Source organism: Peromyscus californicus, unplaced genomic scaffold, assembly GCF_007827085.1.
Source record: "Peromyscus californicus insignis strain IS unplaced genomic scaffold, ASM782708v3 Scaffold_10__1_contigs__length_136768540, whole genome shotgun sequence".
Taxonomy (NCBI): domain Eukaryota; kingdom Metazoa; phylum Chordata; class Mammalia; order Rodentia; family Cricetidae; genus Peromyscus; species Peromyscus californicus.
This window is the reverse complement of record NW_026294391.1, coordinates 17,485,094-17,753,679: the sequence shown is the minus strand read 5'-3', so window position 1 is coordinate 17,753,679 and position 268,586 is coordinate 17,485,094. Positions and strand designations below refer to the sequence as shown.

The 268,586-nt window shown below is 40.6% G+C and overlaps 2 protein-coding genes and 2 non-coding genes across 18 annotated transcripts; 3 read left to right on the top strand and 1 right to left on the bottom strand.

The window, feature by feature from the left end:
• Positions 1-26,960: 26,960 nt before the first annotated feature.
• LOC128114512 (RING finger protein 11-like) lies at positions 26,961-27,674 on the top strand. The gene has a single exon (XM_052744575.1). The coding sequence runs from the start codon at positions 26,988-26,990 to the stop codon at positions 27,453-27,455; it is 468 nt and encodes a 155-aa protein (XP_052600535.1). The 5' UTR covers positions 26,961-26,987; the 3' UTR covers positions 27,456-27,674.
• A 4,528-nt stretch (positions 27,675-32,202) lies between these two features.
• LOC128118299 (U1 spliceosomal RNA) lies at positions 32,203-32,366 on the top strand. The gene has a single exon (XR_008221141.1). It is a non-coding gene; the product is annotated as a U1 spliceosomal RNA (small nuclear RNA).
• Positions 32,367-75,090: 42,724 nt separating this feature from the next.
• On the bottom strand, positions 75,091-231,327 carry Huwe1 (HECT, UBA and WWE domain containing E3 ubiquitin protein ligase 1). Of its 15 annotated transcripts, XM_052759423.1 has the most exons (85): positions 228,584-228,826; positions 225,297-225,440; positions 209,772-209,863; positions 188,121-188,189; positions 182,380-182,478; positions 181,416-181,622; positions 178,661-178,813; positions 171,104-171,166; positions 168,666-168,743; positions 167,879-167,926; positions 167,734-167,802; positions 167,023-167,122; positions 165,307-165,407; positions 164,868-165,018; positions 164,625-164,752; positions 163,227-163,367; positions 162,914-163,019; positions 161,113-161,316; positions 160,531-160,632; positions 160,066-160,146; positions 153,239-153,345; positions 152,795-152,972; positions 151,813-151,904; positions 151,001-151,212; positions 145,499-145,556; positions 144,599-144,775; positions 141,685-141,930; positions 140,205-140,338; positions 139,703-139,797; positions 136,749-136,937; positions 133,597-133,813; positions 133,126-133,248; positions 131,263-131,500; positions 130,644-130,874; positions 128,194-128,316; positions 127,747-127,842; positions 126,926-127,195; positions 125,413-125,565; positions 123,727-123,854; positions 123,462-123,543; positions 122,273-122,449; positions 121,601-121,760; positions 120,445-120,803; positions 118,359-118,554; positions 117,348-117,515; positions 115,406-115,551; positions 114,855-114,921; positions 113,321-113,538; positions 110,506-110,717; positions 109,916-110,098; positions 107,298-107,470; positions 106,808-106,956; positions 106,013-106,088; positions 105,065-105,163; positions 104,345-104,478; positions 103,985-104,153; positions 102,445-102,673; positions 101,606-101,784; positions 101,245-101,334; positions 100,935-101,089; positions 99,220-99,265; positions 97,085-97,372; positions 95,387-95,642; positions 95,069-95,199; positions 94,088-94,302; positions 93,722-94,010; positions 93,463-93,565; positions 92,142-92,688; positions 90,893-91,496; positions 89,730-89,848; positions 89,478-89,634; positions 88,330-88,462; positions 87,875-88,077; positions 87,135-87,262; positions 85,771-85,867; positions 83,013-83,171; positions 82,265-82,510; positions 81,784-81,901; positions 81,216-81,356; positions 80,293-80,580; positions 80,076-80,181; positions 78,429-78,546; positions 77,948-78,129; positions 77,332-77,522; positions 75,091-75,686 (listed from the first exon to the last, which is right to left on the bottom strand). In XM_052759423.1, exons 4-85 carry the CDS (start codon positions 188,163-188,165, stop codon positions 75,584-75,586), a joined length of 13,332 nt encoding a protein of 4,443 aa, XP_052615383.1. In that variant the 5' UTR covers positions 188,166-188,189; positions 209,772-209,863; positions 225,297-225,440; positions 228,584-228,826; the 3' UTR covers positions 75,091-75,583. The 15 variants fall into 15 exon arrangements, with proteins under 15 accessions (XP_052615383.1, XP_052615126.1, XP_052615201.1 ...); XM_052759166.1 differs by lacking the exons at positions 209,772-209,863; positions 228,584-228,826 and adding an exon at positions 231,220-231,327; XM_052759241.1 differs by lacking the exons at positions 209,772-209,863; positions 228,584-228,826 and adding an exon at positions 230,916-231,157.
• Positions 195,939-196,064, top strand: LOC128118256 (U6atac minor spliceosomal RNA). The gene has a single exon (XR_008221082.1). It is a non-coding gene; the product is annotated as a U6atac minor spliceosomal RNA (small nuclear RNA).
• Positions 231,328-268,586: the final 37,259 nt, after the last annotated feature.

The following is a 268,586-nucleotide window of genomic DNA, read 5'->3' as shown; positions in this document are numbered from 1 at the left end:
CTGTAGTTCAGGCAACTCACTACATAGACCAGGCTGCCCTAAAATTTCCAGGAATCTTCCTCTATCCTCCTATTTGAGACTGCTGAGTACTAGGATTATAAGTATGAGCCACCATACCCGGCTTTAAAAGTGAATTAATTAGTTATTAATTAATCTGTACATGTATGTCTGATTGTTTGCATGAGTTTACATGCACCATATTCATGTGGGAGCCCTCAGAGGCCAGAAGAAAGAATCTGATCCCTTGGAACTGGAGGCACAGATAGTTGTGAGCCACCGTGTAAGTGCTAGGATCCCAACCTGGATACTCTGTAAGAGCAGTAAGTACGCCTACCCTGAACCATCTCTCCAGCACTCACCTCTTCACACACACACACTCGAATATTATTATGGTCCAGCCTAGTAATCTTCTTCCCAGGGGCCCAGAAGAGAAGCTACAATGGCGCAAATTATTTTCAGGAAAAGAATCTAAGTACACCGAGCTCATTCGTCTATCTACTTTATTCCTCTGGGATAAAATCCTATCTACACAGCTTCAGTTCTGTTCTCGTGCCTAGCTCCTTTCTTGCCTGATTTTTCTCTACTTTTATCTGCTGTCCCTTCTATGTTCTATCTTAATTCTCTCATCTTAGTTCTGCCCCATCTTGGTCTTTCTCATCTCGTTCTTCCCCATCTGGCTCTTCCTCATCTTCCATCTCATTCTTCTAGTTCTCCATCTAGTTCTCCAGTCAAAAATTCTAAGTCTCTGAGGTTTACAGTTATATACCCATGCAATAGCAGTGCTCTAGCTAAAGCAAGGTCACCAGGCTTGAATTCTTACAGAGTCATAAAGGCAGACAAGCGTTTTCCTCAGGCAGTGACCGTCAGGCTTTCTTTTACAACCCAAAAGGGGAGTGGTAAAGGAGGAGGTCAACTAAGAGCTAAATCAGTTAATATATCAGAAAAAGGGAATTTATGTGCTCAAACTACATTCCTGGAAGTGGTTAGGTAAATGTTAGGAGTCTATAATGTTAGTATAAATACCACTAAGACTGTATAAGAAAGGAGGGTCTGAGCTAATATACCTTAATTCAAGAGATCATTTGGCCTTGGATGCTTGGTAGGTATTTCAGATAAAATATACTGTTAGGAGTTCTTGAAAGTATAAATAGCATACAAGGAAATAATTGCAGGAATCAGCTAATATATATACAAAAGCTAAAATATCACCAAAACTTCTTAAGCCATGGCTTGACCTTTGGGAAAGTCCTTGACATTTCCAAGTAGTAGCTTTTGTGATAGTAGCTGAATTCCATTACATTTTCCTGCGGCTCGCAGCAACACTCTCTCTCTCTTTTTAAATTCAAGACTGTGTGGCCTAAGTTAGTCCCAAAATCACTATGTAGCTGAGGATGACATTAAACTCCTGACCTCCTACCTCTACCTCCCAAGTAGTGGGATTACAGATGGGCACCACCACATCCTGAGAGAAAGCATATTCTATATGATCTAACTCTTTATACTGCATATATTCTATAGTACATAGCTTCTAAGAAAGGCCTAGGACATAGTAGTTAAACATTAAACATTTTTTAAAAGCTGAGTGGTGGTGGCAGACACCTTTGATCCCAGTACCCAGGAGGCAGAGGCAGGTGGATCTCTGTGAGTATGAGGCCAGCCTGGTCTACAAAATGAGTTCCAGGACAGCCAAAGCTACACAGAGAAACCCTGTCTTGAAAAAAAAAACAAAAAAACCCACAAAACTTAAAACCCTTTAAAAGGAAAAGTTTGAAATGGCACACTGTATGAAAGAAGAAATAATCTGATAATGCTTGGTCACGTTTTTGTCACCTAATAAGTTTGAGCTCCAAAATTTTGAAACCAACTTATGTTCAGAACTTTGGGCATTGCAAAACTGTTCCCAAAGGATTGTGGTGAGTTTTACTCCGATCCACCTGGGTCTTATTTGTATACTTCATCTCCTTCTGGAAGGTAAACCTCAGGGTCTCCTGCTCATTTACCTATTAACAAGCCAATGCCAAGAATGTAGCCTGCCATGTGTGAAGCCAATGGGAGAGTTGCTAAAACACAAATGGATTAATTTTGTCAACCCTAACTAATAAATAAATAAATGAACATGGGAGGTTTATTGCCTAATAATGAAAACCACAGAAGATTTTTGTTGGAATATTCCATAACCATAAACAAAAAGTACTTATAGCTAGAAGCAATGCTACACAACTGTAATCCCAGCTACTCAGGAATCTAAGGGAGGAAGATCAGGAGTTAAAAGCCATCCTTGGCTATATGATGGGCTTAAAGCCAGCCTGAGTACATGAGCCCTGTCTAAAATAAAAAAACAAAAACAAAAAAAATGTGTAAGGAAAAAAAAGACTTAAAGGAGCTGTTGGCCTGTAGCAAGAGTTATGTAGAGTTTATTACTGTTATTCTTCAGAGCAGTGTTTTGTAGTCCTTTATATGCTGTGAACACCTCTGGAAGCCTTTCGAAATCTAGAGAATCCCTTCCCAGAAAAATGTATGCATTCTATAAGACAAATAGGATTATGAAAGAAACCTATCCTGAAATACAATTACCAAAATAACAGAAATCCCACATCTGCAAAGTAGAAGTGTATGTGCTTCTTTATTAGTACATGAAATAAAAATGTATGTGCCTGATCTTGACTGATCATGGAAGCTGAGCAGGGTCAGGCCTGGATGGAAGAAGACATATGCAGTACCATATTGTGCTCCAAAAATTTGGTTTCTGAGATGGGGAGATAGCCCAGTAGGTTAGAGTGTTTGCTATGTGTGTTGGTTTCAGGGAATGGCACTATTAGAAGGTGTGGCCTTGTTGGAGTGGGTGTGGCTTTGTTGGAGGAAGTGTGTCGCTAGGGGTGGGCTTTGGGGTCTCAGATGCTCAAGACAAGCCCAGTGTCATTCTCTTTGCCTACCAATCTAGATGTAGAACTCTTAGCTCCTTCTCCAGCACTATGTCTGCCTGCGTGCCACCATGATAATGGACTAGACCACTAAACTGAAAACCACCTCTAATTAAATGTTTTCCTTTATAAGAGTTGCCATGGAGGGGCATTGGAGAGATGGCTCAGCAGTTAAGAGCTCTGACTGCTCTTCCAGAGGATATGGGTTCAATTCCCAGCACCCACATGGCAGCTAACTACTGTCTATAACTCCCAAGATCTGACACCCTCATTATAGATATACATGCAGGCAAAAGCACAAATGCAAATAAAAGAAAAATAAATTTTTTTTAAAAAAAGAGTTGCCATGGTCGTAGTGTCTCCTCACAGTAACAGAAAACCTAACTAAGACACTATGCAAACATTAGAACCTGAGTTTGGATACCTAGCACTCACGTAAAAAATCAGGTACAGCCACATGTGCAAGCTCTGGATTCAGTGAGAGACCTTTCCTCAAAGGAGTAAAGTGGAGAATGATAGAGGAGGACACTTGACATCCTCCTCTGGTCTCTACATGGGTATACACACACACACACACACACACACACACACACACACACACACACACACACGTATACATCATACACATAGGCATACCTCACACACAACTTTTAAAATCTGATTTCTTTCCTTCCTTCCTTCCTTCCTTCCTTCCTTCCTTCCTTTCCTTCCTTCCTTCCTTCCTTCCTTCCTTCCTTTCTTTCTTTCTTTCTTTCTTTCTTTCTTTCTTTCTTCCTTCCTTCCTTCTTGTCTTTCTATATGCAGCCCTGGAACTCACCATGTAGACCAGGCTAGCTCCAAACTCACAGAAACCCACCTGTCTCTGCCTCCAGAATGTTGAGATTAAAGGTGTGAGCCACTATATCTGGCTAAAATCTGATTTCTATTGGTGAGAAAGCCACAAGAACTAATTCTACTGTAGTTTGTTATTCACACATTATCTAGAAGGATGTGGTCCATGTCTATTAGTGAAAGTGAAAATAAATAGGAAGGTTTTTTTCCCCAAACAAGTTCACAGGCTCCTTGAATTTTTTCTACTGACTCCAATGGACTGGTGCTTAAGCACTATGTTTAGAGCAAATGGAAACCATCAAGTCAATGCTGCTTCTCAGTATTTCCAGAGTTGTCTCAAGGCACACCATCCATTCCTTGGGGATTAGAGAAGAGAGATCCTGTTTGAGGATGCTCTCTCTCCCCATTGGATTTGTGTCCCAGACCCTTCCACTTTCTTAAAGATTTGTACCATTAAGCATTCTCCCTTTTTATTGTATGCATTTCTGTCTCATGATCATTAGAAAATATGGACTAAAAAGGCCAAAGGTTACATAGCAAGAACAGTAGAACCTAAAAAAAAAAATGCAACATTATGTCACAATCCTCAGTGTGTATTCGCCTACCAGGGGATAGAGGGAAAAGTGATAGTCCTCATCACCACAAGGTAACCTATTTAGCCCTTGTGAGAGTGCCTGCAGCTACCTCTGCAAAACCAGAGCTGCACTGGCTTTCTCTGCTGCTGAGGGGACACTGGCAAAGAGAAAGGATCCCCACGTGGTGAATGCAGAGAGCATCCAAATGTGGCCTGTAATTTCCAAATGAGATGAGCCTCGGTTGGAGTGAAGGGTTTGAACTCAGCAGGAGTGAGGAGCGCTGAGAGAATGTGTGCTCAGGATGCATGCTAGCAGCATGTTTGTCGTTGAATAAATTGGGAGTGATGGTTGAATGAGCCTGTGTGATGCTTTCCCAGGGTCACAGTGACTTGACTGTTGCCCAAATCAATAGCTCCTTTCCTTTTCCTTTTGATGCTGGGAGTGGAACCCAGGGCCTTGTACATGCTGAGCACCAGTTCTATCTGGGAGCTACATCCTACACACTGAAGGTCATTTGCCAGCCTTTATGTAATCAGAGCTTTCTTACTGCATTTGACATGGTTGATTGCTCTCTCCTCCTAGAAAATCCCATCTGTTTTCTGTGATGCTTCCCCCTCTTGCCTCTTTAGAATTCTCTCACTTCCTTCTTAGGTCCCCTCCCTAGATTCTTTTTCTTCTTCCCTCTTTTTAAGGATCTCATCCACCTTTTGCTTTTAAATACTTCCCCAGTACTCTACCTTCAGCCTACTGACTCCACTAAACTTCAGAATCATAGTCAGCTTTTTACTGCTCCTACATACCAAATTACTCCATCGCTTTGTCCTAAAGTAAGCTGAGTCATTGCTCCCTAAACCTTCTTTATCTCAGTTGGTAGCAATACCATCTTCCCAGGCAATCAAATCAGTCCTAGGATTCAGGCATGCTTTATTGTTGTGGAAATTACTTTAACTATGTAAGAATGTGTTACATTTGTTTATGCTATGGAACAGTACTTTAACTGTGTAAAGATGTGTTACATTTGGTTATGTTGCATTTGTTTAACTATGTAAGGATGCGTGTTTAATTATGTAAAGATGTGTTGCATCTTTTTCACCTTGCCTGCCTAAGGCACCTGATTGGTCTAATAAAAAGCTGAATGGCCAATAGCTAGGCAGGGAGGGGATAGGCTGGGCTGCCTGGCAGAGAGAATAGATAGGAGAGAAGAACGAGGGAAAAAGAACAAAGACAATGAGGAGGAAAGAAAGGGACATGCCCAGGGCCAGAAGCCAGCTACTGCCAGACAGACAGACACTGGAGGAAGCAGGAAAGTAAGCCAACAGAACAGTAAAAAGCCCCGAGGCAAAAGGTAGATAAAGAGAAACAGGTTAATTTAAGTTAAAGAAGAAAAGCTAGCCAGAAATGAGCCTAAGCTAGCCCAAGCATTCATTACTAATAAGTCTCTTGTGTCATGATTTGGGAGCTGGTTGGTGGCCTAAAAGAATAAGTCTGGCTGGGCAGTGGTGGCGCACACCTTTAATCCCAGCACTTGGGAGGCAGAGGCAGGCGGATCTCTGTGAGTTCAAGGCCAGCCTGATCTACAGAGTGAGGCCCAGGATAGGCTCCAAAGCTACACCGAGAAACCCTGTCTCGAAAACAAACAAACAAAAACGAAAGAATAAGCCTGCTACACTTTACTTGATTCAATCAATTGCCAAGTCCCATTGATATAACTCCTAAGCATATCTTTGGTTTTTTGTTTTGTTTTGATGGTGCTGGGATTAAGCCCAGGCCTCTTGCATGCTAGGCAAGTGTTCTGCCGCTGTGATACTTCCCAATCCCTAAATGCATCTTGGATTTGGCACTTCCTTTCTCCTGCTCTCCTATAACCATCATCCAAAAGCTCTTGCCCATCCTATTTCAACTGGTCAGACTCCATCCACTGTTGTCCCTCTTAAAAATATGCTTCAGGAAGCAAGCCAACAAAAGCTTGTTCCTAAAATCCAATTTTTTTCTTTCTTTCTTTCTTTCTTTCTTTCTTTCTTTCTTTCTTTCTTTCTTTCTTTCTTTCTTTTTGAGCTTGTGCTTGCTAGGCAAGCACTCTACCACTGAGCTAAATCCCCAACCCCCTAAAATCTAATTTTGAAATACCTTTGCTTTAGTACCTTTGGTGATCCTCCCTTGTTTTCTTTTGGAGAGAGGTTCTCACCATGTATTCCTGGCTGACCTGGAGTCTCCCCCTCACTTTTAAGGTTCTCCAGCGTCTGATGGATGTGGACTGTCTAACTTCAGCCAGTATGACACTATATTTTTTGGTAATAATGTATAACCTTATAAGTTCCTACAGTAGTGTGACTGTTACAGAAGGAGATCACCAAACTGCACTTGGAAAGATGGAGAATTCAGCTTTATTATTGCTCAATAGCACTTGAGCTAATGCTTGAAATAATAGGACCCCAATCCTTTGTCTCATTCAGTTCTTTTGTTATTGGTTTGGTTTGGTTTGGTTTTTCAAGACAGAGTTTCTCTGTGTAACAGACCTGGCTGTCGGGAAACTTGCTTTGTAGCCCAGGCTGGCCTTGAACTCACAGAGATCCGCCTGCCTCTGCCTCCCGAGTGCTGGGATTAAAGGCATGCGCCACCACTGCCTAGCCTCATACAGTTTTTATTAGCAATACAGCATCACTTTTTGCCATTTTTTCTAATTAGTGGACTTTAAATTTTAGTCTGTGTGGTTACAGATCTCTAGCAGAAATTTTATTTTTCCCAATTTTAATTTTTTTTCAAATTAAGCTTTATTTTTATTTTATATGTACAGTGTTCTGCCTGCATGTATGCCTGTACACCACATGTATGCGGTGCCCACAAAGGCCAGAAGAGGATGCTGGATCCCCTAGGACTGGAGTTACAAATGGTTGTGAGCCACCATGTGGGTGCTAGGAATCAAACCTGGGTCTTCTGGGAGAGCCACGAGTGCTCTTTATCATTGTGTGTCTGTCCAGCCCCTTTATTTGATTTTTAAAAACAAGCAAGTATGTTTACAGAAGCAGAAACAGAAAAGTCAAGGCAGTTATTTGGGTACCGTCTACTTCTCTATTTCTCAAGGCAACTTGAATATGGTTCTTGGCATAAAGAGCAAGTACAATTCCAAGAGACAATGTAATGTTTTTTGTTTGTTTGTTTGTTTGTTTGTTTTGAGACAGGGTTTCTCTGTGTAACAGTCCTAGCTGTCCTGGAACTCGCTCTGTAGACCAGGCTGACCTTGAACTCACAGAGGTCCTCCTGCCTTTGCCTGCCAAGTGCTGGGATTAAAGGCATGCTCCACCACCAGCCAGCTGAGACAATGTAATATATTTTATCCTCAGTCAAGGCTGCAGTCCTGCTTAACTCTTTCCTACCATTTAGCTTTCCTTTACCTTTTTCATTCTACGATAAAACTTAACCCACTTTTCCTTCTGTAGCATTACCAGAGAAACATATGGTGCAAATCTGTGTGTGCCTCGTATTTTTTTATTGTCAAATCGAACAGTTCTACCCCACAAATGACTCCCAGGATAGTGAGATACTCCTCAGGCACCTACAGCTCCATATGCCTGCCACTGAGCCAGCACCCACCCTCCTGAAAGACTGGAGATCTAGTTTGACCTCTATCCATATTAAGCAGTAATACAAGGCTCAGTGCATAAGGGAATGGCATTGTTTGCTTAGTGAATAGATGCATATGAATGATACTGCAATAAGCCTGCATCCTCTGGTGGACTCAGGAAATGTCCCAATCAGTATACAGTATAAATCCCACCTACAATCCACCCTGCCTTCACGACCGTGGAAGAATCCTTTCATGCTTTCCATCCCCATCCAGGCAGGCAGTCTGGAAAGCTGGCAATCATCCGCACGCTTGGTGAAGCTGTTACAGGACCAGCTGGGCTTTCTTTTCTTGTATTTGACTCTCTCTTTTGGTTTCTTAGAGCAACAAGGAGTGGGAGGGTGACAACCATATCCCGGACATAAGGAGGCGAGGAAAACAGCAAGGGAGAGAGAGAGTGGGGAAGAAGAAAAAGAGCTATGAAGAGCCCAGAGAAAAGCAGGGGGGACAGGTAGGAATAAAGTCAAGAAAGGAGAAACCAGCTGGCACCAGTATAAGGAGTGACAGATGCCTCAACCAGGAGGCGGAAGCTAGTGGGGGGAGGCTATGGCACTCAGTACAAAGCTGTTCTTCCCCAATTCCTCCCCAGCCCTCCTGCTAACAGAGGTGAGGCAAAGTGGGATACTCCACCTGCTTGTGGTCAGAGGCAGGTGCTGGGGCCCCAGGTCTCCAGCTCTGGGGAGGTAGATTCTCACACAGCCCCAGGAGCCCCAAGTAGGGAGGCTAAGGTGTAGTAGCTTCCACTTGGTTCCAGCCCAGGGTAGAATTAGGAAAGACTCAAACAGAATAAAAGACAGTGGGGGAAGATGAGTCTGCCTGGAAGGGGTCGCACCTGCTTCGGAAAACCCCTGTTCTTGTGGTTGGGACAACACTCAGAAGTGGGGATCCTGCAAGTGGGGGTGCAAAGCTTCAAAGGCACCCTTTATCTCTGTACTGTATCTTTATTTTTTATCATGTGTGTACATGATGGGGGCACGCCTACTGCCCCCCACACGTAAAGTTTAGAGGACACTTTTTGGAGCGCTGGTCCTCGCTTCACTTTGGGGCCCTGGGAACTGAAATCAAGGTCCCAGGCTTGTGTGGTCAGTGCCTCTACACACTGAGCCATCTCACCTGCTCCTCAGCCTTTCTCTTTAGTTAGCCCAGAGCTGGAATGTATTACCAGGTAAGGTGTGGCAGTCTCAAGGATGAGAGTGGGAAGTGGGCAAACAGACCATTGCAGAGGAAGACACATTCTCAAGGGGTGGGAGGGGACAACGTCCAGGGCTACCATGGTACTGACTTACATTTTTAGGCAGGCTTTATATTGTTTCCAAAGTCTTTAGAACAGACAGCTTTCCTGAGGAGTGTTTTCCTGTCCAAGTGATTGACAGGCCCCTTTGGGTTAATTTAGGGAGGGAACAATGGTATCCCTCTGGCTTTTTTTCCACTAGGAAGCCACAGCTAAATACTGATTTTATGACTTTCTAGACAGTTTAGAATGCCATGTCACCACACAGTGTGAAATATGACTCAGATCCTATTCTCTTTAAAAATTACATTTATTTATTTATGTGTGCACGCCATGCACATGTACATGAGGGTAGCCATGCATATGGAAGGCAGACAACAACTTTAAGGAGTTGGTGTCTCCTTTTTCCATGTGGATTCCTAGAGTTAAACTACGGTCATCAGCCTTGGTCAGCAAGTGGAAAGTGCTGAGACATTTCACCTGCCCCTCAGATCCCATCATTAAAAAAAGAGATAGATAGATAGATAGATAGATAGATAGATAGATAGATAGATAGATAGGTTTTTGGGGGACAGGTTTTCTCTGTGCAACCACCCTAGCTGTCCTGGAACTCCCTTTGTAGACCATCAGGCTGGCCTTGAACTCACAGAGATCCACCTGCTTCTGCCTCCCAAGTGCTGGGATTAAAGGAGTGAGCCAACACACCCAGCAAAATTTATCGTTAGTTTTTAACTCTCTCTCTCTCTCTCTCTCTCTCTCTCTCTCTCTCTCTCTCTCTCTCTCTCTCTCTCTCTCTCTCTCTCTCTCTGTGCATGTGTGTGTTTGTAAATGCTGGTGCCTACAGAAGCCAGAGATGTCAGATTCCCCTGAAGCTGGATTACTGGGAGTAGAGAGCCAACTGATATGGGTGCTGGGAACTGAACTCATATCCTCTGCAAGAGCAGCACTCTTTAAGTGCTGAGCCGTCTCTGCAGCCCCTAGAATCCTGTTCTTTTCCTTTTTTTTTTTTTTTTTTTTTGAGACAGGGTTTCTCTGTGTAGTTCTGGCTGTCCTGGAACTCCTTTGTAGACTAGGCTAGCCTTGAACTCACAGAGATCTGCCTGCTTCTGCTTCCCAAGTGTTGGGATTAAAGGTGTGTGCCTCCACTACCCGAATCCTATTCTTTTGACCAGTAATCAGTCTTGCACTTTCGGTTCCTGTTTTTTTTTTTTTAATTTTATAATTTAATTTAATTTTACATATCAGTCACAGATTCCCTTGTTCTCCCCTCTCCCGCCCCCCCAGTTCCTGGTTTTACAAGATGCTGATGATGAGAGAAAGGTCGATCCTAGATGACCTTCAGGCTTGTTAATATGTGACTGCAATCCCACTTTAAGAACTAAGGCCCTAAAATAATTTAGGAGATGGGCATCTAGTTGATCTGGCCACTTATGGCTGGAATGAGTCCTAGAAGGCTTTAGTGGTTCTCAATCTGTGGGTCATGACCCCTTTGGGGGTCGAATGACCCTTTCACAGGGGTCACCTAAGGCCATGAGAAAACACAGATATTTACATTATGATTCTTAACAGTAGCAAAATTACAGTTATGAAGTAGCAACAAAAGTAATTTTATGGTTGGGGTCACCACAACCTGAGGAACTGTATTAAAGGGTCACAGCATCAGGAAGGTTGAGAACCACTGGCTTAGTCTCTACTCTTGCTGACTTTCAGGCGGGCAGATGATCAAGGGGGACCAAATAGATGGAGTTAGACAGCTGCAGGGTGAAGTGACAGTGGAAAGCACAATGTCATAACATAGGTAAATTAGAATGGTGATCTAGAGGCCTTTTAAAGGCAGGCACTTACTTAGTCCTTGTTGCTGGCCTGGAACTCACTGTGTAGACCAGGCTAGTCTCACACACAGAGTTCTGCCTGCCTCTGCCTCCCAAGTGCAGGGATTAAAGGTGAGCTTCACCAAGCCCAGCCTGAACTCTAAGGAAATAGGGACAGCAAGATACTTATTGCCAAGTCTGACAACCTGAGTTTGATCCCTGGGACCTACATGGTGGAAGGAGAGAGCCAATTCTCACCCATTGTCCTCTGATCGCCACAAGCATACTGTCGTATGTGTGTACCCACCCACATGCCCATGCACATAAAATAAACAAATACAATAGAAAGAAAACTCAGAAACAAAAGGCTGCATACACTAAAAAGCAGGCTTTTTAGTGAGGGAGGAGCAGACAGAACACTTTTACTTATCTGCTTGTTTAAACTGGTATCTAAGGTCCCCTGTGTGGCGACTTTCCCAAAGGTTTGTATAAGGTGTTTCTTCAGAAGACCCCCCTTTCCGAGGAGATGAACACAGCTAGAAATTTGGGGGGGGGGGCTTTGATAACATGATAAAGATAAAACAGATCCAATCTCAGCCAGGTGGAGACACACAAAGATGTTACTGGAATCTTTATTTGGTCTCTCCTTGGTTCCCTGGTCCATGTGAGTTCCATAAGGAAAAAAAAAATTCTATGAGGCACACAGAATGTAGTGTAGAAGTGGGATTTATTATGAGGTAAATCGAGGCACTCTCAAAGACGAGAGTGAGGCAATGACTAAAGAGACCATTGCAGAGGGAGACCTCTCCAAGGCTGAGAATGGACAATAGACCAATGTTCCAACCTACGCGAAAATTTTTAAGACTTTGTTAATGTGTATGTGTCTACAGGAATGTATGCCATGTGTATGAGAATGCTTGGGGTAGTCAGAAGATGGAATCAGATCCCCTGAATCTGGAGTTACAGGGAGCTGGGAGCTGCCCAATGTGGATGCTGGAAACCAAGTGTCCTCTGGAAGAGCAGCAAGCACTCTTAGCTGCTGACAACCCCACAACCTACATTTCTGTAGAGGCTTTAGACTATTCCAAAGGCAATTTCTGTAGTAAGTCTTGGTTGTTCATCCAGTAAAGGGATAGCTTGTGGGATCTACGTCGGTTTAGTATCTCCCAGCCTCAATTTGCTTCACTACGAAATGTCCCTATCTGAGCAGATCATGTCTGCAAGGTACTTGGGCCATAAACAGTGGCCTGTCAGTAGTGGGAACTGAAGTTCCTAAAGAAAAAGGATGATGGGCAGGGTGGGTGGGGGGAAAACCCGTATCTGTGTTAAAAAATTCCACAAGGCCAAAAGACTCAACTTTGTGATTATGGGGAGTTAAAATGTTTCAGAACAGAGCCAAATTATCTTGAGCTACTCATAGTCCCTTAGAAAGTTCCTTGGTCTGCCGTAACATTCTTGTGACTATAAAAACCTTATAACATATTCTTAGCAGACCTAGTCAGAAGCAAGCGAGACTTCACACTCAGGCAGCCTGGCCCCAGAGCCTGCACTTTCCTGAGTATAAGTGGTCGCCATAACCTAACGAAGGAGCTGGTGGCTCTCCCCAGTTACCAGAGAGTTGGAAAACTGTTCCACTCTCCCCTGGAACCTAATTGATCTTGGAGGGCCAGAGGGAAAACATTGTCTCATTTTAGTCCCTCTGAGCACATCAGTCAATGTACACCTAGAAAATCAGTTAATTACACCCTGTGGTAGCCCACAGAGGCTATCAAATGAGCCTTTACAGAGAATCTGAGCTTGCTTTACCCAGCAGGGCTGCATAATGAGATGATTTTGCCACGGATGTGTTTACCAGGTGTTTGGAAGGGTCTACACTTGGCTGTACAGTGTGCTTTGATCTTGCAAGGCGGGGGTCTTTTGCCTTTCCCCTTGACATATTATAAAAAGCCCTTTTGAATAAAGCTCTGGGCAGCTGGGTATTGACCCAGGGTCCTCCCAAAGCTATCTTATGTCTCTGTCTTTCTTATCGTCTCCTTTCTATCTGATATTTCCTCATTCCTCTCTCTTCCACCCAAGAACCCTTCGAAAGGCAGGAGCAGGTCGGAGCTGGACTCCCACAGACTCCCACATCACCTATCTGGTGCTTTTTTGTTTTGTTTTGTTTTCGAGATAGGGTTTCTCTGTGAAACAGTCCTGGCTGTGCTGGAACTCACTCTGTAGACCAGGCTGGCCTTGAACTCACAGGGATCCTCCTGCCTCTGCCTCCTGAATGCTAAGATTAAAGGTGTGCACCACCACTGCCTGGCCATATCTGGTACTTTTTTTTTTTTTTTTTTTTTTTTTTTTTTTTTTTGGTTTTTCGAGACAGGGTTTCTCTGTGTAGCTTTGCGCCTTTCCTGGAACTCACTTGGTAGTCCAGGCTGGCCTCGAACTCACAGAGATCCGCCTGGCTCTGCCTCCCGAGTGCTGGGATTAAAGGCGTGCGCCACCACCGCCCGGCCATATCTGGTACTTTTAACTACTGTGTAGTAGTAGAGTTGGGGCAAAACCCAAACACTTTTTAAAAATTACTTATTTATGCTTATTTTACATGTATGCGTGTTTTGTCTGCATGTATGTGTGTGCACCATGTTCGTTCCTGGTGCCTGTGGAGGCCAGAAGAGTACATTGAATCCCCGGGAACTGGAGTTACAGACAGTTGTGAGCTGCCATATGGGTGCTAGGAATCAAACCTGGGTCCTCTGGAAGAGCAGCAGTGCCCTTAACTGCCAAGCCATCTCTTCACCACCCCCACCCCCAACACTTTTAAATAAACTGATTAGAGATGCATTTAAGAAGAAGTTTGACATCAATTTATTTAACTTTGACTTTAGAAATTTCAGTACCATATACATACAGCCTCATCTTTTATATACCTTTATGTGACTTGCTCAGACCTTTGTAGCTTGCTTTTCAATCTTCTTTCATTTTGGAAGAACATCCAGCCATCTTAGTCTTTTATCAACAATTAAGCCCAGCTGTGATGACCTATAAGCGGACACAGCTGGTCTTAGGAAGATGGTGATTGTTTGACTTAGAGGATAGTATATGTAACATCATTTTAATAAAAGAAAGCTGAGTCCAAGCTACATCTAGGAAAAGGTAATAAATTAATATTACCTGTCTACATACTGCTAAACTATGGGGCTTTGTAAATTTCCAAGTAAATCTTACAGAAAACACAAGAAATTAAAAAAAAATCTTTTTGTGCTTTGTGCAGTCTGGAGAATGATCCACCATAGCTATTGTCAGAACACAGTCCAAGAATGGAGTGGTGTGAGGGGATTTCTGAGTGCTTGTGAGAAAACTCCATGCAAACAAGAGTCTTGTGGCCTCAGTTTCTTCAAAAACAGGGAATTATTCTTGGAATGTGCTTTTGTGCCCCTCCCAGGTATAGCAGATAGGATGAGTTCTCATCAGATTATTCATTATAACTGGCTATTATTTGTTTATATGCCTCTATGGAAAAACATGGTTTTGCCATGTGCAACTTGTCTACCACGTGTGGCTTGTCCTTGTGATTGGACACTTTACTCATGTGATTCTTAACCCTCAGAGTATAAATTGTCTGATGCTCTGAATAAAATTGGCTATTACATGAGACTTTAGTCCACCTCAGTTTTAGGCTCCACTCTCCCAGGTTCTCACTGCCAACTAAAGCAGTAAACTGCTCTGCTTTTGGTTTTGAATGAATGCTGGTAATATATAGAGAGAAGCAACAATACACAGTAAAACATCATCAACCTGATATTTACAACATCCAACACAACTCACTATTGTGTATAGTGAATGCAAAAATGTCCACAAAATGCTTCCAGGAGGGCTGGAGAAATGGCTCTGCAGATAAGTGTGTATTGCTCTTACAGAGGACCAAGGATCAGTTTCCAAGACCCACATCGTGCGCGCACGAGCACCTATTAGTCTGTATGTGTACCACATGTGTATATTGCCTACAGAGGCTAGAAAATGGCACCAGATCCTCTGGAACTAGAGTTTCACAGTTGTGAACCACCCAATGTGGGTACTGGAAACTGAACCAGGTCCTCTTCAGGAGCCACAAATGCTCTTAACCACTGAGCCATCTCTCCAGACCATATTTATGTTTTTAATAAATAAATTTTTAATTTTTAAGATTATATAAGTACATAATTCCCCCTTCCCTTTCTTCCCTCCAACCCTTCAGAACATGCACCTCCTCGCTCTCTCAAATCATAGCCTCTTTTTCTTTCACTGTTGTTACATATACGCAAATACATAAATACAACCTGTTTGGTCTGTGTGATGGTTCCTGCATGTATATGATCATAGAGCTGACCACTTGCTATTGCATATTCCTACTGGGGGGCTTGTCGCCAGGGAAGACCATTTCTTCCACTTTTGTCATTTATCAGATACCCGTAGTTCTTGGCCTAGGGTTGAGGCCCCACAAACTTTCCCCATTCCATGTCAGCTTGCCTATTTGTGTCACTGTTGTCCAGGTCATGCTTAGCTGCCATATTGATGAGACTTCATGGGTCTAGCCTCTTAGATAAAACACAACCTCACAGCAAACTTCCCGTTTCTCTGGCTCCTCCAGTCTTTCTGCCCCCTCTTCCACCATGATCTCTGAGCCTTAGGTACAGGAAGGAGTTGTGTTATAGACACACATGTCAGTTGGGACTAGGAAGCACACAATATTTTGTTTTCTGCATTTTGATCAGTTGTGGTTTTCTACAATGGTCTCCATCTGTTGCAAAGAGAAGTTTCTTTGATGAGGGGTGAGAACTGCACTTATCTGTAGGTATGAGGATAAATATTTAGAATGTAGTTGGGGATTATACCGGTTTAATAAAATTGTAGTTATTGTTACACCTCCCACATATATGATTTTACTAGCCCCGGGTAGCTGGCTAGGATTCCAGTACCCTTTTGTTGAGTGGGCCTTAGGTCCAATTAGTGAGCTGTTGGCTACTGCCAAGGTGTGTGAGCCACTATTGTATCCCTAAGGTTATCATGCCATGCTATAGTAATAGCCTACAATGTTTTGGGAGTCTCTTGGACAATACTGACCAACAACTTGAAAGAGGACTTCTCATGACTGGTGTTGGGATTTTTGTTGATAGTCTATGACTCTTATTTTTTTTTTCTTTGTCGGAGCTGAGGACCAAACCCAGGGCCTTGCACTTGCTAGGCAAGCACTCTACCACTGAATTAAATCCCCAACCCCGTCTATGACTCTTGAAGGGAGCATTGTCAGCCCAGATGGGAAAATGTAATTTATTTTATTTAAACTATGTAAGTATATGTATATGCAGAATTATATGTATCATATGTAATTATAGGTAGATAGATAATAATATGATGCCTTACAACTTTTCAAACATCCTTGTTATTTTACTTTGCTTCCTTCTTCTAATTTATCTTCCTCTCCTCTCCCTAATTAAAGCAGCCCCCCCCCCCCCCCCCCCCCCCCCCCCCCGCTGTTATCCTCCCTTTCTATTGTACCCTTTTACTTTCCTGGTTTCTGCTGTGTACTCACATTGAAGACTTGGAGCTGGTAGCCTCAGATGAAAGAGAACATGTGACATTAGTCTTTCTGGGTCTGGGTTGCCTCACTCAATATGATCTTTTCTAGTTCCACCCACTTACTTGCAAAATTCATGATTTCATTTTCTTTACAGCTGAATAGTATTCCATAATGTATAAGCACCACATTTTCATTATCCGTTCATCTACTGAAGGACAGTTAGGTTGTTTCCATTTCCTGGATACTGTGAACAATGAACAATGGACAAGCTTGAGCAAGTATCTGTGGAGTAGGATGTCGAGTCCTTTGGACATATGTCAAGGAGTAGTACAGCTGGATCATATGGTAGATCTATTTCTAGTTTTTTGAGGATTCTCCACACTGATTTCCACAGTGGCTGCACCAGTTTTTAATCCCACCAACAGTGAATGAAAGTTCCCTTTTCCCTACATTCTCTTCAGCATTTTGTTCTGACTGGGTTAAGAAGAAAGTTGTTTTGATTTGCATTTCCCTAATCTTTCTGAGACATTTCTCAGGCATTTTCATTTCATCTTTTGAGAATTCTCTGTTCAGATCCCAAGCCCCCTTTTTTTTTTTTTTTTTTTTTTTTTGGTTTTTAGAGACAGGGTTTCTGTAGCTGTCCTGGAACTCACTCTGTAGACCAGGCTGGCCTCGAACTCACAGAGATCTGCCTGCCGAGTGCTGGGATTAAAGGCGTGTGCCATAACTGCCCGGCCCAAGCCCATTTTTTAAATAAGTGATTTGGTTTTTTGTTTTGTGTTGTTTTTTTTTTTCATATAATATATTCTGATCAAGGTTTCCCCTCCCTCATCTCCTCCCAGATCCTCCCTGCCTCCCCATGCATCCAACTCCATGACTTCTTTTCACTCTTTTTAGAAAATGTCTTAGAGTTTCTATTGCTGCAACAAAACACCATGACCAAAAAGCAAATTGGGGAGGAAAGGGTTTATTCTGCTTACACTTCCACATCACTGTTCATCACTGAAAGAAGTTAGGACAGGAACTCAAACAGGGCAGGAACCTGGAGCCAGGAGCTGATACAGAGGCCATAGAGGGGTGCTGCTTACTGGCTTGCTTCCCCTGAATTGCTCAGCCTGCTTTCTTATAGAACCCAGGACTACCAACCCAGGAATGGTACCAACCACAATGGGCCAGGCCCTCCCCAGTCACTGATTAAGAAAACGCTTTACAAGCCCGGCAGTGGTGGCGCACGCCTTTAATCCCAGCACTCGGGAGGCAGAATCAGGCAGATCTCTGTGAGTTCGAGGCCAGCCTGGTCTACAGAGTGAGATCCAGGACAGACACCAAGACCACACAGAGAAACCCTGTTTCAAAAAAACAAAACAAAAAAATGCCTTACAGCCAAATCTTATGGAGGCATTTTCTCAATTATGGTTCCCTCCTTTCAGATAACTCTAGCTTGTATTGAGTTGACATTAAACTAGTCAGCACAGAAAACAGAAAAAAAGCTACAAAAAGCATAAGAAACACATATACATGCAGAGATACACACAAAGAAAACTAATCTTTTTTAAATAAAGCTTTAAAAATATATTTGCTCCGCTTGCTTTCCTACCCCTCCATAGTTACTCTCATCCTGAGTGTGGAGTTTATTATCCCTGTAGATGTTTTGTCCTTTCACTTTACATGAATATATCCAGAAATGTTTTTCTAGTAGCCTTTAGTCACAATACAGTTTCATTTGCCTGGATCGAAACTTTAGACGTGTGTTAACTCTCTGTGGCACTTTCTGTGGGTGGCTTTTGATCCCTCAACATAGTGTATGTTGGTACTCGGGGCCGTAGGTGTATCTCTTACATCTGCATGTTGTTCTTCAGCAGCCAAGGGATTTCAGAGTCCCTTATTACCTGTGAGCACAAGTGTTATGACTGGATTGAAAAAGAAACCAAGAACCTGAGAGAGTATGACTTGCCCCGTGCTCACAAGACGACAGAGCCCAGGGCTTGCTGACTCTCTACATCAGCAGACAACAGAGGTGAGCGACCAGAAGGAAGCAAGTGAGGAGAGGAAGGGAGCTTGGAGGTGAGGGTGGACAAAGGAGGCAGGAGGAAGCAGTCAGAGCCCACGGGGAGTGCTTTCAATCTATCAGTGATTCTCATTCTCAACGCTGGCCCTCATTGGGATCACCTGGGGAGTGTCAAGCCTACTGATGCCTGGCACCCAACCCAGAGATTCTAATATGACTGCTCTGTATGGAGCCCTGAGTAAGAGGCTGCTTAAAAGCTCTCCAACCGAGATGAATGCATAGTCAGAGTTGCAACCATTGACTGAGCAGAGCCATTTGTTAGGTAGTGAATTAGCTGAGGGGGCAGTACTTAAAGGCTGGCTTGTTAACATTAATAAGATCTTAATCCTTCATGACTGCCTTGATAATGTGATATAAATAAGGTATTGAGATCTTAGGCCTACAGTCTATTGATAGAAATGAGCTGAGATGAAGGTGATAATCCGCTTTCCTTCGAGCTGTTCACACCAGTCTTAGACGATAGCGTTTAGTTGTTGTACCCACGCAAGACACAGGGAAGAATGCCACTTAATGAAGGTCACATGAAGAGCCCTTTATTTCCCAGAGGTGGAAAGCAGGTTCACACCCGAAAAGACTATTGACCCCGAGTGAGGCAGGGTAGGATTTATAAACTGAAAACCTCAATTACAGCATGCCAAAGGCAGGCTACCATGGAGGGTGGAGGGGTGGGGAAGTGTTTTCAAAAGTCTTACTTCAGTTGATTCAAACAATTTGTTTTATATTGTAGAATAATGGACCTGTAGAACAATGCTGCAGAATGAGAATATTTTGCTTCGCAGGATGTGGTTAGCTGGCGGGCTGCGGGGCGGGGGATGGGAGGATGGGTTTGAGGGGCCACTGGGTGAGTTAGGACAAAATGGAGTTACTTTAGGTAGTTCACAGGTATCAGAGCTTTAGAGGAGAAAGCAACAATTTTTCATGCTGAATGCCCATCAACCCCACAGAGTAACAAAATTCAGCAAACATTCTACGTACTTCCTTTATGAAGGGTCTATGCTGCTGGGAAGGAGGACAGATGAAGAATATTATCATCCTTGTCTGGAAGAAGCCCATACAAATGGACAATTCAGACAAATATACAGGCAATTAACACAGTGACCTACGTGCGGCCCCACGTGGTTGCCTGGGACTGCCTGGGAAAGGCTTGATTCGGTGGACAAAGAATGGGGAAGTGAGAGCTCCGCTCGCTCACACATAGACTTCTCAACTGCCGCAAGGCGAGAGGTTACAAACACAGGAATGATGAAGGCGGGCGCTAGAGCGGGGGGAATATGCATGACTTCTCAACGCAGCACTACCTGTCAGTCCTTTTTTGCTCTGGTGCGTCTCCTGGTTGCTGTGGGTAGGCGTCATTAGCCTTGGAAGGGGAGGAGGAAGATGAAGTTAAGTCTAGGGCTAGCGGACCCTATATTATAATTCTGGGCAAATTATTTCTTACGTGGTTGGCCTGTGTATATACAGACCTGAATGGAATCCCATGCAAAGGCTAAGGCAAGAAAGGAAGCAAATGGAATAACAAAGGCAGAGATGCCAAGCCGTCTCCTTAGTCATCTGCAGGACCAAGTGAAGAGGAAATGTTTTCAGGCAAAGTGTCTTTCAATCCAGAAAAGTAACCTAGACAACTGTTTATCCTCAGAACTCACGTGTCAGATGTTACCTATCCATGACAAGCCAGTGGGAGACTAGGCTAGCTGTGAGATCTTCCAAGGGTGTGTGTGTGTGTGTGTGTGTGTGTGTGTGTGTGTGTGTGTGTGTGTCTTTGCACATTGCATGTTAGAGGTCAGATCAACAATGTGTGTGTTCTTCAATCACTCCCCATCTTGTTTTTTGAATTTATATTATTATTAGTGTTTATGTACTTATTTTGTATGTGAATGTGTATTGTGTGGGCATGCGCTGGGGCTAGCAGCAACTTTTAGGAGTCAGTTCTCGATTTCCTCTTCCTACCATGTGTTTCCAGAATCAAACTCGGGTTTTTAGGTTTGGCTGCAAGTGCCTTTACCATGGGAGCCACCTCATCAGCCCTTCCGTCTTATTTCTTTGAAACAAAGCCCCTTATTGAACCTGGAGTTTGCTAGCGTGCCTGATCAGAAAGCCCCAGGGAGCCTCCTGTCTCTACTTCCTCACTGCTGGGATTACAGATGGGTAAGCACCACTGTGCCTGACATTTTATGTGGTGCCGAAGATTGAACTTGTGTCCTCGTGCTCTCATGGTAAGCACTGTATCAGCTAATCCGTCTCCCATGCCCTCAACTTAATTTTTTTTTCGAGACAGGGTTTCTCTGTGTAGCTTTGGTGGCTGTCCTGGAACTCACTCTGTAGACCAGGCTGGTCTCGAACTCACAGAGATCTGCCTGCCTCTGCCTCCCGAGTGCTGGGATTAAAGGCATGTGCCACCACCGCCTGGCCAAATGAATGTTTTTATTTGTGTGTTTGAGACAAGATCTCACTTATGTAGCCCTGGCTGACCTACACTCACTATGTAGACCAGGTTGGCCTTGAACTCAGAGAGATCAGCCTGCTTCTACCTCCTGAATTCAGGGATTAAAGATGTGAACAACTTCATCAGTGGTCATCAGTCTTCCTAATGCTGCGACCCTTTAATACAGTTCTTCATGTTGTGGTGACCCCCAACCATAAAATTATTTTGTTGCTACTTCCTAACTGTAATTTTGCCACTGTTGTGATTCACAATGTAAATATCTGGTATACAGGATATCTGATATGCGACCTCTGTGAAAGGGTTGTTTGACCATCAAAGAGGTTGCAACCCACAGGTTGAGAACCACTGGATTAAAGGCAATGTGGTGATTTGAATGAGAATGTCCCTCATAGGTTCTGATGTTTGGAAACCTGATCCTCAGTAGGTAGCATTGTTTCAGTAGATTTAGGAGGTGTGTCTTTGTTGGAGAAGGTATGACACCAGGGGTAGACTTTGAGGCTTCAAAGCCAAGTGCCATTTCAAGTTCCCTTTCTCTGCTTCCTACTTGTGATTCAAGATGTGAGCACTCAGTATCCTGCTCCAGGCTGCTGCTGGCTGCCATGCTCCCCACCATGACAGACTCTTATCCCTTTTGAAGGATAAGCCCAAATAACTCCTGCCTTCTATAAGTTGCCTTGGTTATGGTGTTTTATCACAGCAATAGAAAAATCACACAAAATGATAGGCAGTCTCTATTCAAAGCATTGTTCTTGAAGGATTTATAAGAGTATGGGTCTTCTTCAACCACCCTCATTAGTTTATTAGTATATCTAACCAGGACTTCTTTTTTTAAGGACTTATTTATTTTATGTGCATTGGTGTTTTGCCTGCATGTATGTCTGTATGAGGGTGTTGGGTCCCCTGGAACTGTAGTTACAGACAGTTGTGAGCTGCCATGTGGGTGCTGGGAATTGAACCCGGGTCCTCTGGAAGAGTAGCCCGTGCTCTTAACCGTTAAGCCATCTCTCAAGTCCTAACCAGAACTTCTTTATGCACCTACAAAGAAGTATGACTAAATAATCCCCGTTTCTTTGACAAAAGTTATCATGTTCTTTTTTTCTCTCACGAGTTTGAGAAGTACCATGGTTTGGCTTATATTTAGAATTATTCTTCTCAGCCCTGTACTGAGAATTGGCAGCGAGGGAGGAAAGAGCACAGCCTCATTGGTATCTAGTGTAACAATCCAGAGAAGAGGTTCTTGTTGGAACAGTGAAGGTGGTGAGAAGTTCTCGGTTTCTGGAGCTATGTTAAAGCCATCTTATACAGATCAGATGAAATATTGACCTTCATTGCAAAGCACCATAGATCCAAAGATCTGACTTAGTGGTCTGTTAGAAAAACACAATTCAGCGAGACAGTGGTGGTGCATGTCATTAATACCAGCACTCAGGGGGCAGAGGCAGGTGGATCTCTGTGAGTTCAAGGCCAGCCTAGTCTACAGAGTGAGTTCCAGGACAGCCAGGGATACACAGAGAAATCCTGTCTTGAAAGCCCAAAAGGGAAAAAAGAAAAACACAATTCTTAGTCCTCTTCCTTCATAGGAGTACTTAATTGGGCACCATTTTCCTTTGAATCCATTGTTTCTTCCTGTAAAGTAATGGTAACTCTTCTAAGAATAAAATAGTTCAATTTTTTTGGAAAAGTTCATGTATGCATACAATGCATTTTGATCATATTCACCCCCACTTCTCCCCTTAACTCCTCCTACTTCTATCCCCTACTTCCCATCCTGTCCCAACTTCATCTCTTCCCTTTAAAAAATAACTCACCGAGTCTAATTTGTGCTGCTCATATACTCCCGTGCGCGCGCGCGCGTGTGTGTGTGTGTGTGTGTGTGTGTGTGTGTGCAACCCACTGGAGTGCTTGACTTACCATGGGCCACACCTTTAAAGAAAACTAACTCTTCCTTTCCTAGAAGGCACCAACTGTAAATCGCCCCTCAGTTAGGGATGGGGCCTCATGAGCTCCTCCCCCTACTTGTGAGAATGTTGAGTGATATGGTCATGTATGGGTCTTATGCAGGCAGGCACAGCTGCGGTCAGTTCCTGAGTGCAGTGGTCCCGGCGTGTCCAGAAGACCCTGCCTCACCTCCGTCCTCCCTGACCTCTGACTCTTGCCATCTTCCTGCCCCCTCTTCTGTGATACTCTCTGAACCTTGGAGGGAAGTGGAGTGATGTCCAATTTGTGGCTGAGAACTACACAGACTCTTAGGCTTTGCACTCTGACCAGTTGTGAATTTCTGTGTTAGCTGCCTACACTGCACGTGCACACACACACACACACACACACACACACACACACACACACACCCAAAAAAAAAAAAATCTCTGACACAATCTGACTAATCTGTGAATAAAGAGGTATGAATTTAGAGGGCAGTTTGATGCTATGTCCATTTTAGCAAAACAACAGTAGTAGGTTCATCCCTTGGGACTAGGACCTCCCCAATAATGGGTTTGGGGCCAGATTTCCAGTACCAGGCATGTATTTCCTTCTGTGGAGTGGGCCTTAAATCCAATCAGAAAGTTGCTAGCTACCCTCACAACCTTTGTGCCACCGCTGTACTCATGGGCACACCTTGACATACTGGTCATTATTGTTGTCCACAGAGTTCACAGCTGGATATGACTGTTGATGACCCCCCTCAGCCCCCAGCAGCCTACATAACACCTTTCAGTGCTATGAAAGCTAGCCATTAAGTTGGTAACATCTTAGTCAGTACCAATTTGATTTCTTCACATTCTGTGTCCAAAGTCTATATTAGCAATAGAGTTTACCATCAAGTTCTGGTAAGCAACTGTGCTGTTAGTTTTTTGTCAACTTGACACAAACTATATCCACCTGGGAAGAAGAGACTCAATCAGATAGGCCTGTTGGCAAGTCTGTGAGGGCATTTTCTTGATTAATGACTTATCTGGGAAGGCCCAGTCTACTGTGGGCACTGCCAACCCTGGGCACCTGGATTGTATAAAATAAACAAGCTGAGTGATCCATAAAGAGCAAGTACATGGGCTCCACAGGTACTCCAAATTAATCTCACAAGTGCAAAATTCAGTGTGATATTTTGTATTTGTGGGTCAAAATGTGATATTCGTCTTTCTGAGTCTGAGTTACCTCACTCAGTATAACATTCTCCAGGTCCATCTATTTATCTGCAAATCCATAATTTAGTTTTTCTTTATAGCTGAACAAAATTCCATGTTGTATAGGCACCTCATTTTCCTTATCCATTCATCAGGTGGTGGACATGTAGGCTGTTTCCATGTCCTAGCTATTGTGATTAGAGCAGCAATGAACAGGGATGCGCATGTGTTTCTGTAGTAGGAAATAGAATCCTTTGGGTATATGCCCAGGAGTGCTTTAGCTGGGTCATATGGCAGATCTATTTCTAGGTTTTTTAGGATTCTCCACACTGATGTCCATAGTGGCTGTATCCGTTTGCACTCCCACCAACAGTGTATAAGGATTCCATTACCCACACTCTCATGAGCATCTGTTGTCTTTTACTAATTTTTTCCATTTTGACTGGAGTAATATGAAATCTCAAAGTAGTTTTAATTTGCATTTCTCTGATAGCTAAGGACCAAAAAGTTAGCATTGTTTTTTACTGTTCTGTGCTGTGGAATATTAGATGAAGAGGTGTTAATTTGTTTATGCTGTGGAATATTTGTTTAATGATGCAAAGATGTACTGCATTATTTTATGTTGCATTTGTTTAACTCTGTGAAGCTGTGTTACTTTGCCTGTCTAAAACACCTGATCGGTCTAATAAAGAGCTGAACGGCCAATAGCAAGGCAGGAGAAAGGATAGGCAGGGCTGGCAGGCAGAGAGAATAAATAGGAGGAGAAATCTGGGAAGAGAAGATCGAGCAGCAAAAGGAGAAGGAGAGGAGGACTCCAGGGGCCAGCCACCCAGCTACACAGCCACTGAGTAAGAAGTAAAGAAAGGTATACAGAATAGAGAAAGATAAAAGCCCAGAGGCAAAAGGTAAATGGGATAATTTAAGTTAGAAAAGCTGGCTAGAAACAAACCAAGCTAAGTCCGGATATTCAGAAGTAAGAAAAAGACTCTATTTATTTGGGAGCTGGGTGGTGGACCCCCAAAGAGCAAAGTGCAAAGAGTAAGAAAAAAAAATCAACAGTTCTGTACCTTTTATGAACAATGCATCCCAGAAATCTTTACAAACCAGTTTATAGGAACTTTTTCTTTCCTTCCGTACTTTCTGGGGCTGGGAATTAAACCCAGGGCAATCTGCATAATAGGTAAATGCTCCAGCAGTTATGGAGATGTGCTGTGGGATTATGCTTTTGTAACTGGTTTAATAAAATGCTGATTGGCCAGTAGCCAGGCAGGAAGTATAGGTGGGATAAGCAGACAAGGAGAATTCTGGGAATAGGACGGTTGAGTCAGGACACACCAGCCTGCCGTCCACGGAGCAGCATGTAATGGCACATAGGTAAAGCCACGGAAAATGTGGCAACATATAGGTTAACAAAAATGGGCAGAGTTTAAATGTAAGAGCTAGTCAGTGGTAGGCCTGAGCGAGTGGCTGAGGAGTTTTAATTAATATAAGCTTCTGAGTGATTATTTTATAAGTGGCTGCAGGTTTCACGGGGCTGGGCAGGACCGGACAAAACTTCAGCTACAGGGATGCACACCCAGGGTCTCTTAATTTTGTCTTTTCTTTTATGTGTGTGGGTGTTTTGCCTGCATATGTGTCTGGGCACTACATTCATGTTTGATTCCTGAGGAGGCCAGAAGAAAGCATCCGATCCCCCAGAACTGGAGTTATAGATGGTTGTGAGACAACTTGTGGATGCTAGGAACTAAACCCAGGTCCTGTGCAAGAGCAGCAAGTGCACTTAACTGCTGAGCCGTTTCTCTGGCCCTTCTTTTTTTCAGCTCTTTAGTATTCCTTTATGTGCATGTACACTATTTTTTTCATTTTTGCTTATTTATTTTTCTATTATCAGCTTGATAGAATATAAATTCTTATCCTAATAGTGAAATGTTTCATTGAGGCTTGCCCAGTAATTGAGTAAAATCAAAACTTATTATAAGACACAGTCATCCTAGGGTCCCCCCCTGCTATACAGCCTCCCTGGTTCTGTGAGTTGTAGTCTGATTGTTCTTTGCTTTATATCTAGAATCCACTTATGAGTTTGTCTTTCTGAGTCTGGGTTACCTCACTCAGGATGATATTTTCTAGTTCATCCATTTGCCTGTAAATTTCATGCTGTCATTGTTTTTCTCTGCTGATTAGTACTCCATTGTATATATGTACCACATTTTCTTAATCCATTCTTCAGTTGACAGGCATCTAGATTGTTTCCAGGTTCTGGCTATTACCAATAGTGCTGCTATGAACATAGTTGAGCAAGTATCTTTGTGGTATGATTGAACATTCCTTGGGTATATGCCCAAGAGTAGTATGGCTAGATCTTGAAGTAGATTGATTCCCAATTTCTGAGAAACCACCATACTGACTTCCAAAGTGGTTGTGCATGTACACTAATTTTTTAATGTTGAGTTATTTCCAACTTCTGGTTATCAAGATGAATAACTTTGCATATGTAACATTTTGCACATTCCCAGGAGTATAATTACTAATTAGTTACTAATTTGTGTCATAAATAGAAGGGACTTGGGGAAGAGAAAGAGATAGCAGGGCAAGAGGGGTAGAAGGAAGACAAATATGAGCAAAACATGATACATTCACGTGTGCAAATGTCACTGTGAAAAGAATTTATTTTTACAATTAATTTATTAATTATAACAAAATTACTATCTTTAAAAATCTGTTTCAGGGATGCGGGCATATAAACATCACCTGGCTGACAGGGTGAACAGTCTCTGAGGACGCTGTGCAAGATCTCACGCACACACCCCAGCCCCGGAAGATGGGGAACTGCCTCAAATCCCTGACCTTGGATGACATCTCCCTGCTTCACGAGTCTCAGTCCGACCTGGCTAGCTTTGGCGAGAGGACGGAGCCAGATCAGGACCCGCCAGCGCCGCCATATCAGGAACAAGTTCCCGTTCCGGTCTATCATCCAACACCTAGCCAGACTCGGCTAGCAACTCAGCTGACTGAAGAGGAACAAATTAGAATAGCTCAAAGAATAGGCCTTATACAGCATCTGCCTAAAGGAGTTTATGACCCTGGAAGAGATGGATCAGAAAAAGAGATCCGGGAGTGTGTGATCTGTATGATGGACTTTGTTTATGGGGACCCAATTCTATTTCTGCCGTGCATGCACATCTATCACCTGAACTGTATAAATGACTGGTTGATGAGATCCTTCATGTGCCCCTCCTGCATGGAGCCGGTTGATGCAGCTCTGCTCTCATCCTATGAGACTAATTGAGCCAGGGTCTCTCATCGGTGGTCAAGTGAACCATCATTTTTGGTGGTTTTGATCTTTTGTCACTGAGCCCAAAGAGACAGGGATTAGGAATTAAGATCATGCACAAAAGTTTCCTAAAAATTCCTGAATGGCTGCAGATATTGAGGAAAGTATGTGATATTTTAGAACTTACAGGGGAAAGTAGGATGGATGGTATTTTTATGTAAAGCCTTGACCCAGTGTTTAAAATATAATTGTTATTAGAAAAAAATCTGTTTCAGTATCCAAGTGTGGGTACCACTCTTGGGAGGCTTAGACAAGAAGATCACAAGTTCGAGGTTAGCCTTAGCTACACAGACAGACTCTGTCTCAAAGCAAATGGACAAAAAATGTAAAGACTACATTGGAAGCCGGGTATAGTGACACACACTTATAATCCCAGAACTCAGGAAGCTGCTGAATCAGGACTATTGAAAATTCCAGAACAGCCATGGCTACATAGCAAGTTAAAGTTCAACCTGATGGGCTGTCAGACAGACTTACCCCCAAAACTGGGAAGAGATCAAATGTGGGTGTAGTTCAGTAGCAGATCACATGCGTAGCTTTCTCAAGGCCCTGAGGTCCATCTATAGCACCAAAGGAAAAAATTTAAATGTGAGTAAGACAAGCAGAGATAAAGGAAAAAGAAGGTCCAGGTAAAAGCGAGCATGAACAGAGCCCAGCTACCTCCAAAAGCTAGCTTCCATGCTTTTGAGATCTTCATAAAATAGAAGAGTGAGTATAAAAATATATCATGAGCGATGATCCCTTCCCTTCCTTCCTTTCTTTCTTTTGTTTGTTTGTTGTTGGTTTGTTTGGTTTTTTTGTTTGTTTTTTGTTTTGAGACAGGGTTTTTCTATGTAGCTTTGGAGCCCGTCCTGGAACTCACTCTGTAGACCAGGCTGGCCTCGAACTCACAGAGATCCACCTGGGTCTGCCTTCTGAGTGCTGGGATTAAAGGAGTGTGCCACCACCACCCGACAAGAAAAATAATTTAATATAAAATATAAAAGAATAGTGATCAAATCCCATAAATGGTATCAGAAGCAAAAAGATAAGACATAGTCATACCCTTGTGTTAGAAATGGTTCTGGACTGTAGAAATACAGTCCAAAGTATTTCAGCAAAGCAAAAAGTTTTATTTCTGCATATCTGTAAATAGCCATGTCAAATCAAGCAAGATAGCACACCAGTGGAGGTCTCACTGGGTTTTTATTCCTAACATAAAGGAGTCCTGTGCTTCACTCTGAATGGTCAGAGCTTGGCTTCACATTCTTAGGAGGTTGACTAACTCACAATTGCACAGCTGAGAGGCAAAAACAGCTTTATGATGGCAGGCTGAAACTTTGAACACGAACTTTTACCTTAGAAAAATGATGGCTGGAGGAGGGATTTTTGCCGGATGGAGTCTTTACAAATTTCTTTACAGGTGGAACTTTCTCATTGAACTTTTGGCAGCAAAGACAGTACACATTTCCCACATTACAGGTAAAAAAAGGCTATCTACAAAACAAATGAAAACTAGCCAGAGGGTGGTGGCACATCCCTTTAATCCCAGCTCTCAGGAGGCAGACACAGGCCAATCTCTGAGTTTGAGGCCACCCTGCTCTACAGAGTGAGTTTCAGGACAGCCAGGGCTGTTACACAAAGAAACTGTCTCAAAAAACAAAGGAAGCAAGAAAGGAAGCAAGAAAGGAAGCAAGAAAGGAAGCAAGAAAGGAAGCAAGAAAGGAAGCAAGAAAGGAAGCAAGAAAGGAAGCAAGAAAGGAAGCAAGAAAGGAAGCAAGAAAGGAAGCAAGAAAGGAAGCAAGAAAGGAAGCAAGAAAGGAAGCAAGACTCATAGTATTTCTAACTGAGCTCAGAGAGATTAGAAATGCTACCAGATGGGAGAGGACAATGTAAATCAGAATGAGAAATATTCAGAAACTATGTAGTCCACCTCATGAACACACTAAACACCAAACAAAAAGCCACTTAAAAATGCAGACTTAACTACAAGGAAAGTAAGAACCAGTAAACACAACAGATGAGTGGCTTGGAGAAACAGATGAAAAGGAGGACAGTTGTGAAGATCAGGAAGACATGAAAAAACGTCTGGTTTCCACGTGGAGGACACGTAAGGAACTAAAGAATAACTTTCATCTTTACCACAAGAAAAAACACTGAACAAACAAATTTATGAATGAACTTGTAGAGGAGCTCCAAAACAGCTTGACCACACAGCTGCCATGACAGGTTTAGAGGCCCAGACACAGCTTCTGTGACAGGCTTATTGGCAGGCAACACCCAGACCAGGAAAAGCCATAAGCTGACCCCACCCAGGGAGGGCCTACATCTAAGGGAAAGTACCTGACATCCCAAACATTCCAACCAGTAGACGAGATGTCCCTGACTAGCACACACCTATTTTTGTTTTACAGATACCCCTAGACAAATGTCAGCCAATCAGGGAAATCCCCTCACCCCAACCTCTGCTATGATAAAAACCCCACCCTGCCTGGGCTCTGGGCTCTCTGCTCTCACCACTGCATTGGACAGACAGACCAAGCTTGGAGCTCGAAGATAATAAAGGCTCTTTGCTTTTACATATGGGGTTCGGTCTCCATGGTGGTCTTTTGGGGGTCCCTGGATCTGGGCATAGCAAACTCATCTGAGAACAAACATCACAGGACAGATCAGATTCCTGAAACTTGGAGAGACTATGGGGACACACAGGACCAGAACATTTGCTTAAATGAGGCTAAACACACAAGAATTTTTGATGAGTTTTTGGAGGCTGAGTACAGGCCAGGGAAGAAGTGGAGGGCTTGCAGAGGTGGATGTTAAGGGGAGTGTATGAGTTACTTTTCTGTTGTGATAGAATACTTTGATCAAGGGCCTAGAAATTAAAAGCACATGCAGAGGACTTGAGTTTAGTTCCCAGTGCCCACATTTAGTGGCTCACACTATAACTCCAGTTCCAGGGGATCTGATTGTTAGGATCCTGCCCTCACTCTTCCGGGTCTGGCATCTTACGTCATCAGTGGGCACGGGTGACTGCGTACCTGCTGAGGGGTCATGCAATCCCCGCCTTAAAAAGCTGGACCCAGGGCTGGAGAGATGGCTCAGAGGTTAAGAGCACTGACTGCTCTTACAGAGGTCCTGAGTTCAAGTCCCAGCAACCACATGGTGGCTCGCAACCATCTGCTGGACCCAGACCCCCACACTCTTTCTGTGTTTCCTTTCTGCGCGCTCGCTCGCTCTCTCCCCACCATCTTCCTTTCTCTCCAGGCCTGGCTTCTTTCTAATAAAGCTGTTTCTAACTCTGGTAGTCGTGGCTGTGGCCTGTGACTTTTCCACCGGTAACCAGCGCCGTTTTACTATCACTGATGCCCTCTTCTGACCTCTGTAGGCATGAAACACATATGTCATGTATATACATACACGCAGACAAAACACTCATACACATAAATTAATATAAAAAATGCAAAACACCATGGCCAAGGCAACTTATAGAAGGAAGAATTTAATTGGGTTTATGGTTCCAGAGAGATAAGAATCTATCATGGTAGGGGGGCATAGCAGCAAGTGATAAGAACAGGAAGCTAAGGGCTTAAATCTCAACTGCAAGAATGAAGCAAAGAGAACTGGAGAGCTTGAGGCTTTTCACTGGCAAAGTCGGCCTCTGGTGGTGATCTTCCCCCAACAAGGCCTCACCTCCTAAACTTCTCCAAACAGAGTCATCAGCTGGGAACCAAGTGCTCAAATATTTGAACACATGGGGAACATTCTCATTCCAACCACTCCAGGAACTTCCTCGGCTTTGCAGGATTATAGTCCAAGAATACCACTAGGCATGCACAAGGCTTGGGAAAGTCTGGAGAAAGCCTGCTTCCTGGCTGGAGGGGAAAAACAGGAACCATGATGTCACAGAAAGCACCTGTCACTCTTGGAGAACTGAAGGCTGAATTTGAAGGGGAAAATGTAAGACCTTTGGTCTCTTCTTTTTTTGTTTTTTTTGTTTTTGTTTTTGTTTTTTGAGACGGGGTTTCTCAGTGTAGTTTTGGTGCCTGTCCTGGAACTCACTCTGTAGACCAGGCTGGCCTTGAACTCACAGAGATCCACCTGGCTCTGCCTCCCGAGTGCTGGGATTAAAGGCAGTATTTCCACCCGGCACCGGAAATACTGTTTCTGATATCAGCAAAGGAAGCAGTAGCAGCAGCAACAGGGTAAATCAATTTGGTAGCAAGAGGAAAGGCCAAGTAAGAAAAAGGCAAATAACCTTCCTTCTTGTCATGCTCCCTTTAAAAAAAATCTGAACTGATACCAGAAGTTGCCACCCACATTTAGAGTGAGTCTTCCCACATCAATTATGACCATTCCCCAATTGAACCCCCCAATCAGGTGATTCTAATTTGTGACAAGTTGACATTAAGACCAACCATCACAGCGTCAGATACCATGAAGCTGGGGTCACAGGCAATTGTAAGCTGCCTGATTCAGGTGCTGGGAACTGAACACAGAGCCCATGGTTCTCAACCTGTGGGCTGCGACCCCTTTGGGATCAAATGACTTTTTCACAGGGGTCACCTAAGACCATAAAAAACACAGGTGTTTACATTATGATTCATAACAGTAGCAAAATTACAGTTATGAAGTAGCAACAAAAATAAATTTATGGTTGGGGTCACCACAACATGAACTGTATTAAAGGGTCGCAGCATTACAAAGATTAAGAACCACTGCTCTAATACTTACCTGGCACGGGAGATACCATGATCACGAAGGTGGTTTTCCCAGGGCGAGGCTTATCCATTGCACTCCGGATGTGCTGACCCCTGCGATTTCCCCAAATGCGGGAAACTCGACTGCATAATTTGTGGTAGTGGGGGACTGCGTTCGCACTCTCCCCTATTACAAAAAAAAAAAAAAAAAAAAGAACCACTGCTCTAGATGAACAGAAAGTACTTTGAACTGCTGAGCTATCTCTTCAGCCCCTCACCCCCCAAATTAATTAATTAATTAAACTCCACCCTTATGAAGCCCTGTATAAGCCCTGTGCCTGTTCAGTTTGCTGCTGCTCAGTCTCTTTGCAGGACTAGATGTATAAGTTGTTTTGGGAGTCCTTATTCCAAGTTGTGAAATCTCGAAGGCAAACAAGAGAGCATTTCATAATATAGTGACTGGCTCACTCCATTTTCTATTACTGGGACAAGCTATCAGGGACTGGGTAATTTACAAAGAATAGCTTATTTGGCTCATGATTTTAGAAGGTAGGAAGTCCAAGAGCATGAGACCACAATCTGTTTAATGTCTTCTTTTTGTTGTTGTTGTTGTTTGTTTTTCGAGACACGGTTTCTCAGTTTAGCCTGGCTATCCTGGAACTCACTTTATAGACCAGGCTGGCCTCAAACTCACAGAGATCCTCGTGCCTCTGCCCCCCAAGTGCTGGGAATAAAGGTGTGAGCTACCACTGCCTGGCCATTTAATATCTTTTGAAGGCCTTCCTGCTGCTGTATCATGACATGGCAAGACAGAACAAATAGGCTAGCTTGAGTCTCTCTTCCTCCTCATAAAGCCACTAAAGCTCTCCTGGGGGCTCACTGTCATGACTTCATCCAATCAGAATTACCTCCTAAAGGCTTGACCTCAAAATGCATGAACATATGAATCAGGGATTAAGTCTCCCACCATGATCTTTTGGGGGACACATTCATACCATAGCAGAGATATTAGATGTTTGTAGTTTCTGTGCACAAGGGTACAATGACTCTGAGCTGTTTTAGGTCGTTTGTAGAGGTGACTGTATCTTTAATCTGTTTGAGAGTCTCTATGCCGTGGTATGTGGTGTAGGGAAAAGGGGCCAGTGAAAGAAATCCACTCTGGCCCTGAAACCAGAGCCAGTGAAAGAAACCCTCCCTGGCCCTGGAACCAGACCCAAATCTGCCCCTGGCCAACTGAGCACGAAACCAGCCAATCCCTGAGCACAAAAATCTAGCCAATCTGAGCTTGTCCCAGATCAAGGGGATTGAAATCCAACCAATTCCCACTCTGAAAATCTCCCCGGAAAAACTCCACCCTTAAGAAGCCCTGTATGCCGGGTGGTGGTGGCGCACGCCTTTAATCCCAGCACTCCGGAGGCAGAGGCAGGCGGATCTCTGTGAGTTCGAGGCCAGCCTGGGCTACCAAGTGAGTTCCAGGAAAGGCGCAAAGCTACACAGAGAAACCCTGTCTCGAAAAACCAAAAAAAAAAAAAAAAAAGAAGCCCTGTGCCTGATCAGTTTGCTGCTGCCTTTTTCTACCCTGGCAGAGGCAACCACTCTCCTGGATTCCTCCCTCCCAATAAATCTCTTGAATGATCTCGCTGGAGCAGAGATGGAGCCTGGTCAGGGCGAACCGAGCAGAGCCGAACGAGGCTGTAACAATTTTCGCTGGGGGAACCTTCCCCTAGAGGAGCACAGTTGTTACACTCGTGGGGGACCTGAGCAGAAATGTAACAGTAACAACTTCGCTGGGGAAACCCTCCCCTACTGGGGCAGAGTTGTTAAATTGGGGAAACTTTTCCCTGGAGCAGGGCTGTAAACTGCTGCGCTTACAATGACTTTGTGGTATTCCTTGGCTCCTGACTGCCGGGCTCCCTTTCCACTGGAGCTGTAATGCTTACATGTGGTATCTGAGTTACTTGGGTCTTTTTTCCATAGAGTGCCATACCTAGCATTAAAATCATTTTTAACCTCAAAACTTTATTGGTTTGAGAGGTTGGTACGCCGAAACCCTGTGGTTCAGTATCTGAGGATACAGTGATTATATTTATTGGGCTGGGTGTGGTGGTGCATCGTTTTAATCCCAGCACTTGGAGGTAGCAGGAGGTGGATCTCTATATTGAAGCCAATCTCTGGTCTATATAGTGAGTTCCAGCCCAACCAGGGCTACATAGTGAGACTCGATCTCCAAAAAAATGTTTGCTTATTTATTTATTGTGTGTAGGGGCTGGAGACATGACTCAGCAGTTAAGAGGGCACATTATTCTTCTAGAGGACCTGAGTTTGATTACTAGTGTCCACATTGGGTTGCTCACAATCATCTGTAACTCCAGCTCCAGGAGATCCATTGCGCTCTTCTGGTCTCTGCAGACACTGGACTTACACCCACACAGACATAAATATACACATAATTTTAAAAATATTTATTGTATTTGTATGTGCCACAGTGTGTATGTGTAGGTCAGAAAACTAGCAAGAATTGGTCCTCTTTCCGCTCTGTAGATTAGGCTTGATGCAAATACCTTTAGAGTCTGACACATCTGCCGGGCAGTGGTGGCACACGCCTTTAATCCCAGCACTTGGGAGGCAGAGGCAGGCGGATCTCTGTGAGTTCAAGGCCAGCCTGGGCTACAGAGTGAGTTCCAGGAAAGGTGCAAAGCTACACAGAGAAACCCTGTCTCGAAAAACAAAAAACAACAACAACAAAAAAGAGAGACTGACACATCTCAGTGACTTTCTCCTAGCCTTGTGCAGCCCATGTCCTGTGGCTATGTTGTTTTGAACATTTTTTTGAGACCAGGGTCTTGATCATTAGTCCTGGTTGGCCTGAAACTTGCCATATTCCTTCCCCAGTGTCCTGAGTGTTGGGGTTACAAGTGTGCACTCCCACACCTGGCCAGTCTCTGCACTTTTAGAGGATCTGTGTCTAATAGCATTCAATAAAGAGATAGGAATACCGAAGAAAACACAAACAGAAATAAAACTTGCCACAAAAAAATAATTCAGTGAGTCTAACAAAACGGTCAGTGGAAAGTCACACCAATAAAAAGGACCAAGTAGAAAGTAGACTATCAAGGCCTCAAGATAAAGTAGAGGAATGGGCCGGGCGGTGGTGGCGCATGCCTTTAATCCCAGCACTCGGGAGGCAGAGGCAGGCAGATCTTTGTGAGTTCGAGGCCAGCCTGGTCTACAGAGCGAGATCCAGGAAAGGCGCAAAGCTATACAGAGAAACCCTGTCTCGAAAAAAAAAACAACAACAACAAAACAAAAGTAGAGGAATGGGGTCACTCAGTCAAAGAAAGTAGTTAAAAAGATGATTTTGTAAAGGTTGGCTTTTTATGTGTCTCTCTCGGAGTCTTTGTGGGTGAATGCCATGTGTGTACAGGTGCCGGTGAAAGCCAGAGGAGGACATCAGATTTCTTGGAGCTGGAGTCAGAGGTGGCTGTGAGCCACCTGATGTAGGTGTTGGGAACTGAGCGTGGATCTTCTGAAAGATCAGTACGTGCTCTTAAGCACTGAACTCTCTCTCCAGCCCCACCCCCACCCCAATAATAAAAACTTAAAAACCAGTGAACAGAGCATGCAGGCTCTTTAGAGCACTATGAAAAGACAAAGCCTATGAAACAAGGGCCTCAGAAAAGGAAATGAAATCCAGATCAAAGGCACAGGAAATAGTTTCAATAAAATAAGAGAAGAAAATTTTATTTTATTCTATGCATATGAATGTTTTGCCTACATGTATGTATGTGCACCATGTGTGTTTCTGGTATCTAAAGATGTCAGAAGAGGGAGCTGGATCTCCTGGAATTGGAGTTACAAATGGTTGTGAGCCACCATGTGGGTCCCAGGAATCAAACACAGTCCTTTGTAAGAGCAGGCCAGTGCTCTTAAATGAGAGGCATCTCTCCAGCCACCTTAAAAAACATGGAGTCCAGTTTGTTTGGCTGACTACAGACCATGGAAACTGCCCTAGAATGTGTTTGATATACCCAGTGTCACTCCATTGAAGAAAATGGATTTTTCCCTCTCCTAGCAGGTTATCAATTGTGAATAGTTCCTTGGCTAGGAGTGAGACAGCCAAACTTGGTAATGTGTAAGAGTACCCTGATGGTACTTGAAGGCATGAAGGGGTCATGGAGAGCAGCTGGGGAGTGGTACTGTGTGGCAGGGCTGGAGTTCCTGAAGAGAAACCAGGAGAGAGACCATTGATGAAGGTGCAGCCTTAGTTGTAGTAGAAGTCCCAGGATTGAAGAGGTCATGAAAAGAAGCTGAGGCTGGCACCATGTATCAGGGTCAGAGTCCCTTAAGAGAGCCCAGGAAAGGCTATTGGTAAAAGCGCAGCCCAGTTGCAGCTGGAGACCCCAGCATTTTTGAGATGCCAGTACCATGGGACCACTGCCAAGGACAGCGGCAGCCCTAGAGTGGAGCTGGCCTGGACCTAGAAGACAAGCTGTGTGTGTGGCAGAGGACAGAGACAGAGAAGTGACCCAAGAACTTTGGGGGAATCCAGAAGATCATGAGTGAATCCCAGACATTGGACACTGAGTTATTTATACTATTGAACTTTGGTTTTGCTTTGATTTAATTGTAACTGTGTCCTGGTTCTTCCCTCTTGAAATAAAGATTTAACTTACTTCTGACTTGACAGGAGCCCACAGTTGAGAGACTTATAGCTTTTAAAGAGACTTTGCAATTTTAGGGAGACTTTGGATATTTTAAAGAGACTGAACTTTTAGCTAAGTGATGGTGGCACACACCTTTAATGCCAGCACTGGAAAGGCAGAGACAGCTCTGTGAGTTTGAGGCTAGCCTGGTCTACATATCAAGTTCCAGGACACCGAGGCTACACAGAGAAACCCTGTCTTGAACCCCACTCCCTAAAAAAAAGAGACTGAACTTTCAAGGTGTTTGAAGTTTTAAAGACTAGGAATTTTAAAGTTTGGAATATGTTTTATATTGTGGTATTGAGGAAATGAAAGGTTGTAGTTTAATAGTGATGTGTTTGTGTGTCAAATTGATAGAGGGTCAACTGTATTGTCTGGTTTATATCATCTTGATACAGGCTTGAGTCATTTTGGAAGAGGGAACTTCAATTGAGAAAACGCCCCCACCAGATTGGCCTTTTCTTTTTCTTTTTTTTTTTTTTTTTTTTCTTTTTTTTTTTTTTTTGGTTTTTCGAGACAGGGTTTCTCTGTGTAGCTTTGCGCCTTTTCCTGGAACTCACTTGGTAGCCCAGGCTGGCCTCGAACTCACAGAGATCCGCCTGGCTCTGCCTCCCGAGTGCTGGGATTAAAGGCGTGCACCACCACCGCCCGGCTAGATTGGCCTTTTCTTAATTAGTGACTGATATAGGAAGGTCCATATCATTGTGGTGGTGCCATCCCTGGGCTGCTGGTCCTGGGTTCTATGAGAAAGCAGGTTGAACAAGCCACAGGAAGCAAGCCAGTAAGCAAAACTCCTCCACATCCTCTGCATCAGCTCCTGTCTCCAGGTTCTTGCCCTGTCTTAATTCCTGTCCTGATGTTCCTCAGTAATAGACTGTGATATGAAAGTGTAAGCCAAATAAACCTTTTCCTACCCAAGTTGCTTTCGTTCATGGTGTTTATTACAGCACTGGAAACCTTGGACACTACCTAAACTCAGTGGGTATTCTAAGCTTTTTGTTTGTTTGTTTGGGGGGGTTGTTTTGTTTTGTTTTTCAAGACAGGGTTTCTTTGTATAGCTTTGGAGCCTGTCCTGGAACCTACTCTGTAGACCAAGCTGGCCTTGAACTCGCAGAGATCCGCCTGCCTCAGCCTCCCGAATGCTGAGATTAAAGGTGTGAGCCACCGCCCAGGTTCAGTGGGTATTCTAAATGAAACACACATATTAAAGCATAAAAGCTAACATCCACATATAAGAGAAAACATGATATTTGTCCTTTCGAGTCTGGGTAATCTCACACGGGATGATTGTTTCTAGCTCCATCCGTTTATCTGAGAATTTAATAATTTCATTTTTGTTAACAGCTGAATAATACCACATGTTGTAAATATACTACATTTTCAGTATCTATTCTTCAGTTAATAAACATCTAGACTATGTCCAGTTTCTAGCTATAGTGAACATAGATGAGCAAGTATATCTGTACCAAGATGTTGATTCTTTTGGTGTCCTTTGCAACACAGAAGCTTTTCAGCTTCAGGATGTCCTATTTATTAATTGTTGATCTTAATACCTATGCTATCGGTGTTATGTTCAGAGAGTCCTTTCCTGAGCCACTTTCTCTTCTACCAGGGTCAGTGTATCCAGTCTTATGCTTAGATCCTTGATCCATTTGGAGTTGAGTTTGGTACTGAGTGATAGATATTGATCTGTTTTCATTATTCTACATGCAGTTATCCAGTTTCACTGGATAGTTTTTTTTTTTTTTGAAGATGCTGTTTATTTTTTGGTTTATCAAAGATCGGGTATCTGCCTTGCTCACCCCTGATAAAGCAGGGAGGAGGGGCTTGGTCCTACCTCAACTGAATGCACCAGGCTTAGCTGTCCTCCCCTGGGAGAACTTACCCTGTTGGAGGAGGGAAGGAGGGACCGGGTCGGGGAAGGGGGGGGCGGAGAATGGGGAGGAGAGATGAGGGGGGTGGTCTGTGGTTGGTATGTAAAATGAATTTTAAAAATTTTAAGAAAAGATCAAGTGTCTTTAGGTGTATGAACTTATGTCTGGGCCTTCAGTTCTATTCTACTGATTAATATGTCTGTTTTTATGCCAGTACCTTGAACAGCTTATTTTCCAGTGGAGTCTTTAAAAGCCGGAAAGTTTCAGACTGGTGTTCCACAAGTCTGAAAGACCACAGATGCCAACTATGGTGGTTTGAATGAGAATGGTCTTATAGGCTCATATATTCAATACTTGGTTCCTAGCTGGTGGAAATGTTTGGGAGGGATTGGGAGATGTGGTCTTGTTAGAGGGAGTGTGTCACTGGGGGCAAGCTTTGCAGTTTCAAAAGATTCCTTCCATTCTCAGTATCCTCTTTGGTCGGCAAGTGGAAAGTGCCAAGGCATTTCACCTCCCCCCTCAGATCCTATCAACCATTAACTACATATAAAGCCTTGGAGAAGAAGTAGGATGCCATCTCCTTCCATGACAGGGTGTTGATAGGCCCAATCTTATGCAGATCTTGTACAGATATCCACAACTGCTGTGGGTTCAAAAGCCATATCATGCCTGGAAATCAGCAATCCACACTTCTTTCCCTGTTTCTCCAACTCTCACATTTTTTGGTCTGTCTTAGTTAGCATTTCTATTGCTGTGATAGAATACCATAACCAAAAGCAACATAGGAAGAAAAGGGTTTGTTCCAGCCTATGCTTCCATATTAGAGTCCATCCCTGAGGGAAGTCAGGACAGGAGCTCACACAGGGCAGGAACCTGGAGGCAGGAGCTGATGCAGAGGCCATGGAGGGGTGCTGCTTACTGGCTTGCTGCCCATGACTTGCTCAGCTTGCTTTATTATAGAACCCAGGACCACCAGTTCAGGGGTGGCATCACCTACAATGGCCGAGGCCCTTCCATATCAATTACTAAAATTAAGAAAATGCAGCCAGGCAGTGGTGGCACGTGCCTTTAATCCCAGCGTTCAGAAGGCAGAGGCTGGCATATCTCTGTGAGTTCAAGGACAGCCTGGTCTACAGAATTCCAGGATCTCACTCTGACACTCCCAAGACTGCCAATAAAGTTTGCTTTGAATCAGAGGGCTGAGTTAGCTACTAACTGACCAAAACTAGCCATAGAGGTTTTGGAGGACTGAGGACATATAGAGAGACACAAGAAGTAGTATGGTAGGGCTTAGAAAGATTCTCAGCCCTTTTGGATTGAGGAAGGAGAGAGAGAGAGGAGGTAACTAGTTGCTTTTCTGGTGGTTCTCTGATCATTCAGGTTATCCTGATATCTGACTCCCAACTTTTTATTGATAAAGAATAATTAAATAAATGCTTCTCTACAGGCTTGCCTACAGGCCAATGTTTTAGAGGCATTTTCTCAATTGAGAGCCCCCTTTCCCAAATGGCTCTAGTTTATGTCAATTTGACATACTATTAGCCAGAACACTGTTCCTTCTTCAATGTTCCCTGAGCCTTAGAGAGAATGATATCCCATTTATAGCTGGGTATCCAACAGCCATTTATTCTCTGTACTTTTACTAGGTAGGAGTCTGCGCAATCACTACTGACCACTACCAAAAGAAACTTCTCTGATAAAGCTGACAGCGTCACTACTATAGGCATAAGCATAGTTATTTAGAAGGTGATTGCTAGGGACATCATGTCCATTTAGCAAAGTAACAGCAGTAGCTTCCCCACCAGGGCCTATGACCTCCCCCCCCAACCCCGCCCCGGCCATGGGCTTTTGACTGGGTTTACAGTATTAGACATCAATTCTTTCCTGTGGAGCCGACGGCAACCCAGTGAGAAAGCTTGCCGCCCACCTGCCACTATGGCGCCGATGGCCTCATCTCGCCTGGTTGGTTAGTGTTGTTGAGAATTCTCACTCAGCAGTCTGCATAACGTCTGGCACGGAGGGTTAGCCCGCAGGGAAGACACTGCCAGGCATGTCATGTGACTACGCACGTGTTGTCTCCAGCAACAGGATCTTACTGTCTACTTCTGGTGGGCAACCAACAACAATGGCAATTACTTACGTTATCTGGGGGGTCTCAGAAGCCTCCATAACAACTCATAAGAAGTAGCCCACCTTTGGCACTGGGGTTTTTGTTAAATAACCTATAGTTTTGGGGAGTAGCTTTATTCACCCATACAGGGTATGGGAATTCTGCTTGAACTCTCTTTAAAAAACTTTTATTTCTTAGGGCTGGAGAAATGGCTCAGTGGTTAAGAGTACTGGCTGCTCTTCCAGAGGACCTGGGTTCAATTCCCAGCACCCACATGGCAGCTCACAACTGTCTATAACTCCAGTTCCAGAGGATCCCACACCCTCACACAGACAAGACATCAATGCACATAAAATAAATAAATCATTTAAAAATTTATTTCTTAATTAGCTTATCCAGTATGAGATTTCCTTATGTCTGTCTCATATAGCATTAGCTTCGGTTACCCTTCCCCATCTCTCTACCCACTCCCCCTTGCTGGAACCCTCCCACTTCCAGTTATCCTCCTTTCCATTTTCATATGGCAAGTGTTCCACTGCTCCTGCTTAAAGAACATTTTTCTCCCCTCATGGGCTCCTTTACAGTTTTCTGAGCTCTATACACACCCACTCCTACATAAACGCACATATAAAAGCCAGAAGCTAGGATCTACAGATAAGAGAGAACATGTGCTGTTTGTCTTTCTGAGACTGAATTACCTCACTTAATATAATCTTTCCCATCTGTTTTCCTCCAAATTTCATTTTTCTTTGTAGCTCAATAAAATTCGGTTATAGGCTGGGGATGTGGCTCAGCTGATAAAAGTTCTTGCCTATCATGCATGAAGTTCTGGGTTTGTGCCCCACCACATAAAACCAGGGGTGATGACACCATGAAACCCCAGAACTTGAGAGAGAGAGGCAGATGGATCAGAAGTTCATGTTTATCCTTACCTACATATTGACATAGTGAGTTTCAGCTCAACCTGGGCTACAAGAGACCCTTCCTCAAAAAAGTCCATTGTGTATATGTACTGTTCCATTTTCTTGCTAGTACAAATAGGGCAGTGGTAAACATGGGTGTGCAAGTATTTCTGTAGAATATAAAGTCCTTTGGGTACATGCCCAGAAGTGGTATATCTGGGTCATATAGAATTTCTATATGACCGGTTTGCCAGTCAACAGTGTATTTGTGGGTTCTTCTATCCCTACATATTCACTTGCATTTGTTTTCTTTTTTTTTACATTAATTGTATTGATTTATTACATTCATGATATTATGTCCTGATACTACTGTCCATTTGTGGGGCTTTTCCATCACACAAAACAGAAACTCTGTACTTAGGAAATTATTGCTCTATATCCCTTTCTTCTCTATCTTGAGATATCATCTAATCTTTCTGTCTCTATGAATTTGTATATTCTGTATATTTCATGTAATACAATTCTATAATATTTGTCTTTTTTAATGTAAAAACATTTTATGTACAACTGCAGGAGAAATAATACACAGATAGCTTGAACATAAAAACAGGTTATAATTCAAAAGTCCAGGGTTATTTGAAACTGGAAAATATTTTCTCTGTAGAAAATAGTAAAAATGATAATATTTCCCAATAAGCCCTTTTAAGCCAAATAATAGCTGAATTATATGTATAAATATTGATTAGATTCTGGGATACAGAAGAAACCTACCTTCATCTGTTCAGAGAGCTATGTTTTACTTAAGCTGTGTAAGTAAGATTCCTATTCATCTTCCCCTTCACTGTTTGATTTACGGTAGACATTTTTCTATAGGCTAAACCATAATCTAAAAAGATTTTAGCCTCCCCTCCTGAAAGTACAACCAGCATATTCTTTCATCAGCTTGATACAGTACAAATTCTTATCCTAATAGTGAAATGTTTCACTAAAGCTTGCCCAGTGATTGGGCAAAACCAAAACTGATTATAAGCCACAGTCATCCTAGGGTCCTCCCTGCTAGGTAGCCTCCCTGGGTCTGTGGGTTGCAGTCTGATTGTCCTTTGCTTTATATCTAGAATCCACTTATGAGTGGGTACATACCATGTTTGTCTTTCTGAGTCTGGGTTACCTCACTCAGGATGATATTTTCTAGTTCCATCCGTTTGCCTGCAAATTTCATGCTGTCATTGTTTTTCTCTGCTGAGTAGTACTCCATTGTGTGTATGTACCACATTTTCTTAATCCATTCTTCAGTTGATGGGCATCTAGGTTGTTTCTGTTCTGGCTATTACAAATAATGCTGCTATGAACATAGTTGAGCATGTGTCCTTGTGGTATGATTGAGCATTCCTTGGGTATGACTGGGTCTTGAGATAGATCGATTCCCAATTTTCTGAGAAACCACCATACTCATTTTCACAGTGGCTGTACAAGTTTGCATTCCCACCAACAGTGGAGGAGTGTTCCCTTTGCTCTGCATCCTCTCCAACATTGACTGTCATTAGTGTTTTTGATCATAGCCATTCTGACAGGTGTAAGGTGGTATCTCAAAGTCATTTTGATTTGCATTTCTCTGATGACTAAGGATGTTGAGCAATTCCTTAAATGTCTTTCAGCCATTTGAGATTCTTCTGTTGAGAATTCTCTGTTTAGCTCTATAGCCCATTTTTTAATTGGATTGTTCAGTATTTTGATGTCTAGTTTCTTGAGTTCTTTATATACTTTGGAGATCAGCCCTCTGTCAGATGTGGGGTTGGTGAAGATCTTTTCCCATTCTGTAGGCTGTCTTTTTGTCTTATTGACTATGTCTTTTGCCCTACAAAAGCTTTTCAGTTTCAAGAAGTTCCATTTATTAATTGTTGCTCTCAGTGTCTGTGCTACTGGTGTTATATTTAGGAAGTGGCATTTGTTTTCTTGATGATAGCCATTCTGATGGGGGTGAGACAGAATCTCAAAGTAGTTCTAATTTGCATTTTCCTGATGGCTAAGGATACTGAGCACTCCAAAAACTATTGGTCTTCTGTGTTTCTTCTGAGAACTCTCTGTTCAGTTTTTGTTTAGATTTTTGGTGAAGAGGTCAGGTGTGGTTGCACACACTCTGTAATTCTAGCACTTGGGAGGTGGAGACAGGAGGATCAGGAGTTCAAGGTCAGCCTCAGCTACATAGAAAGTTTGAGGCCAACCTGATCTACATGAAATCCCCTCTCAAAAGTACAACAGTAAACAAATGTCTTTCATCTATTGTTTTTCTGTTGTCAGCATTTTATGTAGAGATCATTAAAGTCCTAAAACATCTTCAAAAATAGTTGTAGCCACTACACTGGAAGCTTCCTCACTGCCAGGTAGCTTTCATTGTGCCATAAGGTGCTATGCAGGTTGCTGGGGAGACAAGGTGTCAATGGTCTTGCCCAGCTATGAGCCATACATACCAATGTCAACCTGCCAGGCAAGATGCTCCGACATGTACAAGAGTGCTGCTGCTGCTGCTGCTGCTGCTATGAATTGGATTGGAAACCCTATGAATTGGATTGGAAACCCTATGAATTGGATTGGAAACCCTATGAATTGGATTGGAAACCCTATGAATTGGATTGGAAACCCGATCCATAGGCAGAAATCCATGCCTGGCTCAATGGTTAAGAGTGTGTATGTACTACTCGCCAGGTGTTGGTGGCCCATGTCTTTAATCCCAGCATGGGTGAGGCAGAGGCAGGCGGATCTCTGTGAGTTCAAGGCCAGTCTGGTCTACAGAATGAGCTCCAGGACAGCCAGGGCTACATAGAGAAACCCTGTCTTGAAAAAGTAAAAAATAAAATAAAATTAAAAAGAGTGTGTACTACTCTTATAGAGAACTTAAGTTCCCAGCACTCATGTTAGGCTGCTCACAGCTATGTGTAACTTTAGCTCCAGGATGATCCCATGTCTCTGGACTCCAAGAGCACCTGAACTCATGTGCACATACCCATGCACAAACACACAGACACACAGGTAGGTCGCGCGCGCGCGCACACAAACACACACACACACACACACACACACACACACACACACACACACACACACACACACAGGTGGAGGGGAGAGAGAGGGAGGGAGTGAAAGAGACATCCATGGATGCACACACATACATAATTAAAAATAAAACAAATCTTAAAAAAATAGGGAAGAGAGATCAGGCCATAAGAGGGAACTTAAAACTATTGTTTAGCTAAATTGACATAGTATCAATCTCCCTTCTAAATCTTTATGTTTCTACCCATAGACAAATGTTACTCTCAGCTTTCATCACAGAAGCCTTTCCCCAGTGAATGGTGGTGAATGAAAAGATGTGTGGCTACATAACGTACTGAGAGTAAGTGATAGTTGAATGCTCAGCCCTAATCAAAACATTTACACCATCCCCTCTAAAACTAATGGAACATTGCGGAAGAGGAGGCAGAAAGAATATAAGAACCAGAAGATATGGAGAAGCGATACAAAACCGCATCTTCTGGGCAAGACACAGCTATTGCAATCACAGTCTCAGAGCAGTTGCAGATGACTGCAGGCATGGCTGGAGGAGAGGCTCAGGGGAACCTTCCCTCCCATTGCCGATCTGTTTGCTGATAGATTTAAGGAGAGGGGTAGTCAGTACATTCAGTTGTGTACCCGTTGGTGACCACATCAGGCTCCAATAGATAATTTCAATCCAATGGCCACACAGACGGCCTTGGTTAAACTAAAGGAGTCATTAAACAAAACCCAAAGTCATGAATCTGGAAAAGGGACTGGTAGAGGTGGAGAGGGGAATAATAGGAATGGGAGGGAGATAAGAGAGGACTGAGAGAGCATCATCAGAATGCATCATATATACATACAAAAGTATCAAAAGCTAAATGAGCAGAGGAAACCAGTCAATTCTAATATAAATTGCAGGGCATAAATGACTAATTCCACGTGTCAGCTTGCCTGAGTCATAAAGTGCTTCCTATTCCTGCTACCTGGAGGTCTTTCTTCTAGAGGAATGAATTCTAGAGAGAGAACAGCAGTTCCATTGCCCTAATAATGAAGAATGGAACCCAGCTACTTTGGGTTCCTTGTACCTGAGTCAATAGGCAAAGACTGGGTGTGGCCTAGAATGGTTGGTCCTGACCACTAAAGGGAGGTAAGGAATCATATTCTTCAACACAGGGGGTCCCCTAGACTCTAAGGCTTAGAGCATTTCTAAGTGTTTTCACAACTTGTGACTAAGATCAATGGAAAACCACGAGAGCTTAATCCAGACAGGACTACCAATGGCCCACGTGCTTAAGAAAAGAAGGCTTGAATTGTTCTAGGTAAAGAACTGAGAGCAGTTGAAAGAATGAATAGAAGAAAGAAGGTAATTATGAATACTACATTGTAGTTGGTTGTTTTTTACTCTTTGGAGGCCCACCACCCAGCTCCCAAATAAATATACTGAAACTTGTTTTTACTTATAAATGCCCAGCCTTAGCTTGACTTGTTTCTAGTCAGCTTTTCTAACTATCCTGTTTCTCTTTAACTACATTTTGCCTCTGGGATTTTTAACCTTTTTTTTATTCTATAGATCTTTCTTTCCTTCTTACTGTGTGGCTGACTGTGTGGCTGTGTGGCTGTGTGGCTATGTGGCTATGTGGCTATGTGGCTGGCCCCTGGCATCTTCTCTCCTTCTTATTTTCTAGCTCCTCTCTCTCTCTCTCTTCCTTAGATTTCTCCTATTTGTTCTCTCTACCCACCAGTCCCACCTATCTCTCTCTCTTGCCTACCTATTGGCCCTTCAACTCTTTATTAGACCAATCAGGTGTTTTAGACAGGCAAAGTAACATAGCTTCACAGAGTTAAACAAATGCAATGTAAAAGCATACAACACATCTTTGCATCATTAAACAAATATTCCACAGCATAAACAAATGTAACACATCTCAAACTAATATTCTACAATACTGCATATAACCAGGAGTTTAGTTACAGAAACAAGGCTTTAAATCATATTTCCTCCTTATTGTGATAAGAGTATATCTATGAATCAGGTATCTTTGTTTTCGTTCCTCTCATTCCTTATCATTGCCATTGGCTGTATTCATTTTGTATCAGTATTTGTTATAGGATATTAAGAGACCAGGGACTGAACAATGGCTCAGTGGTTAAGAGAACTGGCTGCTCTTCCGGGGGATCCAGGATCAATTCCCAGTACTCACATGGCAGCTCACCACTGTCTGTCACTCCAGTTCCACAGGATCTGACCCCCTCCTCTGACCTCATCAGGCTCATGGTGCACAGACATGTATGCAAAACATTCATGCACATAAAATGTAATAAAACTATTTTTTGTTAAAAAGAAGGGGAAACATTTGAGAACTTTTCATTTTCTTCTAGGGAGAGGGCAAGCATTTATAATAGAATAGTTATAATGTGATAAAACACTGACCAAAAGCAGCTTGGGGAGGAAAAGGAAGCCAGGGCAAGAGTTCAGGCAGGAACCTGGAGGAAAGAATTGAAGCAGAGGCCATGGAAGAGCCCTGCTTACTGGCTTGCTCCTTTGCTCACAGCTACCTTTCTTATATAGCCCAGGTCTATCTGTATAGGGATGGCACTGCCCACAGTGACCTAGGGCCTCCTACATCAATTAACAATCAAGAGAATACCCACAGACATGCCCACAGGCCAATTTGATAGAGGTTCCCTTTGCCCAGGCATGTCAAGTTGATAACCAATATTAGCCATCACAGGTGGTTGTCCTTGTCTTTTTTTTTCTCTCTTTATTTTGGAGGGTGGGAGTTATGGCCTTATTATGTAGCACAGGCTGATCTCAAACTATCCATCCTTCTTTGGTCTCCCAAGTGCTAGTATTACAGGTGTGTGCGACCACCCCCAATTCTTTATTCTATAATATGTTTGTTGATTATTTGGGAGTGTCACATCATGAACCCCAAGCACATTCGCTTCCCGGTCCTCCCAGGTCTGCCCTCCCTTTGAAACATCCCCCCCACCCCGCCAGAAAAAAAGAAGAAAGGAAAAAAAGTCCAATTTATGTTGGCCATATACTCACTGGAGCATGGTCAAACTCTCAGTGGCCAGTCCTTCAAGAAAACCACCTGAACTGCCACCAGAAACCACCAACTGTGGAGAGCTACACTTCAGCATCCTTATCACAATTTTTAAGAGTTCTCTTGATGGCTTTATGTCTAGGCTACTACTTTTTCAGGGTGTGGGATGGAGCCACACCCAATTCTTATTATCTTCATTTGAAGATTACATATGGTTTAAGGTGATATGTATGGGTATCAAGTTGCTAATGGACAGACATGTGATGGTGAGTTTTGTGTATTAACTTGATTGGGCCATAAGATGTCCAAATATTTGGTCAAACATTGTTTTTAGCATTATAGTGATAGAGTGTTGGGATGAGACTAACAGTTAAATCAGTAGTCTAAGTGAAGCAGATTGCTATCCCTAATAGGTGGGTCTCATTTGATCAGCGGTTGAAGTCCCTACTAGAAGAAAAAGACTGACTCTTCCAAGCCCAGAATACTTATATGACTGCTCTTGAATTGGAATATTGATTTTTTTTTCCCTTGCCTTTGGACTCACAATGAAACGTTAGCTCTTCCTAGAACTGGAGCCTATCATTCTGTGTCTGAGACTGACATCAGTGATTCTCTTGGGTCCCAGGCCATCAAACTTAAGTTTCCAGCTTGCTGACTCAATCTGTAGATCTTGGAGCTTTCCTCTCATTAATTATGGTAGACAATTCCTTATACTCTTTCTCCCGTTCTCTCTCTCCTCTGTGTATGTGTCTCAAATTTGTGATGTTTATGATGGTCTAATTTATTATTTTTCCACTTTACTGTGGTGTGAAAGTAATATGCACTCATTAGAATTTTTGACTTTGAATTTTTAATTTTGGCCTTTTTCTGCATTAGCAATATGCAGTATGATCTTTCTCATGCTAGGTATTATCAGTGAGCTAGCTGTAGCTCCCAGTCAGCCATGTGATTATGAGAGGAAATAGCTAATGTTCTAAGCACACTGTAATACTAAGCTGTGACATTTATTAAGTGAGGTACATTAAATGCCTCTTGACCTATGATATTTTCAACTGATTATGGGTTTTACTAGGATGTAATCTCATTGTAAGTTAAGAGGCATCTGTCTGTATTTACATGCCTATTTCCTCTGTCTGGAGAACTATCATTAATAAAAAAAAAAGTGAGCTGAGCTAGGAGGAGTGGAGGTGTAACCTTCAATGAATAAAATTGAGGGGCTGACCATAGTGTTAACCACAAGGCCTACAATATAACAGTGGCAGTTGGTGGCAGATGCAGAGTAATACAATATCAGTAGAGAGGCCAGACGATTAGAAAGTGGATTTTGAGTCCATAATCAGTGAAATCATCAAACATCCTGGACAATGGGATTGGAGAGATGGCCCCTAGGTAAAGTGCCTGCTGCAGAAGCATAAGGCCTGGGTTTGGATCCCTAGCATTCATATAAAAACTGAGCAAGGCCTCCATGAGCCCAGTGCTGGGGGTTGAGAGATATGGATAGGAGGATCTGTAGGGTTGATTGGGCAGTCAGCCTAGTCAATCAGTGAGTTCCCAGTGAGTTCCAGTTCCAGTGAGAGATCTTATCTCAACAACTAAGATGGAGCCGGGCAGCGGTGGCTCGTGCCTTCCCAGCACTCGGGAGGCAGAGGCAGGAGGATCTCTGTGAGCTCAAGGCCATCCTGCCTGATCTACACAGAGAGTTCCAGGACAGCCAGGGCTACACAGAGAAACACTGTCTGTGGGGATGGGATGCGGAGCAATGAAGGAAAACACTTGATATCAATCCTTGTTTTTTTCCACGTGTGCATATATGCACATGCATCACACACATGTGTACATATCCACAAAAACATATACACACATGAGCATGTGCACAAAAAAATAATAAAAGCGTGGACACGCGAGGTATAATACAGTGTGGCGGTGACTCGAGAATAAAGTCCTCAAAAACTGAAGGAGAGTGAGGAAGAGCCTGGAGTGGGGAGTAACAAAGAGTGAGAGCTCTGGGATTTCCCTAGGACAGAGGGAGCATGGTCTTGGGGGGGCGGGGGGGGGGGGGGGAGGTGTCATTCATGAAGTGCCAGAAGGACTTACGTCTTTAGAATCACTGGTGGGACAGAAAAATGGTCATAGTTTGAGGGAGCTACAGTATTGTCAAAAAAAAAAAAAAAAAAAGAGCCACCCATGTTCCCACTGGAACAGAAAAGTAAACCCCTACCTTCAGAGAAGTGAATGCCGTATTTCAGAAGCCAAGATCTCAGAATGCAGATCAGAAGAGGACATTTTGTTTCTACACATGATGAAGTAACAAAGACAAGATTATTCTCTTGCCTTAACCAAATAAAAAACTAGGTAATATCTGTGAAACAAGTTTCCAGATGTGAGACCACAGGAAGTGTGCGATCATGCTCCCTGAGAGAAAGAAAAAAAAAAAAAAACAAAAAACAACTAATCATGATGGTCTGGAGAGTTCCCAAACATGCTGCAGGGAGGGTGTGATGATTAATCCTGGCTGTCAACCTCACTGCAGTGAGAGGCACCTTGAAAATTGGTAAAGTATCCTTCTGGGTGTCTCCTGAATAATTGGCATGTGGGTCAGTGAAATGCAGCTAGGAAGACCTGCCCTGAATGTGGGTGGTACCATCCAAACCAAAGTGGAAAGGAGGTAGGCATAGTGGCATAGCCCTATAATCCTAGCACTCGGAAGGTGGAAGCAGGAGGATTGCTTTAAGTTTGAGGTCAGCTGGTCTATATAGCGAGACCTGAGGTCAGCTGGTCTATATAAGTGAGACCCTGTCTCATAGCTGACAGATTCTTGCAGGGGGTTGCCATTGTTATGTACCCACTGGTGATCCTACCAGACTCCAATGGATATAGTTCCACACTCATGGTCCCACAGATGGCCCTGGTTATACTAAACGGGTCACAATTGTTTTTAAAGAGAGAAATGAATGTAGGAAAGGGAATTGCACTGGGGAGGAGGGTTGACAAGATAGGAGGCAGATGAGAGAGTGGAGGGTGAGAATAATCAGAATGCATTGCATACATTTCAGATACTGTCAAAGAACAAACATAATTAATTAAAAAGCTTTTTGAAAAAGTGCAAGGGGAAGCATGCACATGCATGCCCTTGACCTTGCTTGAGTGAGAGCATTTTATTGTTGCTGCCACCACCTCCCGTAGATATCAAGCTCGGATGGCTCAGCCTTGAAATGAAGACTTAGCAGCAGCAAACCCTCCAGGGGGCTTGCAAGCCCTCAGCTTTGAGACTCAAGCTGCATCACTGGTCCCACTTGTTGTAAGGCTTCCAGTTTCCTGGACTGAGAAGCTACTGAGTTTTTTCCACTCTGAGATCGACAGTATGGGACTATCCATTAGATCATGCCAGCCAATTTAATAAATTCCATTTTAGGATTATATAGATAATAGATAATACTTTCTCTCTCTCTCTCTCTCTCTCTCTCTCTCTCTCTCTCTCTCTCTCTCTCTCTCTCTCTCTCTCCTAGTTCTGTTCCTTAGGAGATTTCTAACTAATACTCAAAAGGAGTTGGTGGTCCCTCTGAGTTTAGAAGACACAGTTTCGGGCCGGGCAGTGGTGGCGCACGCCTTTAATCCCAGCACTCGGGAGGCAGAGCCAGGCGGATCTCTGTGAGTTCGAGGCCAGCCTGGGCTACCAAGTGAGTTCCAGAGAGGCGCAAAGCTACACAGAGAAACCCTGTCTCGAAAAATAAAAAAAAAAAAAAAAAAAAAAAAAAAAAAGACGACACAGTTTCGGACTTGAAGATAATGGCGGGTAGGACTCACATGGCTGTGCAGAGTAACACTGAGGCAACTCTTGAACAGACCAAGAAAGCCCCGGAGACCCCCAGTGGGTGGCTTTCAAGTCTCCAGGTGAATTTTGATGAGCACTCACATGTGAGGAAAGGTCACAAGGTCTAGGGGTTAAGATCAAGAAGAATAATCTTCATCGGCCTGAATGAAAACAAGCTCCCAACGTATGGATCAGTGTCCCAGAAAAAAAAAAAAAAGCAAATTTTTAAATATGAAAAATTCAGCACCAAAAAGGTAAATTTCGTGTCTGACATGCAATAAAAGTTATAGGCATGTGGCTAGGGATGAGGCTTAGCAGCGGAGGATACGCCTAGCATGTTCAAGAGCCTACATTCAGGCTGGTGAGGTGGCTCAGCAGGTAAGGTCCCTGGTCCCAAGCCTGTTGACTTGAGTTTGAGCTCTGGGACATACACGGTGGGAAGAGAGAACTGACTCTTGCATGCATACTCACACAGGTAAATAACTATTTGTAATAAAAAATTTAAAAAGACCATAGGTTCAGTTTCCAGCACAACAAATAATGGTAATTATTATTAATAATAAAAGAGAAGCTATAATGCAAAGGAAAATTGTCAGGCATGCAAAGAAGCAGAAAAATATAAGCGCCAATAGGGGAAAACCCAGACAACTGACCCAGATGACGGACTAGGACGGAAAAGGACATTACACTGTTATTGATATACGTCATAGCCGGGAGTGGTGCCCACCTTTCATCCCAGCACTCATGAGACAGAGACGGGCGGAGCTCTGAGTTCAAGGCCAGCCTGGGTTACACACTGAATTCCAGGCCAGCATGGCTACATAGTGAGATTCTGTCTTAAAATATACGCCGTATATTTAAGAAAGCACCAAAAAGTACAAACGCAGTTGAAATAACAACACTCGAGGGAAACTCTTTCACACAGGCCTTTGCCACCCTCTACTCATGGCTGAGACTCAGTCTTTTTTGGGAACAACATGGCTAGGGTTCATCAAATGGTGGAAATCTACTTTTTGGAACTTGCCAGAAAGCTACTCTCTAGGATGTTAAAGAAAGCAATTCATGGAAGGTTCATTAATTGTTTTATTACTCTAATGAATTACCTGAGGCAGGCTAATGTTATATTTAAAAAGAAACGTAGGGGCTGGAGAGAGGGCTCAGCAGTCCTGAATGCCTTCTGCTCATGCAGAGGGCCTAGGTTCTGTTTCCAGCAACCACACCAGGCAGCTCAGAAGTGCTTGTGACTCCAGGTCCAGAGGAACTGACACCTTCTTCTGGCTCCAAAGGCACCTGCACACATGTGGTGCACATACATACAGGCAAGGGCACACACACACACACACACACACACACACACACACACACACACACACAGAATAAATAAACCTTTCCTAAAGGCTTATCTCACTCACATTTTTGAAGGTAGAAGTCTGACCAGCATAGGACAGACTCTGGTGAGGACTCCCCTTTAACTGTGTCACCTCAAGTGATTCCGTGGCAGGAGAATATGCCGTAGCAGGAAGAAGGAGAGCAGGGGTCCCCAAACCCTTCCAATGATATCCCATCAATCAACCTTAGGATTTCCTACAACTCCACCTCTTGTTTGTTCTGTTTTGTTTTTGAGACAGGTTCTCACAATGTAGTTCTAGTAGGCCTGGAACTCATTATGTAGACCAGGATGGCCTTGAATTCATAAAGTCCTGGAGGCCTTTGCCTCCAAAGTGCTGGGATAAAAAGGCCCACATCTTTTTTTTTTTCTTCTTCTGTGTATGGGTGTTTTGCCTGCATGTATGTCTGTGCACCATGTGCGTGTCTGGTGCCCACAGAGGCCAGAAAAGGGGGGTTGGATCTCTTGGGACTGGAATTACAGACAATTGTAAGCTCCCGTGTGCGTGTTGAGAACTGAACCAGGGTCCTCTGGAAGAACAGCCAGTGTGCTTAACCACAGGATCTTACTAAGTAACTTGGGCTTCTGAATGCTGAGATAATAGGCATATTCCACTCTATCCAGTGGCCCCCTGTGGAATACCTCACCACCTCACAATACTGCCACCATCCTGGGTGGGGACCAAGCCCCCAGCACATCTTTGGAGGACATTCCAACCGTAGCAGAAGGAGTCTAACTGGAGGCTTTCTGGCTCAACACTGCTGTGCCAGGGAAAGTTGCTGGCAACTGGTGCTGCTAGCCATACAGTGCAAGAGCTGGGAAATGGAGAAGCTTTGCATGCTTTCGGGGCCAGAGGCAAGTTGCAGCTGGCTACTAGGTGCTGCTGGTAACTGCATCAGAAAGGGGTGCACAGGGATCCTGGGACCCTAGTCACTTTCTTTTTCTTCCCTGTCTTCCTCATCTTTGCTTTTTCTCCTTCTTTCTAGTGCTGGGGTCAGAACCATGGCATTCATTGCACATGCTTAAGTGGGTGCTCTAGCCCTGAGATAACATCTCCAGCTCTTTTATAAAAATTATTTTTAGATTTGTTGATTTATTTTATGTGTATGAATGTTTTATCTGCATGTAGGTACGTGCACCAGGTGCCTGCCTGGTGCTTATGGAGTTCGGAAGCGTGTTGGATCCCCTAGAACTGGGGTTATTGCATGGTTATCAGACACCACGTTGGTTCTTGGAATAGAACTCAGGTTCTCTGCAAGCGTAGCAAATGCTCTTAACTTTTGAGCCATCTCTCCAGACCTCGTAGCCTCCTTTTTTTGGTCAAAATGCCGCCCCACTCCTTCCCTCCCTCCCTTCCTCCTTCCCTCCCTTCCTTCCTCCTTCCCTCCCTCCCTTCCTCCTTCCCTCCCTTCCTTCCTCCTTCCCTCCCTTCCTTCCTCCTTCCCTCCCTCCCTTCCTCCTTCCCTCCCTCCCTTCCTCCTTCCCTCCCTTCCTTCCTCCTTCCCTCCCTCCCATCCTCAGTTGAACTCAGGAGGGTCGGTGCTAGCTTCCAGACTGGCAATGTGAAATCCCCTTAGCCCTTTCTTTGGTGAAAATACCTTCCGCTTTTCCTCCCTGCTCCCTTCCCGCCCTCCTTCCTTCCCTCCCTCCCTTCCTCGACTGAACTCGGGAGGGTCGGCGCACTAGTTTCTAAACTGGCAATGTGAAAGTCCCCCATTTAGCCAAGCACTGGAGACGTTGCAAGTGCTCCAGGCATCTGCTAAAATGGCACACGGAAAAAGCCAAATCCTGCTTCAAGTTTCTCTCCACTGCCCTCTACTGGTAATGCTCCAGTACCACCTGGCGAAGGGAAAAATATTTCAAAGAATCAGCTCCATTTTCACGGAGTAGACAAAAGGGTTGAATTTGAAAGCCAGGGGGTGGGGGGATTAGTAGGTGGTAATCTACCCCTTTGACCGACCAGCTTCCATGTACACCATTCTGCACACATCTGAATTTGTACTGTCACAAACAATGAATATTCTCTTTGTGTTGCACAAAGGGGCACACACAAAGTGAAAGGACTTTGGCAAGGCAATTCTCTTTTCAAAAAGGGTGTACCTGAACCCACCAGCAGGGGCCAACAGGGCTCCCGTGTTTCCTCCCCGAAGCAGGTGGTACCTACATCTCATCCCTTTAGTGGGTGACTTCCCAAATGGATGCGATCAGCTAACTGGCACAAAGAGAAAGGGGAAGGTTCGGGAAACAGGAGTCCTTACAGGCTAAGTACCTTTGATTTTTAAAAAATGTTTCTCACTATCCCCCCTCTTCATTATACATTTTTTCAACCTTTGCTAGCTCATGCTGGCTGTTTGAAGTCTCTAGTAACAGTAAATTATTGTTATGATAAATGATGACTTAATCGTGGTTTAAAGTGGTACCTTAACCAAGCCATTGATCTTGCTCAACTGGAATGTGAGGTTTTTACCCTGGCCGGAAATTCTATTCTCTTGACCAGAAGGAGTTTTGTCTTAACAGGCCTTTACTGCTCTTTTACTGTCTTTCCCTTCTGAAAAAGTAACCCTATAGGAGTTTAGGGACCAGATTAGTAATCAGAATCCTCAAAACACTTTTGGCATCTTTGGCTTCTGGCAAGATGGGGCTGCCACAGTACCAAGGACATTTTTTGGTTTTTACTCAAGAAGGAAATTGGTTGGTTTTCTTCGGGGTCTTTTTACCCTAAATAGCCTGGTCAATTTTCCACCTCCTATATTTACCATCCCTCTACCTCTGAAGAGGTAACCCGAACTGCCGTTATAGAATTTGGGCAGTGACTGACTGGCTTCTTCCAGTTGAATTTGGGGCATTTGGTATGGCAGTTTTGGGTACCCCTCCAGGGGGCCTAATTAAAAGACTCCAACTGTCAGATGTAGGAAAGGAAGTCCTTGCCTGGTGTCTGGAAAGAGATGGGAGGGAGAAGTAAAGGCCAGAGTTAGCCTAGGCAGGGAGACAGGAGGAGCCAGAAGAGGGTATCCAAATCGAAGTCCAGTAGTCTCTTCGTGGGCTCTTAAGAACATCCACCTACTGAGCTCCTCACTTTTCTTTTGGCTTCCAAGGCTGGACTCAGCATTGATGAACCCTGGACCTGCTTTCAGCATTCTGATAACTGTTGGAGTGGCTAGAATCATATGCGGTCCCTTCCAGATGGCTTCTACATAGGGAGAGAATGAAATGCAGTCATCTTTTAATTTTGGGTTCAAACAAGAGTGGGCCTATCTCTTTCATCAGGCAGGAGCTGCAGTGAGCCCAGGTCTGAAATCTTATATCTGGGCAACGGTTTTCTTATTAAGCAGAAAATCACCAGTGAGAAATAGTTGTCTTAAATAACATCTCATATGCATTCAAGTCTAATGTCTGGGGAGTATGAGTCCTTGAATTGTTTTAAAAATCATGTCAATCATTTTACTGTTTGGTTTTAGTTCTTGCTGGGTGTTTAAGATCAGGTCTTAAACCACTTGTTTCAAATGTCAAGGCTAGTTGAGGATCTGATCCTCAAAGGTCACTTGGATTTCTTTTGTTCCATCTATGTGAAGATGAGGCAAAGGACTTGCTTGAGTGCGGCTTTGCCCTAAAGTGTGAATATATATGAAGAAAACTTCCTCCGCTTTGTAGACTGAATACTGATTAGAGTTCACTAGGAAGGGGTCTCGAAGGCCCCCCTGAACAAGGGAACAGGTGACTTTCCATGTGTTGAAAGCTGTCCCACAGATCCCTGGGACCTAGCTGACCTCAGCCTGGCAAGAGGGAAAATCGTTTCCTTTGAAATCCCTCTGAGCACATTAGTGGTCAAAATACTGAACATCCAGAAGATCAGGTACACCACCAGGCTGGTACTTTCAACTACTGTGTAATACTTAGATAAAGCTTGGGCAAAACCCAGACACTTTTAAGAAAACTTTGATTATTCATACATTTTTGTTCTTTAAGCCAGTCTTTGTAATTGTTATTGGGAGCGGATCAATAGGTCTACTGATTTAAGCAGAGGTTTGACATCAATATATTGAACTTTGAACTTAGAAATTTTAATATCATTGTGGTGGTTTGAATGAGAATATCCCCCAGAGGCTTAGATATTTGAATCCTTGGTCCCCAGATGGTGGTACTGTTTGAATAGGTTGGGGGGTGGGGTGGCCTTGCTGGAAGAAGTACGTCATTGGGGGCATGCTTGGAGGTTTTAAAAGTCACATACTGTTCCTAGTGTTTTCTTGGCTTCCTACTTGCAGTTCAAGATGTGAACCCTCGGCTTACTGTTGTAGCTGCCAAGCCTGGTGCCTCTGCTCTGCCGTGATGGGTTCTTATCCCTCTGGAACCTTAAGCCCAAAGAAACCCTTCCTTCTATCAGGTGCCTTGGCCAAGGTGTTTTATCACAGCGATAGAAAAGGAGCTAACACAATCCTATGTGACATCTCTAAGTCTCATCCTTTTCATACCGTAAATAACTTACTCAGAGCTTTCTAATTCTCTAATTTTCTTTTCCATTCTGGAAATATCCAGACATCTTCATCTTTGTACACAAATCCTTCTTTACTAAAACTGTTTACAGTTTTACATCCTGCTAACATTTTCTTTATTTACTGGTTTTCTTTCTTATTAATTTATTCCCATGAGACATAAACACATTAACAGATAAATTTACCATGTGTTGTGAGAATTTTCTCCCTGGGGAGGGAACTAAGAAATGTCTATTCTTTTCTCATAAAAGCCTTACAGAACATGGTGAGGGGTTACTGACAGGAGTGAGGATGACCTGAAAGCAGCCACACTGGAAAGTCTTCATCCAGCATGTGTGATGGTATCCCCATAGCCACATAGGCAGAGCCACCCTCTCCCGGGGTTTTCCCAACCTGTATACTCTGACTCCCCAAACCATGAGGCTGTGTGTGATTAAGGAAGAATTGCATACAACTGGCTTGGAGGAGAGGCTGCATTATACTCAGGTGAAAATCCAACAGTCCTCCTTACCCGCTCCTTCTAGGAATGAACATTTGCAACCAACAAGCCACAGCTGACCTTATGAAGATCACAATTGTTTAGCTTATAGGCTAGTGTTATGCAATATGAGAAGTTGAATCCAAACCACATACATAGGTTAATGTAATAAATTACTATTACCTGTGTATATACTATTAAACTATGAGTCTTTGTAATTTTCCAGGTAAACCTTATAGAAATCACAAGACAATCTTTATACAATCATATACCATAACCATGCTTTTTGGTCTTGTAATTGTTGTTTGAGACAGGGTCTCTCTCTGTAGCCCTGGATTTCACTATGTAGACCAGGCTAGCCTTGAACTCAGAGATCCACCTGCCTTTGTCGGTTTTGAATAAGTATATGTAGCAGACACATGGACGTGTAAAAGCTATAGCAGAACATAATTGTTTACAACATTCATCAAGACTCAACTAAGAAATCCCTGCTAAAACTATGATGTGGAGTTACTTTTGAGAGATTTTAGACAGAAGATCCTCTCTACCCTCTCCATGTATAAGCACTCTATTAGCTGCTCTTTTTTAAAAAAAATAGACATCTTTATATTATGAAATAAACGTCGGTATACCAAAAAAGGGGTTGTTCCTTCATAAAACTGAAGCCCATTGGTTTACACTGGATAGAAGGCTTGCAGATGAGTCCAGTGATAACTGGATGGACTCAAAGCACCTGTCTTTCTTACAACATGTATAGATTTGTCTTATCATCTGTTGGGTCATGCACTGGAAAATGAGATTAACAAGAGAACACACACACACAATTAGAGTCCTATGTGAGACAGAACATTTTATTTTGAAGGGTCACCCTTTGATATTTTTAAATCTTATAAGGTCATGGGTGAGTTACAGTCTGCATCCAAGATCAAGGAGTATCAAGGCAACAAATGAGTCTGCCTTTACCAATGTCTAACCTGGGACCCTCCATAGCTAGACTTGGGATGATCAACTCCTTGGAAGCATGTAGTCACAATTATTTTGGGTGTGCCTGCAAATGGAGGCAGACAACAAGAAGAACTTATTAAGTACCCTCCCTTCTATAAAGGGATCAAGTTGTTGTAGGATAATATAATGATTATATGAGGCAAGAAAATCTTGGTTCTTTTGTGGGTTGAACTCCAATGTTCTCCTTTAAGCATTCCCTTTGTAACCTGTCAGTCCATTTTACATTTCTCAATCTAGATAGGGAGGCAAGCATGATAGCAGAGTGAATTTCCTTTTTTTTTTTTTTTTTTTTGATACAGTTTCTTTACAGCCCTGGCTGTCCTGGAACTCACTTTGTAGACCAGGCTGGTCTCGATCTCACAGAGATCTGCCTGCTTCTGACTCTCAAGTGCTGAGTTTAAAGGCGTGTGCCCCCATGCCCAGCTTGTGAATTTCCTTTTTTATAGAGGTCTACCAGTCAAGCAATGTGGATTTGAAAAGCCACATTATAATTTATGACATGCAGTCTTGGATTAAGTATCTGTAACTTAAAGGAACCCAGAAAATAATAAAACCTAAAAGAACCTGGAAAGGATGGCACCAGCCCATTCTTTTCCTTAGCCTGTCAACGTCATTGTACCTGGAAAGTGAAAACAGTAGCAAAGCAAATGCACCCAGGTAGAAACAAAAACACAAAACAAGCATGGAGCAAAAGCATCTCAGGAAGGGAAAGAATGCTTACAGTCAGAGTGTGGAGCCCAAATTACTCAGGGTCCAAGAATCTGAGCTTGCTTTACCCAGCAGGGCTGCAGAAGGCGATGATTTGACCATGGATGCGGTTACCAGGTGTTTGGAAGGGTCTACATTTGGCTGTGCAGTGTGCTTTGATCTAGCGAGGGAGAGGGCTTTTGCCCTGCCCCTTGGCATTGTTATAAAAAGTCCTTTTGAATAAACAGAAGGGACCGTTGGGTTTTGATCCAGGACCTCCCGAAGCTATCCTGTGTTTCTTTCTCCTCTTTGCCATCTTTCTATCTAAAGGTTTCTTATCACTCTTTCCTCCTCATAGGAATCCTTTTAAAAGGATGGGAGCTGGCCTCCCACATCAGAGAAAAACAGGCAGGGAGATGCCAGGCAGAAGGAGCTGGCATTAAAACCCAGTACCGCCTGCATCTCCAGCTCCCTGCCCAAGCAGGAGTTCTCCTTGTCTCCAAAAGTTGTAGCTGATGCCTGGCAGAAGCATGTCTAACACTTGACAATCCATCCTTTGGGTCCTGGTTGGGACGTGACTTCCCAAGTTTTCTCTATCCTACTGCAAATTCACACAAACTTTCCAACTTTAGCTATTTCGAAGGATCAGCTCCCTTTGATACCTGGCTAGTGTTGGAGGCATGTGGCTGGGAAAATTCTTAAGTCCCCTCTGGACACCAGTAACTCTATCATGTAAAACAATGGCTGTCAGAAACTCATTGAAGCAGATGATGAACGCAAGTTTTCTATGAGAAGTTCATTGGGAGGTCACCGAAGTAGCTGCTGATGCTCTGGGTGAAGAGTGGACGGGTTGGTTATGTGATCTGAATCAGTGGCGGAAACAACAAACACGGTTTTCCCACAAAGCAAGGTGTCTTGACTCACGGCAGAGTGGGCAGAGTGCACTTGCTGTTGAGTAAGGAGTATTCCTGTTCCTGTTATAGACCAAGGAGAACTGGAGAGAGGAAGCCCATGTCTTTTTGAAGATGCATTGTGAATGTTAATCTGAGTGTTCTCAGTTTGGTTACACAAGACACACACACACACACACACACACACACACACAGAGAGAGAGAGAGAGAGAGAGAGAGAGAGAGAGAGAGAGAGAGAATATGTCAAGACTGACAGATTGACAGATACTACTGTGCCTTGATGGTTGGGGCCCAAAAGAACTAGCAGAATCTGAAAGCTTTTCAATCTCTCTAAAGAAGATGATGTCCACCAATATGTTGTCAGAAGGCCCTTAAACAAAGGAGGTAAGAAGCCCAGGAGCAAAGCACCCGAGATTCAATGTCTTGTTACTCCATGTGTCCTGTGATACAAATGCTGGCCTAATGCTCTGAAGGGAAACGAGGAGGCTGCAGAATACGCAAGAGAATGAAAGGAAAGAAGTCAAAGCAAAACACAGGGATGCTGAGAGATATAGGCTGTCCTCATGGAGAGCTTCTAAGTCTGAGTCCAATCAGTAATAAGTCTTTATGAATAAAAGTAAGGGAGGTAGAGAGATGGCTGCTCTTCTAGAGGACCCAGGTTCAAGTCTCAGCACCCATATGGCAGCTCATAACTTCTGTAACTCCAGTTCCAGGAGATCTGACACCATCACATAAGCATACATGCAGGCAAAACTCCAATGCCTATAAATAAAAATAAGTAAGTTTTTTTTAAAAAAAAAAAAGTAACAAATAAATTATCAGATACTGACTATAAAAAAACGGGGTGTGGTGATCTCCTGAGGACTCAATGGTACTGGGAAGTGGCTGCACTAATGAAGATGGTGGTGAAGTCACATGGCCTTCACCATCTTCATGATGGTGCTAACCAAGATGGTGGTGAAGTCACATGGCCTTCACCATCTTCATGATGGTGCTAACCAAGATGATGCCATATCATGTGATGTCTCCATCTTGATGACATCACTAACCAAGATGTCACATGGTTGTCAAGTCACATGGTTATCTCTATCTTTATGATGTCATCAGTCAAGATGGTGACAAACTACATGATTACATATAGTGAGCTTTGTTCCATGATAAACTGAGCCCATCCCCCATCTTGATTAATGATTGATATGGGTGATGGCACCTTTGGGCAGGTGGTCTTGGGTTGTATAAGAAAGCAGGCTCAGCAAGCCAGTAATCAGCACTCCTCCATGTCTTCTGCTTCAGTTCCTGCCCTCAGGTTCCTCCTTTGAGTTCCTGTCCTGACTTCTCTTCATGATGGACTATAAGACATAAGCTGAAATAAAACCTTTCCTCCACAAATTGCATTTGGTCATGGTGTTTATCACACAAATAGAAACCAAATTAATACCAAAATCAATTTGTTAAATTTATATTTATTACTAATTTAGTAACTTTGCATGACACTTTTATTAAGTTCGAAAAGCAGCTGCCTGGGGCCATGTGGTCTAACCACACCAAGTGACTGTTTTCCTCCCTTCCCCCACATCAGATTCAAGGTTTTCCAGGACCTGGGGTAAGAGGTCAAGAAGGGAGGTCCCATGCCTAGAGAGAGAGAAGCTAAGAGAGTTAAAGTTAGGTTGGGAGGTCTCTGGAATTACTCAATCTCTCCTTAGTCGGAGCAGGAAGGTTATGTTGAATAGGATGCGGGGAGCCTCTGGACTGACCAGAGGAGTCCGTTTCCTCTGTCTGGGAGAATATATTTCCTTTCTTTTTCTTGCTGCTTGTTTTGTTCTGATTATTTCCCATTCTGATCCTTAATCCTTAGATGCTCAATACTCCATCCCTAAGGAGGAAATTTCTTACATGTAAATTGAGAGACCCTTAGAGGCATGACCCCTAACTCATTCACTCTCAGGCAACAGCTAGAATATCCCAACTACTAAGGAAATATTTTGCTATTCCCAACAGCATTTTCTACTCTTGGCCTGTGCACAGACTTGCCTGGTCACCATGGTGCTAGCTTGGGCCCTTTCTTGCATTGCCAGGAATCTTTCATAATGGAATCGTTATTGATCCAAGAATTAGTTCATCCAAGACCTTGGGAGCCACTGCAACACAGAAGGGGACACCTATTTCCCAGGGGAGGGAATCTGAACACTCTCCCAGATGGGTTTGAAACCCAGGATGAACCTCCAAATTCTTGGACACAGTGAATATTTTCAGTGTCACACAAAAGAACACAAAAGCAAAAGTATCTTGCCAAGGCAATTCTTTTTGTAAAAAAAAGGTTGTAAAGAATGAAAACGAGAGCCGGGCGGTGGTGGCGCACGCCTTTAATCCCAGCACTCGGGAGGCAGAGGCAGGCGGATCTCTGTGAGTTCGAGGCCAGCCTGGGCTACCAAGTGAGTCCCAGGAAAGGCGCAAAGCTACACAGAGAAACCCTGTCTCGAAAAACCAAAAAACAAACAAACAAAAAAAATGAAAACGAGGCTAGTAACACACCAGGGCTCCTGTCTTTTATCTCTGACATAGGTGAGGTTTCACGGTCTCACTAATTGGTACAATAGGTGAGGGGAAGGTTTGGGAAATATGAGTTCTTGCCAGGCTAACTATCATTGTGCTTTAAAACAAAAACAAACAACAAAAAAAAAACCCTTGTTTCTTATAGTATATAAAACAACTTTATTTCTACCTAACAAGATATGGTGGTTTGAATGAGAATTCATATGTTTGAATATTTGGGTCTCAGTTGGTGGAACTGTTTGGGAAGGATTAGGAGGTGTGGCCTTTTTGGAGAATGTGTGTCACTGGGACTAGGCTTTGAGGTTTCAAAAGACTAGTGCCATTCCCAGTGTCTCTGTATGCCTCCTATTTGAGGATCAAAATGTAAGCTCTTTGCTGTTTCTTCCACCATGCCTTTGCTCCACCATCATAAACTCATCTTTTAAAACCATAAGTCCCACCAGGTGGCAGTGGCACACGCCTTTAATCCCAGCGTTTGGGAGGCAGAGGCAGGCGGATCTCTGTGAGTTCAAGGCCAGTCTGGTCTCCAAAGCAAGTTCTAGGAAAGGTGCAAAGCTACATAGAGAAACCCTGTCTCGAAAAACCAACCAACCAACCAACCAAACAAACAAAAAACCATAAGCCTCAAATGAGCTTTTTCTTTTATAAGTTTCCTTGGTCATGGTGTTTTATCAGAAAAAAAATTAGAAAAGTAGCTAAGACATAAGATAGTCATCTGGGGGGTTGGGGATTTAGCTCAGTGGTAGAGCGCTTGCCTAGCAAGTGCAAGGCCCTGGGTTCCGTCCTCAGCTCCAGAAAAAAAAAGATATTCATCTGGTAGTACATGGTATCATACTCCTGTAATCCCAGAACTTGGGCAGACCAGGAATTTAAGGTCAGTTGCCTCATTTACACAGAGTTTGAGGCTAGCCTGCACTACATGAGATCCTGTCTTTTTTTTTTTTTTTCCAAGTCAGGGTTTCACTGTGTAGTCCTAGCTGTCCTGGAACCCAATTTGTAGACCAAGCTTGCCTTGAGCTCACAGAGATCCACCTGCCTCTGCCTACAGAGTGCTGAGGCCAGAGACCCTGTCTTAAACGAACAAACCACAGAGATATAGTTATCCTTACATAAGACAAGAATTAACCTTTTCACCAAATGAGAGGCAAGTTCTAGGAATCATTGTATTCATCTTTCTCATCAATTCTCTCCTCCATTTCTCTAAAGAGATTAATTACATTTTCATTATTTTGTGTGTATGTAGGGGGGAGGAGGAGGGTGTGCCACAGCACCCAAGTGCCTGTTGTACTTTCTCTCCACCATGTGGCCCATGGAGATTGAACTCAGGTCAGTAGACTTGGTGGCAAATGCCTTTGCCCACTGAGTCACCTCACTCCTCCTCTATTATTATTATTATTATTATTATTATTATTATTTTGGTTTTTCGAGACAGGGTTTCTCTGTGTAGCTTTGCGCCTCTCCTGGAACTCACTTGGTAGCCCAGACTGGCCTCAAACTCACAGAGATCCGCCTGCCTCTGCCTCCCGAGTGCTGGGATTAAAGGCGTGCGCCACCACCGCCTGGCTATTATTATTTTTTTTAAGTCTCATGTATTTAGGCTGGTTTTGAACTTGCTAGGCACTGAACTTTAGAACCCCCTGCCACCATCTCCCCAGTGTTAGCCATGTACCCCCATTCCTGGCTTATGCAGAGCTAGCGATCTATCCAAAGGCTTCATGTATTAGACAAGCAGACACTCTTCCAACAGAGCTACATCTCCATACCCTCTCAATGCAGCTCTGGCTGGCTTGAAATTCACTATGTAGATCTAACTGGCCTTGAATTCATCAAGATCTGCCTATTTTTTTCTCTTGAGTGCTGAGATTGAAGATTTGTGTGCTCCACCACACCAAGGACCTTCTAAGTTTTTTTGAAACAAGATCCCTCTCACTATGTAGCCTAGGCCTGTGGGGAGGAGAGGAAGCCCTGAGTAAGTGTGTAAGGGTAAATGAAGCCTTGAGTGAATGTGCATTATTGACAAGGACCAAGGCCTCAGATCCAGAGGAATTGGGAAAGCCTTCCTCAGGTCAGTCTCAGAACTAGCAAAACCCTCCTCTGGTCCATGTGTAGATGTTGGCAGTGTATGCTAAAGCTGGTAACTACAGCCTCCTCTTTCCAGATAAGCAACCCAAGACAGCTTCCCAACAGAGGCTTCCTGCTGAGACAGCTAACTCCTCCTTCTCATGCTGTACAGTAAATACACTGAGGTTCCCGGTTGAGCAGTCGGTGCTGCTCCATCAGAGCCAGCACAGTCCACTTGATCCCAGTTTTTCCATATGTAGATCTGTGTGGCCTTTCCTTCATTCCTTCAGCATCCCAGTCAGATCTCCAGGACAAAGCCTTGCTAGACACAGCATAGGCTGGCCTCAAACCCATAATCTTCCTGTCTCAGCCTCCCAAGTTTTGGGATTACAGGAATGTGCTACTATGCTATGACAGATACATCTTTTTTTTTTCAGGGCTAAGGAACGAACCCAGGGCCTTGCGCTTGCTAGGCAAGCGCTCTACCACTGAGCTAAATCCCCAACCCCGAGATATATCTTACTAGATGGAAATAAAGTTGTTCTGTTGTATGCTATAAGAAATGGGTTTTGAAAAATTAATTTGGCTCATCATTGCCTATATAAATTATTCCTCAAATTTAATCACAGTTGCACTGAGATCACCCATTATCTAGAGAATCAATTATTTTTTATTTTTATTTTTATTTTTTTTTTATTTTTTGGTTTTTTCAAGACAGGGTTTCTCTGTGTAGCTTTGCGCCTTTCCTGGTACTCGCTTTGGAGACCAGGCTGGCCTCGAACTCACAGAGATCCACCTGCCTCTGCCTCCCGAGTGCTGGAATTAAAGGCGTGCGCCGCCGCCGCTGCCGCCGCCGCCGCTGCCGCCGCCACCACCACCCAGCCTAGAGAATCAATTATAAAATCAGCTTCCAACAACTATTTGTATATAAAATGAAAATAAGGAGAAACATTTAGCATGTCTAAATATATGCACAAATCAGCAAAAAGCAAGCAAAGCTACTATAACACTTAGTTTTGTGATTGATCATGAGGTTATAATTAATATAATTATATTAATTAATATATAAATATATTAATATTAATTAATATCTGCTGTGGAACAATCCTTTTCTACACTATGAATATGTATTACTCTCATTGGTTAATAAAAAGCTGACAGGCTGGTAGCTGGGCAGGAAGTTAGACAGGAAAGCCAAACTGAGAATGATGGGAAGAAGGAAGACCGAGTCAAGGAAGACCAGCCAGTCACCCAGGAAGTAAGACATGCTAGAGAACAGGTTAAATCCACGAGCTATATGGCAACACATAGATTAATAGAAATGGGTTAATTTAAATGTAAGAGTTAGCTAGTAAAAAGCCTGAGCTATCGGCCAAGCATTTAATAATTAATATAAGCCTCTGAGTGATTATTTGGAACCAGGTGGTCAGGAATAAATATCTCTATCTTCTTTCCTATAGTATCCATTCTGCATTTGTCCTGTTTTCACAAAGAACCTCAAAAGATCTTTTGTACCCAATGGAGCCACCCAAACTTACATTCCTAAAGAGCCCAAGTTCTTGATCATTCTACCTGTTTTTGGTTGCTATAGTTCTTAACCTTTACCCTGGGCACTGAAGTACTAAAAAGCACAGTAAATAAGCTTCTGGGGTCCACAACTGGTCCTTGCTTCCACCGTGTAGCAACTGTTCAATTTCCTCTTGGTAATTAGGATCAACAACTGAAACCACAGAAATAACTTTTTTTTTTGAGACAGGGTCTCACTATGTAGCCTTGGCTGACCTGAACTTGCTATGTAGACCAGGCTGGCTTCAAACTCACAAGATCCTCCTACCTCTGTCTACAGAGTGATGAGATTAAAGGTGTGTGTCACCATGCCAGGCTGAATTAATTTTCAAATCTCCTTTTGCCTGTAGTTTCACTAATATAAGGAACCCCAAATGTCCAAAATGTTTGTCCTTCCATTTTGGTGGAATCATTTTTGTGCCTTTTGGTAGGAGACATCTAGTTCCTTGGGAACTAAGATTTCCAAACTGGTAGAGCTCAAAGTTGCTGAGCCATGAAGTAAAAAACTCTGAGTGGGTTACTAATTGTAATACTGAGAGTAGCTACTCCCATTTGTACCTCTTGATTCTAGGAATACATAAATTTGGGCTATGAAACAGACAATATTACATAATGTTCTCTAGCTTGAAGTATATTTTATATCTTTAAAAAAATACATAAATTTGGGCTATGAAATAGACAGTACTACATAATGTTCTCTAGCTTGAAGTATATTTTATATCTTTAAAAAAATCCATCTCAGTTGGTTCCCCACTGGGATCACACTGGACTACTTAGCAAATGATTCCATCTTTCAGTTAGGCTAGGTGCTTTAGGATGGTGTGGTGTATGATAAAACCAGTTAGTTAATCATGAACCCATCACAGCACCCGCTGTGCTCTGAGACGAGTTTGTGGATCTGGGGCAATACTGTGCAGAAGAGCTCACACACTCTAGAACTTCTGCTGGCAAAAGTACTATGGGCAGGGAAGGGAAAACTATCTAGAATATTTTCTCTACTCCTCTGAGGGTGCATCTCTGTTCCCTTTAATGACATTAGAAGTTCAATATAGGGCTGAAGAGATGGCTCAGCAGTTGGGAACACTGGCTGCTCTTCCAGAGGTCTTAAGTTCAATTCCCAGCAACCACATGGTGGCTCACAAACATCTGTAATATGATCTGATTCCCTCTCCTGGTGTGCATGGAGACAGGTCACTCATATACATAAAATAAATAAATATTAAAAAAAAAACAAGTTCAATATAATGATCCACCTACCACCAGGTGATGGCTGGTGGGTCTTAGGGGAAATAATACCACATCAGGAACTATATTATAATCTCTCCTGGTTGGTAGTTTAGGCACGTAGTAGTAATACAATTAACTATGACATCCACGATAAGGGGCAGGTCATGTAGTTAAGCCCTAGCCCAATTTCCATCCCTGTTAGTATAGAAAATTTGTCCATGTACCTATTGAGCAAATATTGGGGTGAAAGAGGTTGCTTTTGTTGTTGTTGTTGATTTTTGGTTTTTCGAGACAGGGTTTCTCTGTGTAGCTTTGACTGTCCTAGAACTCACTCTGTAGACCAGGCTGGCCTTGACCTCACTGGGATCCACCTGCCTCTGCCTCCGAGTGCTGGGATTAAAGGTATGTGCTCCACCACTGCCCAGTGAAACAGGCTGACTAACATTCACAGACCACGAAGTTTTGTTCACTGGAATATTTATGTATTTTTTTTTATTTATTTATTTATTTATTTATTTATTTATTTATTTATTTATTTATTTATTTAGGTTTTTCAAGACAGGTTTTCTCTGTGTAGCTTTGCGCCTTTCCTGGAACTCACTCTGTAGCCCAGGCTGGCCTCGAACAGACAGAGATCTGCCTGCCTCTGCCTCCCGAGTGCTGGGATTAAAGGCGTGCGCCACCACTGCCCGACCTTTTTAAATTTTTAATATATAATTTATTTTTATTTCATGTGCTTTGGTGTTTTGCCTACATGTATGTGTGAGGGTGTCAGAAACCCCAGAACTGGAGTTTCTCCAGCCCTGGATTATTTATTTTCATTCTGTGAGTGTGAGTGTGAGTGTGTGTGTGTGTGTGTGTTTCCCTGGTTCCTATGGAGGCCAGAAGAGGGCTCTGGATCCTCTAGAACTGAAGTTACAGATGATTGTGAGCTGCCATGTGGGTGCTGTGACTTGAACTTAAGTTCTCTGGAAGACCAGCCAACACTTTTAACCACTGAGTCATCTCTCCGGCAGTGGATTATTTTTGGTTAGCATAAAAATGGGTTTCCTTGTGACACTTTCATGCATATAAATTATGCTTTGTCTTTATTCACCTCCCTCTTGCCCTTCCCTACCTTCATTCTATCCATCTTTGTGGCCTCCTTCCTCCCCTTTCTGCTTTCATGACATTTTATTACCTTCTGTTCCTCTATCTACATATGTAAACTTAAATATATATTCTCATTTCGACATGAAAGAAAACTTGATATTGTCCGAGTCTGGCTTATTTTGCTTAATATAATGATTTGCAGTTCCATTTATTTTTCTGTCAATGTCACAATTTCATATTTCTCTATGGATGAGTAAAATTCTAGTGTGCATATATACTATACTTTCTATGATGTATAACTTATTTCTATTACTTTTTATTCATTTTAAAGTCACCACACAAAAGGCAATGGTGTTTCTTATGGCATTTTTCATGTATACATGCCATTATCCTTTCTTTTAGTTATTCTTTCTTATTCCCCTGCCTCTCTTACTGGGTTCCTTCTGCTCCCCTTCTGCTTTTAAATCACATGTTGTCCTAGTTTACCTTTTATTGTTGTGATAAAACATTAACCAAGCCAGGTAGTGGTCGTGGCACACACCTTTAATCCCAGCACTTCGGAGGCAGAGGCAGGCAGATCTGTGAGTTCAAGGCCAGCCTGGTCCACAGAGCGAGTTTCAGGAGAGACAGAGAAACCCTGTCTCGATACAAAACACTGACCAAAAAATTTGCTGATGAAAGGATTTATTTCATTTTACAAATTACAGTATCATTGAGGGAAACTGAGGCAGGAACTCAAATCAGGAACTTGAAGCAGAATCCACAAATGAACACTTTATTGGCTTGCTTCCCTCGATGATAGACCGTAACCTGTAAGATGAAATAAAATCATTTGTCCCCAGATTTGCTTTTGGTCAACGTTTTCTCACAGCAACAAATAACAAAGTAGGGCAGATTGTTATGGAGAGTGGGGCGGGTCTTCTCATACCAACCAGGACAATTCAAGTGAAGCCCTTTACTCAGGTGATTCTAATTTATGGCAAGTTAATGTTAAAACTTATCATTACCCATGTATTCTATTATCCCTTTCCCCTCTTCTCTCCATCCCCCCCCCCCCCCCCCCCCCCCCCGCCCGCACTAAGATCTCTTTCTTCAACACTCATGGTCCTCTTTTTAGTTTCATGATACACACACTTAAATCCATGTTCCACATATGAAAGAAAACATACAGTATTTGTCATTCTGAGTCTGGATTATTTTGTTTAGCAAAATAATTTTCAGTTCCATTGATTTCCATGCAAAGGGCATCATTTTTATCTTTGTGGCTGAATAAAATTCCACTGTGTATGTACTACATTTTGTTAATGCATTCATTCATTGATAGACACCTAGGCTGGTTTCCTATTTTAGCAATAGTGAAGAGTGCAACAATAAATAAACATGGGGTACACATATACTTTGTGATATGACAGACCCTTAGAATGGTATAACTGGGTCATAATGATAGTTCTGTTTTGCTTTTTGGAGGAATCTCCATAAAGATTTCTGTAATGGTCACATCAGTTTACATTCCTACCCACAGTAAACGAAGGCTTCCTCCTGTCCCACCTTTGCCAGCATTTGCTGTTTTCTTGGTATTATTCATTCTGACTGGGATTTGGAATCTCAACGCAATTTTAGTTTGTATTTCCCTGATGGCTAACTTTTTGAAACGTTTCAAATACAAATCTGCTCATTACCTATGCTCATATCTTCAAGTGTTTTATTTATGCTTTTCTCTAGCAGTTTGAATTTCATGTTTACATTATGGTCTTTGGTCCACTCTGAATTTATTTTTTGTGCAGGTTGAGAGATATGCATGGATGGATGTAATTCCATTCTTTTACATGTGGATATCCAGCCAATAGGACCTAGAGAAGAAATATTCTACTCCACCATTCACGTGTAAAGACAGAGAGAGAGAGAGAGAGAGAGAGAGAGAGAGAGAGAGAGAGAGAGAGAGAGAGAGAGAGAGAGAGAGGAGAGAGAGAGAGAAAGAGAGAGAGAGAGAAGAGAGAGAGAGAGAGAGAGAGAGAGAGAGAGAGAGAGAGAGAGAGAGAGAGAGAGAGAGAGAGAGAGAGAGAGAGAGAGAGAGAGAGAGAGAGAGATTTCATTGAACTTTTTTTTTTTTGGTTTTCAAGACAGGGTTTCTCTGTGTAGCTCTGTGCCTTTCCTGGAACTCACTCTGTAGCCCAGGCTGGCCTCGAACTCACAGAGATCCACCTGCCTCTGCCTCCCGAGTGCTGGGATTAAAGGTGTGCGCTACCACTGCCAGGCAAAGGTAAACATTTTTATACATTTCTTATTTGCATTTCTTCGTGAATTACCATCTTATGTTTTTCTTCTGGGAAAGTTGGGAAGTTCCTCTCAGCGATTTAAGGGAACTGGAGAGATGGCTCAATGGTTAAGAGTGCTTGCTGTCCTTCCTTCCATATGACCTCAGTTAAGTTCCCAACATCCACATTGCGCAGTTTACAACTGCCTGTAACTCCAGATCTATAAGGGCTCCTACAACCTTTTCTGGCCTCCTTGGGCATTTGGATCCATGTGCACATTACCCCCATCATCACCATATATACACATAAAAGTTCTTTAAAACCAGTATTTTTAGTAATTTGAGAATTTCAATGTAATTTGATCACATTTACCGCCAATCCCCCTCTCTACATCACATTCTCTCCTTAAAAACAAACCAACCAACCAACCCAGCCGAAGAGTGGTGGCACATACCTTTAATCCCAGCACTTGGGAAGAAGTATAGTGGGTAGTTGTCTGTGCCATGCGCTGAAGCACCGCCCCTAGTGAGGCAGCAGGTAGCTGATAGGTACCTGCCCACTGGGCGAGGCCCGGACTGGGACTCTTAAGACCTGGGGTGCCAGTATGCACTCTTCTCTTCTGTACCTCGTGGTCTTGGATGCTGGGGTGGATCAGGACAGAGATCTCCAGAGAACAGCGCTGGACCATGACTCACCTTTCCAAGATTCTGCTACAATCCCTATTTCCTGTTTGTGGGTTTCCTGTATCACGAGTTAACCCTCCAATAAATTCCTATAATCATTAAGCTATTTCCGTGGATTGGTAGCAATTACAGAGGCAGTTGGATCTCTGAGTTCGAGGCCAGCCTGGTCTACAAAGCAAGTTACAGGATAGCTAAGGCTATACAGAGAAACCCTGTCTTGAAAAAAAAAAAAAACAATGAAGTTAGTCCTATCATCTCACCTATTGTGCCCATGACTCACCTCCTTCACTTCAGTTTTCTCACTTAACTGGGAATTGGACCTAGGCTCTCACATATAGCTAGCTTTGCTATCATCACTTTAGCCCCTGCATCGTGAGATTTAAAAAATTATCAAAATGGTGCTGCCAAGGCTGGAGAGATGGCTTAGCAGTAAAGAACACTGGCTGCTCTTCCAAAAGACTCCAATTTGATTCCCAGCACCCACATGGAAGCTAACAATCATCTGTAACTTCAGTTCCAGGGGATGGGATTCAACACTTTTCTGGCTTCTGCAGGCACTGCACACACATGGTGTATGGCACAACACCCACACACATAAAAAGCACTGCTGGGCAGGTTAGCAGGCATATGTAGACGCAGCTACTTGTGAGGCTGAGCAGCACTGCCGGCCTAGGCAATGGACCCCAATCTTAAAAAAAAACAAAACCTCTACCAAGAAACATTGCAGATCTTAATGTACCATAGCATATTATATGGAAATGAACATTTATATAACCAGTTACACCCAGTTTAAGAAATATCACCAGTGATGCTGAATCCTATTGTGTGAATGTACCTCTTCCCAGATGAATGTTTCTATTTACCCTTATGTCATTCATCTTGGACATCACAATGGCTTTTCAGATCCTTTATGCACAGGGATATTTTGCAATGTTGTTTTGAGATATTGTAAGGCTGTACTTTATTATATTGCCCAGGCTGTGCTTTAACTTACCTCCTGAAAGCTGGAACTGCAAACATGCAATCATGGTTGGCCTATTTTGCAACTTTTTGAGCTGTTAGGCTCAAGCAATCTTCTTGCCTCAGTCTCTCAAAACAGCTGGAACTACAGGTATACCAGGACATCTGACATCTGAACGGGACTTATACCGTGTGTTAAGTCCTTTGACTTTCTTGATTATCACTGACACTAAATATTGGTATTTTTTACACTAATGACCCTACTTTATGAATATATTCTAATTTTTACATCTTTTGGATATCAGTTTATATGGTTAGAACGAGGCCTTTTGTTGAATTAAAAGTCTAGTAAATCTTTCTATTCATTACTTTCCTTCATTAGGAGTCTACCTGTATTCTCCATTACTGTAGCCCCTCAACCTCCAACCATAGTCTCCTTTCATGCTGTGCTGGTTACTTACCTAATCTAGGGCCTCACACATGCTGGGAAAACACAGAACTGAGCTGTATTTTTCAGTTTAATAGTCAAGATTTATGAGACAGGGTCTGAACTCTATAGCCCAGGCTGACCTTGAGTTGGCAGCAATCCTCCTGCCCCAGCCTTTAGTCCTTTGATAATAGACACGGGCAGTCATACAAAGCTAGGAACTAGCTCTTGTTGACCCAAGAAGTTTCCCTATTTCCTTCCATTCTCAAGTTCTGCTGGACTCCTAACCTTTTGAATCCTCCACAGGCCTGTGAGTGGCAATGAGATTTTTATTTATTTAAATAACATCTCATTTATTTTACATACTGACCAGTTCCCCCTCCCTCTTCTCCTCCCAGCTCCCACCCCCTACACCCTCCCCACGTCCATTCAGAAAGAGCAGGCCTTCCATGGGCTTGGACCTAGCTCTTCCCCTTGTGTCAAGGCTGGGCAAGGTAATCCAGCATGGGAAACAGATTCCCAAAAGGGCCAGGGACAGGTCCTGATCTCACTGCTAGGAGCCTTACAAAAAACCAAGCTACCCAACTGTCACACACATACAGAGGACCTAGGTCAGCCCCTAACTGTTGTGGACCCCTATAACCTTTAAGGACACAGCTTTTTGATCAAACCAGATGGCTCAACTCTACATGCTCTTTTCCTCCTTAAACATAATTCCTACCCAGCTTTATGATTCAACGCAAGGCCATTTACACTGGGGAGAACCTGCAAGGTTGTCCTATAGTTCTATCCCGTTTACTCAGACACCTTTATATACTCCATGTGTTAAGAGACGTGGCTGCTTCCTCCCAGACACGATGTTCAGAGATAGGGAGGTGAATTGCCCCGACTGTCCTTTTCAGTTGTCAGAGCAAGGTTAGATGTAGGAGAGCTAATGTTGAGTAGAAAGAAAATGGCTGCCAGAGAATTTACCAGGCCCTTGGAATCAGGGCGAGGACATCCCCTCAGTTTCCTACACTATGAAATGTCAACAGGGAAAATCTTTAAGCTGTAGTGCATCAGCGAATAAGAAAAACCACACAAAGAAAGTACTACTTGGGATTGTTTTTCTAACTAAACTTTTATTAAATTTTTGTTGTTGTTCAAGGCTGGAACCATCAAAGTCTGATCAGCTTTAAGTGCTGGATAGAGTCAAAATCACAAGAGACTACTAGATAATCTGTGAAGACTTGCAGACAAATGACAAGACAGACAAAACAAAAACAAAAAGGGTGGCCTTGTGGAGAGCTAGTCAAACCTTAAGCTTATTCGAAGTGACTAGAAAGGAACTGAAGCCGCTAAGGAAACTAAAGTTGAGGCTATCATAAATGCTCACCAAATGAAACATTGCGTGGGTTCCAAGTTTTGATACAGCCTGCTGCAGTGTGTACTCCAAACACTCAAGGTAAATCCCAATTCCTGCTGGCTGTCAGTCTCTTCTCTGGGGAAACTGACCGAGGAAAGAAACTGTACCAGAAGTGGAAGTGGGTGGGTGAGCAGGAAGGGCAGAGATGGTTGTCTGGAAAGTTCATTTGTCTAGTATGTGTGTAAGGGGTTTTTCTTTTTCCAAATTTTTTTAAGTTTGAAGAAAACTCCGTTGTGAAAAGTGAGTTATGAAGAGTGCTCTTTATTTGAAACCTCCACAACACAAATGCCAATCTTGTCTCGCATTGAATCATTAGCTGTGCACATCATCAACACATTCCAAGCACAAATTAAGAAATGCAAACAGAACAAAAAAATATATATATATATAATTTTTCCCCTATCCAAAGGTTTCAAGTCTCAATGCAGCAAATCCTTCTGAACACAGAATCTGAGGAGCACACTGTTCAGTTGGGACAAACAGGTCCCTGCAAAGGCTACTGCCTTCTTAACACATGGGGTGGGGATCATGGACGGCATGGAAAAGGGAGAGGCAAGAGAATGAGAAGGGAACAGGTATGCACTAGGGAAGATGGGCAGCTGGGACACACACATGGTGAGTTGGTGAATTTCATTTATTGGATTTTGACATTTTCTTTCTGGATCTTTTTTAAATCCCCCCCTCCCCAGGTCCAACAATGGTAGAAAAACCCCACAGAAGTAGGCAAGGCCTTATTAGGCCAGCCCAAAGCCTTCAGAGCACTCCTGGATGGCCAATAGTAGCATGTGGCGGAGCTTCTCAAAGCTCTCATAGGCAGGCAGGTCCAGTTGATTAAAACTAAAAGGATAAAAAGATTAGTTCATGAGAAAAGACAATGAATCCCAGTGCTACCAACCTTCTGTTCCTCTCTGAGCCAGAGTCAATCTCTCCCCCTGCTTCTTGCTGACTGTCCCATTTTTTCTTCAGCCTGATCTAATATTATCTGGCTTTAATAGTGGCCATTAGCAACATACATTTGGTCCTTGTTACAACTTACATACCATGGCCTTATCTACAGGATAAAGTATAATACAATGGAGAAGAGACATCTGAGACACACACATATAGTGAGCGGATAAACTTCACTTACTCATTTAAAGTCTTTTTATTTTGAAAAAAGATTTTATGAGTGTTTTGCCTGAAGGTATGTATGCACACCACATTGTGTACATGCTGATGTCAGGAGAGCACCAGAGTACTGAGAACTGGAATTATAGATGGTTTTGAGCTATTATGTGGGTGTTGGGAATTGAACCCAAGCCTTCTGCAAAAACAGTACGTGATCTTACCTACTGAGCCATCTCTCCAGCCCCTTATTTATTGGTTTTTAACTTTTACCATTACTTGTGAGACAGGGTCTTTGTATCCGAGGTTGGCCTGAACTTCTGATTGTCCTGCCTCCACCTCTCTGGACTACAGGCATGCACTACTATACCGAATTTATGTGGTGAGAGGAATGGAACCACGGTGTTGTACTATCAAGCAAGTACTCTAACCAACTGAACTACATCTCTAGTCATGACATTTTCTAAGAAACAGATGCCCCTTTTTACTAAATTTTTCATTTGTTTTACATCCCGCCTGCAGGCTCCCCCTCCCTCCTCTTCTTCCATTCTTTCCCCCCCACCTCCCCTTTGCGTGCTCCCCATCCACTCCTCCTGTTTCTGTTCAGAAAGGGGCAGACCTCCCGTGGGTGTCAACAAAGCATGGCATATCAAGTTGAGGCAGGACCAAGCTCCTCCCTTTGTATTGAGGCTGGGCAAGGCAACCCAGTATGGGGAATAGGTTCCCAAAGTCAGCTCAAGCGCCAGGGACAGGTCTTAATCCCACTGCTAGGAGTCCCACAAATAGACCAAGCTACACAACTGTCACACATATGCAGAGGGCCTAGGTTGCTCCCATGCAGGCTCCCTAGCTGTCTGTCCAGAGTCTGACAGCTCCTATGAGCCCAGGTTAGCCCAGGTTACAAATGTCTTTAAGGAGGCACTCAGGGTCACTGGTGAAGTATATGTATGGGTGTATGTATGTTAGTAGAGGTGCCTGTGAAGTCCAGAAGAGGAGGGTATTACAGACCCTGTAGTTGGGAGTTCCAATGGTTGCAAGCTGTCCTGTATGGGTACTGGGAACTCAATTTGGGTCCTCTGAGAAAAAGCAGGAAAAGCTATTAACCACTGAGCCAGCTATCCAGCCTCTGTCCAGCCATTACTTGTTCTAGTCAGGCTAAGCCCTTTGGAATACACCATGATTTCCCAGAGTGCTGTTTATTTCCCAGTGTCTTCCCAGCTCCCAGTCTTGTGTTTAGCCCATCTTCTGACCTCCTCCACAGACCCAACAAACTGAGAGGTTTCTAATGTTGTGGACTAGGCAATACTTGTGTCTAGACGTTTATTAAGCCTACAAGTTCAATACAATCACTGAAAAGGAAAAACAGTTGTTTTCTTACCATGTGTGAGCTGAAGGCAGGCGATCTGTGGATCTGTCATCTCGATGAATCTGAAACTTCTGGATGCCGTTCATGCCTTCAAGGGCAGCAAACCCTTGCAGGGGCACCTTGGAAGTACCTGTGACAAACTGGAGGAACTTGGCACGGTCTGCTTGGTCAAAGGAACGCAATGCTCTCCAGAACCATTGGATCTGTAGGAAGAGACACACAAAAACCCAACGTCAGAAAAGAGAGCTTGTAAGCTCTTTAACCCCAGGCGGATCTCTGTGAGTTCAAGGTCAGCCTAGTCTACAAAAAGAGTTCCAGGACAGTCTGGGCTATTACACAGAGAAACTGTGTGTGTGTGTGTGGTGGTGGGGGAAAAAACAGAGCGAGAGCGAGAGAGAGAGAGAGCACAAGAGCACGAACACTTGTAAAGATCAGGAAATGGCAATGGACTTGAAATATTAGTCAAGTCCCTTTTGTAGAATGGGCTTCAGTTCCTTCACAGGATGGGTGAGAGCATCAACTGTAAATATGCTCCAGAAGAAGAAAGAGGCAGAGGTATACTGCCATTCATAAACCAGCACTGATTAGTGTAAAAGGAAAAGATAGGGGTCCTCTGCCAACAGCTCACCTGAATAGAGTTGGATTGGTACTTGTGGTACTCAGTGTTAGATTTTAGATCATCAATGTCGATGGTGGGCAGCCCTGATATGAGCAGCTCTAGTTCCTGCTCAGTAAAGATGGAAATGAGGCGCTTTGGAATGATTTCATAGAAGCCTTCCAAGAAGGCTGCCAGCTGTTTGCGGATGGCTCCTGGTAAGAGAATGGAAAAAGCAACATGGATTCAGAACTCATACAACTGAATAGCGTCTGTAAGAGAGCCTCAGTTGGACACCTGATACTGACAGATCTGCCTGCCTCACCTACCACTGTTTCCAGGCCCCTATATGATAGTAGCTGAAGTTAAGTATTTTGGTCAAGTGTTCTGACTCCCTTTGTGCAAGGCATTTGTAGCTTTGTCATAGGAAATAAGAACAAAAATGTTAAGTAAATAAATGGCTGACCTCTTTCCTTGAATAAGCAGAGGTCTATCTAAAGGACATTTTTCTTACCTGTCATTCTCATCTGGCACACCAGGTGTACATATTCCTTCTTATTCTCCTCTGTTACCAAGATGTTGGCTCCATTGGGTTTGAGGTCACGAACTTCACACACTCCAAACTCTTGAACCTAGAACATCCAAGACACCAATCATATATGTCAGGTTTGGTCTGGGCTGCAACTAACACAGAGTTGCAGGAATACACTCTAACTCCTTTCCATCTCCCAGACAGGGAGATGATGTATATTCATAACTAACTGCCATTTCTCACTATTCATTAGCCTAGAAAAAAGCTGAAGAACAGAACAAAGGAAATGGGTCTTTGGCCCTAAACAAGTGAGGACAAAGAGTACCTCTATCTAATTTTTTTCTATAATTAGAACTGTTTTAAGGAATGAATTATGTACTGGAACATGTGTGTGCGTGTGCGTGTAGGGGGGCGAGAGGGCAGAGGTCAATGACGTGTCTTCCTCTGTCATGTTCTACCTTATATTCTAAGAAAATGTCCTTCAATAAACTTGAAGCTCACTGATTTGGCTATGGCCAGCTGTTTCAGGGATCTATTGTCTTTGAACCTCCAGTGCTAGAGTTACAGATGCAAGCTGCTATGCCTAGCCCCTATTGGAACATTTTTTTCTTACCCCTCCAAATTTTCCCTCTTACATTTGTGTGTGTGTGTGTGCATGTTGTGTGGAGATTAGAGGACAACTTGCAGAAGTCAGTTCTCTCTTTCTACCATGCTGAGCCTTGGGATTGAACTCATGTTATCAGGCTTGGTGGCAACTACCCTTACCTCCTGAGCCATCTTATTGGCGCTGAAAATTTTATTGAAAAAAAAAAATTTGTTTTTAGGGACTAGAGAGAGTGAGAGCTCAGTATGAGTGTTTGGTGCTCACTTTTCCAGAGGACTCAAGTTTTGTTCACAACCCTGTAACTCCAGCTCCATGGGATCCAATGCCCACTTCTTGTCTCTGTGTACCTGAACACATGTGGCATATACACATACATAAATAAAACTATTTCATATGTATATGAATGTAGGTACATGCGATAATATGCACATGTAAAGAGGCTAGGGGATGATATTGTCTGTTTGTCCTGTACTATTATTCCTGAAACAAGGTCTCTCCCTGGAATTAGACCAGCAGTTAGTCTATCTCCAATGATTCCTCTTGTATGTTGCACCCCCACCCCAAGTTCCAAGCACTCAATCATGGCCAAACCTAGCTTTTTACATGGGGAAGACCTGAACTCAAGTCCTAAAGATTGCAAAACAATTGCTCTTACCCACTGAGCCATCTCTCTTCTGTTCAAGAACATTCTTTTTTTTTTCTGTCTTTTTTTTTTTTTTTTGGTTTTTCGAGACAGGGTTTCTCTGTGTAGCTTTGCGCCTTTTCCTGGAACTCACTTGGTAGCCCAGGCTGGCCTCAAACTCACAGAGATCTGCCTGGCTCTGCCTCCCAAGTGCTGGGATTAAAGGCATGTGCCACCACCGCCCGGCCTCAAGAACATTCTTAAAAGGGGAAACTAGGAAATAGCTTGGATTATTTTACCAATTCTATTTTCTGTTTATGATGTCTCTGCTTGATGAATTCAAAGCACTTCCTCAGAACTGTTGAGACTCAGAGTCAGTTCCAAGGTGATCCCCAAAACCTACCTCAGTGCTGAAGGTGAGGTCATAGCCTAGTGTGGAGACATCATTTTCCAGCAGATAAACTAGGCCCTGGTAGAAGTGGTAATCTTCACTCTCCATATCTGTATACCTAGAAAAACCCAATTAGATAGGATCATGGCTTGGTGGCAGCAGATGGGACAAGGAGATAAAGAACTGAGTCCTAGGGCTAAGGGCAGTCTAAAGACTACCACAATCTCACCTGACAGACTTGCCCAAGATGTGTTTGTAGAAGGACCGTGTAAAGTAGCACTCCAGGAGGCGGTTGTCATATACAGCTTTGGCTACAATGCGTCCAACAAACTTGAAGTAGCTGAGGTGGTTAGGGTTACAGTGGGAAGATGGATTGATCGTGTAGGTGACCCGGTCACCAGGTGAGGTACGGAACAAGGCATACATAGGGTTGAACATCTCTCGAGAGATGATCATGTACCACTCTCGCAGGAGCCCTCCAGCATCCTGCCCTTCTTCTCCTTCAAACACTATATACCTGCATCAAAGAGCAGAAACAAAGAGAGCTGTGCAGAAAGCCAGGGCAGATCTGACCATTCATGTACCATCATGTGAACAAGAAAGATTCTGTGAATCTGACTTTGAGAAAGTTCATTGTTACATGAAGAAGTAAACAGAGTACCAGGAGAGCTCTGGAAAAACACAAACCATGATTTTAATCTGTCTCATCAGCTACCGTGATACTTAGTGTTGCAAGCTGCCAATTTCTTCTAGGTGGCTTCATAATCCAGGAGTGAACACTCACTCACTTGACAGGGGCACTGATGTACATGGTAACTCCCATCCCAGGGTTACCATCTGCTTAGCAGGCAGATTCCTATTCCTAGCCTAACAATGATAGAAGTTCTCACTGCAAACAATTCAAGTGTATCCTTATAAACATTAAAGACATCCTTGTCTGCTTAGGAGTTGGTAAATCAGCCAAAGGGCCGGCCAGCAGGCTATGTCCAAAAGTAGGAAGACTGTTCAACTAACATTATCTATGCCAGATTGCTATTGGGGAGTTTTGTAACCACTGGCCCTAAATTTGAGGCCAGATTAGGCCACTGCTACCATACAGAAAGAGCTCCCTGTCCCAAACCATCTTGGCTGTTTCCTTTCCCGAGTTCTTACAATCGATTCTTCATTTCTTCAGGAGATTTGCGATGCAGCTCCCGATAGGAGTCTTCAAATACATGGTCACGGCGAACATGCACCGCCATGTCTTCCTTCCGGAGCCCTTCATCCAAACGTTCCAGCTCTTGGCGGAAATATCTTAGGATATAGAAAAGGAAAATAGGATTGGGGGTAGCAGAGCAAACTTAAATTTGTCTGTTTAGGAGGAAAACTCAATGACACCCTCTCTTTGATCTTTGTACCCTACACACCTGGAAAGTACATAGCATCTGGGAGAGAAATCATTTATTATGAATTCCATTTTTTTCCTATTTCTACTGAATGAGGGATCATAGAGACTATTACATTAGATTTCTGCAACAAGCAAGGAAGCACATTTACATGTACAGGAAGGAAAGGAGTGGGGATAACAAAAAATCTTGAGCCTGGTTGACTGTACCACCCTAACTCTAAAAGATGGAACTGAACATAAGAAACCAACTATGGCTTTTTTTTCTGGGAGGGGAAGACAAGTATCATTCATGTAGCTCTTCACCCCAACACACCCCACAACTAGGGCACATACTTGCGCTTGACATCAAAGTCGAGGACACGAATATAATCTACTAAGACAGCAAAAGGTCCATCAGCAAGGTGGGTGGTGGACTGCCGTAGTATCTGGTTTAACACAGTGCGGTGAGTCTCTGAGAAAAGAGATTGACAGCAGGAATCAGTGTTTTATATAGGTCCTAAGAAGCTATATAAAAATCTACTAGTTACCAACTTGCTCTTAATTGTTTTAGGGGCCTAAATCAGGAATTAGCTGGAGCTAGGGGCCAGTCCCAAGGTATGAATGTGAAATATGGCCATTTATATAACACATGGCTTCACACGGAGAGGCAGAAGAACTTAAGAGCTTCTATAGCAGGTCTCTCCTGCCCTTACTAGTCTATTTTTTTTTCAGTGTGTGTGTCTGTGTGCAAGCATACTTGCACTCTTTCTCATTCTGCTGAATCAGCTAGGGATAAGATGCTTTCTGTATCTGTGTGTCTAAGAGTTCACTGTACCTGCAAAGCGAAGGAACTTCTGTGTATCAGGGGGCAGGCTTGAGGAGATGTGCATAGATGAGGGCTCCCTGGAGAAGAACGGGTCAAGGGAGGAAGGAGTGGCTGGGGTTAAGGGGGCAGGGGAAAGTGGAGGCGGCTCATCCTTGATGTGTGCCAGCTGGCTCTCACGGGTGTCTCGGACAGGAGGCTTGCTCTCCCGCTCTGTGGCATGGACCAAAAAGAAGGCCTCGACAGCAGGCTGTAGCACTAGGGGATAGCAATGACAGCAAAAATGACACTTTACAAACTTTAACATACAAACACTCCCACCCTTCCATAACCATGTCACAAAAATATAACATGGAAGAATAAATAATGAAAACTTGTAGGAACTACAACGGTAAACAAAGCCAAAGAAGAAGTCAGAAAGTGGGACAGGCAATTAGCAATAAAGACAAATCTCAGCCTAAAAAGTAAAATGTATCAGAGTTACCAAGAGAGAAGGCAATTCTTTTAAATTCTTGTTACAGACACACAGAGGGAGAGAACAAACTTGGACTGAAAGAGCAAGACATTACCACCACCACCACCACCACCACCACCACCACCACCACCCACCACCACCACCCACCACCACCACCCACCACCACCACCACCACCACCACCACGACCACGACCACGACCACGACCACGACCACCACCACCTGGCAGAAAGTGTCCCAGAGCAGACCAAGGGGTTTGGAATGTGTGCCCTCAGAAAGCAACTCACCTAGCACTGCATGCTGGTCATGGGATTCCTCCAGTTCCTTTAAACATTCCCCTAGCATGTCCCATAGCTCATCTAGGCTCAGCTGCTCACTGAGCAGTGGTAACTCAGGCGGCCTCTCCTCTTTCTCCTTCTCCCCCTGTGGTGTTCCATCTGAGGCGACTAGATACACAAAGAACAGTCAGAAAGCTTTCAGTGTCTCTCTTATTCGAGATTTTTTTCCCCCAGACTAAAAGCAAAGGCCACTAGACAGAGTGGGCCCACTGGCCAAAGAGTATTACTCATTGAACAACATCTAGAAGGTCTAAGTATTGCACAGAATGGCATTAAATAGCAAATTTGGCTTCTCAATTACACTAGTCTCTTTTTAAGTGTTCAATGGAACTTCTGACAGTTTCTTTCCAGTACAAGTATGTTTTAGAACATATTCATCAGATTCTGATAGCTGCCCTTGTAACCAGGCTGCCCACTTGCTTTTTTAAAATCTCCCTATTTTTTTTTCTATGAGATAAGGCTAGGACATAAACCAGACATTTTGACTCAAGTTTCATGCCTTTTAAATCAGACAACTTGCCTCAGCAGTTTAAAGCCCTAAGAAGTTTTAGTACAAGATGGACATCCCCACTCCATAGTTGGTATTTTTCCTAGTTGCCTCCTGGGAGTTTATTCTCAACGATTCAATGGCCAATTAGTAAGACTAGCTGAATCTTCTGGGTGGGAGAGAAGCAACTAGCCTTTTCTCTACCTCCCTACTCTACACCCAACCCCCTTCAGACCCCTGCTTTGTTTAGGCAGGTTCCTGACATTTGCTTTCATCTTCTACCTAAATCCTAACTATTCTTCAGGGCTCTGACAGCCCTACATTTAAATCCTGGCTGTGGCACTTGCAGATCATGTGCTCTTGGGTAAAAGAAAATGGATAGAGAACATGGGAATAATATTTATCTACCAAAGTCCAGATGACTCAATAAAGTATTTCAAAATTGGGTGTCCTCTGAGAACATTACTTTAAAGTAATGTGTTTAAAGGGCATCAAAAGCATTCTATGTACAACTCACTGAAAAATGCCATTTACCATGTGCCAGGTACTTGGCTAAGTATTACATACATATTAAATTATTTAATTCTAACAGGTGTGAATATCCCCATTTTAATTTTTTTTTTTTTAAAAAATAGTGTGTATATGAATGAAAGCCAACTTTGGGTATTGTTCCTCTAGAACAGTGGTCCTCAACCTTCCCATGCTGAAACCCTTCAATACAGTACCTCATGTCATGGTGACCCTCTACAACCATAAAAATTATTATTATTTTGTTTTTTCGACAGGGTTTTCTCTGTGTAGTTTTGGTGCCTGTCCTGGATCTCACTGTGTAGACCAGGCTGGCCTTGAACTCACAGAGATCCGCCTGCCTCTGCCTCCCGAGTGCTGGGATTAAAGGCGTGCGCCACTACTGCCTGGCAAAAATTATTTTCTTTACTACTTCATTAACTCTAACTTTGTTACTGTTATACAAGTATCTGTGTTTTCTGATGGTTCTAGGTGACTCCTGTAAAGGGGGCTTCTGATTCCCAAAGGGGTTGCGACCCTCAGGTTGAGAACTGCTGCTCTAGAGTCATCCATCTTGTTTTTTTGAAATAGGGTCTTTCACTGACCTGGAGCTCACTGACTAGGGTAGGCCAGTTGGTAATCAAGCTCATGCCTAAACTCAGGGATCTGAGTTGGCAGAAATTTCTCTAGCATTGGGATTATAAGAGTGTGTCAGTATGGCTGGTGTTTTTGACCTGGAATTAAACTCATGTCTGGATGGCAAGTAATTTACCCAGACTGGGCTGTTTCCCCATCCTGAACAGTCCTGCCTTATAACCCAGAGTTAGCAAATGGGGGAGCCAAGACTTGAAACACATGCCCTATTCACGCATAATATACAACAGTTCCTTTTTTTCTTCTTTTGAGAGAGGGTCTCACTATGTAGCTCTGGCTGGCTTGAAACTTCCTATGTAGACCAGGCTGGTCTTGAACTCAGAGATATGGCCACTTCTGCCTTCTGAGTGCTAGGCTCCTTTTAATCTTACATTAACATTTTCCCACTTATTTAGACTTTTTATGTATATGTATGGCTGCATATGTGCCACAGCATGTTTGTGGAGATGAGAGGACAGATGTGAAGTTCATTTTTTTTCCTTCTATCATGTAGGTCCCATGGGGTCAATCTTGGTTATCAGGCTCTGTAGCAAGTACCCTTATCTGGTAAGCTAGCTCATCCACCCCTCTTTTGAGACAGAGTCTCACTATATAGTCACAGACTTGGTATATGAGTAGCTCAATCTTGCCTCAGTGGCTTCATGTATTTATTTAGAGAGAACACAGGGCATGTGGAGATATCAGAGGAAAACTTCTGGGAGTTAGTACTCTTTGACCATGTAGGTTCTGGGGCTCAGACTCAGGTTGTCAGGCTTGGTGACAAGCACAACATTCATCCACTTTATCCACTCAGTCATCTTGCCAGGCTCTAATTTGCTATTTTAAAGACAGGTTCTCCCTATGCTGTCCAGACTGACTTCACATTTATAATCCTGTTTCAGCTCTCCAGATATATGCTACCATAACCCAATGTTTCTTTACTATATATAGGAATCAAAATCCTATTAACCTTTATAGAAACCAGTGTTCACTGAGTATATATATTTTGGGAACAGGGGGATCTACTAGAATTTCTCTAACTTTTTCTTTTGCTGAGCTATAAGCAGTAGTGGTACTGACCAATGGTCTGAGTATCTTGAGCACTAGGAGATGGCTGGTCCACATCCATGGGTGACTCCTCTCTTCGGACAGATGCCTCTGACTGGCTAGACTCCGACTGGATAAAAGGAGACAAGGTCACATAAAAGGTGCAACTGTGCTCTCCTCTGGGACAGACTAGAGGTTGGCCCTTGACTATCTCACACATTGAGCTTAGAAGATACTTTCTCCTACCTGGTTATCAAAGTCTATAGCTCTCCAGGTCAAAAGAATGGCATGCATGCTTACTTTTCATTCTGAGTTTGCAGATTTCCCCAAGAGCTCCCTAGATGCCTGCATTTTCCACAAGCTGCTCATATCCAATTCCTACTCAGATCCCACTCCACCCCTACACTTGTGCCCTGGATATAGATGAAAATTCCAAGTTTTCTGGAACAGGTTCTTTTTTTGTTTTGTGTATGTACACATGAGGTAGGCTTGCTGGCTATCTACTTTTATTTGTTCAAATGGAACTTAGTATAATCTCCCATAGGTGGGCTATTTAAAAAGCTATTTGTCTTTATCAGATTGAACAGGAGACTGAGCAGAAAAAATGCCCCAGAACAGCAGTCTTCCCTGGCTGTCTTGGGACTCACTATGTATACCAGGCTGGCCTCAAACTCAGAGATGTACCTGCTTCTGCCTCCCCAGTGACAGGATTATAGGCATGTGCTACCACTGCCTAGCTCCAGAAATTTTATATAAAGAAAAACTAGGCCTTAGGATACCTTGGTATCTTAGGACTAAGTGATTTCTATGTTCTAAGAACAGGAAGGCAATGAGAGAGTGCCACAGCTTATTACAGCCATTCTGATCTGGGATCCCAATAATGAGGTGGCTACATGAGTTCATAAAATCTTCCTCCTACAGTGCATCATTTCCTACATGCCAGGGGATTGGATTATGAAGAGGCAGAGGCCAGGGTAGAGGGAGTAACTATAGATAAAAGTGGCCCTATGGGATGTATACCTAGCTTTGGGAACTTTCAAGGGTAAGACTCTTGAGTTGTCTCCGCATTATTTCATGACATTAAAAAATTTTTTTAACGCCATATCCCCTCAGAACACAGGCAGAGCATTAGGCAATTAACAAAACACTAACTAGATAGCTGGGAGTGGGGTGTGATGGCCAAGCTTTAAATCCAACCAGACGTCCATACAAACCAGTAAAACAATCAATGAACAGTAAGGGAAATACCAACAAAAAGTAACCCTGTTGTCTAGATGTATTCATTTTAGCAAACTTAATGCAAAAGCATACAAAGTATGGGCAATGAAAACCCATTGAGGGCATGTGCAAGAAGGAGGGTAGAGAAATGAATGAGGGGCCACAGGCATCATGCTAACCGTTGCTGCTTGTTGCTGTCTCCGCGCCCTTTGACCCTCACGTACCATTTGTATAATGGCATCAGCCTCAGCCTCCAGCTGCCGAACAGCTGCCTGGATGCTGCTAGCTGAGCCTAAACCGGAGGAACCTGGGAGAAAGGAAAAAAAAAAAAGGAAGGTACGATATAAAATGTAGGAAGAGGGAATGCCCCAAATTCTCTCCTCTCTCCATGGATGCCAAAGGATGCCAAGTTTGAGTTTTAGTTCAGGCAGTTTTGTATACTCATAATCAAGCCCCAAGGTAGGGAAGAAAGGGGGAATGATGCTAGGCAAATGGATGGTGGTATGTTAAGAGTGTTCTATGGGACAGGAGGAAAGAGGGAGGAAAAATGACTTGGCAGGCCAATGTATGAGAACATGGCTAAGAGTGTTCAAGGAGGCAGAAAGCACACACCCATAAGTCAAGTCTTTCTCAGCAAAATGTTGGTCTTCCCATTTCTTTGCCAGATTTCTATTGCCCCTTAATTTTAACTTGATCTACTCAATCTCAGGTAGACAACTTGAATGGGTTATACAATAGCCATCAACATTTAATCTTTAAAAAAAAAAGAGGGGGGGCAGGTTTTCCTTTTGGAAAGGTCAATCACAAACAAAACAGGACACTTTAGCCCTATTCCTCCAGGGACTCTGGATTCACCCCCCAAGCCCCACAGCACCAGCATGACCACCATCACGCTCAACTGGACACTCTAGTTCCATACCTAGCCTGCCTGTCTGCTTGGCTTTCTTGTTAGCTCGTCGTGTGTCATCCCGAAGCTGGATGATGACCTGCAGGACCCTCAAGAAGAACTTCTGGGTAGATGTCTTGGATGTCAACATGGACATAGAAGGCAGTTGGAGCTCCCGGCCACCCAAGGGTCGCTTCTGAGATGCCACAATTACCACATTCTCAGCCATGTCAAACCTGAATAGTGTAGAGGCGGCTTGTGTATATTGAAAACATCGAAGTATAAATACTCAGAGCAAGGAGGGCTTCTGATATTAACTAGAGAAAATAACCTCAAAAGATAGTAGAACAAGTGGGAAGAATTTGAGAAATACAAGGTCAAGTATGTTATAGAACAAATAGAAAAACTACCCACAGTAACGAAACAGAAGAGGAAAACCAGCAAAAGCCAGATTCTAGCCTACAGTTAAAATTTGAGTTACCACCCACCTGCTCTGCATTTTGCCTTTCAGTTTGGTGGTCTGTGGCTGCTCCTCAGGTAGGCCATCAGGAGAGAGGGCCTCACATTGGGCTCTCCGCTGCTGTTCCAGATTGTATTCCCTTAACTCAGCGAGTAGGGTACCTGGGTAAGCAAGAGGAGGTAAGTGTTCAGAGATTTCCTTAATGCAGTAGCAGAAAGTTGAATCTTACCAGGAAATCTTTGTGGGAAATTTGAGTGAATAGGAAATTTTACTATTTGGTTTAATGTTTGTGCTTATGACACAGGGACTAATGACTTATAACTGGTCTATTAAATTTACACAAAATGCAGTTTGGTGTAGCAAAGTAAAAGGATCTTTTTTGGAGCCAGACAGACCATGATCTTAAGTTCTATATGGTTCTAAAACTTACGCAGGGTTGCTATGAGAACTATGAGATAATCATGAGCTATTGCTCAGCTCATGGGCTCTAAATAACTGGTAATAGTCAAGAAAGTTTAGACTGTTTAGAGGCCAATTCTTTTAGGAAAAACCTTGTAATTCTCATGCAGCAAAGAAATACCTGCACAATACAGAGCAATTAACTCTCCTACACCAGCTTCTGGGCCATTTGTGGGATGATATAAGGAGGGAATCAAGAACAAGGGAGACATATGATTAGGGTGAGGGTGGTAAAGAACAGAAACATTCCACACTGAAAGAAAACAGGTTTCTATTCCTTGATCCAATGTTTTTCTCACATTTGGGTCTAGTTTTCTATTGGGGGGGGGAACACCTCAAAACTACACAAAAGAGGCCATTATTCTTGAATCTGACCACAGTGTAGGAATATCTTCGAGATGAGAAAAGTGGTCTCTGCAACTCCATTATGGAACTCTTATAGGCACTCATTAAGGAGAGGAAAAAAAAAAGAGGCCTTTCAGTTCCCAGAAGTAGTATTCACTTATCTCTTCACTAAGCACTGATGACCAGCTGTATACCAATCATTAGTGATAGCAAGAAAGCCAGCCAGTCTTATTCTCAAACAATCCACAGCAGAGGAAAACAAGAGCTGTGCTCTAGAAACACGGTCTAAGTTAGCTTGAGTGTGTGTATGTGTGTGGAGGGTGTTAGGGAATGCTTACAATAAAACAGAGTAAAATGCTTTAATATTATTACCTATCTGTTTACAAAGGGTATAACCCAGATGGCGGGCTCCATTCAGTAGCAGCTTAAGAACTGTGTCTCGGGTCCCAGAATCCCCTCGAGACAGCTGCAGTAACACATTGGCTGCATCTTCTAAGCCTTCTTCAGAACAAGAGTGGGATGTCAACACCTAGGTAAAATATAGAAGTAATAAGCCCTAACCCAAGAACTGAAATGTCTATCCCTTTCCTTCAACTGTAAAAGGTATGAAAAGCTCAAACTTACCTCCACAGAGAGCTGTAGCTGGTTTTCAGTGAGGCCAGAGGATACCATTTTGAAGTCTATACCACTGCTGCCTCCTTCACCCACCTTTGCTGGAGATTTGCTGCCCTTAGTAGTGGAAGCTTTGAGGAAACAGAACACATTAAAGCTCTGTGACTGTCATAAGCCTCAAACTGCTGCATTGTAAAGGGCTTCAAAATGGCAAAGCAGAAAAAGTGACAATCTACCTATCAAAGCAAAATCTCGTGTGCTGGAAATTGAACTTAGGGTGTTATACATACTATGGAAGCACTCCTATCCCCAGAGCCAATTCTTAACTGTGCCTTGTAAGGTGACCACAAATCCTAGGTATTTCTCCAAATTGTTCCCCTATTATTATAAGCTTTCCAACTTACTTTTTAAAACCTACTCCTGCAGCCGGGTGGTGGTGGCGCAAGCCTTTAATCCCAGCACTCGAGAGGCAGAGGCAGGTGGATCTCTGTGAGTTCGAGGCCAGCCTGGTCTACAGAGTGAGTTTCAGGACAGCCAAGACTGTTACACCAAGAAACTGTCTCAAAAAACAAACAAACAAGGAAGCAAAACTCATATTTCTAACTGAGCTCACAGAGATTAGAAATGCTACCAGATGGCTTATTTTCTCCACTTCCTGAAATGGTCTGTTACCTTAAATCACACTGCATTTATTCAATCTATTATTGTTAAGTTTGGAAATCCCTCAAGATTAGGACTTAACTACCCCCTTTGGTGCCTAGCCAGAGGCTCAGCTTTTTTTTTAAAGATTTATTTATTAATTATGTATATAATGTTCTGCCTGCATGTATGCCTGCAGGCCAGAAGAGGGCACCAGATCTCATTACAGATGGTTGTGAGCCACCATGTGGTTGCTGGGAATTGAACTCAGGACCTCTGGAAGAGCAGCCAGTGTTCTTAACCACTGAGCCATCTCTCCAGCCCCGAGGCTCAGCTTTTGACAGGCGTGTACATGTGTGTACACCAGACACAAGGCGGGGGGATGGTGAGGGGAAAGGGATAAAGAGAAAACAGATAGGGTAAGAATGAACACATCCTGTTCTCACAATAATTATCATTTAGGGATACCAGGATTTGGAAGTGGGAGTAAGGTGGGAGCTATAGCATACACCCCATAGCTCTGAGTTGACACTTACTTGAAACAGTAGTGGTAGCAGTTGTGGGAGTAGTCACTGTGGTAGAAGCAGCTACAGTAATGGTGCAAAGAGCTGTGGCAGCAACCAGAGCTGGAGCAGAAGTGACAGGGGTGGTTGCAGCAGGGGGTGTGGGCGTGGGGGTGGTGGCAGTAGTGGTGGTGGTAGATGTGGTTGAAGTGGCAGCAGTGGTGGAGGAAGCACTGCTGCCTGAGTTAGCTTGTGCTTCCGATCCTTTGTTTTCTGGGAGAGCAATTGAGATGAGAGAGAGGAGTCTCAGGAGCTTCTCGGTTAAGAGAGAACTCCGGCGGATGACTGGATGTGACAACATGTTCATGAGCTGCCCCAGTGGAGAGGCTTCAAGGCTGTGTAGGGAAGTTTCCCCTTCACCACCAGCGCTCACTGGTACTGACTTCACAGAGTTCTTGCCTTTCCGGCTAACATTCATGTTGTCCAGTTTTACCAATAAGTCCCAGAAGTCTGTACAAATGCCACTGCTGGAGGACTGTGAGGAGCATGGGCTGCAGGCCTGCTTACTGCCCCTTTCCCGATCACTTTCGCAGTTTGTTTCTTTGGTCCGTTGCTGTGTGAAGTGGCTGGGAAACACCTGCCGGGAAAAGAAGAATAGGCTATATGGTTTTCGTAGAGGATAAGCCTTTCTGTTACAAAAAGACTAAATGCTTCTCAGACTCTCCTTTTCATTGGACAGCTCTGGTAACATAGGGCAGACGGATTATGAGAGTTTTATCCAATAGATAGTGAAGCAAAAAGTAAGGGCTTTGAAACAAGACAATGATTAGCAATCTTTTCTAAAAGTCTCTCTGCACATATGGAACCAGGAAGACAACACAGCCTGGCAAAGTTGTTGGTAACAAATGAGGTAATACATTTTGCCCAGTGCCTAGCACAAGGTGGACCCCAAATACACAGTAGCACTGTTTATTAGAATCCTGAGCTTGTCACTTTCTAGTCACATGGCAAAGCCATTAAAGTGCTCTGAATCTCGGCTTCTTTATCTGTAAAATAATCATAGAGTGCAAACAATTGTTTGGATGACTGAGACAATACATTAAAAATTGTAAAGAAGATAAAAATCCAGTTGTTTATTGGACAATTTCCCAGAAACATCACATGACACAATACAAAATAAAAGCCAAGAGACTTGTTAACCCCTTTACTGTCCAGTCTCACCCAGGGTATTGCTACCACCTACTTCCACCCCTTGAAGCCAAGGACGCTTCAAGCTCCTCACCTTGGCCAATTGAATGAGTGTATCCAGAACATGTCTGCAAACAACAGGAGCAGCCTGGGGGTGAATGTGGACAGTGGAACCACTGCTTGCATGCTTCTCTGTATGTTTACGCCCTCCAGAACGTTGGATCTGGAATATGTTAGTCCTACAGCCTAAGGCAGCATCCATAGATACTGAGAGCCAGGAGAGCTGGTTTGAACTTTTGGACTCCATCTTGTGGAGCAGATCCAGAGGACGGTTCTCGTGGCTGCTTGATGCACAGCTCTTGCTTGACTTTTTGCCCCTTTCTTCACTTGTGGAGAGCTTGGGAGTCTCAATGCATAACTCACTCTCACTACTGCGCTGCAAAATGGACAGGAGGCTGCGGATGACCCAGTGTCGGGTCTGGGCATGATAGCACAGATTTCTCAGTACTCGGTGAAGACGGCTAGTATTGAGTTTCGGCTCATCCACAAAAAGTAGGACCAAGAGGCAAGACAGGGCTTCATGGTCTAGAAGGAGACGTCCTCGGAGGCGGAGAAGTGTGTCCACATTACTGCCAGAAGGCCTAGAAACAGAACATGGTTTTGGGTAACACTAGCTAAAGCACTAGGATGAGGTCTAAATATATGAGAGGAGAATGAGTGGGATAACCCCAGGGAGACTGTACAAGGAAGACAAGACTATCCACAACAATGGCTCTCTTGTATATCTACTGTATACCAGGTACTTTACAATGTCCTTGAACTTCTTTCCTTGAAGAATGTTGTTCACCATTATTGAGATTGTGAACAAGAAGCTCAAACAAATCAGGTAACTTGCTCCCAATAACATGCCCACAGAGAAGGAAGCATAGATTCATATTTTTATCATTTATCAAGTGATAAATCTAAGATCTATGAGGCAACGTTTGTTTTTACCTTTTCTAGATTAAGAAGCTTCCATCCTTTTATACGGACTGATCTCTTCCACCATTGTTTTGGGATGATAAAGCTACTATGCTTCAGCCTAGTTAATAAGTAACTCCCTTCTACTTCTGTAGTCTACCTGTTACAGTCCTAAGACCAAGTTAGGCTCCCACTTTTTATTTTGTTAAAACCATAACTAGTGTTCACTGCCAGCCTAACTTTTTGAGTCTGGCCTTTTAGCTAGACTTAGTAAAAATAAAAACTGTCATTCTGAGAAGCGAGTTTAAAAGGATTTTGCTTGTCTACTCATTTCAAGGCAAACAGCCCAGAATAGTCATTCAACCTACCTCAAGAGCTTTTACTTTCTCTACCTATGGACACCCTGAAAGTAGTATGGTAAGATTAAAAAAGGAGAGAGAGAGAGACGAAAGTACCTATTATGGCTGCTGCTACCCCCCATCTGGAAGGTGCCACCCCTCTGTACAGCAAGGCGAGTATACTGGACCCCACGGTTGCCACTCAGGCGACTGGTAAAAGCTACAAAGAAAGAAAAGGGAAACTGAATTGTTGAAGTGGGGAGAAGCTGATTTAGGCAATACAACAGGCAAAAACAAAACAAAACAAAGAAAGAGGCTAATTAAAACAAGGCCAAGACATTCCAGAGCCCTCTCTCTCACTTGCCTCCCTCTGTACCTGGGCTTCGGAGAATGGCAGAGAGTGCAGAGGTACTACTGTGTCCAAAAAGACGCTCATGCATGAGCTGCCGCTGTCGGGCTTCTTGTTCTCGTCTTAGGGCTTGAGCCTCAGCTGCAATGTCAGGTGGCATCACAGCCAACACACTGTCTTCCATGTCCTCCAGGACACTACGACGCAGATCTGAGGGCAGAGTCTGGATGAAGGTCACAGGATCCATGGGGGTGTCTGAGCTGGCATTCTGGGCCAGTTCCCGCCGCTGCTGCTCAGCTCTCTGCTGGGCTAGCACCTATAGAACAAAACAAATTAGTAAGAGTATGGCTCTTTTCCAGGTGGTCTGGTCTCACCATCTTCCCGCTCACATACTTCCTCTTGAATTGCTGGAGGTAGGGCAGCCAAGAACTCAGGGCTCACTTCAGTCACACCAGGATTCCCGACTACTGCAGGAGCTGAGCTATTTGTAGAGGGAGCAGTTCTGGTTGGTGGACGGATGCCCAGCTGGTTCTGTAGGACTTCCCGACGGATATCATCAGGGAGAGCAGCCAGAAAGGAGGGATCCACACCTTCAGGGAGACTGATACCTGAAGAGATTTAAGTAGTAAAGGGATTTACATCTTCATGAATGTTTTCACTGCTTGCAAAGAAAGATATGGAGAAGACCCACAACCTATCTTCCTAAGCTTCAAATAGTTCAATAGCAGTGTATGCTGTCACTCAACCTTTATGAAGATTCTTCCACATACCATTCATTATACATATACTAAAGAGGCCAAAAGCAACAGGCAGCCAACTGACCAAAGACCAAAAACACCACAATTGTGAGCTAAGATATTCTTTTCTTTCTTTCTTTCTTTCTTTTTTTTTTGAGACAGGGTTTCTCTGTGTAGTTTTTGGTTCCTGTCCTGGATCTCGCTCTGTAGACCAGGCTGGCCTTGAACTCACAGAGATCCACCTGGCACTGCCTCCCGAGTGCTGGGACTAACGGTGTGCGCCACAGCCACCAGGCTGATATTCCTTTCTTTTTTAAAAGTTGATTATTTTAGATAGTTCATTCAGTAATGGAAAGTTGACTAACACAGTGTCAATAAGGATTAGAGATACTAATTAAATAATGGTCCTAGTTTATAAAAGGCAGGAAGTGGTACAGATGGAGAATGTGAGAAAGTTAAGGTTAACTTGACTTCTAAGTCTGGACTCATTTCATTATGCAACAGAAGCAGCATCCTCTTATTGCTGGTCCTTCTTCAACAACTCCCCTTCACCAATCTGGAGGGAAGTGCTTGGTGGATATGTCCATGCAGAGTTTTTTTGGAAACATCATCATGGCCCAAACATGCAAGGACTCACCTGCAAGAGGATCTTCTTCTTCACTGCTTGTTGAAGGCAGTGGCTCTTCTAGGATTCCTCGAGAATCTGCTCCAGAGATGGCCACAGCAGAATCTCTAGTGGAAGAACTCTCAGAGGATGCAGGGGGAGAGCTGAAGGAAAGAAAAAATTCTCACTGCTCTTTAAACTGTTTTCCATAAAAAAGAAACCAAACAACAAAAACACATCTAATACCCATTTCTCAAATAAGACTATGTCCTATAGTGAACAAGTATGAGTTCAGCCTGAAACAAAATCTAACACATTACATTCCTACTCTCTTGGCTGTACAGTGCTTACTTGTCGTCAGGTTGCTGGGTAGATTCTCCTGACACATCAGGTCTGCCTTGCACTTCTGCTACAACTGATGGGACATCCCCAGGAGTGGAGTTGCCTGCTGTAGGCTGCTCAGAACTGCCAGCTGCTGGAGTGTCACCTACAGCCTCTTCTAATGTACAGGAAGCCAGGCTGCTGGTGTCCATGGGAGAACCCTCCAGTTGACTGCTGACAGCTGTTAATGCATCTGAATCTTCAGCTCTCTCCGGGGAAAGAGAGGCTAGAAACAAGTCAGAGTGAGAAATTAGATAAGTACTTTGAATAAAGGCAGTATGATAGGCAAAGTCTTTGGTAGGGTTGTTTCCTTTGCAACAGTTAGCACAAACTTTTCACTTCTCTACCATTACCACTTGATAATCTGTTGCTCGCTCCTCCATCTCAACTGCCCTTTAAAATTCTGCTCAAGACTTTTCTATTTATTACTTAGTTTGTTCTACACATGTCTGTGAAACAATGTCCCTAAGACATCCCAGGTAAGGATTTGTCATTCTCAGTTTTCCTGCAGGCACCATTTATACCCACATGCCAGTAGTTCCAGTTATCTAAATAGACAGGGCACCTGTGACAGTTACTGTCAATTTGACAGAATCTAGTATCGCCTGGGAAATGAGCCTGTACAAACATCTTTTGGGAATTATACACCCTGCTTTCATTGAGGTGGGAAGACCCACCCACTGTGGGTGACAGGGACCGTGGTCTGTTTAACTGGAGAAGGGGCACTGAGCAGCATACATGTATTCATTGTTTAACACATAATGATATGTTTCTGCTGTGATTTCCCCTGCTATGACAGACTATAACCTGGAACTGTGAGTCAAAAAAGACCTTTCCTCCCTTAAAATAACTTTTCTCGATTATGTTATCCCAGCAACAGGAAAAGAAACAGTTTTTGACAAAAACAAACAAAATCGGTACCTTAAAAATCTCAAGGCCGGGCGGTGGTGGCGCATGTCTTTAATCCCAGCACTCAGGAGGCAGAGCCAGGCATATCTCTGTGAGTTCGAGGCCAGCCTGGTCTACAAAGTGAGTTCCAAGAAAGGCGCAAAACTACAGAGAAACCCTGTCTTGAAAAACCAAAAAAAAAAAAAAAATCTCCAGGCTACATCATAGGAAAGCATAGTATGGATAGTGGACACGGTTGCAATTTACCTTTCTAAAAATATTTTATTGAGAAGAATTTTGACACCTCATTTTAAATAAGTGAGAAATAGGTACATGAGATAAGGAGGATGGGAAAACTGAATGAGATTCGTGTTTACTAACTGTAGAATTGTTGACATCCAACATATATGGATTATAATCTCAGCTCAACTACACAGTGACTTTGGGCTAATTATCTTATGAATAAATTTAAATTTATGAATGAAGATACTACCACCAACTTTGAAAAATTATTATCAAGTTAAATAATAAAGTTGGCATGATAGTTCAGAAAAATGAGTACTGCCTCAATAAATGGTGGTGTGCTTATCACAATCATTAAGCGACTCAATAATAATTAACTGACGATACAGAGAAGACATTTTAGCTTCAACAAAGAAAGCTAAAGTGGAAACTGAGGATAGCAGCTCCTAATTCTTTAAAGTGAGAAAGTAGAGAAAAGCGACAAAGACAGCAATTCTCTTCTCTTTTATGCCCCTTTGAAGTTAAAACTCTACTTACTTATGGTGGGAGCTGGGGATAACTCCATTTGAGTTGTTTCTGCTTCTCCACTTGTCCTTGTGGGACCCAATTCCTCCAACTCTATAGGCATCAATAGCTGTGCAGAGTTCCCCACTTCTTCAGCAGGAGACTGTAGTTCCTGAGGAATCTCTCCTAAGGCTGGTGGGGTTGGGAGTGCTGGCTGCTGCTGGGAGGGTTGTAGAGTACCAAGTGTCTCCTTGGACTCAGATGTAGCTGCATCCGTTGAAGAGGGGGTTGTTGGATAGCTGTCAGGCATAGGAGTCCCATCTTTATCAGAAAGAATGATAATGGAGGTTAAGGGGAAATCAGCCATGGGAAGCATCCTAATCAGCACATTCAGATTGGTAAGGACCCATCCAGCAAATGGCATGAAAATCTTTCTCCAAACAAACTGCTTCTTCCAGAAACAGCTCTTGGCTGGTGTAGTAAAATGGTGATAAGGGCTAAAACAGTGCTATCTGTGTCTCAAGAACCAGAGATCTTATTCTGAGGTTCTAAAGAATAAAATCTTTTCTGTGTTCCAGATGGAAGGGAACAATTGTATAGCACATAGATGGGGTGAGGTTACACAGAAAACTTTACTATAAGCTTATAGATTCTCACATTTCCTTATTCACTTGGAACAAGAAATGGTCAGAATTGATATATAATCCTTTCTTGTTGTTTGAAGACAGGGTTTCATGCAGCCCAGGTTTGTACTGAGCTCGCTATGAAGCTAAGGCTGCCCTTAAACTCTTGCTTGTGGATTTGCAAGCATGAGCCAACACACTCAGCTTCCTATTCAAAATTCTTAAAGTACAATTCCCATTTCTGTCTTCATATTCTTATTCTATTACTAAGTAAATGAAGTTATCATAGAACAAAACAGTAGAAGAACTATGAGTTAATACCCAATGGTAAAATAATCAGTTAATAATTAATATGTTCTAATGTATAAAGGACGAGCCACTTATTAACAGTATCTACCTTACTCTATGATCTGTCCCCTTCCTCCCTTTCTTACAGTCCTGTTTTTTTTTTTCAATAAACATCTACAGCTTTTCTCTAATGGAGGTAACACTGCCAAGACTTAATGTGAATATGCCACACACCAGGGAAAGTAGTAAGTTGTATAGTTATCTTCTTATTGGGGCCTAAAATCCCTACCCCACAACAATACAACTTACTACCTCACCCTGGCATGTGCAAAAGCAAGTAAGGACAGTAGGCAAAAGGCCATTTTACCTTGTAGCAGACCCTTTCATACCCCTTTTGTTAGGTTAAGGGCATGGGGACATCTATTCTCTTTTCAATGCTTTACAAATATTGTATAGGCTTTGATAAAATAAGTCTCCCAATTCAAGGCCAGCAGATTTAGGGAAGCTTCTAGAAGGAAGTTCTGAATAAATAGGGATGGCAGAAACATGATACCACATGGGCCAATGGCAAAAATGGTTTCTGACCATTGTTAAGGTGATTAGAAAGAATAGAAAGCATGTACTTTTATATCATTTAGCCCAGCCGATTGTTCAAGACAATGTTATTTAGACTTTTAGATCTCATACACCACTAAGATTTAATAAATGATGAAAAGGACTAAAGTAGGCATTACTTTTGGGTTTGTATGAAAAAACAAACAATAATTTAGTAACAATATTTTGTTATCCAAGAACTAAGAGAACATAATTTCTAAATATAAGTCTTTTGAATGGAATAAATCTAGCTCTGAAACACACATTAGACTTCCCTGTGTTAATTTTCACCGAGGCCTGGCAACTGAGAACCACTGTCATGTTCTCATGAAGTGCCATACTAAAGCAATCAACCATCTCAAAGATGTACAAGCCTAGTTTGGGGGGAAAAGTATAGGATACATGACCTGTGTACATGTCAGACTGAAATACAGCATAACCACAACAGGAACCTGAATAGGGCTAGTTGGATGGGAAGTGTACCACCGTGAGAAAGACAGTAGACTGTATAGTTATCTCCAAGATGGGGTATGACCCTAAAACTATACAATCTACTACCTCATCTCACAGAGCACCAGTGTCCATCTTCAGCCCACATGGCCAGCTATTCGGAAAGAATCCACTGATTAATAATGAGCAAGAGTGGAAGGGAGGTAAAGTTACCTGAGACATTTTGTTCAGTAGAGTCATTTGTCTTAGATACAGTACACTGCAAAGAGAAGAGACGATTGGGAGACTTTACAAGTACACGAGAGAGGTCAAATACAAGTGTCATCATCCCTCACCTACACCACCCAGGAATTCAGTGACCTGGCATTGTGGCTATTTCAGAATACAAAAATTCATCCAATTTCTTTCTTTCCTTTTTTTTTTTTGGTGGTTTTATGTAAGCCTTGGCTGTCCTGGAACTTACTTTGCAGACCAGGTTAGCCTCGAACTCACAGAGCTCCTCCTGCCTCTGCTTCCTGAGTGCTGGGATTAAAAGCTTGCACCACCCCTGCCCAGCATCCAATTTCTTTATACATATTATACTAATGTTCAACAGCTTTGGACAGGACTTGGGGATATAATATAGCCCAGCAAGACAGTTCAAGTTTACCATGTGTGAGGTCCTGGTTTTTATCTCCAGCAACACACACACAAAAAAAAATGGATTAGATTACGTAAAGGCAAAACTATGGGGCTGGGCAGGAAATGGACGAGAATTAAAACAAAACAAAAAAACAACACACATTAGAAATGGGCACAATTGTGAGAGAAAAAAATTCTTAGCTCCATCTATTTCCCTTCCTTGGGTTTATTATTATTTTTTCCATACTAGCTTTGTTTTAGGGTGTTACTCGAGATCAAACCCAGGGCCTTGTGCATGCCAGGAAGCATTCTACCACTGAGCTACAATCAATGCCCATTTTAGCTTTCAGTCATAAACAATGTTACTGTTTTTTAGGCCAAGTTTTATGTAAAGATATGTTAGAGCAAGCTTGTTATTATAAACAAGTACCTTGAACTAATTAATTTAGTTAGCAGTGTTAGAAATCAAGCCTGGGATCTCGTACAGACTGGGAGAATGCACTATCACTAAGCTACACCCTCAACATTTAATGGTCCCCTCTTCCGCCAGGGTCCTTTAATTGCTCTTTGTAGGACCATGTGTCTGCCTATAGTGTATGTGCTCTTCATGCATGCCTGGTGTCCTTAGGGACCAAAAGAGGATGCTGGATCACTGAGAGATGGAGTTATAGTTCTGAGTTGTCACAAGGGTGCTAGGAACCAAACAAACCAAGGTTATCTCCAGCTCGTGTCCTTGTTTTTAATCTACCTAATAACCTAACTTCTGAACGGGATATACTACAGTTTTCTGCTCCATTCTTAATTTCTTTGTGCTTCTATTAGCTTCATGCATATACACTTAGTTATGTGGTAACAGATTTTAGGGTGGGAAACTTTTATCTCTAACACCTAAGCCAAACCTATTTAAATGCTAGAATGTGGTTATAGATAACTAAAGGAAGGTTCTCCATACTAGAAGTCCACCGTGAAATGGAAATGAGAACCAACATGGGCCAAAGTCAGGATCTATCTTCAGGCCTTAGAGAGATAGAGACTACAAAGTAAGACTGTTATGCAAGAAACCATTTTGGTTCTGGTGTCAGCTTTCCAGTAAGATAATGGATAATTTACCTCTAAATCTGAATTTTTTTTTTGTTGGTTCCTAAAAACTTGATGAATGAAGAATCCATCTGGCTGAACAATTTCCCAGGTTCAATGTAATACTCTAGAATTATTTAGTGGATAAGTACTATGGGCTTGGCAAAAACCTTAATAAAAACAAACAGAGGTAATGGTGCGTGTGCATCTCTTTGGCCCCTTGGAATCACCTGTGCACTCTGATCTCTGTTTTCCTTGTCTTCTTTGCCTTTGTCTATTATTTTTGTTTCTTCCTCAGCCAGTTGTTTCCTGCGTTTCTCCCTTCTCTCTTCTAGCTCCTCATCTCTCAAGAATTCCAGGTGATTGACAATGGGTACTTTAACCACTACAAGAAAAAGGCAAAGATCAGAGGCTGCTTTGGAAGGTTGAGGAGAAGTTCAGAGACAGAGCTTGCAGCCAGAGAATCAGAAACAACTCTCTGCATACTCATCTTAGCACTGGAAGGCTCATGACTGCCCCGATGACCAAGCTTACACACACCTGAAACACAGTCGTGCATGCTCTCAGCATCAAGAACTTTGCATTCCTCTGTCCATCGGGTCAGAGCTGTAGGGATGCTGGACAGGGTCCCTACAGGAGAATAAAATGAAGTGAAATTCTAGGTTTTATATACTGCTGATTGACTACATAATTGCAATGTTTTCCTAAAAGGACTCATGGCCTGTCCCAAGATTTGGTGTATAACAGGAACCCAGAGGCAGTAAAGAGTTGTTGCCCTTGGCTAAGTTACTAAGTGTTTTTGACTCCTATAAAATGTAGTTTCTCTAGGAAAGACATTGCCCTCCTTAGAATTGTACAAGAACCCAACAATCCTATCCTCTCTCTTACTGCATAAACTTGCCTGCTTGGCTAGTAGCTGTGCTCTGGTCATGAAAAAAGTCATCCAGCAGCTCGTCATCAGACCTGGCGATGATATGGACATCATCATTGCCCACTAGGAGGCGGGCTCGGCCTCGGCTTTGTAAGGGAAGGCTGCTGCTCAGCTGAAGGATGTCAGCAGCAGCTGAAGGACCAAGCAACCTGTAGAGTAATGGTTAGGTACCACTGTCATTTTTAAGTCCACAGAAACCTGTTACCATGAGATCGTGCATGTAGATCTACTAAACATCAACTATATCATACCACATTTAAACCTTTTTACTACCATTCTGATTAGCATATCAGTTTGATAACTTTGAGCTTAAACTGCATAATATTCTATAGTTCCTTGAACACTGAAGTGCCACCAGAAAGCTTTTATACACCAGGAACTGTGTTAGGTATAATGCCTCTGGCTATATAGCCTTAAGCCACTTATATCTATTCTTTCATTTTAAAATTGTTTCACTTACTAAATTCTAAGCTATAGCACAAGAACCTTGTCACCACTGTATCACACTGTTAGATGAGATGCTTGCTGGTCTTATTATATACCTAGTAGCGAAGGCTGGCCTTAACCTTGTGATTTTGCCTAAGCTTCCTGAGTGCTGGGATAGTAGGTATGTGCCATTACAAGGGGTTGGGCAGTACTTTTAAGTAAATGTTATATAAGCTTGGAATTCTTTCCCCCAAAGATTGTACATGTAGCACACATACCTTATTTGTAAGGGACTGTTTATCCTTATGGTCAAGACAATGTTGAAGCTCAGTTAAAATTCTTAAGAGCTCCATTGAGTCCAACAGATTCTGCTTCTAACTCACCTCTGCAGTATAAGAGGAGGGTTAGGCTGGCGGTTCCCAGGGTAGTGAACATGAATGGTATGGCCAGTATTGGCTGTCAGCTGTCTTAGGGTCCTCTGACTGCGACCGATGCCCTGGGTGAGACGAGTTGTGGAAGAGCCACTGCCCAGTGTCAGGGAACTGTGATCTGCATGGCGTACCATCAATGGGTGGGTAGTAGGGATATTTCCTGGGGATGGAGGGATGTCTGCTGCAAGGATAACATGCAAAGGGGGTCAGTCCCCAAAATAAGTTTTTTCCATGGCTTTGGTTCAAGTAGAACCATGTCTCCTGGGCCTTACTTACTCACATGAAAACTTGAACTTTCTCCTTTATCCCTCATTCCCACACCTAATCTACAGTCTCCAATACTACCATAGGTTATGACAACACTTCAACAAAATCCTACACACTACCTTTCCCCAAGCCCTTTTCAACACAACCAGTGATGCTTCAAGGCCCTTCAGACACATGCTGGCTCCTTTGCCTAAAAGACTTTGCTTCTCTTCCTCACCTGTTCTTTTGTTTTCAGATCAAGATGTTACTTCTTCTAAAGTCTAATAGGTTGGATTAGATACACCTTTACTCTGTGCTTTCTTAATGTACTACAATGCAATGTCTGCTTACTTATAATTCCCACGAACTATAAGCTCTTATAAAGGATAAAAACTCCATTTTTTTTACAACCTTATCCCCAGTACCAAGGACCAGTAAGTACATTTCAAATATTTGTTCAATTTGTTGAATGGACAGAGGCTCAAATACTTAAGAGATTGACGAAAACCCGCAAAAAACGCTAAGAGTATCATAGAAGGTATCTTGAAAATTATCTACTGCTCATTTTGTTTTTTATCTTCATGCTTTTCATTTACAGGTGACAAACTGAGGCTCAGAGGTAAAAGATTACGGCCAAGACAACAGACCAGAATTGTTAAGTGTTTCCAGCTATATTATGCTTGTGATTTGAGGTAAGACCTGTCCCATGAAGACAGCTTGAGGCTAAGAACTCGTCGCTACAAGGGAACGTTGATGTTGATAGGAAAGTAGTGGAGAGATTCTTCTCTCTCCTGAGCAGTTGCATCCGTGATGAACATTGAATCTATTAAAATCCACTCCCTAAAGCCAGGCTCAGCGGTGTCCATCCAAACCTTTGAGATCCATCGTTACAGAATTAAGGATTATTGACTGCCCTGTCACTGCAGTGTGCATTCAGGTGCCTGATGTAGTCAAGACTTGGTCTCATTTTTTTTTCCAATCAAGCAAAACATCAAGTTGTCCGGGCTCTAAGAGCTCCCTGTTTACTGAGTTGGAGATAGCAAGAGCAGTCTCCTCCGATTCCTTCTTGCAAGGATATGCTATCCAGAGAGATGGATTCAGACATCCCTTGCCACAGGATGTCAGGACAGTAAAAGAAGTGGTGTCCTCTATCAGATCGATGGCTGCTTTAGTTCACTGCTTGGCTTACCCTAGAGAAGGGTATAAGAAGCAATAGATAAAACCCAGCTGAGCCCCTGTATCTTACTAGCACTGGAGAACATGTTGTCAAACTCAATGATGAGATCATCCTCCCGGTCAAAGCGCTCAAATCGGACCAAGGGAGAAGCGTTCATATCAGGGTAATCCTCATCCAATTCCATCTCAGAACCATCGTCGTCATCATCTTCATCTCCTTCTTCACCTTCATCATCCTCCTTAAGGGAAAATACGAGATGGAGAATTGCTGGAGGTAAGTGTTTTCTGAAGCCTGGTGTCATGGCCACATGAGCACATGAGGGAGGGAGGCGACGAGGCTAGCTAGTAACCCAGATTGTCCGTTTTTCTGTAGTTCTGTGTTCCCATGGAAGAGGTCATCTGAACCAACCCAAACACAGTCCCCCCTCACCTGATCATCTTCCTCATCTTCCTCCTCCTCCTCCTCTTCATCCTGACTATCATCCTCATCCTCGTTACTGCCACTGCTGTCCTCTTCCTGAGTGTGCTCCTCCTCATCCTCAGGGTCCAGGATATTCATGGAATCTAAAACAAAGGGAGCACATTGGAGGACTATACTGAGTAGCTAGAAAACAGGCCACTGTGCAGGCCGGCAGACTGAGTGGGAAGGCGATGGGGTATCTGACTCTAAGAGAGGAAGAATCAGATCTAGGGTGATGTACAGACTTAGTGAGCCAGCCCAGATTTCCTGAGAGTGCCAATCAATGCATCGACACGCTGAGCAGGGTTGCTGAATGTGGATGCTGGCTCCAGGGTGGTGCTTGAGGAGCCACGGTGTAGGACTTGGCCAAGTCTGTCGGTGCCCCCTTGCCTTTCCAGTCCTATTTTGCTACTGACTGCATCCTGTTGATAAGAGGGAATCTGGAGCGATGACAGCAGGTGGGTGAGAAGAAAGCGAACCAAGTAAGAAGTGACAAACTTTGGGCAAGCAGTAGTAACACGTTATTTGAAAAACTGGCTGAGGATAAAGTGGATGGTGTATGTCAGCGCATGCAGACAGATGCTTCCTTATTCTGCACATGTGGGCAGCTGCCTCCAGGAAAACCCTAGTGTAGTGTCTGTCAGACGTGCAGGGCAAGAAGGGAGGCCTTTCTGGCCTCGGCACTCTCACCTTCTCGGTTGGCCTGCAAGGTGGAAGCTTGGCTGAGGTTGGAAGGAGCTTCATCCATCAGCACGTCCTCTTGTGATTCATCCTCTCCACTTCTGCTCACTGAAGGTTACAGAGCAGAGCCTTCACTGAACAACAGAGGACTTCCCTTTCCAGACTGGGTGCGTCTAAGTAGCTATGTACACCTAACAGATATCCACGCTTGGCTTTTTTTTTTCCTTTTCCTTTTCCTCCTTTTTCTTTTTTCCGATGAGGGAGAATACCTCGATTCTCTGCTGTCAACTATCTAGGTGAGCTTGGCCAGTCTCTTTACCTGTCTGAGTCTCAGTTTCCTCATCTGTAAAATGGAACGATCACATCTGTCTTGCCAATCCCACTAATTGTGCAATCACAGAGTACGATGGGTGTGGAAAAACTTTGTATCTTTAAGAATATGTCTACTTCCATTTATCCTTTGGTTTTCTTGATCAGTATAATAAAAACATAAACACCTTCACAGTGAGGTGGCAGCTGGTTACCTTTGTCATTTTTCCATTTGAGATTTTAAAGGGGTCATCCTTAAGGAATGACCACTTTTGTTTACATTATCGAGACACAGAGGCAGAAAGCCCCTGGACTTCATTGAAGAACTGAAAGAAAAGCATTTTTCTTATCCTACAGCCTCTTCTAGGCCTCCATGAATAAACACTCTTTTGATGTGCCTGATGTTATCATCTATACTGATGGTAACCCCACCACCACCCAACACAGGCAACAAATCAGACCTGCCACAGGCCTGTAAACAGTTTGTAAATTTCTCTTCTGTTAAGACCACCAACATCAAGACAAGCAGCAATCTAGGCTGGCTATGAGCCCGTAGGCAGAGCTGAGCAAGCAGATGATGAGAAAAAGGGTCCTCCCAAGAGAGACTGAGACAAAGGAAGAGGCTATACTCAGTTCTGGGGCTCTCACCTATAATTGTACTGTTCCCAGATCCGCCATCCCTCTCAAGCAACTCATCTATCAGGTCCTCCAGCTCATTCTCAACCTGGAGAGAAATAGAACATATATATGGATGCACACAAGTCTATCATTGTGCTAGCACTGAACCCTAAAAAAAAAAAAAGCCAGCATGGGAGCATATGTTTCTATAATAATATGTGACAGGATACTATATGTGGTGCTATTAATACAGAGACTACCATTGCTCCCAATAAATCCACACTCAGACTTGTCTTTCAAATGGGTACATCCTAGTTAACTGACATCAGGTTAGTCTTTAGAATGCTCAGGAATACATACAGATGGATTTAGAGCCAGGAGTTTAGGCCCACAGGCAGTGTCTTAGCCATTGCTACCAAATTACCATGCTTTCTTTAGCATCTTTAGAAGACTGATATTTGAACACCCCAGTGAGATTTGGTAGTATGGCATAAAGTGGAGCTAAGTAGCTTTCAATGATGATCAGAGTCAAGTAAATCAAAGACACTGGGCCCAAAGGACTCAGGTCAGCTTTCTGCTTTAACATTTCATCTGTGTCTGGTTGGAATATATACCATTTCACAGTATATGGCACTCTGGCTCTGTTCCCAGCCCTCCTTTAAAACAATTCAAATACATTTGCTGAGCATCTAACTAAAGCATATCATCTGTGTTCTTCTGAAGGTAGCATTGATGCAAAGATCTAAAGTACTCACCCACCCACACCACCTGGGGGTTTGGTTCAGCGCCGCAACAGAAGATTGCTGAAATGATCTGCCTCCCTACCTGCATCTCTTGTGAACTGAGCACCTCAGGCTGCCCAGCAATCACCACTGAGTCGGTTTCAGCCTCCCCATCCATGATATCCCCATCTGCCACCTCTGTCTGAGAGACATCATGATCCTCCTCCTGCACTTCTGCTTCCCCAGGCTCGCCTGAAACAATCAACCAACCAGCATAATAATCAAAGGGTGCTTATATGCTGGATACCCGAGGCAAGCATGAACACAATAAGGCTTTTTCCTTGTGCAAGTTTACAAATTCTCAGAGTATAAATGAATGGGTGACAAAGGAAAAGATAAAGCTATGTGTGAGGATAGCCAAACAAGGATGCAATGTGAAGGAATTGCTCGTAGGGCAGAGATTCCCACATCAGTACTACAGACCAGCAAGTTTCCAGGGAAACAACACAAAGCTAAAACAGTTTAATTCCATGCCTAGAAAGCAACAACTCCCACCCATCCAGCTTTCCAGTCCATTGGTTCTTAATCCCTACCTGGATCTTGCTGATGGCTATTTGAATCTTGAGAGGCTCCTTGGGCATCCTGCTCAGACTTGTTCTTGCTAGAAGCACTCTTGCTGCCAAAAAGGCTACTGGGCTGGTTTACAATCCGGGAAAGTGTTTCCAAAGGTTTTAAAGCAGCATTGACCGTGTTGGCCATATTTGGACTGAGATAAAGAAATATACAGAGATGAACTGAATATAAAATATTAGGTGCCTATCTGCTAAGTGTAACTAAAGTTCTTATAATAGAAGCTACTTAAGAGAGAAATGGGCACAAAGTCTAGAACTTTCAACTTAACATTTAGAAGAAAATACTGTTTGATTTAAAGACTTTCAAAGAATATAGCTCAGTAAAGCAAAGGTTCAATCGATATCCTACTTCATGAAGCTATGGTAAGCACATGAAAAATTCTTGAGTAGAAGCCAGAATAAATTCTGGATGACCACATGAAAATAGCAAACTAATTCTCAGACTATCAAGGAAAAACAAAAATAACCAACCAACTAATCAACCAAACAAAAAACATCTCCAACCCCCTTTATTTTGTCCTTAAATCCTTTTTTCTCCATAGTATCATGTAGTTACCTCAGGCTAGTCAAAGTCTCTATCTATGTAGTTGAGGATGACCCTGAACTTCTGATTTTCCTCCTTCCAAGTACTGGGATTATAGGTGTGTGCCACCACATGCCTAGCTTTTAGTCTTTAAATCTCTTAAAAGAAGAGCTTAAAAGAGCATGATGATCATTTTTAAGTCTATACTATGCAGTATTTCTTAGGTTCAGTGACAATGTCACAGGATCTGTAATTAGAAGTGCAGCATGATTTCTAAGTGTTATAAGGTACATGAGACCTTCATTAAAACTAGAGTGTTCCTGCTGCTATCTGACACTTCAGATACCAACCAACCAACACTAAAGTGAACCAAAGCTCATTAGAGCACATCTAAAGACTAGGACACGGAAAATTACAAATGAGACGGGGAGCCAGGTGTGATGGTCCACACCTTTAATCCTAGCACTAGAGAGGCAGAGGCAGGCAGATCTCTGTGAGTTCCAGCCCAGCCTGGTCTGTAAACCAAATTTCATGAAAGTCTATCTTGAAAAACAAAACAAAACAAAAAACAAACCTAAACTAGCCCGGGATATCATTCTGCCAGAAGGCTTTCAAAAATTACAAGAAGACAAACTCAGGTTTGATTTAAGTACCAAAAACACCAAGGACTACAAGAATGGTGAATACAGAATTAACCTACAGGGACAGGCATATGAAAGCCGGGTTTTTCTGTGTAACAGCCCTGGTTGTCCTGAAACTTGCTTTGTAGAACAGGCTGGCCTCAAACTCAGAAACCCTCCTGCTTCTGCCTCCTGAGTACTGTGATTAAAGTTGTGTGCCACTATGCCTGGCTAAAAAGTAGGATTTTTAAAAATCACTGAAGAAAGCCAGTTGATCTACATGTCTCCACAGATGATATGAAGAGTAAATTTTAATCAGGAACATTTCCATAAGGGCGAAATCACATAAACGTAGAGTCGGGATCATCTGTAACACATTCACTCTGAATTCTTTACCTTAGTCAAATGTCAAGAAACGCAATACTTTTTTTGGGGGGGGGTCAAACGCAATACATTTTTTTTTTGAGACTGTTTCATGTAGCCCAAGCTGGCCTTGAATTCCTGGCCCTCCGCTTCCATCTTCCTTATGCTGGTGTTATAGTTACTTACCAACAACACTTATTCATGCAATGTTTGGGATCTGACATAGAGCTTCATGCACACTAGCCATGACTCTACCAGCTAAGATGTATCCCTGCCTAGAGAAACTGACTTTTTGACATCCAAATGTCATGTATGATCTTCCCCAGACCCTGGATCAAAACACGTTCCCAGGCTATGAAGGCATAATTAAAATAACTGGGAGCATGTGAACATAAATGTTTCATTTTTTAGGGAACATTTACTTAATATTTGCAGGTTAAATAATACAATGTTTTAAAAAACTAATTTCCAGCAATTGAGCTCCAGAAAAGTAAAACAGAAACAGCAAAAACATTACAAAGATATAAATATAGACGTATAGCATTATATATCACTGAGTTGATAAGTGTTAGGTAGTGCTGTTAATAAATGCCATTATTGAGCTTACCCCTCATCTGAGTTTGAAAAAACTACAATCTTTGCCTTAGGAAAGTATTTCTAGAGGGAGTGTTAGAAAATCAAGTTTTTTGCCGGGCAGTGTTGGCACACACCTTTAATCCCAGCACTCGGGAGGTAGAGCCAGGTGGATCTCTGTGAGTTCAAGGCCAGTCTGGTCTACAGAGCGCGATCCAGGACAGGCACCAAAACTACACTGAGAAACCCTGTCTCGATAACCCAAAAAAAAAAACAACTAAAAATTAATAGGTTAGCAGTGCATCATGTGTGTATACATACAATCCTAGCATTTGGAAGGTGGAGATAAGACTGCTGGGTTAGTAGGCAGTATCAAGAATAACATTAAAACAATTAAGATCTATCCATTTAGTAAGCACATCAGAACTTTCACCTACATCTAAAGTTTTCTTTTAAGAGAAGCTGCTTCACCAAACATCTTAGACAGGGCATTACTTTACCTGGACAGGTCTAGGCTGTGAGGAACTCTAGCCAGGTCATTGACTAGTCCCTTCTTCAGGAACAGTCGAATGATGTTGTTCATGCCATTATGCTGAGTCTTGGCTGTGGCACTACTGTAGAAGCTGGAGGTGGAGGGGCAGGACTCCATGATAGTACTGATGATACACATCACTGCCTGAAGTCTGGGAGAGAAGTTTGATACCTCTGTCAAGTGAATATAGCCCATATTTTAATGATGTCTTTACTAACTTGCCTTTGATAACCCTTTTATATGCTCTTTGCATTTTCTTCTGGAAATATCTACACAGAGGACTGACCTTCTCATTAGTACTATGTTTACTACAGAAATGATAAAAAAAAAAAACTGCTCAATTTTGTGTGTAAAGAAATATAGTGAAAACATTACTTTGTTTTTTCTTAAGTTGTGTATCTCCTTCCTCCAAATATAATCATTAGTTTACTGTGGGGAAAGAGATTTTATGTACATTGTTGGTATGACTAGAACTCTTGGTCAAGTGCAAGGAACCCCTTGGACCATGGAGTAAGAGATGCTCTTGCTTATCAGCATTAAGCCAGGCACGGGCTTTACCTGGCATGTTTCTCTGTACTCTCAGCCATAGCAAGTGCCCTTCCCAGGGCTGCTTTTACTTCATTCACTAGGGCCACCTGAGCATCTGTGCCACTCCCCGCAGCAGCCAGACTTGCAAGGAATAGACGGGCCAGGGCAGGTGTGTCCTTGTCTTCTGCATTCTGGGTGTGTGGGAGGAGGTGGTCCAGGACAAAAGCTAGCACACTGCAGTCCTGAAAAGTCATTAATTGTGACATTTACTCACAAGTACAATTAAGCCACATTATTCGTATAGCAGCAAGGTAGACAAACAGTTTTTCTTTCAAGTCATCCAAGATACAAGCTGGGTAAGTAGTGAACCAATTAGAAATCTTTGAGAAGCTTTATAAAGCTTCCATATCGCATCTATTTCTCACTACACAATACAGACCGCCATGGAAGTAGTTACTTACTTTCTATTTTTTTATTTTTGAGACACGGCCTCATACAGTGTAGCCCTGACTGGCCTGGAATTTGCCATGTAGACCATTATGGCCACTAAATGTCCCTAGTGCTGGGATTAAAATGTATGCCACTACACTCAGCAATATTTGATATTGTTTAATACTAGTAAAAATTTTGAGATTGGGTCTCATATAGTCTAGGCTAGCCCGAAATTTGGAATCCTCTTGTCTCTACTTTCAGCATACTGAGATTCCAGATGAGAGCTAACTGTACTGGATTCTTAAAATTTTGAGTGATTTTGCCGGGCGGTGGTGGCACACGCCTTTAATCCCAGCACTCGGGAGGCAGAGCCAGGCGGATCGCTGTGAGTTCGAGGCCAGCCTGGTCTCCAAAGCGAGTTCCAGGAAAGGCGCAAAGCTACACAGAGCAACCCTGTCTCGAAAAACCAAAAAAAAAAAAAAAAAAAAAAAATTGAGTGATTTTAATGGAACTGCTCACAGCAAGTCAATATAAACTAAGCAAATCTAGCATTTTGTCCAGCTGCTAAGTAGGTAATCTGGGACCTAAAGAAAAGTAACTTGCATCAAGATCAAGGATGAAGGATTCAAATATCCATTTTAGAGTGCTACACAATCCTTTCTGACACTTGCAATGTGCCCGAGTCCCTGTGCTGGAAACTGGCAAGAGCTGAATAGAGACAGAGAACATAGTCAGAGATACATAAAAATAAAAAAAAAAACATTTTAATGCGGGATTATTTAAAAAATAGCAAAAAGGTCCAACAACAAAGAAAGTTGAGACAGACTCTTCTTTTTCTCTAAGTTCTACACTGACTTTTTGGGGAAAAAAAGGTTTTATTATTCAGGCAGATTTTGGAAGTAAGAAGTCATGACTGCACAACACTGCAAATGTACTAAATGTCACTCAACTCACACTTTAAATAATCAATTTTATGTCAAATTTATATCTGTTAAGTAGTACATACTTTCGAATTCTGGAGCCTGGAAAACTGGACAAAGGGAGCGTAGAACTAATAAAAAAAATTTAACTCCCAAAGAAATACAAAATTAAAATTATTTTTGAATCTAAGCAATGTCATATATATCATTATTATTGGCACAATCTGAGAAAAGATTTGCAGTTTAGTAAAGCAATATGACCAAATAGCAAGCACTTAGCTTGGAATCAAAGACAAGGGTTTCAATTTTACCTCTGTCCCCATACAGTGTGCCTTTACTTCTTGTAGCTCTCAGTCTTTTCTCCTACTCTGAAGAGATGATACTACTACTACTACTACCACCACTACCACCACCACCACCACCACCACCACCACCACCACCACCAACTCTGATGTGGAGGCCAGGATTATCAATAGTATTTGTAAAACACCTAGCCACACCTGTAAAATGTTTGGATATTTAACAGGCAAGATACTCAATACATTTATAGCTTGATGTCTTATTCAGTAAATTGAGAGTATAACTCATATGAATAACATATTGAATGCATATATGTCAAAAAGGGTTTACATATATAAAAAGAATCTAATGAAAAACTTGAAGCCAAGAATTACTGGCATTCAAGTGTAGTTCCAGCTATTCCAGAAGCTGGCTGAGGACAGGAAGACTGAGCCCAAGAATTTAAGGCCAGTTTGAACAACCAACCAACCAACCAAAGCAAGCAAGCAAGCAAGCAAGCAACCTACCTATCACCTTTAACAGATACATCCCAAATAGCCAATAAACATAAAAATGTGGTCAACAAGGAATTGCAAATCCTATCCACAAAACCACTAACAAACCTACTGGAATGACTAATATGATGGCATAACGTGAAACAATCAAAACTTTTATACACATCGGTAATATACACTCAGACCAATCAACCCCCAGCAAACTTCAGGCACCATCTTTTAAAGCTATACAAATTCATGCGCTAGAGTTCAGCAGTAACACTCTTAGGCTATGCATCTGTATGTTTACCATGACATTACTAAGAATGTTCACAGCAGCACTACAGTGATAGCTCCAAAAAGAAAAATGATTCAAATGTCTATTAACAATAATAGAATAGACCAAAAGATTATGGCACATACATACAATAGAAAGCACAACCATGAGACAAAACGCTAAACACACACACACACACACACACACACACACACACACACACACACACACACACACTGAATCTCAAAATTTGTTAAGCAAAACAAGTAAGATACAAAAAATTTCATCAACTAATTACCCTGACTGCTTCACATCACGACGGAACAGCCTAGCTTTTCTTTCAACATTAAGTGAATACTTGGCATTCATGAGTTTCCAACAGACTCTAAGAGGTACCCAAATGATCAAAGTATAATAGTAAAAGGAAAAACTAGAAATATTACCTCTTTGATCAGCTCAGACTGGCCCACGGTATAGCTGTAGTTTGCAATCAGAGTAGCAATACCAACATAGGACCTCACCAACTCTGCCAGAAGACGAAGGATAGTAGAGGTAGGCATTAAAGGTTTGCTGCCCTTGCCTTTCTGCTTGCCTTCCTCAGAGGTCCGGTCCCCTTCTTTATCTTTCTTCCCTTCTCGAGTCTCCTCTGGAGTTGAAGCTCCTGAGAGAAAGCCGAACACTTGGTTCAATTTCACTTGCAAAACATTAAAAAGAGTCAAGCCAAAGGTAGAAAGAAGACAGTATTTCCTCCATTTTAGGCCACTTATACATGTCAAACACTCTGATTACCACTGTAGTTGAATGAGAAAGATGAACATGAATAAAACATAGGAGAGGCTTGGACCAACCATCGATACAAACCACAACTTCCTGATGCTTATGCAATTTTATGGCTCTAGAAATAGTGTATTAGTAGTAATTCTCTAAATATCTTCTTTAATTTTTTTCTTCTCACATATTTGCCTAGCACACACTTATGTAATTCAATTCAAATGTTGATCTCCTGTGTCATCTAGATACGTGGAAATATTATGTGCCCACTTTATCTCATGGAAGTATGTGTACATTCTATCGGTTATCTTGTAATTGTTGCGGTCTGCCTCATTAAGACAAAATTCTTTAACTGTAGGTACTGCCTACATAGTAAAGTCTGCCACATAGTAAAGGAACAGACATGTTCTTTGACTAATATGCCATTACCCATACTCTATTTGGGAAGTAAGGTCATTAAAATGAATTAGTCATTATTTTATTTATATTATTTTTAATTGTATATGGATATGTGCACTAGTACAGATATCTACAGAAGCTGTGAGCTACCTGACATGATGTTGGGAACAGAATTTGGGTCTTCTGCAAGAACAGATCCCCAAATTAGCCATTATTTGACTGATTAAGAAAAAGATTTCTATTATTTTTAATTGTGTGTATGGGTGTGGGGGCATACACACATTGTGTGTGTGCAAGTAATTGAGGCAGCCATGTGTCAGATCTCTGAAAAGTAGAGTTACAGGTGGCTGTAAGCTGCCTCATGTGCGGCTGTTAAGAACTGAACTCAGATCCTCTGAAGTTAAGATGGTTCTTAACCACTGAGCCATCTATCCAGCCCTTACTTTCTCTCATTTTAATCTCTTGGAATGACTATTAACCAAAATACTCCTAAATTTTATTTTAAAGCTCTTTATTAAAGGAATCAACCACAAAAAGCATATGGCTATAATATCACTAACACTAACACTCTATAAGCCTGAAGTCTACCAAAAGGAATATGGGCTGGTACAAACAGTACAACTGAAGGATATCACTATAGCAACCATTAACAAGTTAATGAAAATTACAGTTCTATGAACTTTAGCAGCCTGTATCTACAGAACATTGGGCTCAGCCTTGGAAAAAATTACCTAGACAAGTAAATATAACAATGACACCTATTATTCTTTTCTAGATAGTACGAAAAGGAAAAAGGCAAATTGTTACCCTCTCCTTGGGAGGTTCCAGTTGTGGAAGTCTCAGCAGGGGCACCATCAGCAGCAAAGACCTGACTCTGGAAGACAAATACATGTGAGCTGTCATGAATTCTATAAACAGTCCACAAGAGTTAAGATTCCTTTTGAAAACAATGGCTGAGACTGCTACAGATTTCTTTTTGGTTGACCTTTCAACCACATTCTCTCTATAATCTATGGGAAGTTCTCACAGTGACTAAGATAGTCAAGTAAATAGGAAAATGAGACACATTTCCAACACAAAGAAAAGTAAAATGTCAGAGAGATCCTAATTTTTGCTTTATTTTTAGGCAATAGATAATTCATATGTTAAAATTAATTCTTTATATATATAGTCCTGGGTGGCTATGAACTCAGAAAGACTTGCTTGTGTTTGTCTCCTGAGTGCTGGGATTAATTAAAGGTGTGGGCCTATCATTTTGGCAAAATTAATACTTTTTTTCCTTTGGATAATCCTAGATACCGAGAAAATAGGGGCAATGGAAAGAGAAGAAAAACAGAAGACAGCTGAAGTTGACTTACATTTAAGGAAAAACTTGACTGTGTATCAAAGTCACTGCTCTGACGAGTAAGGGACCGGTACTGCTGGTATACATCATCACCCATGTCTTGCAGGAGCTGGCCAACCTCTTGGGTCATTCCTCCAGGTTTAGGATCAGATTTGTCTGCTAGAAAAAATATAAACAAATACGTAGACTAAAATATGGTCCTTTAATTGTGCAACATTAGTGCAATGTTATTGGTTCTGCACTAGTGTACTAATTATACTGTAGAACAAACAATTATATCTATAATGGTATATAGAAAATAACCTAGGTGTGCAGCATGTTAGACCACAAAGCTTTGTGCAAATGCACTTTACTGCTTACCCAATATCAGTTAATGCATTTCTCAGAACATATGCCTGTCATTAAGTGATGCATGACTATCCCACTTATAGTGCATGGTTGTTATTCTAACATTAACTAGTTTTATGACCAAAGCAATTTATTAGTCTTCTCATATTCTTCAACTGTCAATATTAAGCCCAAAACAAACACATTTAGTGTGAAAGGCTTGTACAATGGGAGGCCAGCAACCAAGCCCACCTATTACAGCTAGAGCTAAATCACTGTGTGGACAGTAGACTAGGAGATGAGGTAATGACACTATGATAGGAGGAAAAGCAAAATAACTCTGAAAGGATCAGAACAGTATATGGATGAAAAGCACCAAAAGTCTCTTATTTCTCTGCAGTTATTTCTATCACTGCTTATTTCACTAATTATGACATTTATTTATTTATTTATAAAACCAAAAAGCATGACTGGAATACAACTTTGGGTTCCAAGAATTCAAGCATGCTTTTCTAATCACTCACATGCAAAGGTGGATTGAGTGGTCTGAAAAGTGAGGAAGCCATGTCACAATAATATCCTTAGCTCTTTCATATGATATAGCTATAAAGACATTTTGTTTTTGAGTATGAAACTATGACAAAATTCTTGGTATTTGTTCACAAATTTATTATTTCTTTTTGAATCGTTGTGCACCCCTCTCTGTATGATACATATTCACATACAACAGACATTTGGTAGTATCTTCGTCAGTATCATTCAAGATTCGTATCAGAACAGATTTATGCACCTTACCTTAAGGACTCACAGAATTACTCTTGGACCAGTCATATTTTATGGTAATTAGTTTCTTCAGAGATGTGTATTACTTGCCATTTTGTTGAAGTTTTGTTTTTGTTTTTTAACACAGGGTTTTCTCTGTGTATCCCTGGCTGTCCTGAAACTCATTCTGTAGACCAGGCTGCCTTAAACTGCCTCTGCATCCCTGGTAGTGGGATGAAAGACATGTGCCACCCCCTCCCCAGTGCCATAATTGTTTTTTTTTTTTTTTTTGTTGTTTTTTTTTTTGGTTTTTCGAGACAGGGTTTCTCTGTGTAGCTTTGCGCCTTTCCTGGAACTCGCTTTGGAGACCAGGCTGGCCTCGAACTCACAGAGATCCGCCTGGCTCTGCCTCCCAAGTGCTGGGATTAAAGGCGTGCGCCACCACCGCCCGGCCATAATTGTTTTTTAAGAGGCAGAAGCAGGCGGATCTGTGAGTTCAAGACCAGCCTGGTCCGCAGAGAAACCCTGTCTCAAAAAAACAGAAACAAGAAACAACAACAAAAAAAGAGATTTATTTTATGTATGTGTGCGTATGTGTGCAAGTGACTGCAGAGCCAAGAAAAGAGTAAAGTCTGAGTCACAAGTGGTTATGAGTTGGCCGATGTGGATGTTGAAAACCAAATTCAGGTCCTCTATAAGAATAACAAGTGCTCTTAACTTCTGAGCCATGTCATTCCTGTAATAATCACTTTTTGATTCTAGGACTCTGGACATAGTACTTACTAAGGGATGTGCTAGTTGAAATGACCCAGGCAAGGTAACATATCCTTCAGAACCCTGGTTCCAAAAGTTGGCTAGACACATACCTTCCTCTGGAGCATGGTATGCGGCCAAAGCATTCAGCATATCATAGATAACTTCCTTAATAGTATCAGGAATGACAGGCAGAGATGAAGGCTTCAAAGGTGTTGTCTTTACCAGCTGAACAGCATTAGGGCCTTTAATTCTAAGATTCTCAAATTCATCATCTGAAGCTAGGCCAAAATCAAACAGAAAAATTAGACAATAGTGCACCAGCACCTAAACCCCATTACTGACAAGTAAGTATCCAGAACAAGGATTGTATAATATGTAAGAGCTTGAAAAGTAAGAATAGGTTCAAATCTTATAATAAAAAAAGCTTTTTATAAACTATAGAGAAATTTTGTTTTGAAACTTAGTTCTGTTGTACTTCAATAAGCAATCTCACAAACATTTAAATGTCTACATGAACTTTTGAGGAAGTTCACCTATTATATTTCCCCAAATCTCTAAGAAATGGATCCAGAACTCAGCCTAAGTGGTAGTGGTCATTATCTCACTAGTTTCTTCTGAAGAGACACTTGTATTTTTCCTTTCATATTAATATTTATCATGAATTTAGGCCAGCCGTCCTATAAAACATTCCACAAATGATACTAATCTAATTATTTCCTCATAATAAAACACAGACATTATCTTCTTGGCAAGAATACAGGTAGCACTGTAAGCTTGTCATTGCATCCCATGAGCCACATAAATACTTGTTCTTCAATCAGCGCACTCTATATAAACCATCAACTATAGGTAAATTCTATTGCCACATCAAGACAAACTCTTTGTAGTCAAAGACTACAGTGAATAGTCCCCGGTAACTGTGGCAAGCCCTAGAGAAGTTACTGAGAATTACCTACAGAATTTACTGACCCAAATTATCAACCAATGTCTCAATGTCTACCTAAAGAGGATTTTCAAATTATAGATCTCTTTAAAAAAAAAAAAGAAAGGAAGGAAGGAAGGAAGGAAGAAAAAAAGGCCAGACTTCAGGATCTCTAAGAATAGCAGCAGACGAAACTGACCAGTTCCTGAGCCTCGAGGGGCTGGAAGGGCAATGCGGATACAGCAATTGGCTACTTCTGTGAATATGTCTGGATTGCGGCAGGCAGCTGGCCCCAGGACTCGAAGAATGTAGTTGATCTCCCGGGAGCCGAGGCTGCCAGATACAACACCAGAGGTAGTACTTCCAGCTCCACTTGTAGCTGCTGAGCGAACAACCTAGTAAAAAGCATTAAATGAAAAACTTAATGAAAAAACTTAAATGAAGTTTCTAAAAATGTAATTGTAAACAAAGCGTTGTTAAAGATTAAAATGCTAACTAAGCTTTGTCTTGAAACATTAGACGACAGCTCCAGATATTTGAAAGATACAATTGGTTTTTAAGCCCCTTTATAATTTAAATAATGTGTCTCACAAACTATAACAGATCTCAACTATTGAGTCTTATATGACTATTAAATGGAAAGTGTATCTGATCACAGATGCAATATAGCATCCACATTTAACTATCAGCTCTAGTCTCCCCCAAATATTGCAATATTAAGCTATAATGGTTCAAAATATGTAATAGACATGCACTTAGGAACAAAAGAAAACATTTTTTTTTAGTTAATCATAAGTTTGAGATGATAGTTACATTAGCTATCAAATTTTATGGATAGTTTCCTTTATGATAAAAATGTTCACAAAAATACCATCTTCTGGTGTTTAATGCATTTTACCAAACTAGCCATGCTACCTAGTCTACTTTAACCCTTAAAGAGGTATGATTTATCTAGCTACTTATAATTTTTATTTTAAAATACAAAACTTAATGTAAAAGCATAATTTATAATCTGTACAGCTGCCTACTGTTTGATATTAGACATAGTTTCTTGATATTATAAGCAATTCAAAATATTTTGTCTACATGTTTTGAAAAATTGTGCCAAATTCTTAGCCATAAAATTTGTATATGAAGTACTAGAAAGACAGCTCAACGGTTAAGAGTGTACTGCTCTTGTAGAGACACTGAATTTGGTTTCCAGCACCCAAGTTGGACAGGTTAGAACTGACGGTAACACCAGCTCGTGGAACTCGCTCTGTAGACTAGGTTGGCCTTGAACTTACAGAAATGCACCGGAGAGCTGGGATTAAAGACGTGCACCACCACGCCTGGTTGAAAATAAAGTCTTTAAAAATAATTTCTAAATGAAAAGGTTATCTTAATCCACAGTATGAAACTACCCTATAATGTGGCTGGACCAAGTTCCAATCCTACTGAAAATAAGAGTATACCAGGTTCTTCACAATTTGTAACTGCATACTATATTTTGCCAACTTGATAAGTTACTGCCACTGATCTTCCTTTGCTCCCTATTACCTGCTTCAACTAGTATTTAAGTCTTTTTTTTTTAAAGATTCCCTTCATCCAAGATTGGTCTATATACAATCTTAGCACTTTAAACATTCAAGAGTTTGTTTTTAGTCCAAATTCTGTCTTTATGTCATTGGTTCTTCTGCATTGAGCTCAAATATGCTACCTTACACAGTTCTAAGTCTCCTGATCTTGTACACGTAAGGAAAAACCAAACCAAATGAAGGAAAAAAAAATCTAAACACATGTAAGTACAAACTGTTACCACTTTTCTGATAATCAAGTGAAAAATGCACATTCTGATTTCCAGAAATTCCCCTAATTTTAATAACACGAACAAAGCCAGGCACAAAAATGGATATGGCAACGCTAATTTACGTGTGAAACAAAACAATGTTTCAAGACAGGGATGATGGCGATAAGTAGAGAGACTGAGGATTCTGCAAAAGTTTGGAGGTTTGCTTTACTTGGTTTTCGAGGCAGGGTTTCTCCGTGTACTTTTAGTGCTTGTTGTCCTGGATCTCGCTCTATAGACCAGGCTGGCCTTGAACTCAGAGATCTGCCTGGCTCTGCCTCCTGAGTGCTGGGATTAAAGGCATGCACCACCACCGCCCGGCTTTATTTTCTGATTTTTACAGTGAGTAATTATTAAATGCCCATCACAGTGCCTCACTGTAAAATCAGGAATGTTAAAAAAAATCTAGAACAAAGACAGGAAGTAAAGATCAGCATCTGACACCAGAAATACTGACCTTTTCCATAGTATGACGAAGAGTGCAAGGATCCTCAATGATGTGTCTTAAGAGAAGGGTGACTAGGGGGGTAAAGCCATTGAAGCCTGAGCTCTGGGTCAAATTCAAGATCATTCGTGTACTCTTCAGCTCTGCAAACATCATGGCGTATTTGTGGTCCCTGGTGAGCCTCAGGCAGAGGCGAAGGGTGGCATGCAAAGTGTCTGGGTCCACAGGAACTCCCAGCATGCTCACACAGGCTCGGATTAGAACAGTCACCATATCTTCCGTCAGGCCCTGGATTAGGATCTCCCCAATTTTTGTTTCTTCTAGGCTTGCCTCTTTTTCAGTGTTTGTACTCTCTAGGGCCAAGGGGATATCTAAAAATGTGGGGTGGGGAGAGATTGTATACAGTTAGACATTTCACCCCACACCTCTCCTTCTAAAGCAACCAAGCTATCACTTGGTCTGAAAAACACACCAAATTCTAGGACCAGGTATGAAGGTAAGCAGAGAAGACCATATATCTCTTACTGTTCCTTGAAAAGGAAACCCTAGGCCACAAAACTGGCTAGATCTAAAGCCATATAAAGGCATACTATTTTTTTTTTTTTTTTTTTGGTTTTTTCGAGACAGGGTTTCTCTGTGTAGCTTTGCGCCTTTCCTGGAACTCACGTGGTAGCCCAGGCTGGCCTCGAACTCACTGAGATCCGCCTGGCTCTGCCTCCCGAGTGCTGGGATTAAAGGCGTGCACCACTACCACCCGGCAAGGCATACTATCTTTACGCAAAACTTTTCAAAATAAGGAGGTTGGAGATATGGCTCAGTGGTTAATTTAGGATCGTGTACTACTCTGGCAAAAGACCCGTGTTTGGTTCCCAGTGCCAATGTGGGGCAGCTCACAATGGTCTAAGCACAGCTTAAAGGGGGTCTAATGCCATCTTCTGGCCTCCAAAGGTGCCCATTCTCTCACACACAGTTAAAAATAAAAATAAATCTTTGAAAAAAGGAATCAAAATTAATGCAGTGTACAGAAGTGTGAAACTATAATCCCAACTATTTGGGTGACCGAAGTAGGAGGATTGTGAATTTGAGACTCACTTGGGCTATATCTATCAAAAAAAAAACACCATTGGAAGGAAAACAAAAAAAACCCCCTGAAATACTAAGGCCATACCATTGCCTTTATTTTCTTTACGTTTGATATCCATTTCTTTGCTTTCTTCCAGTGTCTTCTCTAGTTCCTGTCCATTGCTGCTTTTTGAGTTTTTATTCAGTCGGGGTACCCTGAGGAGAGTTAGCATCACAGGGCGTCGGTTCCCTGTTTCTTCATTAACCTACGAATTCAAACAGACAAAACAAAAATCTCTACATAAAAAGGAGGGTGGGGAGTCCTTTCAGGCAAGATGCTGGAATAGAAAGGAACTCTGGCAATTAACTCCATCTATACAATATACAAACATTAAAGCTGAAGGTATCCATACAATATACAAAGATTACAGCTGAAGATATCTAGAACAGTACACATATGGAACTATAAGGAATTCTGAAATTTCCATGAGAGCAGACATCCTTCCTTAACAACAACTCTCTAATCTATGCCTGAGCATAAAAAACTCACTTCAAGGAAGAACAGTATCAAATTACCACAGATCTATGGCTTAGCCTATGATTATTAAAAAGACTCAGTTCCCCTAAAAATTTAAGACTGCATTTAGAAGTAGACATCCTACTCCTTAACATGAACAGACCCCTGATTCAGAAAAAAACAAACAAAAAAACAAAGCAAAATGCATTAAGTACAATACCCCCTTCTCAATAAAGTTTGCACTGTTAGTTGAGCATGTACCTGTACCATTGTAGTGAACTGGACAGTGTATCTTCGTCGGCCTGCAGTGAATCTTACACTTGTTTCTCCAGATTTCCAGGCAGAATCAATAGTGCTGTTGTTGCTAGCACTGTAACTACACCAACGTCCAGAGCGGTCATCAAACCAGCGCCAGTTGTTGCTGTTGGACTGTAGGTACTAAATAAAATGCAAATGCATAGTTTCTTTATATTTCCTGTAAGCTTTATTTTCTGTCAAGACAATCAGCAGTCATCAGGATACATTGCTCAAAACTAATGTAGGAAAAAGGTGTACTACTGGACATTTAATAAAGTTCTAAGAGGGTTATATATAGGTGTTTTTCATTGCTTCATTATCTTTCAGGGCCAAAAATCTAACAATTTCCCTGTCTTGCCATCATCCAGGTGTTTCCAACGGTTTTCTAAACAAGGAGCATGATCATGAGAGATACAATGAACAAATTCTATTGTTAAAGTACTGAGATATTATGGAGTACTACAATCTTTGCCTTAGGAAAGTATTTCTAGAGGGACTGTTAGAAAATCAAGTTTTTTGCCGGGCGGTGGTGGCGCACGCCTTTAATCTCAGCACTTGGGAGGCAGAGCCAGGCGGATCTTTGTGAGTTCCAGGCCAGCCTGGTCTACACAGGACAGGAACCAAAACCACACAGAGAATTGTATCTTGAAAAAACCAAAAAACAAAAACAAACAAACAAAAAAATCAAAATTTTCAAGCAGTCAAAGAGCATACTTCTATAACATTGATTCCTTGAGTAAGATCTTGAGGCCTTATCAAAATAAATAATTTGAACTCTCCATTTTAAAAATGAGACCCAACTAATGCAATCCCTCAAGAGTTGTATTTTGGAGAGATCACTTTACATTTTTTTTTTCATTTCTCCACTCCTATCTTCTGATCTACTCTTGCCTTAAGAAATGAAAGCATCGCCGGGCGGTGGTGGCGCACGCCTTTAATCCCAGCACTCGGGAGGCAGAGCCAGGCGGATCTCTGTGAGTTCAAAGGCCAGCCTGGACTACCAAGTGAGTTCCAGGAAAGGCGCAAAGCTACACAGAGAAACCCTGTCTCGAAAAACCAAAAAAAAAAAAAAAAAAAAAAAAAAAAAAAAAAAAAAAAAAAAAAAAAGAAATGAAAGCATCATGTTAAAACACAGACATTGTACTTAACACACCTTTGTCATTTGGCCTCTTCTCTTTGATGAGATGGCTGTCTTTTCATAAAAATCAATAAGGAGCAACACTGGAGTGATCCACCTTAAAAAAAATTATTTAGGTCAAGACAGAAACATGAATAAATTGAAAACAATATCTGAATTGTCTAACCATAAAACCCTCAAGATTTACTTCATGTATGCTTCAGAAAAGTGATTCAGGTGCTAAACTCTAGGGCCAAATCCCAGGAGAACAGAAGTGAAACCAGAATAAAGGGCCACTCACTTTGGGGTCTGAACCTCCTTTTGCTCTTTCGCAGCCTGAAGGCAGGGCTGAACCACTTCTAAGAGCTTGATTAGGACATTGAGGATGCCACTTGATTCAACCACCCAGGCACAAGGTAGTTTCAACTCCTGATTTTAAAAGACACAATCATAAAGAGGTTAAGATTCACACAACTAGTTTAAAACACAAATTCTATTTCTTATCACTTATGAAATATTTGATTTCAGATGAGTTACTTCAGTTCTCTACAGTTTGGTTTCTTCTTGAGATAAGAGGAAGTTATGTTTACCTTTAGGGTCATTGTAATGACTTTTAATAAAAAGTATAAGGTACCTAAAAACATAGCATCAGGCATATTAATCTGTTTCATATGGAAGTGGGTTCTTATATAATTAGGGGAAATCACTTAGGCTATGCAGTTGTTTTATTTTGTTTTTTTGAGACAGGGTTTCTCCTGTAGCCCAGGGCTTTCCTGTAATTCGCTCTGTAAACCCAGGCTAACCTCCAACTCAGAAATCTGCTTGCCTTTGCCTTCTAAGAGCTGGGATTAAAGTCATGCGCCACGACCACCATTTAGTGGCTGTGTAGTCTTAATGACATTTAAATTGTTAAGGTTTTTGATTTACAGAGAAGCTTTATATTTCAAGGAAACTAACACAATAATGGGGGTTCCACTTAAGTGTTGCGTTTAACAGAAAACCAATGTAAGTGATTGTTCAATAGGTGGCTATTTAGACAAAAAAAAAAAAAAAAAAAAAAACAAAAAACAAAAAAAAAAACACTAACAGAATCAAGTGTATGTGGTAGTGATAGGAGAAAACAATCATAATATCATCTTAGTTGTTTAAATGAAAAGGACTAGAAGAAAAACACCTATAATTCTTTTTTTTGGGGGGGCGCTATAACAGACTTGACTTTATAATGTTACTGAGGGATATAAACATCTGATTCTTCAAAACCTTTCTCATAAGTATCTATTCTCAAAGTATTATGAAAACTTTAACTCTTATTTTACAGGAAAGTTTCCAGATAGTCTAACATAAATATTAGATTCATCAAAATTACTGTAAAGGGGTTTATTCTGGTAAATTGAGGTTTTACTATTATACAAATGAAGAACCACTTCTCCAAGATCAACTGCCTTCTGATTTTTATATTGTTAAGAACAATAACATATCTTGTCCAAACTACTCCTTTGTTTGAATGACCTAACTGATAGGGTAAGGAAAGAGTCAGATTCAAAATACCTTAAATCCAACAAAATCCAATTTTCATAGTTTGCTATATTTGCAGCGGCTAGTTAGAATTCCACAGTATTCCACAATTACTGTGATTGTCATTTAAATGCCCTTCTAAAGTGACATCTGATACCCTAATGTATGTTTGCAATTGAGTATGTGTGTAGAAGCCAGATATAGACAATGACCACATCTATCATCTTTTCACATAATCCTTGTTCTAAGAAGCTCTTCTTGTATTATTCAGAAATGATGCACATAAATTTTCCAAACCCAAAACCTTCTATTTTGCACTTCATTATACACGTTTTAGCCTATAGGGAAATTGTGGACTCACATGAAATACAGGGATCATGCTTTGTACTTCTCAATTCAATGTATTGTAAAGTGCTGGCTAATTCTTAAATAAATGAATTGTGAGGCCAATATATATATATATATATTTTACCTCAAAAAGTAGTGTTAAAAGCAAGATTCTAGTAGCCAAATTGGAGGCCTGTGGCAGTGTGGCCATCTGACTGATCCACTCTGACACGGTTTTTGTGTCACTTGTTGTTAGAGGAAGAGCAGCATTGATCAATACATCAGCAGCTTCCCACACCTAAATTTAAAAAAAATTGACAAGTCATGTAACTACAGAGTAACGCAGGGTCTGTGCAAATATTCAAAAACTTTAAATATACTCCCGCCACCCACAACATATTTGCTGAAGAACAGAAATAACGACCTACTTATAATAGGGACTTAATCAAAAGGCATAATCATTAACAATTATTCTAAACAACTTTTAAATTTGCATTTATTTGTGTGTACATGCCCAAAGAAAACTTGTAAGAATGGTTCTCTTCTTCAACCATGTGAGTTTTTGGCGCTGTACTTAGGTCATCAGGCTTGGAGGTTAAGTGTCTTTTAAACTGAACCACCTTGCTAAATCAGTTATCCTTAAATTGCATTACAGAACACTAATCAAAGGAAAATGAATATTTAAAAAAAATTGGTGCAGTAGCCTAAATGATTCTTTCAATCTTTACAATCTGAAATTATTGTAAAATCAAAGCCAAACTACTAAAATGCTAGAATATTATTAGACAGGTTATAATTTGCAAAATGTTTAATGCGTTAAAATGAGTATCTCTGCTCTTCTCTACTTAGGTAAGCATACATTTTAGTAAAAGACCCTGTTACCTAGTTTTCCTTAAGGTTTATGTTTCTATGCATTAAAAACTTATGCTTTGACCAGCTGTCCAGAAGAAGCAGAGACTAGTGAGACTGACAGGAAGAGGTTCAGTCTAACTGAGTCACTTGGAAAGGACACTCTCCAGTCTGTTGTAGTACACTGTGCAGTGTGTTCCGGGTTCCCTGTTTTTGTGAGCTGTTATACACGCCAGGGTGGGCTTTAGTCATTTAACTGTCATTGAGTCATTTCTGTTCCAGTAAGAAACCACTCACACACTCCCAAAAAAACTCACTGGTTCATGTAAAAAACAAAACAAAACCTTAGGTTTCCATTATCCCAAACAGATTTCCTCTTTTACCAACTGCTTGATATGCAGATTTGAGATAATTTGTTTCTTATCTTACAATTTCAACAATTAAAACACATTGATTTTATAATGGGAGAGGAAACAAAACACTAAAAATGTAACAAAACTTGATTTTCAGTACCCATCAGGAAGTTGTTACACAGGAGGGAAAAATATATATTTTGTTAATATATGAGATGTAATTTAGCTCAAGGATGATGAGAAACATATTTAGATGAATCTGATGGAAAACTTTTTGTGAAATGGATAAAATAATTAATGAAGACAACCAAGTAGAGCTATACTGCAACCAAAAGATTTCAAACACAGAATACAAACATATCAGGTAGAATGCAAGGTTTTTCAGAAATGTAGTTTTGACAGATGACAGGAAAACAACTTTAAATACTCTCATCTTTTGATACCTTGGGAACTTACCTGATTGACAACTTGCTTCAAAATCATATCACGATAGTCTGCTCCATTACGCTTGATAGCTGTCATGATCAGATCACAAACACGGTATACCGTATCAGGCAGCTCATCAAGAAGATGGAAGCAGCCTGGTAACATTGTATCTGTGAAAGTGTGGAGCTCATCTTGTTCCAGTGGGTCAGCATCTTGAAACTTCTCCAGACATTTAGCTTCTTCCTCTTCTTGTTTTTCTCGGGCTTTCCGTTCCTCTTCCTCCTTCCTGCAAGCAACTTCCTGGAGGCAGGAAAGTTAGTATGGCTATATATGGCATAGGTGAAGGATGAAAAATGAGTATCTGACTCAGTGTTTGAGTACTATATACCTTCTCAAACAGTTGAAACTTTCAAGTGGGCATGGTAATGAATGTAATAGTGGCCACATGGGTTAATGCAAGATAGGGAAAACAGACTACCAGGACCCAAAAGCCTTATCAGTTGTTATCTGCAGCATCCTATGCACTATTCTCCAGAAAACACATTTTTAGATCCTATCGACTGTTTCCTTTCCAGAGTGGTAAATTTAAGTAATATTACCCAGGAACACAGCTAAGTTTGGACTACTAGTTACTACCAGTTAGATTTTTGAGTCTTATTTGACAACGAAGACTGAATCATCTAAAGCTTCATTCAGGTCTATACAAGGTAGCTTAAGGATAAACCAAAAGGTTGAAATGAAAAAGTACTCCCTTGACTTTCCCCAACACTATGCAGTGATCACAGAACAAGAACTACAGTGTTCACAAAAATACAGATTTATGGGAGAAGATACTTTTGGATATCAGGTACCTCAGGTGACTCTGCCCTTTGATCCATTGGAATATCCTGTCCCAGTGACATGGCAATTGCTCTCATCATCTGATCTTCTTCAGACATGCTAAGATCCTACAGAATGACAACAGAGAATCCAAAAAATATACACATCCCAAAACAAAGAAAGATAAATAGGCAACTCCAACTGATAAGGAAAGGGAATGAGTCCAGAATGTTGTTTTCTCCAATTAAACCCAACTAAGGCTTACTTACATGGTTACCACTACAGGGACAATGGGGAAAATTACAATGAAAACTAAGTATAGAAGAGTTGTTCTGCAAAGCCCAACAAATGCAACACAGCAGTATATTCTGAAGCTTTTAAGTGTTAGTACATCAAACATTGGCACAGGACATAGACAAAAAAGGTTATCAGCAGCCAAAACAGGGCATAAAAACGTAAGATTTTCTGTGTTAACTCACCCGAACAACTCCTCCTATGATTGGAGGAGGATGGGTTAAAAGGTATTCTGTTGCTTGTTCCATTGTGCTGGTGTTCAACAGGGCTTCCATGGCATGTTCTCTTGTGAAGCCCATGTCCATGAGCTATTAAAAACATGTAAGAGCTTAGAACCACATTAAGAGATAATTAAAAATACATTTCAAAATTCAAGGAACAACTTAAGTTTTTCTAACTTTACATGAACTAAGTATTTATAATCCGGGGCAGTACCATTTCATGAATGTTCCTTTATCTTTACTCGGTCTCTAATATTTAAACATTAAAGGTACATAATGATGCAACTTCATTCTCTTAAAATGGAGGCCAGGGCAAATGGTTACTATAGTTAAAAATTTGAGATCGATACACAGAGGTATAAATTAGTATCTATTTTCTGGAATAGAAACTTGCAACAACAGAAAAAGTACCTGTAAAACTGACCCAGGAATTCAGTTATCAGGAAGTGACTGACATACATAAGAGTTTATATATAAGGAAACTACCACAGCTTTATAGTATCCAACTAAAAGAAATTTAACTCAACAATTCCTGAATGAGAACAATTCCTAAATGATAGTATAATTATATACAAAAAAGAATTATACACAGATACAAAATCTTAAATTTTCTAAACAAGAATTTATTTTTATAATATAAAGTAGCAATGCATATACATATAAGACAGATTTGAATAAAATGAAAGAATCTTAATAATAATAATAATAATAATAATAATAGTAATAATAATAATCCACATAAAAAGTTAAGACACAAATGCCACGGACCCAACATGGAAAGAAAACACTGTTTTCAGAAGACATAAATCATTAAATGAAAATCTCAGTGCCAGGCATGGGATACCTTCCTAAGTTATTATACAAGTACTTCCCAGTGTCCCATCAAACTCTACAGGATATTACCTTAGTTCTTGGCAGCCATTGATAAACTAAGCAGTTAAGATCCTATTGCTAAAGACACAACACATTTTGGTTTCAGGACAAGATATAATCAAATTATAATGGAGCTGGAATATGCCTCCTTCCTGGCTAGTTTTCGTAGTGCCAGAAAGTGCTATGTGGGTCACTTGGGAAGAAAAAATAATTAATAGACTTACCCCGCTGTGAATCTAGGCATACTATAGCAAAACCTCGTGCAATGGTGGCATGATTACTATGGAGGTAACTAACTGCTTTCTCAATGCATTTGAAAGCTGCTCTACAGGAGGTAATTTATACCTTGTACTGTATACCTGGTCAAAAGCTGGGACAGTCATGTTGTCAAGCTATCTTCTAAAAATTTTTACCTATAGATAAGTGCTGTTCTCAGCCTTTGTCAGAAGTTTCTTTTTGCTGCAGGCAATAGTTAATGCAGAGACTTCTAACTGCTCCAAATGCTGAGAATAAGTAACTTCAAGTGCTTAGCCCATTTTAAACCTACCCTCCAAAGGCTCAGGAAATATTATGGAAGAGCACAGAAAGTACTTAAGATGGAAGAAGGGAGAGAATATTTTTGAAACACTGCTTTCTGGACATACATGACCTTTGCAAATCATGAACTCACAATAGTTGTGGTTATCTGAACAAGATAAAGCCAGTGAACATTCAACAATGAATGGTTAGGGGCTCACAAAGTCCCACCTCTAGCTGAGGAGCCATTAATAATTTGTGGTTGCTAGGGAAGAGAGTAATTCAGGGTCTAACATTAAGTTTCCCATGTTCCAATGGGTGGCCATATACCCATATACATACAGATAGCACTAACAGGAATCAGTGTCTTATTTTTAAAAATTAAATAAAGAAGGGTACATGAAGGCAGAAGGGAAATGGGTTGAGGAGACTTGGCAAGGAGGTTGAAGGGAGTGGCTATAATAAAAAAATAATGTATAAAAAAATTTCAGGAAACCAATGTTAACATATTCTTTGAAGCTTTCCCCACTTCTAGTCTCTAATTTTCAAAGTGATATAGATTTAGAGGCGATTCAGAATTTGAAAAAGCTTTTACTGGAGAATAAATTTAACCACAACAATCTTTTGCATTAGAAGTTAACCAGAAGGTAACTGAAGGCAGTTTGATTACCAAAAAACATTCTTTGCAGGTTCCTCATGTAATTAATATGCTTGAGGATACAAATGTATTACCTATACACAGTACTGGGACCATATCCTTCACCTTTCCTCAGGAGGAAAAAATAAATGGTTTGAGAAAAAGATCTCTAGGCTAGTAGAACCAAGCTTAGAAAATGTGCAAGCAAGATAGGTGGCAGATAACATTAATCTCAGCATGTGGGAGGCCGAGGCAGGATTCTAAGTTTAAGGTCAGTCTTGCATGCACAGTTAGACGTGGTAATTAATAAAACACAAGAAAAGTTATGAGCATTAGATTCTACAAGGTGCAAATCATAGGGTCTGGAATCTGAGGTTAGCACTCTTACCTGTTGCAGCTGTTGCTGGTTGACTTGAGGTTCTCTGCGGGAGCCACCTTCTTCTTGGCCTGCATCCTCTTCTCCTCGAGATCCTTCCTTCTCTTTGCTCAGTCTCTCTCGAATCACAGGTTCTCCACGGAGAATGTGGCACAGAATGGCCAGCATAGACTCAGCCATTCGTCCCCCATATACCTTAAGAGGTTTCCGGTTCCACAGGTTCTTGATGCAAGTAAAGGCTGCCTGTAAGTCATTTGAAAAGTGTTTGAAGACTTTCCCCCTCAATTCAAAACCCCAGAAGTGAAAGAGTCAGACACTCCTTCTACAATGAGTCAGTTCCAACAACAACAAAAAAATTTAGACTGGCACTGAGGTGGTTTAACAAAGTATAGTGGAAGCATTTAATTCATCCTCAAGTACCAAGTACCAATCAGAAGCTCATACTTCATGTTTACAGCATGAAAAAGAAACATAGTCTCTATGGTTAGTTTTTTTTGTAAACCACCTTATGTGAGAATCATATTCATTTGTTTTTCAACAATCACATTTTATTATAGACAAAACATAGTGGCAAGCATTCAGTTAGCCTAAGAATAATTTCTCCTTTGGTTTTATAATGCAAAATACTCACTTTTTGAGTTACTACAAGGAAGCGGAGGGCACTGAATTGTGGAAAGCTTTGGACCCCTCCGGGCAATTTGGCAGGCAGCGAATGTGGCGATTCGAGCACTGTGGTGGGATTTACCATCTTTTCTACAAGCATAAGCCAGGCATCTAGGAATTCTCCTGTACCATCAGGTAAATCTGAATGTTCCAATCCCTCAGAAACGGGAACTTTTCCTCCCATGGACAGAGCCCAGTTGAAAGTTCTAAATTCAAGTGAGACAAAGCATGTGGATAGAATATTAACTGGTATTTCACTTATCGGAGAACTTACATTTTAAAGGATTCTAAACACTACTACACTGGTACTAGTTCCTTATTTTCTCTCCTCTTGGTATTACACTTTTTCTTTTGAGATTTAAAATAATCACATCACTTCTTCCTTCCCTTTCCACCCTCCAAATGCCCTTGTGTACCCTTCCTTGTTCTCTTTCAAATTCATGGCTTCCTTTTTGATTGTGTTACATGAATATATGTACAAGTATATAAATGCATATATGTTGTTAAATATAACCTGCTCAATCTAGATGATATTGCTTATATTTGGGCGGCTGACCATTTGGTATTGGATAACCAACTGGTGTGTTCTTCTGTAGGTAAGACTTTCTCCCACTCTCAGCACTCCTTATTTGCCTGTGTAGATCTCTGCATAGGGTTGAGTCCTCATGGGCTTTCCCCCTACATTTTGGCATGTCTATTATTGTTATCCTTGTTCAGCTAATGTTTAGGCTGTCATGTTGGTGAGACTTTATAGGTGCAGCTTATGATATTACTAGGAAACATAGTCTCATAGTAAAGACTCGATCCTTTGGCTCTTAACATTTTCCTACCCTTCCTTCTACAATGTTCCCTGAACTTAAAAGTTATTTTATAGATGTATCCAATGGGACTGGGCTCCACGACTCTGCATTTTGAATGGTTGTGACTTCCTGTAACGGTCTTAGGATACTGCCAAAGAAGGCTTCCTTGATGAGGTGTGACGACTACATATATCAGGCTAAACTAAGAAGAAGCTATTATTACTTCTAACATGCCATTTATGAACTTTTTAAAGACTTAAAAACATCCACCCAAATGGGTTTAGTTTATCTCAAAATCTTTTGGCCAAGCAAAGTAAAACAAAACAAACTTACTGAATTCAAAGTAAAAAATAAAGTCATTTTATTAAAAAAAAAAAAAAAACCCAAAAGACTATGTATTAAGAATGAAAAGCCAGCTGGGCGGTGGTGGCACACGCCTTTAATCCCAGCACTCGGGAGGCAGAGCCAGGCGAATCTCTGAGTTCGAGGCCAGTCTGGGCTACCAAGTGAGTCCCAGGAAAGGCGCAAAGCTACACAGAGAAACCCTGTCTCAAAAAACAAAAAACAAACAAACAAAAAAAGAATGAAAAGCCAAATATGATAAAGCTGAAAATTTTTTATGCAATCGTTCACGTTTGTTTTTTTAATTTTATGAATGCTAATACACGCTTATCTATGTGTAACCATGTGCATTTGTTACCAATGGAGGTCAGAAGGGGGAAATCAGATGCCCTGGAACTGTAGTTACAGATGATTGTGAGATGCCAAATAGGAATTGGGAATAGAACATGGGTCCCCTGGAAAAACTGCAGGTATTATCTACTGAACCACCTATCTAGCCCCAAAGCAGAGACTCTTACTGTATTACTTTATTTCCCTCCTTCTTAGGACATACAAATGATAAAACTAATAGGTTTCTGTATATATTCAAACATCACAGAATAAATGACTTAGAAAGCTGTGAGCTGGTAAGGCACATAGGAAAGATCAAAGTGCAAAAAATGATTCTCTGTGAAGCAAATAATCCTTACTCAAAAAGAGCATTGTGACCGCCAGAACAGAGAAATTTCTGCAGCATAAGGTGATAAGGATACTTTCTCTCATCAAACAGCATTGGAGATGTGAATCCAACTGAACAGATGAAGAATGTCAGCCTAAAAAAAGAAAAAAAAACATAAAAAACCAACCATTTCTAAGACACACACAAAAGCAACAGGAAATTAAGTGAAAAAGTCAAAGGGAAAAGTTTACAAAGCATTTAGGTGACAGATTAGTTAGGCACCAGGATAATACTTGCCACCTAATTAAGAATTAGAAGCTCACTGAAATGCAGTTTAACTTTGAACCCATGTTCTAAACTAGGTACAATAAAAAACACTTCATATGGAGTACATATATAGAGAAAACTAGAGATTTCCAGGTTTGTGCTAAGTAGAATAGGAACAAACATACATTATTTTGATTGACACTTTCTACTCCCTGTATCTCAAATAGGAACTTACCTGAAGCGGGGAGTAGGTGTATATGGTGGAGGCTGCCATGATAAGCCTTTTGTGAGTAGCTTAGTAAGAGCTGAAGCTGTTGATCTAGCAGCAGGTGTTGGTGCAGTAGTAGTACTGGCAGCATGATGGCTCCTTCTTTGGCGGACAGGAGAACCAACACAAAGCTTAACAAGGAGTCCAAAGAGCTCAGCAAGTGCTCGGCCTAATCTGGAAGAAGCTGGAAGCCAGAAGGCAGTATAATGCTATAAAATGGTCACATGCTTTCATAACAGAATACATGCTTCCCACACATTTAAATTATTATACATATTATTTCTAACATTATTATCATGTGTAGATCAGAGGATAACCTTGAGGAGTCAGATCACTCATATCTTTACATGGACTCTGATAACACATCGCAGGCCATCAGGTTTACATAGAAAGTGCCTTTACCCTCAGAGCCATCTCACCACAACAACTTTTTTTTTAATGATTGCCATCTACTGAACAATAGTAATGAAAGTCTTGAACTGCCTCTTCATGTGATAATCTGAATAGGAAGTTTCACAAGGAACAGATGTACCCTTTGAGAGCAGAAAATAAAACTATACTGACATAATAAAAATGAAAGGCATTAAGATAAGGACTTATACTGTTAAATTAAGGATAAATTGAAACTGTCTTTTTTAAAACAATATGGCAGCAGTTAAGTACCAGTAAGTAAATGATGCATTCACAGTATTTAAAAAAGCTGGGTGGTGGTAGTGTACGCCTTTAGTCTCAGCACTGGGGAGGCAGAGGCAGGCGGATCTCTGTTGAGTTCAAGGCCAGCCTGGTCTACAGAGTGAGTTCCAGGACAGTCAGGGCTGTTACACAGAAAAACCTTGTCTAAAAAGTTATTTAAAATGCTTACAGAACTGTAAATAGCAAAAAAAAAATGTTTAATTCAGTTGTTTTCAACTTTCCTAATGCTGTAACCCTGTATTTCCTCATGGTGTGGTAATCCCCAACCATAAAATTATTGTTGCTAGTTCTTAACTGTAATTTTGCTACTATTATGAATCGAAATGTAAATATTTAACCAGGCGGTGGTGGCGCACTCGGGAAGCAGAGGCAGGCAGATTTCTGTGAGTTTGAGGCCAGCCTGGTCAACAGAGTGAGTTCCAGGATAGGCTCTAAAGCTACACAAAGAGACCCTGTCTCAAAAAAAACAAAAAAGAAAAAAGAAAGAAATGTAAATACATGTTTTCTGGTGGTCATAGGAAACCGCTATGAAAGGGCAATTCAACCCCAAAGGGGTCACAACCCATAAGTTGAAACCCACTGAATCAATTGAACCAGAAAGATGACATACATTATAAAATACATAACTAAAAGAAAAAGGTTAGCAGGAAAAGCATAAAAGTTCTAGCAGGGCATTCTTATGACAAGAAAATATATTCAAACATTGTTTCCTTTAAACTTTTTTTGGGAAGGGGGAGGTGCGCAAGTAATAATACTCATGTGTGCAGTAATCAATGTATGTGCATGGGGAGGAAGAGGACAATGTCTGGATGTCTTCCTTTATTACTTCTTTTTTGCATGTGTGTAAACCTGAGAGACCAGATTTTTTGCTCTATTGCTCACACCTTGGTTTTATGAATCTGGAACTCATGGACTGGTTTGACTAGAAGAACAGTGAGTGTCAGAATTCTCCTTATCTCTGCTTGCCAGCACTGGGATTACAGGAAAGTGTTGTCACACTTGGCTTTTCATCTGGGTATTGGGGAATCTGAACTTGGTGGGGACTCTTGCTTGCTCAGCAGTCACTTTACGCAGTCATCTCACTAGCTCTTTTCTCGATATATGTAAATATGTATATACATACATACAAACAAGCATAGAAATAACACAGGCTATAAATAGAAAAATATATAATAAATATACCATATATAAATATAAATAGAACCTGTGTGTTCCATTTATGCTTCTGAAATATAAAACTCAAAACTGACTTATTAAGATGATGCATACAACACAGAAATAAAAGTCATCTCATTTTTCTATTCCATGTAAATTAGTACTTCATAATTTTAATTATGGAACCAGCTACAGATACATGTACTACCTGGCTGGAAGTTCTGGCATACTCAGATTCTGAAAACCTAATGAATTTAAATCAAAAGGAAAATGCACCAAGTATTAAGTTTATATTTAATTTCATTACTCGCAGATGAACAGATAGTTAAGCAGCTCAAAGATATTTCAAAGTAAGAAAACAAAATGCCTGATCAGCAAAGAAACAGACAAGGAAAACATAGGTTGGGTCCACATAGTAACCTGAGAATGCTCAAAGATCACAAAACTCAAGTATCATCAAACAAGAAGTGAGAAACACAAACATTGTCTAATTTATTTAGGGATAATTAGTAGACTTCCAGATCAAAACAAACATGACTGAAAGATAAAATCTTAAGGATTTAAGGTCAAATTAAAGCACAGAAGGTCGTTTTTTTTCCGTCCTTGCGTTACGATTTAGGTCTCCATTTTCTCCTTCTATCTCAAAGCACTATAAAGTGGCAAATGTTGACAAATATACAAAATAGGCCCCCCAAATACTGGTATCATACTAAGTGGCAAAAGATGGCAAATCATTTCACATCTTTAATAATATACCTTTGTACCTGCTAATGCAGTCTCCTTGAAGCACTCAACGTGACTTTAATAAAACACAAGAAACTAAGTTACTGGATAATCAAAGCTAAAGGAGACTGCTGACAATTCTGAATGCTTAATGATATAAAAACCAGGAGTTATTTCCAGAGGTGGAAAGAGGGTCAACTATCACACTGGACGCAAGTAAAAGCAATAAGGGAATTATAGGTACCTCAGTGAGACATTTCAGTAGACTGGTAGGAGATGCCATTTGCAATAACTGAAGGATGAACAACAGGTAAGGAATTTTAAAAGCCAGGGTAGTTATCTCAGGAAGGAATTTTTTTCCTTTTATATCCCCTTAGGGAATATGTCACACATGGGGATTCAACAAAGTACATGTGAGCGTCACAACATTTCCACTACTTTTTCTTATTCCATCAAAAAAATGTTTTTTCCATTTAATTTCTTTGATGACAGTTAGAGCTCTGAACTCAGAAAAGGAGTTTTAAAAAACAAAATGGAGGATCACTGACCTGACAGCAATGGCTTGATCTGCTTAATTCTGGCAGCCATGGCTGGTGTGATTTTAGATTTGCTCTTAGAATCTGAAGAAGGTTCATCGGTCTCCATGGGAGCCAATGTGTCACCATCTAGCTCAATTCCTTCCAATAAGCCCTGGGTAGAAGCATCCATACTTCCAGCTGCTCCATCCTGTTCGCCATCTACAGAGGAAATAAGGGAGTAGTAAGATCATGGAAAGCCAGCACTTACCTGGGTCCATGTTTTGAAGAGTTCCAAAGAATAGTGCTTTTTCCTATTTAACTTTTAATTACTTCCTAAGTTCAGGGATCAAACCAACCCTCCAAATCAAAAGCAGAACAAGAACAAAAACAACAAAAACCAAAACTGTACCAATATGCTTTTCTGGGTTTTTTGTTTTGTTTTGTTTTTTGTTCAACCAAGTAAATACTTGTTGGTATCTTCAAATGAAAGCACACAAATCATCTTAACACACAGTACGGTGTGTATCATATTTGCAGCTGTCCCGGAACATGTCCCACTAGAATCTTACAGCTTGCTCAAACTCAAATTGGTTATTACAGAATACTACTGGATAGTTCTCTTTCCCAGCATTTAAGAATCCTGCACATGAATAGGAATTATGTAAGAAGTATTTGCCAGCATGTATGCTTGTATACTTATGTACATGCCTGATGCCCACACACAAGACGGTGTTGGATTCCCAAGGACTGAAGTTATAGATGATACCGAGTACCATGTAGGTACCGGGAATCAAACCTTGGTCCTCTCGAAAAATAGCCAAGGCTCTTAACTGCTGAGTCATCTCTCTCCAACCCCTAGCAGGCATGGTTTTTTTTGTTTTGTTTTGTTTTTTAAAGATTTTATTTTATCTATTTAGTATGTGTATGTGGAGGGTGTGAGTGGAATTCAGAGGACACCTTCTGGGAATCAGTTCTCTTTATTCTGGTATATGGGTCTAAGGAATTGAGCTCAAGTCTTCAGGCTTGGCAGCAAGTGCCTTCAACTACTGAGTAACCTTGCCAGTACCCATTTTTGAAAAAGATTTAATTTACTTACTTATGTGTACCTGTGCAGGTGGGCACAGAGGCCAGAAGAGGGTGTCTGCTGTCCTCCTCTATTTCCACCTATTCCTTTGAGGCAGGCTCTCACTGAACCTGGGGCTAGAGATTTATCAGCTAAGCTGAAAACCAGCAAGCCCCAAGGATCCACATATGTCCACCCTGCTCCCCTTGATTTTTTTTTTTTTTTTTTTTTTTGGTTTTTCGAGACAGGGTTTCTCTGTGTAGCTTTGCGCCTTTCCTGGAACTCACTTGGTAGTCCAGGCTGGCCTTGAACTCACAGAGATCCACCTGGCTCTGCCTCCCGAGTGCTGGGATTAAAGGCGTGCGCCACCACCGCCCGGCTCCTGCTCCCCTTGAAACTGAGGCTACAGGGATGTCTGGAATGCCAGGCTTATTATATGTACGCTGAGATCCAAAGTTGGTTTCTTGTGATGGTGCAGCAAAGTGTTCTTAACCACTGAGCCATCTCTCCAGCCCCTGTCTTGTTTTGGAGGCAAGTTCTCATGCTGATTTCAAACTTAATATGTAGTCAAAGGTTACATTGAAAAACTGATCCTCCTGTCTTTATTTTAAAATTGCTAGGATTACCTGGCTTTGTCTACGTATTCTTAAACCGAAGAATTAGTTTTTATGAAAATGTATAAGGTATTCATTTTTAAGAAATTGTGACTTCTTTGTTAAACAAACTGTTAGAAACGGGGTCGTAATATATGTGAAGACTGACAGGAAAAAAAAAACAACCTCAAGAATAAATCTGTAAACTGTTGAGATAAGCAATTCTTTCACAAATTTTAAACTGGGTTCTTAAATTAGTTTTACTCGTAATTTTACTCTTTAAGTTAAATTTAAAATAGACTAAAATTTGAGATACACATTTTCTCCAATATTAACCTCACAGGCATGTGTATATTTCAGTCTTTGCTACACCCCATAACAACCAGTGGCTATCAGAAAGAAGATATATCTGCTTTCTCTTAGTTCCTTAGTTTTCTCTCTCAGTACTTTCAATTCATTTTAAAGGATATCTGATAAACTTTTATAAATAGAATTATCTTCATTGGTAGAATTCATGTTTTTAAAAAATCTCCAGAGAAATTGTTTCATGTTTGCTGCACCAAGGTCAGAGAATTGTGTGTGATTTCGGGTTACCCTATTTGGAATTCTTACAATAATCAAAGCACAACACAATAATAGAAAAGGATAATTTTTAAAGCACTATTGTCTAAAAGGAATATAATAATGTGAGTAATTATCTAATTTTAACTGAGTACTCATATTAAAAAGGATTGACAAATCATTTAATCCAGTATGATCAAAATTGTTATTCGTAACATTGAGAAACAATTGCTTTTTCCAACAGTTTGCAGAAAATTTATACTAAAAATTTAGAATTCATTCAATTAAAATATCATCATGCCCTTTTTCCTAAAATAATTTTTAGGACTGAATCTTGTATTTACAGAAAAAAATAATGAAAGACTTTCATTTTCTAAAATAGTAAATTATAAACTAAGGAGGGAATTGTAAGCTCTTGGCAGTTAAGTAAGAAACAAAGATCAATATATAGATACATCTTTTTTTTTTTTCATTTAAGACACTCAAATATCCTCAGGGAAAAGATCAGGCAGATACTTCTCACATGGTGTGTGTTACTTGGTAGTAAAAATGTGTTCTCCTGTTATGCTAACTTTTACTATAATGTATGTATGTTTTTTTACAGAAGACATGAGAAAAAATCTAAAATTAATAATTAAAAAACAGGAAAATGATGAAAACTGAGGACTAAGGGTGACAAAGATCTAACTAAGTTTCACAGTAAGCCTATCAAGTCACAGGGACAGAATTTAGAAGTAGTGACTAAGATTTTAGTTTCTTAGAGTTACCTGATCTTTTTCCGCCCTGGGTCGTACCTGCCTTCTCATCCTTTGGAACCAGTTTCTGCATGTCCGCCTGGCCAAATTCACATCCAGATGGTAGGCTACAACAAGGGAATTAGTAAACCAACAAACAAAAAACAAGTCAAACGAAAGCACTCTTATAATTTATATTCTACATGGTCTCTGACTTGCTTGACCAATATCTCTTAGAGCACTTAAGTTATCCTAAACACAATAGAAATACTGGCAATTCCTGAAGTAGCAATAAACAAGATCTGTATCATGTTGACACAACCATCTCTACGAAATCAAATCAAATCAAACATGCACACACGTTATAATTTGTCAGTTAAGTTCTTACGCTAGGAAAGTGGGAAGGATCAAGGACCACCAAAACTTTTCTATTAAACTCTCCCATCCTATTCAAAGAAATCTTGGAAGCTTTCTTAACTATAAAGTCTGTTAGAAAAGCTAAGTGAGATATGAAGAGAAATGATCATTCTGTTACCTGTTTGGGGTACACAGAGAGAGAAGAACAGTGCTTTCCCACACCAGAGAACAGTATAACTGGCTTAGCTTGCTCAGAACACTCAAACCCAACTGAGAACCCCACTGGTTTACGGAGATTGAACGAATTTCACTCTGCAACCAAAAGAGAAGTATTTTCACACTTGAGATCGTCTCCAAACAATAGTATTCTTAAAAATCAACCTTCAGCTACTTTAAAAAGATGTAAGATGCTATTTTTCTGTTTGGTAATATTAGGTGCCTATAATCCCAGTACTGTTGGAGGCAAGAGATGACCATGATGTCAAGCAAGGTCTGGGCAATACACAGAGTCAGTAGAGAATGCATTCATGTCCAAAAGTAGAAAATAATGCTATTGCTGGTAAACCATTTATTTTTGTAATAAATTCCTGAAGGGTAAAGGTAGTAAAATATTCACTACACATACACAGAACTAGGCTACTTTCTTTTATTGTGTATATATGGGTGCCTATGCTTGTGGATTGCAGAAAACAATCTTAGGTGCTGTCTTCAGATGTTATCAACCTTATTTTTTGAGATAGGGTCTCTCTTGACCTGGAGTTTGTGCATTTGGCCTTGTTGGCTAGCCCACAAGCCCCCGTCTTTGTTTTTATAGTGCTGGGATTGTAAGCATATGCCAGTTTGACTGAGGACTGAAACTCAGGTCCTCAGATTTACATGGCAGGCATTTTGCAACTGAGTCATCTTTCCACCACTACAGCCATTTTGTTTGTGAAACAAGAAAGACCACAGATTGCAGACACATTTTCTTCTTCTTGTTGTCTACTACCTATTAATTTCAATGTTTTGTGGCGAAACATTTTTTGCCATCTGTTGTCAAGTCTATATGTACTTGTACACAGATTACTTAGCAGTAAAGGCTTTCAGGATGGCTCAGGGATAAAGATGCTTGCCATGCAAGCCCAGAAAACTGAGATTAATACTTAGAAACTACATTAAAGATGGAAGGAGAGAATTGTGTCCTCTGGCCTCCCATGAGCACTGTGGCATGTTCAAAACCCAGCCTGACATTAAGCACACACAATAGTAAATAAAAAATTAAGTAAATGTAAAGAAATGAGCTTCATATTTGCTATTAAAAATGATAGTGGTAAGCTGCAATGGACACCCAAATAAATGTTGGCCTGCCAAAACATCAATTCAACCCTTTATGTTATAGATGATGATGATGATCACTCTTCTTAAAAGTCCCATTCCTATGATAATTATATGGCCATAACTGCTAAGAGAGTGAAACGACATAGCAATTTAAAGCACAAGCCCACATCACACACCAGATACTGCTCGCCCTCCCCACCAAATCTCAATGCTAAATCAAGGCTGTTCTTTCAGCTGCTACTCCAGGTAGATTTCTTCCTAAGAAAAGTAATCTGGCAGGTATATGTAGGCCCTTGGCATTTCATTGGCTTTAAGTTGAAATCATAAAGGATTATTCTTACCTGTCCAACTCTGCAAGTGTGAACAAACATCATGATGTAGGCATGGGCAGCAGTAAGTGCATGCAACAGCGGTGTAGCCTGAGCAGAGAGGGTAGCGTCAGCAACATTGCCTGCACATGCCAGTTCTCGAAGTAATACTGAGCCCCCAGGAGATTCAATGGGCCGATGTAAAGGTTCCAAGGAGGAAAGGATTGAGTCCAACTGGAGGAGACCTTCTTGAAGAACTTTGGGTTCATGTGACAGAGTCTGAAACAAGATTAATGAATGTGTCACTATATATTGAATCATAAATACACTATGTCTTTAATATTCACAGTGGAAATGACTATTACTTGAACTCTCCCAAATTTCAGTCAGTCATGTCTCTCACTTTATAAATGGCAGTACCAAAAAATGAAGCCAGAAATAATAAATGTATTTCACTACCTTTGTGTAATAGACTATTTTTAGACTTGATGAGCCAATCATACTTAAAGTATGTGAATGTCAAACAGGAATGTCATACTTTTGTATGAGAGGTTAGTTTCAAATTTTGCTTAGAAAGGAGCAATGTTAGGCAAAGTTCCAAATCTAAAAAATGATTCCTATTACAATGTTTTTTTCCCATTTATTTCTAAGAAGTTAATATTTTAATAAAATACAAGTAAACATTGTTGAATAAGAAGGCTGAGGTTGCATGTGAACCTCAACCCTCATCTCATACAATGTTACATAAATTAAACAGTTGTAACCATCTCTAGTAGTACAAAATGGTACAGAGGGAAATAAAGGAGAAAGCAAGTATTATAAAAGCTATTGACTACTCAAACTATTAACAAATGACTTATATTTTCAGGTAAAGAACTACTTTCTTAGCTATAATGCTGTCTTCTGTCCAAAACAAGAGCGATGACTATGAGATTGGCATCAGGAAGGCAAATTATTTTAATAGACAACCCAAATACTACATTTCTTTTCATGTTAGGGAAGAAAAATTTGGCAATTAAAGATTACCACTTGTTATGCAAAGCTAGAAATTATTTGCCTTCCTATGGCTTGAAATAAATCTATCCCTCCTCACAGATCATCTTAGAGGTGGGGTAGTTAGATCACTCCTTTCCCCTTGTTCTCTTATGAAAGCACTTTACACCTGCAAAAAGTGAAACAAAAAACATTAAATTGCAGTTTCTAGAAATTATTTACCAGGGCACAAAACAGCTGACAGAGGAGCTTTATTGTAATTAGTATCAAAATTCCAATCTTCCCTTTGTTGGAAAGAGGCAGATAGAAAATTACCCTTATAATTCACACACGATTTTTCAAGGGACCCCAAAAAGCCAAAATAGTCTTGGGGTACGGGAACACAATTGAATTTGGAGTTCTCACACTTCCTGGTTTCCAACCTTATTATAAAGTTAATATTAATTAAAATTGTGGTACTGGCTATAACAACCAATGGAGAAGATTAGAGCTCAGGAAGAAAACTTCACATTTTATAGTTAAGGGATGTTTGAAAAGAGTGGTTGGGGATGGCATTCTTTTCAATAAATGGTATTGGGAGGAGAAATGTGGTATGCATACACAAAAACATGTGGTTGAACTTTCTGGATCTCCAAATATTCCAAATGTATCAAGACCTAAGGAATAAAATCATACAATTCCTAGATTAAACTGTCTGAAATTTCTTGGCAATGATTTCTTGAATAAACACCACCAAAAGCACAGAAAACAATGACGACAACCATCGCAAAAGGTAAAATGCGCTGGATGGCATCAAAACCTTTTGTATGTCAAAGGTACTGTCAAATAAGTAAAAAGACAACCCACAGAATGAGGATATTTGCAAGTAATGTATCTGAAAAAAGAACGATATCCAATATATACAGAGATATTCCACAATCAACTGCAAAACACCTTAATTCAATTAAAAATAGAATAAAGAACACAAATATACATTTAGCAAGATGCACACGTAGACAATAACTCAAGTACACAACGGAAGAAAAGTTCAACATCATCAATTACTTGGAATGCAAGTCAAAATGAAAATGAAATACTACTTTATATTCTCTAGAATGGCTACTATGAAAAAACAGGAAGATCTGGTATGGAGATAGTGCAATTACAATCCTTATATGCACCTAGCAGTAATGAAAAGTGTTTCTTAAAAAAGTAGTTTGAAGGTTTCACACAGACACAAAAACTGAGCTATTTCCCTTCAAGTACACATCTAAAAGAAATCAAAAGGCAAATCTTGAAGAGCTATTTATACAAAAAATGAAAACATCCTAATTGAAAATGTGGCAATGTCTGTATCGTAAAATATCATTTAACTTTAAAACGAAAACTGGTAAAACTGACAAACCTGATAAAACCCTGATGCACCCTAACAATCTCAAATACTGTACAATGATTACACAAGGTACCTAGAGTACCTCCAGTTTAGAGAAAGTTGAATAATTGCCAGTGTTAAGGCAATAAGGGAGAACAAGTAGCTAGCAAGAGCAAAGGTGTCTTGGAAATAAAGGAGCCACTGTTTTTTTTGGGGGGGGGGCGGGGGGGGAGCAAAATCAAGTAATAAATTACAGATTATTTCAGACTAATAAATCTTGGGGGAAAGGAAAATACAAAATGAATAGAGTACACTAAAACAAAAAAAAAAACCTATCATAACAAAGCATGAATAAGGCTAGAAAACTTTCTTGGAAATACACTTTACACTCGTATGAACTCAAATGACATAACTTACACAGCAAATGCAAAAACAAAGAAAAATAACTTTTCTATGAAAAATAAACAGTATGAAATATTAAGTGGAACAGACACAAATTTATCAATTTTTAGCTATAGGTAAGGGAGAACACAATAAATACAATCACAGATGTATTACAAAACTCATTTCTAAGAGGAAAATACTTGTCTAGATATGTCTTACCAATATGGATTTGCAGACACCTGCAACAGCCTGACAGGCAGCAGATGTGGGAAAGTCAATGGGCAGATTGGGAAGACCCAAAATGGTAACCAAAGGTAAGAGTCCTTTCTGATTCACAAATTCTTGGCAGTGGTCATCTGTTGTATTGTTGCTCAGAATAGATTCCACAAATTTCATCTAGGTAATAAAAAAGTTTGTTTTTTACAAGTTAGATGCTAACATTGTTGGGAAGTAAACGGCCAGTTTGGCATCAGGAGTCTAATAATTGAAAGCAAACAGAAGCTAATGACTTGCACAGAGTCACACTCTGAATGAGTAGCAGAAACAGGTCTAATGTCTTAATTGTCTCCTGTCACACTAAAACAGGTACTCCAGGAATTGTGCTATGAACTAAAAGAAAAAAATTTAAGAGATATAAAGTAGAATACAGCAACAAATACGTAGGCACGAGAGAAACTCTGTGGAAGTCTTGGAAGTGTTTAATATTACAAAATAAATGCTAAGGAGATTTTTTAATTCTGGGCAAATTAGAACTCTTCTCATTTTCCTATGATATTGGAAATTAAAAGGCCCATGTAGTTTTTTTTAAAGGGAGAAGTAAAAGGGCAAAAAAAAGCATACTCAACATACTGATCTAACAAACCAAATCATATTAAAATTCAAATGAAAAACAATAGCAGTGAACAAAAAATAGAGAATATCAAAAGGCTGAGAGTACAGGCTAACTTATTGCAAATAGAACAAGAACAAATTATTTTTAGTTGTTTACATCTTGCCCTCTGTACTTTAAAAGCCGCAGGAAAAAAAATAAAAAATTAATATGACTGTGCTCTGACAACCTGATAACATTTTTGTGAAATGCAGAAATCTTTATTTAGTTTACCCTACCATGAATCTTACCACATTAAGGATGTAATCCATGAGGGGGATGGGAATACGTTCCTCTGTACCAACAACCCTGTTAATGAAAAAAGAGTCAATTACACAGAAATTCACATGACCAGTGATATAGAACAAAGTGAGGAAAAGTGACATAGTGAAAATTAGTCCAAGTCATACTCCTAGCCTTTAGTATATGTTAAGACTCATAAGACAGGAAGAAAAAAACCTCAAATTGATAATAGAGTTCATAGTACAAAATGAAAAACCAGCCTTTTAATAGAGCACAGACAGACACAGATACAGACACACACACACATAAATATTTAAAATAAATTCAATTAAAAGACCAAACATTTGCTTTATTGGGTAGAAACGGGCAAAGAAGCAAACATTAAACATAATATTATTATGTTAGATTTGGAGCTTAGAAAGTAGACTTATAGTTTTGTTTAAAAATGGTTAAAACTGAGAAATCCTCATCATGGTAAAAGCTGGTCACAGCTGAGGTCAATTCCCAAGGCCTCCTTTCCTATTAACTTGTTACTTGTAGGATCAAAGGTCATGAATTATACAAGTGAGCAAGTTTTTTTTTTTTTGCTTTTTCAAATTCTTCAACACTGCATGCCAAATCAGAAGGTTATAGACTTAGAAAAGACATCTGTAAATTGCCTTTTACAAGAATATGACAGGAGAAACAACCACACACAGTGTCCCGACATGAAAAGAAACTATGTCAATAAAACCTAGAAAAGAAAACTTAAGTAAAAAAATATAGCATTCTGGATATGGGTCCTTGGAGAACAGATCTGAGCAGATGAGCGACAGAGATAGCAATGAGTGGGAGTTCAGAGAAAAGACAGTTTCAAAAAAAGAGGAAGAGAACAGAGAGGGTTTATGAATGGCTTCAGTATGAAATACCCAAGCCTAAGGTTTAGATTTCAACAACTTACAAATGGGATGCTGAGATGGTACAGCAGGTAAAGACACTCACCATGCAAGCCTTACAACTTGAGTTCAATCCTCAGAATCCAGGGAAGCAAAGAATCAACTCATGAATGTTGTCCTCTGACCTTCCATGTGTGTTTGAATGTGTACATATATACAGTAAATAAGTTAAAAAAAAAAGCAAAACAAGAAAACTTGCAAAGGATTATTATTTTAAGATTTATTTTTAGTTAAAAATATGTGTAGGTATGTACATGTGAGTGTAGGTTAACTGGGGAAGCCAGAGGTATTGGATCACATGGAGTCGGGAGTCACATAGGTTGTAAGCTACCCAACATAGAAATTGGAAACTGAAATTCAGTCTTCCAAAAGAGCAGCAAGTTGAGCCATTTTTCTAGGCCCACGGGAAAAGAACTTTGTACAAAAAGTGGAAATCTTTATGCCAGGATTGAAAAGATTTCAGAAAAAGACAAAAAAAAAAAACAAACAACTTTCCTTGACCATAATGCTCCTTCCTGCTTAGAACAACTGCAGCATTCTATTACCTGACCATTTATCCTTCCCACTCAGCCTCATCTCCTTGGAAAGAACCCAAAGATCCATCTACCTCTATAGCTAAACCCAGATATCACTGCAATTCAATGAGATTCTTGCACTTTATAGATTCCAAATATGATAGTACAGAGCCTAGCTGATCCAAAGAAATAGAACCCAGGTGGCCCATTCATTGCTAGATGGAAGTTGGGGAAAAGAACAGAAAAGCCAAACCAACAGTATTATTCTTAATACAACTCCAGGAACAAACTCAATCCAAGTATCTACTTTTGTTCTTTCCTACAACTTTTAGTTCAAGAGTAAAAATAAAAGAATAGTAAAAATGGGTTGGGCAGTGGTGGCACACGCCTTTAATTCCAGCACTCAGGAGGCAGAGACAGCTGTGAGTTGGAAGCCAACCTGGTCTACAAAATGTGTTCCAGGACAGCCAGGACTGTTTCTCAGAGAAACCATGTCTCGAAAAACAAACAAAGAAAAAAAATACTTTAAAAAAATACTAAAAATGGAGCCGGGCGGTGGTGGTGCACGCCTTTAATCCCAGCACTCGGGAGGCAGAGCCAGGTGGATCTCTGTGAGTTCGAGGCCAGCCTGGGCTACCAAGTGAGTTCCAGGAAAGGTGCAAAGCTACACAGAGAAACCCTGTCTCGAAAAACCAAAAAAAAAAAAAAAAATACAAAAAATGATCACTTATGTCCAACAGAACTCTACCTACAAGCTGGTCTCAAGAAATGCCACCCTAAGTTTAACCTTATTTGAAACAGCCACATCTATGACCAACAAAAATCTGTATCATCTTAGTAAATGAATCAATTTATCACAACTGTCAAATTTTCCTCTGCCCTAGTCAAAATTTCTTAGTTCTTTAAGAGTCTACCTTTGGCAAAGAAGCTGGCTCAGTGGGTCACATTTTGGGGAGGGGGAGCTCTATAAATTTAAAAACAAACAATTGTTATTAAGTTGCAAAAATCACATAGACCTATATATATAATTTTAAAGTTCCTCAGTGATAGGTCATGGACCTTCACTTTAAAATGTGACTGCTCTTAGGCTTGGGAAATATCAGGCCACACACAAGATTCCAGCCCATCATTTAGAAGGAAGAACTAACAGGCACTTGCTGGAAATGTTAAGAGAATATTGGCCTTGTTTGCAAATCTAAGTCCAATCCCTCCTTCTTCCTGCAGTCCTGGACCAAGGCAACTTTGAACTAGGGTCTCTATTACCTAAGTCATGAGGTAGTATGTCCCATCATGCCCTGAAAACCTGTAAAAATCAGAAATCCCCTTTGGAGTGATTAGAAGACTTCATTTTTTGTAGCTGGTGAGTTTTCTCTCCGGGTCCTGCCAAGCCCAGCAGTCTGACAGCCCACTTATAAAATAAACACACAGACGCTTATATTATTTAAACTGTTTGGCCTAATGGCTCAGGCTTCTAGCTATTTAGTTCTTACGTCTTAAATTAATCCATTTCTATAAATCTATATCTTGCCATGTGGCTCGTGGCTTACCAGCATCTTCACATGCTGCTTGTCATGGCTGGCGGTGGTTGGCAGTGTCTCCCTCCGCCTTCCTGTTCTCTCAATTCTCCTCTCTGTTAGTCCCGCCTATACTTCCTGTCTGGCTACTGGCCAATCAGTGTTTTATTTATTGACCAATCAGAGCAACACATTTGACATACAGACCATTTCATAGCAATTTTTTGTTTTGTTTTTGTGGCTACTTCCCCTTCAACATCAGTTATGCTACACATGGTAGCTAACTCTCCTAAATCTCCTCTTTGGATCTGAAGGCCTGGCTTTTCTCTCCAGGGTTCTATCTCCTAATAAAGCACTTATGAAGGAGGATATAATGTCAGTTCCTTTCCAAAAACCTGTATCAATTTCTAACTAACAGTCAGGTGTGGGTGAATGGAGTCAAGTACAAAATGAACTACTTAATGGCACCAACTACAAACCCTGGTTATATAACGATAAGTATATCCTTGCCCAGTAATATCAGATTTTCTGAGATAAACAATGTAAAAGACAAGACCTTATAAAAACTCATAATTACTTGTAGTAGCTAAATGTACCAATACATATTCATAATCCCTAATACTCAGGAGGCTGAAAGGGGAAGACTCTGAGGACAGTATACAATTAATTACCGGCTATACTTATATGCATAGCAAGACATTAATTTCTGAATGTAAACTAGCAACCTAAGGATTTAGGGTGGACTATAGTGCCTAAGCTTTCTTATTCCAGATCTCCAAAACAAAGCTCTATATCAGGATCATTCATAAGCCATCATCTTTAAAAGATAAGAAAAAGGTACTACCTTAGCAGAGAGAGAGACAGACAGACAGACAGACACAGAGAGAAAGACCAACAAACCAAGTTCATCAACAGGAAAACAAAATAAATATAATAATTTTACAACAGACTATCAATGAGGAAAGAAAAGCAGTGACTATTGAGATATGTTAATTACAGACGAATCACCAAAACACAATGAGTAATGCCAAATACAAGAAGCCTATTTATAGGATATTCTTGAAAATGCAAAAATTATTTCATACACAATAGAAATACGATCCTTCATTTGGAATGGAAAAACAGAAAATGAAAATTCTAAAACTGTGCAGTTTACTGTATAGAAATTAAATTTGAATACATATATTAAGGGAAAATTCCATCTGGATATGTATGTATGGCATTGGAAGACAGAGGCAAAGAAATAGGAAGGTATAGGTCTACTGAAGAATGTTTAAACTGGGGAAGGGACAGATACAACTTTTAGAAGGGTGATATAACCTTAATCTAAAGCCCTGTGATAACAGAGTCACTGCTGAATTAGACAGAATTTATGGATTACCACAGAAAAGCATTAGCATACACAATTATTGGGAGAACCTAAGCTTGGTTTCTCAATTGGAAAATGTTTTGGAATGGGTAACAAATGTGGACAGTGATACATATTTACCTCAAGTAAGGAATATAGTGTTAAGAAATGAGGGCTGTTGAGAAAATGTTAATTTACTCTAACGGTGGCTTGAATTCTGAGCATATTAGCTCTAAGAACTAAGATATCCAGGTAAAGAAGTTATATAAAGATAAAAACATATATATAGATTGACTTAAAGATCACCAGCAACCGCTTTCTACATTCATAAATCTTTTCATTTGTAAACAAGAAAAGCAACTCAACCCTGTAGGGTTACTGGGAATCAGGCTAGGTTGGACAGAAACACTGAAGATTATATTCCCTTGAATAGAAAAGCCATACCTTCTTTCAGAATGTCTCCCTCTTTTATTAACACATTTTAAAGTAGAAAGAAGACAGCACTACAAGAAAGGTATGTTTGCTTTCTCAGGCAGAGATTAGGTAATGCCTCCTCTCCAACACTACGGACACCAGCAAGCACACGCTATCTAGAGTTCCAAAAAGTTTTACTTCTATTGTCCCTGGATTAATACTCTACTAGACTACTTTCCTAACTCCCAGATCAAAGGTATTCATAGCCACAGCTAAAACATTCATGCCTTTCTCAAAAGTATCTACAGATCAAAGCACATTTATTATATGTATGAATGCATGACTACTACTGTCTAGAAACAATACTTCCACTTCTGACATAAAACAGTTTCATGTGTGCTTGAATCAAGCAACAAAGGGGAAAAGTCTACCAACTTGGCATACTGAACTGATTTAATATCATGAACTAAAATTTGAAGAAAAGTATTTTTCTAAGGCAACGAATGCTATTACACCACAGCACTATGACACTACAGAGGAACAAAGGAAGAAGCCAGAAAAAAAAATCTTAAAATGGTCTTATGTAATTTTTAATTTAGGTAGACTGAAGTGACATTGGAGGTGGGGGGTAAGGGTATATAGCTCCGTAGTAATGCAGTTGCTTTGTTTGAATAAGACTTGGAGTTCCATCCCTCTGACCACAAGTAAGTAAATAAAATATTTAAGTGACACTATGAGAATTACGGAACATAAGGTCAGAAAAATCTGCCTTATAAACACTTACTGCTGATTAGGCTCGGTTTCATTCTGCTGAGTAGAATTAAAGCTCTGCATGGCCTGTACTTCCTCTTCCTCCTCATCTTCACTAGAAGCTTCTTCTGCAGCATGATTAGACCTTGGTGGAGGGGCACTAGCAGTACCATCTGCTTTCTGGATGGACGGCTTCTGACAAATATATTTTGGATCTCTTCCAAGATTACAGATTTCTTCAAGTAACTAAAAGTCAAAGAGAAAAAGATTACTTATATGTAAATACACATACTACTTATATGTAATGTAACATTTTATAAGGATTTTCTGTGTGCAATACGTGTGCATATATAATATATATTATGATATATATAATATATACATCATTGCTGTAATGTAGTCATTAGCTCAATTTTTATAAATAACAGATGTGTAAAAAGTTAAAATATTTCAAGGTCACATTGTTGTTTTAATTTACCAAGCTCCAGTAACTCATACAGTGATTCCATTAATCAACTGGAATGGCTAGCAAATGAGAGAGGGAGAAAGCCAAGAAAAACTGTCTAGCAAGGGAAATATGCTTGTACAGACAGAACTTAAGCCTTTGTATACTTGGTTAATCTCATAAGAAAGCAATACAGAGAAGTTTACACTAAAAAGGGGAACTTTTTAATTCAGAAAATAATTCTTAATATGAAAAGGCTGCAATTCTTTCTTGTAAGATTTGAAATAATTATTTTAACTATTTGGTTTCACAAAGTAGCAGCCCCAAAGCAAGGTTTAGAAATTAGGTAAATACTTTCTAAAAACTTTCAGAAAGGTCAAAGTCACAGCCATTATCAATACCTTAATGATGGCAGTTGTTGCATCTGTTTTGAGGGTGGGCTGATGTCTCATAAGCTCATCAACAGCACTCCCCAGGTTGGATGCAGTATCCCCTTAAAGCAAAAAAGAAAAAAAAAGTGTTTAGAGTAAGAAATATAGAGAGCCCATAAATTTTTGTGCCAACCTAACATGGAAAGAAGAAACTCAACTGCTTGTTGTAACTTTCTAACACCACACATTCTTGAATGAATACACATAAACCTTAATCCTCCCAAATCATTGTGGAGGAGGAAAAGAGATCAGTCTAGCAAACTCCACTGTCAAGGTCTGAACTAGTCTTATGGAGAGATGAGTATAAAAGAAAGAAGCATAAACACCCTTTGGATGTCTCTGAAGAATGATCATGACTAGAATGCTGCAGTGGTAGATCAAAGTACAAAATACATTGATTTATGAAATGGTGAGAGGGGGTATGGGTGTGGTTTGTTTTGTTGTCCCCTCACTATGTTGTCTAGGCTCTATTCAAACCCCTGAGCTCAAGTCATTATCTCGACTCAGCCTCCCAAATAAGAAGTACACTTTTGCAAACTACGGTATTTCTCTAACTCTTACTTTCTTGTTCCTTATCAATCTAGACTCAAACACACAGAGAAGAAAATCTAATTATCTATGACTAATTTTAGAGAAAATGAAAATACCTATCTGTTTACAACATTAAACTCCACATTTCTCACTTTTGTAGGCTAATTAGTGGACTTGGATATATATCACTGGTCCCTATACCTGTTTCTTACCAATATCAGGACAGTGAACTATTCAGAAGCATGGAAATACTATGAGGAGAGAGGCTAAGGATGCAGTATTCCTTCCTACCAGTAACAATAGAATATATGGTGATAATTCCCGTTAAGCTGAGCATACCTAGCCAGAGAAACGATGTGCAGTCAAGGAAAACTTTCCTTGTCAAAACCAACTTTCTATTATAAAATGAACAGCAACTCACCAAGGGGATCAGAACTCCTCCTCCTCCGCATGGCTGGGAGGTAATCAGGAGATAGGAGAACTTTGAAGAGACGTTCAAATGGCTGACATTGTACAAAAGACTGAAGACCTCGGGCATTCAAGCAAAGTGCACTGAATACATTTGGGAGGGAACCAAGGACTTCCCTTGTAGCAGGAACCTGGAGAAGACAGAGGATTTGAATGTAACACATAAAAGGTCAAATACATATGCAAGGAAAAGATATCTAGGGGAACCATGCTGAGGAATAGGAATAGAAGAGATTTTGACAATCAGGTCCCAACTGGATTCAACAATACATACGAAAGAGATAATTTTTTTTCACACAACAACTTATTTTTTACTTGCTTCTTAAGTATGTGGATGTGTATCTTAAGGAAGGGATAGACATGGAGTAATGTTTATAGAGTGGTAGAATAAACTCACATCTTTGATAAGCAGTGCATGCAGCATGACATCTGTCAGCCCATTGTCCTGGAGTGAGGACAACAGTGATGGCTCTTGAAATACAAACACAGTCACCACTTCAGTAGCTAAAAGCAAAGTTGAGGAAAAACAAGAGAAACTGAGACTCTTGACAGGTATTAAAAGCAAATAAATAAGAAATAAAAAGCTTAAAACATATACATTCAACGTTTAAAAATTTTATACTCTTGTGATTATGAAAACTAATAATACAACAGAATATCAAGAATATTCCAATAAAATATGAAGAATTTTAATAATTATCCTTTAAGATATTTTAACAGCACATATTAATAACTGGAGCTATGCTGTTATATAACTTGCTATTTTCACATGTAATTGGGAGTTTCCCCATCATCATAAACCATTCTTTTTCAATGGCTGTACAGTAGTCCATTAAATATATGTACCACTATGTATATAAATCATTCTTTTCTGTGAAAATTGATGTCTCTAAATTCGTAACTTGACAAGTACTTAAGATGCAGGTTTTCTGGGGTAAATGAAAACTTAACTGATGAGTGTGGATAAAGTATTTTACAGAAATATTATTTATTAAATTTAAATTGGAAATAGGATTAAAAATACATATTAATAATATATTATAATATACACACAAAATACTACTACTGCTTTAACACCCTTAATATTTGGAAATGTGTACTCGGGACTATCAGATTTTTGAAAGTATGAGAATCTGACAAAAGGTATACAAACAGTGCCTTTAAACTATCTAAGAACAAACCTGCTAATGGTAATATCTAATTCCTTAAAAAAAATCAAGTTTTCATTTAAGACGGTGAGTGGACATTCTTATTTGCAATAAACAGCAGTGAAATAGCACACATGTCAAAATTATTTGGGATCAACAGCTCCCAGTGGCATTTGGCATTCTTTTTTAAACATTTGCTTTTATTTATGTGTGTGTTTTGTCTGTCTAAGTATATGCCATGTGTGTGCAGGTACTCACAGAAACCAGAAGAGAGTGTTGAATACCCTCAAGTTGGAGTTACAAATAGTTGTGAGCTACCTGACCTAGGATCTGGGACCAGAAGTCTAGCACTCTGGAAGAGAAGCAAGTGCCTTAACCACTGAATACAATGTCTAAAGCCTGACATTTGGGATTTTTTTTATTGGCTAAAGGTTCTGAAAAATCTAAGTCATTTTTTGGATTATGTTTGCTTAGTTTTACATAGCAAATTCAATCTTGACTAAACAGTTGATAATACCACAGAACATCTTCAATGTTTTTCAGAATTGATAGACTTTTTGACTTTATAATCATCAGTGCTAAGAATGCTATTTCTGTAAATAAAAAGTACAAAATGTAAGAATGTTTAGGACAATTTTCAGGAATTGCTAGTAATTCTGTCCTAATCCCAAATGCAAAATAATTTAACATTCTTTTATTAAACTCAATAAGACAGCAACTAATACAGTAATTATTTTCGTTGTGTTTTTGGCATGGGATCTCATATAGTCTAGGATGACCCTAAATCCTCTTGCCTCTACTCTACCTCCCAAACAACAGGATTACAGGAAAGAGCCACCATGCCCAGCCTCAAATATCAATTTAGAAAATCGAACACAATCCAAACAAAACACCAATTTGACATTTGTATGCTGAGGAATGATGGTAGGGAAACATTGACCTTTTTTTCCATAATTAAACCATTGTTTTATTAAGAGCAGAAAATTCCATACACAGTAAAATCATTGCAATTTGGAACTTACAGCAGTCTTAAATCTGAGCCAAGGTGCCTCAGGCAGTGTTTGTTAGCATTACATGATGTGATGTCATACAGTGTAAAGAGTGCATGACAAATATTCAAAACCAAGGCTGTGGCGAAGCACTATGAAGCAACAATGACATGTACTACCTGAACATCTTAGATTCAGTACACATTAGCTTTCAAATCACTGCCAACTTTTTGTGACTCTTACATTCAGTTATACAATTCCTTCTTAAGGGATTATGACCCACAATTTAAGGAGCTGTGCCTTAACTGAGTACTCTTACTTTCCAATTTGGATAAACTCATATTATCCTTTCTCTTGGTTCCAGTGATCCAGTGAGACCTCCTCCTCCCCTCCTCTCAGTTCCCTCCTGCCACCTCCCTTCTTGCCTAGATCAATTCCTCTACCAGTTTCCTTTCAGAAAACAGCAGTCCTCCCAAGGATACTAACCGAACAATAACTAGCCTTTTTGTAAACTATGCTTTTTACCATGCTACTACCAACACTATTATAGTCCTCAGAATACATTGTCTCCGTTAGGATTCCCAGTGACACTGACTGATCAGAGCACACAGCTGAGTCTGGGCATGGCCGTAAAAGAAGGAATTGTACATTGGATTCTTATCAAGGCAGATGGACTAATACAGACATACTGGCCTGCTAAATGACATTCAGCTAAAACACCAAAATGAACAATGGTTTCCTAAAAAGGTCCCAATTGTGCTCACTGCCTTAAGTTACCATGAACTCATAACCTTTAAGTGGCATGACATCCTAACTTGAGTTTCTTATTCTCCCTTTTTGGCCACAAAGGAAAAGATTTCGCACCAATGCATCTAAAGACCAAACAGACCATCACCCTTTGTGATGGAGCAATCCATGATGTACTGAAGCTTAGATTAAAAGTGAAAACAGAATGGGATCCACTTAAAATTAGGGTCTTCACCTGCCTAGACTATTCTGTATGTCTCAAGAAAGGTCTAACCTCAAATATTTTCTAAATGATAGAATTTAAAGGTCTGCTAATTCAAAGTTTAATTTCATGGGAAACAGGTTTGTTCCTTGGTCAGACACCTAAAAACAGTTCTTCCCAAGAGGAAAAAAATCTTAAAATTAGTTTCTAGTAAGAAGATATTTAATGGTAGCTCTAGATCTGCCTTACTCCAGAATACTGAAAGAGAGGTCCTTTTAAGATCTAGTATGACTGACACCCATTAAAATAATAAACACTTACTTACTCCAGTAATTACTGTTCAGTACTTTGACTTCAAGTAACCTGATTATGCATCATTTGACTTACAATCTGAGATCAGGATTCTACTATTCAATTGCTAATCTTGGTAGATTCCTTTTGGCTTATATACTCTGTGACCCTTCTTGTTTGGGTCAGTTTTCCTTGAAAAATTCTTCTAGGTACTGGAGATGTAGCTTAGTTGGTAGAGTGTCTAGCATGAATCTAAGCCCAACCTGAATACAATTTATAAACTGGGTGTGATGATGCATGCGTGTAATCCTAGCACTAAGGAGGCAGACTCCTGAGGATTAGAAATACAAGATCGCCAGCCAATGGCAGTGCACGCCTTTAATCCCAATACTCTGGATGGCACAGGCAAGCAGATCTCTGTGAGTTCAAGGCCAGCCTGGTTTAATAGAGAGTTTCAGGGCACAATGGACTATTATACAGAGAAACCTTGTCTCAGAAAACAAAACAAGATCATCCTATGCTACATAACCAGTTTAAGGTCATCCTAAAATAAGAGGTCACATTTCAAAAAGTACTCTCAACCTTTTATGAAGACAAGAATACTGACCTTCCATCACTTTAATAGTTTCAAAAGCAGAAAGCCACATCAAGATTTGGTGGCTAGCACTGTAACTTACATGATGTACTACCAAGAACGTACAACATACTGACTAATCACTCATTGTAACTCCAAAGTCTAATCGGCTCTGGTTCTGGTTCTCTCTCTCTCTCTCTCTCTCTCTCTCTCTCTCTCTCTCTCTCTCTCTCTCTCTCTCTCTCTCTCTCTCTCTCTCTTTGGTTTTTCGAGACAGGGTTTCTCTGTGTAGCTTTGGCGCCTTTCCTGGAACACACTCTGTAGCCCAGGCTGGCCTTGAACTCACGAGATCCGCCTGCCTTTGCCTCCCAAGTGATGGGATTAAAGGAGTGCGCCACCACCGCCGCCGGCAGCTCTGGTTTTCTCTTGCCAACCAGTCCTGTACATCAATCACTATTCCATAATCACTACTCCTATCTACTTTCTTTGATTTGACAGTGTCTATATAATACACCAGAACGCTAAACGTCCAGCAGTAGTAACAGGTTCCCTGCCATAGGCAACCACTTATACAACTTAGTCTAGTTCTCTTGGAATTAAATATTCAAAAAGATTGTCGATCTCTTCAAGTTAAACAGTCTATTAATCACGACACCAACAATATCCAGGCTACAGAAAATAATGTGAAGGGTAACATAGGCAATGAAAAGTTTAAGGGAATTGGGTAGATTAATGGAGAGACAATAAAGAGAATAAAAGTAAATATAAGAGTGAAGACAAAGAACCTGGGGTTGGGAACAGAGTAAGAAATGTCAATTCTTTATTTGGTGGGTTTCAGCATAAAATTACTATAAGACATTGTGACCTTCCAGTTGCTTCCTCGTTAATTTCCCCTTTGTGAATCCTACCTTTCTCAGACTCCTAACTAATTAAAAGCACACCAGAAATCCTCAACTACTGACAAAATAGTATAGTTGCTATGATGACTGACTAGAAAACAGACATTAAACTCTATGTTGGCATCACAAGGTAGTTTGTATCTTAAAGGAACCTCATACTGCTATGTGCTGTGGGATGTTCTGTATGGCAAATGTGTTGCTGATTAGTCAATAAATAAAACACTGATTGGCCATTGGCTAGGCAGGAAGTATAGGTGAGACAAGGAGGAGAATAAAGCTGGGAAGTGAAAGGCTGAGTCAGAGAGACACTGCCAGCCGCCACGGTGAAGATGCCGGTAAGCCACGAGCCATGTAGCAAGGTATAGATTAATGGAAATGGATTAATTTAAGCTGTAAGAACAGTTAGCAAGAAGCCTGCCACGGCCATACAGTTTGTAACCAATATAAGTCTCTGTGTTTACTTGGTCGGGTCTGAGTGGCTGTGGGACTGGCAGGTGAGAGAGATTTGTCCTGACTGTGGGCCAGGCAGGAAAACTCTAGCTACAGCTATGGGATAAAAGGTATCTATAAACAGCAAATAAACGACACACCAAAACAGTCAAATTACATGACTAAAAGGGTCTCACATCCACAATGACTTTTTCAGCCATCTCCTACTAGAGGTGAAAGACTGCCATATGCAGGGAACTATGCTAACAATTACTACAATTACATTGGGTTGACTGCACCCATTTTGATCTTTCTCAAATTTATTTATAAAAAATTATGCTACTACCAAAGACCACTGGAACAGAATGTGCACAACCACTGATACTTGATTTAATCAAAGAGCTAAGTCTCATTTGCTGCCTGAGTCACCACAGTTCTATAATCAACACTGAATGCGCTGACTTTCATTCAATCATATATATTCTGTTTAAAACTTTCCCGAATGCTAGGCCTGTGGCACAGGCCTGCAATCCCAGCTTCTCAGGAGGTGGAGGCAAGAGAATTTCAAATAAAAAACTGATTGGACTTGAGTGAATTCAAGACTAATCTGGACAATTTACTGAGAATTCATCTCTTTAAAAAAAAAGGAAAAATATACATAAAGGCATAGCTCAGTGGTAAGGCACTTGCCTAGCATGTGCTGTACCATCACCCTCAATTCCACTCTCCTCGAACCCATCCCTCAACCAAACTAAACCACCAAACAGCTACTACCTATATGTACTTGTTCCATTCTGAACTTATATCTTCAAGAGTGCCACAGTCTCATTCCCTAGCCTTTGACTTCTCTACCTATTCAAGTAACACATTTTTAAAAATCATATCCTGTAGTGGGTAGCTGTTCCAGCTTTGACCTGAAACATTACCCCTAGAGTGTGGCAGCATATAACTGCCACACCTGCCTATGACCTGCTCCTGGGGTGTGGCCGAGACCAGACCCCTGAAGAGATGTGTACTGCTTACTCTCATAGCTCTTCGTGGGCTGTACGTTGGACTGTAGACCAAGTCAGAGTTCTCCAAAGAACTACGCTAGACTGCACCGCATCTCTCCCAGATCCTGTAGCTGATCCCTTAGTGGCTGTAAGTTACCCCTGAAATAAATCTCTTTTAATTAGCAGATAAACTACGTGGAATTGCCTCGCTAATTGACGTTATAATATCCAAGAATTACTTACAGTCCTACTCTCTGAACCTAACCTTGGGAGGAAAATTTCACCTAATCTGATGCAATTCCTGTAAGAAAATTTCCTAACTGGATAAGAAAATTTCAACATGAAATCTCTGATTAACATCATGCTTAGTGGTAAAATAGTATTTTCCCTTCTAAACTCACAAAGGACAAAGCAAAGAGGTCCTTTCCATTTATATCCAACCACTGCATCAGAAATCTTTGTGTAGTAAGATGAGGAAAAGAAAAGGATAAAGGTAATAAAGGAAGACATTATTTGCAGATAACAAAAAAAGATATAGAATTTTCCTAAGTAATCAATAAAAAAGTCACAAGACAGAAATATATAGACTCAATTGTTTCATCAGCAAATACGCAAGAAAGCAGTCGTAATAGCTACAAATATCTAGACTGTCCAAACTCTTGTGTGTTTGTAAAAATGCTTATTCCACTAGGTTCAAAGAATCTGCCACTTCTACATCTCCCACTAATTTGCTTTTGTGATGCTGGAGTGGAATGGAACCAACGGATTTGTCAAAGTGCCAGAATTACTTTAGTGCTGAGCTACATTCCCAGCTTTTAAGGAGTTCTAAAAGCTCTTAAGTAGAGCAGACTGCCCTTGAACTCAGAGATCTGGCTGACTTTTGCCTCCAAGTGGGAAGATAATACATGTATGCCAGTTCACTCAGCCTAGATCCAACTATCAATTCTACTTACCCAGGAGGAAGAGTGATGGGCCATAGTATTCTGCATTGCTGATGATGTGTTTCAAAGAGGTAGGCAAAGAACCATCCATTACTAAGAGAAATATGTACAAAAACTATGATCAGTCTGGGAGATGAGGATCAAGGGTGGTAGGTAGCAGTATGTCAACCATGGTAAATAAATCTGACACCCCTCTCCCAACACTTTCTTTTATTCATGCAGTAAGCTTCAACAGTGGCCCAATATAAGAAATATGGAGACTATGAGGAAAAAAAGTGGAAATAGGACAGAAGTGAACAGAGGGCAAATCTGGGAAAAGTATAAATAACCATCATGTCTAAAGAACGTGGTATCAAGTAAAAAATTGCTATCAATTTACTAAGTATGCTTTATAAAAGGGTAAACATAAGGAAAACATGAAAAAAAAAATCTTGATAATCAAGTGGTCTTAGAAAGCAGTATACAGAATCAAAATACCATGCCGTATGCCATCTGAGAAAGCAGGATCTTGAATGGCCTTCTTGAGGAAATTCAACATGGACTTGAGAAGTGCTGCTCGTTGGGGAATACACTGGACTCCTGACACAGGAGAAAGGTAAAAGTATCATATTGGGTTCACCATTAAATCACAGTAAATAGGCACACGAAACACGTATTAAGAGACCCATCTATATGCACTAAAGCAAAACTAGCAGACATTTAAAGTGAGATCTCTGGGACATTGGAAAGAGTATTTTGAAAGTAGAAATTAAATCACCAAACATGGCACAAGACCAGTATTAAAATTAGAGACCTAAAGGTTAAAAAAAAAAAAGGACAAAAAAGTAAAAAAGATTCAACTTCCAAATTCACTCTGTTCCTCTTTTGGATATAATCTGCACTCCAAAATGTCTGTTTTGATATTCAATGTGTGAACTGCCAGAAAACAATAAAATGTTACAAGACATGTTCTTATAAGATAACCTCAAATGTACCATTAAGTGCCTCCTAAAGCTCTCTTCTTCACTAGTTTAATAAGTAAGTCAGTGTGAAAGACTGTGTATCTATGTGTCTACGCACCAGGACGGGGTCCAGGGCCAGGGCCAAGGCCAGGGCCAGGGCCAGGACCAGGGCCAGGACCCGGGCCAGGACCCGGGCCAGGACCCGGGCCAGGGCCAGAGATGCTAGTGCTGCTGTTGGAACTTGATGCCCTTAATTCAACCTCCAGCCGGTGCTCCATAGTTATGGACGAGCCTGGACTGCTTTCCATAGTTACATCTGCAACTAAAGTACAAGTTATGATAAAGAAACTAATTAGAATAAAAGGTACTAAGAAAAGAAAGATTTCTGAGAAAACTTCTTCCACCAAGGTGAGATGAACGATGCAAAACATGCAACTTTGTATATTACTGGTAGGTGGTAAGTAGTTAAGTAGAGCCTATTAAAGGAGGTTAATTAACAAATATAAAAAGCACTGAAAGTTTAATCTCAGTGCTCATAGGGAAGGATGTCTATGATATAATGAACAATGCAAGTGTCTTTCTATTCTAAAAACTATATACATGTAAATGTGAACATGGAAAGGATATTAACAATGCTGGAAGGAGCCACATCAAACTAATACCTATGTAGGAGGGTTAGAAGTGAGCATTAACATTTCCTTTATACTCTTGAATAAAATAATTTTAATTGTGTAAAAGCAAGTACTTATTCTCTTTAATAAGATCCCTTTTAGTGTTTACATTTTGAAATATATTCTAAAAAATCACTTTTATATATGTATGTACCTACTTAAGAAGTAAGCACAAACTCACAACTGTGTAACCGTCTTTGCACTGAATACACACTTTCATTAGGAATACAACACAAGCACTTAGTTTCAAATACTTGTTTCCTGGCCACCAGTTGGCACACTTAACTGAATCAAGCATTTCAGATGTTGACAGAATCTTTACCAAGCACTTACTGTTTTGTTTATTAAATTTTGACAATTACTGGCTTACAGTGGATAGTCAACCATTACTTATCAGCAGTTAATACATAACACATTTTACTCAACACTTTGGGATCTCACCTGTGAACTTATATGTCGGCTTGTTCACAATAAAACAGAAACTGGGCAAAAGGGTTTCTAGGGACAACAACATGCACAGATAAATGTGCCCGAAAACAAAGTCAGAAAAAAGGAACAGTATACCATGATTTATTGTTCTAATATCTTTATCATAAGAATAATAGATAATAATAGATATATGCAATGATAAGCTGGGTCATTAAGACAAGACTACTGTAATTTTAAGAAAACTATTTGGGGGACCAGTTTTTATTCTATTATTAAGTATATATTGGGAGAGGGTTGGAATTGTTAAAAAAGACACACAACACACTTGAAAACTAAGACGATCTGGTTTTGTATTTCTGACCTTATGACTTAAAAGTTGATCGCTAAACAATAACCACTTCAAGTATCCTATGTTTTCTTAAAGGATTCAGAAACAGTTTTTCAAGGTCCCACTTAAGAGTTTATAGTCTTCATGTAATTTATCAAGTATATATTAAACACCCAGGATATATGGAGCTGCAGTAGACAATATTCTGACTCTGAGAAACTTATGTTTTTGTAGTATGAATAATATAATAAACCAATACATTAAGAAACATCAATTATTAAGTGATTGATTTGTAGTGACTTTAGTGGTCTACTGCATCTCCACCATCTGCTTTACCTCCCAGTTCTATTTCAAACAATTAATCATCACCTATATAAAAAAATGTTGAAAATAACCAGTGTACCTCATAATTTATGAGGAAGAATTAAAATTGGGGTAGGATAATAAAAAAAATTTCATACACAAAAATGACTTAATAATTTGTTAATTACCATCCATATCAGTTTCCATTTCTTCTCCTTCTTGGGTGGTACTAGGTCTCTGGATCTTTGGCTTGATCACAAATGGACATTCTTTTCGGCACAAATCTACTTCATGCTATAATCAAGGAGAAAATATTTTAAAAATCCTATACATTATAGGGATTAAAATAGTGTAATTAAAGAATATCAATCAGATTATGAACTCAGTTTCTAGAAACATTAGAGATAAGATGGTTATTTAGGGTAGTTATGACAGCTCCTACACTCAGCACTCATTGGAATTCTATGAAGTCTATGCAAAAGGATCCTTAGACAATTATACCTCAAGTCTATAGATGAAGATAGAAAGACCACTATGAGATTGAAAAGCTGCCATATCCAGGTTGGTAATGAGGTCAACCACTCTGACAGCTCTGGTGACAAATGTTATCTGGTCCTGTTCATCACCAAGAAACTTTATGACCTACAAGGAAGAGAGAGGCAAACACAATTACTAAAATGTGAGAGCTATAAAAAAAATCTGTATTCCTTTGCAAAAATAAAGTGTGGGAGTTCCTGTGAGATAGCATAGTATGAAAGGGGAGAAGGACACATGCCTGATGCATTGTGCTTATCAAATAATAGTGCTATAAATTCAAAGACTGGAATTCGACCTCCTGTGAGGCCACATGGACAATTCACTAATAGGATTAAATAAAATTTCTGGTAAATTTAATGCAAGCAAAATCCACTGTCTCAAAATACCAACTAACCAACCAAATAAAACAAAACGAAGCCTATTAATATAAAAGCACAACTTTACAAGTACCCTTTTTTTCCCATTAGTGTCATACTTAATGTCATGCTAACATGTGGACTATCAAATTGTGCTGGATTATAAAAATACCTTAATATTGACAATAGATACATTTCTGTTTTTTGGTTTTTTTTGTTTGTTTGTTTGTGTTTTTTGGTTTTTGGTTTTTTTTTTTTTTTTTTTTTTTTTTGGTTTTTTTTTTTTTTTTTTTGGTTTTTCGAGACAGGGTTTCTCTGTGTAGCTTTGCGCCTTTCCTGGAACTCACTTGGTAGTCCAGGCTGGCCTCAAACTCAGAGATCCGCCTAGCTCTGCCTCCCGAGTGCTGGGATTAAAGGCATGCGCCACCACCGCCCGGCTTGTTTTGTTTTTTTTAAAGATATATTTATTTTGTGTACAGTGTTCTTACTGCATGACAGAAGAAGGCATCAGATCTCATTATAGATGGTTGTGAGCCACCATGTAGTTGCTGGGATATTGAAATCAGGAACTCTGGAAGAGCAGCAGTGCTCTTAACCTCTGAGCCATCAGATACATTTTTGTTAATGTGGTAACTAGAACTCAAACTCTAAGCATAACTCTTTTAGGATAAGCTTTCTATGCGATCTGTTCACTATAAAACATTTAGGGGCTGGAGAGATGGCTCAGTGGTTAAGAGCACTGTCTGTTCTTCCAGAGGTCCTGAGTTCAATTCCCAGCAACCACATGGTGGCTCCCAATCATCTGTAATGAGATCTGGCGCCCTCTTCTGGCCTGCAGTCATAAATGCTGTAAATCTTTAAAAAAAAAAAAAAAAGGAGGGAAGGGGAGAGGGAGGGAGGGAGGGGGGAAGGAAGGAAGGAAGGAAGGAAGGAAGGAAGAAAAACATTTAAAACCTGTACTCTTAGCTATTTTCCCACAAATATATTGGAAAAGAAAATAGAGTACCTTTAGTAAGGCTTCCATCATTCCACAGGAGACCAATGCTTCGCCACCAGCATCATAGCTGGCCAGGTGGTACAAAAAGGAGAAGAGGGCAGTAGCAAACTGGTGGGGGTATGGGTCCATGGAAGGATCTAAAAAGGAAATTGGGAGAGGTATAGAAAATGTATTAAGCTAGCAGGTTGTTAAAACAATGAAAATGTCAAGGTCCTCTTGTTCCTGGGATAAATAATCACCACCTAAACCTACCAATCATGGCCTGGATGCAGTTCCGCACAAGGACAGGCAAAAATCCATGGTAGGAGGCAGTTCCAGTACAGTCAATAATACTGCTGAGCTTGGGAGTTCTCTCCAAATGCACAATTGATGTCAATGTTCGTAAAGAAGCAGCTTTAATTTCCTATGAGAGTACAAAACAAACAAGTGTCAAAACTACATGGATAACTGAACTAAGGCGCAAATATCTCAAAATCAAAATTTAAGTAGTTTTACTGAAAAATGCTTGAGGAGACAGATGTCTATGGAGAGTAACACTGAAAATCTGGCATTTATTAGTTTCACAGTTTAATATCCAAAGAGAAAGAAGCAAAGGGCCTAAGCTTCCTTCCTGGGGCATTTTTCAACTCCTCAGGAAAAAGAGGCAGATAAGTATGACCTTGATATGTAGACATTACTAATACATACTTACCATAAGCTGCTTATCTGTTATTTGAAGGACATCTACCAACTCCTCTATCAACCCATTATACAAGATACTGTTTGCTGACTCTTGCAAGGCATTGGAATAGACTGCAAAAGAGAAGCAAATACTTTGGCAGAAATGCAGTTATTAAGCCACCATTGGATAAGAAGACACCTTCCAATCAGCATGGAAGGCCAAAATTGCTAAATTATAACAGATTGTGGTAAGATCTAGACTATTCATTTTTTTTCTTACTAAAAGTATCAGTTGTCTTAAGGAAGAATTTTGGGGGAGTTTTGTAGGAAAGGATTACCAAAGAATTCATTTTTCTAACATCACTACTTGATAGAACTATAACTATGTTTTGAATATAGGTATAGTCTTTTATTTTAGCTTCTTCCTTTACTTATTTTCACCATAAATGCTTTTATAATAAAGAATTTTTATAAACTGTAGTAGACTAAATCATAACTTTGTGTTAAGAATGTGTATACTATAGCCAGGCATAAAGGCATACATCTTGAATCCCAGGATTGAACTCTATGAGTTTAAGGACAGCCTGTTCTACCCATTGAGTTCCAGGACACCAAGAAACACACATGGTAAGACCCTGTCTCAAAAAGGCACATAATCCACTTTTGCTAAATTGTACACTGAGGTGATAGTGGACATACGCTCAGAAGTGAAAACTGACTGAGATGTGAGCACGTACATTAAGTTTTTAATAAATATTTCTGGGTAATATGCCAGAAGTTATATGAGGCATAGCCACAAACACAAGAGAAAGGATTCAGGGCAAGGTTCTTAGCTTTAAGAGTAAGTAATCAAGAGTTAATGAAGATAGGTAGTAGCAGCTGTGTTTGTGCTTTTACACCTTATAACATGCCTAGCATGTGACAGGTTGATTTCCAAGCTTTCTTTCAATTCTTAAAATAGCTCATAAATACTGTTCCAATGTAAATACTGAAGTTAACTGAAAGAATACAAAGCGAGGCTATATAATCTTCAGAACTGTGGTGAGAGCCTAAAAACTATGATTGATTTCCACATAGAGATGACATTATACCATTTTTGCAGGAAAGTGGATGCAACTCTTGACAAGTAACTTGTTTCCTCTCATTCGTGTGTGACAGGTTTTAGATATAATCACTTATGTACTGGTGACCTAATAGTAGAGGTGAAACTGTCTAGGGAATGGGGAGAGATGAGACTGGCCAAGGAGGAGAGCAGTGGGCTATAATGGGGATCACACACTCAAAGTACATTATATGCTTGCATGAAAATGGTCTTATAAAACCCTGCATAGTTTAACAAAAAAACACCTGTGTTTTCCAATCTACAGTACCACAGTAAAAGGACAGAGTATTTACTATTTAACTATTTTAAGAATTCAAACTAATACATCTGAAGGGATGGGAGAATTAGAAGAGAGCTATCAATAGGAAGGGTATGGACCAATGACGTGACTGTATGTATACATTTTTTTAAAAAGATGACCACAACCAAGGTCATGTGACACGATAATAAAGGTGTAAGTTTTTCTGGTACACAAAGGAGCTCAAGAATGATAAATGACTACAGCAACACCAGGAATGCAAGTAATTTTATAATTTAGGTTGACATAATAAAGCCTCATAACAATAAAGACAGATGAAAGATGAAGTTCATTAGAAACCAAGTTCAAACTGCCTAATTAGGATCAGTTAATTAGTGTTTCCTTACCTAATATAGATATTGCGTGCAGTCTGGCCTGAACAGCTTGTAATCGCTTCCTGTGATTAGAAAAGCCGTGGGCCAGCCTTATATGAGTAAATAACAGCATCTGTAGAAATATAGAACTTATATTAGAAAATCATTACAAAGAGTTCTTTTGTTGTTTCTGGGATGGGAGCTCTTACCTTTTAGGCTGCTTGCCAAAATGTCTTGTTGCTATTTGCTAGGATATCAAACTGAACTAATATTACATATAATGAGATTAGTTGACAAACCAAGTGAGAAAACAGGGACACCCAGTATCGTAATATTTCAAGGTAAGCCAAGAACTATCACTATACTGATAGACAATCATCTAGTAGAAATTCTAATTTAAAAAAAAAATAAATATCTGACAACTGCCAAAAAGAACAGAATATAACACAATTAAGTTCTCCTAAATGTATCCAAAATTCAGAAAGCTATCACCACAACTAAAAAATCACTTCAGTTGGCCTGCAAGTCATGTTTCCAAACTCTCATAAGGTGCTTGAAACTTAGTGTTAAGCACAGGAGAGGAAACAAACAACTAGAGAGGAAACAAACAACTAGGTAGCTTATTTGCCAGGCTGGACTCAGGTGTACATCAATTTTGCTATATCTTCTGCTTCCCCAACACATATCATTAATATATTTCAAAAACCACCATATGCTGGGGGTGTTTTTTCAGACATATCGTACCTGCTTATCCTTGGGAATGCTGTACATTTTGGTAAGAGATTCCATTATTTCAGAAGGGCTTTCTGAAATCTGTATTAGAAAAAAAAATTGTTAGGAACAAAATGTCGACCAAAACTAACCACCAGTTGTCAAAGAATCCTCTTACCTTGTCAAGTTGTTCTATGTGAATATAATGTAGTGTATTACTAGTTGTCTGAAAGTAAAAAGTTAAAAGAGCCGTTAGGGGTCATGAAATACCCTTTAAGAGTCACCTGAGAACAAAATGCCATCCTACATTTAAGCCAACCTCTTTAAAAATCAAGGTAATTTCAAACTCATCCAAAGCATCTACTTTCCACATGTAAGAGTCTTTGGTAGTTTCTTTGAAACCACTACTGTTTACATTCTGTGTTTCTTTTTAATCCTTTTCTAAAAGTATCCACAATCTCAATATTCGTACCAAAGATTGAATCTGTAAGATTTCTTGAAAAACCAAAAAAAAATTTCTCATATTTTAAAAACAACCTTAATATAAAAATTTATTTATTATTATTTAATCTTATAAGTGGAAGATCTGATTCATTAGTGAATTTCTAAACCAAAAAGAATCTTAACAGCTCACCTAGGAATACGGAACAACCACATCATTTAAGCAAGACTTTACAGGCAACATACGAGCTTCTTGCAGGCAGGCATAAATATAGAAACCTAAAACACAACTATCTGAGACTATGAGCAAAATACACAAGTATGGTAGTGCCCAATAAAAGGGACTCTATCTTTTGGAAGGTTCCAACACAAAACCTAATCATGTAGGTGAGAGGTAGGCATATAATTAGCTTATTCTTGAAAAGCTTCTTAGTTACATTTAGCTTCATAGGACAGTGATCTAGGTCAAAACATTCCCCCATTTAAACTAAGAGATTCTATAAATAACAACCAAACAGACTCACCCTCTTCTCAATTTTGACCTCAGCTCCAGGGTCTGCATAGAATTCAAAGTGTAGTGTGGTTGCGCTTGGTGGATATTTCTGTGAATCAAAGAGAAGAATCAGGCATTGAGCTTGAATTGATTTTAGACAACATAGACAGACACCTCCACTGCCTTCTCTTCCTCAAAGGGTTAGCCATTTAAACACCACACTGTGGCAGCAGTATATTCCACATCAATGATGTCTTTAGTCCCTTGCCCTGACCACGGTTCAGTTGACATTTGTTTGAAAAGAAATGAATGGGAAGACTCGAGTTCAGAAATACAAAAATCTGTTTTTACTACCAGGTTACCTGTTACTACTCTATTAATGTATCAATTTTGACTATAGTTATTCTCATGGTGGAGTCAAGTATGCAAAGTAATAATGACTAAGACCTTAAGAAAGAATGGAGAAAAAGCATCAGAGTCAAAATCTAGGTACCAGCTAAAGAATTGGAAGGGCATTCTTGTGAAAACATATTACCAACCTCCTCATGGGCACTTTTTCTATTACTTCAAATATTCCTTTCTATACCATTCTAGAACACATTTCATTTTTTTCTGCATAGGACTACACCAAACCAATAACTACACCCTCAAAGCACATCTTCATTAACTCTACAAAAGTAATATGACAGACGAAATTTCAATAGAACACTGATCCACTAAAACATTCCCTTGGCCAGGCAGTGATGGTGTAAACCTTTAATCTCAGCATTGGGGAGGCAGAGGCAGGCAGATCTTTGTGAGTTTGAGGCCAGTCTGGTCTACAGAGCAAGATCCAGTACAGCCAGGGTTTTACACACACACACACACACACACACACACACACACACACACACACACACACACACACACACACAAAAAAAAAAAAAAAAAAAAAAACACCACCACAACCCTGTCTTGAAAAATAAACAAACAAAAACACATTCCCTTTAAAGAAAACACAAGGATGTTATCACTATATACCTTCATAAAATTAGGTTCAACATATGTATATACTACAAAAAGTACAAAATTTTCAAAATCTCGACATGCTAAATCTCAACCTTAATGTAGGCAAGGGCTAAAACAGGTAACAGACACCACACAACCTAGAAATTCTTAACGTACATAAGGTTCAGAATTAACCTACTACTCTTTAAAATAGTACATTCTCAGAACATACAAGATATGCTTCCCATATTACCAACATCCATTCACAATTGTTCACTGAAGAACAGCTAAGGTAGGAAAGAAACCTGCTCTAAATACGAGATTTCTGTTACTAAAAAAAGAGCCATACTACTAAGGGACAAAGTTTTCCAGAAGATAAATTAGTTAAATTTGATCATATCCTCTTGTGTTAAACATGAAAAACTAGGATCGAAATGTGCCTTACAGATAGATAGCTCTACTTGAAACATAGCAAAGCAGAAGAGGGGGATAGCCTAAATCTATAACCAGATCATGGGTGAAATTTAAGAGAAAACATGGAAGAACACTCAACAGTTCTTTTTTTTAAAAAATATTTAAAAATTTTTATCTGTTTGAGTGTTTTGCCTGCATGTATATCTATTGTGTCGTATGAGTGCCTGATGCCTGTAGAGGCCAGAAGAGGGTATCAGATGCCCTGTAACTGGAGTTACTGATGGTTTTTAGTTTCAATGTGGATGCTGTGAATCAAATATAGGTCAACTGCTTTTGATCTGCCATCTCTCAATCCCCCTGTATGAAGTTCTAAGTAATCCTAAAAGAATTGCTTCCAATCAACTATTCCTGAACACTTCTCAAAGTTCTGATATACCCGTGTGAGAACACAAGTAAATGCACTTTCTGGGTTTTTTTTCCTTTGTTTTGTTTTCAATGTTTAGACAGGTTATCATGTAGTCAAAGCTGGTCTTCAACTGGTGATCTTCCTCCCACCATATCCCAAATACTGAGATTACAGATGTGCACTACTATTCCCAGCTTCATTTTCCAAGATTAAAATAAAAAAGAAAGAAAAAAACATTTTCATTTTGATTCAACAAACTCAATTTAGTTCAGAACTGGATAAATGAACACATACTACTCTCTCTGAGAATCTTTATAATCAGCACATCAAGAGCTGAAGTTTCCTAAAGCCATTATGTATTTTTTCCACAGGTTCAACAAAAGTCCTGATGTCTATCAATTTATATACCACACATTTTATATACCACACATTCATTGTTATGTAAGCTTAGAAAGAGACAATTAACATGCCGAGCAGTGGTGGCACACGCCTATAATCCCAGCACTTGGGAGGCAGAGGGAGGTGGATATCTGTGAGTTTGAGGCCAGCCTGGTCTACAGAGTGAGATCCAGGAAAAGTGCAAAGCTACACAGAGAAACCCTGTCTCAAAAAAAACCTAAAGAGAAAAAAAAGACAATATCATATCCCAAATAGTTACTCACCAACATATTCAAGTCTCTGCAACATTCTGCAAGTCCAAAGCCATTCTCTTTTCCACCCCAGCTCTTAGTAAAGGAAAAAAAAAACACAATGTTAACACAATGCTTATAGTCTTAGGCTTATGTTTATAAAGTGTTTAATGAGAAACCACTCATCCACATAAAAGATAAAAACAAATAAAAGCAAGACTTTGAGACTCAAAGCAAAGTGGAGTGTCTGATGGTTCTTTGATGAAATCTATTTTATGGTTCTGTGAGGGTGCTCAAGGTAAGAGTACAAAGCAGCACTGCTAGCTACTGCATTCCACATGTCTGAATTCATGCTTGCTGACATTCATTCAGTCATAGTTGGCCTTTTTCACCAGAGTGGACAACACTTTTTCTTGACATGAGCCAAATTACATGTTCTAGGAGTATATATACTTTGTGTATTAGTTTGATTAAGAATGGCCCCCATAGACTCATATATTTGAATGCCTTGGGAATAACATCAGGAAGTGTAGCTTTAGAGTAGGTGTGGCCTTGTTGAAGAAGTGTGTCACGCGGGTAGGCTTTGCATTTTGAAATGCCCAAGCTAGGCCCAGTGTTTTCTCTCTTCCTGCTGCCTTCAGGTTCAGATGTAGAACTCTCAAGGTCCTTCTCCAGCACCATGTCTGCATGCGTGCTGCCATGTTTCCCACTGTGGCTGACAATGAACAAAACCTCTGAACCTGTAAGGAAGCCCAAATTATGTGCTTTCCTTTGTAAGAATGGTCATGGTCATGGTGTTTCATCACAGCAATAAAACAACGACTAAGACACTTTGCTACCAAAGTATAAAAGCTTTCAAACAAGTGCCTGTGGCAATGAGTAGCACAATTACTAGTATCTTCCAAACCCTACATTCTAGCCATATAATTTTGCTTTTGGACCAGACTACAGCATCTTCTCGGGCCTTTGAAATATCAAAAATTTTAACAATAAGAGCAAGGTCTAACTGTACATCTCTGAATAGCCTACAACTTGCTATATAGACCAGGCTGGCCTTGAACTCAGAGGTACACTTGACTCTGCCTCCGGGCATTAAAGGATGCATTCCACCACACCTGGCAAGAACAGCATATTTTTAAATTTAAATCATTGCTAGTCATCTTAGCTACAACCATGAGTTTTAATAAGCTACTACTTGCCTTAAGGTAAGTCATGCCTTGCCCAGCTCAAATACAAATGCCTTCACTTAATTCTCACAAATACAATGTGGGTCCCAATCACTACTGATCTGGTGTTCTACCAGGAAAGGCTACAACATGGTGCTCTCTCTATAATCTCATTCTTTAGAAATCCTTCTTTAGAAATATAAACATGTCACTATCTCTCCAGTAAATACATAAAACAATATATACCACTGAAGCTGCCATTCACAGAGATATCCATTACAGAACACTACTGGTGAACAAAACAAAAACCTACCTAATACTAGAGAAATAAGCTTCTTAGAAGTCTTTATTAACTCAGAAGCATGGAATACAGAAAATGGGGGTCGTGTTTTATTATTTCTCCAAAAGATGATAGCAATTTTGAAAACGAAGGACTTTTTTTAACACATAATGGATATTTTTAGGGTATTATACCTTAGTTCTTTAGTGACAACCATATTGTGATGGTTTAAATGAGAATAGCAACCATAGGCGCCTATGGTTGAATACTTGGTCCCCAGTTGATGTAATTGTCTAGAAAGGATTAGGAGGTGTTGAGGGAGGTGGTGTGTCACTAGGGATGGGCTTTAAAGTTTTAAAAGCCCACACCATTCCCAGTTAGGGCTCTTTGCCTCCTTATTGTGAGTCAAGATATAAGCTCTCAGCCACTGCTCCAACACCATGTCTGCCCACTTGATGCCATGCTCACCATGCTGGTCACAAACTCTAACCATATGGAATAATGAGCACCAAATTAGATGCTTTCTTTCATAAGTTGCCTTGGCCATACTATCTATAACAACAACTGAAAAGTTACTGACAGAAGTTGGTACCAGGAAGTAGGCTATTGCTGTGACAAGACTGACCACACTGTTATTTGGAAAAATGTGGAAGACTCTAGGACTTTGGACTAGCAAAGTGGTTGAACACTGTAAGCAAGGCTTATGTGCCTTTCCTAGCAGGAGCTTGGAAGATAGAACTGAGAACAAGGTGGACTATGGAGACATAGCTCAAGAGGTTACAGAGAACAATATTAGGAACTAGACTAAAGACCATTCTTATGATATTTTGGTGAAGAATGTGGCTGGCTGCCTTTTGTCCTTTTCCTAAGAACCTCCCTGAGGCTAAACTTTCAAGTTCTGGACTAATTTCAAACACAGAAAATTTTAAGACATCCTAATATTGATTCTGTTGTGGGGTTGTAACAATCACTTTTATGCAGGCCTACAATTGAAAAGACCAAGTAAGGCAAAAAGAAATATAAAATGTACAATTTGAAGAGAAAAAAAGCACCAGGAAATTTAATGTTGTAGCCAAGACTTGTGCTGAAAGAGATAAGGAAAGGCCAGATGCAAAACGGAATAGAGAAAGTGATACTCTTGGGCTAAGACCCCAGATCCACCTAATCCTGCAATTTGTGAAAGGAAAAAGACCTAAAGGATTTTCTGCTCCTAAAAGCAACAACAAATCAAATCTTACGCAAATGTAATTTAATATGGGTCAGGCTCCATCCTACCAAGCAGGCAGCCAAACTTGGCAGCACCAACTATGTAAGTTCTGACTTTAAGGTTATAAAGGATACAGGAGAAATAGGGTTGTAGAATCTTTCTACATTGCTAAATAAAGTTCCTGATGCCAGGCTTGTGGCAGGGGAGTCCCTCCCTGCATGGAGTCCAGGAGACGGCACTGCAGGGAACTGTGGAATGTCTGCCAGGGAAAGCTGCATACAGAAAGTAGAACCAGACCAAAAGAAAGAAGTATGTTTGCAGTAAGCAAAGGTGGCAAGGCAGAGCATTCTTTGACACAAAGCACGTGATAGGATTTGGGAGTTTGTCCTAATGGGCTTCTACCTTGCTTCAGTCCAGTGTTTCCTCCCTTTTAGAACAGCAATACATATTCTTTTTCTAAAATTACATTTATTTGTTTGTTTGTTTGATGGATTTGTGTGAGCACATGCATGGTGTGTATGTGGAGGTCAGACAGAAGACAACTTTCTGGGGTCAGTTCTCTCCCACCACATGGGTCCTGAGAATAAAACTCTGGGTTTTAGCCTTGGCAGGAAGCACCTACTGAGCTGATTTCTGGCCCTCAAGGGGATGTTTGAATCTGGAATGCCTAATATTCAGTCTTTTTCTTTTATAAATATTTTCATTTTATAATTAATTGAATTTTACATATCAGACACGGATTCCCCTGTCCTCCCTCTTCCAACCTCCCAGCTTTCCCACAAATCTACCTCCTCCAAGGCAAGGAAGGTCTCCCCTAGGGCGTCTATGCCATTGTTTGCTAGAAGAATGACATCTGTTTTATGATTTTAACTTTATCGGGGGCAACAAGTAAGAGATTACGTTGAGTCACTGGACTTTTTTAGTTGTACTAAATGCCACGAGCCTAAGGAGGCCAGGGAGTAGAATGTGGGGGTTTGAATGAGAATGGCCCCTATACCTTTCAACACTTGGTAAGGATTAGGAGGTGTAGCCCTGTTGGAGGAATAACTAGGGGTAGGCTTTGAGGTTTCAAAAGCCCCTGTCAACCTTAACTCTCTCTGCCTAGTGCTTGTAGATCAAGATGTAACTTCTCCAACACCATGCCTGTCTACTGCCATGCTTTCCGCCATGATGGTCATGAACTCAACCATCTAGAACCATGAGCCCCCAAATAAAGTCTCTTTTACAAGGTGCCTTGGTTGTGGTGTTTTATCACAGCAATAAAAAGACACACACTAAGAAAGACTACTTAAAACATTTTTACTTATCCTCCTCAACTGGCCTATTAATAACTACTTTCATAACAGTGAAAATAATGAAAACAGCAAAGCAGGAAATAACAAAAAGAACAAAAGGTAGGAATGCATTAAGAAACAATTCGGGATCAATGGATATTTAGCTTACCCGACCCTATCCTATATGCAGCAGCTGTAAACTATAGTCCACATATCTGGAGTAAGGACAATGAATCTTCACGCAATAAGTGATTGGTTGCTCTGGTCTCTGAAAGACCAGCTAAAAATTTCAGGGCTTGCTGCTAGTTTGCTTAATTTGGAACTTTACTAAGGGCAGGAACTTGTTGAAAACACTGAATGATAAATGGAATAAGTAGTCCCCACCCTACTGGGACAAGGCATACAGTTCTGGTTAACATACCCGCAGAGGCCAGAAGTCAAGGGTAGGTATTGTTCCTCAGGTGCTATCTACCTGGTTTTCTATAAGACAACATCTCTTTCACTGGCCTGGAACTAACCAAGCAAAATCTGGCTAAGTGTCCAGTGAGCTCTGACGATCCACCTGTCTCTCTCTCTTTTTTTTCAGAGCTGAGGACTGAACCCAGGGCCTTGGGCTTGCTAGGCAAGCGCTCTGCCACTGAGCTAAACTAAATCCCCAACCCCTCCCACCTGTCTCTATATCCCCAGTGCTACGATTATAAACCCAGCCAATGCTTCTTGGCATTTTTATGTGGGTTCTAGAGATTCAATTCAGGTTCTTGTGCTTGTAGGGCAAGAACTTTCCAGTGAGCCATCTCCCCAGTGTTCTCTAATTTTGATGTTCAAAAGCTAACTTTGATGCCTTCAAAAGGTTAACTACATAAGCCAAAAATTATACATCTATGTTGATGTGCATACTATGTATAAAAATGGTACTTTGTAAAGGGGACAGTAATAAAATGTAAGAAGGTACAGAGAAATATGCTGTGGGATGGTCTGTATGTCAAATGTGTTGCTGATTGGTCAATGAATAAATCACTGATTGGTCAGTGGCCAGGCAGGAAGTATAGGCGGGACAAGGAGGAGAAAAAACTGGGAAGTGGAAGGCTGAGTCAGAGAGACACTGCCAGCTGCCACGATGACAAACAGCATGTGAAGATGCCGGTAAGCCACGAGCCATGTGGCAAGGTATAGATTAATGGAAATGGATTAATTTAAGCTGTAAGAACAGTTAGCAAGAAGCCTGTCACCGCCATACAGTTTGTAACCGATATAAGTCTCTGTGTTTACTTGGTCGGGTTTGAGTGGCTGTGGGACTGGCGGGTGAGAGAGATTTGTCCTGACTATGGGCCAGGCAGGAAAACTCTAGCTACAGAAATAAGATCAAAGTTTCTGCATACTATTAAAAAGAAATTGAGAAGCTCACAATGTAGCTCAGTGGTTGAGAGCTGGTATTAAAGTACAATTTTGAAAATTAAGATATCAATTCTAATTCCCAGGGCAAATATCAGTAACTAGCAAAAAGAAAAACAAGGAAACTGAAAATCTGAACAATGCCAAATCAACTAGACCTAATAGACATATAGAACATATACATTGAAATAGAATAGTATATTATTAATTACATTTATTTATTTATTTATTTATTTATTTATTTATTTATTTATTTATTTATTTATTTATTTATTTGATGGGTTTGTGTGAGCACATGCATGGTGTGTATATGGAGGTCAGAAGACAACTTTTTTTATGAAAAAATATATATTCTACATAATAGAATAGAACATATATATTGAAAATTCCCAGCTGGGCAGTGGTGGCACAAGCCTCTAATTTCAGCACTTGAGAGGCAGAGGCATGTGGATCTCTATGAGTTCAAGGCCAGCCTGGTCTACAAAGTGAGTTCCAGGATAGACAGGACTATTTCTTTTTAAAAAAAAAAAGAGGGGGGGGGAAGAGGGAGGGAAATGGGGGAGGGGGGAGGGAGGGAGGGGGGAGGGAGAGAGGGAGAGAGAGAGAGAGAGAGAGAGAGAGAGAGAGAGAGAGAGAGAGAGAGAGAGAGAGAGACTCCCGCCCATAGACCTTAGCAAAACAACCCTTACACCCTTAATATATTTAAACCAAATCTCTGCCAATGAAAATGTCATTACACTGGGGGGGGGGTGTTTGTAATTCAGAAATCCATCACAAAAGGTAATCTGAAAAATTTACAAGTGGAGCTAGAGAAATGGCTCAGCATTGGCTACTCTTTCAGAGGTCCTGAGTTCAACTCCCAGCAACCATACGGTGGCTCACAATCATCAATATATAATGGGATCTGATTCCCTCTTCTGGTGTTCATGAAGACAGATCACTCATATACATAAAATAAATTTTTTTTAAAAACTTCACAAGTACATGGCAGTTAAACAGTACTCTTAACCAACAAAAAAAAATCCCATGGAAAAGTATGAAGTTATTTGATCTGATTAAAATGAATGTATAATCCCACAAATTAAAATATATATTAAAATTTAGGTATCAACATTCTTATCTTAAATAACCGTAATCAACCCAACCCAAAGAAAGAGCTTCTACAGAAAAGAGCCAACTTAAGCAGGAAGAAGTACACTTTTACATATAGGAGTTACCAGTGAAGAAAGAATTAAGCTAAGTAAGAATAGCACGAGGTCCAATATTCATAAAAAACTATTTTTAGCGAGGGGATGGTGGCACACGCCTTAAATCCCAGCACTTGGGAGGTGGGTACAGAGGCAGGAGGATCTCTGTGAGTGTGAGGCCAGGCTAGTGTACAGATTGAGTTCCAGGACAGGCTCCAGTTACATAGAGAAACCCTGTCTCAAAAAAAAATTTTTTTTAAAGCAACTATGGCCCAAATATTCATGAACCAACAGTATTTACTATGACAAATGTTTATGATAAGAAAAATAGCAAAATTACCCAAATACCAAAAAAACTGGCAACCACAGATGGCATAATTTGACAGTATTTAAAATTTTCACATAAGAGTATATAAGGTTATACAGTAAAAAGAATTGGTTTATTCCTCCATGGAAACAGCCTTTCCACTTCTTCCCACTTCTCTGTGAAACAGAGTTTTGCTGTACAACTCAGGCTTACCAACAACCAAGTATCCTCCTGCTTCTGTTGCCCAAGTGCTGGACTTACAGGGGTGTACCGTTATATGGTGGCTATACAGTTATACTATTCTTCAATAATTTTAGATTTGTGATTTTTGTTCTTTCTTTGAGGCAGAGCCTTGTATATCCTAAAACGGTCTTGAAACTGCTATGTAGGCAAGGATTTACCTTCAATTTCTGATCCTCTGGAGTGCTGGGATTATAGATATACAACACCACACCCAGTTTATGCATGTTAAGCAAGTACTCTACCAACTTTACATCTTTCACCAAAGATTCATATTTTTAGCATGTAGCTCTTTAATGTCAGTTTTGAGCAAAGGATTTTGTTTCATGAGCAGAGATTAATAAAAGGCTTCAAAATTACTTAATACTTGAGAATACTCCTACTTTTTGAAACTTTATTGTTACACTGTCCCAAATACTTATACTCAATTAAGCCAGAAAGTTAACGATTGCATTCACTTTCACAAAGTAAGAAATGCCTATTTAAAGAAATGGTATGCTCTGATCTTTGTTTTTCCAGTCTTCACCCAAGACTCACCTCTGCCAAATGCTGCAGCCTTGTCAGTAGTGGGGTCCTCTTGTCAGATCCAAGACGTGTGATGTAGTTTGATCTTTTGCTAAATACATATAGAAGGTTAAGGACTGCCAGCACCACTTGCATATCAGAGGAAGCCAATAAAGTTGTCAAATGCTAAAGGAACAAAAAAGGAGAAAGTTCAACTCATCAGACATTTGGCACTAAAAGCTAAAAATGTTTAATAATGTATGTCAACATTAAACCTAACAAGTTATTGAGCCACAATACACAAAAATATAGTTAAGCTCTCTTACAATATGTAATCCAAGGAACAGCTAAACAGAAAGTGCAATAAAAGTAAAAACTGTAAATTACAGCTCAAAATTTGATCTGTGTCTCTACATAAGGAAAGATTTCAAGGTAGAAATGTTATAATACATATGTAGAACAAAAAAATATATTTCCAAGTATTGTGAAACTATGCTAATTCTATGCTATTTATTTCCTTTATAATAAATTAAAAAAAACCATAGAGAAGCTAAAGCTATCAACAACTGTGTGTAATTATGCAAAATAAAACTATTAAAGTTTGTGAGTAATCTGAGTGACTTTTGTGTTTTTTTTAAACATTCACCAACATATTCAAGTAATTAATTGGCCAAATTTAAAACCAGTATGTAATTGAGTTGGAAATTATCAAAGGAGCTTTATTTGTTGACTATCTTAATGGTCATGGACTTCCTTGGGCAACACATCTATCTAATTATCAAGACTATTTACCCATCCCCACTTGAAAGAGCTGGAACAAGACCTTTAGTTCATTAATTCTATTTCTTGTCCAAACTCACTTTCTTTTTACTTATTTGTTCTGGTTCTGGTTCTTTAGGAAAACAAAACAAAAACAACAGGATGTTGCCAAGGTAATCTTTTGATTATTAAAATTCAAAAGTTGGGCTAAAAGAAAGTAATTTCTTCTTATATTACTTTTGACCATTAATTTTTAAAAAAATTTTATTTTATTTCATGTGCATTGGTATTTTGCCTGCATGTATGTCTGTGTGAGGGTGTCAAGTCCCTCGGAACAGGAGCTACAGACAGTTGTGAGCTGCCATGTGGGTGCTGGGAATCAAAACCTGGGTCCTATGCAAGAACTACTCTTAACTGTTAAGCCATTTCTCCTGCCTCCTTTTGACCATTTTAGAAACCCATGGATTACTCACTCTGTCCACCTTAGTCTTTATAGTATATAGTAGGCTCTATCACTAAGTCCCACCCACATCATCCATTCATTCAACAAAAATGTGCATTCTCATACATTTTTAGTCAGTATTACCAAGACAAGGTTAACTTTTAACACTGAACTTACATGTTACAATTTGGATGTGAAATGTTCCCCCACAGGCTTGTGTTTGAACACTTGGTAAGCAGCTAGTGGCACTGATTTTGGAAGGTTGTAGAACTTATAGAAGTAGGTCATTAGGGTTGAGCCTTGAACGTTATTATAGCTTAGCATAGACTCCTGATTCTCAAAAATGTAGTATACAGCTGTCATGAGCTCCTACCATGGTGGAGATGCCTGCCACCTTCCTAGCAAGGATGAACTCTGCTCCATTAAACTGTAGTGGTATTTGCTCCACCTTGGGCTATAGGACCGAAAGGAGGCAGTGTTTCTTGCCACGTACGTGATCTCTTAAAAGGAAAGGGAGAGGGGTCACGAAGCCCCTTCTCCCTATTTCTTGCTTCCTGATGTGATCAGACTATGGACAACCTGGGAACTGAACCCAGTTCCTCTGGAACATCAGTTAGTGCTCTTAACCGCTGAGCCACCTCCTCCTCATTTATTAAACCGTGAGCCAAATAAACTAAAACTTTCCTCCCTGAAGTTGTTTCTTGTCAGGAATTTGGTCACAGGAACAAAAGTGACTAATTGTGATAGGTATTACAAATAATCCTGAGCTAAGTTTTTATTATTTATGAGATATATGTAGGTTACATGCAAATACACCACTTTGAGTAAGGAACTTTAAGAGTCTACAGAATTTAGCCGGGCAGTGGTGGCGCACGGCTTTAATCCCAGCACTCGGGAGGCAGAGGCAGATGGATCTCTGTGAGTTCAAGGCCAGCTACAAAGTGAGTTCCAGGAAAGGCACAAAGCTACACAGAGAAACCCTGTCTCGAAAAACAAAAAACAAAAAACAAAAAAAAAAAAAGAGTCTACAGATTTTGGTATACAGAAGGGGTCCTGAAACTAATCTCTTCACAGATATTATGTGAGGACTGTACGTGTTTTGGTAAGGGTTTGGGAAAGTAGAAAATACACTGAAAAATGTAAGCACGTTAATATAAGGAAATCGAACTTAATAAAATCAAACTTTAAATAGTTTAAGAATAACTTGGGACTTCTAATAATCTGAGACAAAGGTTACTAAATATTCCATAAAATACTTCAATACAGGTACTATATTCCTTATACCTTAGAAAGGTAGCGTAAGAATAAAATAAGAATTTTTCCCATCAACTCAAAGATGAGTAATATTTATGCCAAACGAATGTCTTACTAATATCTCTTTCCCCTTGTAGTTCTGAAGATTCAACCCAAGGCTCTACACACACTAGGCAACTACTAAGCTAAATCCTCCAACCCTTATAATTATCTTTGATTCTGATAAACACACAATGAAACTCCACAATGAAAACGTTAAGCAGCCAACCATCAAAAATAGAAATTCCCTTGTTTGTAGATATATATCATTATAGTTAAGAACAGACTACTTACCTCTATGGAACTGTACAGATGCCGAGAAAAGCTGTACTCGATAAGCAAGGCTGTGAAGTTCAATACAGCCAATAGTAGCATTTTTAGCTGTTCCTTTTCTGGCCTATCACATACAAGCATCCATGACATATTCTCCACTGTTTGTCCAGCATCTGCCAGAATTCCATCAAAGCGGTCCAACAGATCCACCCAGTGATATAACTCACACTACAGAGAAGGATAAAGAGGATATAAAAATATAAAAGCATCTGGGAAAAGGTATACTCTAGTAATCTCACAATTGAGCATACTAAGGTGGAAGGATCCAGAGTCCAAGACAAGCCTGGGCCATACTGTGAGACACTTCATCAAAAAACAATGGTAGTAACACTGAATGGTTACTTTGGAGTAGTTTTTTTAAGACAGAATTTTTTTCCACTTTTGAAACATCAATTTATGTGGGTGTACATGTACCACAGCATGCATATAGAGGTCAAGAGACAATTAATTGTGGGGGAATTGGTTCTTTTCATCTACTATGAGGGACATAAGGATCAAACTCAGTCACCAGACTTAGTAATAAGTGCCTTTATCTGCTGAACTACATTCTCTCTAGCCCAACACATTTGTTTTTCTTTTAAAAATTGCTTGGCAATAGCCGGGCGTTGGTGGCGCACGCCTTAATCCCAGCACTCGCGAGGCAGAGCCAGGCGGATCTCTGTGAGTTCGAGGCTAGACTGGTCTACAAAACGAGATGCAGGAAAGGCACAAAGCCACACAGAGAAACCTTATGTTGAAAAAACAAAACATCCACAAAATTTTTCTTGGCAACAATCTAGGTTAAATGCCAGTGGTCTAGAGCTATGATACACATATGCTAAAAATTTTTAAGTGACTACAGACTCAGGCTATTCCATTATGATTTCTCTTGTTATTATCAAAGCACACATATGCCCTGGTCTTCTGTTGTTACGGGTTTACATACCTTGCCAATGTTCCATGTTTTGATTTGCTGCAGTTCCAAGAGGAGTTGCTCATCATTACAAACTTTGAGTTTGTCTATTAAGGCTCTGCAGTCTGCAGGCTAAGAAAAACAAACAAATATTCACAAAAGGTGTTTTTGAATGAGGGAGAAACAAAGAAGAATGGAAAAGTAATCCTTAAGCCCACAAAGCAATTCAACTTTTCCTTATATAAAAACTAGATCTCTGTGAGTTGGGATTACAATAGAAACCTCAAGGGGAAATACTTTCATTCCCAACAATCCACTATGCATTTGTTTAAACCTGTATATGCAGACAAACTACTTAGAAGTACACAGACAACATTAATAAAGGAAATAAGCAAGGCAGCACTAAAAGCAGAATTAAAAAATCTGGGAATTAAATACTCTAAAAGGTAAACTAGAACATCTGGCATTGTTACAATGAGTCAGATGAGAGAGAGAGAGAGAGAGAGAGAGAGAGAGAGAGAGAGAGAGAGAGAGAGAGAGAGAGAGAGAGAGAGCCTTATAAATTAAAGGAAAAGGCTAGCATTGGTTTATTTTTCTACAAAATGTTAATCCTTGAATTAGAAAAGAACAAAGAGCTTCTTAACTTTGCAAACTAAGACTCAATTCTTAAGAGTTCCCATTTCCATACATTCCTGAACTCTTGTACTAGTAAACAAGACTATTTATCAATTATCAAGGAGTAGATTGAGAATTTATAGTAAAGGTTCTGAAAGTGGAAAGGAAAAATGGGATAGGGACTGAGACTGGGAAGCATTCTATTAATGGACAACAGTTGGGAAAGGTAGTCATTTTTTTTTAATTTAACTCTGCAAATGGTGTCAGGGAAATAGAGCTACCTTTGGAACCAAACAAATAAATGTTCTGTTTTTGGTTTTATGATTACTAAGCTGTCTGATTATGAGTGAGTCCTACTACTTACTGTCCATTTACTTACCAGAAAAACACAAACGACCTAATAACCTAGCTTGGAGAGGCAGTCCATGTACCTGCCACTTATTGAGTGCACACAAAAGGAGATTAAATACTGAGACAGCATGCTTTTTTTTTTTAAAAAAAACAAAGAATATTGGATTCAGAATTAAAGTCAGTCTCTTTGAATCAGAGTATCCTCATCCAAGAGATGAACAAATCACCTAGATATCCAACAATGCTTTTTTAATAACTAAAACTGGAGGAAACCCCGAGGATTCCCATCAAGTATAATATTATTTAAAAATATAGACAGTTTTCTTTTTTTTTTTTTTGGTTTTAAATCAACACTTGGGAGGCAGAGGCAGGTGGATCTCTTGAGGGTTTCTCTGTGTAGCTTTGCGCCTTTCCTGGGACTCACTTGGTAGTCCAGGCTGGCCTCGAACTCACAGAGATCCGCCTGGCTCTGCCTCCCGAGTGCTGGGATTAAAGGCGTGCGCCACCACCGCCCGGCTTGACAGTTTTCTTTAATACAAACTCCCAACCTTGCTAGGATCTATCTCAAATTTTTGTGATAATGAAATGTACGCAAAACTATCAACACCAAATCTTTCCGCAAACCAGGCTTGACCCCCTTCCCCCAGCCTTTTTATTAATATAGGCCGTAAGAGAAACAACAGAAAACATGATGAATTTGGAGTCACCTGTCCACAAAGTTCATCTGTCCCTTTCCTTCTCTATTTACTTGGATCTAGTATCAAACACATCTATTTAAATTTCTAATGGCATACAGATAGGCAAATCCACTTTTATGATTCAGTGGGTTAGGTAATACCCATTTTGTGGTTAACACTTGGGTCCTGTAATAACTTGGTATGTCCACATTACATGGCATTTAATCTCTCACAAACCTGGTACCCAAGCCAGAAGCTGCTTGAATGCAATATAGTTGTTGGCAAAAGATACTACAGCCTTTGCTAAACTAAGATCTTGCCTGTGACTGACTTGGGGCTTGCCAAAGACTCTGCTTGGCATCATGCCAAATACACTTTTTAAGTGAGTGAGATAACTGGGTCTACTGGGACAAGCCTTACAAACAGAAGGGTAGCTCGCCTGACCTTTTGCCATCTTTCCTAGACCTCAACCTCACTAGCATTACATTGTTGCCTACTGAATGCTTTGGAGGCTACCAAGGAGTAGACTGTAATAGTATACATAAATGTTAGTTCCCAAACTAAAGTATCACATGTTTCTCTTTCTTTGTGGTATATGGAACAAAATAAAGCAACTGTCTCTTGTTTTCTCTTTCTCTCCCCTCCCCCACTTGTTTTTTGAGACAGGGTGTCCTATGTAGACCAAGTTGGTCTTGAACTCAAGAGATCCACCTGCCTCTGCCTCCCAAGTGTTGAGATTTAAAATCTTGTACCAGATATACATCTGGCCCTTGTCTCTCATTTTCAAAGAAACTTTCCAACATCCCTTAGACTTGTGATTGAGAAACTTCTTTAAAAAAATTATCATCGGGGTGGGATGGTGGTGGCGCATGCCTTTAATCTCAGCACTTGGGAGGAAGAGGCAGAGGCAGGCGTATCTCTACGAGTTTGAGGCCAGCCTGGGCTACAGAGTAAGTTCCAGGAAAGGCGCAAAGCTACACAGAGAAATTCTGTCTCGAACCCCCCCCCCCCCCCCCCCCCCCGCAAAAAAAAGTTGTCATCATTGTTCTTGTTCAATGAGAGGGAAGTAAAGAGGAGGGAGGGAGGGAGGGAGGGAGGGAAGAAGGAAGGAAGGAAGGAAGGGAGGGAGGGAGGGGACAACAATGCAGAATTGGTTCTCTCCACCTTATGTGACTCTAGGAGCTGAACTCAGCTCAATGAGCTTAAACGCCAAGAGCTTTTACCTGATGAGCCATCTCATGGACCCGAAGAAACATAGATGTGATAGTCCCACCTCGAAACCCACTTTTCACAAGGTTCATCTCTGACACACATTTAAATCACCTAAGGTGCTTGTGTTTTCTGGTCATAAAATTTACTTAGCCTTAATATAGCATCATTCCTCCCTTTCTATGCTACATATATGCAAACCAAGTGTGATTGTCCCCACTCATAGGAAAAGACAAGTCATCTGTCAGTTCAAAGCTGCACACTAGCTACCAGAGCTTACATGAATTTGTTCCCATTGATATCAAACCTAGTGGGGAAATTCTTTGCAATGTTGCCAATATACTAAATGATCAAGGTTTTTTTTTGGTTTGTTTGTTTTTGTTTTCGTTTTGTTTTGTTTTTCGAGACAGGGTTTCTCTGTGTAGCTTTGGAGCCTGTCCTAGAACTCACTCTGTAGCCCAGGCTGGGCTCGAACACACAGAGATCCGCCTGCCTCTGCCTCCCGAGTGCTGGGATTAAAGGCGTGCGACACCACCGCCCGGCAAGTTTTTTTTTAAAAAAAATCTTAAAAATACAACCTAGTACTGACACCAGTTTAAGAAACTGGGTAATCTACACTGCTTGAGTACAACAGGCAACTCAAGCCTTAAAACACATCTAGTCAGTGACTTTATATTCTAAGTAATCTGATAGAAGCTAGGAAATTCATTTGAGTGACTATTAGAACCTTATAATTCACTTAGCATAAAAAATAAAATTTGCATTTCTCTGATCACCTGTAAGATCGATTCTTTCTAGTTTACTGGCTTTGTTCCTTCTCTGAAAGGTTTAATGCCCATTTTGTCATTGGGATATTCATTTCTTCTATTGACTTAGCATAAAAGATATTAACTATTTTGGGTTACAAATATTTTCTCCAGCTTTTCATATCCCATGACTCTCCCACACAACTGAGCTTAATTGGGGTATAAAGTGGCATATAAAAACAGCACATAATTAACATAATGTAGTGAGTTTAGATGGATGCATACACTCATATTACCTTCACCATATTCCAGGTGAAAAACATACTACCCAAGTTTCCTTGTGGCCCTCTGTATGTGTTAAGAACACTTAACATGAAGTTTATCTTCAACAAAATTCTTAAGTACATATAATTTACCCGTAACTCTAAGTTCTGAAACTTACTCTTTTTCTTTTCAAATAGGGTATCACTATGTAGCCCAGACTGCCCCTGAACTTGTAGTTCTCGTATAGGCATGAGCCACCACACCCAGCTTTTACTCATTTGTATAATTAAATAATACAAAGCCATAGAACAATTCCCCCATTCCCTCCCCTGATAACCACCATTCATTCTGCTACCTACTTACATACCTTCGACTAGTTTATATGCCCCGTACTAGAGGAACCACACAGTATTTGTTCCTCTGTGATTAAGTTATTTCACTTTCATTCTTCTGGGGATTAATTAAAAATATATAAGAAACTTCTTCAACTTTATGGTGAAAAAACCCCAAATAACCCAATTTTAAAGTGGGCAAAGGAATTTGAAGACTTTTCTCCAAAGACATATAAATGGCCAAATGGCACATACAAAGGTACTCAACATCACTAATAATCAGGGAAATGCAAATCAAAATCATAATGAGATATTACCTCATACCTGTTAGAATGGCTATTGTCATGTGTCCTTTTATTTTGGATATGGTATTTTACATTTCCATTTTGGTTTTTTGTCCTTTGCTTTAATGCTTGGAAGGGCAATCCCCACCTAAGACAAGGTAAACATTCACCTGTATGTTCTACTTCTCCTATAATTTCTTTCAAAAATATCTGATTTTGACGACTTATCTACAATTTACTTCAGTAAACAGTCCCCCGTACCATCCCACCCAAATAAAAGGTAATTGTCTTGGCACATTTTATTGACTAATACTGTTCTTTCCCACAACATATAATCACTCTATTAAGTTCTTGTGTACTCTAGATTGTCCTGATTTTCCATTCTCATATAAGTAGATTCTTACACTGATGGAACTGTCTAATTTTTCAAATATTAACTCCTTAAAATTTTTTATTCACTTTCAAATTATATTATAGTACAGTCATCAAAATTTATAGATGCCAGAACACATCAGAAACAAAATCAAATGAAAACATCTGTACAGTAAGAAAATTAGTATGTTCAATATACAACTTTTAGTAAAATCCACAAATAGTCCAATGTCAAAATACAAAAGATAAAAGACTAATAAAAAGTCAACAAACTTGCCATTTTTGTTGTTTTCTTTTTTCTTTTAAAAGATTTATTTATTTATTTATTATGTATACAGTATTCTGCCTACATGTAGGCTTGCAGGCCAGAAGAGGGCACCAGATCTCATTATGGATGGTTATGAGCCACCATGTGGTTGCTGGGAACTGAACTCAGGACCTCTGGAAGAACAGCCAGTGCTCTTAACCTCTGAGCCATCTCTCCAGCCCCCCATTTTTGTTTTCTAAACCAAAGAAAAAACCCTGAGTTCTAATAGCTATAGTAAAATTTGATTTTACATCTCCTTTTTCCATTGTCATACTGTCTTTCAATGCTTATACTGTGGCCTGAGAATCCATTTTAGGGACCCACATCTATAAAGTACTTTCACTATTCCTTTTCCACAAAGCTACTAACTTTTAATCAAAAGAAGTTCAAAAGGCAAAGTAGTACACTTTTGTAGTGTTCAGGATGGAACCAAAGGCCTCATGCATGCCAGGCAAGCACTCTACCACAGAGCTATTTCTTCTAGCCTCATAAGTTGCTGTAGTAACACTTTCTAAATGCTGGACATATTTTTTGGAAGAACAGAATGGCTGAATTGGTCACAACGATTTTTTTTTCCTGAAATGAAGAAAACAGGCAAAACAAACTTGGATACTCACAGCCTCAGTAGGTGTCTTTTTCAGTTTAGTTCTGTCTACTTTCATGTTTTCAATTTTCTGCTTTAAGATCTGAAAAGAAAAACCCCAAAGCAGTGAGAACATAAAGTTGAAGATCTAGAGTTCTATATTATTAGACATACAAAATATTGGACAAAGAGTATGCAAGATACCTGGTGTAAAAGCACTGGAGTTATGTTATGCTAATTGACAGGTATGGGCTATGAGATAGAGAGGGTAAAAAATATCTTTAGATACAACTGGCCCACAATCCCTGTTACATATATAAGCAACTTAAGCCAAAACAAAAAGCTTTTTTCTTTCCTTTCATAAGGATTTCAAATCCTTTATTGGCAGTTAAGTATGTAATGTTTTTTTATACCTCAGGATGTAAAAACTCACCAGCAGACTCTAGTTCTAGAAAAAAAGGAATTCCACTTCTGGGAATTCAGCCAAAGTTTTAAGGATGCACAAAAACATTTAACTACAAATCTATACTGCATGAGTATGTATAATAGTGAAAAATCATAAAGTACCAAAAGCCCCAAATAGGGCTGTTTTAAATTTTAAAATCTAATTATTTTACGTATGTTTTGTTGAAATGTATGTATGCACATCCCATGCAGACCTGGGGCCCAAGGAGACCAGAAGAAGTCATCAGATCCCCTGGAGCTAGAGTTATGGATGGTTGTGAACCACCATGTGGGTACTGGGAAGCAGTGATCTTAACTGTTATCTCTCCAGCTCCAGAATTGTTTTTTAAATGGACTACATAGCTGCTAAAAATATTGCAGACAACTATATAAGAGAAGCTCATGATTAAGTAGAAAGGTTATAACATGGAACTTAAATCTACTAAGTCAGGCACGGTGGTTCACACCTGTCATCAGGCTAAAGCAGAAAGATCAATGGGAATTCAAGGCTACAATGGGCAACAGAGAGCTATCTCAAAAACAAACAACCAAATATAAATCTAAAGGAAATAAATACTATAGAAAGGAAATGTATCAAAATGTTAATTCATAATGCCTCCATCAAATTGCCTGCAGTCTGTAGGACATTTTTTCCCCTCAGTCAATGTAGTAGGAGCAAGCCAGTAAACAGTGTTCCTCCATGGCCTCTGGTTCAGTTTAAGACTCCAGGTTCCTGTTTGGGTTCCTGCCCTTACTTCTTTTAACAATGGACTGTGTGGTGTGGAAGTGTAAGCCAAAATAATACCCTTTCTTGCCCCCTACCCCATGTTAATTCATGGCCAACCACAAGAATTTTATGTCTGATGATTTTAGCAATGTGCCTTTTAGCAGTGAGATAAATTGCATCTTAAAAACAAACACAATTTTTTAAAATTAGGAAATAACATGTAAGAAACCTACTAGAAACGTCAGGACTGTAGAACACAATCACTTTAGTAAGACCATGTAACTTGGAAAGTCCAAAAGTAGGTAACAGCCTGATCAGACCCATGTAATCCCTGTGATCTTAAAGACAAGTCCTTAAAGATACACTGACCTAGGTATATTAAGAAATCATGGGCTGGGGAGATGGCTCAGAGGTTAAGAACATTGGCTGCTCTTCCAAAGGTCCTGAGTTCAATTCCCAGCAACCACATGGTGGCTCACAACCATCTATCATGAGATCTGGTGCCCCCTTCTGGCCTGCAGGGATACACGCAGACAGAGCACTGTATACATAATTAATAAATAAATCTTTAAAAAAAAAAAAGAAAAGAAATCAACAATTCTCCTATTATAAAAGGGGACATGTGCACAGTAGTAGAGGCTCTTTAGAAAGATCTGGTCCTAAAAATATAGGGCAAACAAGAATGAATACATACATATTCTAGGTAGCTTCTGACCTATTTGCCTGTTTTGCTTACATCTATTCAATCAATGGGTATTCAGGAAAAGTTGGAATGTGTGTGTGTGTGTATTCAGAATGTTCCAAATCATTTTATTTTGTTCTAATGATAGGCATATGATATTTAAGTTATTTATGAGGTAGTGCTACTTTTGACACACACATCATTTCAAATATTTATCACCCAAACATTTTGGCTCAGACCATATTTGAATATTGAACAATATTCCTCTATAATTAATACTTAGGATATGTAATTACAAATTTCCTTTAAAAATTACCTCAGCAGCCGGCAGTGGCAGGTGGATTTCTGCGAGTTCGAGGCCAGCCTGGTCTACAAAGCGACTTCCAGGAAAAAGGCAAAGCTACACAGAGAAACCCTGTCTTGAAAAATCATAATTACCTCAGCATCTAATATAAATGAACAAGATGACTCCTACCAACAACTTTAAAATACCTAAAATGAGGCCAACTGGATCCTGACAACAATCTTATCCACAGAGTAGAAACTATAAACTGAGCAATTTGTACATTTAACTCCCAGGCTTGTTTTGTTTGTTCTTATGAAAGATTTACAGCTAAAACCAGATTGCATTGTTGGAGATGGCAGTTATTTGTAGGAAAGCAATTAAACTGCTTCTGCTACACAGGAAGTAGCAATCAGCCCCAACATTATACAACTCAAAAAACTGATGCATGCTTTCCTTTTAGAATGAGGAACAAGACCAAAGTGTTCTCACCACTTTTATTCAAAGACAATGTTGGAAATTCTAGCCCTTAATAATATAGCACACAAAAAAGAAAGCAACAGGAGTACAGATCAGAAAAGAATACAATTCTCCCTATTTCTAGATAAAGCACTATCTACATTTTAAAAACCCCACCATCTATAAAGCACCTCCCAGAGGGGCTGGGCAGACAATTTAGTGATAAAAGCACGATATAAGCATGAGGACTGAAGTTCCCCAGAACCCATGTGAAAGTCAAGCATAGTTGTGCCAGTCTGTAACTACAATGATGGGAGCAAGCCAGCCACCAGTCTAGCATCAGTGGAAAACCTCCGGTTCAGTGAGAGACTCAGTCTTAAAAAATATAGTGGAGAATAGAGGAAGGTCCCCAAAGCTGAACTCTGCTTCCACATACACATGCACTGGCAAGCACACCTGTGTGGCAGGCACACTCACACCATCCTTAATATTTAATATGGTAGAGCTGTCAAATCTCCTAAATTGGCATATAAGTTTAACATTTTTCCTATTCAAATCCCAGCCAAGACTCTTGAGAGTAAACCTGAACTATTCCAAAGTGTATATGAAAAAGCAAAGGAATGACAATAGCAGAAACAATTTTGAAAAATAAAAACAAGGATAAAGGGTAAATCATTATTTTTTGACAGTTTACACATTTACATAAAAAATTTAGTTCTTTTCAAGCCCTACCCCACACCAATCTGCTCTCTCCCATTCCTGCTGGAATCCTTCTCAGGAAGACCTCTGTCTACTTTCATTACTTCCTTTTGTATGCACCCCACTGAGTTGAAATTAAGAGTTTCTTGCCAGAGCATTGTTGGGAAGTTATTTGCTCAAGCAAGAGCAACAGCAGCTAGACCACTGAAAATGACCTTCCTCCCCCAACATCCCTTAACTGCCAATAGACCAGGGGAGGGAGGGTTGTCTGGTCTCAGGTCAATCACTATATTTGGCAACAGTATTGCTATGTATGGTCAGTTAGTACCCCTGTAGTGTGAGGATAACAGGCTAACAGGAGTGCAAGGCTCGTTCTTACCCTCTTGGGGGTGGAGTCAAACAGGGTTTTGTCTATTATTCCTTAGAAAATTGTTTGTGTGCTCATATGCACATGTGTTAAGCATGAATACAGAGGTCAGAAAAGAACTTGCAGGAATTGGTTTCTTTCTGTCCTCCATGTAGGGTCTAGGGGTTGAACTTAGGTTGTGAAGCTGGTTCTCAATTTTTTGTTTGGTTGTTTGTGAGGTTTGTTGTTGTTGTTGTTGTTGTTGTTTTAAACACAGAGTCTCTCTACAAAGACCCGGCCTTCCTGAAACTTAACTATGCATACTAGTCTGGCCCTGAACTCAGCGATTCATCTGCCTCTGCTTCCTGAGTGCTGCCTTAAAGGCATTCACCACCGTGCTCAGCATATCAGTTACTAATTTTTTTGGTTTTGTGAAACAGTTTCTCCACGTAGCCCGAGCTGTCCTGGAACTCTTCTAGGTAGACCAGGCTGGCCTTGAACTCATGAGATCTACCTGAATCAGCATCTTGGGTGCTGGGACTAAAGGCATGCACCACCACTCCCAGATACTTACTATTTTTATATTAAAATTTAAATTGACAGATATAAACATTGTATTTCTGGTGTATAACTTTTTTTAATTATGCACAAATTGTAGAGTTGCTAAAAGAGTTAACATTATGTACTGCCTCACATTTGTGTGTGTGTGTGTGTGTGTGTGTGTGTGTGTGTGTGTAGAAAACGCCTGAAATCTACTCTCAAGAATTTTCATATATACATTAACTATTGTCATGTTGTATAATAGTCCTGGAATTCACTCCTCATAAATTGAAATTTTGTATTCTTTGGCCAGCATTTTCTCAACCCCTGGTATTTCTGCCATTCTATATTCTCCATTTCTGTCATCCTACATAGCATTAAGATACAAGTGCACACACACACACACTCCCTCTTGATAGCTATGACTGGGAACCCTCAGGAAACAGCATGAGCCAGGCTTAGGAAGAATCACAAGTTCAGGCCTCTGGCTCCAGGAGGACCAGAAAACACTGTATAACCAGGTCTCTAGCCCCAGTGGCCCCAAGGATCCCTGAGAGACTAAGGTTTTGACTCCAGTGGTCTCAAAGGGCAGTATGGGACTTGGGTTTTGATTTCTGAGGTTCCACTGGTCACTCCTGTCATCTCAAGAGGTTACTTCAGGCCTGTGGTTCTAACTACAGCCCTCAGACAGTACACAAACTTTAGTGGGTCTCTAATATTTGGTATTTGGCCAACCAACAGGTTCATAGAATTCAAGGAGTGATTTAACTCCATCTAGTCACCTTGAGGCTCAGTCTGCAGCCCCACCTTTGGTCCTAGTGACATACAACCAAGACAGGATCACCTCAGTGACTCCATTTGACAACACCAGTCTCCATAGCATAACTTCAAGCAGACATACCTCTAGGACAAATCACAGAAAACAAAATATCCAAAGATACTCAGAAGAAGGGACAATCAAAACTGAAAGACCAGCCAACTCAAATAGATGTGCAAACCCAAGAATATGATACAACCAACCAACTCCCCTATAAGGGAATCCAAAAACTGCAGAGGTATCGGAAAGCTCTGAGATAAGACTTCAACCTCACTTTAAAAACAAAAATCAAATAAAAAAATCAATAATCATTTAAGTTTCAAACAGATACACAAGTTATATTTTTCTAAGACCTTAACAAAACAGTCTCTAAAGTGAATGAAATAGTGGAAATTGGAGGGAAGTCCAATATATATACAGAGGGAAAACTTAGCAAGGAGATCAAAACATTAAAAAAAAATAACAAAATAAAAATTATCTAAAATGAAGATGGTCAATCAAATAAAAACAATAGATACCTTCATTAACAGATAAGACAGACCATGAAGAAGAATGAATTTCAGGAGTGGAAGGCAAAGTGGAAACAATAATACAAACAGATATATAAGGAAAAAAATTAAGGAGCATGAATGATAAGCCCAAAAGATCTGGGATACAATCAAGAGGCCAAATGTGAGAATTTTATGGTGTAGAAGGAAGGAACAGAGATAAAATCAAATGGAACAGAGACTATGTATTGGCATTAAAATAGTAAACTTTCAAATTTAAGACCTAAGACATAAAGAACTCCACATAGACATGACCAGAGAAGAAAAGGTCCATGACACATCATAGTCAAGATGTCAAAAATACAAAGTAAAGAAACAATACTAGAAGTCACATGAGAAAAACGTCAACTTACAAAGGCAGAAATATTGAAGCACGGAATGAAGTATTTCAAGCTCTGAAGATAAATAACTGTGAACCAAAAAATGTTATATCCAGCAATATTATATCTCAAAATGGATGAAAAAAATGAGGATAGTTAAGAGAAACACAAATTATGCCAATTACAAATCAAGCTAGCACTGCAGAAAATTCTTAATGGAATACTATGGGGAGGGCGACACAACAGCCTCCTTTGAGAACACACACAAAAAAGTGTACAATCTATGAAAGAAACAGATGAACTAAGTAGACTTGGGAAAGAAATAACCATGTGTAATACAGCAAACTAGCGAATTCCCAAAACTTCTATGGAAAAAAAAAAGCAATACCAGGGCTGGAGAGATGGCTCAGCAGTCAAGAGCACTGGCTGCTCTTCCAAAGGACCCGGGTTCAATTCCCAGCACCCACATGGCAGCTCACAACTGTCTGTAACTCCAGTTCCAGGGGATCTGACACCTTCACACCAATGCACATAAAATAAATTGAAATAAATTATTAAAAATGAAAACCAATAATCCAGTAAAACAGAATATTACCTAACAAATCTGTAAGAAATAGCAAATCCCTCCCTATAATATAAATAGTCTCAACTCATTATTAAAAAGATAGACAAATAGCCGGGCGGTGGTGGCGCACGCCTTTAATCCCAGCACTCGGGAGGCAGAGCCAGGCGGATTTCTGTGAGTTCGAGGCCAACCTGGTCTCCAAAGCGATTTCCAGGAAAGGCGCAAAGCTACACAGAGAAACCCTGTCTCGAAAAACCAAAAAAAAAAAAAAAAAAAAAAAAAAAGATAGACAAATAGATGGGATTAAAACACAAGCAGCAATATGTTGTCTCTAAAAAACACAGCTAGGTAGCAAAGACACATATCAAACCATCAAGCACATGGAAACCATAAACCAGATATAAAAGTATACTTCAATCCAAAATTAGAGACACTATATATTAATAAAGGGAAAACAATTCATGCCGGGCGGTGGTGGTACACACCTTTAATCCCAGCACTCGGGAGGCAGAGTCAGGCAGAACTCTGTGAGTTCAAGGCCATCCTGGGCTACAGAGTGAGTTCCAGGAAAGGCACAAAGCTATACAAGAAACCCTGTCTCGAAAAACTAAAAAAAGAAAGAAAAAAGAAAACAATTCATCAAAATATTATAAGTTTTTTATGCAGCCATGTATTGGAGCCCCCAATTTCCTAAAACAGACATCAAAAGGCATAGAGAACCCACATAGGTCCTGGTACAGTAATAGTGAAGGACTTAAATACACCACTCACTTATATAGATTTTCTGAAATGAAAATCAACAAAGAACTTCAGAGGGGATCAACCTGACTTAATAGACACATATAGAATATTCTGCCTAACAGATAGGAAATATGCATTTTTCTCAGAAGTACATAGAACCTCCAAAACTGATCATATATCATAAAACAAAATGTCTCAACAAATACAAAATTAATTAAAAAAAAAGAAATGAAGCTAATATCTTGCATCTTATCAGATCATAATGGAATAAAAACATAATTCAAGAGAAACTACAAAAAATATTTGGGACTAATAAATTTTTGAAGTAACATTGAGTCATCCAAGAAATCGAGAGGAAATTAAAAAAAACTCTTAGAAATGAAAATGAGAACAACCTATTAGAACCTCCCCTCCGGGACACAGCCAAGGCAATCCCTAAGATGAAAGTTTATAGTACTCACATTAAAAAGTTAGAGATCTCAAACAATCTCATGAAGCACATCAAGGCCCTCAAACAAACAGTAAGCAGCCAACCCCAAAACCAGTAAATGGCAAGAAATAATAGTGGTTAGGGAAGAAATTAAGGAAATGAGACGGAAAGATGACACACAAAAATCAATCAAATAAAAAGATTCCTTATCTTTCACCTTGTACATTAATCAAGTTAGAAATTAATCAAAGGTGTTGTCTGAAAGGAAAGAAGGTTAGCACTCCCCTTGACAAGGATGGAAGAGGCCCTTGGGACTAACAACACACATACGGTTAAGGCAATGCCACCTACTTTGTGGCATCTAAGCACTGTTTTTCTGGACTAGGCCTTCTGCATAAGTGAGACAGTTGCGTAGCTTGATCTGCTTAAGTGGTCCCTTGGCAGTAGGATCAGGATCCATCCCTGGTACATGAGCTGGCTTTCTGAATCCCACTACCTTGCACAGCCTTGAGGCAAGGGGAGGGGCTTGGACCTGCCTCAACTGAATGTGCAAGGTTCTGTTGAATCCCCATGGGAGGCCATACCTTCTTGTAGGAGGAAATGGGGGGGGGGTTGGAGGGGGGAGGCTGGAGGGGTGGGAATAGGAAGATGGGGATGTGATTGATATGTAAAATGAATAAAAAATACTTAATAATGAAAAAAGAAATTAATCAAAGAACTTAATTTAAACCCCCAAACTCCTAAACTGTCAGACAGAAACATAGGGAATACCCTTCCAGACACTGGGGCTAGGCAAAAAATTTCTGAACAGAATTTCAAGAGCAGAGTAACTAGCCCAAGTATTAAGAAATGAGACAACATGTAATTACAAAGTTTCTACACAGCAAACAAAACTATCAAGAAAACACACTGACAGTCCACAGAATGGGATAAAACATCTTCCAAAGCTATATTTTAGACAAGAGGTTCATATCCAGATTTACAAAGAATTGTATAAATTAGATACCAAAGAAATACAACTTTCAGTCAACATCTGAGTATTGAATTGAGTAGTTTTCAAAAGAAACACTATTTTAAAGTGTTCAACATCCCAGTCTTCAAGGAAATGGAAATAAAAACTACTTTGACATACCATCTCACTCAATGGGCTTATCTATCAAGAAATCTGACCAATGTTCAAGGTAAAGGAAACAGAAAGATGGAGCCTTATATTCATTCCCAAGTACCAGAAGACAGAGAAAAAAGACATAGAACAATTATCCAATTATTTATTGCTGGTGAAGAGTGCAAATTAATACAACCATTATGGAAACCAGCTTGGAGGTACTTCAAAAATTAAAAACAGAACTACCATACTACCCAGCTATTCCACTCTTGAACAAATATCCAGAACTCCATATCCTACCATAGAGATATTTGCACATCCTTGTTTATTGTTGCTCTATTTACTATAGCAAGGAAATGGAATTAATTTAGATGCCCATCAACAGATGAATGGATAATGAAAATCTGATACATATATAAAATGGACTATTCAGTGCTAAAGAAAAATGAAAGCATAAAGTTTGCAGGAAATGGATGATTGTTAAATATATAATATTTAATATTAAGGGAGGTCCAAATTAAAGGAAGTAAAAGACACACAGATTGGGAAGATGTAAGTATCTTATCATTTCACCTATGTAGAAAATCCAAGAGACACACTCAATGGCCACAAAGAAAAACAAACAAAATCCCTCGTGAAACTGACAAATGATTTATACCAAGGCTCCAGAATACAAGGTTGATATACAAAAAGTTACTTTCATATATGCCACCATGAACAAATGGATTTGAAATGAGTATCATTTATGTTAGCATCTAAAATACTTAAATATCAAATCAAAGTATGTTCAAGTTCTATGAGGGAAACTACAGATCATTAATGAAAGAACCAAAACCAGAGCTAAATAAATGGAGAGAATCCATGTCTGTGGGTAGAAAAACTCAGTACCATCAGAATGTCATTTCTTCCTAACTGAGCCTATACATTCAATGCAACCCCAACTCAAATCTCATCAACTTACACTGTGAATACTGACGAATTGATTTTCAAGTTTATATAGAGATTCCAAAGACTCAGAACCCAACACAACACTATTTCAAGATTCATCATAAAGCCATAGTAATAAAGTGTAGTACTAGTCAATAAACAAATCAATGGAACAAAAAATAGAGCCCTAAAATAGCCCCATCAAATTTGGTCACCATATCTTTTGAAGAAGAAGCAAAGGCAATATATGGATGGAGGTGTGTTTAAAAAAAATAAAGATGCCAGGCGGTGGTGGTGCCCACCTTTAATCCCAGCACTCAGGATGTAGAGGCAGGCGGATCGCTATGAGTTCAAGGCCAGCCTGGTCTACACAGTGAGTTTATTTTGTACAGGCTCCAAAGCTGCGCAGAGAAATTTAGTCGGGAGGAAAAAAAAAAAGACACTGGAATACTTGGGACACCCATATGCAAAAGAAAAATATCCAGACCAAGTTGGGCATGGTGGTACATACCTGTAACTGCAGTACCTTGGAGAGTGAGGCAAGACTCTCAGCATAAAAACAGTACAAAACTCTAGACCAGCAATACATTCTTCAAAAAAGTCAATTCAAAATGGATCACAGACCTATCTACAAAATGTAAAATAATACTTCTCTATGGTGATATTTTATTTGTGCTGAAATGTGATTTTATTTGCATGTTAATAAAGTAGCCTGGAGATCAGAGCTAAGAGCAAGCCATTTAGCAGAAGTCCGGCAGTGGTGGCACACACCTTAATCTGATCATAGGGCAGGCAGAAGTCTCTGTGTATAAAAGGACACAGCCAGCATGGTGACACATGCCTTTAATCCCAGTACCAAACATAAGAGACCTGGAGGTCTGTATAGACAGGCAGTGATGAGGAAGTCATGTGGCTGGGTTTAGAACCAATAGAAGGCAGAACAGAAAGGCAATAAAAAGACAGGACACAGCAGCGAGTGGTAAGATAAAGGTGGTCTTAGCTCTTGGCTACTGCTCGATCTCTGGGCTTTTAAGTCTTTATTTGGCTCTGTGTTTCTTATTTAATAAGACCATTTAGAATTACATCTACACTTCTAGAAGATAACAGTAAAAAAAAGTTGGACAACACAGGTTTTGGTGATGCTGTTTCAGATTATAACCAAAGGTATCATCCAAGAAAGGAAAATTTTTAAACTGTACTCTCTTTTAAATAGGAAAAAAAATGGAGAATGGAGAAAATATTTGCTAAATAAAGGCATCAAGGTAGGTGGGACATGGCTTACAGGTAAAGTGCTTGGTTCAATCCCAAGTACCATAAGACGGAGAAAAGACATATATATAAGAACAATTATACAAAATACACAAGAAACAGAAAGTTAACAAAAATAAACAAATGAAACTAAACTCATGAAAAGAGCTACACACAGCCAAGAGATTTTAATAATCAGAAATGAGATTTTACTATGCTTCCATTACAATGACCAAACCCAGAACACTGACATCATTAAGTGATGGCAAGGATGTAGAATAAGAACTCCTGCCAAAAGAATGTGGTGCACCCCTTTAATCCCAGCACTCAGGAGGCAGAGGCAGGCGGATCTCTGTGAGTTTGAGGCCAGCCTGGTCTACAGAGTGAGTTCCAGGACAGCCAGAACTGTGTCACAGAGAAACCCTGCTTCAATGCCCACCCCCATCCCCCCACACCCCACCCCCGCAAAAAAAGAAAATAGATTGCCTGGAAGAAAGCTGTCTTAGTTAAAGGTTTCTGTGGCTGTGAATTGACACCATGACCATGGCAACTCTTACAAAGAAAGCATTTAATTGGGGTGGCTCCCTTACAATTTCAGAGGTTCAGTCCATGATAATAATGGACTGGGGAGTATAAACGGGGAGCATAGCAGTGTGTAGGCAGGCGTAGTGCTGGAGGAACAGCTGAGATTACTACATCTTCCAAGCAACAGGAAGTTGGCTGACAGTCACACTGAGGAAAGCTTGAACAAGAGAGACTTCAAAGCCCACTCTGACAGTGACACACTTCCTCCTACAAGGCCACACCTCCAATTAGTGCCACTCCCTCTGGGGGCCATTTTCTTTCAAACCACCACACATGGCTAAAACCGCTTTTACAAAACTAAACATACCCATATGATATGACTTAGCATTTGTATCCCCTGGTATTTGCCCAAAGGAGTTGAAAACTTATGTCAATATAAATACTGGAATAAAACTCTTTACAGCTTTAATAATCAAAACTTGGAAGCAATGCTGGTAGCTTGGTGCTCTTGTGAGACTAACAGTGTGTGGGGGGAGGGGGTTCTGACTCCTTTGCCTACACTTGGGACCCTCTTCCCACTATGGGACCCCTAATCCAGCCTCGATGTGAGGGTTTCTGCCTAGTCTTTGATACCATGTTTGATTGATATCCCTGAGAACCCTGCTTTTTTTTTTTTTGAAGGGAAACAGAGGAGTAGATTTGGGGGAGAGGGGAGGAGGGGGAAACTAGGAGAGGTGGGGGGGGACAGTGTTGAGATATAATGTCTGCGAGAATAAAAAAAATAGAAATCAAAAAAAAACTTGGAAGCAAAACTATTCTTTGGTAAAGAAACTGTGGTATATCAGACAATGGAATATTTAGTACTAAAAAGAAATGAGCTATTGCCAGGTGGTGGTGACACACACCTTTGATCCTAGCACTCTGTAGGTAGAGGCAGGCAGATGGGATCTCTGGGTTCAAGGCCAGCCTGTTTTACAGAGTGAGTTCCAAGACAGCCAGGGCTACATGGAGAAACCCTGTCTCGAAAAACAAAAGCAGGAAGGAAGGAAGGAAGGAAGGAAGGAAGGAAGGAAGGAAGGAAGGAGGGAGGGAGGGAGGGAGGGGGGGGGAGGAAGGGAGGGAGGGGGGAGGAAGGAAGGAAGGAAGGAAGGAAGGAAGGAAGGAAGGAAGGAAGGAACTGGTGGCTGTGGAGCCCCCATGGGACTGGACTAGGTTCTCTGGATATGGAAGACGGTTGTTTGGCTCGAACTGTTTGGGAGGGGGCACCCAGGCAGGGGGATAGGGATCTCTCCCTGGTCTATGGGCAGGCTTCTGGAACCCGGTGCCTGTGGTGTGACACCTTGCACAGCCTTAGTGCAGTGGGAAGGGGCTTGGATCTGCCTAGGTTCAGGGTGCTGGGCTCTGCTGACTCCCCATGGGAGACCTTGATTTGGGGGATGTGGGGATGCGGGGTGGCTTGGGAAAGAGGGCTGGGGGGTGGGAGTAGGGAGAAGGGGGGATCTGTGGATAGTATATGGAGTGAGTAGAAAATTTCTTAATAAAGAAAAATGAGGGTTGGAGAGATGGCTCAGAGGTTAAGAGCACTGGCTGTTCTTCCAGAGGTCCTGAGTTCAATTCCCAGCAACCACATGACGGCTCACAAGCATCTTTAATGAAAGCTGGTGTCCTCTTCCAGCCTGCAGAGATGCAGGCAGAACACTGTACACATAATAAATATAAAAAAAGAAAAAAAAGTAAGAGGGGGGGGGGAATCTGAAGGCCGGATGTGGATCCCTGTGAGGCCAGCCTAGAGTACACAGTGAGTTCTAGGACAGCCAGAGCTACATAGTGAGACTGTCCCAAAAACAAAACAGGAAAAAAGTCAATGTGAAAAAACAGTCTATAAACATAACACACTACTCTAATTATATAGTATTCTAGAAAAAGATAGTAAAAGACTAGTGATTGCCAGGCGTCAATGAATGGAGTACAAAGGATTTTTATAGCAGTGAAATGATTCTATATAACATGTGAAATATACGCTATTATAAATGCAATCAAGCCCCCCAAAATTTCTAATGCCAAGGATGAAATCCAATGTAAATTATAATCTTTGGATAATAATTTGTCAATGTAGCTTCATCAAGTATAACAAATATGCTATTCTGGTAAAGGAATGCTGAAAAGGCAGAAGCTATTTGCATAGGTGGGGACAGTGAGTTACAAATTTCCATACCTTCTGCTCCAAAAATTGTCTTTTGAGACAGGGTTTCTCTATGTAGCCTGGACTAGCTTAGAACTCAAAGACCCACAGACCTCCCAAGTGCTGGAATTAAAGAAATATTTCAATTCTGTTCAATTTTTGTGAATTAACTACTTTAAAAAGCAAAGTCTTTAAAAACAACCCAAAACAAAAACAAAAACCACTTCCCCTGGGTGGTGGTGGTGGTGGTGGTGGTGGTGGTGGTGGTGGTGGTGGTGATGGCTCATGCCTTTAATCCCAGCAGAGCCAGGTGGATCTCTGTGAGTTTGAGGCCAGCCTGGTCTACATAGAGCGAGATCCAGGACAGGCACCAAAACTACACAGAGAAACCCTGTCCCGAAACCACCCACCCACCCACAAAAAAATCTTCCAAAGCACAAAGTACCAAGTACCTTACACACTAAGATGAACATATTAAGAACACTTTACTGTTGTTTATCAAAAAATGTAGATGATGTCACTGGTAAATCTTCCCAGAAATAAGCATCTGGCTCTAATGAAAACTGACTATGGATACTCTATTATTGCAGTGTCTGGAACAACAGAAAAGCTGGTAGCTCACAGAACTGACAAAAGCCTAGATCCACATTCAGAAAATGGTATGGAATTTAGCGAATACCAATATTCAAGGATGGGTCAAAGAAATAGCTTAGTTGGGTGAGGTCTGCCAATACCAGATTTTCAGATGCCTAGTAAGTGCTGGTAGTAGCAAATTTACCAGTACCTGTAAATCGTCTCAGGTCCCAAGACCAAGTGTGAGCATCTGATACACCCACCAGGAGTCAAAACAAATAAATGAACAAGCATAAACAAATGTTCCTATAACCAGTGAACTGCTGTCTAGTTTCTATCATTCAACTGCAAGAACTATTAATAGTTAAAAAGAAATCAAAGATAACAGTGTCCTTGAGGCAGCAATTAAAATTCTGAAGTTGTTCCCAGTTCCAACAGGAGGGGAGAATATTTACTTAGAGTCTACTATAAGCCAAACAATATCCTGTATTTAAGAAATGCTATGAGCAGAAGTACACTGCCTGGCTGACAGACATTCTTAATGATTCTAAAAACAACTTGATTTAAAGATGGCACAGATCGTGTTTTCAAGTGGCACCCATTTGGTTGGTATCTACCAATTCAAGTGTCCTAAAGAAAACACTTTGAAACATGTTACTTGGAGACTTCATGTATTTTTATTTCATACAAGAATATTCTTTCAGCCCAATTTTTCCCTATTTACAGACAGAAAAAATTAAGGCCCAAAAGAAAAATCAGTACCTAGCCTGGTTAGCAAATCTTGGCAGATTAAAATATAACTATTGTACACTGCCCCTAATAAAGGGAACTATAATTGGAGAATGGATTCTACCTCTTAGAGGTCAAATGAAAACTCCATTACATAAAAATGCCAACAAAAAGAAGCTAGCTTTGAAACAAATTCCTAGAAATGTTTTGTTGCCTTTGTTGGATCAGAGCATAATTATATACCAAACAAGCTCTCTGTATAAGTGGTTCTTCTTAAATTTTGGCTGGTAATACAAATATTAAGGAAATTGATAAATTGCTATTAGTCACCATCTGTAACCAATACCACTTTATTTAAACACTTTCAATTAACCATCTATTTTTCCACTTCATTCTTCTAACCTTCATTTACCTTTGAGGTTTTAATCTTGTTTTTATAGTTTACATCAAGAACAGATGTATGTGTACAACTCAAATAACATGGAGGAAGGGGCTGGAGAGATGGTTCAGTGGACAAAAGTGCTTGCTACAGAAGCCTCACACAGCCTGAGCTGAGATCCCTGGACCCATAAAAAGATAGGTGCAGCAATATGTCAAAAAAGAGAATGATTTTTCTCATTAAATAGCCTGACAACAGAGGACACCTATAGTTCTTAAATAGGACTCGACAGAACTTGAGTGTATGGATAGATATCATTTCTACTCAGTATAGTCCAAGGATTAGCAACATTGCCACTTATTAGAAATTGAAGACTTTCAGGGCCCACTTGGAACTGAAGAACCAGAATCTGCATTTTAATAAGATCCTTAGATGGTTTCTATATTAAAGTTTAAGAGGCACAAGGACCAGCCTGGTGACATAGTGGCAATAGATCTTAATCCCAGCAGGCAGAGGCAGGGAGTTCAAGGCCAGCTAGCCTGGTCTACACAGAGTGTTCCAGGACAGCCAGGGCCATGCAGAGAAACCCTGACTTTTTAATTAAAAAAAAAAGCAGAAGCATGACAGAGGATGTTGAGTTCAAGGCCTGTCTAGACTACATAACAAAACTCACCATAAAAAGGGCCAAGACTGAGCAAAGCAGATCTCTTGAGTTCAAGGCCAGCCTGGTCTACAGAGTGAGTTCCAGAATAGCAAGGGCTACACAGAGAAACTGGGGGTGGGGAACGGATGGCATAACTGAAATAATCCCCATCGTCCCTGTGAAAGTTGTGGGTAAAAAAATCATTTAGCCTCTTAAGTTAACATAATGAGCGCTTACAGTTTTTGAACAGTACAAATATTAGGATAATATTCTCTATAATCTCTTAAATCTTTACTGTGAATCTTCTCCACTTCCCACCTATTAACGAGAAAATATCTACCACAGAGCGGGGAAGTTGAAAACAAAAAACCCAAGCTAACAGGGCAATTGCACATAGGAACTCAGTGGTTGAGACAGCATCCACAAGACCAGTGCACGCTCAAGCCAGACAAAATCCCAAAATGGAGAGTGGGAGATAGGCATAGAAATTCCACCACTAACTGAGGAGCTATTGGCATTTGATAGCTGCTGGGAGAGTTAGTTTTCTTTAATGGTGGGTAGGTTGACAATACTCCAGGATAGGCCTCCCTCCTCAAGAGTAGCTGGGCAACACAAATTAGACTCAATGAGTTTTGGAAAAAAACAAACACTTGAAGTTGTGTGGATAGGGAGATGAGGGTGGATCTGGGAGGAGTTGGGTGGGTGGTATGATAAAAATACATTGTATAAAACTTATCAAAGAATAAATAAAAATTACAGTATTAGAATATGCCTCTAGGTGGCAGAAAAATACTTTTATTTATGCTTCATGCTTCTCAGATCCTTCCAACTTTTCTTTAAGTACACTCACTTTATAATAAATTATACTGTATTATGCATTCACTTGTAATAAATCTTTTTTATTTGTAATTGTTTTGCAATTAAATTGTTTTGCAAAAAAAAGAAGAAAAGCAGTGGTCCCTGAGCCAAATAAAACAGTATTACTTAGACAAATGACTTAGCCTTGAAGTTGAGAAGAGCACTCAACTTCTGTTAGCATGTGAAACGTTATCCCACAAACACACTCACACTCACACACGAGTGGTGCTCAAAATTACATTTTCCACCAAAACTGTAGTAATGCATCATGGTACTTTTTAAACAAAACTAGGCAACACTAAACTCACAAAACAATATACTTAATAATGTTTTTCTTTACAGTGATTCCTTTAGCCTCTTGTCCTTCTCTAACCAGAAAACTTAGGTGGGAGTGGCCCTGACCATGTCAGAAAGCAGTAAGTTGCACCTTCTAACAACAGTTAAGGAAAAGAGCCCATTAATTTGAAGGAGAGAGGGGAGAGGTATCTGGAAGGTTCGGAGGGAGAAAAGGAAGGGAGAAATGTTGTAAATATATTATACTCTCAAAAATTTAAAAAAAAAATCACTTTTAGAAAGAATCTCTGACCAAACAAAACAAACAAAAAAACACAACAAAAACCCCAGCCTACTAGTCACTATTGATTACAAAGACTCAGGCATCATTAATTTGTTAAAGAGGATCTAGAATAATTATCAAGCCTTTATCTGATCTAGGTTCCAGTTAATATACAACCAACATTTTACTCCACCTATCATGCATTTATATCTAACCCTCGTGGTAGCTCAAGAGATGAAGACTGTGACCAATTTACTAAGCTCATGAAGTGACTATACAGATGGGGATACAGATGCAAATTTGTTCCACAACTCTAGTGTATATAATGTCTAATACTTACACAGTCCAACTTACCAACCTCCTCACTACAAGCACCAGGATCTCTACCCTCAGCTACATAATACAACTCCCATGTACTGTGAGGATTGCTCAGCTACATCTTACTACGAACTGGCAGCAAGATAAAATATCAAAACAACAAGCAGCGGCCGGGCGGTGGTGGCGCACGCCTTTAATCCCAGCACTCGGGAGGCAGAGCCAGGCGGATCTCTGTGAATTCGAGGCCAGCCTGGGCTACCAAGTGAGTTCCAGGAGAGGCGCAAAGCTACACAGAGAAACCCTGTCTCGAAAAACAAAACAAAACAAACAAACAAACAAAAAAAAAAAAAACAAGCAGCCTTTACTCACCCAAGAAAAATCTGGAAATTCATTTACAGAAATAGCTTGGCAGTCTCATGTAAAATCTGAACATATAATCTCAGATAAAATGTGTTTGCTTCTCTTCACAAAAGTACATCCACTGAAGATAAACAAGGAGAGAAATACCAATAAAGAAATCTGGGGGAGGGGAAGATAGCCTAACATGGTGGTGCATGCCTTTGATCCCAGCACACAGGAAGCAGAGGCAGGCAGATCTCTGTAAATTCAAGGCCAGCCCAGAACTACAACGTGAGTTCCAGAACAGCCAGGGCTGTTACAGAGAAAATCTTTGTCAAAAAACAGAAACAACAACAAAACCTAAAATTTCCAGTCATTGTAGGAGAAAATGGTTGTGGTGGTATTGTGTTCCCCAAAATATTATGTACCTTAATAAACTTATCTGGGGTCAGAGAACAGAAGAGCCACTAGATACTTAGGCTAGAAAATGTTAGCACACGCCTTTAATCCTAGCATTCCAGAGACAGAAATCCCTCTGGATCTCTGTGAGTTCAAGGCTGCATTGGAAACAGCCAGGCATGGTGACTCACGCCTTTAATCCCAGGGAGTGGTGGTAGAAAGCAGAAAGGTTTATAAGGCGTGAGGACCAGAAACTAGAAGCATTTGCCTGGTTAAGCATTTGGCTGGTTAAGCGTTCAGGATTTGGAGCAGCAGTTCAGCTGAGAGTCATTGGGATGAGGACACAGAAGCTTCCAATCTGAGGAAACAGGATCAGCTGAGGAATTGGCAAAGTGAGACAGCTGTGGCTTGTCCTGTCTCTCTGATCTACCAGCATTGACCCCAATAACTGGCCTCGGGTTTGATTTTATTAATAAGAACTTTTAAGACTCATGCTACAAATAGTAACTGAGATGGCATCATTAGCACATCTTCTATGCTATGATCCTGGGAAGCTGCAGACCCAGGAGTCATCTTTCCGGCCAATTTGCAGTAACAGACAAAATGGAATTGGAAGAACTAGGCAATACAACAGGAATCACCAAAATTGTAGAGTATCAGTTTTCAAGAGACAGGAAATAGCAGCAGGCCAAGAAGCACTTGGTATTCTCAAAAAAAAAAAAAAAAACAATGCCTATATTGAAGTTATGCAAATTCAGAAGGCAAAGAAAAAGCATTCAATTGATTCTTGGGAATAATCCTAGTCTACACTCTATGAATTATCTTCTTTGTGGCCAGACTTGGTGGTATTATACAAAGACTGGTGCTAAGTCTCATCAGTCTTCCATTACATCCAGTTTCTAAGATGTAAATGCTTTCTTCACCCTTAACAGTAAATTGAGAAATCACCCTTTAAACTACTATTCTTTATTCAAGTTTCAAAAACTTGTCTACAAAAAAAAGGAGCCCATATCTAATAAGTAAATTTCACCCTGAGAGACCACAGACCACAGACAACTCATTGAGTTCAGGAAAATATTTCAATCTGTCAGAAACTGTAACTTAAAAATTAACTCACTTCCTCAAAAACTCCTTTTATAAACTAAAAACACCTGGTTAAACAAATATCTAACTCAGTTCTGGGGTAGGGAATATCATATATTTTTTAAGCTATAAAAATGATTTAGCTGCAAAGGCCAGCCTTGAGAGCTGCTATATTTACTCTGCCAATCCATGACTGACTTAGGAACCTACTTAAAAATAATGGAAGGAGGGAGTAGGATATAAATAAAGCAGCAGCCACATACTGGTAACTGTTAGTAGGTACTGTCTCCATACATTAAAAGTATGCTAAATTAAGGCTCCTGCCAGATCTCTAATTCCATCCTCCACATTATTACCAGAGCTATCTTCCTAAAACTCTAAATTTAACTGTAAGAACTAAAGCAGCATCGAAGACCTGCATATCTCTTACCGGTAACATGACATTATACAATATTCCTCTCATGCCTTTCCTTGTTAAGCTGCACAGTCTCCTCCCTAGCACTCTAGACTTTTGATCCGTTGACTCGCTCCCTGCATATCCCTCAAAAATCAGCTTAAATATTATCTCCTCTCTATGAGGCTGAGACACCTCTCCCACAGTAAAAATGAACTCAACTGTTTCCACTTATACCCTCAATCCACATACCATTTTACCTGACACTTTCCTCACAAGTTGTGTATGGTTTGGGTCTGTACCGTATCTTGCCTTTGCATCCTTGTCATCAGCACAGAAACTATCACTTACAAGATTAAAAGATTTTTTAAGCTTCACTTTCTCCACTTAATATAGTAATGAAAATAATGCATAGCACTGACATGGAGGTACTATTACATGTATAGAAATGTAAACCATTTTTAAAAAGATTAGAGGCAATAGTATAAGGACAACTGTTAGTATACAAAGCACCAAGAAAAACTGAAAACACAATCACAAAATCAACATAACCTTTTCAATATAAATCAGAGAGAGATACTGTTGCCTTTTAAAGTTTTATCACATTTACTAAATTTTGAGATTACTTACACTTCCCTTTCCTCCCTCCAAAGCCTCCCATACACCCTTTCTTGTTCTCTTTCAAATTCATGGTCCCTCTTTTCATAACTGATATATTTATATGCCCTGCTCATTCTGTATAACCATGGCTTTCAAAAAAAATTAGAGGTAATATGTAGTCAATGAGAGCATTTACCAAGCATGCCCAAAGGCTTTGACCCCCAGCACTGCAAACAAGGGGAAGAAAGGACTAGATTTTTCAGAGATTAAATTTGCAGAAAGCAGTGTACACACACACACACCACAGCAAGCACTTTACTGATTGAGCCATCTCTCCATCCCCTCATTGGCTTCTTTAAAAAATCCATGACTTGGGGCTGGAGAGATGGCTCAGCATTTAGGACCACTGACTGCTCTTCCAGAGGACCCGAGTTCAACTCCCAACACTTACATGGCAGTTCACAACTGTCTGTAACTCCAGCTCTGGGGGTCCCAACACCCTCACACAGACATACAATACGTGCAGACGAAATACCAATGCACATAAAATAAAAATAAATTAAAAAAAAAAAGGCCCATGACTTGAACAATCCTGAAGAATGCTAAGACACTGTTTGCTTTAACCACTGAGAATGTTTTCACTTGTATATCCCTTTCATTTATGAACCACAGCCATATCATAGGCTAGTCATATATAATAAAAATATAGGATATGGCCGGGCGGCGGTGGCGGTGGCGGTGGTGGTGGTGGTGGTGGTGGTGGTGGTGGTGGTGCACGCCTTTAATCCCAGCACTCGGGAGGCAGAGCCAGGCGGATCTCTGTGAGTTCGAGGCCAGCCTGGGCTACCAAGTGAGTTCCAGGAAAAGGCGCAAAGCTACACAGAGAAACCCTGTCTGGGGGGGGGGATATCAAAGAAAAAGAATTCTATGCCTTTTGCATAATTTAAGCTCCAATTTTTCCCATGCCCCTGGGGTTTACAGGAAAACAAACAACATCTCTAAAGATCAAGTCCCTTTTAAGCTCCAATTTTCCTATGCCCCGGGGTTTACAGGAAAACAACATCTCTAAAGATCAAGTCCCTATATATGGGGAATTTGGTATATCTGGAAAAAACCCACTAGGTCCTGTATGCTCAAGAAAAAATATAAAAAAGCACAAGCACCAGTACAAAATGGCTCTTAAATATATTTCTAAAATTGTCAATATATTCTGACAAAAATTTTACCTATATGGAAGGAGGAAGAATCCTATGTGATCTATTTATCTGCTTCTATGCGTCGAGTTTTCTCTTTTAAAGTTAGAACTGGAGGAACACTCCTGGATGGGAAGTAAAAATACAATAAAACACAACACCATACTAGAAAGGCTTGTCTGTAAAATACCATTTAAAAAGCTCTACCAAGTCCTTTCTTGGGAAGTGTCCCGTCTTAAACATACCTGAGCCACAGTAACCTCTCTGTAAGATAAGTAAAATACTACTTCATAAAATTATGCATGGCGAAGAGTAAGATTTGTCAATTCAGGAGCAACAATCTTATGCCAGATATTCTATACATGAAAACTCATATGAAGACATCAAAAGAAAAAAAAACTGATATGGTCCTTCTACAAATTACACATTAACTGTAAGTATGTATTAATCTCCAAACCAGGAAACTTAAAGTGCTGATATTAACCAAGTTAAAACCTACTTTAACAGTAAAATTGAGAGGCCCCACTCTTATTCTCAAATAAGATAAATAAAGTCTCCATTATTTCTCCAAATGTTACGTAGCCTATTAATATGTAGGTTATATGACTTAATCAAAGATTGTAATTAGATCTCAACTATTTGGAGTGGGTTCAAACAAACTTGGAATATGCTGAAATGAAGATTTTACTGTACAGTTTCAGAGAGATTATACATAGTAATTATTCATTAAGTCTATAAACTCCTAAAGTTTTTTACTGAAAACTTATGATGAAAAAACAACCTCAAACTTACAAATCTGCTATGTGGATAAAATTAGTTCACTGATAAAAGCTGTACCAAGTTCTTTCAGGGAAGGCTTCATGAGTAATGAGGATTGAATTCAGGACCTTGCACTTGCTAAAGCAAGTACTGTACCATTAAGGATATCCCAGCACCAAAATAAAGCTTTAAAAAAATAAACACACTGGAATCAGAAAGATGGCTCAGTGGCTAAGAGAACTGGCTTCTCTTCCAGACCCAAGTTCCAATCTCAGCATCCACATAGTAGCTCATAACCAGAGGCTCCAATGTGTTTTCTGGTCTCTACAGGCACCAGGGACAAACATGTCAAACAAATTTACAGGCAAAACATCCATACACATAAAACAAACACACATACATACATACATACACACACACACACACACACACACACACACACACACACACACACTTACTTACACACACGAAAATGCAAAACCAAAAATTGGTACTACCCTCTGATTCAGGACTGTGTATTAACAACTGAGAACGATTATAATATAGTACATTAGTAGTTTTAAGTGCAATGCGGTCGATAAAAAAAATGGAGTCAATCAATTATCTAGACATAATAAGAATTGACAAATGAGAATCACATGAAATTAAACAGCTTCTACACAGCAAAGTGAACTAAACAACCCAAAGAGAGGGAGAAACTCTGCCTGCTAGTCATCTGACAGGGATTAACATCCAAAATCTAGAAATAACAAGAAAAATTGGTAAATGGTCAAAGAACAAAAACTTCCAAAAATCCTGTGAAAACAAAGTTCATCTGATATATGCCTTTTTTCCTAAATAGTAAATATATCCCTTTCACAATTTAAAACAGATGAAAAGAGAAAAAAAATGGGCTTAGAAAGCATCATTCTCTTTTTCAGTGCTCACATCAAACCTAGGGCTTGGAGCCAAAGAAATGCTCCATTAATGAGCTACATTCCCAGTTCAGAAAACATTAATTCCAAAGTTTTATGAGTAGAGAGTTAATTCCCATTTATTGGCATATAGCATCAACATATGTGTGAAACAGAAACAACAGGTGGCTGTGGTGGCTTATACCCTGAAATTAGGGACACTAAGGCAGCAGGATTGGCACAAGTTTGAGGCTAGCCTGGCCTATATAGTTCCAGTTCAGTCTGGGCTAGGATGAGACTGTCAAAACAAAAACAACTCCTAAAACCAAACTAACAACACCCTTTTTTAAAAAAAGCCAAATTAGGCTAACCCATAAGACGACCCTGGCAGCAAAAGCAGCTACCACAGTTAGTTAATTTTTCATTCTATTGGGCATGATAAATTTAACTCAATAGTTATATATATTTCGATTGGCTTTGGAAATTATAAATTTATAAACGGAAGTTCCATTTGCTTTTGGGATACCATCTTACAAGGACTCCAATTTGCAGTAAGGCTCGTTAAGGAAGGGAATGGCTCAGTTGCCTTTAGCCTACTGGCTATGGGTGGATTAGGACTTCTGTTGGTCTTTTCTGTGTCGAACACACAGATTGCAAGCCCAGCACCACTTTGAGATCGTTGGCAACAGTTAACTCTGCAGCTCACACACGAATGAGCCTGTATGATAATGAGTATTCAAAGACAAGTAATGCCTGGGGGGCGCTCACCAACCTAAGACAGAGCGCCTGTGTGGCCTGTGCAGGCGTCTCCATGATGGGTAAGGTGACCTGCTGACGGCCCTAGCAACCTAAGTCAGAAGCTCATTTTTTTTTAGTAAAAGGGGGACCTGTAGGGTCCCTGGCTCTACCTCCCCAGGGCTGGGATTAAAGGCGTGTGCCACCACTGCCCAGCTTAGAAATGATTTGTTGTTGTTGTTGGAGACAGGGTTTCTTTGTGTAGTTTTGGTGCCTGTCCTTGATCTCACTCTATAGACCAGGCTAGCCTCGAACTCACAGAGATCCACCTGGCTCTACCTCCCGAGTGCTGGGATTAAAGGCGTGTGCCACCACTGCCCTCCATTAGTGTTTTTTAAAACACAAGGCTGGGAACTGAATCAAGGGCCTCACATGACAATAGCTTGATTTATTCTTTTAAAGGCTGGTGTCAAATTATACAAGAGAATTTGAAGGGCAAAGACCTGGACTCTAGAATGGGTGAAAATTGTAAGGCACTCCACAATCTTACCCCATAAAAATATACCAACTGATAAAGGTAATGGAGATCAATTTGCATAGCACCAATACTAGTTGTGGCAGTTTGAATGTAATTGGCCCCCATAAACTCATAGGGAGTGGTACTATTAGGAGATGTAGGTTTGGTATAGATGTGGTCTTGTTGGAGGAAGTGTGTCACTGTGGAGACGGGCTTTGAGGTCTCACATATGCTCAAGCCATGCCCAATGTCTTAGTTCACTTCCTTTTGCCTTCAAATCAAGACGTAGTACTCTCAGCTCCTTCTCCAGCATGTCTGCCTGCACACTGCCATGTCCCACCACGATAATAGACTAAACCTCTGAACTGTAAGCCACCATATTAAATGTTTTCCTTTATAAGAGTTGCTGTGATCATGGTGTCTCTTCACAGCAATAGAAACTAAGATACTACTATATTCAGGTTTATGCAAGTTTATGCTCTCCTACAAGTTTATCAAGGCTTACCATAAGGTGCTACAACAATGTACATCATTCTGGATCATGTTAAATAAACATAGCATAGTTTTTTTTTTAAAGAGTAAGAGGGCAATATGGCTAGAAGTATCAATTTGGGGGGGGGGATTTCAAGACAGGGTTTCTCTGTGTAGCCCTGGCTGTCCTAGAACTCAGAGATCCGCTTGCCTCTGCATCCCAAGTGCTGGGACTAAATGTGTGCACCACGACTACCTAGCTTAAATTTTTCCATTCTGGTTCTGAAATTTTCTCAGAGAAATAAATCCATGAAGATTTGTTTATTAGGATGTTTCTATCCTTTATTTCGTTCAACTCTTATTTATATCAAATGTCTACTGTGTACTGGTAAGCATTAAGATAATGAAAACTGTAACATAAAAGTTTTAACATAAGAAAATAGGAATCATGCACTCATCAGAATATAATTCATCCATTTAAAATGCTATAGAAAGATGTACAATAACACAGACCTAGTACAGAGGACAACTGAACAGCAAGCAACATTTGAAATACCATTTTCTGGGTCAGCAAGATGGTTCAGTGGGAAATTGTGCTTGCAGCACAAGCCTAACAATCAGAGCTTAATTTCCAGAATCTGTGTAAAGGTAAGAGACCTACAACCACACATCATGCACACATACAATTATAAATAAAATCAGAATAAAAAGAGGTTAAGAAAAAAATATCATTTGAGATGAAGGTGGTAGAGCACATACCTTGTATGAGTGAGGCCCTGGGCTCCATCTCCAGCATTGCAAAATAAAAAATACCCTTTTACACTGATTTGGAGGAAATGGCTGAATAAAGTTTTAGGATCCCTGAGCAAATATGAATGTGGACTGGATGTTTATAATACTTAAATATTGTGGTTTTAAAGGAAATATTTTAATGAGGCTTCATCCTTACTTCATATGACTCAGAAAACAAAAAACATACAATCTTTCATAACCTTGAATTCAGCATCCATGAATTCAAGTACGGATGAAGGGATCTGAAAAAAAAATTACATCTGAGACAGGAATGGTGGGTGGGTGCATGTCTATAATCCCAGTACTCTGGAGGTGGAGACAGGAAGATCTTGAATTTGAGGCAAGCCTATGCCACACAAAGTTTGTCTAAAACAAAAACCTTTCCTGGACATGTTTGTATGCACATTTTGTCAGTATTTCCTAAACAACATAGTATAACAACTATTTACATACTATTAGATATTATAAATAATTGAGAAATAATTTACAGGAAGGATATATGCTAACTATATGTAAATACAATACCATTTTATGTAAAGGACTGGAGAATCTGTGAACTTTGCCATGGGGTGGGGTAAGGGAACCAATCCCTCTCAGATGCAAGGAAAAGGCTGTACATATAATTCTAATATGGAAAATTCTTAATTAGATTCTTGAATCTATCCTGTGGAAGAAAAAGTAACTGTGCTATTTTCAGCACTTTTATATTTGAAAAATTCTAATTTGAATGACATTTATTAAAAAGAATATTTCGCCGGGCGGTGGCGGCGCACGCCTTTAATCCCAGCACTCGGGAGGCAGAGCCAGGCGGATCTCTGTGAGTTCGAGGCCAGCCTGCTCTCCAAAGCGAGTTCCAGGAAAGGCGCAAAGCTACACAGAGAAACCCTGTCTCGAAAAAACAAAAAAAACAAAACAAAACAAAAAAAAGAATATTTCTTTTTTTCATCATTATTATTTTGTAGTGCTAGGGAACAAACCCAAGGTACCAAATGTTCCTTAAAAGGAACATTCTCAGGGGCTGATGAGATGGCTTAGTAGGTATAAAGGCACTTGGCAGAAGTTCAGCAACCTGAGTGAAGATTCCCAGAACCCATGTAAAGGTGCATGAAGAGAGCCTCAAGTTGTCCTCTGACCTCCAAACATGTGCTCCCCCTGAAATCACATACATACACTAATAAAGGAATATTTCTAAATATCTATCTCTAAATCACTCACACTAACACACTCTCATATATGCACGCAAGCACACACCAACACGTATGTACATTCATTTAGGATACACTGGCTTAAAGAAAAGTTTTAAAAGAATATGCTATAACCCCAAATAGCATTTGAGCTGAGTGGTATAATTTCAGGAACATTGAGCACTTATCTCTCTATTGTTTATCACTATGATGTTAAATCAGTAGCCAGTCTGGACATGGTGGCACACACCTTTAATCACAGAGACAGATGGATCTCTGTGAGTTCACTGCTAGCCTGGTCTACACATGAGTTCTAGGACAGCAAGGGCTATGTAGAGAGAAACTATCTTAAAAAAAATCAAAACAGGGGCTGGAGAGATGGCTCAGCAGTTAAGATCACTGGTTGCTCTTCCAGAGGACCCAGGTTCAATCCCCAGCACCCACATGGCAGCTCACAACTGTCTGTAACTTCAGTTCCAGAGTATCTGACACCCTCACACAGACATACATGCAGGCAAAACACCAGTGCACATGAAATAAAAATAAAGAAAATTTAAAAAAAAAATCAAAACAAAAGAAGTGTTTTCAAACATTACTAGAAATTTAGCAAAAAAGGGCCATTCCCAATGCATTCTTACTAAATGGTTTTAGAAAACTTTAAATGCTATATAAACTTAACATTACTTAATAGTAGACGACTTTGCACTATACTACCTATGGACACTGTTTTAAGATTAGGCTCAGGCTGGGTGGTGGTGGTGCATGCCTTTAATCCCAGCACTTGGGAGGCAGAGCCATGCGGATTTCTGTGAGTTTGAGGCCAGCCTGGGCTACAGAGTGAGTTCCAGGAAAGGTGCCAAAGCTACAAAGAGAAACCCTGTCTCGAAAAATCAAAAAGAAAAAAGAAAAAGATTAGGCTCTCCCCTATACTTTTTTGCAATGATTTGATAGTATCAAATTATTTTTTGAGACTCTAAGGATAAATAAATCTCATTTTAGTTTGTATTTCTGGTTCTTAGTCTGAGTATCTTCTTGTTATTGGACACTTTTAGTTTCCTATTCTAAGAAAAGCCTGTCTTCAATTCTCTAACAGACTGTTTTCTTATCCTTTAAATATTAACCTTGTAATTATGATGGGAACACACCAAAAAGCACAGTGATTGAGTTTTCTGGAAGGATTGTACATTTTCGTGATTTTCCTAAAACTGATTTAAATGCTAGAAAAAAAGGACTAAAAGCATTACGTTCAGGGCACTATATTTCAAGAAAATATCACCACCCTTAAGGAGGTCATAAAATCCAGCTCACAGAAATGCATCTCAAGTATTTTTCAGTTCACAACCCGTCTTTATACATATACCTTGCTGAGGTGGTTTGAAATGAGAATGGCCCCCATAGGTTCATATATTTAAATGCTTGCTTGATCCTCAGTTGGTGAAACTATTGGGAAAGGATTATTAGATGTAGCCTTGTTGGAGGTGGTGTGTTACTGGGGGTGGGCTTTGAGGTTTCAAAAGCAAACACCATTCCCAGTTAGCTCTCTTCAGCCTTATGATCATCAAACAAGAAGATATAAGCTCTCAGCTACTGTTCTTGTACCATGAATACCTGCCTGCCAGCTGCCTGTTCCCAGCCATGATGGTCATGGACTACAATCCTCTGGAACTGTAAGCCCCAATAGTCTTTCTTCAGCAAGTTGCCTTGGCCATGGTGTCTTTTCACAGTAATAGAAAAATAACTATGACACTTATTTAATCCTAACCAAATATTCTGTGTGGTATTCTCCAATGTACCCTTATAAACTGCTATAACATTCTGCTCATTCTTCATAATTCATAATAGCTTTTCAGTGTGATCTACAAATCTCCCTCCCAGTTTTCTATTCCTAATGTTTATCTTTGTAAACTATATTTTTATTTATTGTGTGGTCTACATAGGTGTGTAGGTATGAGTATGCCATGGTGGACATGTGAAAGTCAAAGGACAAATTCCAAGAGTTGGTTCTCTCCTTCCTGGGTCCCTAGGATAGAACTCAGCCTTGGTGGCAGTTGCCTTTAACCTGTTGAACTATCAGGCCAGCATCTTGTTGCTTATCTTTGTATCTTCACTATGTGGCAGCAATGAGTATGTCCTCAAAAAACATTTGTTGGGCCGGGCAGTGGTGGCGCACGCCTTTAATCCTAGCACTTGGGAGGCAGAGCCAGGCGGATCTCTGTGAGTTCGAGGTCAGCCTGGTCTACAGAGCGAGATCTAGGACAGGCACCAAAACTACACAGAGAAACCCTGTCTCAAAAAAAAATTGTTGGATGGATATCATTGTCCTCATTTAAAGGGCAAGGAAACTGACTCAATTTGTACCCAAGTAACATCGCCTTTACTTATTATTTTACACAAATTATAATGGCTTTATCTTTGCGGAGTACTCTATAAATGCAGTATTTAAAAATATAATATTGTACTTAAAGGCTCAATGCAACCTATAAAGCACAAACTTTATGTATGTATGTACATATGGGTTTATGTATATGTATGTATAGGACTTTTGATAAGCATTTTATCAAAAAGTCCATTCAAATATTAATTTGTATATTAATATCTCTTTGTATACTTGATTATCAACAACTGGGTGTAAAAGTATATATACATGTATTTTAGGGAGAACAGAGGGAAAAAATAGGGAAGAAGTGGGAAGGAGTTAAAAACAATAGAACACAGGCTTCAGACCAGATGTAGGTCTGTCCAAAGACTGTAAACTAGTACTGTAATAGCAACTGCATGTGCCACTGTGAATTCTCACCTTGGCCTAAACTCTTTTCTTTTCTTTTTTAACATTTTTTTTTTGCTATGTGTGGCTTGTCCTTGTGATTTTTTTTAAGATTTATTATGTATGCAGTATTCTGCCTGCATGCCAGAAGAGGGCGCCAGATCTCATTACAGATGGTTGGGAGCCACCATGTGGTTGCTGGGAATTGAACTCAGGACCTCTGGAAGAACAGCCAGTGCTCTTAACCGCTGAGCCATCTCTCCAACCCTAAACTCTTTTCTTATTGTTATTATTACCTTGTACTCATAGAAAACAATTGCAGGGTTTCTCAACCCATCAGCAGTCTTAAAGACCGAGGAAGCAGCAGGGCTGTGGTGGCGCACACCTTTAATCCCAGCACTGGGAGGCAGAGCCAGGCAGATCTCTGTGAGTTTGAGGCTAGCCTGGTCTACAAAGCGAGTTCCAGGAAAGGTGCCAAAGCTACAGAGAAACCCTGTCTCGAAAAACAAAAACAAAAGACTGAGGAAGCACACAAAAATTAGGAAACCTATGCTTATTCAACTAAACGGAGAGGCAAGATCAAAGAATGAAAATGAAAACTTTACATTACTTTAAAAATGAACAACAGAGCTGGGTGTGCCAATGCACATTTGGAATCCTAGCATTCAGAAGGCTGAGGCAGGAAAATGACACATTTAAGGACAACCTACACCAAATAATTAAGAAAACAAAAACAAGAACAGTTTCCACTTACTGAACCATACATGGTCCTTTAAATACTACATAAAATAAGTGGTTTTAAACAGTTATTATTCAATAACTCTTTTCTAACTTTATTGATGTTGGTGAAACTGATTACTAAAGGATTCATTATAGATTAAGCAGGTTATAGCAGAACCTTGAATAGAATAGAAAGAAAATGAACAGTAAAGAGCTATGTAAAAGGAGAAAGATCATGGCAACCAATGCAGTATATAAAGCACCACAATACTGATTCCAATAACCAAATGAAAAAGGTATTTCCAAAGATGAAACAAAAGGTTAACTTATCCAAATTGTAAAGTGAAAAGTCCCAAATCTAGAACTGCCTGAACTCTATGTTGTCTACTTTTATCAAGACTTTTCAAACCTTCCCACTTAAATTCTAATAAAAATTTCCTATTACCAAAGGAAAAAACATAGGGACAGATGCAACCTGGGAAGGTCAAGTGAAAAAAGAAAATGACTGTATACAAAGTTCAGCACTACTATGGCAAAGAGAAAATTTCCTTCAACCTCATCTTTTGTCTTATCACATTAGCAGATTCCAGCTCTGGGGCAGAAATATTCAAGAATAAGCCTGGAACATCCAAACATACTGATAGCAAGGAAACTACCAAAGACTAGGGTTTGAGCCAAGAACACCGAAACCAAATTTATGTTATATAGTCTTCCTAGCCAGAAGGTAAGACCATTTGAACTTCAAAACATTAGCTTCACAAATGTTTATATATCCGTAAGTACCTAGTCATACACATTCACATAACCTTCTGAAGCTACCAGGGAACCAAATCATTTTATCAATGGTGGTATTTAGGGGCTAGAGAGATAGCTCAATGATTAAGAGAGCTTCCTGCTCTTCCAGAGAACTGGAGTTTGGTTCCAAGAACCACAATGGCCTTTAACTCCAGCTCCAAAGGATCCAGTACACTTTTCTGGCCTCCATGGGCACCCGTACATAGCATACACTAAAGACTTTTTTTTTTTTTAATTAAACTGTGTTTAAAAAGAGAAACAGAGAAAAGGCTGGGTGTGAATCATACCTGTAACCCCAGAACTCAGGAAGCAAAACCAGGAGGATACTGTGAGCTTAAAGCCAGCCTGGGCTGCACAGTGAGTTCCAAGCCAGACCTAAAAAAAAAAGGAACTGAGAAGACAACTCAATCAGTAATATGCTTACTTGCAAGCACAAGGTCCTAGGCTCCAGAATTCACATTTAAAACAAAACAAACAAAAACAACTGGGTGTAGTATGCTCATAATACCATCATTGGGAAGGCAGAGAAGTTCCTATCTCAAAGCCAACAAGAAATAAATATGGGTGAACAACAACTGAAGAATGACACTTGAAGCTAGTCTGGCTTCTATACACACACATACACATACTTTTTTAAGAAAAAAACTGGCCGGGGAGGGGTGGTGCATGCCTTTAATCCCAGCACTTGGGAAGGCAGAGCCAGGCAGATCTCTGTGAGTTCGAGGCCAGCCTGTTCTACAGAGCGAGATCCAGGACAGGCACCAAAACTACATGGAGAAACCATGTCTCCAAAAAAAATAAAAGAGAGAGAGAGAGAGACAAAAACTGAGTGTTCATCCTGCATAACCAAGTAAAAAAAAAAAGGGAAAGTATAAAATGATAACATTGAAACATCATCATTTCGCTGTTACCAGTGGTTTAACGAATTAAAAGAAAACTCAATCATCAAAACACAATGTTGTGAATGAACATGTACCCTCCAATGTTTGTCAAAGGGAATGAACCTGAATTTATCACACCTCTGGACCCAGCTGCTAATGTGCAGGAAATAGAACACTGATCTAGGATTATATTTTGAGAATCCTTGCAACAGAGGGTTTCAAAACTGCTTTTTAGCTGAAGGCAATACTAAATAAATTGCTCTCAGTCTTGGTCAGAGAAGCTTCTTTTTGCAGTTAATTTAGACTAAAAATAAGTGACCCAGTGGTCACCCATAAATGAGAAATTTATATCAACCCTGCCCCCAAGGCTCAGGGAATATTTAGGAAGAGGAGGCAGAAAGAATGTAAGAGCCAGAGGACAGTGAGGAATGCTATAAAATAATGTCTTCTGGATATGGCATGAGCATTGCATTCATAAACTCACAGCAGCTAGTACCTGTCTGTACAGGATCAAGCCAATCAAAATTTCAACATGGATGGGGGAGGAACACCCAAGGCCTACCCTTAGCTGAGGAACTACTGGCAGCTGATGGCTACTGGGGAAGAGAGTCATTTTTCTTTGGGAAAATGGTCACTGGTAAGTTGCACATGCTCCAGGGGATGGTGGCTTCACACCCATGCACATATGGACAACAATAATCAGATTCCATTCTTTTTTTTAAAGAGTGGAAACATGAAGCCGGGATAGGAACTGGAGGAGTTAATGACCAAAATGCACTGTATACAAAGAATGTATTTATTTCAACTGAAGGTGGTACTAAACAGGACCAAAGAGTGAATGAAGTTATTTCACTCAGTCTGAAAAAGCTGAGCCTAGAAACAATAACAAAACATTCTGTGCCAACTACAGATATATGCTAGTGTTCTGACCATTAGCACCACTATCACCTGGAAACCCACAAATGCAAAATCTACTCCCCCTCAAATTATGAAATCAGAAATTGAGGATAGGACACAGCAACCTATTTTAACAAACCCTCTAGGTGACTGATGTTCTCTTAAGTTTCAGTCACTGTTTTATACTACATCCCCTTCTGTTTTGGTTTTTCATAGCCTTGGCTGTCCTGGAACTAGCTCTGTAAACCAGATTGTCCTCGAACTCAGAGATCCACCTGAGGCATGCACCACCACTGGCTTTAGTCACTGTTTTAAGTATGATTCATGCATTAACTCATGTTCAACTTATCCAAATCCTAAGTGATGATAGGTAACATCACTACTTTATAGAGGAACAACTACACTACAGCATGAAGAGGTTAATTTATACAAGATGATATAGCAGGTAAGAAACAGGGTTAGAACTTAAACTGAGGGAATCTTCTTAATCATTGTACAGAAGTCTTTCCACCAGTAAGAACTCAATTGGCGCTGGGGAACTGGTGGTGCACACCTTTAATCTCAGCACTTGGGAGGCAGAGGCAAGCAGATCTCTGTGAGTTAGAGACCAGCCTGGTCTACAGAGTGAGTTACAGGACAGCCAGAACTTTTCACAGAGAAACTGTCTCGAAAAACAAAAAAGAAAAGAAAAAAAAAAAGAATTCAATTGGCAGAATGCTATAACAAAAGTGGAAGACGACTTTCCAGCAGTGGCACATACCTATAGTTCAGATACTTAGGGCTAAAGCAAGAGATCACCTGAACATAAGGATTCAAAGCCAGATTGGGGTTGGGAGAAGCAAACTATATGGAAAAACACCAGCAAAGACCAGAATATGCCTCAATTAAAAAAAATAGGCAAATAAATAATTTAGCAAATAACAACCATAAAAATTATCTTTGAAAATTGTTCCAAAACATAAGCACCCACCAAGTCCAAAATTATAAGGATTTAAAACCAGAGTTGTGCTAAAGGTGATATATAGCAGTTCATTTGCACTTAGCAACCTTTTAATTTTCTTAGAATTATTTAATGTGTATGCGTGTTTGGCCTCATGTGTACTATGCGTGTGCCTGATGCACCAAGAGGTCAGAAGAGAGTACCAGAGCCCCTGGAACTAGAATTATATACGGTTGTGTGCGACCATATGGGTGCTGGGAACCAAACCTGGGTCCTCTTGACAAGAACAACAAATGCTCTTAACTGGTAAGCTATTATCTCCCCACCCCATCAAACTTTTAATTTTAAAACATGAAAAGTATTTAAGTCCTCCCTCTACTTTTTACTTTTAGCCCCCTTTATTTACCACCATTGAAAAAATAAAAACTGCTTTCTTTCAACACTTAATACTATGTGAACAAAGTCTCTAAGTTGAAAAAAATTTAACATATAGTTCAATCAGCTGAATCAGATCTACTATACAATTTTCATTTGGTGGTGCTTCATTTTTATTTTATGTTTATTGGTGTTTTGCCATGGGTATCAGGTCCCATGGAACTGTAGTTACAGTTGTGAGCTGCCATGTGGATGCTGGGAATTGAACCCGGGTCCTCTGGAAGAACTGTCAGCACTCTTAACCACTGAGCCATCTCTCCATCCCCTTGGTGGTACTTCATAAAGGCAAAACAAATTTTAACATTCTGTGAAAACATTTTGCATGTCAACATGATTTTAAGACAACTGATGGAAAACTTTTTAAGGAAACTCAAAGTTGAAAATTATCAGGTTAACACCTCAAGCAAACTTGTTTTACTCAGAGAGCCACTCCTTCATTCAAAGCATTTCTATAACCAGAAAACCAAGACAGTCAACAAGTACATCAAGTTTTACCAACTCAACCTCTATGACACAACTAAGAGGCTTCCGGAGAATCTTAAGAGCTGAATTATCCCTGACATTAACATATATAAACATTTGGTAACCAGTCATTGAAGGGGTCAAAAAAACAATACAAGAAATCCTAAGAGCACAAGTACTTGTGAAGTGTCTGCCTTGTGTCTACCGGTGAGATCACTGCAGAGCAACCTAACATGGTCACAGCTACACAACAGACTTAACAACTAAACCTTATTCCACGAGAAGCAATGTGGAATGCGAAGGGCAAATATTTTCAAAGCAACCAAGTTTGGCATTTCAATGAAACTTTGAAATGGTGGTTAAAAACACACAACAAAAGGAGAATTAAAAACCCAACACTGTTTCCATTGTGAACTTCCAGTGTTAAGAAAGGAGTGATTCAAATATTGGAATGCCCACTATGCACAATTCTGTACCAGTTATCCTAGTTTCACAAACTCGGGTTTGGGCCTAAGTGGTTTTGTTTAAATTACAGAAACTGAAGTGTAAATATTTAATCATTATATCCAACATGCTCAAAATGTTTTCTGTTGGAAGAATGAACTTGGAATTCCCAAGAAATCCTTTATTTAATATTAAATCAATTTTCAAATGACTTATTCCTCCAATAATAAAAGAGCTGAAACACCTGAACTCTAATCAGTGATTCATAATCATATTCAAATACTTCTAAAATTTTCATTCATATGACTTTTCCATTTTCTGCCCCTTTAACTTGCAATTCTTACCATTTTAATGACTGGCACAAGTACTCTCACTCTGCCCACATTTGGGTCTATGTTAAAGGCTGGCTGGAGGCTTTATGTTCAAATCTTATTTTCTAGTTTTGACCATATAAAGAACATAGTACAGACCTCCGAATGGCTAATGCTGCAAAAGTAAAAGATATGAAGGGAGGCAATTTACAGGAATTTGTGCTGGGGGAACCCTAGGACAATTATACAATTGAATGTAAAATCTGAAAGTAATGAAGCTCCCAAAAACTTTTAATATTGTGATTTCAAGAACTGTGTGACAGTCAACCAGTTCTTAATAGCTAAGTTCTGGGTCAGAGAAGCTGGGATAACACCAAAATAAAAAGAACATTGTAACAGAGCATAATAAAAACAACCAAACTACCTAAGAATATTGAAAATACACATGAAAAAACCCAAATACAATCAGGTCATTATCTAGAAAACATTAGCTTTTTCTTCCAGAAAGTCTGTATTTCATGTGGAAAACAGTTAAGTGGGACCAGGACATGGAACTAAAATCAAATCAAACTGCCACACAAAAAAGAACCCGTGACTAGCTATTTTAGTATACCGACTAGGCCAGCAGTACCAACTCCAACTGGAATAAGTGATTACTACCATTGTTTCATTACAATAGGTTCTCTAAGGTCTTTAACGAGAATAGACATTGGTATTGGTTGTAATTATCAAATGTGAGGAAAATGTGATAAGACAATTTAATAAATAAATTGGAAAAAGAAAAAAAATGAAAGGCATAACGTGAAGACTAAAATATATTTAAAGTCTACACAAACCGTTTGGTAAATGGGACTTTTCTCTGGATCCAGAGTCAAACAAATTATAAACAAAACAAAGTATCAGGGGAATTTAAAAACTAGCCTATTTTCTACTTTTAAAATTCAATTTCTTAAGCCGGGCGGTGGTGGCGCACGCCTTTAATCCCAGCACTCAGGAGGCAGAGCCAGGCGGATCTCTGTGAGTTCGAGACCAGCCTGGTCTCCAAAGCGAGTTCCAGGAAAGGCGCAAAGCTACACAGAGAAACCCTGTCTCGAAAAAACAAAAAAAAAAAAAAAATTCAATTTCTTCAATGATGAAAATGATTTTGTGGTTATACTGTCAAGAACTCTCAGCTATCTATTAAATATTTGCACAGATAAAATAACATGACAGGAGGGGTTTATTTCAAAGTAATTCCATGGGAAGGAGATGCCAAAGGGTAAAACTAGAAAGGCTGAATAAAAGTTGATAAATGTTAAAAGTACCTAGTGGAGGGGACATCATACCACTGGGTTTACTATGTTTCAAATTTTTTTATTAATTTAAAAGTCATTTAGACAGTTCTCTTTAATTTAGTAATGACCTCCATCCACTAAAAGGTAAAAAAAAAAAAAAAAAGACCACATCTGAGCCACACAATGGAACCAAAGTAGCACACGCACAAAATGGAAATCCCAGTGCCATCTCCATTTCAAGATGAAAAATACAAATACCACCCACAAAGATCTAAAAAACTAACCTAAAATCACAGCCAATCATAGTCATCCTGGTGGGAAATCCCAACACTGCTCCAACAGCTTCCTGAAACTTCCTGACCAAGTTCTGGTCTACTGGTTTGTTCCTCTGAAGCACTACAGCCACTCAAGTCAGGCTACTGGAGGACCTACAAAATAAAAAGGTCAGGGGAAAGAAGTATATATTTATTAGAATTGGGGGGCTAACCATTATATCAAAATTTAAACACAATCAGTTATTTCTGAAGCAACAGGCCTTGAACACCAATTTGCATTTTTTGGACCTACTTTGAGCAGTAACTAAAGAACTCAGAAATCAATAGCTATAGTGTTTCTAATGACACTTAGACAATACTCCTGAAAACTGTTTTCAACCCAAACAAAATGGCACGTTTAACAAACTGATACTAAGGAAAATGCATATTATTCTTGTGAAAAAAAGCTGTACACATTAAAATTATTTTTCACCTTCCTAAGTGCTTTTTGGCCATACTGGGAGACAAACGATAAACATCCTGGAAATTCAGGTTGACCTTTGTCACTGAATCTTAGACAAAGTTTTTATTTGGTACTGCCACTCCTTCCTCTCTTCTCAGAGATCTACCTAGAATAAATTAAACCTTTTAGGTCATGCCTAGGTCATCATTACCAAATTTATTATAATGCTGAAGGACAAGAATCAAACTGAGAGTTAACTGGTGATTATGGCTTAACCCATTGTAAAAGGCACCAAGACAAGAATCTCAAAGTGACCTGTCTTCCAATAAGAGAGGAAATTCAATTACCTAGAGCACCTCCAACTCAAACAAACCCTAAAGCTCAAAACTGAAATCCACATATAGTTAATTATCACACAGTTACCCACTATAAAATTTCAGTGGTAGTGTACTTCTTGCCACCATATTCCTATTTCAACCCCGTCACCCAACCAACACAATTAGTTTAAAAAAAACCTCTAATATTAGTCTAATAAAAACATTAATAAGGAAAACTAATCCCAAGTCAAATATGTTAGAAAATATAAAATGGCAAAAGCACAACAGGAGGCAGTTATCTAAGAGCCAGCGTGGTTGCCTTTGGGAGGGGGGAAATGCTGGTATTTAGTTAGACCAACCTTCCTAATGTCTTGCATATAGGTATTATCCTATTTAAAAAGATGTCTCCATACTGACCTGAAGGACTAAATAAGGTGGAGAGGAAGAATAAATACAAAAATCTCTCTAAGAAAAGTTCTCTTTAATAATGCAAAATAGTATGGCATGAAAATTTCATTGTTTTTGTGGGGTGAAGGACAGGACAGACTGTCTTTGAAGGAGTGGCAGAAATGAGCAGGCAAGGGATGAGACACTCCCTTCCAAAAGGTAGAACACCTGGGTGTGGTTCATGACAGAAACATAGCTGGTGGTCATTCCAAGAGAATGATTTTACACTCACTCAGCCTTACACTAGTAGAAGCTTCAAAGAGTGGGAACACATTTAAACATCACGAGCCATTGATCATACAAAGTGGTTCATGAGGACAAAAAAAATACAAAGCAGATAAGAGTTGATAGGTATTATTCCTACACATAAAAATTTATAGCTAACGAAATAACATTTTTTAAAAACCTTCCTCTTGGGCTATAAAGGTAGCATATGACATAAAAAACATCTACCAATATATTCTCACATAAAAAAGGCACCCAAATTTGTGTTCCTATGAGTCAGGCACTTGACAAATTTTCTCGATAATTCTAGCAACAATCCTTTAAGTTAAGCATTACTATTCTCATTATATAGATGAACAGAAAAGTAATTTGCCCAAGGTCATGAGTTCAATGTGAACGGAAGCAAACACTATTTTCTACACCAGGCTGCTTCCCATGAATGGGGAATGTTGGCATCTCCTCAATATATGCAACACTGGTGCTAAAAGAAGTAATTCAAAACATGTTGTCTACAAAGGAAACACATGATAGGGAGTTAATTGTTTATAATAGAGGTGATGTGAGGGAAAAGGAAAGGAGCTTGACTGTTTAAGGTGTAAAACACGTGATGGAAGGAAAATGCATTGGAGGTCTGACACCTCACTAGGGGATTCTGTTCCTGGGAGTGGGAGGAAGAGTGGTTGAGAGAAGTTCAAGGGGTAAGAAGTGAGAAGTACTTAAATGGTGGCTAGCAGTAACAAAAAAAAAAATAGCCACAAACCAACAGACTACAGAACTGAGGCGGGAAAGGGGGCGGGTCCCAGCGTTTGTAAAGTGGAAGAGGTTGGAAGGACAAAGTTTGATGGAGTAGGGGTGCGAACGAGAAGACCACTAAGAGTGCAATTATCCAACCACTGACCCGCTTATTGTTCTGCCCAAGAATGGCCTCAAAACATTCAAAGTTGAAATCAGTACCCTGTCCCCGCGTCAGGGATAAACAAGCCAAAGGACCTAAGAAAATGGAAGGTTTCTATGGCTCCATCCACAAAGATGGAGTAAATGCAGGGAACAAGACAGGCTCTATTAACGTCTGCGCCAAAAGCACCATGGAAGGAGATGGAGAAGGCTAGATGATTCAGGCTAGGCTCTAAATTAGGACTGGGGAGGAGAGATAGGGAAAATTTTACTCCCCCCCCTTAATAATGCATCCCAATATCCACGAAGCCGAGAGATCTGACAGGGAGACAGAATTTGGGGAGGGGAAGGTGTGACTCTAGAGATTGAACCCCTCAACCTTAGCTCAAAAGCCGTGGGAACTGGGGCAGGAGAACCCACCTCAATTCAAGAAAAACTAGGGGTTTCATAAGGGTCATTGCAAGGGCTGAAAAGAAACAAGCGCGCAAAAATGATATGGAGACACCAGTCCTCGGTGCGTCCCCTCTCTCACCTTTTAATCTAATACCCAGCCCACTACCCAATGAACTATCGACTCCCTCCCACACTTCCCAACCCGCCCACTGCGACGACGAAAACGGAGGCGTAGAGCGATTGGTGGGGCAAAGGCAGGCCCACACGCGGCTGAAGCCGGTGGAAATGGTGTCGCCTTAACCGGCAAGAAACAGAGTGGTCTTCATCTCGGGCAAGATTTACCGGTACCACGACGTTTCGCCATTCGTCATTTCCTTAACGTCTGGTACCTGAGAAGCGTCACAAACGCGGATAGCTAACCCTTTAGTACCATGTACTAGCAAGACAGACATCAGCCTCCGCCGCCATCTTAACAGGCGGACCGACCCTAGTCACTGCCCCCCCCCCCACCCCCAAGGTATCTCCGCCACCGCCGGCGAATCCCACGAGGACATAACCCTGCTCCCGCGAGAACTCACCGGCTAAGAACAGCCCCACCAGAAGACGCCGCTCGCGCCTCCGCAGCTCATGAACTCAGTAGCCAATCTCGGCCGCCTTCGCGTGATCCCAGGAGAACCTCCACCGGACCGGGAAAAACTGAACCCAGCCCGTCCCAGCCCTCTCCTTCCACCAAAGCTGAAATCGCTACAGCTCCGCTCTCACCCCACGCGAAGCGAAAAGCAAATGACGCACAACCTCACGGAGCACTGAGGGGCGGAGCCAGTATGCCGCCGCCGGCTCCCGCATGCGCTGTGGGAACTATCGCGATATTACGTTCAGCCTCGGCGAGACCTTCGTAATTCACTGCAGGATGCCGCCCGCGCCTCGCCTTTAGGAAACATGAGATCTCGCGAGACCGAGTGCACGCTCCTAAAAAGGAGAAAGGCGGAGCTTCGTGAAAATGACTGGGAGTTTTTCGGGGAAAGGGAGGAAGCTCTCGTCCTTTAGGGATCTCGCTTACCACGAGGTTTCCGACTCACTGCGGAGCTTGTGCTACCAAACCTCGCGATGACACAGCTCAGCGCCAAATCTCGGCCATGTCTTAAAAACTGCCCCCGCCCCCGATTTAGGTGTCTAGAGCCTGCCTAGTGCTTGAGCAAAATTTAAAAAGTCAACCTGTTTATTCTCACGCTTCCAGCAGGGCTGTACCAATTAGCCAAACTCCATTCTGGAAGCGAAGAAATGGGTCCCCATTGTTACCTGCCTCGAGGAATAACGTGCTATCCTTAACTAACACATAAAAGATGTTCAGTATCACAATAAACACACAAATGCAAATGAAAACAATGACACAACAGTTTTTACTCATAACACCGGGGGGGGGGCATTTAAAAGACCTAATATCCATATTTCTTCCTTCGCCGCACTGCAGGCTAACCTGAATCCATCTTAATCTAACTAAAGGCTCATATCATTAGTTCTACCTCCAAAGTCACCGGTTTTAACTACCGGAGCTTTACCCTAGCATAACCAAAAAGACCCAATAAAGTGGTTTTCTCCAAACAAAGGAGCCTGCCCTCAAAAGCAAATTCAAGCTTGGGGTGGGGAAGTAGGTGCATTGAAGATTTTAATATGGCAGTTTTTCCATGTCGAAACATTTGTTTCTCCAATAAATCTTGGGATCCAATCTGCCCCATTTGTGGGCATTTCCATTCTAATGCATTGTTTTGTCTATTCTAATTTAAACATGCTTCTTTCAGAGTACAGTTTAATAGTACAAGTATCCCCCATCTTTAGTTATCTTTAAAAACATTTTCTCGATTATTCTTAGCCATCCTCTCATCATGAACTTTAGAATCGTTAAGTTCCAAAAAACTTAGTATATTTATTGGAATTGCATCAATTGCATAAATCAATATAGAAAAATGGACATCACTACAAAATTGAGCCTTCCTATTCAGAAGCATAATATTCCTTCTCCATTTATGCAAACGCTCTTCTTCTAGTGTATTCCTCAAAGTTTTATAGTTTACTTCCAGATATTTTCATTTTTCTTGGCATTTTGAGTGGGACTTTTTAGTATTAAAATTTCAAAATGTTCATTGCTTATATACAGGAAAACTTCATATTTGACTATTCACTTTTGTAATTAGAAAAATGAAAATATGCTCAAATATAGTAATAATCAGTAAAATGCAAATCAAGCAACGACATGTGATTTTTACTCTATAACTGGAAAAATATAAAGATTAGTAACAATTCATGTTGGCAAAGCTATGGAAAAATAAGCAATCTCGCACTACATTGAGGAGTGTAAATTATTATGGCCTTTGGGGAAGGGAATTTAGATAAATCTATCAAAATTCGAAATGCATACTTTTTGATTCAGTAATTACTCCTCGAAGAATTTCTCCTACAGGAATACCCTCATACATGTGCATGAAATATACACAAACCCATTCATTACTGCATTACTTGCAATAGCCTCCTCGCCCCCAAAGAAAACAAGCTAGTGTACAACAATCAGGATATGGTTAAATACACTGTAGTCCAGGCATGCAATGCAACGGTATAAAAATGGGACAAATTCAGATTCCCTGATACACTGAGAGCTATAAGACATATTGTTTTTAAAAAAATTAAAGCAATGAGACAAAATGAATGTGTGTCCAGCACCATACATATACATATACATCAGTACACGCGCGCGCGCCCGAGGGTGCGCGCTTAGTAGTAACCATGAAGCCTGCCTGCTCGCCCCTCACCTTCCTTTTCCTCTGAGACCGCCTTCCTCCAAGCCTTAAGAGAAAAACTGAAGGCCTAGCCTTTACTCCATCTCTAGGACCACTTGGCCAAGGCTAATGCCGGTACCTCGCATCCCCACTGTTGGCCGCTCGCTCGCGCGCTGTTCGCTGCTTCCCCGCTGTCCTGCTGTCCCCAAAGATGCAGCTAGCTCTCTGCTGGAGGCCGCTGAGGACTGGGGGAGGGGAGAGGAGGAGGGGTTCGGGGAAGGTTGCTGCTGCCGCCTGGTCCCTTCAGCAGCCTTTCCCGAAGGCTAAGGCAGCCACCTCCGAGCCGCGGAGCCGGATCCCATGGGAACTGCCCCCTACCTCGAGGAGTCTAAGATGGCCCGTCCCCCAGGCCCGGGAAGCGGGGAGGGAGGTACGACGCTCACCTCAGCCGCAGTGGCTCGGCGGGGCCTGCAACTGCGTGCGGGGTCTGCGGCCAGCAGCAATACAGTTTCCCCCCCAGCCCCCTCGCTCGCCCTCGGTTTAAAAAGCCTCCCCCCTGCGGCTCAGCTCACACTGGATTTAAGGCTCCACCTACCACGCGATTAGCCCCGCCTCTGTCCCTTGAGAGGGCTCTCTTGATCCCTCCGTGGGGTATTCTGGACACCTTGCGAGGAGCTACTCAGGGCCCAATAAAGGCAGCCATAGAGGATAGTAGGATCACTAAGGAACTGGGATTTGATTCTTGTACAATGGAAACCCCTGAAGGGGATAAAACTTGGTTTACATTTAAAAAATTAAGGAATGGGGAGTGATGGGTAAGGAAGGGGGCAAGATGGGACACTTTGTGAAGGACCAGAGAAAGGGATAAGAACCACAGTGCAAATCCACAAAAACACTTCAGGCACATAGCACTCCTTCAAACATTTTTTCTTTGTACTATGTGAGGTGGCACTGTGATTGGAGGAATCTGTAGAGGATCTACATTTGTAAATGTATAGAAATAAAAATGACTTGGTAGGAGATGACCCTATTAACTGCTATTCTCTGGGGTAAAGAATGAAATTGGCAAGTAAAGGGATTTGGGGGAAGCATTGTTTTGCAACTCTGAATGCTTCAATAAGGTTTGAATTTTAACAAATGTATTAATTTGATTTTTAAAACAAAATGAGCCAGGTGGTGGTGGTGGCGGTGGTGGTGGTGGCGGCGGCGGCGGCGGCGGCGGCGGTGGTGGTGGTGGCGGCGGCGGCGGCGGCAGCGCAAGCCTTTGATCCCAGTACTCAGGAGGCAGAGGCAGGTGAATCTGCGTTCCAGGCCATCCTGGTCTACAGAGTGAATTCTAGGATGGCCAGGGCTACACAGAGAAACCCTGTCTTGAAAAAAAAAAAAAAAAAGAAGAAGAAGAAGAAAAAAAAGAAAAGGCACTAGTAGAAGAACCCTTGAAACATTAATTCCAACAGTAGCTCATTCCTTGAATTGGGAATCTGCTGAATGGAACCACTACCTCCCTCCATGTGTACAGTTACACAGTAAGTTTTCTGTACAACCTAAGATGCACAGAGGGCCCTTTTAGGTTGTCTCATTGTATGTTCTTTTCTTTTTTTTTTTTTTTTTTTTTGGTTTTTTGGTTTTTTTCAAGGCAGGGTTTCTCTGTGTAGCTTTGCACCTTTCCTGGAACTCACTTGGTAGCCCAGGCTGGCCTCGAATTCATTGTATGTTCTTAACAAAGATGTATTTAGTGAGTGTTACTCCATTGTAAGGCAAATTATTTAACTACTACCCTATGTTTAGGTCTTATTTATTATTTGAAAAAAAAAAGACTTGGCTTCTGTCATAGCAGACATTGGAAAGGAACAGCCATGGTTCTGTGCCATTCATCCATCACCTTGGCTTTAAAAAGGGCTACAAGATAATCAAGACAATCACACCAATTATGAGCAGTAACTGATCAGAAAGGTGTGTAGCTTTGCCAGATAAAACAGCACACAATGGATAGACTTGAGGTCTCCAGCGACAAAAGGGGCCATAAATTCACCAATAAAAGGATGGGGACACACATCTATGCCAAAAGAAAGAAATACTGAGTAAAATCTTCGTTGTGTTGAGGAATGCCACTGCCAAATACTTAGCTCCCACTCCCTTTGCACATAAAAAAATACTTACAGAAAGAAACAAGGTTAAGAGCTACTGGTAGGAGACTGACTATAACTAAAAGTGAATTTCTAAGACTTTGCTAATGGTGATGTTCGTAGAAAGGGAGTAGCTAGGCTCAGAAGGTTACTCCTCCCCCAAACAGAAAAGCTCTCCAGAACAGTTTCAACAAGCAGCCTCACCTGAAATTTAAGAAAATTCCAGTTTATTTAGAATACTTCTCTGCTCTCACCCACCCATGTAATAAGCCCCTTCATTGTAAGTTCTGGTCTCTTAAAGCATCTGCTTTAATTCTAATAACTCATAGGGCCCATTCTTATTGTAACCCCTACCTTTCTTCTGTTAATTTCTTAATCCTCTAAATCCAATTCCATGCCTCTAATTCTAAAATCCCACATGTTCCACAGCCTTAGTTTACATTTAAGTCTGCAGCTAGTTCTTTTGCTAACTCCATTCCTCCAATATTAATTTCAACCCATCCCCCACATATGTTTTGATTTTTCTTATTGTAGAAATATTAACAAAATATATTGAAAGCATAAAGAAAACATTAAAAATTGGACTCATGGGGCTGGAGAGATGGCTTAGTGGTTAAGAGCACTGGCTGCTCTTCCAGAGGACCTGTGGGTTCAATTCCCAGGACCTACATGGCAGCTCACAACTGTTTGTAACTCTAGTTCCCAGGGACCCAACACCTAAATACAGACATACATGCCGGCAAAACACCAATACACATAAAAATTAAAATAAATAAATAAAAAAGAAATGTAAAAGGAGGGAAGGGAAGGACTGGGGATATAGACAGCTAGAAAAATGTTTGCCTTGAATGTGTGAAGCCCTGAGTTTGAGCCCCAGCACAGGAAGAAAGAAAGAAAGAAAGAAAGAGGAGAATAAATTTGTAACACAATAAAATAAAATAAATTGCACTCACACCACCCAGAGAGGACAATTACTGTTTTTATTTTATGCTCACTTAATATTTTTTACATATTACATGTAATATACATAGTTCTAAAGAAAAATATAATGTAAATTATTAATGACCTAGTGAATATTTGTCATAGTATTGATATTTGTCTATAAGATTTCTAGGTTTTTTTCCCACCTTCCACAGAAGTGCCTTTATTTATTTACAGGATCCAGGAAAGGATAAGCCATATTTTAAAAAAGCAAATTCCAAAGTCTTCTATCGGTATCTGAGAAGTGGTCCAAGGGTCTTTCATTTCCAATAGCAGCCACTTTCAGATCATAAGGATGAATCCCCCTAAGTTTCTCAATCAGCTGCCATCCATTTAGGCCCAAACAGCTTGTCTTGAAACTTCTGAGTTCTTTTTTTTTTTTTTTTTTTTTGGTTTTTTTGAGACAGGGTTTCTCTGTGTAGCTTTGGAGCCTGTCCTGGACTACCTCTGTAGACCAGGCTGGCCTCGAACTCACGGAGAGCCTTTGCCTCCCAAGTGCTGGGATTACAGGCGTGCCCACCACCGCCTGATAACATTTATAAGGGCCTCTTGGACCTTGGGCTCTTTTTTTTTTTTTTTTTTTTTCTGGAGCTGAGGACCGACCCCAGGGCCTTGTGCTGGCTAGGCAAGCACTCTACTCTACCCTGAGCTAAATCCCCATCCCCAGCTTCTGAGTTCTTGATTGGCCTCTGAGCTCTCAGTAGACCTCTGTCACCCTGGGTCAGCTCCCTGTCTTATAGAATTTCATAACTCATAAACTTCCTTAAGGAAGAGGACACACTGATGGGGTGGGAGCAGGAGAAGTAGTTCTATTTGCAGTCTGAAATCTTCTTATTGGAGACCACAGTCATTGATGGTGGAGAATATTGGGTTCCCAAGCCGTGAGACATCTTCCTCCATCTCTTCTTCTCTTCTATCAGAGAGGACTTAACACCAATGATGATATGGTAGCCTTAGCATTCCAAGTAACGCTTGTCATTGTTCATCACTGGCACCCCTACTTGAGGAACAGCATACTGATCCAATGGATCTCACCAAACAGCTTACTTGTTACTTCTTTGCTGCAGCTACTCTCTAGGTAGAGTAGGTTGTTTATTATTCCACTCTACCCTGTGGTTGTAATCCTCCCTCTACTTTTGGATGCCCTCATTGGTGAGATGGGAGAACATGTCCAGCATCCTAGTGCTCTGAGTGCATTTCACTGTGGAAAACCAGCAAAATCCAACTTATACAACATAGCCGCCTGTATATGGACACCAAAAGCCCACCAATGCGTAACAGATTAGTGAGATCACATAAGTGTCTTCCATGGACCACCTTTTCAAAAATTAACTTTTATTTATTTTACATCCAGGCTGCAATTTCCCCTCCCTCTTCTCCTCGCATTCCCTCCCCCACCTTCCCTCTGGCCCCCATCCACTTAATTTTTTCCTTTTTCATCTATCTATCTATCTATTTATTTTACATCCTGGCCACAGTTTCCCTTCCCTGTTCTCTTAGTCCCTCCCTCTCACCCCCTTCTGTTCCCACTCCCCAATACACTCTTCCTCTGTTTCTGTTCAGAAAGGGGCAGGCCTCCCATGGTTATCAACAAAGCATGGCATATCAAGTTGCAATAAGACTAAGCACCTCCCCATGTATTAAGGATGGGCAAGGCAACCCAGTATGAGGAGTGGAGTCCCAAAAGCCAGTAAAAGAGTCAGAGACAGTCCCTGTTCCCACTGTAAGAAGTCCCACAAGAGGACCAAGCTACACAACTGTCACCTATATGCAGAGGGCCTAGGTCAGTCCCATGCAGGCTCCTTGGTTGTTGGTTCAGTCTCTGTGAGCCCCTATAAGCCCAGGTTAGTTAATTCTGTGAGTTTTCTTCTGGTGTCTTTGACCCCTCCTGGTTCCTACAATCCTTTCTCCCCCTCTTCTGCACAATTCCCAGAGCTCTACCTAATGTTTGGCTGTGGGTCTGCATCTGTTTCCATCAGTTGCTGGATGAAGCCTCTCTGATAACAATTGGGCTAGGTACCAATCTATGAGTATAGCAGAATATCACTAGGCATCATTACATTGACATTTTCCCCAGTCCTGATTGATTCTATCCTAGGTCTCTGGGTGATCCAGCCTACCAGCACCACCTTTTAATCTCTGAGAACTTGTTGATGAAATATGACTGTTTCTCAGGCTTTGCCATAAAGATTTACGGTATAGGCCGAATATTCTGTCCCACCAGTCAGCTCTGTCCCACCAGCAGGCTCCCAAATAACCATACAGCGATTTATTATTAAGTATAAATGCTCAGCCAATAGCTTAGACTTGGCTTGTTATTAACTAGCTCTTACAACTTAAATTATCCCATATTTCTTATTTATGTTCTACCATGTACCTTGGTACCTCAGCACAGCATGTTCATTTTGCTTCTCTCCATGTCTCCTGGCAACTCTGCCCTTCTTTATCCCAGTGAGCTCTCTCCCTGTCCAGAAGTCCCACCTAATCTCTTTCTGCCTAGCTATTGACCATTTAACTCTTTATTAAACCAATGAGAGCAACACATCTTCACAGTGTACCAAAAGATTGTTCTGCAACCATGGCTGAATGGGCTCTTCCTGAACTCATTCATGAACAGACTGTAGTTAGGAGCAGCATATAGGTGACTGAGAAAAATCCAGATACAGATATTGTCCATTCCTGTGGTTCCCTTCCAGAGGATTCCCTTCTTTTTCAAGATTCTTGTATCTCTAAATGTTCTTCAGCATCAAATACTTCCAGGTCAGCTCATAGCGGTTAGAGAGATACTTGACTGTTTGATTGTTGACAGTTTTGACACTGAACAATTTTTGCTTGGTTTGCTCACACATTGAATAAAAGTTCAAAAAGTTACAATCCTTGTTTTCTTTTGCTTAGACCTATCCTCTCACCTCAAAGTTGTTGAACAGTAGTGACTTCTCAATGTCAGTGACCCATTTCACTCTTCCTGCCATGATTCATTGGTCTTTGGGGATGACTGGAATCCAAGGTTCCTCTCAGATTTCGGCTATTCTAGCCTTTGAGTCCCACTTTATGTCAGATTGTTATGCTATCACTTCCTCCTGTGAGCTCACTGAAACTGGTAATTATGTTGGAGGCCTTGTTCCCAACACATCACCAGATGCTACTTCTGTAGTGGAGAGAGGACCCTGCTAGCTCTCTCAGTAAACCAGCCCACTCTCCTGTCTATAACACATGAAACATTTCTTCCTTCAAAAAAAATCTTCCTAGGTTTTTTTCTTTTTTCCTTTCCTTTCTTTTGGTTTTTCAAAACAGGGTTTTTCTGTGTCAGCCTTGGCTATCAGGAGGCAGAGCCAGATGGATCTCTGTGAGTTCGAGGCCAGCCTGGTCTACAGAACCAGTTCCAGGACAGCCATAGCTGTTACATGGAAAAACCCAGCCTTGAAAAGCAAAAACAAAAACAAGCTCCAACAAGCTTTGGCAGCCTTGACCCTTCACCTTTGCCATTTGCAGCCTACATGGCTGTACTCTTGGATTGGCTTTGCTCCCTGCTTGTAGCTTTCCTTAGCAGAAAGACTACGACCTTGGCATCTCTAAATTCCTGGGGTCTTCATTATTTCTTTGGCTTCACTCTCAACTTCCCACATAGTCCTCTCAGGGGCTGCCTGCAGAGATTCTGACCCTGCCACACATTGCTTAGCCTCCCAGGCCTTCTGGATGGAAAATATGAATGACTCTGTCACTTTTGCACTCTAGATACTTGCAAAAACAGCACCACATGGATGATGCCAAGTTCGGCTGCTGGCTGAACAGTAGCTGGGCTCCTTTGGACCATGGCCACAGTGCTATCTGACTACCTGCATGGATTAACCCAGAGAAGCACATACATAGGCAACTCTATATACACACTGAGCCCTAGTGATCTCCTCTCCATGCAAAATCTTTCAAATGGGTTAAAAAATGTGTATTCTTAATCCTGCAATAGGTGAGGTCTGGCTTGTTTCTAACAAACCATTAAGGTACCTTTGCAATTTCTCAGTGCCGAGTAATTTGCTTCTTTCAAAGGGCTTGGTTTTGACCCTTGAATCAGGGTCTCACTGTGCAGCCCAGACTTCGATTGAACTCCTAATCCCCTTATCTCAACCTTCTGAGTGCTGCGAATGTAAGTGTATATTACCACATTCAGTTTCTGGCTTCTTTTTCAATGTCTTGATCTCTTCAGTTGCCACTTTCTAGGGTAAACTTTACCTATGCTTCTTTTCTAAGACAGTTTTGAAAAATTAAAGCCATTCTTCGCTGAATTTTGGTCATGAGTATCACTATAAACTTGGCTAAAACCAAGTTGAGTGTTTTTATGGAACTTTTGAATGTGTGAGTGAGTGGGTGGTCTCCGACTCTTGTGCCTTCTCTTGGGCTCTTTTCCTTCTGTTGGTTTGTCTTGTCCAACTTTGATGTGATCATTTTGTTTTATCTTATTATAATTTATTTTGTTTTGTTTTTATTATTATCTCTTAGAAGTCTGTGTTTTCCTAATGAGAGACTGAAAGGGAGTAGAGATGAAAGCGAAGTGAGCAGGAGTAGAGGGAGGGGAAACCATAATCAGGGTGTGTGTGTGTATATATATATATATATATATATATATATATATATATATATATATATGTGAGAAAAGAATCTATTTTCAATAAGAATAAATACCTCATTTTAATGCAATTAAAATTTAAAACAAACAAAAAAGCATACTAGTGGAATTAAAAAACAGACTAACTCACACTCAATAATAGTAGGTAATTTCAATACTCCATTTTCTCCAATAGACAGGTCATTTGGACAAAAAATAGATACCAGAATTAAATGGCATCATATATCAAATTACTTAATAGATATCTACAGAATATTCCACCCAAACAACAAAGAATACACATTCTACTCAGCAGCACACAGAAGCTTCTCTAAAATATACTACATCTGGAAAGAAATAATAAATCTTAACATATCAGAAAATTTGAAATAATTCCATCTATCAGATCTTACCACAATGAAATAAAACTTAAATCAACAACCAGAAAATATCTAGTAATTGCACAATTTCATGAAAATTAAATAACACATTACTGAATGATGAAAAGGTCACAGACGAAATCAAGAAAGAAATAAAAAAATTTCCTAGAATTAAATGAAAATGAACCAAAATACAACAAAACCTCCAGGACACATTAAAAGCAGACTTAAGGGGAGACTTAGAGCACTAAGCTCCTACATTTTCAAAAAAAAATCAGAAAGAAGCCAGGTAGTGGTGGAGCAAATCTTTGATCCCAGCACTCAGAGAGAGGCAGGCAGGTTTCTGAGTTCAAGGACAGCCTGGTCTACAGAGCAAGTGAGTTCCAGAACAGCCAATACTACACAGAGAAACCCCATTTCGAAAAAACAAAACAAAATGAAAAATGAGAAAGAGCAAAATACATGATGCAAATCAAGTATTTGGAAAAATGGCCGGGGGTAGTGGCACACACCTTTAATCCCAGTGCTTGGGAGGCAGAGGCAGGTGGATTTCTGTGAGTTCAAGGCCAGCCTGGTCTATAAAGCAGATGCCAGGACAGCCAGGGCTGTTACACTGAGAAACTACAAACACAGACAGACAGACAGACAGACAGACACACACACACACACACAAAGAGAGAGAGAGAGGGAGAGAGAGAGAGAGAGAGAGAGAGAGAGAGAGAGAGAGAGAGAGAGAGAGAGAATTTGGAAAAACAAGAACAAACCAATATCAAATCAAGGAGACTACAAGAAATAAGAAAAAAATCAGTAAAAGGTGATTCTAAAAATAGAAACAAAGAAAACAATACAAAGAATCAACAAATCTAAGAACTAGTTTTCTGAGAAGATAAATAATATTGGAAGAACCTTGGCCCAACTAACCAAAAGAAAGAGATGACCAATTACCATAACCAGAAATAAACAGGGTAACATTACAACAAACAACAAATAAATTCAGAATATTATTATAAGGGACACTTTAAAAACCTGTAGTCCATTAAGTTAAAAAATCTAAAAGAAGTGAACAAATTTCTTGATTCATTCAATCCAGAAAAGTTAAAACAAGAAAAGATCAACAGATCCATAAGAAATAACAACATTGAAATATTAATAAAAGGGGTTGGGGATTTAACTCAGTGGTAGAGCGCTTGCCTAGCAAGAGCAAGGCCCTGGGTTCAGTCCTCAGCTCTGGGGGAAAAAAAGAAAAGAAAAGAAATATTAATAAAAATCCTTCTAACTGAAAAAAGCCCAGGACCACACAAATTCATAGTAGAATTCTATCAGACTTTCAAAGAAGATTTATAACTAATATTTCCTTTTTTAAAGATTTATTTATTTATTTTATGTATATGAGCATCCTATCTGCATGCATGTCTTTATGCTAGAAGAGGGCACCAAATCCCACTAGAAATGGTTGTGAGGCACCATGTGGTTGCTGGGAATTGAACTCAGGATCTCTGGAAGAGCAGCCAGTGCTCTTAACCTCTGAGCCATCTCTCCAGCCCCCATAACTAATACTTCTTAAATCATGTTTTAAAAATTGAAACAGGCCATGCGGTGTTGGTGAATGCCTTTAATCCCAGCACTCGGGAGGCAGAGCCAGGCGGATCTCTGTAAGTTCGAGGCCAGCCTGGTCTACAGAGTGAGTTCCAGGACAGGCACCAAAACTACACAGAGAAACCCTGTCTCGAAAAACCAAAAAAAAAAAAAGAAAAGAAAAGAAACAGAAGGAGGATTTATGAAGACAATGAAGCCAGTATTACTCTAATACCAAAATCAGTTAGACACAAGAACAACCAAAAAGAAAACTGCCCCCTCCCCCCCCCAAAAAAAAACAAAAAACAACTGTTGTAGAATATTATGTTAAAGTGTGCTACTTTTGTTTATGCTGCATTTGTTTAACTCTGTGAAGCTGTGTTACTGTGCCTGTCTAAAACACCTGATGATCTAATAAAGATCTGAATGGCCAATAGTGAGGCAGGAGAAAGGTTAGGCAGGGCTGGCAGGCAGAGAGAATGTATAGAGGGAGAGATCTGGGAGGAGGGGAGGAGGAGGACTCCAGGGGCCAGCCACTCAACTACACAGCAAGTCACAGAGTAAGAGTAAGATTTACAGAAGAGAACAGAAAAGCCCAGAGGCAAAAGGTAGATGGGGATAATTTAAGAAAAGCTGGCTAGAAACTAAGCCAAGCTAGGGCCAGGCATTCACAATTAAGAATTAGCCTCCATGTGTGATTTATTTGGGAGCTGGGTGGTGGGTCCCCTGAACGACAAAGAGTAAAACAAACAACAACAAACAGCCTGATGTGATGATGAACACCTTTAATCCCAGCACTCAAAGGCAAAGGCAAGTGAATCTCTGTGTTCTAGGCCAGCCTGGTCAATAAAGTGAGTTCCAGGACAGCTAGACCTACACAGAGAAACCCTGCTTCGAAACCACCACCCCCCCAAAAAATTTGCTGGCCAAAAAATAAACTTGATGAACATAGGTACAAAAAGCCATATTAAAATACTTGCAAACCTAACACATGCTCATCACAATCAAGTTGGATTTATCCTGGAGACACAGGGATGGTTCAACATATGCAAGTCAATGTTATAAATTACATAAGTTGACTTAAAGTCCCAAATCCTGTGATCATCTCAATAGATGCAGAAAAGGCCTTTGACAATAATGCCTTCATGATAAAAATTCTAGGCAGAGTAGGATTAGGGGAAACATACCTCAACATAATAAAAGCTATACATGAAAAGTCCACAGTCATGCTAGGATGCTAAATGGAGAGTAACTTGAAGCAATCCCATTGAAATCTGGAACAAGACAGGGCTGTCCACTATCCCCAGTCCATTTCAATATTGTGCTTGAAGCACTAGCTAGAGCAATAAGACAAGAGAAGAAAAACAAAAGGATTCAAATGGGAAAAGAAGTCCAATTATCCCTATTTGCAGATGATATAATATTATACATAAAAGACAAAAAATTTCCACAAATCAATTTCAACAAAGTGGCAGGATACAAAAGCAACTTACAAAAATTAATAGTTTTTCTATACATCAACAACAACAACAAAACATGCTGAAAAGATCATGGACACACTCCCATTCACAATAGCCTCAAACAAAATAAAGCATCTCAGAATAAACCTAACCAAGGAGGTAAAGTTAGACACCTCCAGTCAACTGGCCACAGTGACTCTGTGACCTATGGCAATAACCCCAGTTTCTTTAACCTTAATTCACAGAAAAATAAACAGTATGAGCACAACTCAGTACACGTATTTGTACATGTACACACATACATGTATCTGAAGCCAATGGTTTCATATAAAAATACTTATTTTTTTTTTTTTGGTTTTTCGAGACAGGGTTTCTCTGTGTAGCTTTGCGCCTTTCCTGGAACTCACTTGGTAGCCCAGGCCGGCCTCGAACTCACAGAGATCCGCCTGGCTCTGCCTCCCGAGTGCTGGGATTAAAGGCATGTGCCACCACCGCCCGGCCAAAAATACTTATTTTTTCTATGAGGTACTATATAAATGTACCTCATTAAAACATTTTATGATTGCCTAACTTATTTGGTACCCCAGCATCAAAAAAGTTCTAGCTCTTTTTTTTTCATTCTTTTCTGTTCATTAAGAACATTGGCCGGGTGGTGGTGGCGCAAGCCTTTAATCCCAGCACTTGGGAGGCAGAGACAGGTGGATCTCTGAGTTTGAGCCTGGTCTCCAAAGCGAGTTCCAGGAAAGGCGCAAAGCTACGCAGAGAAACCCTGTGTCAAAAAACAAAAACAAAAAAAAAAAAAGCAAAACATTGATTTCATCTAAATAAACTAGTTTCATGGCTCATCTGTACTTTATGAACTGTTTGGAAAACACTGCCCTAAGGAGTGAGACATAATGATTTCCAGTTCCAGAGGTATTTCAAGTGGGCACCATTAGCTTTGTGTGGGATGTTGTAGTCCTGTGAGACCCAACCCAGGACAGTGCTTCTATAACCTTAACTTTTTCTTCATCTGCCTTAGTGACCTCCGAGCTCTGGCATCTAAAACAGTTGCTTTAGCAATGAAAGGCCAGAGGTCTTTCAGGCTAAACAAGGAGCCTGAGTTGCCCTAGCAACACTTGGCTGTAATTAACTCCTGTAATCACCTGCTTCAGCCTAGTTGGCCTTGCTGCAATACGCACTGGTGCCTGTTTTCTCTTGCTTTTCACAACAATTTCTTCATCATTGTTACATCCATGGATGTGTCCTTGTTCCTCCTCCAGATTCCTGGCATGTACCTCCTTGACATTCTCCACATCACCAAATACTTGATTTGACAGGATTAAACACTCATATAAATGCGTGATTTGCATTTCTTTCAAATCACAAATATTCTCTAGTGCTAGTCAAATTCAGAGGCCAAAAACTCAAATGGAGGCAGGGGCCTAGTAGGTTACGTAAAAGCCCAAGTAGGGGACTATACTGTTTCCTAAAAGAAGCATCCAGCTGATTCTGTCCCTCAGAAGGGCACATTCACGTGGCCAGAATCTCTGAACTTTCCTAGGGAAACCATAAAAATCTGTGTTTTAGATGGACTCTACCAATTTTTATTTGCTGACAATTTAAAAATATTTTTGAAAAAAATTCTGGACAGACTCAAAACAGATCTGAAGATTGGATCTCTTCAGCAGGCTACCAGTGTGCAAGATCTGTTTAACGCTCTTTCATCCTTTTGTCCTCTACTGTCTGGGGCCAAGAAAAACAAAAACAGTAACCAGGCTTAAATTAGCCCCACAGCTTTCTTCCTCTCGGATGGATGTTTAGAGTAATCAAGCAGGACTCTTAAGTTGGCCCACTGATTTTTCAGGGCACTGAAGTATCTGATTCTACTTAGTGCTCTGTTCCAGCTTGTTCTAGTCATGCAATGAAAAGGTAAGGCCATCAGCTAGAGAGAGCCCTAACCTCTTGAGGAAGGGATCCTTCCTTTCCTTCATTTCTTTAGCAAACACACATCAGTCAAGTGTTGCCATTGGTGTGTGTGTGCCCACCTGCTCAATGAAAAACCAAGCAGCCTCACCCTACATGCTTTCACTTCCTACCTTCTCAGGCAGCTTGATTTGTGGAGTCCAAAATGTAACCTAGAGCCTGTGGCTCAGCTCGTGTCCCGCTCTCTCACTTAAAGCAAGCCCATGTTCTCCTCTGGGCTTCTTCCTGTTATCAGTCTATGAGGTCAAGGAGGCCTAGAGGTGGATGACTATACTATCTGACTGGCAGAGTGACAGTCTCTGTACAGACCCCATCAATCCCCTCAAATGGTGTAAAGGTCTCTGCTTAGGATCAATAACTTGGCAAGTGGATTCAGGCTGCAGGCCACCAACATGTTCTCTAAATCAGTCTTGTTAAAATACATCTTACTAGGCCGGGCGGTGGTGGCGCACGCCTTTAATCCCAGCACTCGGGAGGCAGAGCCAGGCGGATCTCTGTGAGTTCGAGGCCAGCCTGGTCTCCAAAGCGAGTTCCAGGAAAGGCGCAAAGCTACATAGAGAAACCCTGTCTCGAAAAACCAAAAAAAAAAAAAAAAAATACATCTTACTATTCAGATCCCTCTGTGTCTATTTCTCAATTGGTTCTGGATTCAAGGGAGAAAGATGGGTGGTTACATGACCTATAGAAAGATCCCACAGTGTTTGGGTGGAAAACCACTGAGAATGAATTTGATGATTGGCATTCAAGGGACACAACTTTCTTTTCCTTTTTCCTTTTTCACATTGTGTGTGTGTGTGTGTGTGTGTGTGTGTGTGTGTGTGTGTGTGACAGAGAGACAGAGAAACACAGAGAGACACAGGGAAAGGAAGTGTGATGGAGTGTGCACATGCCATGGTACATGTACAGAGGCCAGAGGACAGCTCTCTGTTAGATTTCAAATTGGGACAAATGGCTGAGGTGCCTATTTAACATCAAAGTGAACTCTGGCCTCCAGGTTCTCTCTGCATGCCTTAGTCCCTACCTATCATAAGGCCCTCCTGGCTGCCTCCTACCCTGAACTCTCCAGCCCAGGGCCTGGTCTGCTCTTCCCTATATAATCCAACCATTTTGGTTACTGCTCTCTTGGTAACTTTGGGCCTCCTGGCTGCTGCACCTGGTTCTCCTTCTCCGCTCTCCCTTCCCCTCCCCCCTCTCCTCACAAGGCTCAGAGGCATGTCTACTGTGGACTCTCCCAGATGTCCTTGCCTCTGGCTATGCTCTCCCTCATATTTACAATAAACCTTCTCCTCCACCATACCCTAGGAGCAATCATGTTTCCCTTTCCTTTTTATTTCTTTTCTGCGTTGATCTGGTGCTGAAACCTGGGACCAGTCATGTTCCTTTCCTTCTTATTTCATTTTTCTCATTCATCTGGCACCTTGGCTGTTTGTCTCAGGTTTGAAATCTAACACTCTCCTTCCACCACATGGCTCCAAGGGACTGAACTCAGGTTGTCAGGTGTGGTGGCAAGTGCCTTTACCCTCTGAGCCACGTTGATGGACCTTCTTTGGTTTTTTTTTTTTTTTTTTTGAGACAGGGTTTCTCTGTGTAGCTTTGCTCCTTTCCTGGAACTCGCTTTGAAGACCAGGCTGGCCTCGAACTCACAGAGATCCGCCTGGCTCTGCCTCCTGAGTGCTGGGATTAAAGGCATGCGCCACCACCGCCCGGCCTTCTTTGTTTTCTTTAGATGGGGCTTTGGTATGTACACACTGTCTTTGAACTCTTTATGTTACCCAGGCTAACCTCAAATTCAGGATCCTCTTAGTTTAGCCTCCAGAGTACTGGAGTACTGGGATTACAGGCATGCACTGCCATGCCCAGGTTAGGAAACACTTTTCTTTGTGGGAGTATGGTGTCTGGTATTCACTGGTGTTTTGGTTGCCTTAAAAAAAAAAAAGGAACAGTTATCATAAAAAGTGTTATCTGTGCATATCCTTGAGAAAGTTTGCAGCAGTATGTATGATGTCTGTGGCCCACAGGCATATAACTGATTTTTAATGTTTGAAACAGGGGTCTTACTCTATTGCCTGGGGTGGTCTCAAACTCCTGGCCACAAGTGATCCTCCTGACTCAGGCCCTCCAATAGCTGGAACTGCACTACTGTACCTGGATAAAAACTGCCTTTCGGCCGGGCGGTGGTGGCGCACGCCTTTAATCCCAGCACTCGGGAGGCAGAGCCAGGCGGATCTCTGTGAGTTCGAGGCCAGCCTGGGCTACCAAGTGAGTCCCAGGAAAGGCGCAAAGCTACACAGAGAAACCCTGTCTCGAAAAACCAAAAAAAAAAAAAAAAACTGCCTTTCATAGATAGCAGACTTCAACAGCACAGGGGTTTTTGACTTACACTATGGTGTCTAAAAGCAGCTATGTCCATGTGGGTCTTAAGCAAGGACAGGCATCAAAAACTTGCATGATTGAGGCAGGGATTAGCGTATGGGGAAAGAATGTTTTAGTCTTGGGGAATGTTCATCTCAAAGCAGAGCTTCACTAAGCAGGCCTTTTCACCATCAGAGGTCAGACCAGTTTTCACCCCCCCACCCCTCAACCCCTGCTATCCCCCTTTTTCTCAGACAGGATTACAAGATGGAACTTTGAACTGAAAAAGTCGTCAAATTCCATGTGAACCACAGAACAGTAAAGAGTGGGATTATACCTTGTATATTTTCCCAGGTGGCCGTCTCTCAGCACTGCTGCTCTGCTTGGTCTGAATTGTAGCACCTTTTTTTTCTGTGCTAGGGGTAAGTTAGGACAAGCTCTACCACTGAGCTTTAACCCTAGTCCATTCCATTCTTTTTGTTTGTTCGACTTGGGTTTTTTGTTTGTTTGTTTTGTTTGTTTTTTGGGGCAAGATTTCTCTGTAGATCAGGCTGGCATTGAACTCATAGAGATCTGCTGGATTAAAGGCATGTGCCAGTACTGCCCAGCTGCCAGTCCATTCCTGAAGAAAGAACAAAAGGAAGGAAGGAAGGAAGGAAGGAAGGAAGGAAGGAAGGAAGGAAGGAAGGAAGGAAGGAAGGAAGAAAGGAAGGAAGGAAGCCAACTCAACAATTATGAAGGAACTGTTTCCCTGAATCTCTGTGGCTCCTAGAACCATCTCCTACCACTACCTCTGCATGGTGTTGGGTTCTAGATTTCTTTCTTTCTTTTCTTTTTTTTTCCTTTTTTTTTTTTGCTTTTCAAGACAGGGTTTGTCTGTGTAGTTTTGGTGCCTGTCTTGGAACTCACTCTGTAGAGCAGGCTGGCCTCAAACTCACAGAGATCCACCTGGCTCTGCCTCCTGAGTGCTGGGATTAAAGGCATGCGCCATCACCACCTGGATGCTAAATGACTTCTTTTTTTTTTTTTTGGTTTTTCGAGACAGGGTTTCTCTGTGTAGCTTTGCGCCTTTCCTGGGACTCACTTGGTAGCCCAGCCTGGCCTCGAACTCACAGAGATCCGCCTGGCTCTGCCTCCCGAGTGCTGGGATTAAAGGCGTGTGCCACCACCGCCCGGCTCTAAATGACTTTTTAATTCTACAATAACACAACATCTGGTTTAACTAACTTTCTTTTTCTTTCTTTTTTATTAAGAAAATTTTTTCATTCATTTTACACAGCAAAGATCCCCCTCTTCCCTCTTCCCGACGCCCCCAGCCTCCCCCTCCCAACCCACCCACCACTCCACCCCCCACAAGAAGGCAAGGCCTCCCATGGGGAGGCACATCCAGTAGAGGAAGTCCAAGCCCTTCCCCCACCTCAAGGCTGTGGCAGGTGTCCCATCTTAGGTAGTGGGCTCCAAAAAGCCTGCTCATACATAAACCATAATAGTGACTTTGTAGTGTTAGAGACTCAGACTGGGGGCTTAAAAGAAGGGAGGGGAAAGCCTGGCAGTAATCCCAGCACTCAGGAGGCAGAGGCAAGTGAATTTCTGTGAGTTCAAGGCCAGCCTAGTCCACAGAGTGAGTTCCAGGACAGCAAGAGCTATGCAGAAAAACCCTGTCTTGAAAACCCAAAAAGAAAAAAAAAGGCAGGTGATTTTCATTAAAGTACAGCTAGTGAAATTAGAGTACTTATATAAAGGATGTATTTTTTTTTTTGGAATGAGGTAGAGAAACATATTGTAAAATTATTAAAATTACAAAGTCTAAATTGAAAAAAATTTCAAAAACTGCCTTGTCTAGGAGAGTGGTTTGCTCATAAAGTCAAGAAGGTACTGAGATTTTGGAAAACAATGTTTCATGATGATTTATTTGTAAACACAATGAGATGATACCTGCGGTTCGCTTTAAAATTATCCAAATAAAAAGGCATGAATAGGTGAATTAACCTTAGCAAGGCTTTATTGAAGCTCATATATATATATACTATATTATATATATATTGATTCATTATAAAAGTCATAGGTGTTAATTATATTACCCTCCCTAACTTTATGTACATTTGAAGTTTTCCATAATGTTAGAAAAGTTTAAGCCAAGATTTGTTCTTAGTGTCAAAAGAGGTAGAGTGGGAAAATGGGGGCGGGGTAAGATCCAGGATGATATATTGTTTAAGAGAAGCAGAGGAGTTTTCATAGGAAAATGTGCTCTTGAAGAAAAGCTGAACTGATTTAAAGGGTAAGTAAGATATACTCAAGATCTGAAGGCTCTTAAAGTTTCACTCCCAAACAGGGAGCTAGTCTAATTGTTACTAGTTCTTAGGGGTTGTCTAGGTCTCAACAGGACCAAGGAAAAATATGGAGATTAACAAAAGGCATGTGGAATTACTCCAATAGTGAGATTAGGGAAAAACACATTGTAGGCAAAACATTCCCCTCAAGATGTTCATAGCCTAATCCTGAGAACCTGTGAATACTACATAAATATTTACATGACTAAAGCAACTTCTCAGGTGTTATTAAGGGCATGGATGGTAAGATAGGGAAACGATGTTGGATTATTCAGGTAGGCCAAATTTCACTTAGCCTGAGCCTCAAAAGTAAAGAGAAAGAAAAAGGCTGCAGAAAAGGAGATAGGGCAGAAGAGAAGTCAGAGAAATGCTAAACAGAAAATGCAGAGGACATCTGCAAAGATGGGAGACAGTCTGCCTCTAGGAGCTAACTGTGGGCCTCAGCTGACAGCCACCATTGAAACAGACCTCAGTCGTTTCAACAAAAGAGCTGGATTTGGACAACAATCCAAATAAACTCGGAAGTAAATTCTCCTAGAGCCTCCCAATAAGAGCCCCGATGGCTGATATCTTGATGGTGGAAATCATTCAAGTCAATCCAATCTTATGACTCTAAAGAAAAGTGAGAAGGCACATTCATATTTTAAGCTTCTAGATTTGTAGTGCTTTGCTACATATCATTGTATTGGGTAGGTACATAAAATCTGAAGACACTTTAGAGAAGACTAAAAAGCTAATTGTAAATTATAACATACATAACATACATTTTACATAAGTTTCAAGGCAATCCAATTATGGGCTGGAAAGCAAGTACAGCATGTTTTTGTGAGCACACACTCAGGACATTTATGAAGTTAGGACTAAGAAAGAGGAAAGATGAGACCTATTTCAGGGGTGGGGTGGGTTTGGTCAGGCAAGCCAGTAATAGATTGCATTAAGCCTGGAATTGAGGAATTGATACTGATTTAGTGGGAGAGTATCTATTGGTGGAATAATCCAGTATTGCCTAGGTGAAAGTCAACAAGAATGTTGAGCAGTGGATGAATTTTCAAGAAGCAGAATGTCTTGGTTATGTAAATTTCTCTAAGATTAATTTCACAAGATATGGAGGGTTTTGCCAGGGAATCCAATGACTGGATCTGAAAGCAAAACTAAAGACAATGAAAAGATAGAGTTAGGGGTGTACTTCACTGACAAAAATGCATGCTTAGCATGTACAAGGCCCTAGGATCAATTCTCAAAGGATAGGGGGAACCGGAAAGAGAGGGGAGGGGGGAGGGAGGGAGTACATTGTGATTCATAAAGTAGTGGCTATCAGGTCAGATGCTGCTAATTATCCTCCAACATCCCCTCTCACCTTCTTTCTAAGTACAGATGGTCCCTGACTTACGATAGTTTGATTTAGGGTTGCTTAAATTAATGATGATACACAAGCAATTTACTCAATTAGAACCATACTTTGAATTTCGAGTGTGTGTGTGTGTGTGTGTGTGTGTGTGTGTGTGTGTTGCTGAAGATTGAACCCGGGGCCTTGCACACAACAGGCAAAGTACAAGTACAAGTACTTTATCACCCAGCTACTCCTGAATTTTTGAATTTTGATTTTCAAACTGATGTGGTATGGTATTCTTTTCTCATTCTGGGCAGTTTCTAGTCAGCCATATGATCACTGGGTAAAACTGATACTTGTGAGCATTTTTTGAATATTTTATTTTTTGTTTTCTCATCCCATCATATCTACAAAAGGCCCAATTGTGTCTCCTGCTCTTGGTGAAAAAAGGGAGATGATTATTCTTTTGTAATTCTTTGAAAATTTATTAGCATGCAAATAAACATTTTCATGCACACATATCTTTTTTTTCATGGAAAGTGTTTTCTCTCGAGATGAAACTCAAGAGAGTTGGCCAGAATGAAGGGGGCGAACCAGGAACGATTGTTGTGTATGAGTAAGTGTTTTCACAGTTGATTATTTCAACTGTCTTAAAGAATAAGAAATGAGTCTTTCTATGCTAGTGAGATGGCTTGTGGGTAAAGGTACCTGCCACTGATGGCCTGACGATCTGAGTTCGATTCCTGGAGCCCATGTGCTGGAAGGTGAGAACCAACTCCACCAAGTTGTCTTTTGACCTCCACACGTGCTGTGCATTGTGGCATCTTCCTAAGCTTTTAGCATCGAGGCTAAAATGATTTCCAATGCCATGAAATCAGAGGACTTAAAGTACAAGTTTGAGGCAAAGAGAGATGTTATACTTGAAACCCTAAGAAAGTACACAATTAAAAAAAAAAACAGGCCGGGCGGTGGTGGCGCACGCCTTTAATCCCAGCACTCGGGAGGCAGAGCCAGGCGGATCTCTGTGAGTTCGAGGCCAGCCTGGGCTACCAAGTGAGTTCTAGGAGAGGCGCAAAGCTACACAGAGAAACCCTGTCTCGAAAAACCAAAAAAAAAAAAAAAAAAAAAAAAACAGTGGAGAAGCCGGGCGGCAGGCAGAGGCAGGCGGTTCGAGGCCAGCCTGGTATACAGAGTGAGTTCCAGGCCAGCCTGGTATACAGAGTGAGTTCCAGGACAGCCAGGACTACACAGAGAAACCTGTCTTGAAAAACCAAAACAATAACAACAACAAAAAAGGGTGGAGATATTTACTATTCGCAGTTCGTAGCAGCAGCCTACAGTGTTACAGAAAGTGGAGGTCAATTATAAGACCTTCACAAGAGCTGACAAGCAGAAACAGGATGTTCTTATTTACAGTCTTGTTTACAGTTGAAACTTGTTATCTTCCAGAAGAACAATATGCCTGGTCTGTCAGCATGTGCTAATAGCCCTGTGCATTCTATCTGCTGTTCTTAAGTCTCATCAGAAGGGAGGGAAACTGATGCCCTTATATCTACAGCATCTCATCATCCAGCAAATTAATTTTACTTCAATACTTCCTATGTTTTCCAGGCCCAGTCTACTTCCAAGTGAGTATGTTAACAGTGAATATCCATATAACCTTCATGTTTTTACTTCAGTATACTGATCAATGTATTACATGAGATAATCAACACTATTAGAAAGTAACTTTTGTGTTAGGTGAATTTGTCCATCTGTAAGCTAAATATTCTGAGCACATTTGAAGTAAGCTAGGCTAAGTTATGTTATTGGGGAGGTAAGATATGTAAAATACATTTTCAATTTGTGATATTTTATCTTATGCTGGGTTTAAGGTATATAATTCCATATTAAGTTAAGAAGCACCTGCAATTATCTTTTTAAAGGAATATAAATACAAACACATCCACATAATGATTATACTTCTCATTTCTCACTGTAGCTAGGTGTCATTAAATGTTAGGCAATGTGACGTGACTGGAAATGATGTACAACTTTGGGGTTGTATGAACTCAGTATGAGAGGTTGACCTTCATCACTTCATTCTGATGTTAAAAGAGTGAGCCAGTTTATCCCATGCAGATGGGAGTAACATTCAGTGTTGGGAAGGAGAATGAGCAGATCTTTGAAGAACCTCCCTCTTTTTTTGTTACACATGAGGAAATGAATACATTTTATTTAAGTCACTATTAATTCAGATTGCTGTTATAAGAAACTATAATTGGGGCATGGTGGCGCACGACTTTAATCTCAGCACTTGTGAGACAGAAGCAGGCAGATCTCTGTAAGTTGGAGGCCAGCCTGGTCTACAGAGGGAGTTCTAGGACAGACAGGGCTACACAGAGAAACCCTGTCTGGAAATCCATCCCCCTCCCCGCCAAAGAGAAAAAGAAACTACACCTTAAGGATTCTAGCCTTGCACGTGTGAGATAAGACAAGTAGATGAACCTAACAGATTAAAATGTTAAAAATGTAGTTGAAATTCTGGCTCAACATGATATTTGATCATTTACTGAAACATGCCCTCAGCCCAATTTAAATACATAAACCTAGTATAAAATGTTCCTAACTTTTTATTGTGAAAAATCTCAAGCATATAGAGAAGTTCAAATGAATAAAATAAATGTCATTATGTCAAATTGTGGTTTGAACAACTGTTAACATTATATCGCATTTGCTTGACCTATCTTTGTAGAAAAATAATGATTTTTCCTCTGCTCTCACACTACAACCAATAGACTTCTGTGACCCAGCATGTGAGGATTTCTTTCCACTAGCAAGCAGTTCTGCTACAGAAGATACTAAAGACAAAGTTCAACTTTGACACTGTCTATCTGAAAATGAGGGCTTAGTCCTCAAGATTGACTCTTCCTTTTAAATGCCAACCACCAGCCCCAGGTTGTTTTACCAGTGCCCCTGATGAGTCAACTATAAATCAGGGTTTCTCCCCTCATCTCAGTTTGTTCAAGTGAGTCACAAAATCCAGGGAAAACACTTATGCTTACTCATGTACTGTAAAGGATGTTACAAAAAATATGTATAAAGAGATGCTTGGGCCAAAATATTAGAGACTGGGCAGAGAACCTTCATGAACTTTCTGGATATGCCACTCTTGGGAACCTCCTGGTGTTCAGCTATCTAGATGGAACTCTGTCCTTTGGGAGTTATAGCATGGCTTCATTACTTAGGCATGATTGATTAAATCATTGACTATTGATGATCAACTTAACCTTGAGTTCCTCTACTTTCAACTGGAGGTTGAGGGGTAGGAATGAAAGTTTCAATGCTATAATAATGCCTTGGTATTTCTAGTGACTAACAGTCTCTCCTGAAGTGACCTAGGCACTTCCAGCCATCGGTCAACTCAATAGCAGACAAGAGACACTATTACCAGAGATCCCAAGGACTTTAGGAATTGCCTGCCAGGAAATGGAAAGGAAGACCAAATCTGCGCTATCACACCGTTAATTTTTTGTACCATTAGGAAGTGAATTGACTCTGTCATCCCTAAATACTTCAGTGTGCATCTGGAAAGGATTACAAAGCCTTCAGTATACCTAAGACATAAATAGTAATATTCTAGTAGTAATATGTTAATGCAATCTACAAATATTATTGAGACCATGCCCATATTATTTCCTTAATTATTTCTCATGTGTCTTTTAATAGATATTTTATTTTTATTACTACTTATTTTTTTTAGAATTTCCTACAATATATTTTGATATTCACCCCTCCCACTACTCCTCTCAGATCCATCCCCTATCTCCAAGCCACACAACTGTGTCCTCTTCTTTTGACCCATCAAGTTCAATTTGTGCGGCCCATATTCTCTTGGACGTGTGGCATTCACTGGAGGACAATCAATCCACTAGGGACCAAAACATTAAAGAAAACTGATTCTTTTTCTCCCAGCAGTTATCAATTGCCAATAGTTCCTTAGTTAAGAGTGAGATTTCATGCCCACCTCTCCTCTCCATGTTAGGATTTTCTCTGGCTTGAGAAACCTGCTCATACATGCTTATTGCTGCTCTATTCACAATAGCTAGGGAATGGAAACACCCCAGATGTCCATCATCTGAGGAAGGGATCATGGAAAGGTGGTACATTTACATAATAGACTATTATTCAGCAGTTGAACAGTCTAAGTCTCTTATTTCTTTTTGTACATAAGCCATAAATTCATAGGAAATAAGCTCTAGCAGCTCAAGTCCCTTTCTGTTAGTCCTTACAAAATGCGCTCCTTTAGGTGGAACAGGCTGGTGCTTCAGTTGAACCCAGATGCCTTTCTCTTTGGCTTTCTTTTCTTCTGAACCTTTTTTCTCTTCTGAACCTTTTACATCTATTTCAGGAAACTGTTTCCACTCTTCGAGTGCTTAATATGCTCAATACACATGTTAATTTTCTTGGCAAGAATCTTGCCCTTAACGTGTTTGTTTACAGCATGCTAAGTGACATTGTAGATACCTCCAGTTTTGCCATGGTGATATTTATGGGCCAGTCCTTTTTGAACAGTATACATTTTCCTGATGTCTATAATATCACCTTTCTTGTAGATTCATATACATGTGGCCAAAGGAACAACTCCATGTTTTCTAAGAGGCTTGAGAACATGTAGCAGGTGCCTGTACATTTTCCCTTTGTGTTTGTCATTTTGGTGAATTACTGGAAGATGTCTGCCATGGAAGAAAAATTATAGACAAGGATGCCAATGGAAATGGTGTTTAAATGGAACATTTAGTTATATCTATAATTTGATTTTATTTGTAAAAAGCCAATAAAACAAAGCATCCACAATTCTAGTTGATGGAAATATGAAGTTTTACTATACTATTCTTTTTTTTTTTTCTTTTGGTTTTTCGAGACAGGGTTTCTCTGTAGCTTTGGAGCCTGTCCTGGACTAGCTCTGTAGACCAGGCTGGCCTCAAACTCACAGAGATCCACCTGCCTCTGCCTCTGCTGGGATTACAGGCGTGCGCCGCCGCCGCCGCCGCCGCCGCCGCCGCCGCCGCCGCCGCCGCCGCCGCCGCCACCACCACCACCACCCGGCATACTATACTATTCTTTACTGTCCTGAAGCTTTTATTTTATTTTATTTTATTTATTTACTTATTTATTTTTGGCTTCTTGAGACAGGGTCTCTCTACATAGCCCTGGCTGTCCTGGAACTCACTATGTAGACCAGGCTGACCTGCTTCTATCTCTTAATTGCTGGGATTAAAAGTGTGTGCCAGCACACCCTGCTCATTCTGAAGCTTTTTATTTTTATTTTTCAGGACTGATGACCGAACCCAGGGCCTTGTGCTCTACCACTGAGCTAAATCCTCAACCCTGATTCTAAAGCTTTAAAAAAAATATTTTTAATTTATTCCTTAAGAATTTTATGCATATATATTTTAATTATAGCCACCCACCATTTTCCACTTCCAGCTGCTCCTGCCCTCCCCCATCAACAGTCTCCCTCCCAACTTTTCTAAAGTATTCACAAAACTCACAATTAAAAAGAAAAAGGAAGCTGGGCAGCGGTGGTTCACGCCTTTAATCCCAGCACTCAGGAGGCAGAGGTGGGCGGATCTCAGTGAGTTTCAGGCCAGCCTGGGCTACAGCTAGTTCCAGGATGGCCAAAACTACACACAAAAAAGCCCTTGTCTCGAAAAACACCAATAAAAATAAAAATAAATAAATAAGATGAAAAGGAAATAAAAGATAAAAGAAAAAGAAAATGCTGGCAAGAACAAACCCTGTCTACCCTGTCTCAAAACAACAGAAAAAAAAAGAGGAAGCTTGGCCTACTTCAAAGAAGAAAGGCAGCCCTAAGAGTGAACAGAAAGTGTGGTTTCTGGCTGGGTGTGGAGATACCGTAATGACAGTACTCCAGAGATAGAGACAGTAGGATCCTAAGATTTGAACCAGTCTGAGTTATCCACTGGCCTCTAGATTTCAGACTAGCCTGAAGGTTATGGTGTAACCCAGGTCAGCCTTGAGCTCATGCCAGTACTTCGGCCTCAGCCTTCTCAAGACTGAACCACAACATCTGGCTTCTCTGTGTGAGAGCCAAAGTTACATTTTAAGTTTTAATCACTATCCCTAAGAGATCCATGAAACAAAAATGCCTCTGATCTGCAAGCCCCTTGCCCAAGGACAGACAGTTCCTGAAATGCTGGCGGCTATTGTTTATGGGAGATAACAAGGCACGTGTTTTTCATGCCCCCCCCAAACAAGTTCGTTTGACCTATCTGCACCGGATGTGCTTGATCACATGTGGGTGGGAGGTTCACAGGCTGGAGGTATGTCAGGATGTATGCTTGACTCTGAACCTGGTGGGAAATGCAATGAATTATGGGTTTTCCTTCTGCAAACTGTGATTCTAGGCCATTTCCCAGGAACCTGGGTATGGATCTGGCTAGAACCCATCCACTTGGCCAGTATTTAATTAGAGCTTGCTTTAAATTTGGCTTTAAACTGTGGTAGTGGTCTATTCTCGATGGTGGGATTAACATTTGCATACTTTTATTTTTCTACCAAGTGGAAAACATGTTACACATACTGTTTTTCAGCCTTTTCTTGAAGTCGGCTACCTTAATTTGGCCAGCTCAGTACATTTTCAACTTATCTAACACCTAACTTCTATTCATATTTTCCTGAATGACCTAACAATGCCCCTCATATTTTTATCCAAATCAGTACTCAATCCAGACCATACAGTTTATATGATTTTTATGTCCTTTACCATCTATTTTCATCTAGGCAAACTACCACTTTTAAGGATTCTGATTTACCAACTCTATCAAGCTGAGCTTTCAACAGAATGTTCTACTTACTACATTTGGTTGGTTGCCCCCATGTCTCAATTTTTTTCTAAATTTTATACAATGGGGCATTGTTCCTGGGAAAATACTACAGGCCCTCCCAATTTACTTCTGAAACTATTAAACATTCAGACACATGAGAATTTACTGCTGGATACATTCTCTCTTGGAGGTCCTGCAGAAATATCGCTAATTTCAATGGACAACAGCTCAGGATGTAGTTTCTCCCTACATCTCAGAGCAAACCCTTCTAGCTGAGACTGAACTAAAAAAGAAATTGAGAAGGAAAGGATTTGGGACTTAAATTTCTTCTAAAAACTCCTTAAGTGGAGAAATCTCATACTGCTCAGGTTCTGGACATGCATATATTACTTGAGACATTTCTGTGCCATACTTTGAAATGACTACAACTTTGGACAATGTGACTGGGCATAATTTAGAATGGGAAAAGGGTAGAAATAAGCTCTGTAGTCTAAGATACAGGAAGGAATTTGGATTTTATTTAGCTAATGTCCTATTATGAGCCGCTTCAGAATTTTCTGAAGACAAAACATAATTACTCGATGTTGGTCCTTAGAGGAACAGCAGCTGGGTGTGGCAGTGCATGCCTTTGATCCCAGCAGAGGAAGGAGAGGAAGGTGGATCTCAAGGCCAGGCTTATCTACATAGTGAGTTCCAGGACAGCCAGGACTATTTAGAGAGACCCTGTCTCAAAAACCAAACAAACAAGGGGGAAGGGACAGGGTCAGTATTGGGAGGACGGTCTCATGGAGGTAGAGAACATGAACTGCCTTGTGGAACTCTCATCTGTCCCCGATGCAGAGAGGTACATTGCTGAAGTATCATGAGTTTGGTTATTAAACTTAACAGGTTAAGATGTTTTAAAAAAGAGTTTGAGAAGTGTTAGAGGAACTATGATTTCCCTTGTTGGCAATTGTCTGTCCAAGCTTTATATTGTTAAAGCCCCACATCTAGCTGGGCGGTGGTGGTGCACGCCTTTAATCCCATCATCCCATCACTCAGGGAGGCAGGGGCAGGTGGATCTCTGTGAGTTCAAGGACAGCCAGAGCTACACAGAGAAACCCTGTCTTGGAAAAAATAGCCCCACCTCTAGTGCCTTAGAATGTGACAGCATTTGCAAACAGGGCCTCTAAAGAGCTGCTACCCAGATTTCAACTGTAGCAAGATCAACTTTGAACTCCCCTGGCATTACACATTGAAGCAGGAGTCGAAATACCAGGCACTTATTGCATCATCCCAATTGGAACTCCCATAATCAATTAAATCCATTACATTTTATTAGTCTAATTCCCCACAATTTAAATCATCATTTGAAAATAATCTGTTTATATAGGTTTACTATATAAAGAACATCATGAATCTACTTATTTCAGGAAGTATTATAAAGTCTTTTACCAGAGCAAAAGCTCTTTGAATGGGACTTTCCAGCACTGCTGAACATATGCAGTCACAGGCACTAAATTAGATGTTGTGGGACAACAGTGGGTGGGTTTATAGTCTTTAATTTTGCTATTCACAACAAAACAGACATGACAAAGATTTCCCTTCAGTAGAAACTCTCTCTGGAAATACGGTCCTTTCGGGAGTCTCAGAAGAAGTAAGACAAAGCTTTAAAGGAATTTATAGACAGCTATTAGTGTAGATCTTCGATACAAGCAACAGAAGTGGACTCTGTGTGATTTAGGCAGCAAACTAATTCATTAAAGATGCTAAGTAGCTTCCCCATCCAGTTGGCTGGCTAAAGGAGCAGGTTTGCGGTATTGTTTGCAGGAACAACACAGAACTGGTCTGATGAGGAGCCACTGTAGCACCTTGGGGGCACTGGAGCAGAGACAGCAGAAAGACTAACTCTGGATCTTTCCATAGAGTGACTTGATTTGGTTATGTTCCAGAACGCTACCTTTGGAGGAGATTGAAAGAGGCACTTTTGTTGAAAGTGAGAGATGGGTTCTGCCACCTTCCAAGAATCATGATGGGAAAGTCCCCAACCAGAGGAAATAGGTTTAAATGAACACCCAGAAATGAGTAGTACATGACCTTTGCATGGGCTGTTTTGTGTCATGTGGACTAAATTCTCCATTGCTAACTCATTTTAGGAGAGCAGAGGACAGCAGAAGGAGCAGAATCTGAGCTGAGGGAACTCATACAAGAGAAACAAAAGGCCGGGCGGTGGTGGCACATGCCTTTAATCCCAGCACTCAGGGAGGCAGAGCCAGGTGGATCCCTGTGAGTTCGAGGCCAGCCTGGGCTACCAAGTGAGTCCCAGGAAAGGCGCAAAGCTACACAGAGAAACCCTGTCTCGAAAAACCAAAAAAAAAAAAAAAAAAAAAAAAAAGAGAGAGAGAAACAAAAGTTCTATTTTCCCCCCAAGGTTTTAATATTCTGCTGCAGGATTGGAGGAAACTAGAAATGTGTAAAGAGCTAGCTAGGAAGTGATGCTGGCCCTGTATAAGCCAGAGCAAACCATGGTGTTTGAATTCAGGTTAAAGCCTGCATGATGATTTGGGGGGATCTGTGGACATATGACTAGTAGTGGTGTGGGGGAAGGAGATTTTTGGAGTGCTTTTTATTTTTCTCATCAAGTTATTGCCTTTGATCCCTTGGTGGACTACATATGAACGTAACAGGGACAAATTCAGGTACCACTGTATCTTTTCTACCAAGTCTACAGGAATTTCACTCCAAATCCTTTAAAAAATGATTACATCTATTTATTTTAGTGTGTGTGTGTGTGTGTGTGTGTGTGTGTGTGTGTGTGTTGCCCATGTGCACATGCCACTGTATGCATATAGAAGTCAGAGGACAACATGTGGAGTTGTTTCTCTATACTGTGTGAGTCCCAGAGAGAACTCTGGCCAGCAGGCTTGGAGGAAAATGCCTTTGAGCATTGAGCTATCTCACTGGCCCCCACTCAGTATTCTAGTACCCTGAATACTACTGAGTAGCAAATGCTGCTTCTCATCTCTCAACAGAAGAAAGAAAAGGCTAGGGTAGCAATAAGAGTGCTGTTATGAAAACTGGAGTTGCTCTGTGAGCAATCACAAGACAGCGATTTTCTTGCATATGGTAAGGAACTTGGGTCCCTCTAAAGTACAAAGTATAATCAGAAAGTGAGACAAGTGCAGTAAAGTGAATGACCCAAATAACTTGTACATACAGGCATTATTTAGGAAAACTATCCCCATATACTACTGGGTAGATGGAATAAGCCCCCACTTTCTTCCAGAAGAGAAGGCAAGAACAAAGCCATTTAGAGATTCTGATTTTTGAGCTTTGCTCAAAAGTGAGGAATTTAGTACCTAACCTGTCTGAGAGTGAAGGAGCTGGGAAGTGAATCTGAGTGGGGAGATGGGCGGCCATCTGTCAAAGTGCTCACCCACCTACAGCCCTGGGAGTTCCTGTGTAGCACCCTTGAACCAAACAATCCGCAAGTAGGGAAGCTGGGGGCAGATGTGTAAAGCAGAGGATGCTGCTGTCTGCTCTAATCTATTGCTCCATCTTCTTGCTGCTCTGATTCCTGTTGTAATCACGTATTTAGGAAAAGGGCTTATATTGGGGTGATGGTGGAATTTTAAATAGTCAATGAGAAGTACTGAAAGACTCATTCTCCTTGTCCGTGGTTAGTTTAGACATGAGTATGTGATTTAGTTCTGAGACCTGAGAAGAAGTCTCCTGGGGAACTTTTGGAAAAGTTCTTTCTCAGTAATAAAAAGAAATGTACAGGCCGGGCGGTGGTGGCACACGCCTTTAATCTCAGCTCTCGAGGAGGCAGAGGCAGGCGGATCTCTGTGAGTTCGAGGCCAGTCTGGTCTACAGAGCGAGATCCAGGAAAGGCGCAAAACAACACAGGGAAACCCTGTCTCGGAAAAACCAAAAAAAAAAAAAAAGAAAGAAATGTACAGGAAGAGCCTTCCCTTATACTGGCACCTTACAATCAGAATGCTGTCAGGCAGAGAATATCAGGCAAAAGAAGAGGAGGAGGAGGAGCAGGAAGAACAGCCTCCTATGCCTCTGTGGTACCATGTGACACTGATTCAATCCTGAAAACATACAGGATTTTTTTTTCCATTTCTAAAAGATGACCAATCTCTTTCCTTCTTTCTCTTTAAGTAAGTAAGAAGTGTGTGTGTGTGTGTGTGTGTGTGTGTGTGTGTGTTTACACATAGTGTGGTAGTAGATTTTTTTTTTTTTTTGGTTTTTCGAGACAGGGTTTCTCTGTGTAGCTTTGCGCCTTTCCTGGAACTCGCTTTAGAGACCAGGCTGGCCTCGAACTCACAGAGATCCGCCTGCCTCTGCCTCCCGAGTGCTGAGATTAAAGGCGTGCGCCACCACCGCCCGGCTGTGGTAGTAGATTTTAAGAGCTTAAATCGTGAAATGCCCAGTGTAGGAAGAAGCCTTTGAGGACATGCAAAGACTGAAAAAAAGAAGATTCACTGGTCCCTCAAAGTAATGGAGACGAGCTACTGAATATAGTAGCATATCTGTTCAGTGGCCTCAGACCTGCCAGGCTAATGCATCATGAGGAATAGTGACATGAGATACATTAATTTGTACCAGAGAACTAAATTTAGAACCACAGAAAAGGGCGAAATCTCAAGTTCATCCAGTTCATGAATGGAACATTACCTTACTTGTGTCTTAGAACTTGTCATAGGTGCATCTGTTAATGCATGAGAAAACAATCGTCCTGCTTTATACCAACTGAAACGATAGGCCTCTCATCAAATCTTATTATACAAATCAATAGTGATATTGTTATTAAAATTATATTGCTGAACCGGATTATAGGGTAGTCACCCAAATATAGAACATGCATATACTTATTATAAATAGATTGTCATCCAAATTACAAAATTAAAATATGTTCTGAATAATTTATGGATAATTGAGAATATTTTTGTTGTTTTTTTGTTTTATGTGAGTCTTGATATGTAGCCCAGGCTGGCCTTGACCTCACAATCTTTTTTTTTTAGATGTCTGAGAAGCTTTAATCATGTTAAAGCAGGAGCAGGCCAAGTCTCTAACTTCAGGCAGATGGTGACTCCATGGAGGAGTAATGTGGGCAAATGTCACTATGAAAGACATGACAGTGCCACTACCTAACTATCCCATTGATATAGTTTCAGCAAAGCTGGAATGAAAAGATAAAGATGCAAAGAAACCCCGACCACAGGGCCAGTGGGAGCATAGCAGGAATGCGAGGGAAATGCCATTTCTTGGTAGGGCGTTCAGTTACACAGCTGAAGTTTCCTCAGAACTCTTCAGATCTCTAGCTATGTGGCAAGACCTGCAGCATACACAGCATAGTAATGATGGGTCTGATGACACAAACCTGTGATCCCAACTGCTAGGGAGGCTGAGGCAGGAGGATTGCCATGAGTTTGAGACAAGCTTGGGCTAGACAATGAAATGTTGTCTTCACACACAAATAAACAAAACCCCAGAAAAGCCAGGTGTGGTGGTACATACCTTTAATTCCAGCTCGTGGGAGGCAGAGGCAGTTCGATGTCTCTGAGTTTTGTCCCTGTCTAGAGTGTAGGAATGGGTTTAATTTCTCTGCTGACTAAAGACTTAAACAGCAGGAAAGAAGTGTGTTGCTAGAAATTTTGGAGAGTCCCAACAGAGTTGATATACCTGGGAATTTGGGGGCCCCTCTTGGGGTTTTCAGTCTCATTAATAAAAGAATTTGCTAGGCATGGTGGTATATGCCTTTAATCCCAGAACTCAGGCAGAGACAGGAAGATCTCCATGAATTTGAGGTTGATCTGGTCTACCTCACAAATAACAGAAGCCAGGAACTCACAATTTTTTTGTCTCTAACTCCTGAATGTTGAGATTATTTATTTTATGTGTATGGGTGTTTTGTCTGCATATATGCATGCCTGGTGTCCTTGGAGGCCAAAAGAGGGTGTTAGATCCTGTGGGAATGGAGTTACAGATAGTTTTGAGCTACCATATTGGGTACTGGAAATTGAACCTGGGTCCTCTACAAGAACAGCCAGTGCTCTTAGCTGCTGAGCCATCTCTCCTGCCCCATGAATGTTTTTAAATCTCCAGAATGCCATGAACCCTAATTTAAAAACACTGAGTCAGAAGAGTCTCAAAAGAGAGTATTAATTATTAATAGGAGAAGAAATAATATTAAAACCATAGTTAGACTTCCCTTGTTTTGGAGAGTCTTTCTATATAGCCCACTGGCTTAGAACTTATAATTCTCCTGTCTCGGCCTTCAAAGGGCTGGTAATATATGTGTGTGTTACTATATTTGCCTTTAGATTTACTGTTTTGCAATCAGACTGCAACCCACAGACCCAGGGAGGCTACATAGCAGGGGGGACCCTAGGATGACTGTGGCTTATAATAAGTTTTGGTTTTACTCAATCACTGGGCAAGCCTCAGTGAAACATTTCACTATTAGGATAAGAATTTGTACTGTATCAAGATGATAATAAAAAAAATAAAAATAAAAATAATGAAAATGTAGAAAGGGAGATAAATACAGAAAAAAAGATTTACTATTTTGTTTGTTTTTTATTTTTTAGGGGGGGGACAGAGTCTCTCTACTAGTCCTGGCTGTCCTGGAACTCGCTCTGTAGACCAGGCTGGCCTTGAACTCACAGAGATCCGCCTGGCTCTGCCTCCCAAGTGCTGGGATTATAGGCATGTGCCACCACTGCCTGACTATGTTTTGTTATTATCTTTTAGAAGCCTGTTCTTTTCTAAGGAGAGACAGAAAATGAGTGGATCCAGATGGGAGGAGAGATTAAGAGGATCTGGGAGGAGTAGAAGGAAGGGAAACTATAATCAGGATATATATTGTATGAGAAAATGATCTATTTTCAATAAAATAAAAAAGGGAAAAATAAAAATTGGTTTTGTTTTTGTTTTTGAGACAAGATCTCACTATGTTGCCTTGGCTGTCCTGGAACTTGCTATGTAGACCAGACTGGCCTTGAACCCATAGTGATCTGATTGCTTTTGCCTTTTTTTTTTTTTTTTGGTTTTTCAAGACAGGGTTTCTCTGTGTAGTTTTGGTGCCTGTCCTGGAACTCACTCTGTAGAGCAGGCTGGCTTCGAACTCACAGAGATCTGCCTGCCTCTGCCTCCTGAGTGCTGGGATTAAAGGTGTGCGCCAGGGCCTGCACTGGTCTGCCCAGACCTAGAAGGGCCTGGAGCTGAACGAAGTGGACACATGCCTCCATCCTGAACCCAGAAGCTATTTCCAATTGATTACCACTTGAAAATGAAAATTGTTCACTTGATTAGAATGAAGCATCCCTGTTTATCTTCTGATTAGTTTTAGTTTGCAGTCTGTTTGGTCAGCTATTAGGTTGGTGATACTTGCTTGATTCCTGGGGTTGGAGAGCGATAGGGAGGGGAATAGCAGGATACAAGGGATCTGATAGGGGAGAGTGGGAAAAGAGAGGGGGAAGGGAGATAAATACAGAAGGAGGAGGAATGTGGATAAAATAACAAGGATTTCTGAAAGAGCTACAAGGAATCATGCTATTCACTATTTGTCTAAAAATAAAAACCTATAATACAGAAAACAAATCTTTACAAACTCAAAAAAACTGAAATCACTCTTTGTATCTTATCTGACCACAATGCAATAAAACTTAAAATTGACAGCCTAAAACAAACAAACACACAAACAAAAACCATGTAGTAAATAGGCAAACTCATTGAGATTAAACAGCTTCACAGCATCTGTCTCCTACCAACCCCTTTTCTAGAGTTTATGCTCCCCTCACCCGATAGTCCCCTTCTTCTTTCCTGGTTTCTTTGGCTACTTCAGGTTATATACTCATATCTAAAGATTTGGAGTTAGAAACCACAAGTAAGCGAGAACATGTGGCTTTTGTCTCGCTGGATCTGTGTTACCCCACTCAGGATAATACTTTCCGGTTCCATGCATTTACCTGCAAACTGCATTTCTCTTCACAACTGAATAGAATTCCATTATGTATATGTACCATGTTTTCTTTATCTGTTTGTCAGTCAGGACTTTTGGTTGTTACTATTTGTTAGCTGTTGTGGCTGAGGAAGTAACTGTGAAGTAGAATACTGAATCCTTTGGGCATATGCCAAGGAATGGTATAGCTGGGTTTATGGTGTATCTACTTTTAACTTCTTGAGGTTTTTCCACACTGATTTCACATCACACTATATTTGGCCCCAAAATTGTTCATGTATTGTTGAAGCTGACCTCTGGAATACAGTGGTGAGGACTCTTCTTTCTTTCTTTTTTTTTTTTTTTTGGTTTTTCGAGACAGGGTTTCTCTGTGTAGCTTTGCGCCTTTTCCTGGAACTCACTTGGTAGCCCAGGCTGGCCTCGAACTCACAGAGATCCGCCTGGCTCTGCCTCCCGAGTGCTGGGATTAAAGGCGTGCGCCACCACCGCCCGGCTTCTTCTTTCTTAATATTGTTTGTGTCTTCCCTCTATTTTTTAAAAAAGATACTTTTTTTTTTTTTTTTTTGGTTTTTCGAGACAGGGTTTCTCTGTGTAGCTTTGCGCCTTTCCTGGAACTCACTTGGTAGTCCAGGCTGGCCTCGAACTCACAGAGATCCGCCTGGCTCTGCCTCCCGAGTGCTGGGATTAAAGGCGTGCGCCACCACCGCCCGGCAAGATACTTTTTTTTAACATTTGAACACAAACTTTATTTAAGAGTCAGTTTTCATTTTCTAGAAGGTATATTTATTTATTTATTTCTATTTGGTATGTATGAAAGTGTATGCGTGTATATGTGTGTGGGAACGCATGTGTGCTGGTGGACGTACCTGTGCATACACAGTCCAGAGGAGGACGTAGGCGTCCTGTTCTGTCACTCTCCACCTAATTCCCTTGAGGCAGTCGGCAAGCTCCAGCCACCTTCCTGTCTCCACCCTGGATCCCCTCCCCCTGGGGTTACAGATATCTAGCTGAGATCCTCACCTACTTGCCTGGTTTGTTAAAAAAAGATATTTTTTAGATTTTATTATTATTATTATTTTGGCATTTTCAAGACAGGATATTGTTGGATTTTCTTTTACTCTAGCTCCATATTGGAACGCCAAAATGTTGTTGGTTGTTTTTGCTCTTTTACTCTTTTGGGAGCTTGCCACCCAGCTCCCAGATAAATCACACACTGAAGTTTATTCTTAATTATAAATGCCTGGCCTTAGTTTGGCTTGTTTCTAGCCAGTTTTGACTTTAAATTAACCCATCTACCTTTTGCCTCTGGGCTTTTTCCTTTTTCTTGCTTCTGTATATCTTACTTACACTCTTACTCCATGGCTGACTGTGTGGCCAACTGTGTGGCCAGCTGTGTGGCCAGCTGTGTGGCCAGCTGTGTGGCTGGCTGGCTGTCCCCTATCATCCTCCTCCTTCTCTTGTTCCTTCTTCTTCCTCCTAGAGTTCTTCTATTCATTCTCTCTGCCTGCCAGCCCCACCTGTCCTTTCTCCTGCCTCGCTATTGGCCATTCAGCTCTTTATTAGACCATCAGGTATTTTAGACAGACAAAGTAACACAGCTTCACAGAGTTAAACAAATGCAACCTAAAAGAATGCAACACATCTTTGCATCATTAAACAAATGTTCCACAGCATAAACAAATATAACACATCTTAAAATAATATTCTACAACAACAGGGTTTCTCTGTGTAACAGCCCTGCCTATCCTAGAACTCTCTTTGTTGATCAGGCTAGCCTTGAACTCACAGAGATCCACCTGGCTCTGCCTCCAGAGTGCTGGGATTAAAGGCGTGCGCCACCACTTAGATTTTATTTTACTTATGTGTATATATATGTGTGTGTCCGTGTATGCCAAGTCTGTGTGTGTGCCTTCAGGTGTCATAACAAGATTTCGAATTCCTTGAAGCTGGAGTTATAGGTACTTATGAGCTGCCTGACATGGCTGCAGAGAATTGAACTTGGGTCTTATGGAATAACAGCAAGTGCTTTTTTTTTTTCCTTTTTCTGAGACAGGGTTTCTCTGTGTAGTTTTTTGGTGCCTATCCTGGATCTCACTCTGTAAACCATGCTGGCCTTGAACACACAGAGATCTGTCTGGCTCTGCCTCCCAAGTGCTGGGATTAAAGACATGCGCCACTACTGCCCGGCGCCTCCATTATTTTTATTTCTTCACCAGAGATTTTATTTTATTTATATTTTAGCCAAGAACTACTTACTACTTGTCTTACTTTATTTACACTTTCCTTATCATTTTGCCATTTTTGTTTTTTAGCTTCTTTTGTTGCTAGTAATTGAACTCAGGGCAGTGGTTACACACTACCACCAAGCAAAACTTCCATCATGATATTAAGCTAAATTTTAAGTTTATTGACCAGGTTATAAACCAAATGGACCTAACAGATATTTACAGAGCATTTCACAGTAATATGGCTTACAATAAACTGGATTCTGGAGATATGGCTCATTGCTGAAGACAACACTCACACAATTTATTGAACGTGGAGATGTCAAGCTGGTCCCTACATAGAACCTTCACCCCATCTTCTAGTGTCTTTGGTACAGGAAGGTGCTCTGCAGCATACCAGAAGAGAAACATAAACACCAACCCATCCACAAACCTCTGATTTACAACCTGTCCTGTCTCCAACATGTGCTAGGCTAATGGTAACTTACCTTTTTTCTAGTAGTTTCATAGTTTTGGGTCATATATTTGGTCTTTTAGTCTACTTTGAGTTGATTTTCATATACAGTAAAAAGTTGGGGGTCTAGTCTTATAATTCTTTTTTTTTTTTTTTTGAGACAGGGTTTCTCTGTGTAGCCCTGGCTGTCCTGGATCTCGATCTATAGACCAGGCTGGCCTTCAACTCACAGAGATCCGCCTGCCTCTGCCTCCCGAGTGCTGGGATTAAAGGCGTGCGCCACCACCGCCCGGCTTCTTCTTCTTCTTTTTTTTTTTTTGTTTTTTTCGAGACAGGGTTTCTCTGTGTAGCTTTGCGCCTTTCCTGGATCTCGCACTGTAGACCAGGCTGGCCTCGAACTCACAGAGATCCGCCTGGCTCTGCCTCCCGAGTGCTGGGATTAAAGGCGTGCGCCACCACCGCCCGGCCTTCTTTTTTTTTAAAGAAAGGGTCTCACTATGTAGCTATGGCTGGTCTCAAACTCACCATGTGACTCAGACGGCCTTGAATTCAGAGATCTTCCTACTCTGCTCCTGAGTACTGGGATTAAAGATATGCACCTTTATGCCCAATGAATGCCCAGTGACTAGCCTCACATTTTTTATGTAAATATCTAATATTTCAGCACAGTTATTGAAGAGAGTGGCCTCTCCTTGGTGAATGTTATATTAAAATCATTTTCCTCATACATTTTAAATTAAAATAGAATTCCATCACTTTCACCCTTTTCTCTCCTCCTTCCAGTCCTTCCCAGGTACCCTCTCTCCAACCCCTTTCATGTCCTGCCCACTGTCAAATTGGCAGTCTCTTTTGCCTTGATTATTATTGATACAGACACACATGCACAAACATAAATATAATCTGCTGAGTCAATTTTTGTTGTCCTTGTGTATCTGGTTTCAGGGCTGACCGTTTTGTATTAGATAATCAATTAGGGGGCTCATCCCTACAAGAGGTTAATTTTCCCTCTCCCAGTAGTCATTAGTTGTCTATAGTTCTTTGTTTAGGGGTGGGACACCCTCTCCTGGTGAAATTTTCCCTCTTAGTTGTTAGCTTGTTTATTGATATCAATATTGTTCCAGTCTGGTTTATATGGTCATTTCTTTTTTGTTTTGTTTGGTTTGAGACAAAGTCTCTCTATGTAGCCCTGGCTGTCCTGGAACTATGTAGTCCAGGCTGGCCTTGAACTCGCAGAGTTCCATCAATACA

Excerpts from the sequence above, each read along its gene's own strand:
- Huwe1 (XM_052759166.1), bottom strand. The coding sequence starts at position 188,165 with ATGAAAGTAGACAGAACTAAACTGAAAAAGACACCTACTGAGGCT. Across the intron at positions 106,957-107,297 it reads TAGCCATCAGCAAGATCCAG|GCGAGCCTGGGGAAGCAGAA; the intron begins GTAGGGATTAAG and ends TGATTGTTTCAG. Across the intron at positions 101,335-101,605 it reads CACAGCTACTAGCCAAGCAG|GGACCCTGTCCAGCATCCCT; the intron begins GCAAGTTTATGC and ends ATTCTCCTGTAG.
- LOC128114512 (XM_052744575.1), top strand. The coding sequence starts at position 26,988 with ATGGGGAACTGCCTCAAATCCCTGACCTTGGATGACATCTCCCTGCTT.